General features: G+C 44.0%; 7 protein-coding genes across 15 annotated transcripts in view; 5 read left to right on the forward strand and 2 right to left on the reverse strand.

Annotated features, from left to right (window-relative positions):
- The window catches only part of JDP2 (Jun dimerization protein 2), a 17605-nt gene extending 4848 nt beyond the window's left edge, over positions 1 to 12757 (forward strand). The window contains exons 2-4 of the mRNA XM_059850010.1: positions 6011 to 6234; positions 10761 to 10865; positions 11702 to 12757. Of these exons, the coding sequence (XP_059705993.1) occupies positions 6034 to 6234; positions 10761 to 10865; positions 11702 to 11887 (492 nt within the window). The 5' untranslated portion in view covers positions 6011 to 6033 and the 3' untranslated portion in view covers positions 11888 to 12757. The remainder of the gene's footprint in view (positions 1 to 6010; positions 6235 to 10760; positions 10866 to 11701) is intronic.
- Positions 12758 to 15047: 2290 nt separating this feature from the next.
- On the forward strand, positions 15048 to 32983 carry BATF (basic leucine zipper ATF-like transcription factor). 2 transcript variants are annotated; one of them, XM_059850011.1, is made up of 5 exons: positions 15048 to 21928; positions 22923 to 23097; positions 27682 to 28027; positions 29838 to 29942; positions 32337 to 32983. In XM_059850011.1, the coding sequence occupies exons 3-5, from the start codon at positions 27962 to 27964 to the stop codon at positions 32541 to 32543; spliced, it is 378 nt and encodes a 125-aa protein (XP_059705994.1). In that variant the 5' UTR covers positions 15048 to 21928; positions 22923 to 23097; positions 27682 to 27961; the 3' UTR covers positions 32544 to 32983. The 2 variants fall into 2 exon arrangements, with proteins under 2 accessions (XP_059705994.1, XP_059705995.1); XM_059850012.1 differs by lacking the exon at positions 15048 to 21928 and having other exon boundaries at positions 21985 to 23097.
- A 9657-nt stretch (positions 32984 to 42640) lies between these two features.
- Positions 42641 to 75122, forward strand: FLVCR2 (FLVCR choline and putative heme transporter 2). Of its 2 annotated transcripts, XM_059850019.1 has the most exons (11): positions 42641 to 43267; positions 53906 to 54047; positions 55235 to 55372; positions 60267 to 60334; positions 61059 to 61162; positions 67804 to 67914; positions 68297 to 68402; positions 68867 to 68978; positions 69947 to 70002; positions 71584 to 71683; positions 73538 to 75122. In XM_059850019.1, the coding sequence occupies exons 1-10, from the start codon at positions 42755 to 42757 to the stop codon at positions 71671 to 71673; spliced, it is 1440 nt and encodes a 479-aa protein (XP_059706002.1). In that variant the 5' UTR covers positions 42641 to 42754; the 3' UTR covers positions 71674 to 71683; positions 73538 to 75122. The 2 variants fall into 2 exon arrangements, with proteins under 2 accessions (XP_059706002.1, XP_059706003.1); XM_059850020.1 differs by lacking the exon at positions 71584 to 71683 and having other exon boundaries at positions 42642 to 43267.
- Positions 75123 to 75588: 466 nt separating this feature from the next.
- ERG28 (ergosterol biosynthesis 28 homolog) lies at positions 75589 to 78128 on the reverse strand. The gene is made up of 4 exons (XM_059850022.1): positions 77919 to 78128; positions 77645 to 77735; positions 76281 to 76399; positions 75589 to 76120 (listed from the first exon to the last, which is right to left on the reverse strand). The coding sequence occupies exons 1-4, from the start codon at positions 78049 to 78051 to the stop codon at positions 76041 to 76043; spliced, it is 423 nt and encodes a 140-aa protein (XP_059706005.1). The 5' UTR covers positions 78052 to 78128; the 3' UTR covers positions 75589 to 76040.
- A 112-nt stretch (positions 78129 to 78240) lies between these two features.
- TTLL5 (tubulin tyrosine ligase like 5) lies at positions 78241 to 207430 on the forward strand. Of its 6 annotated transcripts, none has more exons than XM_059850013.1 (34): positions 78249 to 78443; positions 78935 to 79064; positions 82833 to 82942; positions 84414 to 84496; positions 85272 to 85378; positions 85985 to 86115; positions 86685 to 86767; positions 89079 to 89148; positions 89433 to 89517; positions 100524 to 100625; positions 100746 to 100837; positions 102883 to 102990; positions 110861 to 110942; positions 111832 to 111893; positions 112579 to 112670; positions 115501 to 115542; positions 118351 to 118464; positions 118837 to 118928; positions 119531 to 119593; positions 120528 to 120566; positions 121538 to 121683; positions 122660 to 122945; positions 126932 to 127052; positions 128619 to 128765; positions 130931 to 131028; positions 133861 to 133994; positions 134604 to 134717; positions 135087 to 135494; positions 136928 to 137112; positions 151948 to 152102; positions 176633 to 176807; positions 183931 to 184151; positions 191199 to 191284; positions 200844 to 207430. In XM_059850013.1, the coding sequence occupies exons 2-34, from the start codon at positions 78985 to 78987 to the stop codon at positions 200882 to 200884; spliced, it is 3954 nt and encodes a 1317-aa protein (XP_059705996.1). In that variant the 5' UTR covers positions 78249 to 78443; positions 78935 to 78984; the 3' UTR covers positions 200885 to 207430. The 6 variants fall into 6 exon arrangements, 5 of the variants coding, with proteins under 5 accessions (XP_059706001.1, XP_059706000.1, XP_059705996.1 ...); XM_059850014.1 differs by lacking the exon at positions 78249 to 78443 and adding an exon at positions 78521 to 78708; XM_059850015.1 differs by lacking the exon at positions 78249 to 78443 and adding an exon at positions 78718 to 78793.
- A 3162-nt stretch (positions 207431 to 210592) lies between these two features.
- Positions 210593 to 228143, reverse strand: TGFB3 (transforming growth factor beta 3). The gene is made up of 7 exons (XM_059850021.1): positions 227533 to 228143; positions 221996 to 222159; positions 220559 to 220688; positions 218941 to 219048; positions 217983 to 218154; positions 217348 to 217501; positions 210593 to 215009 (listed from the first exon to the last, which is right to left on the reverse strand). Exons 1-7 carry the CDS (start codon positions 228014 to 228016, stop codon positions 214851 to 214853), a joined length of 1371 nt encoding a protein of 456 aa, XP_059706004.1. The 5' UTR covers positions 228017 to 228143; the 3' UTR covers positions 210593 to 214850.
- A 5988-nt stretch (positions 228144 to 234131) lies between these two features.
- Positions 234132 to 277191, forward strand: IFT43 (intraflagellar transport 43). Of its 2 annotated transcripts, XM_059850025.1 has the most exons (10): positions 234172 to 234221; positions 234589 to 234678; positions 235420 to 235606; positions 249532 to 249599; positions 262109 to 262141; positions 262641 to 262687; positions 274215 to 274287; positions 275690 to 275765; positions 276106 to 276168; positions 276947 to 277191. In XM_059850025.1, exons 3-10 carry the CDS (start codon positions 235550 to 235552, stop codon positions 277055 to 277057), a joined length of 528 nt encoding a protein of 175 aa, XP_059706008.1. In that variant the 5' UTR covers positions 234172 to 234221; positions 234589 to 234678; positions 235420 to 235549; the 3' UTR covers positions 277058 to 277191. The 2 variants fall into 2 exon arrangements, with proteins under 2 accessions (XP_059706006.1, XP_059706008.1); XM_059850023.1 differs by lacking the exon at positions 235420 to 235606 and having other exon boundaries at positions 234132 to 234221.
- Positions 277192 to 283969: the final 6778 nt, after the last annotated feature.

The raw sequence follows: 283969 nt of genomic DNA on the forward strand, positions 1-283969 counted from the left end.
TGTGACTGTCAGAGCCTGCTTTGGGATGTCGTGGTCAGCTCTGTAGGATGATGCTCGTGGTGCAACAGTAGCAACTGCATTCGGTTTATAAAGAAACAAACAGCACCTCTGGATGCATAGGATGGTGGATACAAATTGAGGCAGTCTGTGTGCAGGGAATTGAATGTATGATTTCAACACAGGTAGGCATTCCTGTGCCAGTTTTAGTCTGGGTAAGAATAGCAGTGAAGAGGTGGCAGGAGGGGTGTGAATACAGGCTAGCAAGTGGAGCAAAAGCCCCCTGGGTTATATGAATTATGTCCACACATGTTAAATTTATTCTGTAAATGCTGTGCAAACATCAGCTTCTTAAAAAAAAAAGCAAACACAAACCCAAACAAAGAGTCCCCTGAAAAATCAGCAACAAATCAGTATAGAAAGAGAAAAAAACCCAACCCATTAAAAAAAAAAAAACCCAAAAAAAAAACCAACAAAATTAAAGCCCAAGAACATGAAGACTAGAACTGCAGGAGAAAGAATAGAAGGGTATGTGGGGGCAGTGTCACTGAGAAAGCTGAGCACCTGTATGGGACAGAAACAACTTGGTAAAGCTTCTTCCCTCTAGGCTGTGGTTTCCAGAAGATAAGACTCTGGCAGTAGGAGAAGAACTAAGAGTAATGGGTGCTGCCTTTAAGAAATATTAAATCAACCAGTGTCACAGACTGCTGACCATAAGGACATAATTGAGGAACAAAGCATGCAAACACTTGAAACTGGTGGAAAAGATGCAGCAAAACCAAGGTGAGCTGTCAACTTTTTGCATATAAGACTGCTGATAAAATAACTGAGTTGATTGAAGCCACAGGAAGAACAGTGCCAAAGTAAGGATGCAAAAGTTGCTGCAATTATCAGGAGGTTTACAGACATTTCGGCAAGAGGTCAAGTCTTGTGTTACAGTATTTTAACCAGAATAAGGGAGTGTAGAGGCAAGGCTAAGGAAATAAAAACTGAATTTTGACCTTTGAAATCATGTATTGACCAGATTTTTGCTGCAAAGATGGTTGCTGAACAGAGCAGTGAATGGCATAAGGTACTCGTTGAACTGAAGTTGTAAGAAAGCCTCCTCTGTCTCCTAATTCACTCTGGAGCATTTTGATGTCATGGCACAAAATGATGAATAGTGTTGGTGCAAAAGGCAGATTTATTGTGATGTAAACTCAAGAAACTGGTGTCATGCTGATCCAATGGTCCTATGCAAGACTGCACATTCTCTTTCCTCTTGATGTGTTGCTATTGGCTTCACTATGTGAAAAAGCATAGCTGATACAATGCATACAAAGGAGTTGTGTGGTTCAAATGTAGGACACCAGAAAGCTAGGTTGTACTGAAGACATGACATTTCCAAGCTTGTGTAAGGAGATGTTGAAAGACCACCTGGCACTGAGGGAAAAAGACTGTGTTATTTATCAGTTCTGAAAAGAAAAAATATAATAAGAATCCCAATTAAAGCATTATGTTAGAAAGTGAATGAATACAGAGGTGAGTTGGTTCATGTGCCTTAGAAATAGCAAATGCTGCAAGGGAATATCCAGAAACCAATTAGGAATTGGCAAGGCACCAGCTGTATTCACCCCATCTAGCCAGGTGTGGCTGTTGAAGAGCCTGCAACTTAAAGGTCAAACGCAGATCCTGAACTTTAAAGTTCTGCCCTGCCATGTGAACATGGTACCAGTATGCTGGAGCTATGGGTAGGCATGTCCATGTCTGCCAGGGTAACAGCTTTGGGAGGAAGACTGAAGTACGTAGAATTCCATACTCTGGCTTTTTTACATGATCAAAGTACAACTTATCTCTGGCACTCACCAGAAATGAATGAGAAAGTATCTGGGACTTGGGATGAAAAGAAAGTTGTGCTTACATTAGGAAGAAGCAAAGGAGTGGAACAAACTTAGAGTTTGTTCAAGTTTGAGTCCTTCCAATCAGCAGGAGTGACAGTGCCTGGGGCTGAGGGCCCTCAAGAACTGGAGAGATGATCTGTTACTGCACACCTGCTCTGCAGAGAGGGATGGCATCTCTCCTCATTCCTTTTTATTTCCATGGTTATAGCCCTGCTGGGAATGGTGTTACTTTCCTCTCCAAGGCCTAACTCAGCTTGACTCTTGGCTGTTCTCAATGTGCTCCTGAGCTTTCTGACCCCTGAGCAAGCTCTCACCTGAGAAGACACTTTCCCCCCTTTCTACCTAGTTCTCAGCTCATCCTAATGTGCAGGTTTATGGTTATCCAAAAGGCTTTGGGTACTTTGGTTTGATGAGCTTAAAATGTAGTTTCCACTGATGCAGGTGTGATGTGGGCTTTGGAACTGGATAAAGTCCCTGGATCCAGGATAAATTTTTAGAGCATATTGGATACAGGCCAGCCCCTTCACTCTGACCTGTATTGTGTGTTACACTGGTACAGAGGCTATTTCAAGGCATATCAAGCTACCAGATCAAAGATGCAGAAGGAGGAGAAGATGTGCTGAAGAAAACACAGTGTTTTCTCAAATCTTTAGCTACTTGTCCTCAGAGACCTGCCCCAGGCTCAGGAGTGCATGGGGGAGGGTGCTGAGTGGTCAGGTTGGCCCACAGCCTGAAGAATGGATTTCTCCTTGCTCCTTATTTCATAAATTGCAGTGACTCTATATTCAGTCTGCCTGAGGGCCTGGACTGTCTAGCCTGGGTGCTGTCAACTGCATTTGACAGGACTCGAGGAAATGGCATGAGGCTGAGGCAGGGGAGGTTTAGGTTGGATATCAGAAAAAGGTTTTTCATCCAGAGGATGGCTGGGGAACAGGCTCCCCAAGGAAGTGGTCACAGAACCAAGCCTGACAGAGTTCAGTAGGAGTCTGGATGACAGGCACATGGTGTGACTCTTGGGCTATCCTGTGCAGTGTCAGGAGCTGGACTCGATAATCCTGATGGGTCCCTCCAACTCAGCATATTCTGTTATTCTATGAATAAATTAAAACCAAGTCCTCCAAGTCCAGAATGGATTTTGGCAATCAGCGCTGGGTTCAAGTCAATTCTCATCCTGAAGCCTGTGAAAGGGTGGGTCAGGGCCCCAAATCAGTCTGTGAGAGACTTCAAGTGGATGCTCATATACTTTTGCTACTGATTTTTTTTCTATTTTATTTTTTAAATTTTAACATAAGCAGTTCAAGCTGGTGACAGACATCTGTGGGATTGCTGGCTTGGGCTGTGCTGCTGTTGGCAGGTGTCTTCCCCAGTGCCACAGCATGTCACCTTGGTGGCGGCATCAGCGAATGGCCAGCTCTGCAGTGTATACAGCTACCCCAAAATGGTAGACTGGATTTAACCCCATACAGCTCTGTCTTCTGGCAGGGGCTCCTGGGAAGAACCTCTAGATTCACCTCCCCTTTGTCATGCCACCTCATTGACCCGGTGCCATCCTGCTGGAGAGGAACGATCTCTGAGGAAGGTGGTAGGGATTTAGCCACACTCCCTAAATAACTTGTGTTTTCCTGTCTGGAGTGCAGCCTAAGGGTGTGCTGGTACTTATGTCTGGAGGGGTGAAGCATCTTAGCCATGTGTAGGCCTGAAAAGAAGGGGGAGGGAGGAAGTGTGCAGCTTCAGAGCCCAGCTGCATTGGGCATCTCCGGGCACCTTACAAGATGTTGGTGCAGATTCCAGTACAAGATTCCACTGCAGATGTGGAATTACATTTTTCTAGTTTAGTGATCTGTGGAAGAATGAATACTTTGCATCAGTTTAGGTCCTTGCAGTCTCAAGGAGTTGACTTGTAGCCTTTTCTGAGGTCAAGTATCATTACCAAGTATTTTCTCTTTCTTTTCTGTCACCAAATGGGCAAGAGTCCATTTCATCAGATAGTATCTTTTCTCTTGGGAAGTTACTTGTCTGTCTTTCCTGTCTTCTCTTCAGGCTTTAAAGACCTTATGCAGATCACCTCCTCCCTGCCCAGCTTCCTCTCTCCACAGCAGTGCTCCCAGCACTGCTGAACACTTGCTTGCTCTCCCCTTTCTGGTCTCCTAAAGGATGACTGGAGCAGAGGGCTTGATTCCTCTTTATGGTTTCTGTCTAGCTGCATCTGCTTTCCCTGCTCTTTCCCAAGTCTTCTTGGTCACAGCTGAACAAACCCTGCCAGGAGACATCACACGCTGACACCTGGACCTCTTCATTGGCAGATTAGACTGTTTGACAGCTCACAGCTCATTGCAGGTTGTAGACACTCTCTGCTGCAAATCATTCTGTCTGTCACACCAATACAGCTTGCACAGCACCCGTGCTGGATGCTGTGGAGCTTGCATTAGCCTCTCTGCCCTTGACTAGCCTCTATGCTTGTTTTTCCTTTCCTTCTGCTGCTTATCTCTGGTTCCTTCACATTAACAAATATATTAAATAATCTCACGGGTAAAAAGATGTGCCAGTGCCAAGAAATCCTCAACTTCTGTTTGTCATGATTAACCCTGTTTGGCCTGCTCCCACTGACTCCACCTGAGCAGAGCAGTTGGACCAGGCAATCTCCAGAGATCCCTCCCAGCCTCAACTGTTCTGTGATTCTATGATCCAGCAGTTCTATCTCACATGCAGCTTTACTCAAGTCTTCAGCCTGGTACTGATGTAGATTTGTCTCCCTGGGATGGCAAGTGCTGAGCAGCTGTGGCAGCTGGCTTGGCTAAGTGAGTGTGTGTGTGAGTCTGCACGACTGTACTGCCTGGGCCAAAGTCTGTATTGCCTGTTACCTGGTCTCTCAGCAGATGAGAGTGGATGCTTTGGAAAGAGCAGGGCAAGTGCATGTAATTCCTCATTTAATGCTCCTCCTTTCTCTGACACTTGGTGCTGCGAGAGCCTCCATGAGTTTCCCCAGCTGTTTGTTGAATCCTGCCTTCTGACCGCTCTTGTGGTTGCAGGAAGCTGCACACTGAGATTTTGTGTCCACTCCTCTAGTCTGTTTCTCTCTTGACATTGCTGGTCCTTGTCTCTGCTGTGTTGGTGCCTCCTGCACAGGAGCAGAATGGGGTGGGTGCCTGGAGGCTCCTGCAGTGTACTGGGACTTCTCTGGATGGGCAGGGCAAGGAGAGCAGTGCACACACACTGGGATGTGTGGTTGAGTTGAAGAAGAGGGGCAAATGGCTGCTGTATGGACAGCAGTGAATGTTATAAGTAGGTAACTTGTGAGTGTCCCAGGCCAGTCACACAGCAGGGATGTACCTGCACTGCAGCCAACAACCATCTGCTCCAATGGCTTTTGGACTGATGTAACAGCTCCAGCTCTATGGAGCTCTATTTTAGGTTTAATTTTATTATATCTTTGCTGCTTGTTCTTCATAGTTATTGAAAACTCCCTTTCACCTCCCTATAAGTGACTTGCTGAAGTTTGCCCTGATCCTATTCTCACTTTTTTTTCTTTCATGATAGAAGAGGACTTTTGAACCTTGCACCGTTTCCCTTCCCCTCCAGCCTTTGTTTCCTCATGTCTGTGCTGAGAGATGTTTGTACAGTGGTGTTTTTTTTTTTTTTTACAGTTTTATCTGTAGTCTTTGTGCACTGTGTTCCAGCCATGACCAGCGGCTGAGCCTGCCCAGAAGGAATCCAGCCTAGGCCATATTATGGTCCTCTTTGTGCCATTTTCTTCTTGTACTAATAATCCACACATTAATTAATCAAAATTCAGCTAAAAGCAAACCTTGATCCGCTGTACTCCAGAGAAAGGTGTCCATGGGATCACATCACTGTCGTTGCAGCCAGCTCCTGTTCTTCTGGTGCTTTGCCTCTCAGGTCTCTTCCCTTCCTGATCTATACCCCAGTAGCCTATTCTTCCTGGCAGGATTCATATATTTTGGTTTCTATAATACAGTCTGCTTATTCTCTGCCTTTGCCCTTCCTGGGGGAGAATGTCTGCCTTCCTTGACCCATACTCCTGTAGGTGATGGGACTGTAGCATGAGTTAGTCCCGTGCTGTGTCATGAGGCCCTGTCACTGGGTTGTAATGGGATGTCTCTGTCCCCCTCCAGCCCAGGAAGCTGTTTCCCCTGCTATGATGCCAGGGCAGATCCCCGACCCGTCGCTGACGGCCGGTGCGCTGCCCGGGCTGGGCCCCCTGACGGGGCTGCCTGGCACAGCCCTGACCGCCGAGGAGCTGAAGTGCGCCGACATCCGCAACATCGGGGCCATGATCTCGCCGCTCCAGTTCCTGGAGGTGAAGCTTGGCAAGAGACCCCAGCCTGTCAAAAGTGAGGTGAGTATTGGAGCCTGCTGGCTGCGGGTGGCCCTGCAGGGCTGTTGTCTGCATTTGGCTGGGTTTCCCTCCTGCCTGTGCTTGGCTGCGGTAGCGGTGGCCAGCAGTGTGTTTTATAAGCTCCCCGTTTGGTGATGTGCATGCATGTTAGCAGCTGCTCCACTAGCTGCCTCTTCTCCCTGCCTGACTTCCTGTCCCTGGCTGGCAGTGGTGGTCTCAGCGTCCCAGACCTGACTGGTCCAATGCAGCAATTGGCAGCCATCTGAACTCAAACCCTGCTGTGGAGTGGGGTCTGCTGCAGCCAGCATGTCCCTAGGGTGGGACAAGCACCCAGAGTAGAAGTCACACAACCTGTCACCCATGTCAACAAGCCCTTGGTGCTTCTGGCATTGGTGTTTCCTCTCCAGTGGGAATGGGGTGTGTGGAGCAGTGACTCAGCCTGTGCCATAGGCTCTGCTGGCTGGGAGCTGCCCCTGCCCCATTGCTTGGGGTGGGCCCTAGCTTCACCTCAAGCTTCCTGGGATGGGGAAGGTAGGTAGTTTCTGCTTGGTACCACAGGCTGCCATGTCAGAACCAGGCTGAAGGGACTAGGGAGATGCTTGGACAGTGTTTTCCTTGTGTCCCATGTGTTGGTTGTCCAGTCTTTGGCTGAACTGGTGGTGAGCGTTTGCACCTCCTACTGCCTGCAGATGGAGCTGGGAACCCCTGTTTCAGAGGTCCCACGTGTGCAAGGGTGCTGGCTGCTGTTAGAAGGTCCAATAAGCAGCTCTCTGAACAGAGCATTTGCTCTGTGTGAGGTTACCTCAGATGATGCCATATGAGGGTGGGGTGATGTGTCTTCTCTGGCAGTGTGAGCAAGAAGGTGCTGGATGATGTGAAAAGCTGCCTGTGATGAGCTGTGAGCTGAAAGGAGTAAAATAGGAGTTTCAGGGGCAACCTGCTCTCCAAATGGTGCTGACACCTAATTTAGCCCAATTTTTTAGCAGAAGCGCAGCAGCAGCCAGGCCTACCTGTGCAGAGCCATCCCTGTTCTTTCCTTCCAGCTGTTTGAGGTGGACTTCTGTGGGTAGAACTGGTATGATGTAGCTCATCTGATCACCTTGCACAGGAGCTCTGTGCCCAAGAGAGTGTCCAGTCAGCTTGTGCAGCCTAGAGGTTGCCTGGGAAGGACTGGACAGCTCTGCAATGGGAAGAGCTGAGGCTAGGATGCTGTGTAAGGCCCTGGGCATGCTAATGGCTTTCATTCCTCTATGGGCAAAGCAGTCAGGGATTTGCAGCTGAAGTCAAATTCTCTTTCTAGCTCTTGTCCTGGGTATTAATGCAGCAAATGGTCTGCAGTGCCTGCCTGGCTTCATGGGTTGGGGAAGAAAAGGCTGACTCTGTGGCTATGCTGTCTTCCTAAGCCCAGCTCCTTTGCTGGGGCAATTTGGGCACCTCTGAGCTGGCCCTCAACCGCTGCTTTTGCTTTTGTGGGCATGGGTATGTATTGTCACTGGCATCTGTGTGACAGGGACAGGGCAGTTCTGCCCCACAGCAGGTACTGGAATTGCTGAGTGTCCTCTGAGCCAGCTGTGGAGGCACCGTGTGGAGGAAAGCTAAGATAAAACCCACTGACAGCCCTTGCACAGCTACCTTCCATGCAGCTGCTTCCTCCCCTGCATGGCTCATGAAGCTGAGGAGTTGAAGACAGCAAATGGAGCTGCCCTTGGCAAGGCTTTGCAGCAAAGGCCTGAGGGAGCTGAAGCAGTAGCTGCTTATCCCATGAGATGCCAAGAAGCTGCCCACGCAGAGTTTTGCAATGCAGCCTGCAGCTGCTTTCCTCTTGCAGGGTGCTGGAGCCCAGGAATGCTGGGTGCCGGCGTGCCACTCTGTGGTGCCTGGGAGGACAGGCTGCTTGCCATGAGCCTGGCCAAGACAGCTCTCTCTGCTCTGCTGGGGGCACCAGCATCTCCTGGCATTGGGGTGTTTGTGCCTGGGGGCACACACAAAACCCACCCAGTGGGTGTTGGGGGCCACTTTCTCTGCAGGGTGATGGACAGCCCCACTGGGAAAGCTGCTCTCCTGTGTACAGGTGTAGACAGATCTGCTGGGCTCTGCCACCACTGAATCCCACCTGGGGTGCTACCTCTGGGACTGAGCCCTGCCCCTCAGGCAGATGATCACCTCAGTCTCTGAGGCTGCTGACTGAAGCAGTTCAGGAGGCATCCCCACAGGGACTTGTACCCACGGGGATCCCCTGGAGATCACTGCTGGGACATGCTAGTGGGTGATACATCATCACTGTCCCATGTGCCTCTGAATAATGTCCTAACCCTCAGCACCTGGGCCATGTCACCTTTTTGAACTGAAATCAAGCAGAAGCAGATGGGGAAAACCTGCTGTCTTGAAGAAGAGAACTTCTCTGCACTGAGAATTTGTGGATTCCTCATTCCTGGAAGTGTTCAAGACCAGGCTGGATGGGGCTTTTAGAAACTGCTCTACTGGAAGGTGTCTCTGCCTGTGGCAGGAGGGTTGACACTAAATGATCTTTAACCTTTAAACCTTTCTATATTTCTATGAAGCTACAGGAGCTATGGTCAAAAAGCAGAATCAAGGGTTCAAGCTTCTTCTGTCTGTGTTGATCCACCTTCCTTGGGCATCTGTACTCCATCTAAAGGACACAGACCTTTGCTGGGCCCTCTGTGGGGTGGAGGCAGGGTCAGAGACAGGTCATTTATTCTGTGATTTGAGTTGAATGGACCAACAGGGCATGGAAATGTCAGGCAGTTCCCAGGGCTGATGCAGTTGCTGGTTGCTCTTCCAGTTGCTGCTAGGCCCCAAGATGTACTTTTGAAGTCAAGGTTGGGGGTGTTTTTTGAGCTTTGGAGCTGTGAGCACAAGTGACCTCTATGCACCCTCCTAGTAATCCTGGAACTAACAGACCAAGAAGCTGTCTTAGGGGTAGATGAGTACTTGGTAAATGTGCAGAGGGGAATTGCATCTACCCTAATGTCCACCTCCTCTTAATTTCTGTCAGGAAATTTTGTAAGACCTGACAGTGGAATGTAGAGTTAGTGCCTTCCAGATTACTTCTGCTAACTTGTCACATCTAAGTTATGTGAGTGCAGTGTGAGCTGTCCAATTCTGACTGGAGTTGGGGGTATCAGTGCAGTTCCCATCCTAGTTCTCCCAAGTGTGGTACGTTGGTGCCCCATGACACTGCCTTGTCAAAAGAATGGTGGCAGCCTGGCGCTATGGAAGTCTGTGCATAGCTTATGCTGGCTTTGCTTAGTATTTTCGCCCAAGCTGAAATAGCAATTGTGGTAAAATGCTTGCAAAGTAAGCTAGAAAAGATGCAGAACTGTTAGTGCATAAAGCTCAGACATTGCTTTCTACAGCGTGCTAAGTGCTGTGTGTTGGACATGCAGCTTGCTGTGCTGTGTGTTGGACATGCAGCTTGCTTCAGCTACCCCTTCAGCCTACCTCTGCTGAGTCATCCCGTCCTTGTGGATCACACTGGGATATTTTGATTAGTGGGTTTTGGACTTGGTGACTGTTAGCAGTGTGCACAGTCTGCTGTGGATGATGGCACCTGCAGCCTTCATTTCCATCAGGCACTGCTGGTGTGCCTGCATGTGGGGTGATCTTGTGGCCACCGGGTATCAGTCAATAGGAATGAGGCAGTTCAGTCTGACACAAATTTCAGAGACCCAGGCCGAATGTGGATGAAGGCATTGGGGATCTTTTCTTCTCTATCCATGCTACAAAGTATAACCTGACTTTGCAGGGCTTTCCAGCGCTCAGATTTTTCTCGAAGGAGCTAGTTTGGGTTCTTGGATGTAGGCATGCCACAGGCCATTTACACAGGCTTTGCAGCATATATCCATAAATACTTTGATTATGGTTTTCTGACCCATAGGGCCTATTGGCTTGGCCTGTGTGGTTTGAGTCAAAGAGCACAGAGAACTGAGTCATGGCGAACACTGCAGGTACTTTTGTGTCCTGCCCCGTCACAGGGGATGCAGGACTTGTCCCCACCTTACTGTGGTGGCCCTGTGACTCAGACAGTGCTGAAGCTGCAGCACACAGTCCCAGATACTGGAATGGGGCAGGCCCAGCTGGGGTATCTTCTGGGTTTTTCTGCCTCTTGTCCTTGGCTCTGTGTGTGATGCTTTCAATGTCTGTGTTCACAGAGCTGAGCCTGTAGGTGTCTATGTCACAAACCACTCTTGTTTCTGGGAGGGGGCTCTATTCTCTGTCTCTTCCCTCTCTCAGAGAGGGAGCAGCCCTGTGAAGGTCTGTCTGTCCCCTACCAGCCATGTCCTCAGCTGTGGGTACAGGTCTCCCTCTCTGTGTTCCTACAAAGTGGAGGTAGAGGCTGTAGCAGCAGCATACCTGGTTCCAGTGAGGATCATGTTGCTGGCAGCCCGTGACCAGGTTGCTGCCACATTGCCTTGCCATGGGTGGGGCTGCCACGTGCTCACCCCTACCTCCTGCCCCAGCCCACATCTGCTGGCTCTGATCTGGGTTTCTCTGTCTTCTTATAGCTGGATGAGGAAGAAGAGAGGAGGAAAAGGCGCCGGGAGAAAAACAAAGTAGCAGCAGCACGATGTCGTAACAAGAAGAAGGAGAGGACGGAGTTCCTGCAGCGGGTGGGTGCCCCAGTCTATCCCAGGGCACAGCAGGGACCTCCCTAGAACAGAGCTCCAGCTGCAGGAAACATTGCCTCCTTAGCTTCCCCTCTGCCACCCCTTGCTCCAGTGCCTTTATCTGGGAAAATACAGCCCCTGCTTTTCGTGAGGCTGTGAAGGTGGGGGCCATGTATGTGCCCAGGCAGAGCTTACCCATGGTACCAGGGCTGGAGAGGGCTGGAGGCTGGCTCCGGGCTTGTGGTGAGAGAGGAATAACAATGTCTTTGCCTCAGTGCTGGAGCAGGAACACCCATATGAGTGCACAGGGCAGGGGCTGGCAGTGTGCTGGCCCCTTGACCGAAGTTCTAAAGATTTTCCCACTCAGAGGCCTCTAACCCCACCTCTAACCCCAGGGCAGAAAAACTGTCACAGAACCTTGCTGTTTTTCTGCAAACAGTGGTAAGACATGGGCAGATGACAGAACTTGGAAGGAGTCATTTCACAAGGGCAGATGCTTACAGGTGGGCTGGGTGAAAACTTAAGCATGGGTTTCTCCCCAAACACCTTACCAGACCATGGAAAGCAGCCAGGCACGGGTTTTGCTGGGGTGTGGCAGAGACCTGCCCCATGTGGTGGCTGTGTGTTTCTGTGTGACGGTGCTAAGTGCCAAGCATGAGGCAACAGGGCTGGGAATGACCTGCCTGGAGGGATGTGATGCCTTGGCAGGTCTTCAGCCTGCTCCCCTGCTGCAGGGGCTGAGGGACAGCACTGAGCAGAGGTGGCATGTTGGCCAAATTGTTTCTTGTGTCTTGTCCTGCTAGATAAAGTCACATGCGGTTGTGTTCCTGTCCTGCTAGGAGTCTGAGCGTCTAGAGCTCATGAATGCTGAGCTGAAGGCCCAGATAGAAGAGCTGAAACAGGAGAGGCAGCAGCTCATCCTGATGCTGAACCGGCACCGTCCCACCTGCATCGTGCGGACAGACAGCATCAAAACGCCTGAGAGCGAAGCCAACCCGCTGCTGGAGCAGCTAGAGAAGAAGTGAAGGTGGCACAGGGCCAGGAGGAGGAGACAGTGGCACAAGGGTCTTCCAGGGTCTCTAATGTATGTACTGTATGAAGAACTGTGCACCCAGGCCAGGTGCAGCCAGGACCCAGTGGGCTTCCTTGGGAACTATGGACCAAATGTGGGAACAGAGAAGATCAGGAACCTGCCAACCATGTACTCTGAGGCTGAACCTGGGAGCAGGGCTGGTGGTGTCAGTGAGGGCAACCTCCCTGTGATACGTCATCACAGCCCTTCAGCCTGCTCTCAGCCCTGGGACCCACAAAGCCACAGCGTGTCCTGCAAGGAGCATGCAGCCCGTGGTTAGCAGGGGCTGCGGGCTGAGGAGTGGCAGCTGGGCAGTGCCCACCAGCACCCTGCCCAGAGGCTGCCGCTGCTCCTGGCGTGCACTCCGGAGGGAAACCCAAACCCAAGAACCACAAACACTTGATGCAGCCCCATCTGGTGGGCAGGCCTGTCGGGGCTCGGTGGCGCAGGCGCCCCCCACAAGCACACTCAGTATAATGTTTACAGCCCAGCTGTCCGTGTCGGCCGTGCTTTTGAATGCACATTTTTACACTTTTTTAAAGTATTTTTTACAAAGTTTTTATACAGTGATCTCTATATGGATTTATATAATCACTAGATGTGATCCCATAGAAATGTATGTTATAACGGTCTGTTTGTTACAAACACATATGCCACAGTTATCTCCATTGTGTTACTTGTCTGGTAGCATCCAGCTCCTTTCCTGGCATGCTGGGAAGGGGGCCCAAGCTGCCCTCTGCAGTGGTGTCGCTACCCTCTCCATCCATGTATGTCCTTCATAATACTCAGTTCTGTATCTCTCAGTAAATGTTACCTTTGCGTATGCTGTCCTCCTGTAGCTCTGTTTGGGTCAGCACTGTGGCAGCATCTGCCAGGGCTGAACAGGCCACTGTGTTCCTGGCTGAGTGACACAGTGGAGCAGATCCCAGAGCTGGTTTTGATGATTGTGTTAGCAGCTGTGGGCCAGGAGAATTCACCCTAGAAAGCTGGCAACCTTGGAGGCAGCTCTGACTATTGTCAAGCAAGAAGTAGCTCAGTGCTGCACCAAAGAGGATAGGTAGACATGGCTTACTGCTTGGAAAGGTGGAGGGAGACCATGTCATCTTTAACTGGTCCTTTGTTTCAGTCCCAAATACAGCAGGTTGAACTCATTTCAGGGATAAGAAAGAGACAGACAGGGTAGCTGTCACAATGTCCTTGTGCTGGTGATCCCTTTATGTGCCTTTGTGCTTCCTTCTGCCCAGACTGTGGAGTTTGTGGCTCAGATCTGACCCATTCCTCAGCTGCTGTCAGGAGCCAATCTTCATTCTTCAAAAAACGTGATACCTCTGCCTTTCATTAAGCTCTGCTGAAAAGATGCAAAGCATGTGCTGGGCCTTCTGGTCTTTTATCTTTATTTCCCTCTGCAAAGTGTATGTGGTAATAAATTCCCTCTTTGGTGGTCAGTGGGAGCTCCCTGTGGATACCAGATGATCCAGGCATCTTGTACTTTTTGCTCACCTGGACAGCCTGAGTGCTCCTCTCCACTCAGGAGGCCTCTCTCTTACCTGCTACATGGCTTCCAGCAGCACTGGCAATGCTGTGGGTGCAGGTGGTGGCCTTCCTCTGGTGAATAGCCACAGTGCAGTAAAAATTTCTTCTATGAAAACAGCTAGCTTGGAGGAGATATAAAAGGCGACCTTTGAAACCCAGCATGCTATAAGCAGCTAGCAAAGGTAGCAGCAGAAGAGTGATGTATCTACATCAGTTAAATGCTCAGCTATTCCAGCCAAGGCTTGGGCAGGAGCTGAATCCTAACAAGGCCCAGGGGTTGGAATGAGATTATCTTTAAGGTCCTTCCTAACCCAATCCACTCCCTGATTCTGTCACCCGAACAACCTTCTGCTGTATTTCAGTCAATACCAAGGCATTTGGCACTCAAAGCTTAGGGCATTTCTTTTTCAGGTGACTTGTTTGGGCTGTAAAACAATAAAGTTAAAGCAGAGGGTTTGGGGCTCTTCCCCTTTATGCCACAGCCTGTGACTGTTGAATGGAAAAGGTTCCATCTCTGTGCAGTGCAAAGTTCCATCTCTGTATACTGCAAACCCCTTCTGGTTCCTGTAGGAGACAGGCTATTTGATGTTCTTGACTCTGGTAGCATCCGTCCTCTCAAAACCCAGCTCCCACCTTTTCAGAACTAAAAATTTTGCTATGGGACAGATGGTCCACTGGATGGGCTTGTGCATTACAGTGACATCTCCAGGGCACGGGCAGGAGCAGAGGGCACATGCCAGGCACAGCCTGTGTTGCTGCGTGCTAGAACACACTCCCAAATCTAAAATGCAATGGTTCTACCTGTGGCAGTGTCCTTGCACTTGGATCCACTTCATGCAGGGACTGGTCATGTGGATTTGCTTGGAAAGGCCAAAGGACACTTTTCTAAGGCCAGGAAGCCACCTCCTGGCCATCCCACACCACGCCATCCTGTGTCAGGTGCAGTGGAGCACTACTGGAGCAGAGCTGAAGAGATCTCGTACTTCTGGGAAAGGGCTTGGTGCCGCTGGTGCTGCAGCGGGTAGCCTGGTAGTTGTGGGGCTGTTGCCAGCCGCCTGTCCTCTGTCCAGCCAGCCATCGGGCTGCATCCCTCGTTCTGCTGGGCGCACAAACACGCACACATGGATCCCTCCCGTGGGTAGCTGTAGCTGGCTGTAGAGCCGCAGTTGCTGGCCCTGGGCGCAGGAGCTCTGAAGACTACAAGGCCTGAGGCCGTCGCTGCTGGCACACAGCTCTAGTCTCGCTCGCTGGCTGCACCAGCCCGAGACTCTCCCGTGCCCACCCAAACCCGCACACGAGGCGTCTGCAGACAGGCGCGCAGGAGCCCGGCGGCGGGCGGGGATACGGCAGTGCGCGGGCACCGGGCAGCGGGCACCGGGCAGGTGCGGCCGGTCCCTCTCCCTGAGCCCCCCGTGCCGCCGCTCTCGTGGCCTCGCTCCTCACACCGCCCCAGCCCCGCCGTGCGCTCGGCGGGGCGGGCGGAAGCGGCGGGAGCCGGGGCCGCCGGCAGGAGGCGCCGCGCGGCCGCGGGAGAGGCGGGGCCGGGCCGGGCCGGACGGTGCCGGCACCGCTCCCGCCCGGTCACGGCCCGGTGCGGGGCCCGGAGCCGACCCGCAGCAACGAGCAGAGGGATGGAGCACCTCTGCTGTGAGAAATGGCAGCGAGAGCTGCGGCTGCTCAGCCAGGAGGGAGGGGGACCTCAGAGCACCCTTCCCCTACCTAAAGGTCTCTGGGTAAGCTGGAGAGGGACATTTTACCAGGACTTGTAGTGATAGGACAAGGAGCAATAGTTTTAAACTGAAAGAGGATTTGGATTGTATATAAGAACATGTTAAAATTATGGGAGTGAGGCATTGGAACAGTTTGTTCAGGGAAGTGATGAATGCCCCATCCCGGGAAGTCTTCATGGCCAAGTTGGACAGGGCTCTGAGCAATCCGGTCTAGTGGAAGGAGTCCCTGCTCGTGGCAGGGGGTTGGAACCAGATGACCTTTAAAGATCCCATTCAATTCAAACCTTTCTGTTATTCTGTGGTTCATGGTGCCATCCTATATTTCCATCAGATGGTTCTTGTTAAACTTGTGAGCCCACCTGGCAACTTTCACCTGCAGGCCTCTTGGCTTCTGAGGTACCTGAGGTAGCTTAACAACCAGGACCACCAGCAGGAATTTCCAGGGTGCCAGCAAGCCTCCTCCAGGACATGCCCATCTTCTGTTTTATGAGATCCATATTCAGATCATAACTCTTGTGCTCCTTCTCACACTCACTAGTAGCTCAGGCCAGGCCTCTCCCCAAAGTGATGTGACACCATATTTTTCCTGAATCCCAGGTAGGTGAACCGCATTACTTTTCCTTTGTTTAGATGCTTGTAACAGCTCTCCGGTGCCCTTCACATATTACCCCAGTTCCCTCTGCAAAGTCACCCTTTCCTCTTCACTCCTAAGGAAAGGTAGGTACCACTTTGCCCAAAATCACCAGGCCTGAGCCCGTGGGGGATAAACTGGCTGGGAGTCCAGCCACAGTAGTTTGGTGTGAGTGCTCTACACTGCATGCCTGACTATTTTCTTCTTGCTGGATCCCTGACAAGTGTCAGGCCCCATGGGCAGTGAGAACTCTGTTTCCCCAGAAGTGTCTTGCCAGCTCCTCTCCCCTCTCTCCTGCAGTCAGCTCATCCCAAAGAAGTTGAGCAGGCCATCATGCTCCCAAAGCTTTATTGTGGCCCTCTTCCTTTTCTCCTCATCCTCTCCTGACCCACTGCCCCCATCCCCTTGTAGGCAAGGTATGTGTGCAGTGCTGGGGATGGGGCATCCAGCCCCTCTCTCCCTTGGCTTGCAGCAGAGGATGCTTGGGGGTCATTACTTTGCAGTTTTTATAGTATTCTCACATTGTCTGCAAAAAATTGCCTCCTCTGCCCTTCTTGTCAGCAGCTGAGCGCAACTCCCTAACTCTGTGGTAAGTGGTATTAACTAACCTTTACCAGTGACCTGTCTCTCTTGTTTCATTTTGAGCCACGGGCAACAGGTATTCATTTGTCTTTGTCCTTATTGGTTCTTCTACTCAACTTGCTGGAAAACAAGCCCCAGAAATCCCCAGCCTTGATATTTACCAAGAGTCATGGAAACTGCTTTGATTACCATGGGTGCCACACTCTGCTGAGTGCTCCTGGCACCAGCACGGCCCATGGCTGGGCGCAGGACTGGAGCCAGGGAGAACTGTGCTGCCAGGATGCTCACAGAGAAATGAGAAAAACCAACTGCTGCTTCCCTGAGCCTGGAAGCATCACCTGACTCCCCAGAGCTTTGCACACTTTTTGCTTATTTGTGATCACTGGTTGCTGGCAACTGAAGTGGGGGAGGGCAGGAGGTGGGCACAAGCAAAGGGAATAGGTCCATGTGCATCCTGTGCTCACATGGAGGCATCATGCTCCTGCTGGGCTCAGGAAACTGCTCTGTGGGCAGAGCTTGGTGGATCACTTGTCCCTGGTTAGGGGTATGAGTATTCCCACACCATGCAGCTGGTGGGGTGGCCAGGGTCATCTCCCAGGTGGGTGATGGAGGCAGGCAGGGCAGCTGCTGTGAGAGGTATAGCCAGCCCCATGGGCAGGGAGCTCGCTGTCAGCAGCTCTGTCATCAACACTTTCCATATGAGGAAAAGATCCTTCCCTGCAGCCAGCAGGTCTTGCTGATCAGGGACACCAGGAAGGACTGGCACCCATGACAGAATGGCTGGAGTTTGCCTCTTCTCTGCATCTGAATCCTTGGGAGCACCTGTCAGCTCAGGCTGACTCCTCCACTGCAGCTGAGTTCTAATTCCAGGCACAGCCAGTGCCTGTGATGCTTCCCCAAGGCTCAGCACCCGTGACAGCCTCAGTGGCTCTGACTGAATGCAGCTGGGTCTCCTGCCCAGCACAGATATTTCAGCTCCTCACCACATGCTTGGGTAGAAGGTGGTGAAGGAGCTGGTGCTGAGGCTTGCAGGGAGACACAGAGCAGCTCACAAAGGCCAGAACCAGGCTTTGCAGCCCATGCATCATCTGTGGCTGAGTTTAGGCTGAAGATGCAGTGTGTGGTTGTGGGATGAAAGAGCTTACTGATGTTGAGCCTTTGGTTTTATCTGTCAGGGTCAGCAAGAAGTTATTCCCAATTAGCTAAAGTGATGGGTCAATTTGGTGGTGAAATACCCTGCTCTAGATGCTTTGCTGTGGAGTTAAAGTGGGTTTTCTTTGGTTTGTTTTTTTTAAAGTGGAGTAACCAATTCAAGTAGGCTTCAGCCCAGGGGCATATTTGGTAGAGCAGGCAGTAGTATGACTGCCTGGCCTGAAAATTTGTTTGTGAGCAAAGCCTACCCAGGGGGCAGGGAGTGAGCCCAGTTGTACTAAGATGGCTTTAATGCTGATTAAGAACATCTCCCAAGGGGTTTATTGAACTTCAGTCACTTCCAAGAAGAAAGGAAGGACTTTCCTCTCTCCAGTCCTGTGTCCTGCTGTGCTTGCGCAGAGGGTAAGTGAGGTGCCATGGGGATTGGAGAAAGGTTAGGCCCTGAGGAGAAGGAAAAGCTTTTGCTGCTCAAGGCAGGAGATAGGTCACTGTGGGTAAGACTGATAGCTCTGCATCCCTGTGTAGTTCAAGGGATTCTGCTAGACAAAAAGGCCCTGTGTTAGCAAGGTGTTGGACTTTTCCAGCCCTGGCTCCCAGCATTGCAACCTGGAATTCCTAGGAAATACCAGCATGAAGCTACTTCCAGAAGCCCACATGGGTTTCAGCAAAAGTAGTTTGGGTCTGCTTGACAAAAGGGTTTCACAGCAGCCTGTCACGTCTCAGATGAAGCTTCAGGAACAGGATCGTTTGCCAGTAACCACCACCTTGTGCTGATGTTATCTAGTTTCTGCAGAATGAACTTGCTGAGTTGTCATCTGTGACACCGTCAGGGGAAGTCCTGACTTCTGACACTGCAGTTCCTGCCTCTGCTTTGCCATGGCCCCAATTCCAGCAGCATCATCTGGGCTAGTTGGATTTGCTGGATAGCTGCTGGACACCTGCTTGTGCCAAAATGTCATGGGGTTGTCAGAAAGAACTGGGCAGCAAGGATACGCTGCAGGCCTGTGGGCTCCCAAATCCAATGGAGACACTAGCAGGCTAACATGTAGCTTCTGGCTGAGGATAAAATGGCTACTGACAGCTCATCTGTGCAAGGTGGTGCTGAACACTTGGTGACCAGACAAACAGCAAGAGGGGGTTTGCACTAGAGCTAATGCGTGGGTATTGGCAAGTGCCTCTCAGTACGTGGGCTACTGACTTCTGTGACAGAGGCAAACTCCGTGGGTGCCAAGCAGAGGCTGCATTTTGCAGGTGTTTGCCAAGTGAGGCATCCCTTTTCTTCTGTGCAGACCTTCCCTGGAGGCAGTGACCTGTTTCATTCTCTAGCTCCAGACAGCAGGTAATGGATGAGTGGCTAAAGTAGTCAGGTGCTGGTGCATGCTGGCACTGCTGTATGACCGGGCAGCACGATGGCACCCCATGCAGCCAGTGTCACAGGCTGGCAAAGCCAGACTCACTGGTCCAAACAAACGCCCTCAGCTGCAGGTGCAAGGTGTTCTCCGTGTCTGCAAAGTGGATGTAGGCACCTGTTCCGCTGTCTGTTGAAAACCTGCAAGTTGCTGGATCATGTGCACAAGTTTTATGAGCAATGCAAGCAGCCAGTGAAGCCTGCGTGACATAGAGCCTCATTCAGGCAGGGCTTTGGAGCATTTCTTCATCTGACAGCAACCATCTGCTGTGACTGCAAGGTCCCACACTGCTTTGGCAGCTGAGTTTGCATGCTGAGGTAGCAGCAGCTCTGCATTTCTCCCAGCCATGCTCTGGAGTGTGCCTAAGTGCCAGCTGGTACCTGGGTAGTTTAGATGTGAGTGTCAAAGGGTTCAAGGCTGTGCTTCAAATTCAAGACAGAGCTACCTGATGGGTCCCTCTCGCTGTGCAGCAGTGGGGAAAGGAGGAAGGCTGCATGAGGAATGGGATGAAGAAGAGTACATCCATGCTTTATAACTGTAATGCCATGGTAGATGGGGGGAAGTTTCCCTGGGCTACTGTGTGTGCTTCAGTCTTTCCTGCTATGAAATCAGTAGACATCCAAAGAAGGGTGCTGACCTAAATGAGGGCTGCAGGAAAATTTCCCTATGCAGGGACTAAAAGTCCCACTAGTTTAGAGTGGAAACTAGTGAAATGCCGCGTGATAGAGATGTGCAGAGCAATTCCTGGCTTAGAGATAAATCTGTTCCTCTGCTCACCCCCTCACAAGATGTTCAAAGAAATGGAAAGACAACTCATTTCACACTGGTAAACTGACACACTTCTCACAGAGCCAGCAAACTGGTTTGTGCAGGTGAACAAGATGCCCTGCTGGCCAACAGTTTCAGATGGCTCACAAAGGATCAAGTATTGAGATGAAAAACAAGGATACCCAAAACTGAAGTAAAAAACTTTGGCTTAAATAATATAAAAGGTGGCATGATTCTTGGACATCTACTTTGGGGTTCAGGTAAAGAATGGTGGCAAGGAGTTTCTATTTTCCTGTCCCTTCTTTGAAACCAATTTTGGCATTATTCATGACACTAGGAGGACCAAGTTTTCAAATCAAGGCTTTGCACCATCACTGCTGGCATTGCTTAGGGTATAGCACATCTCCCTTGTCCCTCCTCCAAAGCACCATTAGGGATGAGGTGCCATGGGGGGCTGCAGGTCACCTGTGTCTGGGCACTGGTGTTGGCAGCCCCATACAAAGCTGTAGGAAAAGTAGCCATATCCCTGGAGGCTGATTACAGAGCACCTTTCTTGCCAGGGTTCCAAAATGCAAAGGTGGAAAGCACAGGATTGGCGATGATCTGAAACTGCTCCCTCTCTCTTCATCTGCTGCTCCAAGCCCCCAGGGGAAACTTGTGTGACTTTACAAGCCCTCTGAAATAGTCAGCACTAAGCAAGTCCTCCTTTGTTGTCTGGGTGTTTGACATGGGCCTCCTTCCTTGTGTTTCTCTCAAAAAGTCATTGAAGAGCCCTGGCTGGGGGCTCTGGGACATGGACCAGGTTTAGGTCAGGGGCTCAGCCGCTGCCTCCCTCAGCAACCTTCTCTGGGACTCTGGGTTGTCTCCCAGAGAGCTGGCAGCGGGCAAGAGCTGTGTGTGCCAGGGTGTGACACCACGTGCCAGTGCACTGCCCAGGCCAATGGGGCTTATACCCATTTGTGTATTTTGTACAAAATGCCAGTCTGGTTCTGCCATACAGCACAGGCACCAAGTGTACCTCCTGCACAGCTCCTCTGTGCCCTCCTGCACAGGCACTCTGCCCCACACTGCCTGTCCTGCCCCACGCTGCCTCCGACAATGTGCTGGGCTCCAGCACCGCTTGTACAAGAACCACACGTGCCTGGGCACAGGCTCACTGCATGTGAGCCTGTCAGCGCAGCTGCTTGTGCTGCACACCTCCTCCAATCATGCTGCGTGAGCTGAAGGATTTGGGAAGCTCTTGTTCCTACCAAATGGGGTGGAGAGAAGGGAAAACCGGTGCACACACCCCCTTAATCCAAAAGTGAAGCAGATCCCATTGGGGTGAAAGTACAGTACTAGCATGAGTGTTGTTCACAGCCATCTCCTGCTGAGGTGGGTGTCTCAGAGTCTGTCTGCAAGAACATGCCCTAAATAAGCTGTACTCAATCCTTGGGAGTCTTGAACATCTTTTGTTTTGGTGATGAGTGGTGTTGAAGGACACTTTCCTCTGAACGGAGTCATGAAGCAGCAATGTAATACACTCAAGAGTCATATATTAATTTAAGAAACACCATCCACTCCATGCCATGGATCATGGCTTCAGCCAAAGCCTTGTGAACATCAAATCCTCCATCCTGGGAGCACAATATTTGCTGCTTGGTTGCTGCAGTTGGATTCACTGCAGCAGTAGCAGAGTCCCAAGGCTGAGTCCTGTGGCTGAACAGCCACATGTGCCTCTCCTGCTTGTGTATCACCTGGAAATGCACACACTGGGAAGCACAAAGGAAGCTGGGGCCATGGCCCCTTGCCATCACCAGTAAGTCTACCCCTGGGTGGATCAGCCCTTCTGGTTAAACGGGTCACTGCCCTTCCTCTTTGGGCCTTCCCCGTCATCACCAAACGAGACTGCCACCGAGATGAGTCAAACCGTCAGACACCATCTGCACCCTGCACAGAGCACATCCATGCCTTGGATAGCTCACCTGGAGGGCTCAGCCCAGGCAGCGGAAGCAAAGAAGCCCTGGCTGACTGGGGGGGCGTCTGGTAGCTGAACCTTTTCAGTGTCCCAAGTGCAGCTGGGTGATCTGGTTCGTTTCTGACTGATCCCAGAAGGTAGACAAGGCCTGTGAAGACAGCAGTGAGAGGAAGTTTGGCCTTGAATGGATGTACTCTACCAGGGTTTGAGATCTGCTGACCTGGAGACTCTTGTAAGTGTACATCTGAGTACTTGCTTATGAGCTACTAAGTCCTTGCCAGGAGCAGATTAGATGTTGCTCAACTAAGTGCACAACCAGTTGATCTGTACAGGACAGGAGAAGGAGAACGTGGTTCATCCCTTCAAAATAGCCTGGGGTGAACTCTAATAATTGGTGTCTTGAGACTGAAACTCCCCGATGTGCAGGAGGTCTGACCCTGCCAACCTCCTGTCAACCCTTCAGCTCTAGTCAAGCTTGCTCTTCCTCTCCAGTGAGATCAGATGGACCCATGTACCTGGAGCTTGGTGTCCATATCTGGGAAGCTAGCACATTTGGCATTTTCTTTCTACAGTTTCCTTCTTTTAAAATATGGACCAAAAAAAAAAAATTGCATTACTAATGACATTCAAAAATCGCCACATAAAAGTGGCAAAGCCAAATACCAAAGACCTAGAAATTGCCAGAAATGGGTTTGCCTGGGCAGCCTAGCTTCAGCTGTCTTGTGCATATGCTCACTTCCTGCATTTTGCCCTGGATTGCCACCTCTTCAGCACCCAGGCTGGACCTTAGCTGGAGGGAGCAATAAGCTGGACAGCTAGGCTGCCTTCTTTCTTAGCAGGGGTGGGAAACTCCTATCAATTGGTGAAACAAGAGACTGCAGAAAGAAAGGTGGTTCTCCTGGGTAGACAGCTGATGCCTCCCTGGAGAGCTTGGTCTGTGTCTACCCCTGCCTTGAAGTTACTCTGTGAGTTGGTAAGCCACATGAGCGAGAGCTTTCACAGGAGCAGCCGTGTCTTCCTCATTTCCCAAGCTGCTTTACAGAAGTGCTAAAGATTTGCAGATGCAGTCACAGACATAGGATCTGGGGTTTGACTAAACTAAGTGCTGCATAGTGCCAAAACCATAAAAAAATTTAGATCCTAGTTGGTTCAAAATGTGTATCCAAAATTAATGAGTACTTATGACCTAAATCTCCTTTGTCTCTTATTTTGCACCTGTTAAATAGGTATAACTCCATCCCTTCATCCTCAGCTCTGGACCTGAAAAGGTGCCTGAGAAAACAGCTTCGTTAATAACCCTGAAGCACTCACTCAGTGCTGAAGTGCCAAGAGTTAGAAAGAGTCCATGAAGAAATGGAAAAGCAGGATGATGGAGCTCGCTGACTTCAGGACAAGATGAAGGTAACATGGCCATCCCAGGGAATAAATCCTAGTGGATCATGCAGCTACAGAGCACAGCATGTTACGCAGCATGAGGGCATAAATGCAGTGTGCTTTAGGGATTTAATTGTGGGATTTCCATAATTTTGAGTGCTTGACTTACAGCCCTTGTCATTTATCGGACATTCCGGGTGTAAAGTACCTGTTTTCCTGTACTTTGGCTCGTTGCACCCAGTAAGGACTGAAAGTGCTGGTGTTTGCTCTGTGCCAAGTGGGACGAATTTGGTGGGACGATGCTCCTAGCACAACCTCACTCTCATGCTCAGCTCAGTCAAGATGAAATAGCCCTGGTGACAGAGACTGGGGAATCTGCACAGGTTGCAGACAGGACAACAGGTGCTGGCAGAGCAGGACTTGGCAGAAGTATCTGGTAGAGAGCAGGGACTTTGTTCAAAACAGCCATTCTCAGCACTGATTTCTGCAAAAGTCTTCAAACTCATGTAAGTAATTATAAACAAGTCATTGCAATTGTCCAAATATTGTAAGAAAGTATTTGCATAAAATGCTACATGTGAAGCAGAAACAACCTCAGTGGTTTACAGGAGGCTGACGTTGATAACTGCTCTAGGCTGGATTTTTAAATAGCACTATGCACTGAATGGCCTTGCAAACGAGATGAGTGAGGTGGATGGGCTGAGATGCTGTTTTGAATGTTGCTGTCATAAGCCTGCTGCAGGCAAGAGCTCTGGAGCAGCAGGTTTACAAGGAAACTCCAGCACTCACCTGTGCTGAGGAAGCTGGTTGCACAGGTAGGACATAGGGAAAGAGCCTTTGAAGCAAAGCTGGTTGAAAAATACCCCATGTGCTGGCTTGGTTTTGAGGAACCCATCCTAGCAGCACACTTTTTTCTCCCCCCTTGCATTTCTTTTGAGAGAGGTTTCTTCCCAGCCACTTCATATAAAGGGGCTTGAATAACTTTCCTGAGTTGTCCATTCCAAGGTCTTCCTAACCTCATCTTGCTTTTCCTGCTGCAGTTGGAGCCTGTTGCTTCCTTACCCTGCTTTGGCTACACAGAAACCAGCTGACCACCCTTTCTATTACAACATATGAAGGACTGTTCCTTCCTCACCATCCACTTCCCACCCCCAAGACTTCTCTTTTCTTACCTAAATGGGCACAGCTTCTTCACTCCTTTCTCTTAGGGCAATATTTTTGTGTGTTTATCCTTTGTATTTTTTTCCAGACTACTCCACTTCTTGGCCTGGGACTCTGAAAGGGTCCTGCACAGGCAGCACAAGGCAGTCATCTCCTCCGCCCTGCCCAGAACCCCAAGTCAATACCTGACCCCTTTGTTGCTGGCAAAGCTTCAGTTTTCAGTGCTCTGCAACCCCTGGATTTTTGCCTCCTGTTTTGCTGCCCTATGGGTTATTCCCCGGATCTTCTACCTACAGCTCGCTTCACTTTACATTTGCATTTGTTCTTGCTGACCTGCGTCTTGCTGCTTTCAAACCGTTTCTATGCAGTCAAGATCACACTGAGCCCAGGCTCCTGCAGCCACTCTGTCCTGGGAGAACAAGATTTCCTTCAGCTTTAGCTGCTGTAATTTACAAGGGAGGAGTACAAGGTTAGTCCTGCCCTTCCCCTAAAAACCTCTGGAACCATCCTTTCTCCATCAAGCTGCTGGCATGGCAGTAGCCTAACATTGGTGAGTTTTTCCAGTGCCACTGACAGTGATTTCACAGCTCCTGTGATTAAGATCAAAGAAAACTAAATGATTCCGGAGAGAAAGTCAGGGAATGTTTTTCACAGTGTAAATTTGGTCACCTAAGTCATGCACAGAGATTAGGAGACTGATTTCTGAAGCTCTCCCTCATTGAGCGGGGGGGAGCCTGGGCAGGGGCAGCAGGAAATCAGCTCCCCATGCTGTGCCTGCAGCAGATGCCCAGGTCAGTTCCCACAAAGCTGTGAGCAAATGCTGGTGGAGCCATACTGGTGGTTTCTGCTGCTCTGGGTTGGGGGATCACATCTCTGACCAGAGAAATGGCAGGGGACTCTCTCTGTCTATGAGGAGAAAATATGGGTCCAGCCCAGCCCAGAGAAGCATTGTGAAGGCTCTGCCCATCTTCCCACCAGGAGACAATTGTCTCACTTACAGATGCTCATAAGTGGCAGAAATTCATTAATATCATGGCCAATTCAAGAGAAAAGAGTGTGTTTGGACAAGGCAAGGAAAGGGATGCTCTCTTATTCCTGCTCAGAAATACCAAGTGTACAGACCCTCTCCCATGCTGTTGCTCTCTCCTGAGGTATCTTCATCAGCTGTCAATAAAAGCCCAGATCTGGGCAAATCAAGGTGCACTCAAAACCTTCCTCCTCCTCAAAGAACAGCCTTTGCCATAGCCACATTCTGGACAGTTTTGCACTAACTGTCCAGCTCCTGCCAGGACACTCAACTTCCCTCTCTACCTTCTGCCAACACCCCCACCAGCTTCCCAACTGCCTCCCAGACAATGGCCCTGCTAGGTACAAAAGGAAGGAGTTCAGCTAATTTGTCAAATAATGGAACAAGGATATTTTTCTCTGAGGAAAGAGCTCCCTCCATCCAGCAGCCTGCAGAGCAGGACAGGCCAGGCAGTCTCTGAGACCCGCTCACCAGCAGAGGAGTGTGGTTTCCTCGGGAGAGTGGGAATCCAGCAGTGTGCCTCCTGGAAAGGAAGTGCCGCACAGGGTTGCAGAGTTCAGAGGAAGTGTAGCAATGCAGCGAGCTAATAGATCCTTCAAGGGTTGTGCTGCTAGCCAGTGCCTTGGGAGGCCTGAACTCAACACCTCTCACCTCACTGATCCCTTTGGCTACCCCATTTCTGGAGACAGCTACACCAGAAGAGCCCTGCGTGCTACAGGGGGGCTGCACTTCCAGGAAATTGGGTCCCTCAGTGTGGGTCATGCCAAGCAAACCCTTGCAGCCCTGTTAAAGAGTGGTGGATCCTAGCATTTCCATACAGCACACCAGGAGGAAAAATACACTCAGTGCTGTGAAATGTTCAGATAAAAGGGCTAAGAGTAGAACACCAGTGCCACAGGATGTTTCTAAAAAGGGAAATGGGTCAAATGGAGTAGTTTCGCTATTGGAGCTAAATCAGGAGATTTCCCTGAGCCACCCAGCCTGCCGCCAGCCCCACTCAGTTTTTGGTTTTGGCCATGTTTGCTCCTGTGTTGGCTCCATGAGTGGCAAGGATGGGAAGAAATGCTAGCAGTGCCCATGCAAGTCTGCACTGTCTTCAAAGCACATGCTTCTTTGCAAGTGTGTTTTCTGTACTGCAATACAGAAATTATTTCCAATACTCTTTCCCAAGTGATGACTGCTCTCTAGAGCCCTTACCTATGTCCTCCTGAGACTTGCTAGCTGTTCCTGACTGAGGCAGGAGAAACTCAACCAAAAGACCCACAAACAACAAAAACTAGTAAGCTGGGAACTGGGAATTGCTGTTTTCCACAGGAGTAGGTTACTGTAGATGGGTTCATGCCTGCTTCTAGGTCTGCTCCTTATTGCACATGCAAGAACTTAGCAGCTCTGAAGTCGTGTGCTTCTGTCTATGGATGGAGAGCCTGCTGACATGTGGCCCTGGCTCACCCTGCTGGATCTGGTGACATGAGCAGATCAGAAAGCGAATGGTCCCTGCTTTTGCACTTCCTATTCCTGCACTGTCACCTCCAGAGCCACTAGCATGGAGTACTCTGAGGGTACCCCTGAAGCACTGCTGTCCTAGGGGCTGATTGCACATCTTTAGTCTTCTGGGGCTCATACTAAGGGTAGAAGTAGTCCCAGAGAGCACAGACTGGGGAACAGAGAAGGGGATCCAAAGCAGCTTCTCCTTGCTGCTGTCTGCATGGGCTGATCCATAGATTCTTACATTTCCAGCACTTTGCTAGGGCTGCTATTCCCTTATGGCCAGTGGTGACATACTAATGAATGTTTTCAAGTGCTAAGTAGCTTTGCTTTATAGAAAATACTAGCCCTACCCAACCCAGTCCAAATATTCTATGATCCTGAGCGTTTCTTCTTAAATGGGACCGGTGCTACCTCGTGCCCACGTGAAGCACCTGCACAAGAAGTGTTGATGTGGCAGCTGCTGAGGGTGCCCGTCCCCTCCCCAGGACCCGCGTCAGTGCTGCTGGGGGTGGCAGGAGGGGGTGGGTGGCTTGTGGGGAGATGTGTGGCTGCTTGGGAATTTCCTCAGCTGTGCTGGGGTGACTGAGGTTGCCTGGGGCTGGACTGACCTCCTGCCTGCATAGGGTTAGCATGGGACACAGTAGCCCTGGAATTTCTGGGGCTCCCAGTGTCACCTCCTCCGCACAGCCCTCCTTTGAGGGTCCAAGTTTCACAGCCAGAGCTGGGGCTTTTCTTCCTTTCCATCTCTGCTGTTTGTCTCAGAGAAAACCCATCGCGTTGTTTTTCAACTGCCTGGAGGTGTTTTTCGGGGGTTTTTCAGGCTATTTTGAAGCTCGTTTTTCCCAGATGTGCTTTTTTCTTCTTCTTCTTCTTCTTTTTTTTTAATTGGTTTTAAAATTTTTTTTCTTCTGTAACTTTACTTCTTTGCCTTAAAGTTTCCGGCCACGTGACTTTCAGCTTACATCCCTGAGGTTCTGAGAAACCACAGGAGGCTGAGACCTAAAGGGAAGGTGCAGAGGCTCTGAGAGGAGCGAAAGTGTCGGAGTGCTGGGCAGGAGGACAGAGAGCTTCTGGAACGGGTGAGAGTAGGAAGCCAAGGGCCAAATCAGAGGTAACAGAGGAGGACAGAGGAGAGGCAGAGAAGAAAGACAGAAAGCAGACACACCAACAGCACAAAGGAAGCTGAAGAGACCCTGGGAGCCAGAAACACCAGCTATGCCCCACAGCTCTGACAGCAGTGATTCCAGCAGCTTCAGCCAGTCTCCCCCTCCCAGCAAGCAGGTAAAGCAGGGGCCCTTCCCCAGCTCTCCCCAGCTATTTCAGGGTGGGCCACAGGTGGACAGGAAGTAGGGTGGCACCTGCTATCTGTGTTTTCACAGTGCAATATGGCAGAGCTTTCTAAGAATGGCTGTGGGGAGAGAGATGCAGGGCTCAGCCAAGGGCCCTGGCAGAAGCTCCAGCCACTGAGCTGGGTATGGGCAGAGAGAGATAACCTGGTTCCTTGGGGTTATAGCAGGTGCAGCTGGGGTCCCAGGACCCCCTGGCATGGTAGATCCTGTGATACATGCCAGGCAGGCAGGAAGCTTTGGTGTGATTTGGTGCTCTGGTGAGGAGCCTGTGCAGGCACCTCCTGGCTGTGGACCAAGGCAGCTCAGGGGCAACCTGCCTGCTTCCTGCTTCTGTGGACAGCACTCGGGACCCAAAAAAGCCTTGCTACTTTGGATCTGCTTTCTTTACTGTTCAGTCTCAGCAGTTTTTCATGTCAGTGATGCTTCACAGAGGGATTTTTTTTTGTTGCATGGCATACCTTAATGGTAGGTTTTTAGCTGGCAGATACAGACACAAGTCTGAGTTATTCTCACTGCCTTTTCTGGCTAAACTTTATTTTATCTGTCATTTGCCATTTCTCTAGGGCTGGCAACAAGAGCAAGTGCCTGAGACTTTGCTCAGAAATCTTGGGGTTCATCAAAGCAGATGATTTTTGACTTTGAAACAAGGATGGCAATGCATCCTGGCTTGCATCCTAGTAAAGACAGGGATAAAGCACAAAGTTTTCTAAAGGATAGGGACAGGAGTTGATGCAGGATATGGGAGGTGCTATATCTGAGACATTTTCAGGGTATTGAAGGCAAGGATAAAACAGTTAAGTTCAAAGAAAAATATCTTGGGTTTGGGGGAGGGGGGAGAGGATGTGGACAGATAAATGGGCTGAGAAGATAACTTTTGTGGCTGAGTTTTGTAGTCTTGTGGAGAAGTGGTGGTGTGAATGTTAAAGAGTCCACAAGAGGGGCAGTGCAATATGAAAACAGAAGATGAAAGTCTGTGTGACAGTTTCAACTGTCAGAAGGCAGCAGAAGGACAAGATCTCAGCAGAGAATGGCTAGTGCATGAAGCTCATGACCTGAAGCCTGGAGACCTCTGTTCTCCCCTGCCTAAGGGGCTTGGGAGTGTTGCAGTCAGCACTGCAGGCGTTGCTAACAGGAGACTCCAGAAAAGAGCAAGGACAGAGATAAGAGAGGTGGAGCAGATAAGATCTGTGTTAGAAACAAAAGTTCTGAGTCTGTCTAGTTAAACAAAGCAGGGACCATATCGTGCTGTGAGGGTCTGCAACAAATAAAGCCTGAGACAGAAGGGTGATGGAGAAGAGAGGGACCAACAGGGGTGAAAAGAGGAAAACACAGGCTGAATATCTGGAAAAATGGTATATCCATTAAGCTGGAATGTCTGCAGTGCCATTGCCCTGCAGAGAGACAGGAAAGGAAATGGTTTTCTGTAGAATTCAAATTGTCTTTTTTCCAGAGGGAGATCCTTACTCTGGTCCATCAAACTATATCCCAGGCCAGTGTTGGTGAAGAAAGAGTGGTCATTTCCCAGCTGTGCTGGGATCCCCAAGGATGTCAGATGTGCCCCTCCTGGCAACAGGAGTACTAAAGGCATCACACATCCCCTGGACCACAGCTTTATACTGGTGTGCAGGGTGTGTCCTGTGCTTCAATGATGTTATCTGCTCTGTCCCTTTCCCAATTACTGCCCTGCAGGAGGAGGGTGAGGGAGAGAATTACCCAGTCATTTCCATGCCTTGTTTCCCTAGGACTCTTCTGATGACATGAGGAAAGTCCAAAGGAGGGAGAAGAATCGCATCGCTGCCCAGAAGAGCCGCCTGAGGCAGACCCAGAAAGCAGACACACTGCACTTGGTGAGCACTTCCACCCTTTCTCCTCCCTGGTGCTGAGGACTCATAGGAGACACCTGTGCTTTTCCCCTGGGACTCAGAGCAGAGATGCTCAGTGGAGGCAGGACAGGAGAAGTGAGGCCAGGGCAGGCTATAGGAGTTAGTGCTTGCTGTGAGAGCACACAGCCCAGGATGACTGCCACTGAAGCATTTAGTTTTGCAGCTAGTTTTGAATCCATCTTTATCTCTCAGTCTTTCATTAGTGATTTCCTTTCCCAGCCTCTTCTGACTGAGCTCTTTGAAAGCGTAGTCTCACCTGGCTTGGCTCTCCCCAGGTTTGAGATTCATGCCACCACTTATGCAGAGATGCAACAGTGTACAAAGATACTTTTCTGTGCCACTGTGGGCATCCCCAACAGCTCTTCCCAGTGTGAAGAATTAGATATCTGCCTTTCAGGAGGGATGGTCACATCTGGCTGTGTGTGTTTGGGCAGGTGTATGGGGTCAGTGTTGGAGTATAAGGGCTGGGATGCTCTGCGTTTTGCATGTTGATAAATGTGTCCCGTGCATTTTGGGCCACTCATGGGAAGGGTGAAGAACATGCAGCTTGCAGGGGCAGAAACCATCTTTATCCCTGTGCTGGGCTTGGCTGTCTTTCGAAAAGTGGTAGCTGAGCTTATGTTCGAAAAAACATCCTTTGATTTAGCAGTCTCCATATTCCCATTATTGGAAATAATGAGAATCCAGTTCTGAACCTTCCTCCTTACATAGTGCCCTTAGTCCATGGTTGGAGCTAGGTTTAAGGGAGAGATTTCACTCTTTTCTCAGTAGCTGATGAGCTTTCTCGAGCTGACATGGTTCTAGGCTGATTGCATTACATTAGCCAGCAGCAATGGCTCTGGACAGCTGTATGTGAGAGAGGTGAAAAAATACCCTTTCTTTGGGGTCAGTGCTCTCTCTACAGTAATCCTAGAGGTAGGTATTGGCTCTGAGCTTTCCCCAGGAAAATCCTGCCTAGCTGTGCACCAAGCAGGATTGGGCTGCTTTTCTTAGAGCGCTTGCTTATGAGATTACTGTTGCTCAGCTACCGTTGATAGCACAGTCCTTGCCTTCCCATTGGGATGGGGCAGTGGGGCTAAGCCCATTTTAGATCCCAACAGGAAGATGAAAATATTTAGGGAGGCAAGTAGATGATGGATGGTAAATTTCTGCTAGGTTTTTTTCAGTTCCAGTGGACAGTGACCCCTCGCTGCTCCTGGGTTCATTTCTTGAGCACTCTTTGCCTTTGGTCATTTCTGCATCAGGGACTTTGTTTCTATGATGTGGTTCTTCACAGAAAAGCATGGTTCCTTTTGAGCTATGGTGGTATGAAAGGAGCCACCAGCTCCATCTGCCCCAGGGTTTTCTAGCTTGTGTTTAGAGGGGAATGAGTCATAGGAAAGCTGGGACTCCTGGCCCCTGGGTGATTCCCATCAGTTCCTGAGTTCAACAACAGTCATGATTTCCAATCCATTTGGTCCTGCCTGAGAGATGCTGTTTGCTGTGTGAGCTCCTGCTGTGGGAGCAGCTGTAATTGCTGGGTGCATTTCAACCTTGGAATCAGCATGGCAGCGGAGGGGCAAGCAGAAGGTTTGCTTTGCCAAGGTGGGGGAGGAGCTTTCCAGAGCCTCCAAATGCTGGGTCTTGCTTTAGCACACTCCGCTGAGTTTCCAATCCTCTGGTCCTGCCCAGGCTGCTGGCTTCATGATCAATTGATGCCTGCAATGCTTCAGCCTGGAGCTGGCTGCACTTCAGCAGAAGCAGAGGTATCAAAGGCTTTGATGGTCTCAGTATTGTTGAGACAAGGCTGAGCATCATTATTAACCCCTTCGTTGTTATTCTCATTCATACCAGTATTAATTCAGTTCTTCTGAGGCCTTAGTTTCTCTTTTCTTCTGAGTCAAGCGTCTCTCCTTCCTCCCCATCGTGCCGCTGCTTTCCTCGGCTGCTAGCAGGAAGCAGTGAGTCTCTTCTTTCCAGGGCCATGACAGGTTTCCTGTGGCAGGTGGTTTTCTGGTTAAAGACGGCGGTTATTCAACGTGCTCTCCCCCGGGGGCTGGGCTGCCCGGGAAGCGCCCGCCCGGAGATGTGTGTGTGCATGAGAGGGAGCGAGAAAGCCTGGGCGGGAGCAAGCCACAGTCAGTTCTCGTAAGCTGGGCCCGGGGAGCGTGGCTGGGGCTGCCGGCGTCGCACCCACACCCGGCCTGGCCAGCTGGGGGAGGAGGGTTTGCCCAGGCGTGGCTCTGTGATGAATTTACCAGAAATATATCGTTCTGGAAATTCTGTGGGGCAGAGCGGTGAAAGACCACAACCCTCATGTCCCTAGCTCATCCCTGTGGGTCCCATGCTGAGGAAGCCCCTGTGGTTTTGTCTCCTCAGGAGAGTGAAGACTTAGAGAGACAGAATGCTGCCCTGCGCCGGGAAATCAAGCAGCTGACAGAGGAAATGAAGCACTTCACCTCGATGCTGAGCTCCCATGAACCCTTCTGCTCCATCCTGACATCCCCTCCACCGCCTCCAGAAGTGCTTTATGCCACACACTCTTTTCATCAGCCCCACATTAGCTCCCCACGCTTCCAGCACTGAGCCAGCCAGGAGGACAGCAGCCTGCCAGCTCCACTGATGGCAAGAAGTAACTTTGTGGGGCTTGCTTTCCCATCCAAGGGAAGGAATTGGACAGATGGACATTCCTTCTTAAAGTATGTATTCTGAGTGACTTGCCTAAGACTTGCTCCCTGTGCAGAAATGTCAGAGCCACTGTGAGGCATCTTTGGACAGTTTCCAGCTTGGATTCTGGGAGGAAGAGGCAGTCACAAAAGAGCACCATCCCCCTTCTCTGGTCCTTGTTTGGGGAGACTCACAGGAGTGTGCAGCACTGGCAGCCTCCATAAGAGCAGCTGGCTGTGGCACGCAGCCAGACCTCCAGGAAGAGGAAAAGGAGCAGAGGTGGAGGGAAAGGTTGGGGGCCACAGAGTGTCAGGGCAAAACTGGTTTATTTTTGTAAAATAAAGATTGAAAATGCTTAACTCTTTGTTTCCAAAATAGGATCTGAGTCACTCCTAAGGCCTGGTGTGATACAGTGAAGACACAGGCAGCAGGATGGGAAAACTTGGGGCCCAGAAAGCAGCCCTGCATGCACAGGAGTCTAATCCAGGGCCAGCAATCAGAGCCCCACTTTTAGAAGGGGGGCCCATGCACGTAGGCTGGGCAGGCTGAGCAGCAATGGTTTGTGGGCTGATCAGGTCCCTGGGGAGGATGGGTCGCTCTTTGCTGTAGGGCTTAACCTGGCTAAAGAGTGTGACATGCCATGTAGTATCACAGGTCTCTTCCCTGCTGACCCTCTCAGCTCCCTGCTACTGGTGGCTATGCCTCCACATGCTCCCTTGGATGAGTGGAGGTGCACTGCCATGTTGTGTCAGCTCCCAGGTCTTGGTGGGCTGGTGGAGCCTTCAGTTTGGCCAGCAGTGCAGCTAGGAGGAAGCATCATGGCATGGAGGGAGCTGGTGGTGTTTTTCTGGAGTGCACAGGAGAAGCAGGACCTAGCAGGACTCTTGCTCCAAGGTACCCTGCTAAGGGATGTAGCTGCAGCCTACATTCTTTCCCCTTGCTCATCAGTCACAGCTCCAGAAAAGGCTGCTGCACTATCTCATGCATTGAAACAGATGAAACCTGAAAGGTCACAGAGGAGTAGTTTAGTACTCCTGAGTCTGATTTATTGGAAACACAAGCCAGTCCAAAGAGGCAGTCTCTGCACCTTACCCCACACCAGCCAGCATCCCACTTATCAGCCCCACTCTGTGCAAGAGGCCGAAGCCCCACTTCCAGTGGTTCTGTTGCTAACAGTGGCTCAGGACTGCTGCCAACTTCAAAGAGCATCAGCTGCAATCTTTCAGCATAAAGTACCACAAGCAGTGCTGCTGAGAAAGGCTTTTAAATGAGGGAAATTGACCAAATTTGTAGCTATCCTTCTTGCAGGCACAGAGAAGCAGCCTTTTTCCAGATAGGTTTTAGCCCATCATCAGAGCCCTCAAGAGCGATTTGGTAAAGTCTGCAATGTGCCGTGCTGTGCACATTTTCTCTCTCTGGTTTGCACTAGCAAGAAGATAACCAAATACTGTCTTGTCTCAGCAAGCTGTCCTCAGCATAGGTGCAGGTAGCACTGTGATTTCTTCTGACACATGGTCTGCTCAGAGGTTTGTGAGCTTCCTACCTCCAGTTTCTGTGCCAGCATGGGAGGCACCGTGGTCAGAGATGCCTGGTGCCAGCACAATGGCCTGGGTGCCACCACCTACAAAAGCAGTGCTGAGGCAATGGGGGATTGCACTGGCACTCCCTGTCTGTGTAGCTCTGGGATGAGGGATGAGCACATTTAGGGAAGGACCTAGGGAATGATGGTGGTTATTCCAGCCATGTAGCTGTGTTTCTGCATGTATGACATGCAGAATTCATCTACAGGACTAATTTCATTGTGTCTTACACCACCCCTCTCTACTAGATCTCACACCAGTAGGGTTCACTCTAACCATCAGTTCAACAAACAGCGGCTGATTCCTTGCACAGGCTATGCTTTGAGCCAGTCAGGCTACATAGGCTTTTCCCAAGGTGCTTTTCTCTGCAATTTGTCCCTTTAAGCCTGAGAGAGACAACTGACTCCAGCTCTAGATGAGCTTGTCTTTACAGGCTCTGCTTCTCCTCCTTGAGCTTCTGGGGGATTTTCTCCCAGATTTTTCGCTTTCACTTTTGCTGTTCCTTAGGATTCTCATGCTCCCATGCTTCCTGGTTTACGGTCAGAGAAAAAAAGCTACTGCTACCTTGATTGGGGTTTGCCGTGAAGGGCACTGCAGGCTCATGCTCTTCACTGGAGGATGCAAGAGAGTCCCACCAAAGCTTGCAGAGTTGCATACATGAGAGATCTACATCCTTGCTGTGACCTTTGTATTTTCTCCTGGCTATAAAATGCTAGGCTTTGTTTTAGCTGCAGGTGGAAAAGGTCCTACTGTGATGTGTATGTGACCTATGCCCACACAGACACAGAGCCAATATTTCTGCTGCAAAGCTGCTGAAGTCTAGATCCTTCAGGCTGGGTGGGGCTCTGAGTAATGCCTGCAGAATTGCTAGACCCAGTCACTGGTAAAGTCTCAGACATATTACTGCAACTCAGAACGAAAATAAGCAGCCAGTGGTGAGACTGGGAGATGGGTTTGCAACAACATCCTCTCCAAAAACTAAATATTCTTGGCATCATCAGTCAATGTGTCCTCCCTCTGCATGGCTGACTGTGAGCTGGAAGGCCTCCTACCTGTGTTGTGCTCAGCCATTCTGGCCAAACCAAGCCATTCTGGTGTTTGCTGGTCCTAGGAGACACATCTTCCAATCTGACCTGGCTTTGCCCCGGTCTTGCCCACAAAAACCTGATCACAGAACATGATCTGCATGGTTCAAGCCGGTTTTGACCTCTGCTTTCTTCTGTAATTGTGAGTTATCTGGGAGGCAGTCTCCCTTAGTTATAAAGAATGGTCCTCTTGGGAGAATGTCCTTATCTGCCAAGCAGCAAGGACAACATACCCTTTCTGCCCTTTTAAACAGTGTAGTGAAAAAATATACTTTCCTAAAGCTATTTCCAGAGCTGCACAAACTGCTTGTTCCAGCTGTGTGAGGAGATTCCTTCACTTCAGTACTGGTGCTGTCTCTTGCTTCTCCTTCCCGGGCTCCCGGCCTCTCCTCAAGGCTCCTCACACTTTTCGTTTCCTTCATCTGCTTTTCATTTCTGAGTAGAGACCTGCCTGTCCTCTGGTGTGGCCCTTGCTGCTGTCCGCAAATGAACTGCTAATGTGCCTAAACGAGGAGCAAGGTGCAGGGAGGTGGCCAGGGCAATCACTGCCGATTGCTTTCGATTGTCTGCTCCTCCCAGAGACGCAATTCCTGTAATTTTAATTTCCTTGGCACCTGGCATTTCTCAAGTGTTGTGTGCGTTATCTGGCCATGCCCAGCCTTCAGGAGCACTGAGTTGCTGGCTGTTCCAAGGGAAGGGGATGCTTCTGGGCACACAACTGGATAAACCGGGTGATGTCCGGGCCTGTGGAAGCCTGTCCCTGCCCCAGCAGAATGTCAGCGCCTTTCTGCTGTGCTACAGAGCTGCTCGCTGAAAACCTCTCTCAAAGCAGTACATAAATGAGGGCTCACAGGAGGCTGCGAGACTCTTTTCCAGCCGGGGAAGGCCAGACAGGAGAGAGACAGCTCAGCCCGACAAGCGCAGCCTGCCGAACACTGCGGGTGTGCTGGCCTCTGCTGGGCGAAGCTGAGCGCTCCCAGCCCGCACTGGCGCTCCTCTCGGCAGAGCCGCTTCGGCAAGGCACCGACTAAGTAGCTCCGTTGCCCATTTCGCTGTGGCTCCGAAGTATTTGTGCACTTGTTTCACAAATCCCGTCTCAGAATTCACTTCTGTTAGAGCTGCCAGCCTGTATCAGCAAGAGGATAACCTCCTGCATGCTGAAGCAAAGCAGCAGCCCACATAAGGGACCCTCTCTCTGCTTCCTACAATGATCATAGTGTACAAAGCAGCACTAGTCATACAAAAATGCTCCCTGGATGCTAATACTTCAGCACACAGAGATCAAAGAAGATCAGGAATCACTGCTGAGAGACAAAGTATTTTTATAAATCACAAGATGTCAGTAAGAGAAAAACCAAGGCACGTCATGAAATGGCAAGAGTTTCTCTGAGTGAATAACCTTGTGCTCACTTTGTCTGTGTTCTGCTGGTTTTACCTCCTTGATCTGGAGGAGATTTGAGCAGTGAGGCAGAGTTATATGTATCCATGAAGTTTTTTCAGGTTACTCAAAAACCCTACCCAACTAAATGTTAGGGAGCATATATTCATTGCTTGCCAGGGCAGGGTTAAAATCAGTGTGTTAAAGTTAGAACATGAGACTATAATTTTTCAGCAGACATCAGCTCCTGAGAGTTCTCCTGTCTCAGAAACATTCACGCAGTGATAACACACCTTCCCCCCACCTCTTGTACCACTTCTGTGCTTTTTGCTAAGACACAATCAGCTTTTCTCCCCTCACAACAGCAGTGATTTGGTGCCATTGACCTCAGAACTTTTCCCAGGTTTGGCTTTTTTGCTGCAGTGTGAGTGGGAGGAAGAGGAGGGACATGCCTGAGTTCAGCAGTGAGGTTATTACGCACATTTCCAGCACTCTTTTGTTATTAATTAATGTCAGCTGCAAGCAATAGAAGATTAAAATCTTTTTCTCACGTCATTTCTCATGCCATGAACTAGTATGACCCACTGAGATGGAGACTGAAGGATGCTGAGTAAGAAGGGCTTATATACTTCGAGCTTTGACATTTGGGGTTAATCTGTGACCCTGATCTGGTCTGGGTGTGGAAATCTAGACTATGGCTGAGTTTTGAGGCTAACTCGATCTTTTTTCACTTTTATTTTGAGGTGAACAAAGAGAGTCGTATCTCATGTGCATGCCTAGTGCACAGCAGAGGAGTGAGGTGTGTTTACCCTAATAACAGAGCTTATGCACAGCTTTCCTCACAGCTGTCTGTATCTCCACAGCTTTTCACAAGCAAAGGTTGAGAGCTGGGCTTAGATACTCAAGCAGCACAGCAGGCTAACCACAGCTACACAGTTTTAAGATTAGAGCCAGTTCTCATCCGGCCTGATCAGAGGATGGGGCAGAGCAAGTTGGTATGTTTGCAGAAGGCCATGCAGAGGTAGCACAAGTACCCTGTGCCTGGGGGGTGTGCACTAACCAGAAAAAGGCACCTTTGAGGTGCCTTGGGCCCAAGTGCTCTTCCATCCTGTGCATTCCTTCTGCATCTTTTTCTTGCTGCAAGGAGACAGCTGTGAATATTAGCACTTCAGCCATGCCCTCCCATCTACTCTTCAGAGTTCACTTACATGATTCACTCACACAAACATCACATCTCAACTGGACAGGGTTAAATTAAAGCCAATGCTCTGTTAAATCCAGGCTTTGAACAGGGAGATTGGATTTGCAAAGAAGTGATGAATTCAAGCTGCTCTTGGGCAAGCCCTTGAAGCCCAGGCTGGAAGGTGTCAAACTGGAAAAAAATCCTGCCCCTGGCAGGGCCACACAAATCACTATAACTCTTTGTGGCCCTGTAAAATAGACACAGATGATGTATGCATCCTCACCAAAGCTCCTAGTTACTGAGAGCTACACATGAAATGTACTGAAGGGGAGCAAAACATTATTTCCCTCCCCTGAGCTGTATTTTTGAAAGGCCTACAGCTTTGGGCAGTACAGGTTTGGAGATCAAAGTTAGCCCCCGCACAACTTTGTTTTTTTGAGGCCTGCAGTCTTCTTCAGATGAGATTTTAGACTGTGCAACTAAGCCATTGTGTTTTGTGTAGAGGAAGGTAATTTTTGCAAAATTTTGAGTGCTGCAGAGGTTGCCTGCTGCACTGTTATGAATGGAGGTGTCCATCACTGTTCATGTACCCAGATTTTCACAGTGAAAATGTAACAGGACAGATTCTTAAGAGTTTAGGGTATCAAAATAACTGTGTATCTAAACTACAGTAATAAACTAATCCATTGCCTTTATAAACCGTATTCTGGGTGGCTCTTGGGATGCAGAAAGCTCTGGGGGCCAGCAGAGGGCTTGCTGGGTTCCCTGCTCCATCGAGGAACACCGCTGGCTTTGTCCAGAGCAGCAGCCCTGCCAGCCCATGCTTCCCCGTGTGTCTCCAGCTCAGCACTGCATCCAGGTGTGACCCCAAAACGAGTGGCTCTGCCAGCTATTCGAGTCTTGTCATTTGGTCTTATGATACAAGTACCTAACCTCCAAAGAACTTCACTAAAGCAACTTAGGTGCTGAACCCAAAAGAAAACTCTCTCTCCACTAACAAAGATCTTGTAATCTTTCCTGCAATGTCTACTGTGAAAAGTTGTGTGTGATATCTGCTGACAGTTCTTCTAGACCTAAATGGTACCAGTCAAAATGTGATAGGGCTACCTAAGAGGTAAGCTAGTTAGGCTTTGTAAGTGCAATGATGAAATTTCGAGGCACAAATAACAAGGCTGACAGTTTGAAAGCAAGGGACATCCTGTTATCCTTTTAGGTTAGATACTTCCATTTAAAGGGAACCTAAAGAACTGCATAGATGTGAGATCTGGCAGATCCTTGAGTACTTTTTTTTCCTTAGCAGTTTTTTTTTCTTTTGTTTACCTACTGCTTGGATCTCTGAACCAATGTGGAGGGAAAAGACACCAAGGAATTATACTTTCCAGAATAATTTTCTACAATTCCTTTGCACACCCTCCAAGCCAATTTTCCTCACCCATTCATACCACCTTGCTTGTCATTGAGGCCTGTTGCCATCTGGGTTATCATTGCTGTCACCTTCCCTAGCATTTATATTTATTGGGTGGACTTTGAGAATAGCAAGCTTGTTGCAAGGCTTTACATAACATAAAGGAACTGTATGTACTAATTGGTCATAAAGGCAGCATATATTCCAAGACTGTCAGTGTTGGATTTCTTGAGATCAGTAGGGAAGAAGATTACAGAAGTTAGGTTCTACCTGATGGCCTGTACTTAATTTGGGTCCTGCTTCTTCTGATTTAGTGCATTCCAATCTTCACAGATACTTCTGGCTCTAGGATCCTATAAGCTTTCTAGCACTTCTGTTAATCTCCATGTAAAGGAGATTTCCCTCTAGCTTTCAAATCCACTTCAAGGGGTTGTCCTGAAATATAAATAATTTTTCATGGCTAAGAAATTTTTATATAAATATGCTGTGATGAGGGAAATCCAAAAGCAGCTGCTCTGTTGCTTCAAGAAGGGAAAGAGGCATGTGAGTAGAAACAGATGCAGCAATAGAGGAGGAAATGCAAAGCACAGGGGTTTTATTTTAGTATTTTATAATTAGAAATTGGCAAATTATATAAAGGGGTGATTGAGTACTTCACAGAGTTAGTAACAAAACAGCCCTAAAATCCAAGGACAGGAGTTCAAGGAAGCGTGGGCCTATAGGTATGAAAAACCCTTGTCTGACTCGGCTTTGAAGAGCCAGTGTTGCTTCTCTGCCTGGCTCTGCCTGGCTCATGTTCTGTTGACAGGCTGCAGTCACCAGCAGCTGAGTACTGCTTTCATGCATCTGATTTCAGCTGTTATTTTCAGGAGAATCTCTGTTTTAGTCATTCTTGACTTACCATTTGACTTTTCTGACAGGACTAAGACAGGGGAGCAAATGGCTCCTTGCTTGGCAGGCTCTGACTTCCTACAGACCTCATGTTGATGCTGAGTAAACCCAAGGATTTTTGAGAGAAATTTAGGAGCTGAAGGTGGGACAAAAACAAAACTCAGAATGACAGACTGTTTTTGACCCCAGTTTGGAGTAGAGCTGGCAGGAGGCAAAGGACCCAACATGTGTCTCAGTCCTCATATATCTCCCATATAGCTGATAATTGTCTATTGCATGTGTGCTCTTTTTAAAGTAATATATTAAGAAATTGAACTATTCTCTGCATCTCCCTGGTGCCTGACAGTACCTCCTCAATTCCTAATTTGTTTTCTTTATACTTTTTCTGCTTGTTCTTTTTCTAAAAACCACATTCAGTCACTGATATCTTTGCTGCCCAGAGACCTTATGACAGCAGTCTGCCATACAGTACCCAATTCCATTATCCTGCATTTATCTGAGTTTACAAATTAAAGTTGCCATGGACTGTGATAATACTTTCAGTTACAGACAGCTAAAGCTATAGTCCTAAAGTAATTTCAACCTTAATACAACATGTAGGTGACTTATTTAAGTTAGGCTTGACGAACTCAGTAATGTCTTAACCATCTGCAAATTGTGGTGTATTCCTTACAGTGCTAAAGGGATAATAAATGACGGTCCTCTCAACAAACCCAGATTGCCATCCTAAAAGTTGCCTGTACATTTATTTTCTTGCATTTGTTTTTCAACTGCTCTTTGACCAATGATAGTGATTACCTCTGTGTAAATTTGATTTCTGTATAATATTGTGGAGAATTTTATAAAGATATTTTCAAATCTTATCAGCCTAGAAGTTAATCTTCTGTACTATCCCACTGTTTTATTGTTAGAGTTCTCAGACTAAGCAGTTGTTGAACCATAATAATTTTATTCCTGCTCCATTTCACCTCTGCCCTACCTGCACTGCTGTCACTCATTGCATTCCTAATAACATTTTGATTACAAATATGTTACACCAAACTCCTCTGTTTGTTCTGTTGTTTCAGTGCAGAGCTCCGAGTTAACTTTGGTTGCCTAATTTAATAATAAATGGGACTGAAAACCTCTCTTCTGGCTTTTGCTTCTGAGTTTGCCTCTCTTGTTTATTATGTAAAAGGGCTACATTATGACTATGTTGCACTATTGTGAGAACATCCCGGTTGAGGTTCATTAGCAAAGCTGTGGGCTGTGGAGGGAGAGAGTAGGCTGGTTTGCAGCTTTGCTCTGTGGAACTTGCAGCTGAGTACATAGGGAAGACTGCACTGGCACTGCTTGTTCTCCAGCTCAGCTTCTGGTCAATGCTGGGAGTAGGAAACCCAAGCAGGTGACTTGAAATAAGCTCTGTGAGGACACACAGTCACTTAAACTGACATTTGTGCTCCTTGCAATAATTTGTGCAAAGCCTTTTTGTTTTGAGGTTTTGTTTGTTTGTTTTTTCTCATGGTAAATAAGAACATAAAGGCATCAAAGCTGTTTGTCTGTCTTTGCTCCTGACATAGGTAGATAACTCAGAGACAGCAGCAAGAAGCTCGGACAGTGCTCCACCAAGTGTGAAAAAAGGCTACGTTATGATGCAGCTATCAAGTAAATACAAGACAGAGAAACTTCACGTTTTCATACTTTGTATTCCTTTGTTTCAGGAGTACAACATCCAAAAGACACTACTCCCGTTTTTCCAAATGAATTTTGACCTGTATGTTAAATGCTGGAAGAAAGCTGAACACCAGCAAACTTGTGTCCTTGTGCTGAGGAATGTTTATGCAATTTAGGTAACGTGATGCTAATTAAATGAACTGTGGATCATAAATGATCTCCAGGCAGACATCTCCCAGTGGCGTGTTGCTCAAGTAATGGGAAAACAAGCGCTGACTCATTAACTGCGAATTCCCCATGAGAATGGAAACAAACACCACTCTTGGCTCTTTTACTTCAGTGACGCCGAGATGTTTTAATTTTCATTTCACTGGATATTTTCACTCTCTAGTGTGCCATGTTGTGAAAAAACCATCAGAGGCCAACCCAACCGAAACCCAAACCGGTTCCTCCTCCAGGACTCCACCTTGGCACCTCTGGCGGCGTCGGGCACTGCCCACTGGCTCACAGCCTCCCCGAGGTCACAATTCTGCTCAGCCCACGTCCCGTTCATCGCTGGCGGCCGAAGCCTCTCCTGCCCGCGGCCCTCGTAACGCCGGGGGGGCCTCTCGGCGGGGCCGGGCAGTGGCGGGGGGGGCGGCCGTGGGGAGGGGTCGCGGCCCCTCTGCTGCGGGGGGGGCAGGGCACCGGCAGGACCAGGGCAGGGCTGCGGCCCCTTCGGAGCCCCGACGGCGTGGGGCGCACCGCGCCCCCAGGGCGGCCCGAGCCCTCCTCGGCCTGGCGGGGCGGAGCGGAGGGCGGGGAGGGCCGGGCCGGGGGCACCTCCCCGCGTGGCGGCCGCCAGTGAGCGCGGCGGGAGCGGCCGGGCGGGGTGTTTTGGGCAGGTGGTGCCGCCGGGTAACCGGGCTGAGTCGAGCCTGGCCGGGCCGGGCCGGGCGCGGCCCACGGTGCCGGCATGGTGTTGCAGGAGCCCGCCGGGGCGCCAAGTCTGTCGACTGCGGCGGGAGGGGTCGGTGATGCCGCCGCCGAGGTACAGCTGTCCCGGCTTCGCTGGGCCGTGCTGCTGCTCTTCAGCAGCTACTCCCTGTGCAACGCCTTCCAGTGGATCCAGTACGGCAGCGTCAACAACGTCTTCGTGCGCTTCTACGGCGTGAGCGCCTTCGCCATCGACTGGCTTTCCATGAGCTACATGCTCATCTACATCCCCCTGCTTTTCCCTGTCGCCTGGCTGCTGGACAAGAGGGGCCTGCGCCTCATCGCCCTGGCCGGCTCGGCCCTCAATGCCATGGGTGCCTGGGTGAAGCTGGGCAGCCTGAAGCCGCACCTCTTCCCCGTCACTGTCCTGGGACAGGTCATCTGTGGCCTGGGCCAGGTCTTCATCCTAGGCATGCCCTCACGCATCGCCTCGGTCTGGTTTGGCTCCCACGAGGTCTCCACCGCCTGCTCCATTGCGGTCTTTGGGAACCAGGTAATGGACAGCTGCACCCCGGCTGGCTGCGCTTGTGGGGCGGGATGTCACCTGCCTGGCCAGACACTGGAAGTGCTAATGGAACAAACCAGGGAGGGGTAAGAGATGCACGGGGCCTGAGGGACAGCCGCAGGGATAACACGAACTTAGATGAAATTCCCTCTGGAAAATGCATCTGGTATTTGGAAGGATGCCACTGGTGTTAGCCTGAGGGCTGATAGTGGTGGCAGAGGCAAATGGGACCTCCATCTACAAAGTTTGGGGCAGCATGGGGGTTAGGTATGGTTCTGGCTTTGAGAGGTCTTTGGCTGAGGCTCTTCTCCAGTGCCCTCCACTTCCTGTGTGTGTGTCTCCAGGTCCAGGGCTGTGATTCAGTAGCCCGGGGGGAGGGGAAGGCACAGTGCTGAGAAGCTGCTTCAGGCAGAGTGTCTCTCAAATCTGCAGTTGCATCTGGACTCGACACTGCAATATCCTCTTTCTGCTGACAGCTAGATGGGACAAAGGAGATTAGCTGTCTCCTGAAAGCATTGTCATTGGGCTCTGGAGGAAAAGGACTTTAGCACTTTCATACCTCTTAAAAGTAGGTACAGTGTTTCCACAAGCAGTTGTTCTGAGAAAAAGAAAAGTTCCATCAGGCCAGGGTGAGGTCAGCTCCCCGAGCACTGTTTTATCAATACAGGTGTCTGAGGCCAGTGACCCACACTTGCTCAAGCTCTGAGTCTCTTTTCTTCTGGCAAGAGGAGATAATTTTTTACAAAGCTTTGAAAGGATCAGGGAAGTAGCTTCTTGACCCTTGCACCGGAACACCTGCTCATTCAGCTGAATGAAGTAATAAGCCAGTACTGATGCAATGAGGCGTAAGTGAAGTGAGCCTGGCTCTGCAGCCCTGACCCAAAGAAAAGGAAAGTGGAAAGTGGCATTGGCTGCTGGACCTGTGCCCCTTGCTTTGAGATGCAGTGTACTCCCCTGCATGTGACTCTGTGCTCCACCCTGGACCATTCAGCCTGTGAGTGAGTGACTGCCATTCTGATTTGAATGGTTTTCAGTTCAGGTAGCTTCTAATGCGGGCTGCTTCTTCCTGTGTTTCTGTATTTATTTAGATACTGCTGAGGTAAAAAGAGGTGAATGCTTGGAGATGGTATTTGAGGAGCAGAAGTTTGCAGAACAGCACTAGGGAATTAAGGGGACCGCTTTACATCTTTAGGAAAGAGAAAATGTACTTATCTTTACTTGAGTGCACCTAAGCTTTCCTTTTTGCTTTTATCATCCCTTCTAGTGGGCTGGTTTTTATGTGTTTTTAAATGAATCTTTAGTGTGGAAGGCATCTAACTTGGCATGAGCCAATAAATAACTGAGCATTTTGCTGTCAGACTTTTTAAAAATTATTCAGGTGAAGTTACACAACAGTGTGCATTAGAAATCCAAACAATGAGGCTGTCTGCCTGTGCTATATGGCTGTGTGGAGTCATGAGCATCCCAAAAAGAGTGGCTTAGTGTAACGGTTGTGAAAAGCAAACTTTAGCTGCCCTTTTGGTGCTCCACACTGCTCTGGCGGTTGCACTGACATGACAATGAGACCTCAGTTCAGTACATAGACTTTGCTTTGTAAGCTCAGACTTTCCTTTTAGAGAATCAGAGAAGTCAGAAATGGTAGTGACTAAAGACAGAGCATACTCCATAAGGAAGACCTATTTATTCCCAGAGTCAGGCATAATCCCAGTGAAAGAAAACTAGCTATTTTGTTTATTGGTGAGGTTGGGCAGGGTGAAGAAATAGAGGCATACATTTTTCCTGACTGTAGTTAAAGACTGTATTAGAGAGTGTTAGCAAAGGGTATAGTACAGTGGTTTTGTAATTGCAGTATGGTAATTTATTCCCTATGCTTGTTTCTCTACAACTGTATGGTCTTCCTTTCCTTGCCACGTCACTTAGTTTAATTATTATTACTATTGAATACCAAGCACCCTCTCCATTAAGAATTGCAAGCAACTGCATGAAGAAGGAGGGAAGTGTCACTGCTTCTTTATTTGCTATATCTGCCCTCTTTCTGCTCTTGCTTTCTTGGCCCCAGGCTGCACTTCAGCAGCCTGAGGGAAACCCTGTCTGCCAGGACACCACCTCTGCTTGCTGGCTGATGGTAACCTTCAAGTTCAAAGTTAGCCCTGAAGAGTAAATGATTGAATCAATCAGACCAGGTGTTAAATGCCCTTTAAAAAACACAAACAATCCTTAGTAAGGTATTAAAATCACTTCACTTGTTTCTGGCCATATGTTGGCTCTGCTATCTGAAGTGCAAAATCAGGTTAGATTGAGCACTCTTGAATCAGTGCTGAGCGCTTCTATAGGAGTGTGAACACCTGTGGACGTGATCGCATTCTCTTGTTTACCCCCTGCTGGTTTTCATGACATTTTACTTTCCCACATTTTACCAGGAAGATACATAGGTGTTTTTCCATTCTTTTTCCTTGTCGTGAAAGCTCATGTGTGGGGAGGTATAGAATAAAGTTTGCCTGTTGGATGCTTTGGCATTAATATATTAGTGTTATTGAAATACTACTGGCTTCTCATTGCTTGAAAGACTAGGAGAGATATGTGGGGACTCTTCCTCATGCTGAAGATCTGGGGTAAAGAAGCAGAAGTGTTATGGAGAGTTCACTAATATTCTTCAGATGTATTTTAGTACTGGCAGGAATTTGTCTGACATGCTTATGAAATATAGCTGTCAGTAGTATTGTTCCTGCTTCATCAGCAGTGTTCCCTGTGGAGCATCTTGGTGCTGGATAGCTGTGTGAAGTCCCACATACGAGGTGAGTAAGAGAGAGTAGTCTGAGTAAGGCCATGCTGTTACCATTTTGTTGTATCATTTTTGTCATCAGCTATGTCCCTGTTTGGGACTGTGGTTCAGACCTGGCAGGCAGCAGCAAACAGGTTTCTAACCTTCTGTGCTGATGGCAGACTGTCTGTCCTTCTCCCTGGTGACAGGACTGCAGTGGGAAGGAACGCTCTCCTGAGATACTGGCATTTGCAGGAGCGTGTGCCTGCTGGAGCAGCAGGTCTTGCCCTTTCATGAGCACACTTGCTCTTCTGTAATGTGGGGATGAGGAAACACATGGTCCTTTGGCATGACAGAGCTAACAAGGTGGTGGGGATGTTTAGGTCGTGACGTAAGTTTTCATGGCATTTTGAAATTTGTATGCTGGAGTCTGATGGCCAGGTACCAGCTCTCCTTCAGCTGCCATGGTGCATGCTGAACTGCTGTGCCTGGGTTTTATGTGTATCTCACTCTAACTAGTTTATCTCCCTGTTGTCACTTCATGGGCAAGGGGCATGGGCAGCATGCGGATAAGTGTGTAACTGTGTTGCACACAGACAAAGAACATTTGTGGATTTGATTTGTATTGCTTTGCCACCAGTATTGAGTTTTTTGTTGATTGAGAGAGATCTTGTTCCTGGTTCTTGCTGTTTTGACAAAGAAACAAGCCACTGATAGACTTGGGAGTAAGGATGCGGGCCTGTTAAATGATCTTTTTGCAATAATTTGCCATTTTTCTTTTTTTTTTTAAGCAGGGCTTGAAAAAATGTCATGTGATTTGGGAGGAAAGAAAACTTCAGCCTTATATTAAGTTCTGCTTTAGGGAAAAAATCATGCAGCACCTTACTGATCTTAGGATCTGTCCCTGTTCTGATGTAGCTTCCATGTGACTTTAGAGATTTAGGGCTTCCACGACAGAAACAGCCTGAGGCAGAGGTTTTAGGTGGTATCTGCAGCCTGCTGGGAATGCCAGTCTTGAAGTGATTAGGTGATGGCTTTTGAAATGGACAAACCTGGTGATAAGCTGCAAATGAAATTCAGGGAAATGTTCTCTCTCTCACTCCTGGTGTGTCTTTTCATCTGTTTTGAATTGGGAAAAAGAGTCTGCCTGGGGTACTGACTGAGGTGGGTTTTGCCATATAATTGGGTCTGCAACATCTGAATAGCCATTGCTTTTGAGCTGGTGATCCTACAGTGTTGTGTGTGCATTGTTTGATGCCTCACTGATAACTCTGTTCTGGACCTTTTGCCCTTCAGGGAAGCCAGCATCTTAAAAGTCTAAGAAGCATTTTGGAAATGTATCATGGCCTGTGGAGTCCCTGTCTTCCAGTCTTTGAGTGGAATTGTAGATCTTCTTTGACTGCTCTCTCTGTGCTGGAGGATTCCCATCCCTTCAAATGATTCCTGGTTAGAAATATGGACAGGTAGTGATCATCTCACAGCCCTCTAGCTTGACCCTGTATGTCTCAGTTTTAGCTATCAGAATAGAGAAGATTTTAGTGGCAGTAGCTAATGTTAGCATAGTTGCTTGTAGTGATACTAGTTAATGGGTGACTTTCTCCAGCCTTGTCTCCTTTCCCTCCCTGACAAAAAAGGGCAGGGTGGATCAGAGCACTTGGATCTCAAGGAGTGCTATGTGGCTAACTCTCCAAGATCCTGGACGTGGCTCATTGTGGGAGGGTGTGCTGACCAAATAGCAATGTGGCTTTTGCAGGAATGCCTCCGTTTCTATAAATGGACATGAGAGCCTGAAATGAACTTTTTCTACCCATTTCATCTGGTGCTCCCTTCCCAGACATACACCAAAGGCAGCTCCACTTTTTCTCTCACAGAAGTTGGCTTTGGGGTTAAGTTATGCATGGGAGTTTAAATGAATGTCTGCAGTGTTTCTGATGGAAGGGCCAGCAAGCACCCTCAGCACTTGCCCTGCAGGATATCCAGGATTGTCTGTATTAGGTGACTGGAGTAGGTCCTTGACCAAAGCATATCCCCACTGAGGATTCCAGTAGCAGCTGAGGTAGCTGTCAGAGCTGAAACTCTTCTGTTTTGTTCTTTCTCCTGTCTACTGCTGTTGTTTTGCTGTGTTGTGTTTCTTTCCCAGCAGACTGGGGGAAGGTGCATTCAAGGCTGCCAGGCCCTGAATGACTTGCTCAGAGGAGCTCTGGCCAGTCTTCAGCACTGCACCATATGAAGCATTATGAGATGATGCCACAGAAGCAGAAGTGTGATGTGGAAGGGAGTTTGCTGTGTTTGCGCATGAGTTTTGGCTGTGCAAGTGCAGTTTGGAGAAGCAAAGTGTCTCCCACATTAGTGGGAAAGTAAATCCAGTTTAAGCCCAGTCTTTTCTCATCACAAGGCTCAATTACAATTTTTCCTTCCACAACTTGTGTACTTCCTTACTTTTTCTTAAAACACTGCAAGAAAGTTATGCAAACTGTGCAAAAATGTATATTGGCTTCTTGACTGAATTTCAGTAGGCTCTTCTAATTTTGCTTCCAGTGGTATGGAAGAAGCATGTTCTGGACACCAATTCATACAGAAGTTTACTGTGTAGGAACTGGCAGCTTCTGCTTAAACAGCATTTCAGTTGGGCCTTTTTAATTCTTCTGTAGCCTTTTATATGGCTGGGACCTGTGCTGATAGACAAGTATTGGGAAGCCAATGTGCAGTTGGGAGGCCCAGGGTGTGAGCAGAGGGCAGCTGTCTGCTCTCTGCAGGTCATGATATATGAATTATAGGGTCAAAAGGTTCAGCTGCTTGGTGAAATGTCATGGTTACAGTTTGAGGGGCACCTGTAGTTATAAAAGGAGGGAGGGCCTAGGACAGAGCTTTGATACCCAGACAAGAGTATAAGAGGATCCCATGTTGCCCAGAATTCTGGAACAAGCATCTCCTCAAAGGAGTTTCACTGGGTGAATCCAGAGGGAATCTGGGGTGTATCCTACTCACTCTCCAAAGTCTTGGCTTGGGAACTTGCTAAGACTGTACTGAAATAATGGTTTCTGAAAAGCCTGTTGTATTGGTGTTTATCAAAGCATAGATCTTTTGATTGCTACACTTTCTGTCCACTTGGCCAAACAGGCTGGCTGCTGGTTTCAGGGTTTCCTGGGACTTCTGCTTATGCTGAGCCTCCTAAAAAGTGGCATCACTTTTCTCTTCCTCAATTCCCAATTTGAATATTTGGTAACAGACCATTTGGTATGTTTATGTGCAAGTAATGTGGATTTTCTGTTGAGTTGTTCTTTTGAACTTGTAGATGAATACCAGCCGGTCCTGATGCCTCATAGAAGAAATTAGTTTAAAAAAATTGAGTAATATCTTCCACTCATAATGCGTCATGTCATGAATGATGGTCAAAAACCTCTTTCTTGAGTGTTCTCCTTCCACACTGATCATCTTTTGACCCTTCTGTCAGGTTTCCTGATTTTGTTGTGTTTGAAGAGTTTTGAAGACTTAGTTTGTAAAGCTGTTCTGGTGCATCTTTTGGCCTAATTATGGTTTTGCTTTAGCTTGGTCCGGCTTGCTGTCATTTTTCTTTGCTTGAAGGAATAATGTCCAGTTTTAGAGCTGGGTGGTTTATGTTCTTGTTGGTGGTTTTTTCCTCTGGTGGTTGGGCTTTTTTTGGTTTGTTGGTTTTTTTTTTTTTTGTCTTTATTTTTTACTTAATTGTGGTTCCTTTATTCTAAAATATTTTGCTAATATTCTCTAGGCTTACAGTGAGCCTCTGACTCTGTTTTTTGCATAATCCTAGTGACACTTGAAAGCATTTAATTTCTTAGGCTTTTCTTCATTTCCGTTTAACACACTTTTTTCCTTTTAGGCAGCTTCCTCTTATGAGTTATATATTGCTGTAGTGTTTTGGAGGGTGTTTCCTTTTTTTTGTCACTGTTGCAGGGCAGCTGAATTTTAGTCCAGTACAGAACCATTCTGTAATACTGAGCATAGTCACACTCTGCTGTTCTGGGTTGAAATCACAAATTGTGCTGCCTCTTATAAGTTTTCCTCAGAAAAGGGTATTTATGGAATCCAAAAATGCAGTCTCTGCATCATCCCTGTCATGATGCTTATTTAGCTTGCAAGGACATTGTCAGAATTTCTAACTAATGTGTATTTTTGCTTTTGCAGCATCTCTCTGTCTTTTAACTTTTTAATTGACCTTCTGTATTTGGTGATCCCTCTGTCAATGTTTATACCTACTTATAGGTAGGTATAGATGGTATATATGGAATTTTATAGGGCTTCTATGTTCCCGTTGCTGACTTGTAGTTTTCTTTGAGGCAGAGGTCCATTCCTGCACTCCTCCATCGATCATTCATTTACAATTTTTATGCTGATACACCACTGGTTATCTTCCTTCTGGAGACTCTTGGCAGCTAACCTTAGACATGTCATTTTCTATTTCAAGTCTTTGGGTACATTTATACCACCTTCTTAGCTACTTGCTCTTCGTTTTGTTACCTGTTCTTGTGCATACTTAAATATTGAATATGATGTTGTTGTGACTGATCCTTCACAAAATTCAGGTAGAAAATACATTCCTTCTGTCCTTTACTAGTCTCTAAAGAGTAAGTCATCTGAACAGTGCTCTCTGTTGTAGTTGTTGACTTTCTTGGTAGTGTGTTTAAAAATTACCCCAAAGCCTTTTTAAAATAAAGTGCCAGCAGCCTGATCTCCTGGAGGGATCCTCAGAGATCAGGACAGTGCTAGGTGTTTTGGTTGAGAGGATTCTGAGTGGTGTACCAAATTTTGAGAACAAGCTTATATATATAGGTATTGGAGACCTGTCTGCCTGTACAGAGGTTGGAGATGCAAATTAAGTAAGAGGGTCCATTATGACCCCTTATGACTGATGGTTCTGTGAGGAGGGTAGCATGGACTTTTACAGAACTAACCTTATTTTAACATTGCTTTATTTTCTCTGATATGCAAGGTGTGGAGAAGGGAGAGGTGATTTTTCCGTTTCTAAGGCATCTTCTAAATTTTCTGGTTAATTGGTTACAGTGTTTCTGTGGGCTGATGGTAATGTGCACACTGACCTGCTGAGATCCAGGCTAAAAATCTCCTTGTGAAAGGTAAAGTATATGCAGTGTAATAGTCATCATGTGGTTGAGAGCTTGTCTTCTTCGCTGAAAATGGTATGAATAATCCAGGGTCTGTGAGTGTCATTCAGGAAATCTTCAGTTTTAGTCAAGCCAAAGGGCCTTATCTTCACACAATTAATAGCATGAGTTGCTCTGAAATATAAAATGTAGCTACTATTGCTATGATTTTTTGTCCATTCTGCTAACTGTTTCTTATGAAAGTTATAATGAGCTTCTGATGGATAAAAGTTGCTTCTTTTTGGGGGAGGAGAAGAGAAAGTACAAAACATCTGTTTGTGGTTAGAAAAGTTGTTCAGGAAAATCCTTCTGAAAAGGCCAACAAGTAGTTCAAGAAAGCTGGGTGAGTCTGTGACCCATGGGGTAAGTGATGACTGTGGGACCACCCTAAGAAAGATTTCTAAACTATTTGCAGCACAGACTCTCAATACCTTCTCTGCTAGGTATATCAGATAGATCCTTTTCCAGGACTGAGCAGCTGGAGAGAGACTGGAAAAGACTGAATCTCAGCTGCGGTCCTGGAGAAACTTGTGTCAGAGGTCAGAATAAAGCATGGGTCTCCCCTCTCCTGTTGGTTTGCTGCTGTTCAGCAGCTCATGTGGCTAGCATGTGATTGCAGAGAGAAGGAAGCCAAGAAGTACCTAGTGCAGGAATCCAGCTTAGTTCTTCCAAGAATGAAACAGTGGTAAGACAAAAGGTCAGCTTCCAGTAAGGTATTTGTAAACCTTACTTGGGAAAGGGTGGGGGGCACATGGAAAACCTGATCTATGAGACTCAACAGGACTCTTCCCTCAAATGGAAAGGAGCAATATTGAGAGTCTCTTCCTCAAAGGTTGAATCTTTAGAAATGCTCTGGAGATAGGAGTGAAGCCCAGGCTGGCTGTCTCCTGGGCTGACCCGGCACATCAGAGGCACAGGCTTGCACTTAACCACAAGGAGGGCAAAATAAATGTGCTGCAGAGGCAAGCAGGTTTCTGCCCTCTACCAGCCATCTCTGTGAGCTTCTGTTTGATACCATTACCTTTTCTGTGCAGCTGCAGACTTGTGTAGGGAAGGGGAGACATGCAATTTGATGGAGATTAGAGCTTGAAGCCTCTAAAACATGATAGTTGTGCTCACTGTAGTCAGTGGGCAGTGCAAAGGAGGAGAGTCAGCCTGAGTCGCTGTGATGAGAGGCTGGGCATAGGCCATATCTGAACAAAACTGAGCTCTGGCAAGTTTAGTCCTGTGTCAGAGTCTGTCTGTGCCATGTGGGTATTAGAAAGGTTTATCCTCCCTAATGATCTTTTAAGTTTCCTCCTAAACTCAGTCCTTGACTTGCTATATGGGATGGCACAGCTTGGGTTTATCTTCAGTCTATGTAACCAAACCTCAAATGTTCTTATTCTTGACAGTGCCTTAAACTGGTGGGGCACATCTGAAATCTCTCGGTGGCTCTTCTCACTAGCTCCCTGCAATGTCTGAGAGAATGAATTTAGTGTAGATATCTGTTGCTGGTCTTGACTGAGGATATTCCAGGTCCCAGTGAAGGGTACTGTTTGACACAGGAGAAGTTTGGTTCAGACATGGTTGAAAGTCACTTTTTGTAAGCTAAATATGGTGCCTGAGGGCAGCAGATAGCTCTGTTTGAATACTAACCATTCTTCCTATCTGAAAAATACACCAGCTGGATGGAGGAGTAGGGATTTTGTGGAAAGTTTTCTGTGGCTGGGGGTCAGAAGTTGATTTTTAGCCTAAATATGAGATATGGCAACTGAAATATATTTGTTCTGAGATCTTTGTATTGGCCAGTAAGTCAAGTCTTCCAGAATGAGTCTATCAGCATCCCAGAAACACCGAGACATGTCAGAGAAAACATAAGGAGGTTTTGCTAGAAGACAGCCTGGGAAAGTTGTCCAAGCTCATGCCTGGGTTACAGGGCTCTTGGGTCTTCTGCCCTGTGCTGACATGCTTCAGTGAGGTTTATGGGCTGCACAGAACTTGTCTTCCTTAGTCCTTGCTTTCTGTACATTTCAGAGCAGTTTATGCAGGGACAGTTGCCAAGCTCCATTACTAAAACAACCTGGACATCTAGGATATATGCTGTCAACACTTCCTTTGCTTTCAACCTTGATGCTCTTCTAGGTTCTCCCGGCGGTCCTATGGTGAGCCTTGTCTTGGGAGGCTGCTCATTTGAAACTGTATCAAAGTTGGCTGAACCAGATGAATATCTCAGTTATGTAGAGTGGTCAGGTGTCTTGGCCCTTGCATTTATGTGGTTGGAAGATAAATTGGTTCAACCCATTAACCCAGCAAATATTTTGATTGGTTTTGATGGTGTTGTTTTCTGCTGTTTTTAATGAGCAAAATTGGATTTCCAGGTGATCAGGCCAGCTCTAGAGTGGGGCAAGGTAAGGAATGGGATGCGTGTGTGAACAGGAACATATATTTGTGGGGGAGGTCAGGGCAGGCAAGACCTCCACTTTGATGAAGCCAGGTATTCATTTTACTCAATTGTGTTGTAAAACCTTGCCTTGAATATCCTGACAGTTGTAATTGCACTGGGGAAACCTCTCTTATGGCCTGATTGAAATGGGTATCTGACTTTTAATTGTCAGGTGGTAAAGAAGATTTTCATCTTGGTTGCAAAATTGGATTAGGCTCAGATGAGCCTGTACTGAGCTGTAGGGGTAGTTGCACTGTTGTGGTTTCATGTCATGCCTCTGTTTATCCCCTCTCTCTCCTCAGCTTGGCATCGCTGCAGGCTTTCTGGTCCCTCCAATTCTGATCCCTAATGTGGAGGATGTGGAGAAGCTGGCCTACCACATCAGCGTCATGTTCTTCATGACTGCAGGTGTGGCATCAGCCCTGTTCATCCTGGTCATCATAGGTAAGGAGGTGGGAGTGTGCACATGAAACCAGATGGGACTGAGATCGGCCCGTGTGTGATGGGGGCCTGTGTGCCAGGAGATGGGCTGGGCAGGCCATCTGGGGAGGTGCCCTACCATGCAGCTGACAGGCTCATGCAATACTATATTTTGCTGCTTCAAACCCTTGTTGAACAGCACATGTAGAAGGGAGGTTGTCTGCAAGCCTGCCAAATTGTTAGTTTTGTCCATTGCTTGCATAACAAATTCCAGGCATGAGTAAGACCTTTAAAAACCAACAGAAATCTTTCACAGTCATCTTCCCTACAAACAGGGTGCTGGGCCTTGGGTTATGTCTGGGACCTGCCTACCCCTTAAGAGTAGAAAGAGGTAGATTATATGGCATCACAGGAACAAGCTGTTCCCGGTTATGAATGGAGAGAAAAAAGCATGAAGGACAGTAGCAGGACACAAGAGGTGCAATTTCCCTGCTTAACATGTGAAGCCAGATCTTCAGCATGAAAGATTGGCATGCTCACTGGAGAGTTTAGTTGCTGAATTCCATGCAATTTTTTTGAAAGGCTCCTCTTGCCAGTTTGTTTGTGTTGCTGATGGTTGAATCAGATGTAACTTCAAATAGTGTGGGGCAGGGAATAGACAAGGTACAAAAATGCCTGTCTAGCACCTGGCACAGCAGTATCACCTGTGACTGGGATTGCTGGATGCTACTTTAATAATAGTAAGGGGCAGCAGATGGCTTGGCCTGAAATAAAACCTGGCAAAGGTTATTGTTCCCTGGGCACTGGCCACTGCAGAACACTAGGCCACCTTTGTCAACTGACTTGTCCAGTTCTGCTTTGTCGTTTGTAAATCCACATAACACTTTTGCACCTGGATGGTCATCCTTCTAGAGAAAAAGGCTGATAATAGTCCTTAGAACTCTTTTGGTGCTGCTTGACACTGCCTACACAAAAATCTAATTGAAGGCAAGATGTTTCCCTTGGGAAGGTGACAGGAGCTACTGCTGGAAGAGAGCTGTTCTTTCCTGTTCCTGGATAAGTTCATGCGTGGAGATCAAAGCTTAAGGAAAATGGTGTGTTTTGTACACTTGGTTCTAGCAGCCCCTCTGCCATCCCTCAAGTGGCACAGTGTGTGCTCCGGCCCCTCAACTGCACCATTACAAACAGGTGTACTTTGTGTCTGGTTTCAGTCTTCAAAGAGAAGCCCCCGAACCCTCCAAGCCGAGCTCAGGCCTTGATCCAGTCAAGAACTGCGGAGTATTCCTACGTGCAATCAATCCTCCGCCTGCTCTGCAATGCCAACTTTTTGCTGCTTATGGTCACTTATGGTAAGGTCTGGTCTCCTTTCTTCTTGTGCAGTTATCACAGCTTCTTCTTTCCTCTCTGTGCTCTGCTGGGACAGTAACTGGCTTGAGTTGTTTTAAGGGAACATAAAGATAGCTCCCCTGTGCTGCCAGAGACCAGGAATCCTTATAGCCCAGTACTCTTCAGCAGTGGTTACCCGTGAATGCAGCAGGGAAGAACAAAAGGAAGGCAAGCACGCAGAGGATGGTATGCCCCTATGACTGTTCTCCCAGTCTTTGACTGTTTGCTGTTCAGGGGATTTCCTTATCTCTTCTTTTTTTCTAGTAATTTAGCTAATTGCAGCAAACCAATCTAAGTGCTTGCATAAGAAATGTGTGGAAGTGTCTGAGTGCAAGTCATAGAACTGAGTGAAAGTCATTTCCGAAGACAAGGATGTGAATATGACTGCCAGGCATCTCTGTAGAGGTCATATGGAGTATGCAGATGTGCACTTTGTCAGTTTTCTAGGCTGTGAAGCGATTGGGAGGAAGGACTGGAGAATATCTTATGCCATCTGTCCTTGCATGCTGAATTTGCTGCTTGCTTCTCTTCAGCATTCTCCGTCTGTTTGTTTGAGGGCACTGTGATGTGTTGAATCTATTCCCTGATGCTGAATTGGCATATGGAAGAGTGTTTTTCTTACTAGCAAAAAGGCCATTGTGGTCTGTGCCTGGCTACATAATAGGGTATACTGTAGCCAGCTAGTCTGTAGGTAGTTTTGTCCTCAGTCTTCCTACCAGCTTGCTATGGAAGCTTCTCAGGGGGACAGTTAAATATTGCTGGAAGTTCTGCACGTTCTGCCAGCAACTGTATCTGAAAGACCTTGTGGATGAGGAGGCAGGCTGGAGAGAGTCAGTCAGATGGTGGCTTTGTACTTGCTGAGGATGCTAATGGTCTTTGGAGTTGTTGGAATCTCTGCTCCCTTCCTTCTCAGTGCAGTAGACTTCTAATAATGCCCCTCTCATATTGCTCTTAAACTCTCCTGGTTTGCATTGCAGCCTCTGAGTTTGGCTTTTTTTTCCCATAGTACATAATGCCCTCTCAAAGTGAAGACAGAAAAATCTGGCACACAGGCAGACTGTGTCTAAAGTTGGATTGTATCATCTGCTCAGGAAAAAGAAAGGGGAAAGCATTTGCTCTAATAGGTATAAACAAGTCCTAGAAGAGAGAGGAGGGCTCTCAGTACAAAGAGCATGTTTAGAATCTTACGTTCCTGGGATATTTCTTTTCTGGCAATCACAAAAAGTGTGGAAAATCTGTTCAGTGGCTCATAATTCATTTTCTCTTGCTGCTGGTCTGTGCATTTTTTCTGTTCCTCTCTGTGTCAGTCTCATGCCAATCTCCAGCTTGACTTGAGATGGTGACTGTTACTCAGAGAGGGAACTATGCTGTGAAACTTTTTTTTTTTTTTTAGCTTGTCTGGGTTTGAAATGGCGACAGTTTTTCCTACTCAAGTCAAAAGTTACGTTGGCCAAGATTTAAGACATCTGCAGCCACATGGGTGCAACTGAGTCATCCTGCCTAACACAAAGATATCTCCAGCCTGTCAGCTTTTGTGTTAGCATAGCATGTATCAGGGGAGAGAGGGGCTAACCTGCTACTTGTTCATCTCTCCTGGCTGTAGAAAGAATGAGGATCCTTCCACAATGACAGGTCATAACACATCTGCAGACCTCTAAGGTCTTGGTATCACCAGCAGCCAATGATTCCTTTCTTTTGGCAAGACGTGCAGTGCTGGAAACAGTGGTGTCACTGCTGCTGTGTCAGATGCTAGTGGACTGTTTTTCAGGAAAGCCCTCAGAGAACCTTTTCCCCAAGGCTGCTGACATTGCTTCCATAAAACTGAGGCATAACATGGAATGGGCAATAAGGAATTCCAAGTCTATGGGCTTGGGCTTGGCATTGGAGAGCATGTTGCTAGTGGGAGGCAGTAGGCAGGAAAAGAGTGAGAAATTCTGGGAAGGGGTAATAGAATGGGAGTCATGAGACAGTCCTAAAGAATCAGCATTTGGAATGGTGATGGGGCAGTGAGGAGGGGGCAGGGCAGTGAGAGCTGCATAAGGAATCACTGTTGGGGAGGATTACAAGGGTGAACAAGAGAGAGTCTGGCAAGTAGGTAATAGGCTGCCTACCTGTGGGAGACCTGGGTTCAAATCTGAGGCTTAATAAGGGCTCTGTTTGGAGGTGTAGGCAATAAACTTCCCTGTTCTGGCTTCTATAAAATAGAAGAGACACTGGGGTATCAAAAACATTATTCTACATTACAAGCAAACCATGATAACTAGCTAAAGAATCAGGTGGTGCTGGATCTTCAGATGTCCTGCTCCCAGCTACTAGTTCTGGTTTCCCTCATCTGGGTGGGCAAATGGCCACTTTCCCATTGCAAACAACCATTACCTGTTTTATGGTCATTCAAACAGCTGTAATTCTCAGAGAAGCTTCACTGAGCAGCTGTGACATATGAAGTGCCTACAACTTTTGTCAGCCCTCATATATGCAGATTTGACACATTGTCTTGATTCTTAGAATGCTTTACCTGACTCTGGTGCCAAGTGTTTCTGCCAGCTCTTACTTTCTGCCCAGCTTGGGAGTAGAGGCTCTTCCCTGTCTTGGAAATCACAAGGATCACAGAGCTGCTGTAAAGCTGGTTTACTGACAGTGTTAGTTACCAGAGCAGCATTTGGCTGTCTTGGTAAGGCTGCTGTCCTCTTGACTGGGTGAGAAATAGAGGTGCACAAATGAGTGGTTAATGTTTATGCCCGGCTTTGAAGTGAAGAAACAGAAGGACTGTGCTGATCTGCCATACTTCCATGTCCTTGCACTGCAGCTTGTGGTGTCACCTAGTGGGCAGGGTGCTCCAGAGGTGGAGATAGGATGAAGCTGATTTAGGGTGTGTTAGCTGTTTTGGCATAGCCAAGTGTTGCAAAGAGAGAGCTTTTAAGGCTGGAGGGCGCCTCCTTGTTGTGAGATCTCCAGTTGTTCTCCCCCATCCTTGGCTGCTGGCCCTGCTCAGGTTTCCAGTCTTCTTGAGTAACTCTTGGTAAGGATTGGGTCAATTCTCCTGCCTAATGAGCATGTCACTCAACTTACTAGCCTCTCTTGTAACCTTCTGACAGATGATTCTGAAATGGAAAACATTGTCACAGGCAGTATTTGGGATCACTTGGATCAGAGTCTTTGTCTGTTGTCTGTGCCATACAGCTGTGGAGTGAGCTTTGCTGAATCATATAATAGTTTAGAATCATTAGAAGGGCTCTTAAAGATCATCTAGTTCTAATCCCCATGCCATATGCAAAGACACCTTCTTCTAGACCTGGTCACTCAGAGTCCAGTCCAGCCTGGCCTTAAAGACTTCCATCTGTGCCTTTGGACAGCCTGTTCCAGTGCCTCACCACCCTCACAGTAAATTGTAATGTTGTCAGAGATGGTGTGTGAAGGCAGTGTGATGCACTCTCCAGCTGACAATCTTGTGGCTCCTCATAGTGCTGTCTACTGCAACAGGTGCAGTGGAAGACTGGGCTTGGTGCAGGATTGCTGAGTATTTAAGGGGAGACAGGGGACTTTGGGGTCAGGAGAACTCAGAGCGTCGTTCCCTCTGTCAATACTATGCCTACTAGACTGCACTTCTGTATCCTGTGTTGTTAGTTTCTACTTTTAGCTGAGGCTTAGAGAGGAAAAGTAGGAAAGGGGAACTTGACATGTATCTGTTTTGTCAGGATTTCAGGCATCTCTGCCAGACTTTTTAAAACCATGGCTCCTTTTGGAGCCTATAGATGTGTGAGTTGCAGTGGTAAAATCTGTCTCCTTCCCTCCGCTCATCAGAATCACTGAAGCCCTGAAGAGAAACCAACTGCAAATGTAAATGACTTTCTGAGAAGAAAGTTGTACTGACTGTTACAGACTTCATCAGCCTAGGGAAGGTTTCTCAGTATCACCCAAGGTGAGAGTGTAGCCGTTGCAGTACTGCTGGTCCAGTGCACATGTGTATGTTGTTGCCTGCTGAACAAAACTGGTGGGTTTTCTGCCCTTTGGGGAAGGCCTTTAACCAATGAGAATTGAATGTGAGATGCAGGAGAGTGTCTGAGTAGGGCTTGACCAGTATCACCCCAACAGTTTCATTCTCACCTTGGGTGATACTGAGAAACCTTCACCAGGTGGTTGATCCTTGTAACAGTTAATGTAAGTTCTCTTTCAGAAACCAAATTACTTTCACAGTTTTTTTTTCAGGCCTCAGTGATAACTTTTAAAATGCAAGACTTTTCCCATGCAGACACATAACCCAGGTGCCTGAGGGTAGTACTGTCTGTGCTTCACCAATCAGCTCTGTTCCTACTTGTCTTCTGGCATTTCATGCCTTGGAGAGAATGTTATTTACTGGCTGCCAGCAGGGAGAATGCAGACAGGCTCTTCTCTGGGAGGAAAACACACAGGTCAATGACACTGTTGTTAATTGAATGTCAGGTCCTTGTTCAAGCTATGATGCTGAGGCAGATGCTTTTCTAGTTTTCTGACGTGGCTGGGAGCAGAGGAGAAAATTGCAGTGCTAAAAGATGAATCTGTCTGCTCACAGGGTTAAGACTCTGAAGGAGTTGCAAGACCTTTCAGTACCAGAAATGTGCACAGCCCTTCCTCTAGCTGCTTAGGTAGGAACCATCCTGAAACTGCAGGGTTCTTCTTTCTGCATGCTGAGGCCTGGATGTTGGTCTGCATTTCTTTCAGTATCCTATGTCTAGCCAGTCTGGCTCACTCTCCTGAGACACTGCAGCCTTGTTCTGGATTGATGGTCCCAAAGATTTCTCTCTCTGCATTTCTACCATTTCACAACCCAGCAGGAGAGTAGCAGGCTCTGAATGTGCTGCATTTTTATCCCCTTCTCAGGTCTGAATGTAGGTTGTTTCTACGCCTTGTCCACTCTGCTGAACCGCATGGTGATCCATCACTACCCAGTAAGTGCATCCAACCCTCATGGCCCTCTCTGATGCTTGCTGTTGTCCAACACAAGTTGGGTCTAGCACAAGTTGGCTGTTCCTTTTTGCCTTTACACTACCCCATGTAAAAACTGGTGAGCTCTAGAAAAGATGGCTCCTTTGCTCCTTAATTGAAAGCATTTACTTGTGAGAATCTTCCAGCAAATCTTCCAGAAAATCTTTCCTCTCCTTGTTTCTAACACTGATTTCTGCTGGGGCATCTGTCCTGAGAGGCTGCCCATGCTCACGTTCTGGTGGCAGAAGGGTGGGGTGCCTCTGTACCTGAGCTATTGTACAGCTCACTGCTGGTGCTGCATGTCACAGAGTTTCTTTCTGTTCTGCCTTATAGTGAGTCCCAGTATTTCCTAGTCAATCTGGCCCAAATCCTAACAGCAAGCTTCATAGAGTTTATGCTAATTCCTTTGAGAGTATCTGCTCACACTGGCCAGTGCACACATTTTTCTCAGGGCTGGCTCAGACATAATTGCCAGACCACTTTTTTTCATGGACCAGAAAGCACTGGCTCATAGTGGGCCCAAAAGTGTTCCTGAAAAGGCTAGTTCTGATTAGTGTGTTACCAGCAGAAAGCATGTGTGAAGACTAACTTTGGTGTCTCTTCCTCTCTGGGTTTTCTGCACTTTGCTTTTTGTTGGATATGAGTTAGCTCCTGCACTTGTGTGAGTGTGTATGTGTCTCACCACAGGGGGAGGAGGTGAATGCTGGCAGGATTGGACTCACCATTATACTGTCGGGCATGGTTGGGGCTCTGATCTCCGGCATCTGGTTGGACAAAACCAAAACCTACAAGTAAGTCCCTTGTTTGCCCTTGTGACCTGGTGACTGTGCTCTTTCTCTATACTGTGCAAGGAGGAGCCCTGTGAAGTTGCAAGTTGGCACTCTAGAGACTGAATCATTAGGAGGATTTGTAGGAAAAAAAATAGGGTTCTTCAAAACCCAGTTATTGTAAGGTGAAGTTTGGAGCTGTGCATTAGCCAGCGCTGGGCCCATACAAAATCTCATGTTGGTGGTCCCTAGGGAGGCTTACAGAGAAGATGAGATGGCCCAATAACTACTTTGTCAGGGATGAGACAGTTCTTGGCACAAGCAGAATCAAGAGTGTACCAGACCATTTGTCAGCTCTTACAAACCAGCCTCTGTGAATTTTTGTCCAGTTAATGAAAGGCACATTGAATCCAGTGCCAGAGGCATTGTGTTGGTGGCGTGTTGCTGGATTTAGGGCAGGCATAAGGGTTATTGGGGTTATGGGTGGATGATTCTGTGTTTGTTGCCTGGTCAGTTGGGAAGGCAGATCTGGCCAGCATGCCTTGCCATCTGGAAAGGAACAGTTAAGAGCCTTTGCTTGTCCTACAATTCCTAGTCCTCAGAAATGTGGCTCTCACGGAACCACTTCTGTAGGATATCCCAGGTGTTACAGAGAGACTCTTGTGTCTTATACTGGGGTCCACCCAGCTTTTTGGTTTCTCTGCTGGCTTTGAGAACTGTGCTACAACCTGTTGTCTGAGCAGGTTGGGTGAGAGGGGGCTTTACTGGTGATGTGCTGATAATGACTTGAAAGCAATTTCAGAGTTTCATTCCTTGCAGCAGCTTTTCATCTGGGGAGTCCTACTGCCGTTATCCTACCTCATATCTTGGGCCAGAAATACACATTTTCATTGTAGACAGCTAAGATTAATCTGGCTAGCTGTGAGCTTGCAACTTCTGAAGTGGCCTCTGGCCCTAGCTCCCTGTCAAGTACAGGGATCAGAAATAGAAACCTGTCTTCTCTAATAAGAACGAACGGTAGGTGAGGACTTCTGGGATTGGCAGGTTGTTTGTTGCTGTGTCTAGATGGTTGTATGGCACTGAATAGTACTCTTATGGGAGTCCTGGGAAATAGAAATACAGCTGTTAGAACTGCACTGCTAGCCATGCAGTGTCACTTCTGTCTCTTTCCAGCCCAGGACTAGTGGTAAGGTAGCCTCAGCTGGCACTGCTAGACTGGATGATCTTCCTGGTTGTCCATAAGTGAGGTTAAGTTGCAGCATGAAGGCTTGAAGAGCTTTGTGACTCACCATGCAGAGCTGGGACTTGAAATTTGGGAGAATAGGAGAGAAAAATCCACAAATCCTGTATTTGTTCTGTGTTCGCTCCTTCCTTGGAGGGATCACATAGGTAGGCAGAGCTGGCTACCAGTGCAGAAGAAGAGGATTATGTCATCCATGGAGTTTGTTCTACAGACCCCCAGGGACTACTGGGAGATACTTAAGGCTAAAACGAAGGAAAAACCCTGCTAAGAATTTGTTCCCCATTACAGCCTACAAAATGGATTTCTGTGAAACTAGCACTTTTTTTTTTTTCCCTGAGTGCTTTATTTAGCCCCATTTAAAAGTCTATTTAAAAAAACTGTCAAGATGCCAGATGTTCTAGGTGGGTACCCTCCCCCTTCCCTCTGTTGCTGAGATGGTGTCAAGAATAAAATGGTAAGCACATGAAAATCAGGAAGGAAAGATATTAAGTCCTTTTTTTAGTCAGCTTGGAGAGAGAGAGGGAAGCAAATGAATGGGATCCAGCTGTGATTGAGGGGAGCAGGGGAAGGTTAATAACAGAAGGAATTGCAGAGCTCTACATGCATGTTTGATCTTTACTGTACCATCAGCAGTTCTTTGAAAGGGTGAGGCTGTGCTAAGTCAGGCTTTCCCCATCTGTCATGCTCGGGCACCAAATGGCCTTGCACTCTTGCTTTTATTTGGCAGGCAAGTCCCTGCAGCAGTCCCTGCACTGTTCTTGTCTTTGGAATAGCAGGTGCAAATTTGGTCCATTAGAATAAATACATGGGTTATGCAGTGATGAATGAGCACTGCAAGATTTGGGGTTGTCTTTGGTAGTATGGCTTGTTGAGAGCAGCCCATCTCTTTGAATCATAGAATCAGGAGAAGACCCTTATAGTTTTGACATCAAGTCCCTCGCTCAGAGGACGGATGAGGTTGTGACACCTGGAGACTGCTGGGTGCATTGGTGTTGGTAGGGTAGTCTGGCTCAGAATGAGGTGTTTGGGAACTGAATTAATCAGCACTTCTCTTTGGTTATGCTTTTCTTTAAAGTGCAGTGTTCACATGGCCTCAGGTCAAGTTGGTTGCAGTCAGCACTCTCTGCTTTCATTGCTGCATCTCTATAAGGCAAGATGTCAGAAATATCCATCTCTCTCCATTGACCAGGCAGAAGACCCCAAGTGGTGTTTTAGGTCTATACAGATGCAAAGTACAAAAATTTGGGGGAGGGAGAAAAGATGGTGGAGGATGGAGCACTTGGCTCTCTTCCAAGTGAGAAGGTGAGTACTCTCTCAGCCTAGCCTGACCTGCAATTTGGGCCTTCTTATCACAGCCTATTTTACACAAGGTTAGTCCTTGTGTAGTGGATATGTCTTCACCCTGTCCTGCCATATGTCTTATATAAATAATTTACCAAGACTGTCCTTTCTTCTGACCTTCATACAGGAAGAAAGTGGTGTAAAACTGAATGCCAAAGGATAAGGGTGTGGTGAAAACCAAAGCAGTCTTCTCCAATTCATCCTTTTCTCCAGCATCTGACACCTCTGTGTCTTTAGCAATGAGATCTTCTGGGAGCATAGGATCAAGGGCTTTGTTTGGGCTTTTGTGCAGCCTGAAATGTGCTGTCCTCATGGCAAAGCCTGTGAAGGCCATCTGTCATCCCTGACAGTACAGCAGAGCATGCTGGAGCTGCACACAACATCCCTGTGAGCAGCTAAAACTTTTGTATGTGCCTGTGCCCCTCATCCCACCTCCTGCTCCCAGCTTGTTCATTTGTTGCCTCAGATGTTGGTTGACTTAAGTGTTTTTGCAGCTGCAGTCCCCTCATGTCTCTTTTGCTTTCCTCATCCAAGTGACCTTGTGAGACAAGGCTGGGCTGGGCCATACCCATTCCTTACTCTGAGGCTTCTTCTGGAGCTGACTGAACAGCAGGAGATATGTTCTTCATTTCGACCCTGTTCCCTGCTGGTGCTGGCCCTGTCTGGCTTTTTTCCCCAAGGTCTCTTTTTTCTCACAGTCCCTTGTGTGGGCTCTTTAATCTGCCTCTTCAGAAGGTTTGGGAATGTGACTGGGAAGGCAGATGAATATCAGGGCTAGTTAGGTTCATCTAAGTGACAAGTGTGTCAGGTCCTTCACAGATCTCCCTCTGGCTCTGCCACAGAGACTTGGCACTGGTGCCTTCGTAGCAATGCTTCCTTTCCACACCCCAGAGCACAGGGTTGGGTTAAGCTCAGTTTTTCTAAGGTAATGTGGCAGGATGCCTAACTTCCAGCCTATACTCACTGCACTAATCAGACTGTTAAGTAGACAGTCTCTGTTCCCTGTTCCAGACAATAAAAATTGTCAGTCCCTGTAGAGCCATCATGGGAGTAGGTTGCTAAAAACACCAGAATGCAGTGCTGATGTGCTCTGTGAATCTGCTTCTCCTCCTTTGTGCTTTTCTCATTCCCACGAGATTTATGGCTATGATAAGAGGCTTATTAAGCTAAAACTGGGCATTTTTCCATGCCCCAGTGCCCCTAGGGCCACAGAGCATTCTTGTTCTCTAGTGAACAGGGTGTCAAAGGCCACTTCCTGAGAACACTCTGCCTCTGTGTTGTTCCCCAGGGGATTTTGTTTCCCTATGCACCAGTGTCTACTAGTATCTCAGTTAAACCCTCTTCAAAGTTTTGTGTCTTTCTTGGACTGCTGAGCTCTAAATCTCCTTTTCTTGTCATCAGTGGTATGCTTGGGGGAGCAGGGTTTTGCTGAAGTCCAAGTCTTAAGCCTTTCAGGTTTAGGAAAAGTCTGCTTGTGTGCTTAAGGCTGTTTCCTGCAGCAAGATTTGCATTCACTGCTCTCTGTTCAGATCCTGTGAGGGTCTCTGGTGAGCAGGTAGCAGTTCAGGGCGCTTCCTGGTCTGTTTCCCACAACACTCAAGCCTGTGGTCTTGTTCTTTTACAAAGGTCTGTTGCTTAATTTTGTCCTTCTGCAGCCTAATGATTCAGGGAGGTCAGTGAGGAAAACTTGATGATGAGGTACCCCTGGCAAGGTTCAGTTTTCTCCATTTTCTCCTCTACACAGTTCTGCAGTTTCAGTGAAGAACACCTTCAAGAGTTTGCCTGCAGCTATGAGTCTGCCTGCTCTAGCTCTCTATGGGGCACAGCGTGTTCTGGGAACTGAAGTCCTCTCTTGCTCCTTGACTAATGACATAGCAGCAATGTGAAACAAAGTCTTGACCACATCTGCTCACTCTCATTCTTCACCTTTGCCTGGAGATGAAGGGTAAAGTGCAACACTTGGCAACTGTCATGACACTGAAGAAGATCCAAATCCCTTGGAATACTTGAACCGTAAGCCTAGAAAACTGTGAGATTTTGTATGACTATCCTGACACCTCTGCACTGAGCCCAAACTGGCTGTGGTGAAAAAGAAAATATAAAACTCTCCATGGGCTGCGTCCCTGCTGGCAGTGACTAAACTTCCAACCAAGGGCTGCAGCCAACTCTTGGAGGCCTGCACAGCATTTTAGCACTAACTGCTATGCAGTTTGGAGGCTCCTGTTTATGGAAAGACCACCCAGTTCAAACTTGGTTCATGTAGCCCAAGTACAGAACTGTAATTCTAGCTTTGAGCTCCTTTCCTAATCATATCTTTTCTTCATGGCTGCTTATCAAGGCATGGAAGGCATAAGAACTCATGGGACATACCTGAGGAACCTGTATTGAGCAGAAAGTCTTTTACTTGCATCTCTTTCACTCTTTGAACAGACAAAGAGCAGTCCCAGTCAGTCTTTCAGCTCTTCTTCTGCAGCCTCCAGGCACTGTGCCAACCATGTAGCAGCTCTCTGCAATGGATTATAACAGAAGTAAGCATCCCTTTATGCTGCCTTCACAGCTGATTTTTTCTTTCAGTGAAGACTTTGGAAAGAACATACTCTAGAAATGATACAGCATTGGAGGTTAAGGGGTTTAACTACTCCTTTGATGCACAACATGCTTGCCACAGCATGTTGGTTAGCCTTTCAATATATTAAATGAGCCTGGTGAACCTTGTAAGTATGGATCAATAGCTGAAGCCTGGAATTAGCTTCTCAGGCCTGTGTTTGGGTAAGAATTGACATATGGGCATGAGCCCCAGTGATGGTAGTCATTGCAGCAGTGAGGGAGGACAGAACCTTAGCTGGAAGAGGCTGGCTTTATTTGTCATAATTCAGTGTACTGGAAACATTTTCTTACACATTGTAATACTTTGTGCCTACTTGGATTAGATTTTTGACAGTGATCATTTACATTAAAAAGGAAAAGTGAAAATAGTTTGAGATTTAGTTTCTTCAGTGGAATTCTAGGAACTGATATCAAACAGGTTGTTTAATGGATTAAGACTTACATTTGGGAGAAAGTACACAAGTAGCTTGTGGTAATACATGTAACTTCTTCCTAAAAGACAATGATCAAAAGGTTTTGTCAACTCTGGTAATTGTTCTGCTTTCAAAATACTGGTGGAATTTCAGTCAGGTAAAGTATTTACCTTTCCCTCCTTTTCCTCCTCAAAACTATGTACTGGGAAGACCTACTGCTGCATTTTGTACTAGAAAGAGCCTTGGGGTTTTTTTTTAATGTGGAAAGGGTTTTCTTGGTGTGTAGTCAAGGATGACAATTGCTAAATGTGGTGGTAAAAGCTGGCCTGGGCTGCTGCCTGTGTCTCACAGTACTGAGCTCACTGATGATCCTTGCACAGCCTGGCTGCAGGTTTGGCTGTTCCCAGGATGTGACTGGCATACTTCCTGAGCACGGGGTGTCTTTGTCTCCTCCGCACCCAGACAAGAGCTTGTGGCTCAGCTGCTGTTGGCTGTGGAACTAGCACCTGCTAAATGCTCACATGGCTTGAGGGTGAGGCTGTGAGGGCAACTGGGCTTGCATGTCACCTCTCCAAATACAGCAGGTAGTTTAAATAACAGAAAGGAGCAGCAATGACAGTTGTTCTGGACAGCTCTGAAAAATATAGGTCCATAAGACTCTAGCAGTGTTGACCCCTCTTTCCTTTGCTTTCCTGCTTGAGAGTGCTTGATCTCCTTGGCTCCTGCTTATAAGTAAGTATATTCAACTCACTGTAGTACAGAGGATGCCAAAGAAAGGTTAATGATCTCTTTAATTGGCTCTTGTTCTCTCCCTCAAGTGCCATGTACCATATATGACCAGGCACCTGTCAACCTGTGCTAGGATCTTTCTTCTTCTACTGCGCTGCTCTATGTGCAGGCCTTTCCATGTTGTCAGTCCAGTTCCTCTGTCTGGTCATGAGTGCCAAGAGACTGTGCAGCTTTTAAATGCTTTTTTTACCCATGTACTTCAAGCTATACTAAGATCTGTGGGTGAAAAGGAGGACTGGATTAAATAAAACCCTGTTTGCTTTTTCTTGCAGGCAAACAACATTAGTTGTCTATATCATGTCTCTGGTGGGAATGATAGTCTATACCTTCACTCTGAGCCTGGGCCACCTCTGGGTGGTCTTTGTGACTGCTGGGTTGCTGGGGTAAGTTCAGGTGCAGGCTGCTTTCCTCGGCATGTGATGGGAGGGGATAAGCAGGGAGGCAGAACTCCTGCAGTGGGAGGGACTGGGAAGAATGTCTCCTGTCTGCGCTTCCCATCTCTCACTTGTATGTGTTTCATTAGAATCAGGGATATTATTGTGACCATGCTCAGCTTAATTGTTCCAGGTAAGTGGAAGCTTTTGGAAGGCAAGCGGTACCCACAGCCCCATAGATGATCAGTGGACAAGAGTGAAAAGCATGTGGGCTGGCATGGCTGTTTGACTGTGCTGGGGGTGATGGTGCTTAGAGTTATGGTCTATACTGTACCTCTTCAGTCTCCCTTTGGCACTTGCTGAGTCTTCCTTTCTGTGTACTGTATTACAGGTTTTTCATGACAGGATACCTTCCCCTGGGCTTTGAGTTTGCTGCAGAGTTGACATACCCAGAATCAGAAGGAACATCATCAGGGCTCCTTAATGTCTCAGCTCAGGTAGGTGTGCTGTTTCCCCTTTGCTTGCCTCTTTTTAGACAAAGAGATTAAATTGTAGTTCCAAGCCTTGAGTCCTATTTCTTGTCCATTATTGTTGTAATGTACTGCAGATCTAAGCACCCAGGGACCTGGCTTTTTTGAATGATGTTCCTCAAGGCATTTCTGTAGTGGCACTATTCTGTTTAAGAAAATACTTCAGGGTGCCAGCCATCCTTGCTTTTTCCAACAAAGCTCCTAACAGTCCGGGTTTGTCTCCAGTGAGAGATGAGATTCCACCCATCAGGGTCATCTGTCATTCATTAGCTGCAAGGAGGTGTCTCTGCATGTGTTTATAATCAAACTTTAGCTGGACTAGGCCAACTGTTTGACCGGCCTGTATGCTCTGATACTTTGGTAAAGATTGGAAAGAGTTTGGTTGCTTTATAATAGCAGTACAGCTTGACATTATCTTTGTTTGTTTGTAGATTATTGGTATTGCCTTGACCGTTAGCCAAGGGCAAATCATGGATCGCTTTGGGACAAAGGCAGGAAACCTCTTGCTTTGCTCTGCCCTGTTCCTGGGGACCATTATGACAGGTAATTAAAATTTTCAGTTCTTCTGCTCTGACTTTGCCTTGGGCTTGGCACATTAATTTAAGGCTTTGTTTGCAGTTGAGTCAAGGGGTTAAGTTAGAAATGCAGTTAGCAAAGATCATATGCTGTGATTAGAGCTTAACAAGGAAACTAATTGATACCAGGTGGGGATAACTGAAACAAGGTTGGGAATGACAGGTGATATATGAAGTATTGTAAGAGTGCAGGAGCCATAAATACCATTGGGTTCTAAGAATGAGAGGAGGTTTGGACTGTGACCAGCAGGTCAAGGAGTCCTGCCAACTAGACACAGATTAAGAGTGTACCGTGAGGAAGACATTTTACGTCCTCCCCAGAAGCCCACCAACCCAATTAAAGAGAACAGTTGTGCAGCTGTAATGGATATTCAGCTAATTATAATACCAGGCAAGAGCTAATATTTATGTAATAAGCATCCTAGAAACTGTTCTGGAAACCATTTGAGTATGTAAAGCATTTTTGGATAAATAGAGAGCAGGAACTTGACTTTTTTGCATATACCTTTGGAAATGATTCCGCACATGTCCAGCACTGTAATAATGTACCCTCTTTTCAACTTAATTTGTTGAAGAGTTGTCTGTACGTGCTTCACAGTGCCTGGAGGAAAGGGCAGAACCCACACAGCAGTCCCATAGCAGTGCTGTTCCTCTTTAAGCATCTGGTCTGCTTACAAAGAAGAGCCAAGTCTTTTTTTCCCTGGCTCTGGCTGGGGTCTCAAAGTTGCACCTTGTACATGCTGCAATAAAGAATCTCTATCCTGCCTGTTTCAGAATTGTTGTCAGCCTTCTCCAGGAGAGTGGTTTCTCTTGCTCATTGTAATGTGTTTGTCTCTTCTGGGGCTTCTGCTGCTCCTTTGAGTCCTGGGGAAATTGACTTGGGACCTGCTTGGTGACTTGATTGCCTTAACATCTCTCTTCCTTCCTCTGTTCCAGCACTCATTAAGGCTGATCTCCGAAGACAACAGGCCAATTTGGAAAATAAGCAGACAGTGAGTAAACCCCCCTTCAATCCCTCCCGTGCCCCTGCTATTAGCTCAGGACAACACCCAACCTCTCTCTTTTCTAGGAAAGGGGGTGGCTTGTGGAAGCTCTTTGTTGGCATTTTCAAACTGGATGTAGTCCCAGCTCTGCCAGCTGCTGTTTTCTCAGTGTTAATGTCATGCAGAATCTGTAGGCTCTGGGGTTCTGCAGGGTTTCACACATCTTCATACCAGCTAGGGCCAGACGTAGGGCAGTGCTGTGCTTGCTTCTCTCCCTTGACAATGTGTTGAGGCCTTCAGTGTTTGCTCTTTTGTAGAGCTGAGTAACTATTATTCTAGGCCCCCAGGCTGGCAGGTTATTCCTCTTACTCCTTGCCCTCAACTGCCAAGTGGGGTTCAGTGTATGTGACTGGAGGAGGAAGCTAAGGTGCCAAAGCCTAAGTGAGGGCTAGAGCAACCTGGCTGCTCACACTTTGTGTAGTGCTGCTGACAAGGCTGCTAGTTGATACTTGCACACCAGAGCTTGGGATGTGATGTCCCTGTGGCATACTGTGCAATAAATGCAGTTGTTTGCATGTGGGTGAACTAATTGCAGTGGATACTGTCAGAAGCTCCAGTCAGAAGCTCTCTCTGCAGGGAAAGGGAGGGGACTGATTGCTTGAAGCTATTTTCTGTATTACTCTGGGCTCCTCTTCTAGGATATTAGCAGAGATACCCACTCAATGTTCAGGCGACCCTCAGCAACCATGGCTAGCAAACTGTGAAAATCTCAGTTCTCTGCTGTCTTGAGTCAGCTCTATTCAGAAGACAGTGCTGCCCTTCTCCAATGCTGGTGGCACTGTGAGCGGAATTCATAACACAGATGTGGAAGGCCCAGGAAAGGGCCTGAGGTCCTTTGGAAGGGAAGCTGATGCCTTCTAGTAGTATATCCTTTCCCTTTCAGACATATCTCTCATCAGATGAATTGTACATTTTTGCCTAAGCCCTTTTTTGGTATAAATCCTTTTCAGACTAAGTACTATTGTAAGAGCTTGCTGCTGCATGGGGAAGAGCATTGCAACCAGAGCAACGGTGATGCAACATCATTTTTATAATCCTAAAAGAGTCCAGAACTGACAGTAGTAAGAACCAGAGGGATGTGTGTAAGATAACAGGTCTCAGTCAGTCAAAAATTTCACTGGCAGCTCCTTTGCCCTGAGGAGACATGCTTGGAAGAAGTCATGTTGCACACCCCACCAACACCCCCAAATGTGTCCTTCACATGGCTGAGCTCACCTGAGTATTCTCAAACTTAACAACCAACTGCAGGTGCTCAACTGACTGATGGTAGGCTGAATCTGGTATTCTGCATTAAGATGGAAGCCTTGGCCAGGGGATCAGCCAGCTGGGCTTGGGCACTGTGTGCTGCCTTTGTGGAGAGCTCTGACAAAGTCAGGTACTGGGGCTTTTCTGTGTGGCTCAGCTGCCTTACACATGCTTGGGTGATTTTACTGGTTTCTTCCACTGTCTGTTTCTCTTTCTTATTTTGCTCCGCTTTAATTTCTTTTCCTACTTGTCTCCATATTTTCTGACTTGTGACTGTCATTACAGAGACTCCAAGGCAGCAATCAGATCATGGATTATGGGACTGTAGCTTGTAAATCTAACCCCATCAATTGCCACTCCTGCTCACTAACTTAAACACAGCAAGGTAGGAGAATTGCACTAATCTACTTCTCTGAATGCTCCCAGGGTGGCACAGACATGAAGCCAATGGCATTTCTGGGGTGACTGCAATGGCTGTAGAGTATCAAGAATCTTTCTGGTCTTCTCAGGTACTCAGCTGAGAGGAAGGACAAGGCAGCCTCCAAGAACAGAGTGGAGATCCCCCCAGACTTTTGTCAGACAGAGATGTAGGGATTCAGCTAGGTGCAGCAAAGCAAAGCCTGATGCTGGAGCAGATTAAGAACTGAACTGTCAGTCATTTGTTAGGGAGAGGAGGTGCAGATGTTTGGAGCCATTTCTGTGTCATTATTTTTACAGCCCAGATTCTTGGCTGGAGGTGATACCAGGAACTCTTTAAATAATTGGTTTTGATCACAGCCAGGGTGCACGGCCAACTTCAAGAAGGATTTCCCCTTATTCCTACCTCTGGCACTACTTCATGCACCCCCCCTACCCTTCCTGCTTGTTGAATTTCCCTCTTTGCACTTCCTGGCTTTTGCTTTCAGACATGTCTTTGAAGCTTTCCTTATCTCACTTCTCGGCTTTGGGATATTGCTGCTGACTTCTGTAAAACCTTTTCACCTACAGATTGTGTAAGAGCCTACTCAAAATGAGACTGTTTCATATCTCTTCCTTCCATGCTGCCTGGATTTCTCTTGAACTGCACTGGGGATGTGAACCTCTTTCCTGTGCACCTCTGATTTTTGCCTCAGATGTCAGTCTTGCCTTACAGTGAGTAAACTCAGAGCCCAGGCTGCAGGAGACTCCACATTAACCCTTACAAGTTTGTGCGCTGTCTTCTGAATTGGTGACAGCTGGTCTCACTGTAAGCAGAATTAGAACTTGAGAAGTATGCTTTCCAAAATCCTCTAGGGGAAGAAAAAGTCTCAAGTTTAATTCCAACAGACCCCAGAAAGGCTCAGAAGCTGAGCTTGTCAAACTCCACCCAGGAAAGCTGAACTGGAATTACAACAGTTTGGCTATACCATGAAGCTGAGGATGGGGTGGTAATTGGGCAGCAGTCTCTATTTTCCTTGCTTTTCCTCTGGGAAAATCTCCCTCCATCCTAAGGTTCCAAGAAGTTAGGCTAGTTCTTCTACGGGATTTATGGAGAAAAAATCTTTTGTATGTTTGCCTCTTATTTCTTACATCTCTTTAAGATATGAGTAGTGAACTTTGAAGAAGGCACTGCTCTGTAGAATTATCTCAGCTGTAAATCCAAGCTGGGGACAGGGAAGAAGCAGGACAGAGGGTGCAAGCACTTCAATGGGCAGTGGGGGTGGGGATGAAAAGACTTGGAAGAAGAGCAAATAAGCAATGTGTCTGGGAATTGAAGAGGCCTCAAACGTGCTGGAGTAAGAACATAGGGGAGTTAGTTGTGCTGAGCCTCCTGAGGATGTAAAGAAAGCAAGTTCTCTCTGGTGTTTGCACAGACACTGTGCTGCCTCATGGTATGGAGTTCCCAGCACTTTCCCTTGCCCAGGGAACTGGCCCTGCAACTTCATGCTTTGAAGCTGAGCTTGTGAAGTGTTGTTGGTGAGCTGGCTGTGGGTCTGATACCCCCAGTGGTATCAGCTCCACAGTGAATTAGTAGTGGTCTGAGGACTACAGCTAGTAGCTTAAACAGTTGCACTGCCCCAGTGCCCCTTGCCTGTGCAGCCCAAGTGGCAAGAGAAGCAAGAGGGGACCAGCAGCACTCTCTGAGGATGGTGATTCTTCTTTAGGGATTTCTGCAGTAGTAGGGAGCTATGAACTACCCAGGCTCTGGCCAGTTGATGTCTCTGAAGCCTGGGTCTGGCCAGCCAGGATCCTAACCATACTGTTTTTCTCTGACTTACAGAAAGTGTTGCCAGAAGCCTACACTAATCCCATAGTCCTTGAGGAATCACGGCTGTGAAATGAAGGGGTGGCAAAGCTGGGAAATACAGCTCCCCTCATTCCCATCTTTTTTACCTGCACCATCCTCCTGTCACATGCATGCCATGGGAGGGGAGCAGCCTCAGGACAGGAGCCCTGTGAACTGCCTGTGGAGAGTGTGAAAGAGCAAAACAAGAGGGGGGTTGCTTTCGTCTGTTTTAGCCTTGCATCATGCTGTTCTGGCGTTTGGGAGGAAAAGTTGGGAAGATCTGTTGTATCCCCCCAGTCCCACTGTGTATGCTTGGAAAAAGCATATGTGCTGAGAGAAAAGCCACAGTACCAGGCTGACACTGAGCATGATGGTGGCACCTTGCATGTGGCTATGAGGTGAAAGGCAGAAGCTGGACCACACTTAACTCTGTGAACAGCCCTGAAAGAGCTGGCTCTAGAGAAAAGGGGTTGCTCTGCCTTTGTTTCCACGGTGCTCTGTGTTGCACAGGTAGTAGTAGAGGCCTCAGTACATTACCAGCAAGTGCAGAGCAGTGCACCAGCTGCTGCCAGCTCTTCTTTTATTATTTGGCTTTCCCAGATGAAGCACTTTAATCTGGATAAACTTCTACTCAGGGTTCACTGGGGATGTCCTGATGTTCCTACATATTAGGAGTAATTAAGAGATACCAATATGCTGCCTTCTAGCTTGAGGCGACAACTAGGTCTGCACCTAAATCTAGCTCATCACTACATTAGCAACAAAAGGGAGTCAAAACACTGTTTCCCTGGGCTGAGGACTGTGTCTTCATCCTTGATAATAAGGTGCCTTTTGCATGTTTCAACATTACATACAAACTTTCGTGAAGTGTTATATTGAGAAAACCAGCCAAGGCTATGTTGCTCTTCACAGCCACAGAGAGGGGTATGATGGGAATCCAGCTTTGCTCCAGTGTGGAAGCTTCCCACTTCATAAAAGAGAACAGGAGAAGGTGCCTACTTACCAGCATTTGTGTCTTACAGACACTGCCCATCTGTATGCTGTTTATTTTCTAAACAAAACTGTAGATCCTTTTATCACTTCTCCATCCTTTCCAGCATCCCACCCCTGCTGGAGACATCAAGTGTCCTAATATGCCTTAAATCATGCTGTTACTTATGTATTATTTGAGGCAGGGGACAAAAGCTGTACTGAGGTGGTCTGGTTAAAAATACTCCTCTCTGACAAACTGTTTTTAACAAAACTTTTTTTTTTTGGTGAAATTTTAACATTTTTGATACACTACATGTTGATACAGCCTGAGTTCAGTAAGTGCTTAGACAACACTCTCAGGCACATGGTGTGATTCTTAGGGGTCCTGTGCAGGCCCAGGAGTTGGGCCATGATCCTGATAAATTCCTTCCAATTCAGCATATTCTATGATTGAAGTCCTATCTTTGCTAGTTTGGGATTGAGGATGGGGATTTAGAATGATTTTCAATAGAAATTTTAATGTAAAATATAAACATTTTAAGTGTACAATGAAACCTGACATACTCATATTAAATGACTGGAAACAGTCTACATGTGGCTCATAAAATGTTCTGCAAAATGGAAGAATCATCTTTCTGCCCAGTGCTACTGTTGTATTCTTTTCCTTCCTTTGTTTCCTTTTTCTTCTGCATGTGAATTGTCTTCCCAGCTAGGAGTTCCTGCTGTTTTTTTTTTTTCTGCATTCGGCATGCTGCCCACTGTTTTGGGCATTATTTTCTCTAGGTCTAAGGAACCTGTTCCTGTTTTCTCCATCTTCTGTAGTTATAACTTACTACACAGGAAGCTGGGTCCTCGCTCACAGATTCATAGTTTGAGTTTGCTGTCACCAGCATGCTGCAGAAAGAGAGCATCAACAGCCCTCTTCATGTGTGTTATGTGAGCAGACCTGGAACTCTGTCAGGGAAAGGTAGGCTGGCTGTTGAGATGATGTATTCTGCAACATACAGTGGAAGGTGCTGTTGGCTCTGTTCTTCTAGCCACTGCTGTGTAGCAGAAAGACAAACATAGCCCACTGCAGTTTTTTGGCATTTATTAGAAATGGCCCCTGGGGAACACACACATGCAAGTTACACAGCAGTGCCAGGGGTAGCACCCATTCTTCTTTTTCTGGTCTAAAGTGTTCAGCACATCCTGGATAGTTCTGCACCTTGTCCCCACAGGTACCCCGGGAGAGAAGTCCTTAGTGCTTTGGGCAAGCTGGAGGCTTTGCCTGCTACCCAGGGAGTCAGTCACCAACTGCCTCCCTTAAGCTTTGACACAAACTCCTCTGGGCCTTGGTCTTTGACATAATCAGTTGAAATGTTGCCTGGACAAGACAAAAACAACTCAGTAATGACAGTGATTGACAGAGTCCAACATTGACCCACCAGCGGGACTGGTGTCCTGGAGAAGTTCAGCTGAGCTTTCGTGGAAGTCTGGCAGTGAAGGTAGAAGATGACACTGACCCACTAAAAGGCCTTCAACTTCAGTTTTTCTTCTTGTTTTGTGATAGTGCTTCTACCTCCAGGTACTGCAGTCCAATCAACATCCCCATAATAGAGAAACCTGTGATAGAGATAGAGGATGAGTTGTGTAGAAAACACTGGACAAGAGATGAAGCATTCCCTCCTGCCATCCCCTCAGCCCTTAGCTGCACAGGGAGTTTTTCTGGGCTGTCACAGCTCCAAGGAAAGTATGCAGGGGGAGGATGCAGAGCTCTACTTACTTGCTACCATGAGGGGTGCCATAACTCCAATTGTCAAGGCTGCAGTGTGGTATACGAAGACCTCAGAGAGGAAGTGAGCAAGGGCCAAAAAGAAGGTAAAGAGCGTGATGTGATAGAGGCTGTTGAAGAGCAGAAAAAAGCAGGTTATCATATCATACTATGGCCATGAATATGGCTGAGTGGAAAAAAAGGCAAACCTGCGTGCTTCCCCATCTGCTCTCACTGGCAGCACAGAGGGGACTTTGTCCCTTGCCTAGTGAGGTGCAAAATCTCCCTGGGCCACAGCTGAGAGGAGAATGGGGCAGCATGTTCAATGGTGCATTGAAAGTCACAGGCATTATTCTGGCCTGAAGGAAGGTGAAGAGGGGAGAGCATGCGTAGGGCACCAGTGAAATGAGAAGTATGTGCACACACAAAAAGAAGGTGAGAACTTGATGAGCAGAGAATTAGGGTGACAGGACTGGACTGACTTCAGGCTGCATCACCCAGTGTCTTCCCACCTGTGCTCTGCTACCCTCTATGGGCCACAGCTGTTGAAAAGGAAGCAGGTTCAAGAGATGCAAGATAAAATTCCTCAAAGAAACAACTGATTCTTGATAACTGGCATTGTGACCACCCCCTAAAAACATATCATTTAGCCCGTGAACCTCCCTCCCTCAGATAAGCCTAGGCAATCCAAGCACATACTGCCAGGTGAACAGTGACTTCTGCTGCAGGGCTGAGGGAAGCACTAACAAAAGCATTTTAGCAATCTCCAATAAAGGCTTTGTCTAGTACCTCAAGTCAGCTTGCTTGGAAACCCCTCTCAGAAACACTTCTGTTTAGCACAGGGAGAAATGGTGTGTCTCCCACTCAGCATCAGGCTGCCCCTCAGGCCTTGTTGTCAGCCCCAGGTAAGAGTGTAGGAAGGAAAGCAGCCGGTTCAGACCACTATAATGGGGCACCTAAAACTGTCCCAGTCTTTAGCTGAGCTGTCATAGTAAAAGAAGTATTGAGCATCAGTCACACCACAGCATTAGCAATTGCTTAATTAACAGAGCAGCGACGCCATTCAGAAACTGCTTTCTAAGCTGGAGCTCAGAAATTGGTAACAGTAAGAGAAGAAAGGTTCTCAGATCTGCCCATTTCTGACTGAGCTAAGAACAGAACTCAAACGTGCAGCTTGTCCCCACAGAGGAAGAAGAGGGTAGCAGCTACCGCACAAATCCCACACTGCTATTTGAGCTTCTTCAAGGGAATGCTGTCAACGCTACGGAAATTTCAGGAACAGCTTTTGATCCCCCCCCCTCCAGTGTGCCGCCCCTTAAGCTCAGGCTCTGTCTAGCAAGCAAACCAATGGATTTCTCGGGCGCTGCCTTACGTACGTCCTGTTACGGATGTCGATCGCGCAGAGGCAGCGGATCACCGATGACAACAGGGTCCAGACGCCGAAGGTCCGAGCCTGGAGCCCATTCACTGCGTAAAGGAGGGAGCACATGGAGACAACGCACGGCCCTGCCTGCTACCCCCAGTCCCGCCGTGGAGGCGCACGCCGGGGCAGCTCCCGGACCCCAGAGGTGGGATCCCGAGGACAGTCCAAGGCCCCCGGCTGGAAGGCGACCTCCTTCCAGGTGCCAGGGCGGCCGGCGCGGCGCTTACCGAGGCCGGGGCTGGCGGTGTACAGCTTCTCAGAGAGGAAGCCGTGATCGCGGAAGCTCTGCAAGGTATTCCCGGCGGCGATGACCGACACCATCACCAGCCAGCTGCGCAGCACGTTCAGGAACCGGCTCATCCTCCCGGCCGGCTCGAAGCGCGCCCGCCGGACCCAGGCCGAGTCCCCGCCCGTTACCGGCGGTGCTCCCGCCCGCGCCACCGCCCAGCGCTCCGATTGGCTGCTGCGCGCCGCTCCATGCGCGCGCCACGGCACGTAAGACCGCATCCCGCCAATCGGATCCTTCGCCCCGCGGGAGGCGTGCCCGTCTCGTCCCCGCCCACCTCGCGGGAGTAGGTGGGAGCGCCGGCAGGGGACGGAGTCGAATGCGCCTGCGCAGTGAGGCGGCGGGAGCGGCTGCGCGCCGGGGCGGGGCCGCCGCCCGTCGGTTGTTGTAGTAACGGGGAAGCGGCGGGAGGGGCCGGGGCTGCCTTGTGCGCCCGGCCCGGCGCGGCCCAGCTGTGCAGGGGCAGGTACGGCTAGCAGGGGGACACGCTGCCTTGGGTCCTCTCCACCGCTCTTGCTTCCTCTGGGGCCGCCGGAGGTCGCTGTGCTAGGCTGGGCCGCAGCCGTCCCTCCGGCCTGAGGGCCGCTCCTGCGCCGGTGGAGGCGTTACGGTGTCCGGCTGTCCCCGGGCGGTGGGGCGGTCTTGGCGGGCGTTTCCCGTTGGGCTGGGCCGGCCTGGCGTGGGTCTGTGGCCCGAGGCGAGGCAGGGCGGGGCAGGGACGCGCGTTACCGGTAAGTGCCCGAGTGGTTCTCACGGGCAAATGCGGAATTATCTGCTGGAAGGTGATGCTGCTTTCTGCACCCTCGTGGCTCGGAGGTGATGTTTAACAGATCACAGATGTTTAACAGACTTGTTGATAGTATTCTGAGAAATACGTACTGGCAGGAGGTGGTAGTTATCTGATAGCTCTTGCTGTCCTGCTCAGCTGTTCATTCCTGGTTTTAATCCTTATTGCAGGTAACTGCTCTTGCATCTAGGACTGGGCTGTATGAAAACTCCCAAAGGAAATGCCAGTTGGGATGGCTAAAGATCTGGAGGAAACTGGCTCATCCTCAGAGGAGGAAGAAGATCCTGTAGATGCACTGGAGTAAGTAGGAAAAAACCTCTGAACTGTTTCTATGTCCCTGTGCTTTCTGGTGGATCTTTAGTAGTTTGAAAAGAAAGATGCATTCCTTACCTTCCTACCTATGTAGTGGAAGATGATTTGTTTGGGCCTTACGCCAATGGGAAGGCTATCTACATCTGCAACCTAAAAGACCCCCACATTCATCAGGGTTGGATGTGCAGCTCTTCTTTGGCTGCTCTGAAGTCAATATTTTCATGGATTTCTTTCTGTCATGTTCCTAAAAGAGGAACATTTTTGATGATGTCTATGATGTCTGTCCCTTTTTTTTTTTTTTTTTTTTTTTTTTTTTTTTTTTTTTTGGCATATGTGGTTTTCTGGGGGGGCAGAGGTTTGTGTGGTTTTTCTTTTTTTTTTTTTTGTTTTTTTTTTAGTTTTTACTGCTGCAGAGATGAGTAGGTACAGTAGATTGATATACAATGCTTTATGCCCTGTCTCGTGATAACTCATTTACTAGACTTCATATTTCTTACTAGCAACAAGTCATTATGTTTGTTCCATCTTTGCTTGGTAACTTCTTTTAGCTTTGCTTGTGAAGGAGTTGCTCCCTTATTCTTTCCCATAGCAGAATCACTTTGTTTCACCTGGGCCTACGTCACTGTGTCCTGTTAGGGTTTTTTTGGATGTACATTGTGACTGAGTGCTCAGCTGCAGACTACAGTGACTTAAGACATTTAGAGAAATGTTGCTTCATAGCAAGTGGCTGGCTTGGGTTTGCTAGATCTTCATGGATGGAAAGGTCCAGAACTAGCTTCACCTGGAATGAAGCTGTAACAGTATGTCTGCATCAAGTGACCAGGGGTCATGCTAGGAATGAATGACTGTCACCTGGAGGATTGAGCCTTGCTGCAAATCCTCAGGATTTAGTGTAAACTCCTGTCTTGTTGCCTCAGCTCATTTTCCACTTACATAAGGCTCTGGCCTGTGGTGTAAATTCTGGAAGCTTCTTGGGTCTCTTCCAGTCTGAATAGCTAATTACACCCCAGTTGCAGATTTTTAAAAAAATATTTTGTAGAGGTAGTAGAAGCAGGTGGGAGTGCTGTGAAGTTAGTTTGTCTGGGTGGTGATGTTAGTAGCTTTGTTAAGAAGTCCAAGGCTACCCTTAAGAGCCCTTGTCCTAGCATCAGAAAGTTGCCCTTTTATCTCTGTTCCTTTGTTCTGAGTGTTGGAGGGGTTTTGTCTTGTGTAGCTTCTCCAAACCTTTGGCAGATAATGATCTTTCATGTTCTATAGATAAATGCTTTTGTATATCTCTGTCAGTCTTTGTATTTCTTCTTGTTAGTGTAGAGATGTCTCTCCAACCCCTCAGTCTCTGATTTCTCATGTTTAAAAAAAAATGTCAACTTTTTAATGTATTTAATTTCCTTGTGCAGTGTTTATAAGCAGCCCGAGTTTTATTTGCCTAGGGAGGTTGACAGTTTTTCTTTGTGTGATCCTAGAATTTGATAAAACAAGTTTTGATTTTTTTTTTTTTTTGGTATCTCCTTAATTCCTCTGAGGAGATGATATTTTCCGTTGTACTCTTGTTGTTCGATACAGAACTGATCAGTGCATCTCAGAGCCTGTAGCTTAAGTAGTGCACTGAGGGGCATCGTTCTTGAATTTTGATCTTGCATTCCACTGTATCTTACAGGAATTGAAAGGGAAGAATACACAGCTTTATTCATTGTGTTAAGCCAAGTCAATTCTAGTCTTTTAAACTCTGCATTATTGCTTTTCTTGTGTACTTCAGACTCCAGTATTACAGCCAGGCTGACTGCACTGATCTGCAGTTCTAAAATTGGAGGCTGGAACCTGTGTTGCAAGATCTGGTTATGTGGATACCAGCAATTGTGGTTTATCATGAATTATAGATCTCATTTTCAGGCTATAAATTCAGAAAACTGTAGCTGTGAAAGCTCATGAGGCCTCTCCTAAATTGTACCCACTAAAATAAATACAGAATTAAACAGAACTCAAACTGGCAAGACCAACTCAAAAAGAGGGTGATCTGGAAGATTCCCTTTATAGCTAAGTACCAAGGGTGCTGTATTGCATTTGTGTGGCCAGGTTTTGGTAGTGGGGGGGCTGTGGTGGTGGGTTCTGTAAGAGGTTGCTAGAAGCTTCCTCCATGTCTGACAGAGCCAGTGCTCCAATAGGGACCTGCCACTGGTTAAGATGGAGTCCAGGAATTATGGTAGAAACACCACTGTAATAACATATCTATGAAGAGAAAAAAGAAGATATTGTATAAGATATTTGGGTAATAGTGCTCAGAAAAGAGAGGAGTGAGAATATGTGACAGGAAGAGCTCTGCAGCCACTAAGGTCAGAGGGCAAGGAGCTGCTCCAGGTGCCAGAGATGGGATTCCCTGCAGTCTGTGGTGAAGACCATGGTGAGGTAGCTGTGCCCCTGCAGTCCATGAATATGTGTGGGGGTGCAGAGATCTACCTAGAGCTCATGGAGGAGCCCCACACTGAAGGAGGTGTATGCTCAAAAGAAGGTTGGGATCCCATGGAAAGTCTGCGCTGGAAAGGCTCCTGGGAGAGACCTCCAGACCCATGGAGAGAGGAGCCTACCCTGGAGCAGATTTGCTGACAGGACTTGTAGCCCTGTGGGGAACCCATGGTGGAGCAGCTTTTTCTTTAAGTACTTCACCCTGTGGACAGGGATGCATGCTGGAGCAGTTCATGAAAAACTGTAGCCCGTGGACAGGATTCACACTGGAGAAGTTTGTTATGGACTCTGCTGTGGGAGGGACCCCACAGTGGAGCAGGATATGGGCTGAGGAGGAAGCAATGGCAGAAACAACATGTGATGAACTGGCTGTAAGCCCCATTCCACATTTCCCTGCACTGCTGAGGGGAAGGAGGTAGAGATTCAGGAATAAAGTTAAGCTTGGGAAGGAGGGAGAGGTGGGGGAAAGGTGTTTTTAAGATTTGATCTATTTCTAATTATCCTGCTCTGATTTTGATTGGTAATAAGTTCAATTAGTTTCCACAACTTGAGTCTTTTTTTTTTTTTCTTTGACTGTAACTGGGAGTGATCCCTCCCTGCCTGTAACTTATGAGTCTTCTGGTAAATTTTTTCTTACCTGTCCAGCTGTGGAAGGGAATGATGGAGCAGCTTTGGTGGGTACCTGGCATCTAGCCAGGGTGCAACCTGGAACCACCACAGATGCCTAGCATGTGTGTGTGTGTGTTGAGTCAGCACAGGCAGGGCTTAGGGACAACCGCAAGGCTGCATCTGAAATGCAAAGAGTAAATTTCTTTTCGTTACCTTGCTGACTGGGGGATCCCCAAAGCAGCAAGCCGAGGCAGTCACTGTGGAGCTTGGTCCTTGCTAGAGAATCACTGAAGCTGCTGCTCATTTTTCAGGGATTCTTGCCAGGTGCATTTTACTACTGTGCTTTGACCTTGCCCGCCATAGGGTAGGAGTCTCAAGCATGTTTGATAGAGTGCCATGAAGTCTTCTGCAGTGCTGTGCTATCTGACTTCAGATTTTCTGTTTGTGAAACACACCAAGACAACAGTTAATATGTCATGTGTATTTTTCTACACCCAAGCTGTAAGTCACTGGGGCATGTTTACAGTCCTCCTCACTAATCTTCCACTATTTCCCCCAGTGGGTTTGCTTATGTCCTGTCCACAGGCTAGGAGGGTAAGTATGGAGAATTGCTGTGTCATTGTTGTAACTAACGGCTGCATGTATGAGGCTCAGCAGTTGCTTATGCTGACTGTCTTGTCATTTCAGGGGTCATCCATGTATCAAGTGGACAGGTGGTGGCTGCAGGCGGGTCCCTGTCTTGGTGTTTCATGCTGAAGCCATTCTGGCTAAGGACAGCTACCTCCGTCTAATTGGAGGTGGGTGCTACTACGTGCCAGCTGGGAAATAAAGCAACCAGCCCCACAGTTGAACAATAATAAGCTGTAGTAACAAATTTGAGTCTACAGCCTCACAAGCCCTAGAAGGCCATAAACAAAATGGTTCCTGTCAGCACTTGAGCTGGGAGACCAAACCTGCCTAGGTCAAGTAAGGGAGAGCCTCTAAAGAGGCTGGGTTCTAATAAACAGTCACTTTGGATTTGAAAAGTTAGTACTTGTGGGTGTGTACAGCTGGGAGCTTGTTCTGGATGTGCTGAGTTGGAGAAAAGCTAAAATGTACTCAGCTTTCTTTTGTGAAGGTGCTGACACTTCTTTCTTCTCTTGCTTTTCATTTCTTAGGTAATTGGTGCTTTCGTTTCTAATATCCTATCCAAGCAGAAATGCTTCTGGCTCATTGGGTAAGGGGTGGAGAAGGTGTTTTTTATATGTGGAAACTCCCGATCCTTTTCATGTGAGTTACAAATGTGCTTGGATGGTGCCAGAAGCTGATGGTAATAGTAACTCACATTTTTACTGGAGTGTGAGGTCTCTTCTGCTTTTTCTCACACAGTTTAATGAGTTTACTGCTGAATAGTGCAACTTGTTAAATTTCCTCCAGCGCTGTCTTGTTCCCGATTATGATACTTCTTGATTTTTGATTTACTTTCGTTGACAGAACACATTTCCTGAAGTTTAATCTAATCTTCACCCTTTTATTCTCAGTTTGAATACATTTGTAAACTGCCTTTTCTAGGCAGTTCTGTATTCTAGTGCTGCAATTTCTTTCTCTACTGTCTTTGAACTCTTTTTTTGGATTGCCACATCCTTTTATATTACAACTGACCTCTAGTCTTTCTACTTGCTTTTGTTTTATCTTATTCCTCTGGGGCTTATTGCCTTTGTTTTTATGACTTTCTACTTCCATAGTAAGTTTTTATTTTCTTGTACTATTTACTTCATTTTTCACTGCATTTGCAGTTATTTGCTGGAAGATTGGTACAGGTGAATGAGATGTGAACAAAAATTCAGTGCTTCCTTTCGGGTTTTCAGGATGTAAAAGTGATCACATAAGCAAGCCATAACAATGAGGGGCATTAGACATAATTACTTTTAGCTAGAAATACCAATGTTGACTAGAGAAGAAATCTGAAATAATGTTTGGAGTGTTGTAAAGCAGTCTATATAATGGAATGTTAGCCTGAAAAATACCCAGATTTTTTTTTTTTTATCCTGTGCTTTATTTTTATGTGATGGGGTTCTGTGCTGCTACTATATTATACCTAAGGATTGATGTAAGTCAGTTCAGTGATGCTGATGTTGGCATTTCCTATCTCCCTTTGCCTGTTATGTGCTACTACTCTCTGTGAATTAAGTGCAGCTGTACTGTCTGAGTCTTTTTCTTTGGTAGCATGACTTTGGTTTATTCTCCCAGGTGCAGACTTTAATCCTGTGTCTCTCTGCCTCCTCACAGAGCGCTTCCACATGTCCTATAAGATTGTGCGGACAGATAGCCGGCTGGTTCGGAGCATTCTGACTGCCCATGGATTCCATGAAGTGAGTGCAATAAACTTCTGATTTTGTGCTGGGCTGGGAGGTGATCATAATGTTTTTAGATTTTGTGGTTTTTTTTGTTTTTTTTTTAATTCTGCAGCGTTGGAACCAGGAAGTTGCTGTGGTAGTGGCTTCCCTTGAGGTTTTTAGTTTTGTCTTTTAATGTACTCTTTTACTCAGACTGAAAATACGTCATTTTGATCCCTCAAAGGAGAACCCATTAGTCTTAAGCCTTCAAAAATAGGGGAAAAGAAATGCTGAAGTTTGGTCATGTGATGCTTTTAAAGCATCACACCCTTGGGAAGATCTGAAGGATTTAATTTCTCAGCCTTTACAAGCTTTCAGAAGTATTGATGTAGTATTTCACACTTTTCTTCTAGTGCCTGTGTTACTCTAAAGAATGTTCTGTATGCAACTAATGACAATTTGAGAGATGTATAGGGTTGATTTTTTTTTTTCCAGAATAGCAGCAACTTAAGGAATTGATCTGACTAGTTTCCTGAAAGATTAAAACTGCTTTACAAACTGTGTTTAAACCATCTATGAAAATAACAGTCTCACAACTTTGTTTAAAAAATCTGACATGGTTATTTCCCAGCATGGGAGTACTTTAGGAATACCTCCAGCAGTTTGGCTGGAGTTGCCCTTATATTAGAGATAGCAGAGGAGACTGTCTTAGGCTAGAGTTGCTTTGGCCTTGTAGATCTAGGGACAAAGTGGTATTGCTCTTCATTAGTTCAACGTTTTTGTATGTGGTGTTTTTTATGCTGCTTTTTAGGTTCACCCTAATAGCAGTGATTACAATCTCATGTGGACAGGATCACACTTGAAGCCCTGTTTGCTGCGTTCCCTTACAGATGTTCAGAAAGTCAACCATTTCCCTAGGTAAGGCCTCGATACCATGTTTTGTTGAACATCATTATGGTGATTTGCAAAAACCTGAACAGATAGCCCCCAAAAAGTAGAGCATATGTGCTACTGTAAAATCCCAACAGACAGGGCCACTGCCACATTCTGTCTTTATTTTTAACGGTCTTTGGGGTTTTCAGGGAATAGTATATCAATGAAAATCTTGTCTGTAGCCCAAATATTGGTTTTACAATTTTTTTTCTTTATTTGATGAGAAATTATTTGTGACTTCGGTTTTTAGTTAGAGGGATGGTCCTACGTCCCCTGCTAAAGTTTATATACCACCGTTATAACAGGTTAGTTTATAACCACTGTTATAACAGGTTGGTTTACAATCACCATTATAACAGGTTGCTGTGCTTCAGTCTGTCTTGGGAATTGCAAGAAGTGCCACAAATGATATTAATACAGCCATAAGGTAGAGGCAGTAAAGCTTGAGAGTCAATTAGGGTTTAGACATCTGACAGGTTAGGGCTTAGACATCTAACAAAGCTACAGATACTTCAGTGACTAGGACAAATGGTTGCTGTAATGTTGGGGAATAAATAGATACAGTCTATCTACATTGTTTTGGGACTCCAGGTCGTATGAACTGACACGAAAGGACAGGCTATACAAGAATGTCTGCCGAATGCAGCTCACCCATGGGTTCAAGACATTCCATATCTTACCTCAGACCTTCATCCTCCCAACAGAGTACCAGGAGTTCTGCAGTAAGTGAATGGATGATGATGCCCAGATATAAAACAAAATAATGGGATGTGGGGGGGAAGGGAATTATTTTTGATATCCTAGCCTTTTGATCATGCCAGTGGTTAAGGTAACAAAATTAGAGGAAGCTGGGAACACAGTAGAAAAGGTCCACATGATTTCTTTATGTAGTATCTACTGTTCTGTTTACTTCATGCCTGTGTAAGTTTCCGAAAAACGGATGTGGGGTTAAGGCTCCAAAATGGAGGAGTTTTTATATGCACAATGTTATTGATGATCAGCTTCACAATATTGCTGCCTAATGCCTGGGAGTACTCAAGTGAGAAGTGCCAGAAGGAGGCTTAGGGCAGAAGAATGAATCTATCAGAGCACCGTGGGGGGCTTTAGGGAAGGGCTGTAATAATTGCAGTGATTCCAAAGGGGTGAAATAGCACATCAGAAAAGTAGACTTTGATCTCTCCCTGTGGAGTTCTCTAAAGCATTTACCATAGGCAACATTCTGGATTCTTGCTCTGCTGTTAATAAGCAAAATGGAAAATGTTGCAGACTTGTGCTGTTTTCTTTTAACCAGATACCTATTCTAAGGACAGAGGCCCATGGATAGTGAAGCCTGTGGCCTCTTCCAGAGGTCGAGGTGTCTACCTGATAAATAACGTAAGTGTTCACTGAAAGTACTGCTCTTCAGTAACAGTGTCTTCAAAACTATGTTGGCTTCCGGGCAAGAGGCATGGAGGCATCTAACTGGACACTGGCCTTACTCTCAATTTCAGCCATATATATTGGTGAGCAATTCAACAGCCCTGACAGCTTGAAAGGCCTGCCTGGGCCTATGCTGTGTAACCAAAAGCAGTCTATCTCTTTGTATGCTGTGCTCATCTTGCAATCTACCTGCAAGTCTTAGCTTATTAGGAGCTGAGACAGTTTAGGAAGCTGTGCTGCTTCATGCTTTCTTTGTGGGTGACAGTAGGCTGACCTTGTGGAGATTTCCAGAACTCTCCTTAGTTGTTTTCCTGTGTGACCTAAAACAGTCCTCAAACAGACCCCTTGTCTCACACCCATGTAAAAAGACCAGTTAAAATGAGCCTTGCTAAAGTGGGAAGCGTATCAGTCTTAAAGCTATGTTATCTAAAGGCCTGAGTGTCCTTCCTGAGATGTAATGGGGATAGTTCTTTGAAATCAATGTGCAGGTTGTAGTGCCTTTTGCCATTTGTGAGCTTTGCAGGGAGTTAGGTTGTCATAGGTAACAAATACATCTGAACTGGAGCCAAACACATGAGGGGATTCCAATACATATGCTCAACAGCAAAATGACTGTTGAGTCATTTTGTTTTCACTCATTCAAAACCTCTTTAGCCTTCCCTGCACTGAAGGGGTCATGCTGCCTCATCTGTTCTGTACTTGGATCATTTCCCATAAAATAAGGGAGCAATTCGCCAAGTGTATGAGGTAAGTATTTCCAGAGCTACATTCAGTTTTTTCTTTGCTTGAAAGGGAGGAATGAGCTCAGGCTCACATGGCAGTTGGCCATGACCTGGGGAAAATACCCTTCTGGGACCAATATCCCTTTGTGTATTTCTGTTTGAGAAACACTGCAGCTAGTTTGGCCCACAGGCCAGTTTCCTTTAGTGTGATGCCATTAAAAGAGTTTCTTTTAGAATTTCATCACAAAAGTTTTTGAAAACAACAAAACCCCTCCAAACAAATAAACCTTTGCATTTCCTGGATCCATATAGAACAGTGTGTCACTTTTGTGTGATATTCTGAGGGAAGTTGAGCTTGTTCTCTCATGTTCTATATAAGCATTTTATATACTTAGGTTTTCTGCTCATCATGCTGGTGTTGTGGCTGAATTAGATACAAAATTGAATAAAGGCAGAATCCTGTGATTCTCTTGCCTCTTGCAAACTGAAGGCAAGAAGCTGTTGTGCAAGAAACTGGTTACAAGAGCGCCTTGCATACAGCAAAAAGTTAAAGCTTTTTCAACAGATCCCATAACTTTGAGACACGTATTTGTCATAGTTTGAGCTTTCTGTTTTTACCTACAAGTGTAGCTTCTTTTGGGTACAGGAGCTCCTGCTGTGAAATGAGACTCAGTAGGAGGTAGGTAAAAGGGTTCGATACCAGCCCAGGATGTAGTTGTAAAGATGACAAGTTGAATTCTTTTCTTCACTTGTGGTTTCCTCTCCATCTGCAGTTATATACTCCATCCTGGGTCTTCTAAACCCCTTCTCCATGTGTTTAGTTAAACCTTTGAGAAGCAAACAGAGTAACAATTACTCCTTAGCTGTGGGAGTTTTTTTTCTCTGCCTATTTTACATCATTGCCATGTGGCTGTTAAATCTATAGGCTACTCTGAGTATTTTACTGGTAAATTCATGAGCAGGTTTTTTGGCAATGTAATCATTCTCTTTAGTATCTAATTATCTTAAATATGTTGTGACTGACAGTTCTGTGTAGGTACACAGTTTGTGGTAATTAGAATTGGGGCTGTGGCTGTGCCTCATCCCCAATGGGTACAGCTGTGAGAAGCAGGTGAGCAGCACTGACAGCAATGAGCCATGGAGTGCCCAGGTGCACTGACCAACCACCAAAGGGAACAGAGGGCACACAGGTGCAATGCTTGAACATCAGGGGTATAAAAGGTTGGGGTAAAGAGCAAGAAGGGCAGATGCCTGAAGCCTTCTGATGTGGTATGGTGTTACTCTGTATGGGTTGAACCCTTCTGATACTGAATGGTGATACTCTGTGTATGGTGGCTGTCTTGACTGTGTCATGTGCTGTGACAGTTATGTTTTTTCATTTTGGTTTTATTTCTTCCTTCCCCAGACATAGTTATTGGTACAGGGTGGCTGTACCAACCTCCTTTAGGAAGGAAAGGCATGAAAAAATGGTGGATTTGATCTAATTTCTTCTTATTCCTTACATCTGCTGTTTTTTCACTCTTAAATTCTCTGTTCTTTTGCAGCCAAACCAAATTGTAGTGGAAGACAACATCTTGGTGTCTCGTTACATCAGCAATCCCTTGCTCATAGATGGTGAGTGTGCTTAGGAATTGCTTTTCTCCCTTCCCCCAACCCTGCATCTGAGGATATCTGCAACCTCTGGAGGAGTTTAGTTGAATAATTGAGTGGTCTAGCATCAGACAAATGTAACTAGAGAATTCATTAAAACGTGGACGCTTTACAACTGGGATAGGTTCAGGCACCTATGTCAGCAGCAGATAATGGTTTATTGCTCAGAGAGTCTGTTAAAATTCCTCAACTAGTTATGATGTCTGAAAGATATTTGCAGTCACTGACTCTTGACAACTGTATTTCAGATTTCAAGTTTGATGTGCGTCTCTATGTTCTGGTTACATCCTATGATCCCCTTGTCGTCTATCTCTACGAGGAAGGATTGGCCAGGTATGGGAGAAGTCTTTGTTTTTTGATGTACCTGCACTTGGTGATCCAGACATTTCTTGGCTTGCCTCGCCTCTCTACTCCTGTAACAATAGTAAGACAAGGAAAGTGCCAGTTAGGGAATTCTGCAGAGTTTAAGTAGATGATACTTCATTGTGCTGTGTCCCATCAGGTTTCTTCATATAGGTTATAGGATCTTGAGTGAGGGGTTTTATTGTTTTTATAGATAATTGATAAAGCAAGCTTTCAACTCTCAAGGGTTAAATGGCCAAACAGATTGTCACTGGCATGTTCATTATCAAGGCTGAGTTCTTCTTGAAACTTGGGATTGTTGATACTGTGGTGCCTCTTCTCTCTTCTCTGAGGGGAAGGGAAATGAAGCTTTCTCAAATTTGTCCTAAAAAAAGTAGTTGCAGACCTGTTAATGAATGAGCTCAGTGACTCATTCATTTCAATGACTGTTCTAAATTTTAGGTCAGCATTTATTTTTCTGCTGTATCTTTGTAGTGGTTTTAGGCTAGCTTGCTGTTTTTACCCTGCAAGATAACAAATTTCCTTTGCATGTAAGTCATGAAAGATACCTAGAATCAATCCTGTTAGGAATTCTACCAAAAATACCTGTTTTTGCTTTGTCCTAGAAGTTTAGGAAAATATTTATCTGTAGTAACTAATGGATTTGAAGCAATCACCCCTCTGAATTCCCAACAGATCAGAATTTTAACTGTGCTGATGTTTGAGAAAAGAGCACCACACAACTGTCTTTAGAAACAGTTTTAAGTAATGCCATATCATTCTTACTAGCACATCTGATGTATTCAGAATATCTCTAGGATTCATGCCTGACATGGCTCTGACTTGGGTAGATACTGAATTCAAGTTCTTTGTCTTAAGAAGATAATGAATCCCAAAGAATACATAAATAATGATCCCACAAGAAGTATCCATTAAATTGATGAACACCTTTCAGGTGTGTTATGATGTGCCTCTGCCTGCAAGGTAATGTGAATGCATTTTTTCCTTAAAAGGAGGCAGAAAGAGGAAACCTATCTTTGTAAGTAGAAAGCTTAACAACTATTTTCACTTTAGAAAGGGAGCCTTAAAGATGCCAGTCATGCAAGACTTTTCTCTTGGGAACTGGCAGCTAAATTCTTAGCTACTAATAATTGCATGTTTTTGGAAAGCGAAGGGGGAAACAAGATAGCATAGAATTCCAGCATGTTCTCAGAATGGGCAGTACAGAGCAGGCCTTCAAAAGTAGGATTTGCACCATCATTAATATCTTAAAGGTGGTTCTGCTGATCTTGTAACAAAGGAGTTTCAAGAGAGATGTCTGGGCTATGGAGAGGAACTCTGGTTCTGTTATTAAACATCAACAGCCCACTGAGCAGTTTCAGCTGATGTGTCAGCTATGACTAAACACTTGTAAATGCTTTCACATGATAGCTGTACGTTTATTGAAGACAGTGTCTTTAATTATCCTTAAGCTTTTCCCATCTACTCTGGCTGTACAGCTGATATGTTCATGCTGCAAGTGCTGGCAAGCTCTCTCTGGAGGAAGAGGCTTAAGATGAGCAGAGGCTGGTAAAACTTTAGGTGGTCTGTTCTGGGTGGCCTCCAGATGGCACTAGTGGTCTTCAGTTGCAGCGATTTGTGTTTTCCCCATACCCTGCATTTGCAGATTCAGTTAGTGAGAGGGAAAGAACCTGGAGTTACTGAATTATGGCTTCCTATTTAGCTGTTTTGCCATTCATTTTAGTGGGAGTTATGTGCTGGGAGAGACCATTGTATTGCCTCACATAGTGTAATGCTTTGGTTTAAAGCTGGGACAAAAGTTTAGCTCTGCAGGGGGAGGGAAGCTGCTTTTACCCTTGGTGAGTAGAAGCTGCTTTTAATACTTTGCTTAAGGAATAAAAAACCCATGCTGCTTAAGGGTAGAAACAATTTCTAGCAGAGAACTGGAAGGTAATGTCAGTGCCTGGAATCAAAGGTGTTATGGAAGCAATCCAAGGTGAAAAATAGCAGCAGAACAAAGCAATCTGGTTTTGGAACCTCAGCTGCTGCTTGTAGTGTACTCTGGTGACTTCAGTGTTTTGAATTTGCTTTCTGAAGGCAGATAGTCTCTGAAGTGTAGTAAGGATGACCGAGCTTGGTGTTTTAATTTTTTGTTTCCATTTTCTTAGTCTGTCTGAAAGGTCATGTTCCTCTCTAGTGTTATGCTTTGCATATTCCAAGAGGAACCCGACTGCTTTGGTGAACTTGGTGGCCTCCACCAGAAAAGGAGTGCTATGAGGAAACCATAAGATGTAATGATCTTTACAAGGAACAGACTTGGTATAACAAACATTTGTGATGTTTGACTAGATATTTCCTTAGGCCTTGTTTCTTCTGGCACAGCTGGACTTGTCATGACATGATCTAGAGTGGAATTTGAGGCTTCAGAGCTGAGGAGAAGTAAGAGATTGTGGATCCAACATTTTTGTACCTTCTATTTCACTTTCCAGTTTTCATCTGAAGGAGATAGGAAGGGTATGTACCCAGATGTGTGTAACAAAGCCTTCAGCTGTTGTGCTGGAAGTACTAAATAACTATTTGGTTTGTCCATGCCAAAGTTCTCTCTCTCTTTTTTATTAAATTTTTTTTAATGCAGTTTTTCAGGAAGATAATGACTTCAGAATGTTTGTGTTGGGGGTTTTTTGTTTGTTTTTTTTTTTTTTTTTGTTTGCTTGTATGGCTTTTTGTTTTGTTTTATTTGGGTTTTTTGTTTAGGTTTTTTTTCTGTTTATCCTCTAAAAGAATACTGAGTAGAATGTAGGAAGCACTGATGTTGAGTAGGTTCCTTTTCTAGCTATTTCCACCCCATAATGTGGAATAGGCTGTATAAGGGGACAGAGCCTCAAGTGAACAGTCCACTATCAGATTTCTGGGGTGTTTTCAAGAGTAGTATCAGTGAACATGCTGTGTTTTTATCTTTTGTTACAATACAGCTTTTCTAGTCATGCTTTCCTCAAATTCTGTCAAAGCTCCTTGCATGTTTTGTGCCTGGTGGACCTTTAGAAGAAATGCTGCTAATAGATTAATTTTGAAATATGCAGTGGTCTGTTTGGAGGGAGTAGAGTGGGGCTGGGATTTTCTTCTCTTGCTTGAGGCTTGAAACAAGACTGAAGCTGTGCATAAGACATAAAGCAGCCCTGGGTGACTTAAGATCCTCCTGTTGGATTGAAAAGTGTTGAACGCTTTTCTAGTACATATTAAAAAAAAAAGTAGACACAGTGTGCTGCCATACATCTGTTAAATTGGCAGATATTTAGTAACTTTGTACTGGAAAAGACAATTATAATCTAGATTGGTTGTCTGTGATCACAGCCTGGAGGATTGTAGCTGGGACCTTTACATTGAAGGTATAGGTTTGGGAATTGTGATGGTCATGACAAGCTTGTCCAGGTTTGCCTGAGGGTATAACTCTGTCATCTGATCATACATTAAAAATCTTGGTAGTTTTATTTATCTGAGATTTCCAAAACAGGCAGTGTAATATATTTATTGACATACCTTTTATATCTTAGTTTGAATAAGAGGTACATTGTTAATAAACTACAGTCTTAATTATAAACTTTTGAAGGTGACTCACCAAGCCCAGTTATGTGGGAATCCCAGGGCTTCACTTAGAGCCAACTGCTGAATTGGTGCATTATGCTGGTTTTTGGAGAGGCAGTCTTGTAAGTGGGGAATAACCAGCCTGACTTGTGCCTGAAGTACAGCTGAAGAGAGCATAGGGCCAGGAATAGCTTGTGCTATTCTTGAGCCTTCCCTGTTGTGCTGCTTCTCTGTCCTGTCCAACTTCCCCTCCTTCTGTGTGACAGGAGGGAGCCTGGTGAACCTTTCCTGCTTGGTGCCTGCAGGCTTGATGAGGCCTTGACACATAGTGTGGGGAAGTTATAGTGAAATGGCTCCTTGTTTTGGGGAGAACTCTTAGTAGACTGCTTTTTCTCCTAAACCATGTTTAGACAGTCCTATTTCTGAGCTTGAATAGCTTTAAGGGTCACAGACCATCAGGAACTTGCCATTCAGTTTTACACTGAATTTGAAAAGTAGATTAGAGAAAAAGAATCAAAACTGATCTGAAAACTCAACATTGTTGCAAAAGGCCCAAGGAGCAGCAGCAGCTTGGGGGGAGTTTCCAGTGGGACACGAGGGTTTGCTCTGGGGTTAGAATGCTGAGCTTTGCAGCACCTGCCACTAGCTGCCATGCTGCCGCCTGAGCTCACACCACTCAGCCTTGTGCCACCCTTCCTTCAGTAGCATGGCTTCCTAACTGACACTAGCTCCTCTGGGATATTCACTATTTCTCTGCTGGATTCCTGTGGTTTCCAAAGAATTCAGGTATTTGCTCTGAGCCAAGGAATTCACATTAGCTCACAAGCTGTGCTTAGGCCAGAGCTGGCTGAGCCAGCTGCAGCAGCCCCATCCCTCTTGCAGTAACCCCTGCCCAGCAGCCTGTGCTGCTGAGGGAGTGCAGCTCATTTGTTTCTGCATGGACACCTGGGGTTGGGCTGCAGCCACTTCAGTAGACATTGCCCCATGCAGAAGCTGTGGAGCAGTGTTATTCACTAGATGTACCTGCTGGGCTTCAGGCCAGTGGATAGACTATCATGCCAGAGAGCTTTATGTTGCTTCCTTACTTGTTAGTTAATATAATCAGATTCAGATCACTGAGGTGAATAACTGCTGATTCACTGAGGTGTATAACTACATGACCCCACTGTTGTGCTTAACAGACAGGCTACTAAGCAGTTGTTAGATGTGGTCAGCTCAGTTGTTAATGCTGCTGACAGTTTGAACAATGAGAAACTAGAGAATGTGAGAAAGAGAACATGAGAGGTTCACCAAATCACAGAGTGACTGAGATTGAAGGGATCTGGTCCAACCCCCTGCTCAAGTGAGGCCATCTAGGTCTTGTTGCTCAGGACCATGTCTAGTGGCTTTTGAGTGTCTCCAAGGAGGGAGACTCCACAACCTCCCTGGGAGGCTTGTGCCAGTGCTTGTTATCCTCATGGTGTTTTCTTATGCTCTGAAGGTTTGAAATACTGTTAATGTCAATGCATAAATTGAAAGCATGCAAATTTGTTGTGAAAAGATTAAAAAAGTCTTTTTTTTAATCCCTGTTCCTGCAGACATCTGATAACACTGCTCCTGGATCTTGTTCTTTAACTAGAACTGTTGGAGTAATTTTATTCAGCTTTGATTAGAGAAACTGCTGTCATAGAGGTGTCACCAAAACTCCTTTTTATGTTTAGTAACTTCCTTACAAGCTTTAGCTCCTGTTCATACTCGATTGCTAACTGACATATCAGGTGAATGCTGTCAAACATATTAATGTTGGAGGTAGGGGGATTGTGATGGTCTTTAGACTTCTGTTTTCTGTCCTGTACTGTAAGGAACTATGTTCCCTAAACAAAGTGGCAGCTAATAGACTAACAGAGAGGCTAAGGTCTAGTGCATGGGGAGGAGTGAGGGACTGGGAAAGTGACTCCAAACATAAAACGTGAGGAGCATGCTTGTAAAAGCACTACACTGATTATTTCCAGGACATTTATGCAGGAACTCTGTGTGCAGTCATGGAAAAGTCTATCATAATGTGTGCTTTTTTTGTAGAACTCATTTGAGAGAAGAGGGATTAACTATTCTTTCCTTCTTCCCGCTCAAGTCTTTTCCCTTCTCCTCTTCTTTTCTCAGGCTCTGACTAGATCCTCAAATAAGCATTCCAGAGCTGTCAAGTTTCATGCAAAACCATGTAACATCTTCTGTAAATATTTAATGATCCAGTTTACATGTTTCTGAAATGACTTGCAAACTTTACCTTGTGGTTAATTCATTTCCTGAGGTAATGCTGGAGATAAGACAAAGAGCATTGTACAATCCCTTGGGTAATGTCCTGCCTAAAATTGTGACAGTAAGAGGGTAGTTGCTTAGGTTAAGGCAATGTACGGATGTGGGTTAGGGGCCAAAGTTTGGTGTGGTGGATTTGGGCACTTTTCAGTGTGAGCTCTGACATGTTTTGTGGACTGCTAGGTGAGCAGGGAAAAAGCTTGCTTGGCACTTGTCGAGAAGGCGACCTGTTGCAGGTAGAGCTTAGGTGTGGTTAATAGGCTTTTAATGAACTCTTAGAAGAAAGGGAAGGAAGACTGGAATCTCTGTGTCTGAATACCAAAGGTGAACCTGAAGCATGATAGGGAGGCAGAGAGCTGGCATGTCTCTAGATGTTGTACTTTTAGTCTGGAGGTTGAGAGTAGTTCTGGAGTCTGAAAGAATTAGTGAGGATTTTCCCCTTAATTTTCTTTTTGTGCTGCCCAGGCTACCTGCTGCTGCTATTGCCACCCTTCTGCTTACTTGTGGTTGTTCTTTCTTCCTCTCTGATCCCAGAAAAGGGAAGGGAAATGTGCTGTTGGGGAAGGTGAGCTGTGTAGCAGTGTATCGTTGCTGGTAAGAGAATGCGTTGTAGCCTTCATCCAAGCTGCAATACACCTGTGTCACTTGGCTGTGACCAGCTGAGACATGAGTAGATGTATCAGATCAGTGGAATGTATGAGTATCACTTCTCTGTTCTAAGCTTTGAATTCAGAAATGGAGGGCATCTTCTCTGTCCTGCTGCAGAAAGAGAAGCTGCAGTGAAAGGGAGGGAGGCTGCCAGGGCTGTTCCAAATATGATTGCAGCTACTTCTGCCTGGGAGGCTGTATTACAGGCAGCAGTTTGTGTGGAAACTGACCAATGCACAGTCAACCTCAGTTTAATATTTCCTCTTTCCAGCTGTAGTTTTGGGGTAGAAACTCTCCTATAATATTTCTGCTTAGAGGCTTTTGGAATCTAATCTCTTGTAGACCATGTTAGAATGTATCCTTAATTTTCTTAACTTAGCTCTTTCCTCAGATATTAAAATGACAAGATTCATTAGAAGGGGTGGATCTTTGGGAGGATGGAACTGCAGTAAGGCCAGGTAAACAAGTTAATGAAAGTGAGAATCTTTAGTATCACTTGTAGTTCATTTTCAACAGTGAATACAAGCAATACATAACATCAGGATATGGGTAGGTGCTTCCTGTATTCTTGCTGCTGTGAACTGTGTTACCTCTGTGTAATACATATCTCAGCGATGATCCAGGTTAATGCTGTCAGAGAGGACCTTTCCTCTTGCATCTTTTTTTGCGCCGTCTCCAAGTACATTGGCAGGTGAAAGATGGTTCGGTCATTCAACTTTGAAAACTGATGGTTAGGACTTGTGTTACAGAGAAAGCAAATCTGTATTCAGGCCAAAACAGAGTTGATATTCTTCTGGTGGTGGATACAAAGCAGACACTCATTCCTTTCTTGGCTACCTGCATAATATTTCACATTGTTAACAATAAGAAGAACTGCGGGTTTAGATGAAGTAGGGACAGAAGAATGCACTGAAGTGGCAGAAAACCTTCCTGTCTGACTAGTAGTGGAAAATTTTACCTTTTCCTAGGTTTTTTTCCGCTTGACAAGTCCTACAGCAAAATTCTATGTAAGAATTAAAAGCAGTGTGAATCTAATTGTTGAACACTCAGTCTGCACACACTTTATCAGCAGTGCCTGTTAAGTATGCTGGGTCTCTGTGTTGCAAGGCCTATGGAGTAGTCCAGAACTTGGACAGGAACAGACCACAGTGGGGGAAAATGGCAGTTGCTTGTAGCAGAGTAAGAGATGGTATTAGTAAGCAGAAGATAGTGTTTAGATGAGTTTCCCTTGATAAAATAGTCTTTTTTGGCTGAAGGTGGGTCTCCATGTGTGGACAGTCCAGCCTCTGGTTTAGGAGTACTCTTGGATTCCTGTCTGATTGCAGGCTCCCACATAGCAGCATCCACGAGTAATGCTTTGGCTCAGAAACAGTCCTGTCCTGGCAGATGGGGATCTGGACTCATGTACTTGTGCCTTCATCACTCTTTGGCTGGATTATAGCAATATGAGACACCTGGGCATGAAGCCTTTAGTGTTTAGAAAAATAGTTCATGCAGAATATTGTAGCATATGCTTGTGGTAAGTTCTGTTACTAGGAAAACACAAGTCTTGCCCTTTATTTTCTGTCCCTGCTTAGCATATAGTTTTTGAATTGCTTTTAGGATCTTGGCCCTTATTTTTTAAGTAACGTATATTCTATTCTTAGTAGTGCCCCACAATGAAATTGGAAAAGAACGTTGCCCTTAAATTAAGTAATCTTCTAAAAGATTTTAAGATTCCTCAGGAGTTTATTCTAATTTCTGGTTAACACCTAGAAAAATTTTACAAGCACTGTTTTTCTATTTTTCACTATTACTGTAAGGCCTTTTCCTTTAGAGAAACCTTGGTTTCTCTAAAATAGCACAAAATTTATGCTGAAGCAAGACAATATGTAGTCTGCAAGTCTCTTCTTCCTGGAGAGGACAAGTGTGATGGATGAGCAGCATAGTTACTACAGGGGCAGAAAGATGCAGTGAAGTAGACTCTGAAAAGCTGTAGAACTGTAGAGTACTAAAGGTAATTGTGACTGGTATTTCAGAGGTGGTAACACTCTTCCATCTCAAGTGAGTGCAAAACACAAAAGTGTAAGGAGTGTGGGCTATTTGCTTGCACTGTTCTTCTGATCTGTTACTACTCTGGCATCCAGAAGCTATTGATAGAAGCTCTAGAAATAGCTTGGATTTTCCATTTGCAGACTTGTGCTTAGCATGAAGCTGGTCAAACCAGCTCTGGGTGAATGTATTAAGCATTGGATTATGTTGTTTGAAGCTTGGTCTTTTTAAATAGTAGGGATGAGTAATTTACTGTTTTGGAAGTTTTTGGTGCATTGCTGAAGTTGCCCATGATGTCCTTCAAGATGATAGCATCCTAGCAAAAGAGAAAGCTTAGCTACAAGGAGCTCTGGAATGCAGTGAAATATCTTCTGAATAGATAGTCCCCATGGAAATGTAAAATTCTGAGCATGGAGCTCAGACTACCTAATAATTAAGGATGGTCTCTGTAGAAGGAAGTTAATGCAAGCATTTGAAGGTTGAGAAATACTTCTGTTTAGGGTATTGTCTGTGTCTGCCAGGAGTTCCTATTCTTTTATTTGAGGATGAAAAATTAAAAGCATAAGCTGAAAAGCATGGTGTACCTAATTGCCCTCTGCTTGTAAGTACCAAGGGAGACTTGAAATGGCTCTCTGTTTGTGTTCAGTATCTTTCAGGATCTGGCTGAAAGTATATTTCAACAAATACTTCTGGTATGCTGCCAGTAAAGGATTGTTAAAATGGAGATGATGAAATCATAACAAGGAACCAAATATATGACAGGCTTTTGTCACTGATTGCAAAACAAAAGTGCTAAATCCAGGAAACTTACAGTTAAACTGAAAAGAAATTCAAATACTTTAAGCTGTGGAAATATGTGGAAAGGGGATCCAAACTTCCAAATGCTTTTGTTGCCAGTTGCTCCGACTTTGTACGTAGTTAAAGCTGTAAAAAATATAGTGCAAAAATATTTTTCCCTCTTTTAACCTTGCCATTTAAAATTAGTTATATCATGGGGGGTTTGTTTTCCCCCCTGCTTCTGCACATGTATATAAGGATAAGTTGAAGCATTTTTGTGGATTTGCTGGTATAGTTCTAATGGCAACAGGTATTTCTCAAAATGGCTACCAAGTGAGGGCAGTAATGGCATAGTTTTAACTGAGAAATAAGGTCTTGGCTTTATTGGCAGTTCTTTCTAAAGGAAGGATTGTGGGGGTTTTTTGTCCTTTTTTCTTTTTTTTTCTTTTTTTTTCTTTTTTTTTCTTTTTTTTTCTTTTTTTTTCTTTTTTTTTCTTTTTTTTTCTTTTTTTTCTTTTTTTTTCTTTTTTTCTTTTTTTTCTTTTTTTTTCTTTTTTTCTTTTTTTTCTTTTTTTTCTTTTTTTTCTTTTTTTTTCTTTTTTTTCTTTTTTTTTCTTTTTTTTTCTTTTTTTTTTCTTTTTTTTTCTTCTTTTTTTTTTCTTTTTTTTTTCTTTTTTTTCTTTTTTCTTTTTTTTTTCTTTTTTTTTCTTTTTTTTCTTTTTTTTTCTTTTTTTTTCTTTTTTTCTTTTTTTTTCTTTTTTTTTCTTTTTTTTTCTAGCATGTTAGCTGTCTTTGTGTAGTTCAGCTTCTTCTGACCTGTGGGAAATAATTGGGGAAGGATGAAGAGAGATGACTATTAATGAAAAAAATTGGAGGTGCAGTCTTTTCTGAACATTATTTCGTTGCATAACCAGATGATCCAACTTTCTCTCACTCTTCTATTTTTCCAGAAACCTGTCTCCTTTTTCCTGCACTGAGGCTTCCCCCATATCTACTCCCCTTTTTATGGGGAGCTAACCCTGCTGTGCTTGGTACATACTTTTTGTCTTGCTGGGACTTTTTGGATAGCATGTGTTTGGCTCTGCCCTTATCCTTTCTTACTCCCCTTATCTCTTTTGATACATTGGCATCTTAAGCTCTTGTGGTACAGGAGGATTGTCAGAATGAAGGTGTTTTTTCTCTTGTTGGTTTTTTGTTGTTGTTCGGGGGTTTTTTGAACTGGAGCATGCTTGCTGTTATGAGCTGTGGTGATTATCTGTGGCTCATACTGGTCTTTCTGCCTACTAGGTGCTCTGGTTTCTGCCCTCAATTTTTAAAAATTGATTTTTCTCCATAGTCTGAGACCTAAAATATGTATTGAATCAGGATTACATGTTGTGTAAGAAAAAGAACAGTTACAGCTGGAAAGGAGCTACAATAGTAATCTAGCCCAACTGCAATCTATTGCATTATATTCACATTCTATGACATTAGTTTTTGCTTGATGTGTCCTTTGAGGATAAACTGTATTTTGCATTTGTTGAAGTCTCATTACATGCATTCTCTCCCTGGGGGTTTCTGTTGAGTGGTCTGTATGGTGGTCTGTGATTTGTAGTGACATGCTTGCTGTATTTAGCAAGAATGCCACTTGCTCAAGAAATACTGTGAATTTTTATTCCTCTTTACAGATTTGCAACAGTGAGATATGACCAGGCATCCAAGAACATTAAAAACCAGTTCATGCATCTGACCAACTACAGTGTCAACAAGAAGAGTGGAGATTATGTCAGGTACTTGGCTGGAAAATGGAACCTTTTCTTCGAGGCTGGGTCAGTTTACCTGAGTTGGTCTAATGCTGATCTATGGAGGCAGGCCAGTGGTGTCAGTCTCTTTCTTTCATTTATTTTTAGCTGTGATGATCCTGAAGTAGAGGATTATGGAAACAAGTGGAGCATGAGTGCAATGCTGAGGTACTTAAAACAAGAGGGGAGAGACACTGCAGGTCAGTAAAAATCTTGTTCTGTTATTTCTTTGTTGGATTTGATCATCTCAGTAGTGTGAATTCTAAGAAGTCAAGGAAGAGCCCCAGTGAGTCCCATTTAGCACCAGAGCAGGTTGGAAGGAAGCATTGTTCCTTACTCATGAGAGCTGTGCATTTATTCCCTATCCCCAGAGATAAGGCCTAACTCCTTCCTTTTTGCAACTAGTGTTCTGAGACTTTCTCAGGGTGTGTTACTTAATATTTTACCTACATTTCCCGTTTCTTAAGGTCATTCCATTCCTTCTAAAAGCTTCCCTCCCTCTACTGCTCCCATGGCCTGTTCAGTCTGATGAGTGACCAACCTCTGGACAACTGTGCCAGTTTGAATGACTCTTGGATGTGGTGTCATCTTTCCATGGCTCAGGTTTTTGCTGGGTGTTTTCATTTAGTCTGTGTTTCATACAAAATAGCTCCCTCTTCCACACCTTTGCCGGGTCTGCTGGGAGTAACTGCATCTGCAGAGCAGAATCCAGGTATATCCTTTAAGGGATAATTTACCTGTGATATTGAGGCATCAGTAAAATTACTGATAGCAGCTATGGCCCATATTGCTAATGTTGCCAAGGAACACTCAAATGTTGGAGAAAGGGGTTTGAATCTGGCTTTCAGATGGAAGTAGACTTTTTTCCATCATGTGTGTGCATGGCAGTCCAATCCATTGCACCATATGTGTTCAGCCAGCTGTGAATGTGCCATTATTAATATTAACAGATCTCCACACCTCACCCCAACCTCAAGTATAAAATACACACTTTTAATAATTAACCAAACTAGTGAGCAATGCAAGCAGATTTCTTTAACTGTCCATTACAAGACGTGCACCTTTCTCTGATGCATCTGGTTCTGGCCATAGGGAGGCAGAATGCTGGCTCAGAAGTGCAGGCCTTGTCTGGGCTGGCCGGGTATTTGTGCTCTGGGTTGTTTATGTGTGCTGGGATGTTTCCATGCTGTGTTGGTTCCACTTAGTTGTTTTCTGGTACAGAAGTTCACATCTGAATTTGCTTGCATGCTCTTTCTGTAATTGTTCAGGTCCCTGCATGTCATCATCTGAGCATGAGAAATAGTAATTGTAGACCTAAAGTAAACTTTCTAGTCAAGTGGTTTCTAGAAGATTCTCTTTGAAGCAGTGATTGCCAGATGTCTGTGTGGATTTGCTTGTGCTCCCTTTGAGAGGTGGGGAAGCCTGTCCTTTCATCTTTATTAACTTCTGAGACTATGACTCCAGTATTTGTTAATTTCTCCCTTCTCTCACTTCCCTATTGCTTGTCCTTGAAAACAAAACCAGTGTGATGTTCTTTCTATCGCATGACTCATCCCAAGTCCAGTGTAGAATCCAGGTCTATGTCTAATGTGCATCTTTTCTTGCCTTTTGCTTCCTCTGTCTGCCTAGATGCCTGTTCCTGAGCTCTTCACAGGCTCGTGCAGGAGCTGGAGAGTGCTTTCTTGCTATGGGTTGACTATAGTTAGCAGGACTGGGAGCTGTCTCCAGTCATAAAATTTTGAAAAGATTTATGAACTTTGGTGTGGGAACAGCTGCTTTAGAGGAAGGTGCAGTGTCACAGAACAGTTATAAAAGTTCACAAGAAAAATTTTTATATCTCGGTGCTATGGCTTATTCTCTGTAGTTTGAAGGCTTATCTCACTAACCCACTCCTAACTTTTGTTTAATCCTTCCTATACTCTGAGTGGGCAGTGGTCAGACTCCAGCTGACTTGTACTGGTGTGTTTGCCATGTTTGTTTACCTGCACTGGACATATGCTCACATTTATCATTCTCACATTCTCATTTGTGAGTATTTTTGCACTAAGATATGTATGCATGTCTGTTTACTTAGGCTTGCATGGATTTCCAAGCATCATTGCTTTGTCATCCATAGGGTCTCATGTGCTTTGATTCACAAAGGTGTATCTCCATTTGCATATTCTCGTGCCTTCCTGGATATTATGTGTTACTTCACAATCTACTTTTTTCCTTTTTCCTCCTCCCTCCCCTTCCCTCCTTGCAGCACTGATGGCCAACGTGGAGGACTTGATTATCAAGACTCTAGTTTCTGCTGAGCTGTCCATTGCATCAGCTTGTAAAAGTTTTCTTTCACATCGTGGCAGCTGCTTCGGTAAGACACTGGGGACATCTTTGTTGATTGCCTCTTGAGTTCTGTTTGGAATCTCCAGCTTTGTCATGCTAGAGAGAAATGTGCATTCCCTAGTGCAAGAAAGCTGGATACTAATTTGGTTGTTTTGGTTTGTTTGGTTTGTTTTTTTGGTTTTTTTTTTTAGCATAAGCTTCGGTTTGGGCAGGGGGCATCGAATCTCAGCTCACCCTGTGTCAGCACTATTGATCAGGGTCTCCTGTAAGGAAATGAAAATAGGATGATGAAAAAGGACTTGAAAGGGAACTTGGGGAAGTGCTGGAAAGTTGGTGATTTCCTAGTGCCCTTGCAAAGAATGGCTGTGGGTGATTAAACACGTTTTTAGAGCATTTGCTATTTTCTCTTGAACCACCTAGCAGTGTAGTTTTGCATTTTCCTAGTGCGTGTGAGGATGGGGAGAGGCCGTGTGTGGCCGTGCCTGGAATGCCGGTGGCGGCGGATGGTCTGCGCTGGAGCGAGAGCGCCGCGCGGGGGCGGCCGAGGCCGCTCCTGGCAGGAGCTGCGGGCAGCGCTGTGCGCTGGCAGCGGCACTGCGGAGCTCCCTGCCAGCACATGCTGGGACCAGCTCCAGAGAGCAGCGGCTGGTACCACAGTGTGCCTTCTCCCACTTTCCAGTGGCTGCTTCCCAACCTTCCCTAAAGAGGCCTCCTCCTGCTCCTAGCCGTCCTTCACTCATGTGAGTGCATGCACGAAGATGATGTCTCAGTCAGTACTTAAACCAAAGGCCGAGCTTGGCTTAGGCTATCCTGTGTTTAGGTATTAGAACTTATATTTAAACTAGCTGTGACAGGTCAAATCCCTTTATGTGGTCCTTGAGTTGCACTTAGATATTGACAATTCTGCAGCTTTCAACACTCCAGCATAAAAGCATCTTTGGATATTTGAGAGTTATAAGACAGTCAGGAATCAAGGAGCCATGACTAATAGGTTTTTTAGTTACCTCCCAAAACTAGCTACCTCTCCCACCGTAGTTTCTCCTCACTGACTCTGGTACCTTTGTTCTAAGTTGAAGGACCTGGTCATACATGGGGATTTATGAATTAGATAATAGTCTCAGTGAAATGGCACTTTATTTTCTAGTTGAAAAAAAGACATGTCAAAACCACTTTAGCTGCCTCTTTTTTTGGCTTCTCTCCTTTCCTTCCTCAGTTGTGTCTCTAGAACTGTGTATATGGAAACTAATGTTCCTAATGTACTTTCTGCTTTGCCTGGCTCCGAGGTTATCCCACTTCCTGCTGCCTCCCCAGGGCTGCAGTAACCACCCTCTCAGATGCTCCCCCACAAATAAACTGTTTTGTTCCATTTATTTCAGTGTAAACATAAATTAAGAGCTTCCCAGGAAAGAGAGCTTAAGTAGGAGCCATACTGCTTCCCTAGGGAGACTTAGGCATTTCCAGAGTTTAGTACTTTCTGCCACCTTCCCCCACAATTAAGTGGTGGTTCTTGTCTCAAGGATTTGAACTTCCATCATGCTGCATGGTTCATTTGTCATCTCTGTGTCTTATTCTGACACTTTTTGGTTGTATGACTTTTAACCTTGCAAATATTCAGTTTTTCTAGCTGGAAGTGTTCATAATGGTCCAGTTTATGGTTGTTAGCATGAAGGAGAAAACTGCAAACGAAGACGTCAAAGCAGCATGTTGAGTCTCAAACAAGAGCCTTTTTTTTTTTTTTTTTAAATTCTGAGTTGTGAACAATGAAACTGAGTGTGTGTCCTGATGAGGGCTGATCATGTGAAAAGCATCTCAGACTTCAGAAACCTTTATCTGAAATTCAGATGCAGAGATGGGTCTTGTTTGGAAAACTTCTAAAAAAATATAACTAAGTTGTATTCTACTCTAGTGCTTGTAATGCTGTTATAGGGAATACAACTCCTGTATAATTGCCATTTTCTTCCTAAAAAATTAAATCACAAGTACTTATTTGTCCAGATGAGGTTGCCCACTTTATTTCTCTAATTGTTTAGTACTGCAGTGGTCCTTCAGTTCTTTCACAAGTAAATGTTTTTATATGTAATGTACTTGTTTCCTGGATTTAAAGCAAGAGAGTTTATTCATGGCTTCTTCATTTTCTGGGACTGGTGAGACAGGCTGATTCCTGCTACCAATGCGTGCCTAGAAAGAGAGAATGCTAGGTCAGGAGGGTCCTTTTTCTCATGTCAAAACAGAGTGCTGGTGACAGTTTGTGTAAAGAGTGAGTTCCATTTTGGCCATGTATTGTGAGCTATTTACTGCATTCTACTAATAGTCAGCTTTCAAAGGACTTGGGATGCTCAGTTTTGTTCCTCTGAAGTGCATCACAAAAGCACTGCAAGTGCTACATGATTTTGTTGCCTTGTTCATGCACTTATTAACAAAGTGATCCCAGTCATCTGTTTTGTTGTTTGTAATTAGCTATAATTCCTTATGTAAAATTAAGCTCCTAGTTAAAATTGTTTCAACCAGTAATTCCAGAGGAGGGCATGCTGTAGCTCTCCAGATCACTGCACTATTCTGAAGCTGGTCACCATCTGAGTCAATGGTTACCTCTGGAACCTTCTTTGAGAGAAAGATAGATAGATTTTGCACTTATTTAAGGGATGTGACATCTCAGTGTGGGAACAGGAGGTACAATAGGGCTGCACATGCCCAAGCTGATTACAGACTGCATTTTTCTCCCACCTGAAGTAAGCACTTCTGGGTAGGCTAGAAAAGTCAGTAAAGCCTGCTTTCAGGCAGAATGAAAAATCTCCCTGTGGGATTGGTTTAGTAGGGTAGGAAATGAAGGCGGCTTGTGCAGCACATATTTTTGCCAGCAGCCAGGTAGCACCATTTTCTGCACTCACTGAAATATGAGTCTAAAGAAGCAACAGATTGAAGTCCTCTTGTTTCATTTATATTCTAGTAAACCCAGCTGTGACACTGTTGAGCTTGTCTGCAATCAAGAAGGCAGGCCAGGATAGGGTAATGGATTTCTTATTTAGCTGCTTCTGTGTCTTAAGGGTGAATTGGTCAGGCTTTTGCTTCTAATCACATCTATATTGAGATAAAAGCAAACAATAAACTATTGTATGACTTGAGTGGTGCTGATCTGGAGCTAAATGCTTTAAAAAGTCTTCATTTGTGCCGAATCACCAGTTTCTCAACTGCCTGTGTTGCTGTTTTTCATGAACATTTAGCTTTCTTAGTGGTGGCAGTTGACCTATTTAGGGGAGGCCTTTTGATTGAAGTTTTGAACAGTGCTGACCTGCTCCATTATGAGTTTTCCAGGGCACTAAAAACTTGACATTTTTAAGGAATTTCTGTACACACTTACTTGATGTGAGATGGGTCTATGCTTAGTGACTTAAGATGATACAAATACTGTACATATTTTTTATGTTTTTTTAGTTTCTTACATTGTATGTCACAGAAAAGCTGAACAGGGATTTCTACCATTACCTTTTTTTTTTTTTACCAAGTTTAATCCATTCTATTTTTATAGCCTTAGCATCAGTCTTTGCTTTGAAGCCAGTATGTAAAGATGACATTGGAATCTGAAAAAGGTTGTAGACTCCTCTGGCTGCGAGCAGATTCAGGAGGCCTGTACCCTTCATGACAGGTGTTTTGATGATCTTATGGGCGAGGTAGATTTTGTAATGTAACTATATCTTCAAATTTGACTCAACTGTCAGCTGAGTGTGAAGGGTAAAATGAGTTCAAGGGAGAGGTCTTCTAGTCATAGCTTCTGTAGGAACGGGGGCTCTGTCCCTGCACTGTTTTTCTTACTTGTTACTTTGTGGCTCTAAATGGTACCCATCTGATATTGATGATTAAGTACCCAGAGCTTGGTTGGAAGATTGAAAATCCCTGTTGCTACAGGAACTTTGTTTCTTTAGGAAGTTGTTCTCAGCTTGGTAGCACCAGTTTTCTTCCTCAGAAGGCTGGAGCAGACCTAAACAACTTTTATGGTTGTTTCTGGGAGACTTGGGAAATGACCAGCATTGTCAATTTATCATCAATGGACTTGTGTTACCAAAGTCAGAATCAACCCTGGCTTGTCATTCTGTCTTCTACTGCCACTGGTTCCTGTGGTGGCATTAGGGCCTTCACCACACAGATGACGTCAAAGTGAGGAACACCAGTTTATTCTCGCCTCGTGGCCTTCTCGGAGTGTAAGAGCTTGAAATCAGAAGAACTTGGGCTAATGAGGTTGGGAAACATGCTCTCTTTATCCTTCACTTCATGTATCTATCAGTAGAGTCAGATGGCTTTTATTTTGGTCTACCTAATATTATATTTTGTTAATTTGGGCACTTGAGTTTGTTGAGGATCAAGTAGCTGCATATCTGCTCTTTCATTCCTTGTAAGAAGTTAAGTGGTGTCCTGCAGTGGCTACTGGGATATTAACCTCTTCACTCACTCTGGTAGCACACACTGGGTTGAACAAGTTTTTACCTTGTGGGTGATAATTTAGTTACTCAGTAAGATTGGGATTGCAAAGGCAGCCGAATCTGCGCCAAGACTCCTGTTCTTTGATGTTAGCCTTGAAGCTACTTGTCCCCTCTTATTGGGTCCTTTTCTGTAATAACATAGAGATAAACCTTTCTCTGTTAAAATAAAATTCTCTTAAAAAGGGAATTGAACCTTAATATAAGAACAGAAAAAACAGGAAGGAAAAATGGAAGACTTGAATTTAAGTGGTACAATTTCCTTGTGTTAGAAATGTCTGTAACAATGCTCGTACATAAAATGGTTTTTATTGCAATATCAAAAAAGAGTTACGTGCTGTGCAATATTTTTCCCGCTGTTTGTGTCCTTTCATAACTTCAGGTTGTCTCCATTTAATTGTAGAGTATGTACTTTGCAGTAAAGCTTTTTATGTTCTCTAGGGAACAAGCTACAAAGAAAGACCAGAATTACAGTGACCCTTTGGGAACTGAGCTTATTCATGCTATGCAAAATCATGAAAAATTTCTTGATGCTACTGTGCTATCACTTGTGACTTAGTTTCTGTACTTACAGAGAATAACAAGTTCTTTGGGGATATTTTGTAAAAGAGAGTACTGGTGCAGTCTTGGAGAGGATTGTAAGATAAACTTGGAATACATGGGAGTTTACCAGAACCAAAAAGCCTGAGACTATCTCTCTAGCCTTTGTTTTAGTTTTAGATAATATCATTGGCAAAAAAATCTCTGGCTGAACTGTTGCTGTTAGACTGCACGCTGGAGCTAGGCCTTCTTTTGGGGTGGGAAGCTCAGTCAGCAGTGACTTCTCTTTGGGAATTAGAGGAAGAGGAGGCAGGCTGTTCCTGCTGAGTCTTGAAAACAGTTGGTACCTCCTGATATAATTCCAGTCTTTGGCAAACTGTAGGGGTGAAACATGCTGTTGTGGATTCTAGTAGCAAGAGAAGGCACTATGGAAACTTGGTATCTTAGTTTCTTCTGTTCTTCCCTTAGTAACAGTAGTGGCACTAGGTGGCTTGTCATGAACCTACTGTTGTCACAGGGTGAGGCATGTTTTGCTCTTTCGGTTGTTGTTCTCTTTACTTTCTCTGCAGAGGGAAATGGCAGCCTTGCTGAAGTTGGTAATTGCAGAGGATATACTTTTAATTATCCTACGCTCATGTGACTCCACATCTTTGTCCTGCCTGTGTATTTATTTTTTCAAGTAGTAGTGGAGTTTCACAGTGGAAAGAGTACTGTGACTACTGTGTTTTATCTAGGAGGTACATTTTCCAAATGTGGAAGAGGGCCAGCAAGATGTTTCTGGGCGAACTTCTGACTATTGAGCAGATCTTTGTGCTAGGCCCTGCTTGGAATCTGTGAGGCTTGATCCAATTGCCAGAACATGGATATTATGTAGCTCCTGATGTCCTGAGGCAGCAGAGATATCTGTCTAGGGCTTGTGGGTATGTCTCAGAATAGGTGAAACTTGGGGCATTATGGAGCAACAGTGGAGACTTCCTAGGAGACCTTAAGTCATTGCAAGTGGCTTTAGAATCTGTGTTTAACAATGGAAGTGAGTCAACGGGGATACCCTGAAGAACTTACTGTCCTAATAAATAAGGCAAACACAAGGGAAAGGAATGTGGAGCTCCAGCAGCATGGTTAGAGCTAGTTGAGATCGAAAGGTTTCCCATGTGTATTTGAAAAAATGGACAGAATGACTAACTGGGTGGGAAAGATGGAGCTTTAAAGAGCCAGCAATTTGCAAGAGAATTGTGTGGGAGAGGAGCACAAAGTCAGAGGAGCCAAAACACTAGGAAAGGGCCTCCGAGGGGCCAAGGAAGGGAATGGCCAGCAGCAAAAGAAGCAGGAGCTGGCTAGTCAAAACAAAATGCACTTTTTCCTGACTGGGGCTGGGAGGCTGCAGACCAGCTGCTGTTGCAGGCCCACTCATTGCTTCTCTGCCTTGGGCACGAGCTGCTGAGTTTTCTGTGCTGTTAATAGTCATGGGTCTTCACCAAACCTGAGACTGTATTTTAAAATAATCTATTAAAGTCATCAGAAACTTCTCCTGGTGAAAATGCTTTGCTAATATTTATACTTACTGTCCCCACCTTCTCCTTTTCCCTCTACTGCAGCCATTCCTGTCTGGGGAGTGAGACAGCAAAATGTAGATTTAGCCTCGTTTCTTTGGAGTGAACCAGTTCTTTAACTCTCTGCTGTTTTGTTTCCCATTCAATGTCTGGCTACTGACTCTAGAAGAGTGAGCAAGCAATGCTCACTGTTCTGCCATTTCCCCCCTTCCAAGCCTCCCCCCTGACCCTAGCTTATTGACTTCCCATTTTAAGCCGCATGAGCTTTTGCACAGCTGTGTGCATAGGAAGATCTTGTCAAGCAGTCCAGCTCCCCAGAGCCAGCATCAATGTCAGGCAAATGACAAAAGGCCAGGGCCAGAATTCAAGGGAAGAAACATGGCAAAGAAGTTCTCCTGCTTTTATTTCAGGCACTAGGGAACTGGTTAATTCCATGAAAATCCTTGTCTGCCAATACCCTGTTTTGTGGTGTTTAAAAAAAAATAAAATTGTTTAAGTTGCCCTGATGATTATGAAGTCTATTTCTTAATGCTGAAAGAAGGAATTGCATTAATGCCAGCTTCTGATTTACACTCATCTTTGTGCATCCTTCTTGCAACTCTTCCAAACTAGGGAAAATGTGTATAGAGTGAAATAGTAAAATCAGATTTGGAATGGGAAGCTGGCTCCCATCTAACCTGTGTAGAGCAGAACACATCTAGCAGATGTAATATGTTATGACTGTTGTAGAAGCTATGGAAAAAATATTTCTGTTGTGGTTTGCTTCAAAGTGGTAAGCTAAAAAGTTATGGGAGGTTGTCCATCTAGATGGAGTTGCTGAGGAGTGCTGTAACCCCATGGGGATGTTGCAGAAAACATACAGGAATAATTGAAAAGAAGCTGATGCTTGAAAGAAGCAAGATATTCTCTAGCTGACTGGAACAATGAATAAAGGGATTGAAAAGTGGACAGGAGAATGAAATTTTGTTGTTTCCAGGATCCAGTGGAAGAGGTAGATTGAACCTGCTATGCTTGTGTCAATTCTATGTGAAAGCAAGTAGTGGAGTTCTGTATGAACTACAGCTTGTAGGCAGTAAAGAGTTTATTTTTCTATATAATACTTTCCTAATATTTTTGTTCCCCTCTTTCCCCCTCCAGGGAAGAATATATTTAAGTTTAATTCTGAGGAAGTGAAAATTGCCACTTGAGGAATGTTATTATTTGTTCATCCCTAGAGAGTTTACTGGATTTAACATATGTAATTTAGATAGAAATGACCTGGTAGAAACTAATGTTGGACCTTATGTGAATGCTTAAAGATGCAGTAGGGTGAACTTAGTGTCTGCTGTGTTTTCAGAGCTATATGGTTTTGATGTCCTTATCGATGACACTCTGAAACCCTGGCTGTTGGAAGTGAACCTGTCCCCATCATTGGCCTGGTAAGTGATTCCCAATTTAATATGAGGCAAGGACTGTTGCTGAAGACAGTTGTCTTTGAAACGTGTGGTCCTAGGAGGGCATGGTTTCCTGATGCCTGCGGATTTTGTTCTAGAGCTGATTGGCAGAGAGGATACTCCTTTGCTTTTTTAAACCTTTGGATAAACAAACTTACTGCAGCAATAGGTTTTGAAAGAGCCCAGTTGGGATTCCATTTGTTTTTTAATTATTTTTCTTCCATTTTCACTATTAACACTTCATAATCTCTCATTATAGATAAATTTTGGAGCTCTGTCAGACTACTGTGTTGGATTTCAATGTTCTTGGCTGATAGAAGGTTTTAGATTTTGGAGTCCAAGCAGAGTTCAATCAGTTACACTTTACTTGAGTATGTACAGGAGTTCTTGGGCTCAGTCTAGTACTCTAATCAGATAAATTCTAAAGAGTGAGTGTTGACTTGGCCCTTATGCTGACCCTCATGCTCTAATGGAAATTGAGAATTTTTTTTTGGTAGGTCTCTCAGGTATGACTTTATGTGGAAGAGGCATAGTTAAGTGTGGTTTTTAAGAATTCTACAACAGTACCTTTTATCTACTTCAGGAAGTGTAACATACATTCAAAGAAAATGTTTCTAGCCCTAAGGAGAATTTAAACAAAGCTGTATAAGTCTGCATTAGGACGCTAAAAGCTGTGGAAAAAGGATAAAGAGATTAAGCCATTGCTCTCTGATCTCTACCTATGTACGTGAAAATCATCTAATTTTCCTCTTGTTTTTACCTGTTTTAAGAAAGCAAAGTAACTGTATTGGGAGATATACTACATACTGATGAATTCCTCTAATTTAATGCCAGACAAATAATTCCTATTATCCTCTGTTGTATGTGGGGACAGTGATGCTCCTTTGGACCTGAAGATCAAAGCTAGCATGCTTTCAGATATGTTCACTCTTGTAGGTGAGTGAAACAAAAAAAATCCTTCAATCTTTCTCTCATTTAAAACCAGTAAAAGGGAGGTTTACAAGCTGCATGTTCCTAGATGAGTATAATAGATGTGAACTCTAGTTAAGGAGAGCAGCTGTATTTAGCACTGAGAAGTGATATATGGACATTTCAACTTCAGAATAATCATCTGTTTGTGATGCTTAGGTGGTTTTAAGAGTCCCTAATTTGGTATTTGAAGACACTGCTCTCTTTAGCTTTCAAAGTTAGTATTCATGCACTTAAGATGAATGTGTGGGTTTTGGTTGGGTTACTACAGTTGGAGTACTGTCTAGAGCCGTGTCCCTTGCATCTTGATTAGTTGCTTGATGCAATTTGCCCTAATAGTGAAAGAAGTAAAATTGTCATCAGGTATGCTGCTCAGCTGTTTAAAAAGCCAAATCTATCTCTGTGCTGCTATTCAGTAGCCTACTTATTGATTTAAGTACTTGGTCTTGAAGCAAGTTTTTGGTCAAAAAATGCAATGCAATTACAGTTTAGGATTAAACAAAGCAAGGTATAAAAAAGAAAAAGATCCTTATTGGTCCTTGAACAGGGACAAGAAGGTAATGTATAGACTGAGATTGTGAACAGAAATGCTAGATTCATCTTTCAGGGTTTGTCTGTCTTAAAGTTCTCATGTGGCTCTTGGTGCCCATAGGCTTTGTATGCCAAGATCCAGGCCAGCGGTCAAGCCGGAGCATTTATCATTCGTCTGAATCTGTCAGAAGAAATCCATACCAGAAGCTGCAGGTAAGTGACTTCTACAAGCTCTGGCTGAGGAGCATAGGAGGAAGTCAGTGTCATAGAATTTGACTCACAGGTGAGAGAGGCAGTGAGCAAGATTATCTGGATTTCTAGCATAACTATGCAAAATGAAATTTTTAACTGTGAGGGTGGTGGGGCACCGAAACATATTGCCCAAAGACTTTGTGGACTCTGTATCCCTGGCGGTGTTCAAGACCAGGCTGGATGGGGCTTTGAGCACCTTGTTCTAGTGGAAGCTTCCCTCCCCATGGCAGGGGAGTTGGATTTAGATAACCTTTAAGGTCTTTCCAACCCAAACCGTTCTGGGGATACACCTGCATTTTGGGCTGTTCAACCACTTTGATTTTGTTGTTGACAACAAGCTTCCAGAACCCTGGAGCTTTATGAGTGTCTCCAAGACCACCTCCTAGGTGAAAAACTTCTTGCATTTGAAGTTTAAGGCTTCTTTCCCATTGTCTTTTGGAATCTCACTTTCTTTCCCATGGATCATTGGACTGAGGCCTCATGTGTCTTGCTGTGACTGCCCCTTGTCTTTTCTGTTGAGGTAGTGCTTTCTCAGCACTGTAATGTGGAAGGACAGTTGTTCTCTATCTCTTTTTGTCCATAAATATCTGTGGAAATGGAGCATTCACAAAAGGCAGGGAGATCTGTTACACCACTTGAATTTTCAACTCATTTCTCCTCAGGCTAATAGGCAGATGGTGTTCTCTGACATCTCTGCAGCTGGTGGTGCTGTGATGGACATGCAGCATGGCTGCGTAGCTCAAGTTCAGTTAGGAAATGACAAGTCATTTTTGTTCAGTGACAGTGTACCAAGACACTGTCCATTTTGGTATAGGGAAAGCTCACAGAAATTGCAATATTTTGTCTCTTGTAAAACTTAAGAGTCTTCAGTCATTGTGAGAGAGGGGAGTAGCTGGTAAGATGAGATTTGAGTATCTTTAGGGTGCATGTCTGAGTCTTAAACTTCTAAGACAAATATAATAGGGCTTTAAATACTGATCACTCTGACTGTATAGGTGCTCTTTGAGGCAGACAAAAGGTACATGAGGTAAATCAGGAACCATACAAAAGAATTACCCTTCTTTCTTAGAATAATAGGATGAGATCCTGATGATTTGACAAAATTATACAAGACAATCTCAGAAAATTATGCTGTTGTAAAGCATTGAATTTTAAGGAGGCTTTCAACTTTGTTTTGCTTAACAAATACCCACAAAGAGATGTAAGGCTGGCCAGTTGAAAGTTGCAAAGATTCATATGATAGTGCATTGGTTATGAGACAGGATTAGGGTGATTCCCCTAACTAACCTATATTTAACAGGAACTGTTTTTTAATGCAGTGATAAAGTTTTACAGCGTTTTTTTTCTTAAGTACCTAAGTGGAAATTCCATGGCTAGATAGCTGTTTAGATCTTTCCATGGTCCCAGAATGTTTTAGCTTGTTCTTTGCTGAATACTTTCTATCTCGGATTTTTTGATTTTTGATACCTGTTCCAATTTTCTGTTGCAAAGGGTATATGTAATATTCTGTTTTTTCTTACCACCTTCATGATGGCTTAAGTTTTGATCATTCACATAGACCATTTTTAATCATGGTAATAGTTGCTGCTTGGAAAAGAACTGTTGGTGCCAGTGCTCTTGAGAGTTCTCTTCAATAACTGTCTTGAGATGGTTACTCTCTTTTCTGAGTTTCACCAGACTGGACTGCAAGTTTCTTGTGCAATTTCTTTGGTTTGACTCTGACCGTTTCTCCCTCTAGGGAAATGAACAATTTTGTTTCTTCCTTTGTAACTTCTTGTTGATTTGGGCTGGAGCACTTTCAGTTAATTGTAAGCAATGGAGGGACCCTGATCTGTTTTGAGTAGACCAACTGTAAAGAGGAACTTATCAGTAGTACAGCTAGAAATTATAGATAAGATTCTCAGGAGACCTTTCTTCCACCATGTGCTCCTCTTGGGTGTTGGAGAAGAGGAAGACAGCCTGAATACCACTGAAGGCAAGAAAAATCTGAGCTCTGATGATGATTGTTTTCCTTTGAACCTGTCCCTATCCTTAAACTGGTTTTACTTGTAGGCCTGATACTACCAGGTAAGTAATACAGGATACTTCTTGACATTCTAATGTTGCTACACCTGTGTTAGAAAGTTAAATAGTATCTTTTTTTCTCCACAAGAACTGGAATATTGTTGATATATCTAAATGAAAGTACTTGTAAAATTATGAGATTTTTACTTCCCCCCGCCCCCGTTCTATGAACAATTTTACTTGACAGCATCTTTCTCTTTGATGCATAGCTATTAAATATTTTCATATGGGTGACTCTTAGTTTACAAAAATATGAAATTTGCTCATCATAGTTGAGTTCAGTACACTTTTGAGAACCGTATGTCCAGATGCATTCTGCACAGTTGAGCATATCTGAGGTTAGAATGAATGCTGTGTTTGGAATGGGGACAGGATACATTTGTGCAGGATGTGAGGAAGATATAAGTGGTTAGCTTTATCTCTGGACTTCAGTTATCACGGAATCATAGAGTGCTTTGGATTGGAAAGTACCTTAAAGATTATCAAATTCCAACCCCTATGCAATGGACAGGGGTTCCACTAGACCAGGTTGTTCCAAGCCCCATACAGCTGTCTTTGAACAGTTCCAGGGTTGGCACAACTTCTCTGACCAACTTGTTCCAGTGCCTCACCACCCTTTGCTTATACTGTTTTGTTTAGGGTACTTGCCAGTCCTCAACATGTCAGGCAGGGATCATAGTGTCTTGGAAAACACAAGGTTTTTATTCTCTTTGTGTGTTTCTTGCAGCGTCCTGTGTCTGCACAGTCACCAAGAGCAAACAGCAGATCAGTAAGTACCCTTCAGCTCCCATCACCTGCGTAAGGGCTTACGCTTTCAAATGTTACTGTGCACAGTGCTTAGTCCCCAAATATATTTTACGGTTTGAGTAGCCTGGGGCAGGGGGATTGGGGGTAAGAGGGAAGTCAACATGAGAAGAGGACATGGCACTAGCATGTTTCCATGCAGCAAAAACAAATGTTTAAAAAATATTTACATTGCTTCTAGCAGCTTAAAAAAAAAAAAAAAAAAGACGGGTGAAGCTTGCTGAGAGTCAAGGTCAGCTGGATCAAATCCCTCAAAGTTTTTAAGACTACAAGTCTGAATGAGAAGGTAAGCACAGGAAAATCTGTGCAGACAAAATTCAGGTGGTCCTACAAGAGAAGTAATCATTTTCTTTGAGACAGTCCTCTGAAGGACACTGCAAATGTTTGAGAGTGAACTGGGTCAAAATTGATGCAGAGAAAATAAGGATTTCTTAAAGTTAATGGAAAAATATGGGACTATTGTTACCCTAAGTGAGACTGATCTACCTTTCTAAGTATTATATTTGTTACCCTTCTTGCAAGTTGTATAGACAGATGGAAATTAGTTTACAATTCTAAGCACCTGGCCATGTGGGGACATGTTAGGCATTATTTTGCTGCTGGGCTTCCTGCACAAATGTAGTGTGAGTTATTTTTTTTTAATGGGGTTTCCCACCAGGAAGAGAAGGTAGATGGAATAATTTTGAGAACCTAATTCAGTCTATTTTCTGCTCTTTGTCATTCTGAGTAAGTTTAGCTGAGGCTCAGAGGAAAGAGTATTACTGAATTACAAGGTTTTGTAGAGAATAGGAAGGATCTTTGTGCCAACTGCTGTCAGTGCTTATTAAAGTAGAATCATGATTTGGAAACCAGGGTACTTGCAGAATTTGGAGATATTCCAGAATGGTTGGATTTATCTATACTTTTATAGATAAGCTGGGTCAAAGAGGAAACAAGATCTCTGTGAAGTTGGAGACATTTCTGTGCTACAGCCAGAGGGTATTCTGTAGTGAAACATGGAAAAAACTGTGCAGGAGGTCCAGCAAAGAGAGTTTCCTCTAGAATTTTGACAGCCATGTAGTTCTGTTCTCAGGGAGGAGTCAGAGCTGCCCAATACATAGACATAAATTTGCTGTTTATATTTAATGTAATCATCTCTGTGTTGAGACAATGGAAATTATTTCTTTGAAGTGTTTCCTTAGTAAAGCAGATAATTTAATAGATTGAAGAATTTCCTGTAATATTCTCTTGGAACAGCAGTTCTCACATGATGATGGATTGTTATGGTAGTGTCAGGAAATGGGAAATGGTTTTTAAGAGAAGGTTACCTCTCAGGTTTTAGAGAAAGCTGTTAAGCAATGTTTTTGAGCTGTGGATTAGAAATGGAAGAAAGCTTAGAGAGAAAGACTAAAAGTCTTTAAATTTAGTGCCATCTACAGCATCAAGCAAACCTGTTTTATTGCTGGCATTTTTATTTCTTCTACAGATGTTTGTGTCTCCTGCTTTCTCATCCAGATTGTCTTGTTTTCTCGTCTCTTTTTAATCAATTTTAGTAGGCTTAACAAAGTGTTACAGCTGGTACCTGCTATGTCTGTTTTATCTTTGGATTTTTCAGTGCTAATCACTGCAGTATTACCTATTCTAGTGCAATGCCTGTTGCTTTTGCTGTTGCTTCATCTACATATTCTGAGTAGCCACTTCTCATTTCTATTGAAACGGAGAGAATGGAATTCAATTCCCGTAATCTTTACAAATAAAGATGCATCCTGATCTTACCATGGAATTTTTTTTTGTATCTGAGCAGTATGGGATATTCCCCTGGACTTATCCACCTTAAGGTTTCTGTCATGTTTTTCTCTTCTTTCTAGATTAAGGGTCTCTGCATTCTTTGCTCGCGATAGAGCTTAAGTAAACTTTGAATTTAGTAAAAATGCTTGAGACCCTCTCAGTAGACTCTTTTAGTGCTGTTATTGCAGAGGTAGTTTATCTAAACTGAGCCTAAGACCATCTTAAATGTACTTGAGAGCAAGTTCAAAGATTTCTTTCTTGCTTGGATTTTAAAATGGTAAAATCCTGATGATTTGAAGACATTTTGAATTCCTGTTCTTTTGTTAGAATTGGCCAGGACTGCCCATCAGGTTAAAAATAAGCTTAGTGATACTGTCTGCAAATTATTGCTTATTTTTAACAAATTTGCGTATGTATGCAAATTTGCATGATGTATCTGTGTACATCTGCAGGATGTGTTTGTTAAGTGTGAGAAGTAGCAAGCTGAAATTGAGCAGTATAGCAACAAAAGAATAACAGGTGGTGAATTTTCCCTGCAACTTTTATCTCACCGAGGAATCACAGTTCTGTTGTGCTAGTGTAGCAACACAGCTAGAACAGAAAATCATGGTTCTGGTACCATTGATGTGTGAATCCAAATGTAATTGGGTCTTGTGAATGCTGACTCCAGTGTCCCTCGGGTGAGGATTTTCCTGTATGACATTCTGACTTTGCTGCTTTTGGTATGTCTCCTGTTTTTCCAGAAGGGGCCAGAAGTGTCAATACTGGCAGTGATGCCTGAATTGTGCCTCCTGCTAAAATCTAAGAATCTGAGTACTAACACATAGTGACATCTGGGCTGTGAACTCTTCAACAGCTGGGGTGTGGAATTGTGAATTCTGCCTGTAGTGCTCTGAAGTGTAGATCCTGCTAGGAATGGGGTCCTGGAATTTGAAAATAATTTTTTTTAATATGAATGTTGAGAGAGGAAAAAAAAAAAAAATCTGGATTCACACTGTCTCTACAGCATACCCGTCCTCTGTCTGCCAGTGATGCTGAAGTTAAGAGCTCGATGCCCTTAGGCAGGGAAAAGGCATCAGGAAGGCACAGCAGCTCTATGCTAGGCCTCTCCATGGAGGAGGTAAGGAGGCTATTAAATAGCTTTTATTTACCTCGGCTTTCATGCAGTATGTGGGGTTATTTGCTCAACAAATAGCAAGTGCATGTAAATGAAGAATGTGACAGAAGAAGAGTAATTTGAGTTTTGAGAATTTGAGTTTTACTGCTTGTATTGCCCTTGCCATCAATCATGCCAAGCAGAGATGTGCTTGAAGTAGTGATAGACTCCTTCAGAATTTAAATGCAAGACAAAATTCCTTAAGAATATCATTATCTACCCAGTCCATTTGCAGGACTGAATAGTCTTGTTTTCTGAAATTCAGAGATTTTTGGAAGATTTATTTTTCATTGTTATCTATTTTGCTGGCTATTCTCTATTTTTCTTTTTAATCAGATCAAAGTTCTTCGGCGAGTGAGGGAGGAAAATGAACGGAGAGGAGGCTTCATCCGGATATTCCCTACTCCATTAACATGGGACCTTTATGGGTAAGAATAAGAATCTGGTAGGATGGCACTGATGCTCTGTGTTGGCGGATATTCTGTATTAGATATGAATAGATCAGGTATCTTAGCATTTAAAAAGATGTATTAAAAGTTTTGGCAAAGTTTATTTTAGCCTTAAATAGTCTTTTTTCTGATCATTGTTTTTATCAGCTGCTGCTTTGCATAACTCTACCCCATGGAAAGCTGTTGGATGTTATTTCTGGTATTGCTTTTCTGTTAGAATGAAAGTGTCTTCCTTTCAGATTTTTGCCATCTCCTTTTACATCTGCAAGCTGCACGCTGTGTACTCTTTTCATTAGGCCATAAATGCCATATAGGACTCACTCCTTCTGAAAGTTATACTATATTACAGTTTTCTAAGTTTATTTTTCCAGTCTGTAATGTTTTCTCTGCCTCTTGCATCACAAGGAACTTCAGCTGAGAAATTATAGCTCTCCTCCTTTCGTCTTTTCTGTTGTGGTGCAGCATGTTGTCTGAATCCACTTCTAGGATATTTTTTAGAGGCCATTTATTTCTGCATTGTGCTGCCTTTCATTGAGTTGAGCTCTGTCTTGATAATCCTTTTTTTTTTTTTCTTTTCCTAGATCCTTTCTGGAGCACAAGACATCAATGAACTACATGCTGGCTACACGTCTGTTTAAAGACAGGTAGAAAGCTTCTCTGTTTTGGAGAGAGGTAAAGGGCACAAACAGTACAAAAAGGATTGATTCCTCACTTATCCAGTGTTATAAACACCAGTCTGGGATTTATAGGAGTGGTGATAATTGTGAATCTCTTTAGTGTGCCAGTGATTGTTCATCATATATTTATGTGTTGTTCTTCTGAAACCAAGGGCAAAAAGGACAATACTCAAAAGGCATGGGAATCATTGGAGTACTAATATTGCTATAGACATGAAAAAACTTCAAGCTCTTAGATGTTTTTTTTTCCTCTATGAAAGGATTATAGGTGGTCCTGGCTTAGCTTTTGTTTCAAATTTCAAATCACATTAAAGCTTGTCTTCATATACAGTAAGCCCTGAAATTGACTTCTCCAGCGGTTTAGCATCCCTGTGTCTTGATCTTTGCAATCATGATTTGATGATTGCTTTTCTGGGTGGTGGTTGGGACAGTTCATGCCACTACCTGAGCTTCCACAGAGAGTTGTATGCAGTGTCTTTCACTGTGTGTTTAATGCCCTTCTTTCTCAACAATTCTTGTGCGAATTTGAGATCCACTATGAAGTAATGACCAAGTAAAGACAAGGTGACTGAGAAAGGAGACAGTATTTACAGAAGCTCTTCCAGCATCAGTGCTGTACATTTTTTTTTTCTCTGTGTATGTTCAGGGATGTGTCTAAAGAGTTATTCTAAATGATGCCTTCTCCAGCTTAAGCCAAACAAATGCAAGCATCAGCTGTAGTACAGCTGCTCAGGGCTCCTCTTTTGGAACCCTTTTTTTTTTTTTTCCTTCTTTGAGATAGAACTCACAAGTAATTCTGTAAATATGATCTTTCCATTGTACATGTGAAGTACTAGGGAGGCTTTTTAATCAAGGCTGATCCAGTATGGAGAGTAATTTTTGATGTTTTTCTCTTTGTTAGGAGCAAGACAAAAAGAGAGTTCATCCCTGGAAGATCCCGGTAAATAGCTTCTTAATTAAATAATTTGTGCTCTGTGGGATTTATTCTAAATTGAGATTTCCTTAGCTTCATCTTCCAAGGTGTGAGTCAACACCTTTTCTACCCGAAATCTGTGAAAATAACTTTAGAAACATAAATACAGTGAAAAAAGAATATACCCACATGTGGAGAGCTCATGTTTTCATTGAATGTTAAAATTTCTCCTCATATGTTTCTCACTTTGGTATTCCTTCCATATTGATAGGCATCATCACTGAGCTCTCTCGAAAGATCTTGTAATGCATAAGGATTTTGGACTTCATATACTCATGTATTCACTTTGTTAGAACTGAAAAGATAAATGAAACAATAAGCATGTTCTGTGCTTGTTTCCACTTATATCATAGGGAGCACTTTTCTGGATTTTTGTGCACTGGCAGAAAATTGTTACTTTTGATGTTTCCCTTCTGGAATCTGGCAGGGCTCCTCATCCCTTGTCTTAGGTAGAACTTGCAGAAATTTTGGCATTTTCCACTTTTATTATGTTAAGATGCTTATATCTGATCAGTGAAGAACAAGCTATCTACATAAATGGTTCAGACAACCAGATTAGTGTCAATATGCTCTTTTTCCTTTCCTCTTCTCTATTTTGTACTCTTGCTATTGCTCTGCAATTTTGTACTACTTGCAGTTACTCTGTTAATTGTGCCCTGAGCTGTTGCATGATGGGCAGATGCTGCTCAGTCATGAAAGTGTGACACTAGGTGAGTGTGTCTTGGGGCTTTGAGAGGTGATGTTCTGTGGAGTACATACAAGACTCTCTTCAAACATTTACAGGCTTAAGTAGAGCAGAGTTAGACTGATGGTAAATATTTCTTCCGTGTATCAGCAAGAATATTTCTTGAAGAAGTTTGATCTGCTAGGTCTCTTGTGTTATCAGGGAGAGAAAGACAAAGGGAGACTGAGGGATATCTGTGTACTGTGCTTCCCAGAGCAGGTCTCCATGGAAGGCTGGATAGGAGGATGGAAGCTGTGGGCTCTCATGCTCTCTTTTATGAGAGGAAGCTCGTTTCACTGGAGTTACGGAAGCGGCGGCGGTACCATGGCAAGGTTGGAGCAGCCCAGACAAGAGCATCAGGTATGCATGGCTAGAGTTTTAAATGAGCAGCTGGTAAAAAAAAAAAAGCAAGCAAAGGACTTCTTAGTTTGAAATGTGTGAATGGGGTTGTTCAGTTTCAAATGTTAATAGTTTTCACTTCATTCTAGTTCTGAACTTCTTGTTTGTTTAGTGCCTTGAATTTCATTCCCACCTTCCCACACCCCTGTGTATTTGATTAAAGGTAATCAGTGCTTACTTAGAGATGAGCTTGTTTGTTGCATTTTGGGTAAAGAATTCAACAGTATGTGTGCCTCTACAATTGTTCAGCTTTTCAGAGAAAGATGGGACCTTTCAGATTGAATCTTCTAGACAGCTGTGACTCTTAAGCTGTTGGGAACAGAAGTCTTTATCCAAGCTAGTGTTGGAAAAACTTAAAGGGGTACAGAGGTGAATGATCCCCACAAGTGACTGTTCCTGCCTTTATCTAAACTCTTCCTAATAGCTGTGTGATACTGACTGCAGTAGGAGAGATTGGATGTTATAAGATTATTTTTGCTGCTGTGTTAAGGTATATGATCTTTATTGGCAGATGTGGAAGTTTAGATTTTGTAGCTTTGTTTATTTGACACACAACATACAAAAATTTGTGTGTGCATATATATCAAGTATGGGTGTAGATATAGCAGTAGGTATGTAAGAATCAGGATAAAAATGTAGGAAAATGCCTCTTCGATTTTGTGTGAGCATTCTTTTTTCATTTGTAAGGCTAAAACAAGAATCTTGGTGTTCTTCTGTATTCTGCAATATTGGAAAAATGGGCTTCTCAACTGATATACAAGCTGAAAGACAGAATAATATAGAAGAGTCATACTTAAGATGGTGTTCTGAAATGGCAGTGTTCTGTCCTTGTGGCAGAAAAGAGTTCAGGGGTAAGCCAAAGGGTATGAGCAGTAGAACAGTCCTCTCCACTTTCTTTTTTTCTTCATCAGCATAAGTGATTTATTCTCTACTACAGGCACATCAGAACCAGCAAAGTTGTCCCTCAAGTCAGACACAGAAGGTGAGGAGGAAGAAGAGATGGATGAGGATGAAGATGTAGATGGAAGTGTTTGTTCGCTTTCGGACACCCAGGTGAAAAACAAGCCAAAGCTCTCTGACTCAGTGAAAACTGCTTGTAAGGAGAGGTTACCAAAAAAACATAACAAAAAAACTGGAGATGGAGAAAAGCTGTTTCTGCAAAAACCAGACTCAAAATCTCAGTTTAACTTGCTTCAGATTCTTCAAAATCAAGGAAACTTGAGGTGAGAGTTTTCTGCATATTGCCTCTAGTTTTGACTTGAAGCTAATGCAAGTTAAAATATGGAAAATGCACATTATGAAGGGATAAGAAGACCCTAGGAAAGGGGCCTGGATTTTTGTTTAATTGTGGGCTGCCTGAACATCTTGTTGGCAGAGAAGGGAGACCATTGCCAAGTCTGACAGTTTGCCTGGGTGCCTGACCTCTTGGATCAGTGTAAAGCATGACCCTATGGTTTCCGTTGCTGTTCTTTAATCTGATGATGTAAGCTGTTCTTTGTCAGCTCAGGCTTCTAAAATGCCTCTTTCCCTTAATGCAGGACGCCTGCTCCTATTCTAATTTTTTTCTTCTCATTCTTTGCATTTGCCAAGAAGTGGTTATAAACATATGTTAAATTATCCAGGAAGGGTTGGATGGGAATATCTCAGTGCTGTCTTTCCGTAAAATTAGTTTTCTCATCTTGTGCTTCTGTTTTTGATGGTAGAATTTTTGTCTCTGGTAATAATCTCTGCTCACGGTCATTGCCTTCTGAGACCAAAATTAGGAAGTAATTTGAGAGTGACAAATTATTGAAACATTCTCATTGCATGTTGTTGAGTAGGACGGTGTGGAATAGAGTATGTTCTGATGCATGACTTGTTCTTGGGGAAAAAAGATGTGCTGGAGGAGATCCTATAGAAAAATGCCAAGCAAGGTTTTAACCAGATGTTTTGAAATATGATCCTCCTCTTGAATGTGGGTAGCAAAACTGTCTAATTGCAGATAGACAAAGTACAAAAAGAAAGGATAATCATATACCTGAGTAGGAAGACTTTACATCTTCTAGACAAGAAGCAGCATTGTGTTTTCTGTGAAAAATGTCCGAAGGTAGAGAAAATGTTTCTTGTTGCTTTCTTAGTTTAGTTTCTGGGAGACACTATGAATTATTCAATGGCTTTGGGGATTGTTCTGATGTCTAATTGTGACAAGGACATTTGCTGCTGTGACAAGGAAGATTCTGAAACCTCTTTTGAGGATAAACATAGCAATGCTGTGTCTATATCTATATATATATATAGAACAGACTCCTGCCAAGAACATAAGCTCTGTCTGATGTTCCTGGCAGAATCTTGCTCAGCACCCAGCACTGTTGGGATTCCCCACAGAAATGGTATAAGGCTTGTGGTGACCTCTTGTTCTGAGATTGTGCTGAGCTTGGCCCCATCTGGGATGTCATTGATGTATGCTTTGCTTATGGGCACAACAGGCAGGGGAGCTGAATAAAATTTTCATCCAAGAGAAACCAGGCCTGTTCTAGTCAGTTTTTGTAAGTGGTAGGACTTTTCTCTCCTTTAGTCAGCCTGATGAAGAAGTATCTGCCTTCCACACATTGGGTGTTACTGGTAAAAAAATGATAGACAAAGAAAATCTGTTCCTCCAACTCTGCCATTCCCAAGGAAGTAAAATGAAAAGGAAGTTACTTTTTCCTGCGTTTATGGCCTCAGGTTTCAATATCACACCCACAAAAGGAGAGGCAGTGTTAAACAAATCCCTTCTGTAGTTTTTAGTCATAGAAGTATCAGGTGCAGGCCAGGACCTGTATTATTGTGCTGATGTTGATAATGGGGGCTCCTTATCAAGCACAAATCTTGAACTGGTCATGAGATGTTTGAGTTGTACCTACACCAAACCTGACAGCTCTAGAAAGCCGAGGTGAGAGCTTTTTCTGATACATGGTGGCCTGATGTAGAGAGTATCAGTTCTCAGCATGGATTCAGAGAGTTCTTCCAATGTTCCACACATGTAGAAAGAAAAGGTAGATGTAGTGATTAGTAGCATGCAGAGCTCAGAGGTGTTATAAGGCCTGCTGTGCATTCTGAATTTCACGAAAGTTCCTGGAAGACAGAAATTGTAACCATGTATTTTCATCATATTTTAGTTGCTGCGGTATAGCAATTAACAGAGGATGTTAGCTTGAGACTCTTGTGCACTTGTCATTGGCTTAGCCCCTCTCTGTCCCTGTGTGACCTTCCAGAAGCATCAAAAGTTGATGATTAAGCTGATACATGGATACTTCCAATGTATTTTATTGTAACTTCAGTTCTTACCTAAATGGATGCATTGATCTCTGTAAGTGTTGCTATGGTATGGTTTCTGTGTAACACTAACATGATGTTCCTGAAATTTTTAGACTTATAAACCAGACAGACTTAATTGCTGCACAGAGTTTTTAATAGCATTTCAGGGACTTGTGTACCTGGAGTCATAAGGACCATATAAGTACTTGAGAATATTTATAAGAAGCAGAATACAGGTGGAAAAAAATATGGTGAGGTTCCTCAGAAATTTGTCTGAGGCTGATTATATAATCAATTCAAGAATGACACAAAATGTACAAATGTGCTAATGAAATTTGCTGATGGAAAATATTTGGGAGTTATTACCATGAGAAAAAAAGTAGTGGATTACATATGAGAAACTGGATGACCTTGAGGATATAAATAATATAATTAGGATGAAATTCAGTAGCACAAAGTACAATGGGATGCTTATAAGAACTAATAATTTGCACCAGAAGTTCTGTCAGCTGGGTGTTCATCAACCTAGAAATTAATTATAAGGAAAAATATCTTGCATGCTGGTTGATCAGAGGAAGTTTGTAAAGTCCTAGCTCATGCAAGCATGAAAACACCAAATGTGTTCCAGGGCTTATTACTTGACATACTTCTGAGACTTCATGTGGAGTATTGTATCACCCATATTCATGGAAGGCAAATTGTGAGTGGAACACAGGTGGAGGTGAGCTGCTGGTCTCATCATGTCACCATTGTGGATGCTTTGTTAGAAGACACTGGCAAATGTGGATAGTTCACACTAATAAAATGAAAACTATGAAAGAATGTAACTCTGTTAACAAAAGCATTCAAGGCGGGAGATCTGTCAGGGATTATATTTAAGATACAGGACAATGTTGGAGAAAGAAAAAGCAATTAGAAGCTGCTCATAAGTGAAGCTGGGCTGAGTAGTAAGAGGAGGTTCCTATTTATTAGAACAGTAAGTTCTGGAATAATATTTCAGGAAAGTAATGGGTTCAAAACTGTAGTTTGTTTAAGATGAAACTTAAAATTCTACAGAGCATATTAGGACATTTCCTGTGATAGAAAGGGAAATCTGTTGCTGACACTAAAGCCAGTCTACTGCTATATCCTTATGAAAAGCTTCTAGCAGCTGTGGGGAAAACAATGAGGAAGAGCAAAATGTTTGAGGTTAAGGTTTGGACCAAGAGGACAATGAACAGAATTAGGCAGAGCTTTCAGCAGTTTCTCTCACAAGAGATGCATATACTAAAGTGGCTACTATTGTGAGGGAATGAGAAGCTATGTGTCCCTCCCAGTCCTTTCCTCAGTTCACGCTTACAGCTTCCCAACATGTTCAGCCAGCTGCACAGCAGATTTTGCTGATGTTCCCTCATTCCTCAGTGGTGCCTTGCTCAATGAAATTTGGCTTGTATCCCTGAGCTAGCAGGGGAAGAGCTCACTTTCACAGATTTAATTCTTTCATTTCTAATGGGAATTACAGGGCCTTTGTTATAACTCTGGCACCAGTACCAAGCCCTTTGTTTATTTTATGGTCTGTTGTTGTGGTGTTCAAAATGTTTGTGAAAACAGAGGCCCAGTAGAGCCTTGAATTTGTTTTAAAAATATGGTTTTGCTGAGGTCCATGTTACTGGCTTTTAGATGAGAGTAACCAGGGCTGTAAAAGGCAGGAAGAACATTCTATTTTTAGAATTTATCTTAGAGAGTCTTTTGTACCTCCTGCAATACCTACCACCCCATCTTGGTGAACTGAAGGTCTGCTTGAAAATGCTGATGGGGTGAATCTTTGAGCTTCAGCATTAGTGCATTTAGGAGGACCTTACTGACTGTACTTTGGTTCATAAGCTGTGCCTGACTGCTGTAACTCTTGCCATTCCTATTCTGAAGAGAACTGATTGATTCTTTTTGTCCACAGCAAAGTACAAGCTCGTACAGCTTTCTCTGCCTATCTACGGCATGTTCAGCTCCGACTGGTGAAGGAGGCTGGAGAACAGATCCAGAATCCTGCCTGGGCTGCCAAAGAGGATGAGCAAATGGTAAGAAGCTTTGTGTTGGCCAGACTGAGAAGCCAAGTTGGAATCTACCTTGAGAGTTTTGAAGTCAGTTCCTATTCTTGCAAGTACAGAAGTCCAACTGAGATGATGGTTGTTCATCTTTGTCTAGCTGGCAGTGCTGTATTTTAAATACACCGATGCGGTAGGACTGCTAACAGACCTCAGAGCAATGATAGAGAGCTCCTAATGACTAGACTCTGTTGACATTCAGGCTGCTCAGATCTCATGTTGAGATTTCTGAGTCTACCTGCTCTTGAATTCTTCTCTAGAAGATTCTTTGAGAGTACTTGTCAGGATGTGGTTTGTGCTGCGTTAAGCAAAGCCTTCATCTATTCAAATAGAACAGGTACCCAGTTAAGCTTTTGCTCTTATGTACTGTTGTAATATATCCAGACATCTGTGTTTATGAATCTTACTTGCATTCTAGATAGAGGAAATTAAAGTAAAAGCCACTGAGAAGGGAAAGCAAAAGTGATAGACTTTTCTAGGCAGTATTTCGAAGTCCTGTGTTTGATATGTATGCATTTTAAAAAGTGCAGCAATCCTCAGATCCTTTCACAAACCTTCCTTTGTACAGTGGGCTCTTGAGCTTTCTGCATATATTCACACTGAGTGTGTGTTGCAGGGAAAATATAGTTCAGAGATAAAATTGTGTGTCAAGAATAATCATTCAACTCAGTGGAAAATGTTACCTCTGCTCTTTCCAAGTGGAAATTAAAACGGGCTTTTTGAGAGTCACTTTGTCTGCTGTACTGTAAAGAATAATGTTTAAAATAACAGATCAAACCAGCCTGGAGTAATGGCAGTGAGAGGCGAGCTGTGAAATCCAATAGTTTGGCTGTGAGGCTGCTCATTTATGCATTAGCAGAGCTCCTAAGCAAAAGCAAATCCAGAGGCGAGACCGAAAGGGTTCAAAACACTCACAGGATGCATCTTGCCTTAGGATCTGCCTTGCCGTATGTTTCCCCCACCAGAGGTCAAACAGACATGGTGAGGGACTGGAATGACATGGCTGTAGATGTAGACATCTAGTGCTGTAGAGAGGACGTGGCAATAGTATGTAGTTGAAAAATAATGAAATGGGGCTACCCACTGTAGTGGAGGTATCTGACCAAGATCCCATTTCCTGTAGTGCTGCTGAGAGAGTTTTATGTCAGTGCACTTTTCCACAGGCCCCCTTTAACACATTGCATGTGGGTTTTTGGAAACATTCTCCTAAGATACTGGACTTTACAGGTGTGTCTCTGCATTTTGCTGATGAGTTATTTTTTTCCTTTATCTGCTATGCTTTTGAGACAAACACTTCCTAAGTGCTCAAAATTCTGACCCACTTCAGGCAAGATACACCACTGTTTTTCTCCCCCACATTGGATTTATAGGGCTGTATTAAAAGTGCATATTGCAGAATGCTTTTGCCTGCCAGTTTCAGCTCATTTTCTCAGGACAATGTGTTTAGTTCCTGCCAGTCCTTAGCTGCTGTAGTATCTCTATTCTCTTCTCCCCACACCGTGCAGATAGCACGTTGTTAACTCCATCTCTTGCTTGCAGGACCTCATCATCCGCTTTCTGAAGCGAGCTGCCAGCAACCTCCGTCCGTCCCTGAGGCTGCTGCTCCCCAGCCGTCACGTAGGGCTGACGGATCGGCGGCGCATCCTGGCTCGCCAGCTGGGCGAGTTCATCATCTCTTACAACAAGGTGACTTATTCTTTCTGAAATGGTTTCTTTGGTTTCTCTTTTCTTCTTACAAAATGTTTCGTGCAGGCTGTTTCAAAGGCACTCTTCTGTTATTTACATGATCTGCTTGCAGCTGTGCATCCAACAATGGTACTTTGTTGAAATTGTCAGATAGACAACAATATTATTACATAATATGTGCAGGCCAGTAATTATGTGCATAAAAAGAAGTGCTGAAATGAAGTGGAATTTAACTGGCAGTGTGCTTTTTCTTTGCCTTGTCTTTGATTCTTATACTTTGTAATGCCTCTTCCCACTTCTTATTTTTATGGGGCTTCTTTAAATATATTTTTTTATACAGAACAGCATGAAATATGTATTTTACTATTTACTTGGTGTACTGAGGGACTGCTACATATCTGTAGTAATTACTCCTCATGCTCAGTGGAAAGGAGTTGTGGGTCCTAATTTAAATAATTTTCACATCTTTAGATGTAGGTGGTGTTGTTCTTAGCATAGTGGTTTCAACCTAATCTTTGTCCTGCAAGGACAGCTTCCCCTTTCCCTTGCCCCCTAGCATTTCTTCAGTGTTAGAACAAGGGTAATTGAAATTCAGCTTTCAGAGGCAGCTGTGCAGAGGCCTTCAAGCTTCTACTCGTTAGGAGAGGATGTTCACTTCTGTTGCCTTGTCAGAACTGGCAGCTGGTAACTTGATCTGTCTAATCAAGGTTGGTATTGAACCAAATCTGTTCCAGGGAGTGCCTTGTATGCCTATTGCTCACTGAAGTACTCTGTTAGGAGGAACCACAAAGCACTTGGGTGGCTTTGTGGTGAGTGAAGAATGCAGCTGCTTTGGATATAATTTCCACTCAAATTGTATTCAAACATTAGGATTTTCTGCTAACTCTTGAGTAAATTCACAAAATAAAGCTGTGTAACTGGTAATAAATCAGTGCATAAACTTATTTTCTCAGTTAAAACAAGTGAGAACATATCACTTGAGGTTTCAGGGTGTATGTGTTTAAGCCCTTGAGAAACTGTTAGACTGTGAGGTTTTTAGATTTCTGATTCCAACATACAGATTTCTTTCATTGACTTGTAACTTCAGATTTAATATGAATAGATTTAATATATTAAATGGCAAATTTAATACTTACCATTGTATATCATCTGTAATGACACAGAAGAATACAGCTCCAGCAAGTTAAGTAAAACCAATCACATATTATTCAGACATTTACTTAAGCAGTAAATGGTAAAGATGTCCCAAACTGGCTTTTTCTTCCCTGTCTTGAATTAGGTTTCAAAATATGTATCTGATCCTTTTCTCCTGGGAATGCTCAGGGTAACAGCAGGAAGAAATAAAGTGGAGGTCAAGTCTGGTCAGAAAGTTTTTGAGCTGGTACTGGTATTTCAGACAGGTCTGAAGGTTTTCCTAATGAACAGACATGTTTGTATCAATCCAACCTCTAGAGCCGACCTGTTGTACTGGCGAAATATACGACATTTGTATCTGAAATCTTGCTCCCACTTTCACCCACAAAGGCTTACCATTTATTCCAGTATATTTCAGTGTATTAAGTACATTTGCCATAGGCTGTACTGTTTTACTTTCTTAGTCTTTGCTAAATCAGTGGGGCTATGGTATGTGTATAAGCCCTCAATTTGCTGCTTGACAGAATAAATTAACTCAAGAGAACTACTAGTTTATGGTAGAAAATCTGTTGATTTTTCTACAGACAGCCTTCAGTTTCTTTAAGATTAATTTTATACTTTTTCCCTCCTTCTGTCTGTCTACTTCTGGGACAAATGCACAGATAAAAGTTGCTGGGAGGAACTTTGTGGCAGAAACGATAAAGTGGAGAGGGGACCCGATATCTGTGCAGAATTATTTGAATTTTTTTTTCCCTTCCATACTTCTTTATGTTCTAGCAAATAGTGTAGTTGAAGGAACAACACATTTTTGAAGACTTGACCTTTTCTCAGCAAATCATTTGTGTCAAGTGGAGGAATGGACTCTAGTGTATGCTTAGAGTGCTGTATCTGGGGCTCTCCATATTTATTCATGTTGTTGCATGTAGCAATGTTCTTTTTTTCTTACATCCTATGGAATTGGTTTTTGTATTCTGGGAGCTGTAACTATGCCATGGACAATAAAGACACTTACAGATACTACTTCTTAACAGGAAACAGAGCTGATGGTTCAGAAACAATCAAAAAAGAAACAGGAAGAGGAGGAGGGAGTGAATCCTAAAGATTTTCAGAGCTTCATTGCCAGAGCAAGGTAGGAATAGATTTTATTCCCCTTGATAAATGATCTTTCAGCCTTGAAGCCTTGTTCTAAAGATAATTTGATTGATCTAAAGCCTCTACATACCTTTATTAACTGTAAGACCTCTTCCTGCTGAGGGACGGAGAGCTTGTCTTCTCTTGTCTCTCTTCCAGCAACCAAACACTTGTAACATCAGCATCTGGTGCCTAGGGGAGAACATAAAATAGATGTTTTGACCATTAAGTAACTTCTCAAAGGACAGCAGTGGTTGCCCTGGCCTGTGTAAATTTTAAACTGCTGCTGGTGAGTTAATGGTTTCGTCTCTTGTGATGCTGGACCAAATAAGGCAGTACTTTAGAAGGAGAATGAAACTAGAAGTGCTGCTCAGATGATCTTGAGCTGCTGTGGTTGAACAGTTTTTACAGCTCTGACTCAAGTTGCTGCTCTCAGAAACAAATCTCATGCTTGCTGCCTCTTTTCAGGAATTTTCCGGGTCTGGATTTTCTGAGATGAGCAAGGAAGGGAGTTAGGCCTCTTATTTGGCCTGCTAAGGCAGTTCAGTTCAAGCAGTTACTTTCACAATGGAAAAGCAGCATTTTCTATCACTGCACTTTATCTGCTTTAAACTTTGAAAAGTCTGGTAAGAAGCATATTTTGAAAATAGTTGAGTATTCCTTAGGGCCTGTAGCATTGTATGAAAAACAATGGTATTATAACTATCTAACTATGGAGAGGTCTGAAATTATTCAGTGAACCACAATTATGTTTTCAAAATCTGATTCTTGGGGACAAAAAGCGATTCCTCTTGACTCCATTATTTGGTCAATATATGACATGCCTGTGTAGGCAAGAACCCCTGTCAATATCTGGACAGAGTTTACCTTCCTTTTCAATGTCCAGTTTCTTATTTCTGTGAAGATTAATGGTCACTTCTTTTGTGTGACTGCTTATTAAAGTGTTCTTTCTTTTTCTATTTGGACAGCACTAATAGTGAATGATTACAAGTGAGTGGTAGCTAAGGCATCCTAAGTTCAGATGGTTTCACAGTTTGTCTTGATACATTCTTATGAATACAAGTATTTTACCTTTTGCTAATATGATTGATGGAGTCATTACTGCAACACATTTACAGGATTGCAGAAAAATCTTCAGATAAAGATGCCTGACTGCCATACACAGTAGGATCTACTTCTAGAAATGCATATTATCTGGGCCCAGGCTTTTGGGTCTCTGGACATTCTGGCCACAAAATATGTTGTGTCCTAGGCAGGTAATTTTCCTTTTTGCAACAGAAATGTTAAGAGATAGCTGCATGGAACAGAACTGCAAATTCTTCTGTTTTGATGTTATTGGCTACCATGCCATCATGGCCTGATGCACAGTCTAGGCTGGGGCTGGAGATTTTTGCTGGGTTTTCTGAGTGAGTGATATAAAACAGTTTGCCAATGATCAGATGATTTCTAGGGACGATATTTCTGCTTCTTATGAAGTATGAGGTGCGTTTGAAATCTCTGATTTCTGACACTACTTGGCATGGTACTTCAAACCTAAATCAGTGAGCAAGTCATTTGGAGCCAAGCAAAGGGGATAGATTTCCCCTTCAAGTGTTCATTCGGCAGTGCTGTGAACACAACAGTGGAGAAAACCGGTAATAAATGTTGCTGCTTAATTGAGATGGTCTCATTGACTCTCTAACTTTGATACCACATGGATGTCATTGTGTTTAGTTGTATGTATGCTATGACCACTGATTCTAAACATCCTCAGTGCATTGTAAAAACACATACATACTCGTAAATTCATTTAAAAGCCTAAAGCACCTTTCCACACACAACTTTTCATTCTTGTATTTCCTCTTCACTTCTATTCTGTGAGGAAAATTGAAGTTTGGATCTTCAGGGCATGCTGCAAGCTTCAGTGTATCAGCTTTAGACATGGTTTTTACCAAAGCTTAAGCTAGCTAATACTAGTTGCAGTTGTGATGTTCAGAGGATATTTTGAAAGATTCCAACTGCTGCTCTGCTACTTTATATTCCTGTGTTACATTTTCTTGTAGTATTGATGGCACTATACTACTTGCTTTGGTGTTTGCCATGCCATACAGCTACTTGCTAGTGCTGAGGAAACACTATATAGCAAAAGGAAAGCATATTAGATACCAAACAACCAGAGCTACAGCTTGCACAAGCTCCAATAAGAATGGCCAAGTAACTGATACTGGTTTGGGACCAATAGGTGTTTAGGATATTGGGGCTGTCCCACTTTGTTCTTGTAAGGAAAATGAGAAACATATGCAAGTTTTGTGAGTTTCCCAAAAGTGTTGACTGCTCTGGTTGTCCTGCAGTTTTGGCTAATTAACAAACTTTTGCCTTCTTTCCTCTTCTCCCCCCCACTGCTGAACAGAAACTACTAATAGGGACTATAAAACAGAGGCTGAGCTGAATTCTCTCATGAGAAAATAGCTGCTCGTTTTAAAGAGCACCTGCAGAAGACTGACAGATTTAGCTGAATGGAATCTCTCAGGTTGAGCTCATCTCCCCAGATGTTTTCGAAGTATTCACTTGCTCTTTATTTATCCTGGGAAGGCTCCTGAATGCCTGGAATTTCCTACTGCTAAAGAAGATGGTGTTTTAGTGAGAATCTCAGGTTTATCCAGGGCATGCTGCCTTCCTTCTGCTCTTACCCTGTAGAACTGAGCAAATCATTAGCTTGTCTAGTGTCACCACTATTTTCCCCCCCACTCTACTCTTCAGTTTACTTATCGTTTATTGTCTTTGATTGTTACATGAATGCAGAAAAGCTTAGTGTCCTCACTCTACATCCATTCATCTCTCCTTATTGCAGTGAAAGTGACCTGGAGGAAGTACTGACATTTTACACACAGAAAAACAAATCAGCAAGTGTCTTCCTAGGATCAAAATCCACAACCACAAAACACAGCAACAGCAGTCACCAGTTAGAGAAGCAGCCCCAAGGTGGTAAGTTTTGCAGGCAGTTCTGAGATGATGTTGCCCAGACAAATCTAACTTATGTCTGTGAAGAGAGCAACCTCCCCACAGTATTACTTAGATTTTCTGAGGTTACACATATTTTTGGCTTTTTTTTTTCTTTTTTTGCTCAGTCTTATGTGAAGACTAAAGTAACTTCACTCCTGCCTTCTTTTCCTGAAGTGAAATGGGTTGAACTTAGAGTGTTATTTATAAGGAACTAGATATGGTAGTTCATGACTGAAATGAGAATGTGCAAACTGAAGGCAGTAAGAATTGAACAGAGAATCCTAAAATCAAAGTGAGGGATAAATGAAGTCAAGATCTTAAATTTTGCTGCCTGCAGTGAGTGTATCCATTGGAGGGCAGAGACTGTATATTTGAGCCTAATTAGGCATTCTGTGGAAGGAAGAGTGTGCTAGCCATATGTATCTAGTAGTCCATGCTACTATACATGATGACAGCATAATTGTCATCAATGAAGTTGTGTGGTCTATGGGAAGTATTAGCAATAAAGTCAATCACAACAAGGGTTAATTCTGCAGCATTGTTCTAGTGATTTGCAGTGTTCTACTTCCTAACTCCTTGATTTCATTATAGAGCATCCTGAGATGGTGAAAAAAATAAAAGGCGATCACCCCAGAAGTTCTGTTGCAGATTTGTCTGAAGAAGGAGCGCTAAAAGGCTGTAAACCCAAAGAAGCTAAATCAAGCTGTAAGTGAACTGACTTAAATAATCATTAAAAAAATAAAAAAAGACTGCATATACTGTTTTAAAGAAAGGTGGGAACCTTTGGGTTCAAACAGAGATCCGAATGCCCAGTTTGTACTTTAGAACATAAGAGAAGATGCTACTGTAGAGTAGGTAGTGGGAAAGAGTTAGCTGCCTCTCCCTGGGGGGGATGATCTAGATATGGCAGGCTTTGAAAGAAGGTATCTATCATGTAGAGCCTCTTCTTGTCTCTGGTAGATGAGGTCATTTTGGCTTCAGTGGGTCTGAATGCAGGCATTTGATGTGTTGATATTATCAAAGGACCTAAAAAGCAGATTTTCCTCAAATAGTATGTTCATTATCTTTGTATAGTTCCAGAAGGACTCACCTTCTCCTTAAATGCCGAAGCGAAATTACCTCAGTGCAGCCCTCCTGGTGCTTCTTCCTCTGTTTCTGGTGCCACATTCCAGAGGAGTACCAGTTCTTGGATGCCATCTCAGCCTGCAGCCTCTGAAAATCCAAAGGTGTCTGGTCAGCCTTCATTGCCGGCTTCTCCAGCTGGTCCCAGACTGATTCAGTCCCCACCCCCACTACACTCCTTGCAGAGCACAGCTCCTGAGAGCTCTTCTGTCCTCACAAGCTCCATGTCCACTGAGACTTGTAGCCTGGCAGGGTTACATCGTCGTTCTGGTAACTACACCATTGGCCCATTCTCATCTTTTCAGAGAGCTGTTCAGATCTACAGCCAAAGATTGTCCCAAATACCCTCTGCAAAAGTAGGTGAGTGCTCTGGGATTCATAATAACCTGCTAGTTCAGTGCAGAGACTGTGTAATTTGTGTTGTGGAGTAGGTAGAAGTTTTACATTTCCAGAATTGAGTCTTGCTGGATGGTGCTGAATTTCTTACAGAAAGCAGGAGTACAGGATGCAGTGCTTGTTAGGCAGATGCCCTTTTATTGACCAAATGAACAGGTAATCATTAGATCATTTGGATTGAAAAAGACCTTTCAGATCACAAAGTCAAACAATTAATGCTTCCAAGTCCGGCATTAACCAGGTCCCCAAGAGCTGCATTTACTCTGTGTCTTTTAAATATCTGCATGGTTTGGGACTCAGCCATTTCCTAGCAGCCCATTCCAGTGCTTGACAACCCTTTTGGTGGAGAAATTTTTCCTAATATTCAGTCTAAATCTTCCCTGATACAACTTGAGGCCATTTCCTCTTGTCCTGTTGTTTGTTATTTGGGAGAGGAGGCTGACCCCTCCCTCAAAAAACCTCTTTTCTGCTAGTTGTAGTCTCACCTCAGCCTTGTGCTTTGAACTCAGCTTTTGACCTTGTTCAAAAAGAGCTGTGAAATTAAATATTGTGTATTTTCTTTATTGTGTTACTGATGTCATTTTTCTTTAATGGGTTTAATGTTGTTTTCATTAGCAGAAGTCCTGTCTCAGTCTATGTGCTGGTCTTAGTTCTCGGGTTGTCTATCAAGTGGAGAAATCTTGTAATGAAATCTCCTAAGTGTTGAATACTTAAAAGTGTGTCAAGACCTCCAGAAAAGAAGGATCTGAATGAATCATTACAATATGTCATTCCCTAGGGTGTTTTAGCACTGCCATATCCAAGGGTATCCCAAAACTAAGATTTAGAGATCTATCATGCTGTTGTAGTACTCGTTTAAACAATGCAGCTTTAAAGTGTAAAGAACCTGAAGCATAGTAGAATCTGTAGGAATTTGCATGCAGACTGTAATTTATTTGGAAACTTTAGGGAACCACATAGAGGCTAACAGCTGTGATCCTGATAATACTAATTTTTTTTGGCATTTTGATGGTATTTATTTGTTCTAGGTTGTGTGTCAGGGTCAGCACATGTTTACTAGGATTGCTGTATATATATTGACAACCCCTCAAGCATTAAAATACATCTTACTTCCCAACTGTGTGGCTTACTTAAAGAGATTTGTTTTCAAGGAAAAACTTCACAGGTTTAACTTGGGTAACAACTGCCAACATCTCTGGAATTGGGTGCCATTAGATACATTGTAATAAAGAGAATACAGATTTGGAATAGCTAATTGCTCATTTGGGCAATACCCATGCAGAATAGGTGTATTCTGTATTCTTCTTGGTGTCTTATCTACTTTTGTGTGTCTGTGATCAGCAGGCTGAGAGTCTGGCACATTGCTCCTGAAGCACATTGCGATGTTTGTTTGGTAGGTCTCCATCGCAGCTCCGGCGGGCAGTCTGTGGGCGCAGCCAGGATGCACAAGGATGCAGAACACACTGCCCAGGGCAAACGTCATGGGCCCACTGTGGCAGCAGCAGAACTGCAGCAGCTGGCAGAAAAGCAAGCAGCCTGCCAGTATTCCCCACCAAGCCACGTCAGTCTTGTTACACAGCAGGTATGTAAGCACTGAAGTAGAGTCCCTGTGCAAGGGAGAAGTTTGTCACAGGCTTCTGTGTGAGCACTGGGCTGGGCTGAGGTATGCTGCATGCAGTAAATCTCATGAAAATTCATCTCTGTCCTGTTGTTTCAAAGTGTTTACAGTCACCAAAATTTTGATTTTTCTGTAGAGTTGACAAGAATGTCTTTGAAGTCATTTTATAGGAAAAAAGGCAGAGGATTAGAAAATGTTATGAAAAATGGAATCCATGCTTTGTCTCATTAGACAATAAACCAAAGTCTTCTCAGATTTATGCTTCCGTGCAGTTTGCCTCCTTGTTCCTCCAGTGTGTCATCACAGTGCTGGCAATGAAAGTCTGCAGAATGGGTTCTGATGTAAATTCTATATTCCAATAACACTGTAAAGACAGAATTAAATACTTACTAGCATGGGGAATGATAATCCTTTTGTCAGACATGGTGATACATGATTGAGTTCTGGTAGCATTCCACTTCGTTTCATATTTCATGTTGAATTATGTCCTAAATGGTTACACAGAAACATTTTTTTTTTGCTTTATAGTATGCTATAGTTGAACTCATCAAAGGTGTTCAAGTTGAGCACTTCTCAGTTAAACAAGCTGCCAACTGCACATTTTCTAGCATAGGCACTTTGCCTTGGACAGCAATTTTTTTTCTCTTTACTTGCTGGAGACAATTTGAATGTCTTAGTTTGATTCTTATATTTTGGAATTACTGTTTTAATGGTTACATTTTGATGAGTTTTCTGAGGCATGTTTAATAGTTGCAACAGCTGCTAATATTTGCTTCTCCTCGCTTCTTTCAATTTTATTAGTATGTTTAGATTTTGAATAACTAGTTATGCTATTGGCAATATATTTCAAAATGTGGGGTACATTTATAACTTTAGGAAGCTGAATAGATTTTTCTTTGCAGATAGGCCTTTAATTTTTAAAGGATATGTCAAATAATAACGTCCCTTCTTGTTGATGGACTCAGGAGAGACTGTGGGCACTGGCTGTACTGGTGATGCTGAGGCCTGGTCTTGAATAAGACCAGATCCTATTTAGACAATTTGTTCTTGTTTGTTTGTCTAGTAATACTCAGAGCTATCAGTCTGGTTCTCAGCTGGTTTTAAGTGAAATGTTGTCAGTAAAACTATTCAAAAACTTTGACAGTGAAACATTTTCATTCAACAAATCAGCATTTCCTGAAAGCTAAATGTATTATGGAAACTGCCTCCTTGAATAAAAGTTACTATCTGAACAGATACTTGGGAAAAAAATTGAAATGTATTTATTTCATTTCAGTCTTTCCAGAAAAGAAATTTGAAAAATAAGTTCATAGACTTTTTTCCCTAAAATCATTCATTAACCATTCTGCTTCAACTGTTGTGGTTTGTTGGGTCTCTCTAGAGAACCCAATGTGTCTTCTTGCAGCCATTTGTGTAGCTGCAAAAATGAAATTCTTTTTAAACTCCTGTATTCCTACCATGGCTAGTTACTCCTAGATAAATTAGGAACTATAAAAGGGGAAGTTAAGAGGGAAATTCAGACAGATCTCCATGGCAAGGCCAGTGGAGTTTCCTGAGCACAGCTGTGTTGGGTAGCAAAGGAGCATACTCTGGTGGCAGCTGAAACCTGTTTAGCCAGCAGTCAAGTCAGTCTGTGTAGGTATACTCAAGAGTGAAAGTGGCTGTGAAGTGCATGGGTAGCCTGGAAATGCAGTAAATGTGTCTGCATTGCTTTTGCTTCTGGGTTTTTCCAAGATACTTTCCCCCAAAAGAGGTGGGAATTGGATAGTAGGAAAATGATGGTGCTAATTTGCTTTGCAATAAGCAAACTACTGATGCTCAGCTCCTAGCAGACGCTGCTGATTTTCTGACTCTGCAGTATTTTGTATTCAACTATACAGTGTTTGCACAGGCTTTGTTTCAGTAGTGAAATACAGAAATGTGTTGGGTTATGTCTTTGTCATCTTCTGTCATCGTGAAAAAGATCAGTGTAGAAAGGAATTCATAAGCCAATGAGAAGTTTAGGGCTGGAGTTCTATCTGACAAAGAGTTTCCTTCCTGAGCCTCTGTCCATTCAGTTCTAGACATCTGCTCTCTACTGTGATTTTTCTGGCCATGTTTTTTAAATAATGCCTTTGCAAAGATGAAATCTGAATCTGGAGTTTGCTTAGTATGAAAATTTGGATTTCGTTGAGAACAGTTTTTAAGGCAATCTGTTTTTTCAGTACTGATTTTATGGCACATAGCAATTTCTAAGCTGAGACCATTATTTTTAAGCCCACTTGAAACAGTGATGTTTTGGAAGGTTCAAATGTAGCTGCAAGGCCCAGTGTATCATAACTAAAGAATGCAGTTACTACTAATGCCTTTTTTTTTTTTCTCTTTCAAATGGACACATTTTGCTCTTCTGTCAGTCATTAAAGAGTCATTCTGATTATTTTTTGATCCAGCCTGGATTTTAAATTCTGTCTTCCAAGAAGGACCCAGGGGTTTTGTGAGAAGATAGGGCTGCCAAGACAACAAGGGCAGTAAGAGGTATCAGCATACAATAAAACATAATAGTCGGGCAGCAAGGCTTGGCCTTATTGTTCAGGGACCTGGAGCCAGGATGTCTGATTTGAACTGCTAGGCATGGATGTAGATTGGAAGCAGGGGCATTGAATAAATAGAAATGCAGGAATTGCAGAGTAGGCTGGCAGTTTGGAAAGTGATTTGCAGAAGAACAGGTAATGTTGAAGCTACCCGATAGTGCTGCATGATTTTAGATTTGGGCAGACCAGGATTTGGCCTGAACCAAGAAGAGGGAAGGCAAGGACAGGTGAGACAGAGAAATATGTGGGAGAGGATTTGATAAACACCTGGAGAGAACTGGGAAGTCAAAGACTATTGGTATGAGATGAAAGAGGGAAAGGCTTGAGATGGGAGGGTTTGAGGGTTCAGGGTTATGAAACTCTGATGGCTTTAGGACAGGAGAATTAAGGGATGTAAAACTGAGAAGAGAGTAGAGAAAGGGCTCATATCAGGGTCACTTAATTAAACAGGGCACTACTTTCCTATACATTTCCAGAAAGGAAACTCTGAATTGTTATTTTCCCCCTTTTCACTTCTGTGTTTAAACCACTTGAAATACGATAATATTTTTTAAAAAACAGTCTTAAATAAATTGGCATGAAGATTAGAACATTACTTATCTAATAATAAAAATAGTGCAGTTGCTTAAAGCCATTCCAGAAACTTGGAGTTAGTCTACCTTGCTGGAAAGTACCTGGCTGGTATGAAAAGGACTTGATATATGGATTTAATTATGTTTCATGATAAGATTAGGACCATTGGAGGGGATATATGAAGGAGTGACTTGAAAATACTGGTGTTGCTGTGGACTGTATTTTTGTGGGGGTTTTTGGTTTGTGTGTTATGGGGTTTTTTCCCCCCAAGGGCAAGAACTACTATGTGAGAGTTGAATGCATTGATTTGATGTGTTGCACCAAGCTGTGTCTTGTAGGCTGGGGTGCTCTGAATGCATACCTCCTTCCAAGAGCAGCTGGGAAGCTTGTTTTCCATTCCTGTATTTGTGAGAGGTGCTTCTGGTATCCTTACAGTAGTGTGAGTCTCTGGGGTTCCCAGGAATGTAGCCTCAGCAGCTGTGCTTGGAATGGTGTTGTCATTCTGGTTGGGAATCCACCTCTGTCCCTCTCCAATCCCTGCTGTTCTTCATTGTTTTCTACCCATGCCCAAAGTACCTGTTTCGTGTTTCCTCTTTAACACTCTTGTTTTCTAGCCTCTGTATTAAATTGGTTTGTTATTGAGTTATTTTTTTATTGATATTATTGATACTACTTAATTTTTTTCTACTAAAATATGAATGTCCAAAGGGAAAATTTTAAGTATCTGATGAACTTTGAAAAAGATGTTTAAGATCTGTTCTCTGAAGAAAACAAGATTTTTGTGTTTACATCAGCTTTCTGTTTTGTCAGTCCTTTCCATTGACTTCTGGAAGATCAGATAGGAACTTCACACTGACACTCATAACATATACAATTCCTAGCATATGAGAGATGGAGATGTAGGAAGGTAAAGCCTTACTGATGTGCAGTTTTGTTCTGTTGTACTCAGTTTCGGTCCTCACAGACAGTCACACAAAGTGTGTAGGAACACTTTGCCTTTCATTAAGTTGTGTTTTTCTACTATTTCTATTTTTTGTCTAATAATAAAGCTCATTTTGAGGTCATGACTACAGTGGGAGTTAGGTACCTCTATCCACACTATAGTGTATATTTCAGACACTGCCTGATTTTTGCAGTTTGTGCAATCTAACTATAGTTGCTCTACAGCATCAAAAAATAAAAGGGTGTGCCTCTCATTAGCTACCCAATGTGTCTGGGAGCAAGCAACAGATCTCTATGGTAAATGTGCCTTTGAGGGTCTGGCATTGACCTGGTAAGGCAGGGGCTGAGTAGGCTAACAAGGAAGTATCTGATCTCCAATGGCCACAATAAAGTGAGTAATCTCTTATGTCCTATCTATTAGAGTTCTTTGAACTGAGAAAAGCAGCACTCAGTTTAGCTTGTTCATATTCAGACTTCCATAAAGGTTTTTGACAAGCTTTCATCAAGTGCTGTTAAGATGGACAGGTATCTGTAGGCTGATAAAAGAAGTCTTATTACAGATCAAAAAAAGACAAAAAGCAAACAACAAAAAGAACTAGTCCATTTGCTATTTAACAAGGGGATAACTGAAGATACATAATACAGAATGTACATGATCCAGTGTAAAATTAAAGGTTTGAAAGGAGAAGGTTCATATGGACATTAATAAGGCATTTTATGACCTAAAGAATGAATTTAAAAGCAAGTTACTGCAAGGTAATATAGGGTGTGAATTTACAGTAGATTACCTACTCGGTAGTGTTCATCCATGTTTGTGCAGCTCATTTTTGCTACGTGAGGTAATTTTTTTTTACCTTCAGTATAATGTGGTCTGCAAGAGTCTCATGTTCAGTTACAGTGAAGTTAGGTGTGTGCTGTAAATTTAAACTTGAGCCTACCTCCTGATAATTTGTCGCTATGTTTCACTTCTGGTTTTGATTATTATGAGTAACTAGCAGAAATTTAAGAGCTGCCTTAATTAGGCTAGATGCTGGCAGATGAAGTTCAGTGTTTATAATTAACTGACTATATGATAAGCAATAATTTTAACCTTTTGAATGATTAATCTAAACTTTATTTCTTTAGGGAAGAAAAAAAATTATTTAAGTGAAAACTGAGTGCAGATACCTGTTTCGAGTTGAGCAGTAAAGTCAGCAAAGAAAAATGGTTGGTGCATTTAAGGAACAGGATAGGATATATATGTTTTAGTGTAAGCACCGATTACAATCTCCCTCAAAACTGTTTTCACTTCTGGGTGACATTTCTGAAGTGAATTTAGGAAAAATAACTGTGTTTAAAATGATTGACTGCAAATGCAGTTTTAATAAGATGGTGAAAAGTTTTTTGAGGGAGGAGATAAGTGTGAAGGAATTACATAGAGCAATGAAAGACAAGGTAAATAAAGTTTATTTTATTAATATTTCTCATAATACAAGGAGGATATTCAGTTTAGCAGGAAGATATTGGAGTAAAAAATTAAAGTAAAAGTGAATAGTTATTGTCACAGAATTTATTTACCTTCTGAAACTTGCCAAAATTGAATACCATGAAGGCTGAAAAATTAAGTAGGCCATAGTTTAATCAGACAGAATAATGAGCATTTTGCAAATGATAAATCCCTAGATTATACAGAAATAAAAAATTATTTGCCTTATCAATAAGATGTTTGTTATATGCATGGAAACCCAAATTACTTTCATCTTCTGAAATATGTCAGACAGGGTAGTGAGTTTGCTGGGCCATTGATCTGAACTCACCTTTTATACTGAAGAGCATGTGCTGTGCTGCTGCTTCTATGTTTATGGGATTTTCTTTGTTACATTGCTTTACTGTAGTCAATCTTTTCATTATGCTAAGTGGGTTTCTGAGATGCTTGTGAGGAACAAAGTATCTGAAATTAGTGATTTCCCTAGTTATGTCAATCGGATGGTTGCTAATTATTTTTACAAAGTGATGATGTCTTTGTCAGTGTGTGCAGTGTAGTGGTTAATGGTGCATGGTAAAACAGTTTTGCAGTTTCCTGTAATGTTCTTGTTCAGTTTGCCCATTGGCTCCCATGAGCCCAAGATGGTGACAGTACTGTTGGGGAAACAAGGCAGGTATGTTGGTAGTGAGTTAGGGAATGAGGCCTGAAGATACAGTTCAGCAAGCTCATTTCATTGGAGAGGAACTTTATTGCCGTTCTTGCCTTGATTTTATGAGGTAGAGATCTTACTATTTTGTAACTTCTGCACAGCTGAACTAAGAGGGGATTTTTACCTGTACCTAGTGTAAGCCATTGGCCTTTCTTGATGAACAGAAGCCTTATCCAGGTTTATCTACTTTTCCTTTTATTCCAGGCTTTAATCTGAAGTCTTTTTTTCATGTTTGTTTAGCATAAAATATTTCCATGTGTTTGCATTGCAAGACTTTCTGCAGGGAGGACGTGAAAATACACAGCATAGGTGTGGCTGGATCCTGGACGCATATGAGTGTTTTTCTTTGTAAATAGCATGCAACTTCTTTCTGAAGCATGCTGTAAGGTAAAAATTCTTCTGCAATGCTGTATCTGTGTGAGGTCCCTATCACTGCCCAGTGATGGGGGGGAGCTGGAGTTGATATCTTAGCAGGCTGTAGTACTTTGTAGTTATTAATGCTAGGGAGCTGAAGAATTTGTTGAATTGGCCAGCTTGACCAAGAGGAGGAGAAACCTGGTGGGAGCTCTGACTCTGTGTGTGTGTGTGTGTGGGAGACTGAAAGATTTCAGGTCCTAGCTATCAGGAATAGCTCCAATTCTTGCAGCCAGGGAGTTTAATCACAGGGATAACATCAGACCACCCAGGCAAGGGCTATACAGAGCTGCCTCCTTCTGTGCTGTGTAGCCAGTCAGTGCCCAAGATCCAGCAGCCAGGATTCCTGCAAACATACTGACTGATCCAGTGGAGGATGGGACACTTGTCTTATTCTACTTTTTTCATTTAGACAGAAGGTGGAAATGAGAAGGAAGCAGATAAGTGTACTAAACCTTAGGTCCAGGAAGAGGGAGTGAGGAAGAATTGACGGCGAGTTTTACGGTGTCCCAGAGGGACCATGTTTATGCTGTGGGAATCCCAAAATAGTGATCTTCATCTTAACTTCAGCTACAGCAATATTGGAAGCCACACCACTCCTCATTTAACTGTTTTAGTTACACAATGTGGTACCCTCGCCTGCCTTGTCCTCGACAGAGCAAACTGCCAGTCTGCCAAAACACCCTGTACAGGTCCCAGTGGGCATCAGCTCTTTCCTGTCTAGACCTGAACAGCACAGCAAGAGCATTAAAATTAGGGTGCAGCAAATACTTACAGAAATTTGGTGAGGCTGTTTTCCCCACTGAGGAACGTTGGGTTTTTTCCAGTGATGATCCCTTGGTTTGACCCAACCCACTTTATCTTAGTTTCAGTTTCCTTGTGTGACTGTTTCTTTGGTTTTTACACTAACACTGATGGATAGAAAGGGAAGTGTAAAAAAAAAGGCATCTTACTGTAGTTAGTAAGAGAAGCAAGAAGCAGGCAATACCCCACCTCTGAGGGGTATTTTTTTCTTTCCTCTCTCACACACTTCTGCTCTGCTGCAGGACCCCATCTTCTCACTCAAGCTCTTCACACGGGAGCTGGAATTACTTTTATTACTACTGATTTGTCGCAGCATCAGTAATGTAACCAGTTGGTCTCAGCAGAGGTTGTAGGAAGTGAAAATATCACTGTAGTTTCTGCAGTGCTCATGTTGAACTCCTTCTGCTCTGAGGCTCCACAGGGAATAGAAGCAGAAGGTTTTGTTATGATGCAGCAACATCTGCAGATAGTCACCAAACAGGCCAGGCTGAGTGGCTAGGTCTCATGTTATGGGAAAGATTACACTCTGATCATCAAACTTTTGGCAGGATTGTGCCTTGTAAAAATCACTCCCACTGGAAGTTTTGAGGCAGAGAGTGTCTAAATGAAAGCCTGACTTTTTCAGGAGAAGGAAGAGGGGGGAGTTTAACCATCCACAGCAGCAGCAGTAACTTGAGTTTTCTTTTTTCATTGTTAAATGGATGCATATGCTGGAGACACTACAAAGGAATTTGCAAGTTTGTCAGGTTTCCCAGGAATGTCTTTGGCAGGTCTTTGTCTGGAACATTTTCTGGAGACTGGAACATTTGTGCTCTGTATGCATATGTATATCCTGTAAGCTGGTAAGCTCAGAGAGCAAAGAAGGAATGTCACAGGCCTTTGGCCAGATCAGCCTTGGTGCACACACAGGTTTCACGCTTCCCAGCCTGTTAGCCCCAGTTCTTCCCTCCTGGCCAGTTGTTACTGCAAATTCAAATCTTTACATAAAATGAAGGTGCTTTAGTATGGGGTGTGGTCATCAAGATGGCCTCTGGGGTACAGAAAGGTGGTTTTAGAGAAATTTGTTTGTATTACATGATTTCCTCATGGAACTTGGAGTGGTACATTTTGTTACACTGTTCACACAGTGGTTGTGTGTGTATGTCTTATTTGTGATTTGGGGTTTCCTTTGTCTCTTAAGAGGCATGTTAGGATGGTGTGATTTTTTTTTTTTTTTTTTCCTTTCCCCCCGGTGCTGGGATAGCCTGTTGGATTCCAGTATCTTGATGCATTAAGGAAGGCAAGGCAGCTGGACTACTTCCAGTAGTACTGGCAGACTTCCAAGCTGTTAGACCAAGTCATGGTAGCTTGTCCTGGATCCCAGATGTACCTGGGAGCTCTGTGGTAAAGCTAGGAAAATGGATACACTCTAGGGAGAGGACAGGTTAACAGTGAGTATTTATATTGTTGTAGCATCTAGTCAGTCATCTCTGAAGGCTGATGGAAGAAAAATAACTGAAAGAATACAGCAAAATTTTTCCTTTTTTTTTCCCCTCCCTATGCCAAGTTCTTAGCTCTTCCCTTCTGTTAAAGATTTCATGGATCTTGAAAGCCTTAGGGGTATCTGTGTTTGAGGAAGGCTTGGCAAGTGAAAATACTTGAGACTATGAAAGCCAGGTAACGAAAGAAAAAGCACATTTCATTTGCAAGCTGCTGGATAAAGTTGGCATTGCTGGATGAGCAATAAGTAATAAAATGGAGAGTTAGGGATTGACTGAAGGGTTGTGAAGAAGTCAAACTGGATAAACTTATGGATGCATATGCTTACTGAGCATATGGTAAAAATAGATTGAAAGGCAAAGGAGAACACACTACAAATGATGAAACATTTTGCACATTTTCAGTTTTCAAGTGGAATGGTTCCCTCATTGAGGTCATGATACAGTGTCATCTTGTCCTGCCTGATTCATCAAAATTTAAGGATTCTGGTCTGATCCTAAGGCAGAGGAGTAGTGATCTTACATCTATCTTATGATCCTTGTCCAATCCTTCTTTAAACAAAAAGTTTCTCATTAAACAGTTTATTTGTGTATGCCTTTGTTGATAGGGTTTGTTGTGCTGAAAACTGTCTCCTCCCATTTCTGACTGTGAAAGTTTTATCATTTTGAAGGTTTTTTTTTTTTTTTAAGAGACAGAGTAGGCCTGTGGTTACTGCATTCTTTTGGCATATCTTTTATATGTGACATGTGAAATATAGCTTGAGCTCTGGACCCCTTTTCGTCCTCACCAGTCAGAAAGATCCAAATGGAAATGTGAGATGTGTAAACTGCAGAGGATGCAGTGTGGCTCCTAGTAAGAGAAATGATCTTTAGACTTTTTGTAGATCCCCAAGCTCCACCACTTTTTAGGCAACAAGATATGACTGGCTTCTGCCAGAAAAGTACTAAAACTGCCAACTGGAGAGGATCAAGTAGGTAATTTATAGTGTATTGCTTGTTGTAACATGTTGACCAGTGAAACGTTGGATCTGCTGCTCAGGATGTTGGTAATGAAAATTTAAGTCACTTTTTCACTGCTTGCCCAGAGGGACAGAGTAACAACTTCTAGTGGTGATGTGTCCCTCTTCACCCTGGTTGACTCCTACAAACTAGGAAGAGAAGCATTCAGGGCTTCAGGAGGCTTTTCCTTAATCCATGGAGGCTGATCTGCAACACTCATTATTATTGTTTTCTTTTTCTGATTGTTATAATTGATGGCTTTAGCTTATTTTAACCATTAGAGAAGATCAAAAAGAAAATACTAACTTTATTTTAGAAAAAAGATTATTGAATATGATAATGGGAAACTCTTCAAGAACTAGTATAACGTGGATCAGAAAAGTGAAAGATATTAAGGTCTTGTTCTAACTCTTGCTTGTGATTTCCTAGAAGTACTATGCAATGGATCTTTGTCTGTAGGCTGCTATTAATTGGAAGCAAATTCTATCCTGAAGGTTTTATTCCTATTGGTACTTGGGGAGTTCATATTTCATATTGAATTTTAAAAGCAGATTAACAAAAACAAGCCCCTCAACTCCTATATTCAGCACTTTGGGGTATTGTTCTGTGTTGTGGCCTTGCTTTCAGTCTTAATTTTTTTTCAGAAATAAATTTCTCTGAATAAGGCATAACCATAGACATCAGTTATTTTAAGCTTATGTCTCTGCTGGCAAGGCAAGTGTATTGCAGTCATAAACCTACCTTGTAACATTTAAAAATAAAAATAAATGTAGAAAAGTGTTTTGGCATTTGGCAATAATTTGTCTTTTGGCTTATTAGCATTATATTGAAGTAAATGTAACAGTACATATAAGTACTGTTTCTAACACAGGTCTCTATTGATAGGACTGTGACTTCCTACATGTTCTTCTCCCCTCCCCCATTTTTTCATGTTGTATCATAGATGGAAATACATCAAGTGGGCTCTTTTCCTTCTGTGAAAGCTTTTGGGGATTTACTGTATCATGGTGTTCTTCAGTCAGCATGTTCCTTTCAGCTTCTGATATCTTTGCTGTTCCAATCAGTTTAAAAATTGTAGCAAAACTTTATGAATCCTTCCATCATGAGAGATTAGGTGTGTACTGACTTGCCTTTTGCAAGGTCCACAAAGAATGTGTAGATGTGACAAGAGATGTTTGAAAATTGGGATGTGTGAAGTGTGCAGTGTAGGCCACACAGGTCTCCTGTCATACTGTCAGTGTCAGGAAAAATGTTCTCAAGTCCATCACTGCTAATGAAAACCAGGAATCTTACCAAGCAGGAGAGTTTGAGCCCATCTTGTTGCAATTTGAAAACTATCTTAATTGTTCTAGATCCACACTAATAACCACCTTCTCTGTTGAGCCCCACTAGCCTTTCTTGGTTTTGGAGAGATTTTTTTTGTTTGTTTGGATTTGCTCCATTAGTACTGTTTCTGAAGCTACAAGCTCTTCTATATGGGTATTTTGGTCCAGGTGCTCTACATTACCCTTTACACCAAAGTACCAACTGATTTGCTGCTAAGTGTTTGCCTCTGTAAAGGGAAGAATGCAGTTCTGTCAGGTGCACTGGAAGACTAGAAAATGAAGCCACTGCTGAGCACAGATGTGTTGGGGGTGCCTCAGTAATCCTCCCAAACATCTTGGCCAGCTAATTATAGCAGCTGAGATGTCTGAAAGTGTGGCATAGTAGCAAGCAGTAACACCTGTCTGGGTGGGCTGGCTGCAGCTAAACCTTTTATTCTTGTTGGTGTTCTTTCTCTCTTTTTGAATCCTTTGCCTGTTTTTAATCCTTCTGTAGTTTAAAAACCTGTCTGTCTGGAATGTGTGAAATGTCACTGTTACCCATGCTAAGCTATTTGCTCATCTGCTTAAAAAGACAGCTTTCAAATAAACAGTGATACATTGATACAATGATAATTAAAGAGGAAAGCATGTCACTAATAGAGTAGGATTGAGGTCGTAATTCATCAGACTAAATGGTTCTTGACATCAAGATAATGAGGAGAGAAAATTGGATGAAGTCATCTTCATTTCACACATTGGATGTTTTAGCAAAGTTGTGATCACTGTTGCTGACAAGCTAAGAATTGTGTATAACCTATTTTATTTATCATGTTGCCTTCTGTGTTTGCATCATTTATCATTCTTCCTTCTTTTCAGACAATAAATTCTTTGTGACCAGCAACTGTCATTGTTAGGTATTTGTATAGTGCCTGGCACAATCAGAACTAAATCTAATTTGAAGCTTTCTGTAACTTCAATGAAGACACTTTAAATTTTAATTAAATTCCGTGTAACCCAGCAATGTTAAGGGTGAGGGAGAGGCACCAAAATGTCACCTAAAACTTGTTTTCTGTGTAAGGTGGATAACACTACCCATTGCTAAGTTTGCCTGGTAATGTCCCACTGTAAGATCTTGTCTGAAATTGCTTATAGTGTTCTGAAACCTAATTTAAATTAATGTTTTCTGTGCTTATTGTTGTTTTCAGAACACTTCAGGCAAGGTGAAGTATTCCAGCCAAAACCAAGGCTGGATTTAAAAAATATTTTGTGCATTTTAATATCTATGGAACTTTTAAATGTCTTGATCTCTCGTGCTTTGAAATAGCAATTTGGAATTCAGAATTTTGTTGAAGCTTGATTGCAGAGTAACTATGGAAAAAGCTTCAGGTGTAATGTACTCAGCAAGACCTGCTAGACCTTCTCAGCTTCCTGAAGGTTCCCTCCACACTGAAGATGCCAAACTGAATTTCTCTGTATTTGCACCTCTAATGTACTTTGGCTTGAGCTTCTGATCTCCTGTGTTTTCAGTAACCTGGTGCATGTTGGACTGGGGAGCTGTCTGACTTGACTGCAGAATTAGTAGGAGTTCTTCCAGGTGTGGAGAGCAGCTAGGGTATGGAGGCTGTGGAATTTGTATCTGGACATAATTTAGGAGAGGACACTGAGAGCCATTCAGACAGAAGAACAGAAATGGAGTGGTAGTGTGGTGAATGTGGTCCAGTGAGCAGCCCACATTCAAGGACTGGATGAACAAAGAGGTTGGCAAAAGGAATAGACTGGGGCAGGGAGTAAAACCAGAACTACTAGGATATAGGACATGTGAGAAACCAAGAATGGAAGTGTGGAAAGACAGATCAAGTAACTACTCTTGTGGAAAGGTCCAGATCTGAAATAATGTGGGTCAGGGTCCAGATGTAGTGAGGAAGCTAGTGCTGGAAGTCTGTAAGAATGAAACTGTACTGAGGAAAACAAGGAGAATGACATCTGAAATGCAGAAGCTGAGAATAATGACACACAGATGAGGAGCAAGAAAAGGAAAGGATAGACTTGAGAAGGGATGAGGTAAAAGTGGCTGCTTTTGGAGAAGTGGCAGAATCCTAGGGTATAGCCACTTGAATTTAATCCTGTCCAGAACCTGAAGTAGGAGTTCTGAATCTACAAAATACTTTGGTGCCTTGTACTACTAAAACACGTGGAGGGACAACCTACTGTGTTTTCAACGGCAATATTTATGGTCCAGAGTTCAGTGATGAGGACTGTCTGTAGTCCTGAACAAGCCCATTTTAAGTATGAGTGTATTGTATTGAAATGAAGGTGGTGTGTACTTGTTTGAGTAATTGCACACAAATTCTATTAAGAGATCATTGTTAAGCTCTGCCTAAGTCACACTTTAAGTGTCTTAATAAGCATCCCCTTTGAGATCTGGAGCAGATGCAGGGCTAGTTGTTAGACTCTTCTTTCTGTCTGTGTCCTGTGTTTCATTGGACACATGCCTTCCAAATGCTACAGAAGTGAGGAGGGCCAATACAGCTAAGTCAGGTTCACCTGACTATGATCCTAGGCGTTGTACAGACCCTGATGTTTCTGCTGTTCCTGAAAAATAGCATGTGATCATGTAATTTAAAGTAGTTGTATGTCAGAGCTTGACTGGGAGGCCTTTGCAAAGTTGGCTTTTCAACTTTTCTATTGTTTTGTTACTTTTTTTTCTGAAATGTAAACTGTTACACTGCTGCAGTATATCCATTGCATGATGTATTTCCTCAGTACATCAGCAGATAGCGTCTACATGCACAGTTTGATCTTTCAAGAGTATAAGCAGTGCAGGAGGAATACTTGTAGAAAGAAACAATGGAATACATGTTATATGCTTAAAAACTTAGAGGTTTTAGAGCTTGATATTGCAAATGTACACCTAACATGATTTTTGTGCATTGACTTTTTTGAACACGGTATTTTTACGTGGTTGTGTGAGCAGTTTCTTTAATGTTTGATTGAGTTTTGGTTTGAATTTTATATCCAAGGTACTTATGCTTTGGATTATGCCTGTATGTTTGTATAAAGAGAGGTAGAGACATGACAAGTGGGTATGGTTGGCTTACTGGCACAGCTCAGCATGACTGGAGAGGTACTCTGGTCTTTGCTCAGTGTAATATAAGCTTCTAGCTTTTGATCAATGCATGTGGAGTTTATTTTTCACATGGCAGGAACTTTCTTACTTTGGGATTTTTGCCCCATCTTTATTCTTTTCCTCCTCTGTTCTTCTGTGAATGGAAGGGTTGTAATTTTCATGCTGGCCCCTGAATTCATCTCAGGCACTGTGGATGTTGGTGTCATTGCTCACTGCTTTATGCAACTAGCACAGTGCTTTTGCATTTGAATTTTTCCATATTCTGGCAATTTCACTTCTCTTAGTACATACTCTATCCCATTTACTTAGTTATACCTTTTTCCCTTTTCTTAGCTTTTAATTGTCTCTGATAGTTTGTTTGGGTTTGTTTTTGTTTTGTTTCTTTTCTTTTTTTTTTTTTTTTTGCCTCCTTAGTTAACAAACCTGGACTTGGCAAGTGGAGCTATAAGCAAGGGGAATGCAGCTGCCCCACAGAGCTACTGGTCACCACTCAAAAAAAGAGGGTCACTGTGGCCTGTTCAGTCAGACACTCATAGAGATGACAAAAGATCTGTCTCTTCAGCAGTCAGGTAAGTTAAAATTGCTGCTCTAGCCTTTTTGAAGAAGAATGCAATGCACTCATTGGTCATTTGTAATTTGTGTTTGGCTTCTTGCTCAGATGCAGGAGTGTGTCCAGAGAAGGGCAATAGAGCTGGTGAAGGGTCGGGAGCACAAGTCTTATGTGAAGCAGCTAAAGGAGCTGAGGTTGTTTATCCTGGAGAATAGGAGTCTTGGAAAATGGGGGGCACAATATTGCTCTGTACAGTTCCTTCCAAGGAAGTTGTAGCAAGGTGTGTGTTGGTCTCTTCTCCTAAATAACAAATTATAGGACATGAGGAAATGACCTCAAGTTCCATTGGGGGAAGTTTAGATATAAGGAAAAATTTTTTCACCAAAAGGGTTGTAAAGTATTGGAACAGGCAACCTAGGGAGGTGGTGGAGTCATATGAGGGTTTTTAATACATATGCAGATGTGGTACTTAGGGACATGTTTTAATGGTGGACTTGGTAGTATTAAGGTTAACAGCTGGACTTGAGTATCTTAAATGGAGGATCCTTTCCAGCATAAACAATTCTATGTTTCTTAGGGCTTAGTAATTGTTCCTCTCTGGTCTAGAAACTAGCCCTGTGAAAATAGCTGTGTTCCCAGGGCTGTGAGGTTCATGGTGAAATAAGGGCATAGATGAACATGGTGGATGCAGAGGAAATGTCTGGTTTTCCTTGATCATTTCCCATCCCTGCATCTGTAAGTTTAGGTTTGCTGGTGTTGAGACATATATGCAGATTGCAAACTTAGACCTGATGCTTCAGAAACCTCCACTAAGTCCTCATCTTCATGCTTTTTCCTTGAATATCAAGTGTAGATTGTTCAAAGATAGAGCAGTGTTTGATTATCAGAGTTTCTTTTCCAGATCTCTTCTTTATACCTTATATTAATTTTGGGCATTGGAATTTATAGTTATGGCTTATACACTCCTGGGAATCAGGGCAGAGGACTGATTCTATGGTAAAACTATTCTTCCTGTGATTCAAAGAGCAGCAAGATTTACTTGCAGGAGTCTGAATCTTGGAAGCTAGGAACAAGGCAAACTTGCTGCAGTAACCAGGCTGGAATACAGGCTCAAGACTGCTGGAGATTTGAGTTCTTCCTTTGCCACTCCAGTAAATAATATTGAGTCCTTTGCCTAAGTGTTAATTTTTGTCTTCTAAAACAGGATAATAAAGCAGAGCTTCTCCAAGACATGAATTTAGGTCTGGAAAGCAATATGTACGTGAAAATACTGATTTTTATCACTGGTGCCTGAATGCTAGTGGAAGATGGAGAGAAGTGGGAGGAAGAAACACAGTGCAGAAGGCATGTGATCTGAGTGGTGATCCTTTCCCAAATGGGTCCTTCAATAGAAGGATTGTAATGGGATTTGGAAAGCTCAAGTAAAATTGTTCTCGTTTCATCAGTTACTACTTTTCATCCTGCCTCAAGAAGAGGAATGTGAGAAATGAATTCCTGGCCTGTTTCTGTTCCAGCACAATGTTTACCTCAGGGGTTTAAAGTTATTGAGAGAAGTGGTGGTGATTCTGCTCTTGGACCCCATCCAGGCAAGCTATTACCTAGTCCAAATACAGAACATATCCAACAGGTGTAAATTGCCTTCCTCTTCTACGTGGCTTAGAAGAGCAGCAGCATGCAGGCTGTCCCAGAGCTTCCATTCCCTTTTCAGCTCTGTTTGCACCTTTGCATGGGCTCACAGACTGAGCTGCAAACCCCACCACTAATGCCCAGAACTTCACTCTGAATGGCGTCCAGGGCGGTGCCTCATCTAGCATTGTGTGCATAGTTTAATTGTGCCTTTTGTTAAAGTTTGTGTTTTATTTTGTACAGAAATCTGAAAATACTTCAGAATTTTTTAGTCACAACTGATAGAAAATTCCATCCTCAAACCTTTTTGAGTCATTTAGTCTTTCATTACTTCAGTTGCTCTGTTTTCTATCCTCAGAAAGATGCCTTAAGACTCCCTATTGAATTATTTTATCTTCATGGCTGCTTTTATTGAATGGCCAAAATACTGGGAGTTAAGAGTTTTGTGTAAATCTGGAAATGGAAAAAAAAAATTCTTGAGGCAGTGCTGGATTACTTGGTCTGTGAATTCTGTTTAATGAGAGAATTCCAAAAGGAATATCCAGGTTGTGGTATATGGGGATGGCTATCTTGTGTTGTAAATGCCTTTTTTCTGCTTGGTTTGTTACATTGGAGCAAGCAATTCATAGAGGGTCATCTGATGGGTGTCAGCCCGTGCTCAGTACTGGATGGCTGAAGAAAAGCTGCCTGTTTTGAGATTGAGATTCTTGTCTATCGGTTGCAGAATTCAGCAAGGATGGAATTGTTCTGTGAATGGGTCTCTTATCTGGCTTGCACTTAGCTCCAGGTCAAGCATCTGTCTCTGAAGTGCAGTCCTCAGTTTTTGTGTGGCTCTGTGCTGCTGATGTTGGTTAGAAGATGCTTGCAAAGCTGTAGGATTCAGGCTGTTCTTTTAGACACATCATCTTCCCCTTTAATTCCCACTCTCCCAGTAGTGACTTAACTTCTTTTGAGATACATTTAGATATCCTTTCTTTCGTTGATTCCTTTGCTTTGCTCATGTTCATCTCATAGGGGCAGTAAGTTGGCAAGAATTCAGCAGTGAAATGGTCATTGTTTTCTCAGATCTGTTTTATTAGCCTCCTGCTCATTCATAACATCTATCCCAAACGTGAAACTGACCTCACACTTCCAAACTGCTCAGCATATTCTTTTCCTTGGATTTTTCTGATTTACCTAATTTGGTTAGGGCAGGCAGGCAGGCTTCCTTGTCATCAGTCAGAGGATAGAATGGCAGTTGAATTTATATTAGAGAGCCTGTAAAGGGCTACTGCAGTCAGAGAAAAGAGATTCTCCTCTTTTCCTTGCTTGACATATCTGAAATACTTCTTAGCTCATCATTTCTGCCAAGGTGCTCAGGTTCATCAATAAATGTTTTGTTGGTAGACTTGTCTAATCTGGTTTAAATTTATATAAACACATGCTTTTTCAATTTTCTGATCTAAGGGGGTTTTAAGTTTAATTTACTCTCGTATCACTCTCACTGATGGTAATAGCAGCAGCTCTCAGGGCCTCACAGGCTGTGTGCACATACCTGCTGTATGTCCAGGTTCCCAAACAATCTCTGCTTTGGCTATTTTTGTTTTTATTTTTCCTTGTCTAGAAGTATAGAATAGAGTGGAAAACCAGAAAATGCTGTCTAGACTTTTATCATCTCAGATGCTTCTGGGTTGCATTGCATATACTTGCTGCTTTTGTACAGATCAACAACGTAGGTGCAGGAAATCCAGTACTACTTAAAAAGCTTCCTGTGCCTGCTCTAATAGAAAATATGTATTAATTTATATCCCAAAAATTCTGCAGCAAAATGATTGTACACTCTGCTCACTTGCACACCACAGCTGATAAAAACAGTCTCCCAAATCAGGACCTTCCTTTCAATTGCTGGCCTTCCTTAGCCTTGGCTGGGTAGTGGATACTTTATATTCTGATTCCCCACCTAGTGCCTGCTACTGCTTCATGCCAGTTTCTTTTACTGCTAGGGGTACATGTACTATGTGTTCTAGGTTTCAGGTGCTCTGATCACACCAAGTATATATCCTTTGGACTTCGGAGGAAGAATCCCAGGTCTCTTTTGAGGGTTTTCTCTGAGCTGCTGTATTTGGCTTCTGTAGTTTCACTGAATCTGAGTTTTGTCAGAAAGACCCCAGACAGCAATCAGCAGCTAATTATGGTTCAATGGTCTCAATCCTTTGTGTCAGAGGGGAGCAGCTGGCTGTGTTTGACATGAAGGGAAGTTGAAAATGGCTGCTTTCTTTCCTTAGTTTTTATTTTAAATTTTGGAGCTGTGGAATGTGAAATAAAAGATTGTGCTTGGACCCTGACTAGACAGGCGCTGAAGAGCAATGAGAAAAGGGAGACTGAAATAGACAAAAGATGTGCAGGGTGATTCTTACAAGGATAGAAGGGTGAGCACTTGAGTCTTGCTTTTTTGTAAGACTCTTGAGCTAGACTAGGGTGGGCTTAGCACAGCAGAAGCAGCATGGGTGTTGCAGTTGGGGCTGTGGAAGAGAGTTCACTGTGTATGGGCTTGCAGCTAGAAGTAAGGACAAGACAATTTCCTGAGATGTTGGTAGCTAGCACCAAGTTTTATAAGAATAAATATCTTCTATGTTACATATGTGTTGCCTTGTAGTTCTGGGTTGGTGGTAACTTTATTCTCTTCCAGATTGTTTTTCAAGCTCCCTGCAGTTTCTTGCAAAGTGGAGGCTACCTGACTGCTCTCCAGTGCTGCATTTGCCAAGTGTTCAGAGCCTATTTGTTTGCACAGCATCTAGGTGTAAGGTGATTTGGAGGCTCTGCTATTGCTGCTGCCTCTGGAGGAAGTGAAGGGAGAAAGCAGCAAGCATTGAGGGTTACACAGTAGGTCCTCAGTTCAGTCTGAGCAAACTGCAGTGACCTTAACACCTCCCTGGCTAAGCACTACAGAAGTGCCAGAGCAGCAGCAGCCCAACAGCCCTGACTCCAGCCCTCTGCTAACATAGCCACATGTCTGTTCCTTGTTCCCCACAGTGCTTGTTCTCTTTTCTCTTTACCTTAATGCCTGAATTAATTCAATTTCTTTATTTGAGGTAGAGAAGTGATTCAGGGTGGGCTCAGTGATTTTTCTGTAATCTCTGTCTGCATTGCCTCAGTGGCTCTGTCATGCTGATTCTACCTGTGCTTTATGAGAGAGGCAGCATTTCTGAGAGCCTTGAATTTGGGGTTTATTACTTCCTGCTCAGAGGAGGTTTGAGGAGGGCAGGTGAAAAATAGAGCTACTACCTGGGTAGCTGTACATTTTTACAAGTCTGTTTCCAGTTTGTGTATGTTCTTCTCCCTGTGCATCCATGCATATTTGTGCCTGTCTTTCCTTCCTTAACAACCTCTTACCTTTAGTTGGTTTTTTTGTTATTTTTTTTTTCCATGCATATCTCCCAGGGTCACCAGTGACAGCTTGTTAAGTGTGGAAGTGAATTGGCTGACTGACTTAAACTTCAGAAATACATGGCTCACCTTGTATTTTTTTTTTCTATATATATTGGTCACACTAAGGAAAATTGTCAGAGCCGATTGCTCTCCATCCTGCTCGGAAATCACTCTGGGCCTCAGCACCATGGATTGGCACAGTCCTCAAGGATCCCTGCTTCCCACAGCTAGGCCTTGGCTGTGTCTGTCTGGAGGCTGCAGGAGAGGAAAGGCGGAGAGCTCGTGACTTGCCCAGACAGTCTGAGGCCTGGCCCTGCAGCCTCGGCTCCCCAGACGCTGTTGAGTCGGACTTGGCTGGCAGCCGCCGCGCTGTTCCTTTGCCGAGGTAATGAGTGAGATTAATCACAGGACCCTTTCCAGAGGCAAAGGAGGTTCGTGCTGCGTGCAGGGAGACCGTAGGAGCCAGTGCTGGGAGCTGGAGGCGAAAACTGAGGCCTCACAGCAGGGCAGAGCAGGGCACCGGTGAAGTTGTGCCAGTGACAGCCTCTCAGCTGCTTCTGAGAAGAGTTGCTGGAGCTGCAGCCTGGTGCCTCCCCTGAGCACAGGGGTCTCAGCCACTGCATTGCCTTCGTCTGCTGGCCTTGGACAACTACATTTTCTGCAAATAACTCTCAAAATTTGAAAGCAGGGAGCAATCTTCTTTTTGACTGCGTGACTTCCAGAGGAGATAAGAGGATCTTTCTTAATATTCCCTACAGCATCCTGTGGAGAGCAAGCAGCCCATGTTGACAGGTGGAGGGAAGTGACAGGGGTCCTTCACCTACCTTCTCCCAAACCAAGACTACATAATGATTTTGGGTTTCTTCTTTTCAGCTGCTTCCACAAACTGACCTTACCCTGATGTAAACACAGCATGTGCTATCCTAGACTGGGCTTCTGATTTCTTCAATACCCCCATCCTCTGCTTCAGAGTAACTATCTCCAACATCATCAGTACAAAAAATGTTCTGATGGGCAGCAGGGAAATCACTTTCTGAGGGGAAGATAGATTTTGCCCTCTAACTGCTAACAGCTGGCATGTAGTTTTTGCAATGCTTTGTTCTGCATAGTCTAGTGTGGATATTCTGACTAATAATATCTTACCTTCTGCAAAAAGTGTAGTCCCATTGAGTTGTAGCAATGAGTTCCATAGGTGGTGCGTATTTATGCAAAAGTTGCCTTTTTAAATTTTTCCCCAAATTTTGCCAAAAGTCTGTGTACCTGTAACAGGATCACATGAAGGCAAACAGAAATGCTTGGTTTATTTTCTGTCCTATTTATTCTCTATCTTTTTATCATCTCCCTTCTTGTTTGTCTCTCCTAAACTAAACAGTTCCATTCTTTTCAAATTCTAAATGGAAATCTTCCTGGCCCTCTAATAATTGTCTGGCTAACTTTACAGAGATGACAAGAGATGAAAACAGTACATCGAGAAGGGGTAAAACATTAGTTGTATGTAAATAACACTACTCAATCTTTAATTTCTATCTCAACTTAGATATAGGAATGTCTTGTTGGTTTCTGACCAGGTTAAACACTGAGTTTATTAATATGCAGTTGTTTTTCTTTGATTATTACAGTAAATCTGAGCAACAGATATAAGTAGTTGAACTAAGCAACAGATATAAGTAGTTACTTTTTTCCAGGGATTTTTTTTTTCGTTCCCCATTCCTTGCTAGGCAACTCTTCTTTTCCTGCAGTGGTGGATTTTATTGGCTATGGTGGAAGTTACTGATTTTTTTCTGTTCTGTTAAACACCTAATTCAATATGGAACAAGTTGCAATCTTCTTGTGTTTTGCCCGAGACTCAAAATGTTCCCCCAGTTTTCCCTGATTTCAGAGGTCTTTGAAATACACTGTATCAGTTCTAGATACTTCATGTTGCAAAGTGACCAGCTCTCCTTTCCTCTGCATTTATTTAAACCTCCCATTCACCGTTAAAATAGTTGTTTTCCAGGGTGGTTTTCAGAGGGTTAATGTGCCTGTAGCTCTCATGGGGGAGATCTGCTCTGCTCCTTACATTCGTGTAGGAATGAGGGGACCCTCCATTCTGGTGCTCTGTAGGAGTGGCTCTGCCTACAGCAGCCCTCCTCTCTAAAGGAGTTCTGAAAGGGTTACAAGGGAGCTTTGGCTGTTTCTTTGAGCTGTTTGGAAAGGACTGGCCTCAGACAGCTTGGCAGGAACCTGAGGCCCTGTTTTTTCCAGCCCAGCCCTTCCTTCTGCACAGAGCTGTCAGGGAATCCCACGAATGTCTGGTTTTTCCCCCTTTTCTACTTCTTTTAACAATATTTTTATCCATCTGTGACTCTTCCTCACACAAGGATCTCAAATTTTATCCATTGATTTGCCTTGCACGTAGTGAAGTATAAATGAAAGCTGTGCTACCCTGCCATAGCTGTTGGAATTGGTTCACAGTTGTGCAGCTGAGAAGGGCATTGGGAAGTTTCCCAGAAGAATGTCCTTTCTGGCATTGATCTTAGGGCAGGTCCATCTGGCCTAAGAACAGAGGGATTGAATGGGCCCATCTTTGAACTGTGCTATTCCTGTGTGTTACAGTGAGGCACTCTGAAATCTTGGGGCTGCATGTTCTGTACCCTCCCTCTCTGACATACAGAATGCTGCTTTGTAGAAATAGAAATCCCCTTTGTAAGCCAGGCTTATGAAAGACAAGATAGGGTGAGTGACTCTTCCTTCGTTTGCCTCACACTGTCCAGGACTGCCCTGAAGTTGAACTCATTGTGAATATTTTGGAGATTTCCAAGTCTGCCCTGTACCTTTTCACTTCAAGTAAATGGAGGTGTAATGGGTAGTGTGAGAAGGGAAGTTTGCTTACTCGTGAGAGGAAAGGTCTTGAACAGCTGTGTTGAAGACATTGGTGTTGTATAGCTGAGGAAGAGAAATTGAATTGGGGTTATATTGCTATCTCAGTAGGCCTGTCCAATGCTGGGAGCTGGGTGTGATCTGAGTTCCATGTAGAAAGACTTCCATTAGGCAGCCCTCCTGTGGGCCAGTCCCTGGACAGCCCTACGAAGTCAGCAGCCAAAGGGCCTGGAATGAAGCTCAGTTAAGGGTTTCAGTGACCAAGTACAAATGCCAGAGCAGGAGGTAGCAAAAGGGGCCAAAGGGTTTTCCTTCCTACTAGGCTTTGTTTTGGAGCTATCTTCCATTGTACAGTGAACTTTCCACCAGCGATGCGCATTCATGTTTTCTATCCAGGCCAGAGTCATGCTTTAGCTTGGCCTCCTCAGGATGAACAGTCTTTTTTTGGTGTTTTGTACTGTGGTATAAATGGGAAATCCCTGCAAAAGCACTAAGAAACCCCTTTCCTGTTCCTGAAAGTGTTAGTTGGCCTTTCCTGTGAAGATTCTGCTTTCACCTAATTTCCCCTAGCTTTGTGATTGGTGAAGTTTTGTGGCTGACACCAGAGTTTGTGAATTGCACGCTGTTGGCTCTGCGTCAGCCTGGTATTCTCTAGGGTTTCTCTGAGCTGCGGGTATCAAGCAGCAGCTGTTTGTGAACCATGCAGAGATCAGTATTTAACAAGAATGTCTTTTGAAAAAGGGGAAGAGAGAAATGTAAAAGTCAGGATTATTTCAGTTTCCCTTTGTATGTGGTGACAGCTTTGCTTGGTGATCCTGTTCAGTAGGTCCTAGGGGTAGGTGTGTTTTACAGTCTGAAGAAGATGTAGCAACCAGAACTCCACTGTGGAGCACCAACTTTTGTGCAGGGAGTAGTGTGGCTTCTAATAATGAATAACATTTTTGGTTACTAGTACTTTTTTAGTGTCTGCCTAACACTGGATACTATCAGCCATTGAATAGTTTGACCAAAATGCTCTGGATAAGAGAACTTTGGTTGGTAATGAGCAAGAAAGCTCACTCAAAAAAGCTTAATACTGGATTGTCCAGAACCAGTTCTAATTTCATAAATTTCTAAATGCTCTGGTAGGGCTGGACTGTGCAGTGTCAGGATGGAAATGTCAAGAATCCTTTATTACAGGCAGTTATTTCTAAGATTTCATTCTGCAACAGTAGTTGAAAGATATATTCTTAAAAATAGAAAAGGGAGGGGAGAGCGAGCAAAAAAAGCCAGGTGGTGCTAAAAGATACCAGTTTCCAGACACCCTCCTGTTGCACACATGGCGTTTTTATGAATATTTCTTATCCAAGAACTGTTCACAGCGAACCAGGTGGGGAGATGCCAGGCCAGCCTGGCTGATTCAGATCTATTTAAAACTGGCACTGAGACAACAACTTTTAGTGAGAGGAATTTAAAACTAAGAGAGCTCTGCTGGATGGTTGGGCATTTGATCAGGCTCCCCAGGGAAGTGGGGAGCCCGCCAGAGTGTTTGAACAATACTCTTGGGCACACAGTGTTACTCTTGGGGTGTCCTGTGCACAGCCAGGAGTTGGATGTCAGTGATCCTTGTGGGTCCCTTCCAACTCAGGCCATTCTGTGATTCTGTGTTGCTTGGCTTCTTTGCTTGAATTTCAGATTTTGTCTGGCTCAGTACATGTCTTCCGCTCCCTTTTCTCTTTTTCTGCTCTCTGGCACATGGGACTTAACTGAAAAGTTAGTCAAAGAAGATCTGGCAGTGCTGCTATTGGCAGCTGTCTGTCAGGGATACTTTGCCTGGGCAAGATTCATTCTTTAAAGCAAAAGGGCTTTGACTTTCTTGGTCCAAACTTTTTGTATGCATAAAGATTTCTTTATTTGCTTGCTGCTGGAAAAAAAAAATTAGAATCTTCTCTGTGAAGAATGTAGCCAAGTTGGGTCATGAATGTCTTCAGTGCTGGAAATTTGAGTTTTCTCAAAATTCAGCTGAGAAAATTTTCATGTTTGGTCGACTATCTAAAAAGGAGGAGGAAATCTCAAGTCGGGACCATCTGTTTATTTTTTGGTATGGGGATAAAGATGCTGATGGGTAAAGAGGTGTCAGCTTATCTTCATTTAGCATTTTGATAAATTGAAGATGCAGAGACTTGAAATTGAGTAAGTTTAGGAATTTTGTTTCTTGGTACTGGTACTTAGTTCAGAAAAACTTTTCACAGTCAAATTGTGAATTTCAAATGAGAATTTTTCATTACTTATTAAAGACAATGTATTCCTTAGTGAAGTGACTTATGCTTCCCATTACCGTTTCCTAAAACTTCTCAAGCTGTGGTGCTAGAAAAAGTGTGAAAAAACTTGTTAGAATGTTCTGTTCAGTAAATTTCTGATCTCAGCTCCACAAGACACTTGGGTGTGATTCTTTGACAGTCTCACAATGCTAAAGATTCTGGCTTCTCTGTAAATATCTCTGGATGGATCATAATTTGAGTGACAATTAAAGGCTTTCTGATTCAGGCAGTCAACATGACAGAGAATAGAATCTCATCTTTTGTGAAGAAATCATTGAATCTAGCAGTGCCTGTGAGAGATTTAAGCACAGGCACAAAAACTCAGCCCCAAAAATGATTCTTCATCGACTTTGCTGTTCTTAAGATTCAGTCTTGAGGAACACATTCCTTTCCAGTAAGGAACTGTGTATAATATCTCCAGGATATTCTCCAGGAGAGTGAGATTTGGATTTCTACTATCAGTGATCCCCTTAGCCTTCTGTTTTCAAAATTCTTTACCAGAAAATCAAGGAAGTTTAGAGTTATCCCATAGGAACAATTCCAACAAAGGTTGCCAATTAAGATTTTTTGGAACAGCTGTCTTTCATAGAGTTTGACTTTGTGTATTGACAATTTGCTTATCTTTCTTCAAAGCTGAAAAACCTCAAGGAGGAGCTGTGTTTTAATGTGGAATTAGTTTTGCTAAAAAATCAATGGGAATAATAACTTCTCTCTTATCAAAGTTCACAAATATCCTAATTTTTTATTTTAGTTTCTACAAGTAAGCACATATAATACATTTAAAAGTATTATTTAAAATAATTTTGAAAACCCAGCTTTAACAGTTGGATTTTTCTGGTATATTTAAAGAAACTTGGATCCAATCCATCTTTAGTCATTTAAATATTTTGTTTTTCTGTTCAGGACGTTGTTTGCATAACTCATTTTGCTTTTCTCAAAGGTCAGAGTGGTGTTTTCATTTGTTTCTGAAATCCCACTTTCCTGCTGCTGATAATAATGTGAATGATTTAAATATGAAAGTATCCTCCACTATAAAGAGAACAAAATATATAGATCAATTTCTAGGCTGTTTTGTGGTGTAGGGGACAGACTATGGTTCATGTATTGCAGAGGTTTTCTTTACTGATATTTTCTAAATAGAAAAAAAAGAAGTTAACATTTTGTGTTCTCTAAAGAATTGCAAGTCCTCAATACGAGTGTAGACATTACAGAGAAGTATTTCTGTGAAAGGGAAAAGAACTGTTGTTCTGGGTGTTTTGCTGTTTGCATGTTTCTCTCTGAAATTACCTAAACTCTCCTGGTATCATGTAACACTATGAATTGTGAATTGTTGTGCTTGTTGCTACACAAGGCATAGTTGTTTGTGTATAGTTTGTCAAAATCCCACTCTGGTGTTTATGGTGTGTATTGTTTGGTAGCAAAACAGGTACCGACTACTCCTGTCATTGACTTTCAGGTTTTTTCTAACACTGTTACCTTTATGTGAGGGCTTGCTTACGGTCTTAAACTGCAACTGGTCTCTAGAACCTTAAACACAGTACTGAACATGAAGGGTAACATCTTTGCAAGTCTTTCTGTGTTCACCTCAAGCCTTCTGGAGGCCATGTTTGGATTCTTATCTACCTGTACGGCAGATGAATTCTCTCTGAAATGTACCAGTTATGGCCTTTGAGTTTGTTCTATTTGGAACATTTGCTGAAACATCAAGAAAGGCATCAAGTATGAAGAAGCAGCATGTAATGGAGATTTCTTGATGGACACTGTTGTTATTTTCCTTGCTTGATGTGTCTTATCTATGATAGGAGGGAAGTCTTGAAAGGACATTGTTCCATGAGTGGCTAGGGTATTTTAGCCTGCCCTTATAAGGGATTAATATCTGCATCTTTGTTTTCGTGCTCAGAATTACATGCAGTCACTTGGTGGAATTCCTGGGGTGGAGATTCCATGGTTCCCATCTGTGTTCCTGAGTCTTGGAGCTTCTGAGTAATTATACAATTTTCCCTGTACTCGTAGGAAGCAATTTCATTTTGGCTGTAGAAAAAGGGATTGGGTTGAAATGGAATATGGGATTGCATAACTTTTTTCATGTTTAACCACAAATTCCAAAAATGAAAGCTATTGCACTTCCTCTGAAGATACCTACTCTTGGCTTTTGGTTTTCAGAGTCAGTAGAAATATTCAAACCCCATATGGAGTCCAAAAAGACCTATCAATTGAAAGGCTTACCCAAAATCTGTCATTAATGAATCCAGCAAAATTGTATCTCTAAGGAAACAGCACCACTCCTAGATGCCTATTCTCAATCCCCAAGTGGAAAAGATGGATATATTATGCAGTTGGGATGACCAGCAGAGCTGGCACAACTAGCATCATGGACTTTTCTGTCCATGCTGGAGGAGAAAACGTCACAAACACAGGTGCCTGGTCAAATGAAGATAATTAGAAAACTTTTTTTTTAAGTGTTGTGAACAAAACTAGTGCTTACAGTCTCTACCTCCTATCTTACAGTTGTAAGTAGAGACAGAAATCTCATGGAAAATACTTTAGGCAGTAGGTGATCAAGTAAGTTTTGTGCAACTCGAACGTGTTCTGCAGACAGAATCTGACAGAGAGGGATCTTTCAATGAATACGGGACAAGTCTGGGAACTGCATTTTAAAATGTGTTGTCTCATCTTGTGGTACTATACAATATAATTATCTTAACATCCTTTTACTCATCTTCCTCTAATGACAGACTTTGTCTGTCATCAGATGTATCAGTTTCCTGGAGAAAGATTTTGTTGACCCAGTTTACCAAGATAAGCCTGAGCCTTTTCTGTAGTTTGAGAGATTTAATTACAACTCTCCTGTTCTCAATGCTTAATTGTTTTCTGTCAGCTGGCCTTCTTGGTCAGCACGTGTGTTGCTGACCGCTGGGGAGAAGGAGGTAATTGAATGATTTGGGGCTCTCCCATGATTTTCCACTGTGCCACCTGTTTTGGAAGTGGTTGTAGAATTGCCAAACACACTGAAGTGGTTAGTGTACCAGCTACTAAAGAAGTTGAATGGGAGGAGTAGTTCTTGCCTGATGGGTTTTCAAAGGGAGCTGAGACTTTGATGTTCTGTTTTAGCAGCTGCTAGATATAGTGCTTCAGCCCTGTGCAGCACTTGTGCCCCTGCCTTCAGGCGTTGTATTCTTCTTTACACTGCCAGAATGGAGAGAAGAAAATAAAATAAACCAAGAGTGTGGGCATTACCAACAGTGTTGCTTTGTTATATTTTACACTTGGAGTTATAGTACCTTGTGTCTCATGCCAGTGAGTACCTTGGACTTAATTGAGCCTGTTAGAGTAAGAAATTCATTTCACTTCAGCTTTCTTTGTCTTTCTGACTGCTTCTTCCTCACCTCTTCTATTTTATGTCTGCTTCTGAAATAATGGTAGTAATTTTAGTCTTTTGTTCTGTAAAGGCCACATAAAATAGGGGGAGATGTACATGTATAGTGCACCAGAATTCCTTGCTTAGTCTAGAGGGACTGGATCATCTTTCCAGTAAGGATTGAGGGAGACAGAGAAATGTGGTGGCTAAAACAAGGCTTCATTAAGCCTTGTTAAAGCCTCTGTTAAAGCAGGAACAGACAACACTCTGCTATATCTGCTGAAGGCAGTTCACTGGGAATTTCCCCTTTACTCACTTAACTCTTCACTGCCAGAAGTAAGATGCTGTAACTCAATTTATTCTGTTAATATTGAACTTCTTTGTGGTAATGTGAACTCCTCTCTGATTTTGCTTTTTGAAATATTGGTTTACTGGAAATGCTGGAGGCCGAGCTCTGTTTTCAGGTAAAGAGGCTGATAGATTCCAATTGTAGGAAGGGAAGGGGGACTGTATTCTGTGTAGTTTAAAACAAAGAGGCCAAAATTGTGGTAAACTGGAATGGTCTCTTTTGGCAAGGCAATACACTTCTGTGGTATTTATCTCTGGAGGACAGAGTCAAAAAAACCCGGGGAGATTCTTGCTCTGCAGTACTAGTTTTTCCAGGTAAGGCTGTATAAATATATATAAGCCTTTCTAGTATTTTCTTGCAGTTCTTTATAATACAATTCTGGTACATCATCACCCAGGCGATAAAGGGGGACAGATGTACAGAAGTTTTGGGAAGGAAATGTCACTACTGGTTTTTTGTCTTTGTTCTGGTGCTGGCTATAGAATTTCTAATTTTTTTCTCTTCCCATAGTAAAAATCCCTAACACCTAAATCAAAATGGAACCTACCATTCCATTATGAAGTTTTTTCTTAGGCTGCATTTTAGCTATCAACAAAACACAACATATTTGCTCTTTTCTGAAAAGTAGTTTCCTTCAAGTAGGGTGTCTCTTGAGGATTCTCAGAAGGAGCACTACAGACCTGGAAAACTTCTGTCACTTTTAGCCTGAGAAAATTATTGCTAGGAATTTGTGCTGTCTTGGTTGAAATAATAAACACTTTTGTGAAGTGTCATCCATTTCCTCTAAGGACTTTGGGTGGAGTGAGGGAAGAATAGCACTTACTTTTTACAATACAAATACAGTGCTTTGTGGCCATCAATGAGGCTTGCAGTGATTAAAAAAAAAAAAAAAAAAAAAAAAAGCTGTGAAACAACTAGCATCTCACCTCTGGTGTTGCTGTCAGTGTGCCGTGCTGCTCTTAGGATGGCTGATGTCTATATCATGATGGTATCCATCTGTGGTCTCTGTATAAGTAGTCTTATTTATTTAAATTCTGTAATTTCCTGCAATGTGTGGGATAGGATGGTCTTGCCTCTGCAGTATATACAGTCACTGAGCCAGCTTCTTCAATAGATAACAACCCATGCTAGAATCTCTGTGTATCTGAGCATTTTCCACCAACATTGCCTGATTATATTTTACATATCTTTGTTACAGACTTTAGGAGGTGTGTGCTGTCACAGACATAGTCACTTCCTCCTCTAGTCCATTGTTAAATGTTCAGGGAGCCAGGGCAGGTGAGTCAATCTTTGTACAGGAGGCAGAAGTAAAAGAATTCTCCCTTAGCTCCAGCATAAATGAACTGCAAAAGGAGCCTGAGGAGGAAAAAAATTTAACAGGTGGGATCACTCTCAGATACAGTCTTTTTTGTGTTATACCTTGTTACATTAGAGAAATCCCCTTGAGGGATAAGGAAAGCAGAAACTATGTATACATATAGAATTGGGTTTCTAACCCTGGGCAGATAAGAATGCTAGAGGCACCACTTTGGCCAGCATGTGAGTATTGTCAAGCTTAGGGGGACTGTGCTATCTATCTTTTTATTGGGAAACTAACTCAGCTTCATTACATTGGATATAGGTTGATAAAATTCAGTTGTTTAAGGGTAGAAGTCTCTTTAGGACCTTTACTTTGCCCTTGTATCAGTGCTTGGGAAATTATTCAGAAACAAGAGGCTTAACCACAAGCCTCTAGCCTCACAGCAAGGACCCAGAGAAGTGACCTTCAGTTTTGTATCTTTTGTCTTCATTTACTTTATTTCGGCAGCTAGATATTATACAGCTTCAGTTGTGTTACTGAATGGTAGCATAGCAGATGCATCTTACTGGTGCCATGCTGTTTCTCTACCTCTTTTACTTGGAATGTTTATATTAAGATAACTGTGGCCAGCTGGCTTTCTGGTGACACTTTCCACATCCACAATCCCCAGTTAGATGAATTTGTAGATGTTTGCTCAGGAAGGGCAGAACAGATTCTAGCCTTCCCTTTAGGTATGTAGATTATAAATGTAGAGTATTGCTTCTTTTGTGAAGTTTTTTTATCTGGCTATAATTATTGAAATGTACAGTCATGATGTCAGGCAACTGTATGCTTCAACTGCATTGTCCCCATAGACAGACCATCTAAGCTGCCAGATTTATCAAATCTTCTCTAAGAGACACTCATAAGAGTCTTCATCTACCACATAACAAGGTGGTAGTTGTACTAGATGTCAAGCCAAGTTAGTTACTTTAATTAATTTCAGTGCAAATTCTGTGAAATCTAGAGGCTTGATGTGCTCTTTAGAGGTTTCAGTATTCTAGGTATTTAATAGTGAGACAACAAAATTGCCAAAGTGAAGTGCATGAGATGTCTCTACTACTTGGTCATATGGCACTAAAAATTTGTTTGGGCCTCAAGTGGATTGATATGTAGACAGCACAACCCTAAGGAATCCTTAAGGCCCTCTAGTGTAACACCATCCTGTGCTATGTCTTTTGGGATACTGATGTGGCTGGGACATTTAGCTCTGGGCAGGGGCAGGGCTTTGAGTACTCTTCCCCATCTTATGAATCCTAACCCTGCAAAACTCAACAGCCTGTTTTTTGTTTGTTTGTTTATTCTTCTCAAGTGCTCTAGATTTCACCAGTTTAGCCCAATTGTAACTTTTCACTTGCCTCTTGGGATTGAAAGAGGAGCCTGAGCTGCTTTCTTCATTCTCCTTTTTCTTACTCACTTGGATCTTGCAGCTGCTGCTTGAGCACATATAGCAAAGAGCACCACACTCCGGGAAAGCTTATGCAGGAGAAAGCTTAATGGAAAATATGAAAGGGAAAAAAATGTGTTTGATGGACTTTTAATATAAAAAGGGGGTAAGAAAAGAAAAGGAGGAGGGGGAGATTTATTCACTGTAATAAGAACCAAATGTTGGCTAGGACAGCAGCAAGTCTCACTCTTTCCCTGTAAACTCTGTGAGTGGCTTTTCAAAGGCATTAGGGGGTGCAGGGCTAATTAGTGGTCCTGATTTAACCCCTGCCTCTCTAGAGAGAGGTAAGGAGTATGGGTTTTCAGGAGAGATTAGTGACTTTAATTCAGTCAAAAGCATATTCTAGACAGATAACGGTGCCCATTTATTGTTTTCATCCTTGTGTGCTACTTCTGCTATCCACCTGTAAAATGCAAAATCTGCTTATATAAAGCACTAAAAAAAGCTTTCTGTCTAGAAATAAATAGAGCCTGTAAGTCTTTTTCAGTTTGGTTTTCAATGAACTTGTCTACAGTGAAAGAGAGAAAGTAGAAGAATGTCATTACAACTCATCTTCATAAGGCTGGTCCACTTGATTCATGCTAGCCTTTTACAGTGGAACCTCCTCAGTGAGGAGTACCTTTCCCATCTCTAAGTGGTGCAATACTGCATTTAATTTTTTGGTACTTTGGATTCTATGAAGTGTGTATATTCACACCAGAAACTCTGCCAGGATTAGGATAAGTGATCAAATTTAAGATGGCACCCAACACATGTTTTTAGTCTGAATGACTTAACCTAATAAAAACAGATCCAGACATTACAGTGAGGTAAATTAATTGGGTCCACCCTGCTTTGTCTGAACTTCCTTAATTAATACTTTAAAATTGGGAGTAGGGTGTGTGGGACCACGCAACACAGTTAAGGCTGTTGCATGTCAGAGTTAAGCAGGTAATCCTCCCCAAAACTTCCTTATGATAGCAAAATGATACCAGGTTTCTATTTTAGTCTTACTGTACATATGCCTTGCTGTTAAAATATTTTTGGAGGCTCTAATTGTGTTTGCAGGTGTGGAAATGCATGCAAGAAACATGAAGCCAGAAGAGCCTCCCACTCAGTAAAGCTCAACCCTGTGTTTGCACTTACTGAGGGTAGAAAGGCTTGTGATTTTGTTAGTCTCACTTGGAGGAGATCTGCTCAGTTACCTTTGTTACCTTTCCAGTGACCTGATGAGCCACAATGGGATGAAGACACTGAACTTTGTAGTCAGCTGATTCAGCCTTTCTTGATTCAGCTTTTCTGCTAGTGAATTTCAGAGCTGCAGTGTGTAAAGAGGAGGAAAAACAAAAGTGTTGTTTACCTGCCAAGTATTCCCCAGATCAGAGAAACTGACAGTATTTTTTAACAGACATGAAACCAAGGACAAAAATCATCTCCACTGGAGGGTAAAGATTTGATTTAATTTGCTGAGACTGGCATGTTTAGGGCTTCTGATTGATAATACCAGCTAAATCCAGGAGTAGCTGAGATAGGTTAGGCCGGGCCTTTCCTGAAGAGGTTATCCAGTGCTCCATAATCTCATTCTGCCCTTTCCCTCCTAGACTATCAGAAGGCTGTTATGATGCACCTAATTTCTAACCTAGCAGGTTAGACCCTTAGCACTCATGACCTTTTGTGTATTTGGAGACCTAGGATGTAAAAGGCACTTAATTCCCAATCTCCACTGCCTTTGTTATAAGAAAATACTGAGGTTCCAAAACCCAGGTTTATCAATGGTGAGGAAACAGCAAGAATAATTTTCAGAAGCTAGGGACCAGGAAATAAATTATCCAGCAATGTATACCAGAAAAGAAGGAAGCCTGTGGACTTTGATAGTACTTGTAGAAAAAAGTGAAGAGCAAGAAGGCAGTGGGCTGTCCATATATAGCTATTGTGCATGCACATCTGGAATAATAAAGTGGAAAAAGTTCACGGAAAAACAATGTGCAATCAAGGCCAGAAGGGACTGAGTTGAGGAAAAAGAAGAGAGCTAAGTGTGCCAAGGCTGGCTGAGCTCAAAAGAGGCATGCATAGTTCTAGTAGTGAAGGCTTAGTCCTGAAATAAGAGGAATGTCGTATAATAAAACAGTGAAAATGTAAGTTTAATTGGGAATGTTGGGGGAACTCTTGACGCTGAATACGTACCTGCTTGTGGAGTTGTGCAGCTGAGTGTGACACATGGACTCCTACAGCCACTGAAATGTGTTGGTCCTGCATCACAAGGAGATAAGCTGGATGCCTTTACTCACGTGTTTGTTTCTGAGTAAAATTCTTACAACAATATCAGTTCTCTCAGCTGAAAGGGGGAATTGCGAGAATAGCAGAGGGGGATTCTTGGAATTTGCTAGGTATTATGCATATTAAAATGTTCTGGATGCTTGAACTCTGCCTCTGGTAGCTCTTAGAGTTAACCTGTGAATGGATTTGGAAATTGCAGTTAAATGCACAAAACTTTTTGGTTTTTTTGCGTGAACCAACTCAGTCCTAAGGTTTTGCACATAAATATTATACATCTTCTGTTTTCTCATGACACAAATATAATGATGGTAAGAGCCCCTTCTGGAAGTAAAAGTAGCTTGAGCTACTGGGAAAAGGGCTGAAGAACTAAGGCTGAAACGATTTCATGATGCCTTGTCAATAATAGAGTAAAGTTTGATTGGTGGTCTGTGATAGAAACTCTCCTGCATCTCTGCACCATGTCTACCATGGGAGACTGTACTTTTCACTTTGAACTGGATTTGAACCCAAAATACAGTTCTTCAGGTTTCTTATGCCAATGCAGCTTCAACAAGCCTCTCATTAACTTTAGAAGCTTTTCCTTAGCTTATTTTGACAACCACAAAAGTAGATTGCAGGTCAGGTGATGGCATCCTCATTTTATATAGGCCATCTGCTTCCTGCCCTTTCCCTGTCTTCAAGTACCCGTACCATGGGGAGTTCTGGACAGCTCCCAGTGCCTCAGATCTCCAAAATCCCAGGCTTAGCTCTTACAGAAATATTCAAAATGCTTTATTCGCCTCTGGTGTGTTGTGAAACTGTTTTTCTTTACCTTTGTAAGATAGCTCATGCAATGTTACAAAGCAGGAGATTTTTACAGGCTTGCATGTTCCAGCAAACAGAGCTACACAGTCCTTGCTAAAATGTAGACTCTGACCAAACTGCACCAAAGTCATTCTTTCATAGACACTCCTGATAACAGCAGAGGCCAGGAGCGAACCATTCTCTTGTTGCTCTGTTTTTCAGTTTTTAATTTATTGCTTTTGAAGCTGAGGGGAAAGAAAAAGGAAGAAAGACAAAGAAAGGCCTCAAGGCTAGTGAGAGGCCCAAAACTCTCCTGCATCGCAGCCAGGACCCCAGCGTCCTGGGCTTCATCCCACTCTGTTTATCATTGCTCTGTAGCCAGCCCCAATCTAGGACCTATTGTTAGGGATGGAAGAAGCACATAGTGTGCCAAAGAAAATGTTCTATGTTTTTCTGAATGCCTGAACATAAGTCAGCAGGATGCTGGGAGCTGCCACACTAGACAAAATCATTAGTTACTATGCCAGCTACTTTCTAGCAGCTGGTGCTCACCAAGGATTTGTACTGAAAATTTCCTAGACTTGTCATAGCATCTGAATGCCCTGTGGGAAGGAAACTGCTGCCCCAAGGTTGTCTTGCATTTTATGGCAAGGTGGGGACACTGATTTATAAATGGACTGGGTTCCCTTATTGCCAGCAATGGCTCTTGTTCCTCCATAGCTCCAGTCTTTACAGAAAAGGATGCAAAGTAGTTTTGTTGTCAGCTTGTTTCCTTGTTTAGTAGGAAAGTAATATTTTTCTCAGTTTGCTAAACCTCCAGAAATAATGATTTCTGCTGTGATCCTATCAGTTCTCACAAACTAAGCAGGGTTAAACAGAGGAAAATTCTTCATAAATGCTGAAGTTTAATTTACAGAATAATTTGAGCCTAGTTTGCACTGCCTTTCAATGGGATGTAGACACTTTTCAAGTATTTCAAAAGTGCCTGCTTAGTGAGTGATATATGGAGAACACCAGTGTACTTCATGAATTGGTATTGTTGCCTGCTGCACAGGAATTGGTATCAAGCAAGTGCCCAGCTGTGCCATTGGAAGAAGGCTTCAGCTGAAATATAAATGTAAGCCTGATGTGTCATTCTTTTAGTACAGACTTGCTGGTTGTCCTATAGTTCTTTGTAACTATGAGATCCTCAGAGACTGGTGTTCTGGGATCTGATCTTGTCTATAACTTCAGTCCTTGGAATTGTCTTCAAATTATTTTGAAATGGAAACAGAGGCCAGCTCTCCCCTTTCTTTTAAGAGCTGATACTCACATCCCTTCTGTATGGAGACTCGATTTAAAATACTAATAAAACTGGACGTTTTATTAGTATTTTAGTACATGAACATTAATTTCTAGTACAGGTGTAAGTAGTTGATTGTATAAAGGCTGCTTACATCAGAAAAGGGCCAATAGATTGGAAAAGGGAACTAGAGTAGACAGGGAGTTTGGAACCAGAAAACCTGGAGATGAATGTATGGTGTTCAAGCACTTTTGGACTGGATCCCAAACATAATCACATGGAGATTTGTTGAAAATGGTCTCAGAAGCAAACCTGTATCTTTTGTGGTACAAAAAACTGCAACAGAGAGGTTTTATGCTGTCAGTGATTTGGAAGAGAGAATTCTGGCCCAGCCTTTATGAAAACTACATTTGAAAGAAAGGAACACAGTGGGTTTCTTGCCAAAAACACTGAGTAGCCTGAAGAGCTGCTGGAAGGACAGAATCTTGCTTACAAAGGATGGGCCATAATGCCAAAGGCTGAGATTTCCTGTGCATAGTGAAGGCCTGAATCCTGGCCAGGTCTCTAAACTAAGCAACTCATAAATAATTCTGAGCAAGCTGTGAGAAGATTGCTCACAACCAGCCTGGCTGACAGAATGAAACCAAATCTTTTCTGGTGGCACAGTCAGGAATTTCTATTTCCCATTTGCATGTGTGTGCATCTGTGCCTAAATCTGTTGTCTGTAGATGTGAAGAAATGAATATTCAGTCATTAGTGTTCGAGCAATAATCCTGAGTTGAAAACAAGTAGGTCTGGGAGTACTGACTCTACAATTCTCATTTCCATTAGGGGTGTGGAGGTTTTTTTCTGGTTATTTTTGGCTTTGCCTGAAACAGCCTAAGTTTTGAGCAAGCTTTTAATTCAGTTTGGGGTATTTATACAGTCTTCTTAACAAGTGAACTCTTTAATATCCATTAAGGTGTGAGGTCCTTTACAGCTGTTTTGCAGCCTTCATTATGGTGCTGAACCGGTTGTAATTTCCTTAGGCAGAACTAATTTCTGCTTCAGGATGCAGAAGTGTTGTCATGCTTTAATAGATGATCCAACAGGCAGAGACTGAGGATAGGAGATGCTCTGTGACACATTCCCATGAGCATGGCAAATAGACTGAGAGCTGGAGCCTGTCTCTGGCAGCAGTGTATTGAGTCTCACATCCTAAGCCTATTCTGTACCAGGGCAAACATCACCTTAGATGTAATACCAGCACTTGATAGCAGGTTATGAGGGTACTTCAAAAAACTGCAGGTTAAATATCTCTTTATGAGAGTGATCCCAAGACTGGCAAATACACTGGCTTGCTGTTGTCAGATATTGTATGTTTATATTATAGAAGGTTGAAGTTGTTTTGCAACATAATGCATAAATGCAGAGTAATGCATTTACTTTGATTTCTGTCTGTAAATAAGGAAAACCCATAGAAGCCAAGAGAAGAAGGGTTCTGCAGGCCAGGAGGATAAAATCTGCTTAGGCAAGCAACAGTGTTTTCAATATAGTGTCTAGAAGAAAAGTGTTGTTTTGTTGTGTCATATGGAGAGAAGGTATTGGAACTGCAGGGAGTTGTGTACAAGATTGTGCCACAAGAAAATCTTAGCTAAGTTTGTGGTTTTGTTTGGTGTTTTTAAATGAAGTTCTTCCTAAAGGTTTAATAATGTAGTTCCAACAGTGTTTTCCTGGCTAATGTAAGCCAAGTTTACTTGGGCAATGTTATGTCCAGTATATTGGTTGAAACTGAAAAAGTGAATTCCAGTGAGAGAATTTAAGAGTTCATTGAATTGGACAAATATTGGAGAAAGGCAGCATCTTGGTGCATTTTTAATAAGTCAGACTTGAGTATTTGTAATTCCATAAGTTAACCCTTTGCTAGATACCTCAAAACAGGAGAAATGAGAATCAGGGAAGTGTTTCTAAAATGTTGCCATTTAGATAGTGGCTCACATAGTACTGCAGACTGAAGTCATTGCACATTATCTCTGTGCCACAAAATCTGGCTATTGGCAGGTCCAGTTTTAGTGGAGTTGTCGTTTATATCAGTTTTATCTCCTCCATTTTGTCTTCACTGTTATATTTTAGAAGTAATCACTCAATCCTGAGTTTCTTAAGCATTCTTTGGCTCAAAGGATGAATTATATACATTGCAGGTTCTGAGCTGGAGGTAGATATGGGCGGAGTTGGAACAGATATTAGTTTCTAGAATTAATAATATAACTTGAATAAATAGCTTAAAAGAGTGCTTGAGTGAATTCTCTTATTTCTGAATGTTTTAAGGGTTTGCAATGACAAGGCTTTTGAGGGAAGGAGCAGCACATTCAAGGCAAGCTGAGATATGTTTAAAGAATCTAGGTTGTAAGTTGTGATAGGTACCTGAAGCAAAGAGATTGCAGTGAACTCCTTTGCCAAAACCATGACCTACACTCCACACTGTAGCATGAAAGACACCAATTATCTTTTACGTCCCTGTTATGTATGATGTAGATGTGAAATACAAGGGAAGCCTGCCCTGGGAATCCAAAGGAAATATTTGGAAGGAGTGGCTGAGAGAAACATGTCAGAGATCAACAGACACTTGGGAAGCTTGGGCTTTGAGGCTTGAAGGTTATATTAGCTAGAGTGTCAGGATTCAGTGGGCCATACAACATCTGTGGTGTGAGCACAGAATGTGTGAATTGCTGGGTTGTTGTAGCCTCTTCAGGACGCCTCGTGGTCCTGTCAGTCTGCCACCTGCTCTCTGCAAAGCCCCTCAGCCTTGTGTAGAAGTGTGTTGTTGCTGCCTTCTCACCAGGGCTTACAAACTTCAAAGCAAGCTAGTGAGCTTCTGTTGGTACTTATCATGTTGCAGGCCACAGCTGAATTCCTACCATGTAAGCCTGGGCTGCAAGAGCTCCTGTCTCTTTGCAGAAGGCCTTTTGTCCTCTAAGAAAAGCTGGCATTTCTCTGAGGATGAAAGAAACGATCCTATCTCATTCCCCCCACAAGCCTTTTGGATTGTAACTGTATGGAGTCAGTATGTATCCTAGTTCCAACCTCACCCAGACCGTCCTTTATCCTCTCTGGGTGTTGTACTGCGTGTCTGTTTCTATTCCATTGTCACTGCAGCATGTATGTGCTTAATGTAAGCCTTGTGTTACTGTATTAAAGCCTCTACAAATCAAAATAGTTATCTCATTTGTGATGGGAATCAGCTTTTTTTCCTGCTGCTATTTTGCTTGTCTTCAATGCTAATCAGCCACAGAAATGTTCCAGTTTAGACTTTTTATTCTCCTTTCCTTTTTCCTCCTCATGAGAATGTCTAGTAATATAGTCCCAGCCTATATTCAAGAAAGTGCTTAGCAGGAGGCAGTAGGCACATGACCCCTCTAGCAGGTGTTCTGGCTTGCTAAAGCCATGTAATACAAATTTATAGCTGGCTAAGTATTAAGAGATTTCTTTGAAGCAGCAATGCCTTATAGGCAGGAGTTCTTATATGCAGAGTTGTGAAAACATGGTCTCTCTTCTTTCCTCAGGGCTCCAGAGAATCATAATTTTGCCTTGGAAGGAGAGCTGGAGAACAGCGTCTACAAGGTGACACGGGGTCCTGCGGCACATCCCAGCTATCAGCTTCAATTTGCTGTGCAGCAGCTTCAGCAGCAGAAACTTCAGTCAAGACAGCTGGTGGAGCAAAACCAAGCACGGCAACAGGTAACTAAGAAAAATTCCTGCCTGGGATGTAGCAGTGCTGACTGAGTCTTAGATGTGAAAACAAACTCAGGGACAGTACAGATGGCAGAGATTTTGTCAGGGAAGTAGCTCTTAAAGTGGGTTGCAACAAAACCAGTATTACCTGCAGTGATTTTGATAGCATTTTGATACTGTGGTTTCCAGTAGCTTCTTCCATTATGTTGACATCTTAAGAGCTGGAGAACGTATGAAAAAGAGCTGGTATTATTGATGTTCTGGATGACTCCTAAGTGCCAAAGGTGGACCACTATGGGTGGAACAGCATTTTCATTCTGCTGGGAGAAGCTTTCAAGATTATAATGACTTAATTTATACACTTGTTACCTTACTTTGTTATTATGAAGAGAGAGAGATGTATTCTGAGTGATGTCCAAAATGCTTCCCTGCTAAAAGGAAGGAAGCCTTTGGGTGATCAAACCTTCATTCAAAACAACTTGGTCTCCAGCAGCAAGTAGCTTTTTGTTAGCAGTCTGGCATGACTGGACTCCCATGAGCAGACCTAACACGTGGAGGTCTGGACACCCAATCTCCCTCCTGTGAAGCAGATGAGTCATTAGTCAGGGCCCTTGAGAATAGGTTATAGGCAAATTGGGAGTAATCCTTTTCTGGGAGTATCTTGAAAGAGAGGCCCTTCTGCTTTTTGCTCCTTGCTCTCCTTCTTTCAAGGCCCTTACTTAGACATGTAGTTACCATCCTCAACTTCTCTCATCTAGTCTTCTTGCTCTCACTCACTTTCTTTCTTCTCTCTCCACTGGGCTCTGGGTGGGCAGATGTGGCTGCTCACAAGTTCAGGAAAGAGCCATAAACTGGCCTCTGCCTGGGAGGAGGCTGGAGCTGGCCATGGGGCCTGGCTGAGCCCTCTTCTAACTGCTGACATTGAGCTGATGTTATTCTTGGCCTGGGGCAAAGCCATTACTCAGGAGTTTCTGTTAAAATGATTCTTTGTTAAAACTCCTCTCACCCCCACAGCGTCCCCCCTCCTTTCTCTCCCTCCTTTCTCTTTCTGAGCCAGGCGTTTTGGAGTTGCTGTGTTGAGGCTATTGCCATGCTGCAGGACTCAGGCTGCGCTGATTTTGATGTTATTGAAGAAAAATACTTGCTGAACATGGGGGCCTTCAGACTGTCATGAATAAAATAGCATCTTAAAATGATTGTCTCTTGGACACTTCCTGTCAAGACATTGTATGGAGCCAGCCAACCCTCCTTTTCCAATAACTGTTGCATCAATTCTCTGATGCCCACCCTGCCAGTCATGACACTTCCCTTGCACCCTCTCTAGCTTTCTGTCACTGACCTTTCTGCTAGTTAGCTACTCAGACTTTAGTCCTTTAACTTGGCCTTTGTAAGTACTGTCTTCTCTTTTCTGTTGCTTATGCATTCTCTGACCTACATCTTCCCATTCACACTGCTTTGACTTCTGCACCACCCTTTCATGCTGACCCTCATTTGTCCTCCCCTTTTAGGCAGAGTTCATCCTAGCCTACATGGCTTTACCACATTTCCTTGTCAGTGTCACCTATGCTACTTATCTCCCATTGCCTGCTGTTTTGTTTCTCTTCCTTCCCATGTATTGAGATCTACATCATCCTTTGTCTTGCCTGTTACATTCAAATTTGTCAGTCTCCCCTCAGCAGGAGAAACACGACCCCCAGGACTGAAGGCCTATCACTTGAAAGAGTGTCATCATCTCTCTACTTTGGGGAATGCATGCAGGATATCCCTGAAACTGTTTCATCTGATTGTTCAGGTTCTTGTTATGGTTAGAAGGCAGACTAGCCATTTGTCAGTGGCTGAAGTACATCTATTAATGAATATATCTTGAGCTGTACCCTGAGTGTGGCATGACCATGCAACATGACTAGGTGCTAGTCTTCTGTCGTTGGCAAAGGGACTAGTTACATGTGTGACTATATATATGTGATCAAGTAACAGAAGCACCATGATTAATAACGCAGCAAATGCTTCTCCTGTACATTAACCAGCTCAGTATGTTGGAGATGAGATGGATGCTCTGGAAAGTGTGGGCTTTTTTAGTCAAGTATGTGTGTCATAAGAATCCCTCCATTTACCAGGCAGTAGATCTATCTTATCATGTGTGTTACCATGAAGACTTGTTGTGTGCTTTGTTGCAGCACCCACTCTTGGTTGAACTCTTTCCAGACATGTAAGAATGATGATGATTTCTCCAGGCATTTAACAATCTGTGGAATATCAAATACTGTGTGGGTGGAGGAAGAGGAATTATAACAAACAGTTTTTACTCAATGTATGCAGAAGCTAGTTCACATAGTGTAGTATGGTAGGAATAGACCTTTGATTGCAGAATAGGTACTTGATTACTTGGACCAAACTGGATGGATGAGAATCTAACAAATAGGTAGAGTGATATGGGCCAGAAACAGACACAGTAACAGACCTTGAGAAAAGTGAACAAAAATAGGAAAGGGAAGAGTTTGAAAGGAGAGACAAGCAGCTTAAATCTGATATCAGTAAAACCAAGGAACAGGATTTACAAAGTCAAACCAAAAGACAAGCAAAACAGGCTTATAGCAGTATTTTTAATGTTTAAAGGAGGCTTCATGTGACATGTTATGACCTAGATGTTATTATCACTGCTGCAGTTGGCAAGACAGTTAATACACCATCATTGTTTATTCTCTAATTGTTTCCTGTCCTGGAAAGATGCCATTAGCTGTTAGGGAGGTTCCTTCTTTGTGTGGCTATGTTCTGTCTGCTTAGCCTAGCATGTACTGGATTTAAAATTTTATGCAAACATTTCACATGGGAAAAAAGCTAAATTAAAACAAAGGAAGTACAATTGTATCATGGAATGATCCCTGTCAGTCCTGCTTACATCAAAAAGGCTCATATTAAGTAAGACATGAATCATGTTAATGAGTTGTGTGGGCAGTTACGTGATCACAGTTTCAATCACAAGTTTAAGTAGATTTTATGCTCTAGATCAGGCTGAGTTTATCTTAATAATTCTCCTCTCAGTCATTTAAAAATTGTATGTCCTCTGAAATATTCCTCATTTTATGAAGTTCAGCAAATTTTTATCTTTTTAATATTTGTGATTCCCTTCTGACATATTTACCATTTATTTAGATCTGACTGGAAATGCTGAGTACTGTGAATAATAGTCTTAGTGTTCCTAGAACTTTATTATTGCTGCCTGAGGATATAGGGCGTTTTTGAATGCAGCCTCATCATTAAACTGTTTTCTAAACTGTTATATATTGAACTGCTGTCAGATGTGCAGTATCTCTTTTCCTTCCTTCCTTTTCTTGTTCATTCTTGTTTTGCAGCTTTCTCCCTCAGATTGTTTTCCCACTAAATGTGCTAACTGCCATTTTTCCTATTTGAGTCTTGTGATACTGATGAGTCAAAGTCTCAGTGTAAGTAAAACAGAACAACCATTCTAAAAGTAGTAGTCGGAGCTGATTTATACCAGCTGAAATTTTGTCCCCATGTTTCTGATCCTGTCACTATTATTAGAATTATGGTAACACCCAGATGTATTAACTGTCTTTCCAATACAATGATACAGCCCAATCCTTGCCCCAGAGAGCTAGCAGTACCAAGAGAAATAAAACAGAAGGCACCAAGTCAACTGAATAAAGTATATTTTTTTTCTTGCTCTGAAAAATTTACCAAAGAGGACATGGTTCAGGACAGTCTATGCATACCATATGCTGCTTCTTCTTCAAGACCTCAAGATACTCTTCTTAGTACAGTTTAACACTGTGGTAGTTAATAGTACATTTTGAGCCTGCTCTTTATTTCCACTTTGTGAATTTTCAGTTCAACTGACCGTTGTATCCAAACTGATTTAACTGAATGCATTAGTATGTGTTCAAAATAATTTCCACTAAACAATTTATATGACTGGAAAGGTCTTCCAAGGCTTATTAATTCTCTGTATTTTTGCAATGTTATCTGAGACACAACTGATTTTCTAAAAGTGGTTGTGTTTTGTTGGGTTTGCTTTTTTTTTAAACTTAGAACCTCTTTATTGTTTATTGCTTATAAACATCTCAGTTTGCAGTGTCAGGGATTTGGAACTAGCTGCACGGATCTTTATGCAATACATGTGTATGTGCATCTGTCTGTCAGTTCTCATACACTGCTGAGTCTCTCATCTTTTTCAGATTTGCTGATCCAATTGAATGTGAATGACTGTGGGATAGAAATACAAATTACATTAAGATGAAGAGCCATATATCTGGGAAGAGGGTTCGACTACTGTTCCCATTAAGGGAATGGCTTCAGTATGAGACTACTCCTAATTAGACAGCACAAAATCCAACACAAGAATGCCCAGACCCATGAAGGGAGGCATAATTTGGGGTATGCTTTATATTAGATACTGTAAGACAGATTTGCAGGAAATGAGCTTCATTACCTCCTCTGGTCACACAGTGAACATGTTTTTGCTTGCAACATTTTTTCCATTACTGTGCTAGGGATGGGTGTTAGATACAGGGATGGTAAGTGCCAGAAACATTCTTTCTGTTTTTGAAGATCATTAATATATCTGCTTTTCTTTAAAGTACTACACTACCTCTGCTTTTAATCACTAACAGCCCAAACTTAGCTGCTACTGACTAATACTCTTAGATGTTCATTGTCCTTACTGACAAGGTGTACACATTGAGATTTTCTAATTAAAACGTTTCCTTTTTTTGTACAAGGAATACTTTGTGTATGGTGCTGTAGATGTTGAAACAAGGAAATATTACTTCAGTCTGTGATGTAGGGAAAAATACTTTCTGTCAGTGCTTTCTTCATGGGCAAGACAGGGTTAATACTGTTCCTCCTCCCCAGAAGATTGTGCGCAAGAATTAACTCACTAATAATTTACAGAAATTTTAGCTAAAATGTCTTATAGCTTTTTTAGTATTTTTCAGGTTTGTAGCCCTAGAGACTTGTTAGGGTAGCAAATGTTTCCTCAGCATCAAGTTAAATCTGCCAGCCTGGGAACTGTAATTGAAAGTTTTTCACTTGAAGCAGCAATAGTTGTATGATGCTACCTGCTTCAGGACTGCATCTGTCAGGGTTTGTCTAGGCTTCTGCTTTCCCTAGACCCTTAGTCTTCAGAATCATGAATGATAAGGTCTGTCTCCTGTGTTTTGGATGTGCTGAAAACTTTCCAACCCTTCCTTTGTGTGGTCAGGCTTTACTCTCACCAGCTGTCCTCTTTATTTGCACAGAAGCTTCTCCTGGTTTCCTGTCCTGTCCCCATGGGCTTCACAGCAGGGCAGTATACTTTGTAGCTGAATCCAGAAGCCGTGGTCCTTGTCAGCTTCCAGTCTCCCCATCCTTGCCTGGAAGACAGCCAGAATCTCAGCACAGTGTGGAGACAAAGACATTTTAGGAAGTCTGTAACCCCCAAGAAAAACATCCATGACCTTTCTTTAGGCAGGTTTCAACACAGTTTTTGCTGATCAGGCTTTGTTAGAGCATCCATGCTTGCTGTTTCTTCAGAGTCATGGATCTCCTTGCCAGTGCATATTAACACAGGCAAGGGGTTATGACTGTATGTGTTGTGAACTCCAGGATCTCAGTGATTTTGGTAACAAGAAAAAGAACTTCCAGAAAAAATGCATAATGTCAAAATAACTTATAGGAAAGATGGATAATATTTCACAGTGAAATGTCACTGCTGAATAAGAAGTGGGTGCAGTGACTTGAGGGTCTCCATCCCAACCCTACGACGTGTCAGGCTCTGAGATGCAAGAGACTAAGTCCCAAGTTCCATTTTAGTTTGTTTTTCTGGGGTGAGGTGGGGTGTGACTGCTATTTTCCAGACTACTGCACTTGTACTAGCTTCCTTATTGAGAATCTGGAAGCTGCAATCAAGGTAGAGCTTCAGGGAAGGGAGAGGTTAAGAAGGATTGGGAGCCCAAGGGCATCTTGTCAGTGAGCTCTAGTTAGGAAACAGGCCTGTTTTGGCTCCTGCACTTCCTTCTCTCCCTAGAGCTCTGCCTGTCAGAAACGCCTTCCCACACATCACTGCTCTGCCATTTGCCAGAGAATTGCGGGGGAGAGGGGCTTTTCCTGTCTGTGTGCTGAGACTCAGCCAGCTCTCAGACTGTGGTTTTCTCTGGAGCCTGGAGCCCATTTGCTGTGGCTTTGTGTATTTTCCACCCAAGGAGAAACTGAGGACAAACTCAGTGAAGGGCACTGCTCCCAGGGTCACACAGAGGGCTCAGCTCTTCCCTTTATCTCCTATCACTGACCTCTAGATGCCAAATTACAAGGTTATGGTATTGCCTCTGTTCTGGGAGTCCGACTGACTTCGAGGAAAGACAAAGCAGAACTCCCAGCAGGTTGCTCCTTTCTGAAGAGAGTTTAGCAGTCTGCAGAGCTCCCACAGAGGAAATATTCTTCACTCCCTGCTTTGCCAGGCCATTGCTCAGTTCTCCAGTGTCTCATGACATGTAGATCCTTTTGTTCCCAGTGTCACATCTCCAAAATGCTTACTCTCTCACATGCTATAGGAATAGAAATATTTTCTGTTCCCTCATATTACTGGGGATTTCCTTTTTGTCAATGGTGGAGTTGAAGTTCCTTTTCCAGAAGAAGGTACCCTAGAACTTTTCTATTATTCCAAGCACCTATACAGTTAGACCAAATAAATAGCATTGTATCACCTTCCCCATCACCTTTCTCTTTCCTACAACTGCGCCTCAATCCTACCTCCCACATAAAGAATAATGTAGCAAGATAATACAGAAAGTCAATGTACTGAAATATTTACTTCTTTGTGGGTGGAAGCCCACTGCAAGATTAGATTGAGGATTGGGCCTCTTGTTTTTTTATCTGGAATAGTAGAATTCTGTGGCAGTAGTGAGATTGTCTGCCTTCCTACAAGCTAGTCCTGGTTTCCAAGGGCTTAAAATTCACTGACTTAACAATTGAACTCTTTAGGTGTGGGACTTTCCCTGGAGCCCTGGGGTTGCCTTCACTAGGCAGATATTATCCCTTACAAAAATGTTACCCACCTCCATCAGCATTCTCAGCAATGTTCACAGAGGTAATCACCAATTACTATGAGATTTTTTTTTCTTTTTTTACCCAGGCTGTTTTTGCCAACTACTCACAATCCAGCACCAGTCTTTTATCTATGCCAGCTGGCTCTGATGCCCGCAAGACATCAAATGCCACTTCTAGTATCCAGAAGGCAGCCAGTTTGCACAAAGTGATGCCATCCCAGAGTACAGCTCCTCAGCTGGTTCCAAAGCCTCCAACAAACCACAGACAGGCAGTGATTAAAAAGGCTGCAGCCCAGAGGATATCCAAGTAAGTTTTATCTCTTCCATCCACTATAGGGAGTTGGCACTGGTTCCCCTGAAAATGAGCATTGGAGAAGAAACTGTCTGCATCTGACTCTGACAGATCTTTTTGGCTGTGCTGTCCAGGATAAATCTCAGAATAATCTGAGGTGTACATACTGAAATAAGCATTGCACTGTGTTGCAGTTGTGTGTTTCATAGGGGTATGGAAGGTAACTGTAACAGCATACAAAGGTAAGGACATAGAAACTGTCATTCAGTAATGTAAATACAGGCTGCTCGTGGCCTTTTTCAATGCCCAGGACTATTCCACCTGATTATCAGCTGCTCTTCCAGATGATTACAGGTCTTCTGTAGTTCTTGTGTTGTATCTGTCAGTCCCATGCAGATGTCTCAAATAACTCAAGAGCACCAATTAAGGTACATCTATGTTTAGGCACTTAAGTCACTCCCTCTGTCTAATCTTTGATGGGGGCTAGAATCTAGAAGAGGGTGCCAAAAAAAACCCCAAAACCCAAAAAAACCAAAACAAAGCAACAAAGCAATTCAATGCCTTTAACAAGATAATCTGCCCCTGAGCCAAGTTTTCCCATAAATTTATCACACCATGTTGGATTTAGGCCTTCAAGCCACAAGTGTTTATTTCATTTGAAATGCTTATAGTGTGCCTGATGTAATGATGGCTTTTCTCATTAACTGTAGAAATCTTTCTTTTAACTTTTAGTAAGCTTTTAGTTAAATAATGCTTGCTTTTCTAAGGTAAGTGGATGGATTTGACAGTTATCTTTAAAAACAAATGCTATATTTAGAAACAAACAAAATTATTCACTATGAAATTTTGCTTACTGATTATAAGGCTTCTTCCTTTCCATTTCTTGGTATGTCTTCTCTTTTGTGCATTATGAGAAAATCTGAGCAAGACTTCTGGGTTTTCAGCTTCCTCAGCTCTCTCTTTATCTCCTCTTAAGTGACAGAACTGCATTAGTCTAAATCCTTCATCAGGTTTTCCCTCATATATCCTCAGACTTGTTTCATCCTGAAAAATTGATTTCATAACTTCCTTCCTTGTACTTACTCTACAGCCAGAAGAGTTGTAAAGCTTTCAGAGCATGCTCCTGTGAGGTTTCCTGATTCTGTTTTTGCTTTTTGTTTAAAGAGAAAAGTTGTAGTTTTAGGTTACTGATGAAAGACACCTCATGAAGATGCAGTCACTGTGTGTGAATCAAATCTGGAACTGCAAGGAATATTTAAGGAACTTGGACAGAACTGCTTTGGGGAGTTTGTGTATTTGCTGCCTGTACTCTTGCTATCTGAAGAGATAGCACACAGAGTTAATCCCCCAAAACTATTAAAAAAGAAAACAAGATGTTAGTAAATTTTGTCAGCTCAGCAAATGCAGATGTGAGCACCAGGTCTGGCAGGTATGCTCTGGTGGCTTTGCTATCTGATTTCTTTCATGTTGGGTGGTTCTTGTTAGTACAGGTGACAGGCTGTGTCAGTGGGTTTCTCTGCTGGCCAGCAGGGATGTGTATTTGAAGATGCCGGTGTGCTGTGCTCACTTCTTGGCAAAGGAAATGTTTATCCTTGTGAGATGGAATTGCAGCTCCTTGGACAGACTTTACTTTGCTGCATTTTTGTGGTTTCTGCTCTGTGACAGGCAGGAGTGTGGGAAAACCGGAAAAAGTTCAGCACCAAAAATGCACAGAAGGGGGAAAAAAAGCAAAAGATTCCTTCAGAATTTCAGAAAACTAATCCAAGTGTTGAAGGCTGCAAGGAGCCGCTCCGGAAATATTTTCCAAGTTGCCTTTCAGTCTCCAGCACAAGGCTCCAAACCCATTCTTGCCATTCATGGGATCTTGCAGTAACATTTTTTCACTTACATGGAAAACAACAGTGCCTAGCTGTATTTCCAGCACACTGAGAGCTGATCATTTAAAAACTGCTATGTTTCAGACTAATTTAATCCATTCATTGTTGTCAGGAAAAGACCAGATACACATCTACAGAGGAGAGTGAATGGAGAAAAGCCTCTGTGTCAAAGGAACATGCACTAGAGGAAAAAAAGATGTCTTGCATGCTTCAGCCTGTTTTCTGCAATCCCTGATAATTTGTACAAAGTATTTTCTGACACATTGTGTAGTCCACTTTCAAAAAAGTCCAGTGGTAGAAACTCTGTGTGCTATGAAAATCTTTTTAAGAATCTAGACAACCTTTTAATCACCTAGTTTCTCCTGATGTGCTGAATTTTTTCTGAATTTTTCTTTTGAATTCTTTTCTGAATTTTTCCTTTGTTTCAGCATGTTGTACCTTGTTCCTCCTTCCTGAACCCGAAACACTTTCTCATGTAAATACTTTCCATCTTTTGAATATTCTTTTACTTCTTGGGGTAACCTAATTTTGCTTAGACTTGTTGTGGTTTTGTTAACCTCAGATAGTAGTTCTACTTGCCAAGTCCTTAATTGTCTTGAATTTACTGTATTTTCTTCAGTTTGTCAGAGTGCTTGGGCTGTAGCACCTAAAATTGTACTTTTCCGGTGAGACTACCATGTCCTTAGGTTATGACATGGCAAATATAGCTCTCCATAACATCTTTTTGGCTGCTTCATTTGTTAGGTCACTTTTGATTTGCTGCCTTCTTTTACTCCCTAATATTTCTTGGCTGTTTTTCTGATGTCTTTCCTCAAAGAGGATCTCAGGGCTATGTATTATTTACACGAGACTCACTAAAACTAATCCCATTCTGTTGTTAAAGCTCTCATGTCTCTTTCTCCCCCCTTATATTTCAGCAAGCCAGACTTTATTTCTGTTTCCTCTTGCACTGCCTGGCTTTTGTTTTACATCTTAATAAAGATAATCTTTTTGAAGTTGTTTCTAGAATTTCTCCAGAGACAGGACTGTGATGGCAAAACTAAAATCAACTTTGTCTCTTTGACCTGTCTCCTCCTTGCATGCGTTATCAGTTCTCTCCCAGCCAGCACACGTGGCTTCCAGAAAAGGAAGAAGCAAGTAGAAAACTCAACTACAAACAGAATGAGATGCTAAAGATGAACATTACTGATTAATTCAAAAACTGTCATAACTTGGACACTTGCTTGGTTGAAACATAAAGGAAAAAAGTAATGGAGCAGCCAGACAATTCAGTTTTGTCTTTTCAGTTCCTGGCTTCTCTTGTTTTTGTAGAAGGTGGTAGGTTGACTTTATAATGGATTGTGTCCAAAGCAGACTCCTTGCTTAAAGTAACAGAGTGGAAAACTGGGGCTCATATTAAGGTGTGGAAAAAGACTGACTGGGAGAAATGATTTAGCATGCAGCTCTATGCTGAAATATAGTGCCATAAAATGGTCTCACAGGGCTCCATAGTTTTGATCAAATGCGCTTGTATCACTAACAGATAGTTTTGAACAGCTGCAAGAACAAGCTTTTTTTTCTTTCCCAGAGTCAGACTGGGTCTTTCCCACTGCTGATGTTGCCACTACTTTTGACAGGTAGTGGTTCTGTGAACCATGAAAAGACCTGCTGATATTTTGAGATAGAGATCACAGATACAGTATTTATAAGCAGTGGAATGAAGCAGATGTTCCTTGGAAGCAGTATTTGGTATATAGAGTCTTCACACTACAGATGACAGCATGCCAAGTAGAAAAATACATTATCTCAACTGTTCACAAGAGTGAACTGGTGGTAGATGAAAAATCTTTGTGCTTTTAGGAATGCCTAAGTTGTAATAAATACACATTTCTGTGCTATCATTCACATAGTAACTTCTCAGAAACCTCTCTGTGACCGTGTTAAGAAGAGTAAGGCTTTGAACAGCCTGTGAACAGAACCATCAGTCAAAGAAAACATCTCAGAAAAATTGATCTGTCAATATTAGACCAGTATATATAAGGAGAGGAAATGCTAGGTGGGGAAAAGGAGCATATTGTTCAAGGCGTTATCAGAGAGAGACCAAGATAACCAAGTTTACCAGCAGTAGACTGGAACATTACAAACAGTTGGGGATATTGATCAGCATGGCACAATCTCTTGTACTGAACATCTCTGTAAATGTCATAACTCTATTCAGGAAGCCTTTAAAAATAAATATTCCTTTCAAGTCCTACCACCACAGAACAAAAATCTTTCTGTTCTGTCCTCTTCTGTTTTACATGGTGCCAGCAGTAGAAGAGCCAAAGTTCTCTATTGTAACTAGTACAGAAATAGGGTAGAGGGGATCCATTTCTCTGGGGTTCAGGAAATCCATCCCACACTTGGGAGGAGTTCTGACTGCTGTTGGACACAGAAGTAGCCAGCTTTTCTAGGATCCACTGGCCAAGCCTAGCAAATGTGCCAAAAGCAGATGATGATCACAGAGTGAGGCCCTGTAAAACACTATGACTCTGTTTTGTATCCTGTCTTGCCCATGTGTGAAGTGTCTTTAGTGAGCCAGGTATATCACACACAGAAACTGAGTGCCTACTGATATGAGGACAGGCAGCATAACACACATCTAACAGTTACTGGAACCCCTTTGAGTGTTTTGCTGCTGCTGTACTGCAGCACACTTGTTTTTCAGCTCCTGAATATCTGGGTTAATCAGGCTGCTTGACCCTTAGACATTTTGGCAGTAAAAGCAGAGCATCTGAGAGACATGCCTTGATTTAACACCCTGACACAGCTGGGCTCACTAGACCTGTAGCTCATAACCCTTGGCTAGCCTCAGATCATACACACAGATACACATGCAGGGGTACCCCATCCAAGAACAACAAAGAGGAGCAAGCTTCCCTGGCTCTGGGTCTTTACATCTGCTGCTGTCCTCTTGTCAAATCTGGGCTTTTTGTGATGTGCATATGTTAGTGTCAGATCTCTCTGGTTCCAGTGGACCTTTAGATGAATCTGTAGCATCCCAGAAGAAAGTTGTTAAAACAACTTTCAAGGTGTTCAAAATTCAGTCAAAAAGATATTTATCTTTCACCTTTGGAACAGAATTTGCTGTCCAAGGCTGGGCAGCTGAATGCTAGTCTAGTACCTAAATTTAGGAAGCCAGTATCAGTTTTGAGGAGGAGTTAGTCATACAGGAGGTAGAAAAGAGCAATGACAGATATTAAAATGGAGGGGACAGTTGGGACTGTTTTTGTTAGTATTGAATAAGAAATGGAGAACATAACAATGGATTGCACTGGAGGAGTGGAAGCAAAAACAACAGAGACATTGACATTAGAAAACTGAGAAAAAGTAGTAGGATTTCAGCCAACCCAAGGAGGAAGAAAGTAGAAAGGGATTACCTCAGTTTAAACAGTGAATATGTTCTGGCACTGAAGCTTTCATCAGGACAGCACAGAGTATGAGGAAGTGATCTTAGCCTGGTGGGAGATCCCAGGCGCAGAGCTGAGAATGAGCTCTCAGAATGAGGTGACTGTTGAAACTGCAAGAATCAAGGGACCCAATGGTGTGGGTAGGCTGAGAAGAAGAGCAAGTCTGTAGAGAAAAAGAAATTCTCTGAACAATAAGGTAGAAGAGTGACTGTTTCCTGTTTTGCTTTTATATTGTTGTTGTACTTGCTGGCATTCTTGATGACTTTTTCAACTACTAGTCTTGCATTCCACTAACAGAAGGGTGAGCTGAATTTGGCTGTCTGTTAACCAAGTGGGCAAGCTAGTTATGAGCATGGAACCTCTATGTAAGAAGCATAAAGATCCATCTAGATTCTCAGCTTCCAGAAAGACCATGCAATATCGGCAAAAAAAAACCCCATAAATACAGATCCAAAATTCTCTCCAAGAGACAGTAAACACAGAAACAGGCACCTCATTTGACAATAGCATTTCCAGTTAAGACTGACTGGAGTTAGGGATTGTGGTATGCAAATGTATCTGCATCCCTCTCCCTTCATGTGTAGACTCCAATTCATTTCACTGAAATCCAGCTGAAATAAAATGCAAAGTCCCTCACAGACCTTTTAGCTGTCAGAAACACCTGGTTTCTGGCAACTTGCTGACCTTGAAATCTGGAAGCACAAGGTTTCAGATAAAACCATAGAAACTGCACGTGTTTAAACAGTGAATTACAATTTAAACAGCAAGTAACAGTCAGTTAGCTGTTGGGGCATCCCCTGGGGACTGGAGATCATGATGCTCTTCAGGGGAAGAGTTGACAGCAGCTGTAACAGTGCAGAGCTGAAAGAATGAAGGACTCTGGCAGAGATGAGTGTACTCACAGAAGAGTCTGTAGTGGTCGGAAATTAGTTGGGCCAGAAAGAAGAACAGCAAGGAAGAATAAGAGAGGAAAGGACAAGTCAGGAATAAAAGGAGAATTGTATAGATTTTTAAGGACAGAATAGATGCATACAGCTGTATAGCTTGCCCTTCTCTTGTGAGTAGACCAAATTTTTCTGTAGTTGTACATGGTCTCAGTTTGGTAATCAGTCTTTCTGAGTCAAAGTGCAGTTGTAGTCTACAGAGTATAGTTTTGTTGTAACTCAGGTGCTGAGATCAATGGAGAAGGATTTGCATAAGATATCTGCTTGAGGAATGGCACTGGATTACTGAAAATTAGATGCATCCCGTGTGTCTTAGTTTGCAAGATAAGTGAGGAAATCTTGGCTAAATGAGCTCTCTCTGCTGAGGCAAGATGCAAAGACTTAACTCTTGAATGTAGTATGTTTTGACAGCATGTGCATTTCTGTGTAACAGTTGCTTAATCACTTTAGTTCAAATCATGGGACTAAGATGACCGCAGCATTACTAGTTGCAATCTATGTTGGTGGTCCAATACCATTTGCTATCTTCTTTATACTCCAGAATCAGCTTCCAAGGCATATGAGGCAATTAAGTGTTTTAGTCACATTAAAGTTTCCCTGGTGGCTTGACTGTTCATTTGTCTTGCTCTGCTTTTTGGAGTCAGTTGCTGTCACTGCATTTTTTTGTACCATGTTCAGGCACAGCTTCATGGTTACAGTCCCAGTGAGATTATGTAAACTAGGGGAATCCTCTTTTTTTTTGTGTGTTTGAGACTTTCATTCTTCCTTGCTATATCATTTACCTCTGTCTAATTTTATGGTTTTACCTCTTAGTTTGACCTCCACTGAAAAGGAACTGAATGGATTCCAGAACAGCCTTCACAGTGCTGTACCCTGTGAGCCAGGGACGTGTTCCACAGGTGAGTGACAGTGCCAAAGACCATGAAAGTGGGGGTGGGTATGCTGGGATGCTTTCATCTTTTTCAAGAACTGGCAGGGAAAAAGCTTATCAGCAAGAAGAAACACAGCTGCCTCCTCTACATGTAGTGGTTCCTAGGTAACAGTCTGCATTCAGCTGTGCAGGGAATTTATACCCCCTGGGATTAAAAAGCCCAAAAAGAAGGGAGCATAGGCTGAGTTTCATAGAGTTGGAAGACCCACCCCCCCCCCCACCCCCCCCCCCCCCCCCCCCCCCCAAAAATATGGCTAGGGAAGGAAAAAAAACCACCTTGGCTCAAGTGGTTCCTTTTTGCTTTAGACTTTGGCTCAGGATGCTCTCTTGTTTAAGCTTGGCCTGTAATAAAGGGCCAGGACATACTTTACATTTTTCTTTGGTCTTACAGAAAAGCTCTTAGTGCAGAAAGACATAGCTGAGATTTGTGAATCAGCTGCATAATGAAGTCAAGTAGTAGACTTGAAAGTACCTGATGAAAATCACTGAGAGTTAGAGAATTAAATCTTTGTCTTTCCCTAGTAGCTAATTAATTCAAACAAGTTTATCTGCTGAAAAGTTCTCAGCAAATGAAGACCCAGTCATTTTTGCAGACCTATTGGCAGGTAGAGCATAGTCTTGTAAATCCATACTACCTGTGGCTCACAGTAATTTGTGATAGTGTTATGGAATATGTGGGCACATTATGTTCCAGAATACTTTGAAAAAATATGTTTCTGATCTTTTGTTTTGAAATAGAACTGTGAAAACATGACTTAAGTGTCACTCATGTAGTGATCTTTGTGTTTCAGAGGCTGAAAGAAAAGTTTGTGGTGGGGTTCATCTCTTGGATATTTATCTCTGAAATTAAAATATGACATTTCCCTTATTTATGTCAGTGATTTTTTTGCTGATCCTCTAGCACAAACATTCAGCTAATGTGCTTAACGTACAATTCCAAACTGCCTCCCACACTTTACCACCTGCCAAAAACTCCAGTTATCCTACCAGAAATTTTATAGGGTGAATGGCTACAGCCAATTTAAAACGCCCTATGGTACACTGTAACATGACAATGTACTCTGGTATATAATGGCATTATCCAAACAAATAAAATTATGTCAACCCTGTATTACATGTATAACTGAATCAAAAGTTTTGGTCTCCTGTATAGTGCAATTTAAGTTTTTAGTACAGTATGTAAAGCAAGGTTACAGATACATTTAAAAGTAAATATAAAAATGAAGTTCTCAATATATTGACAAAATTGGTTTGTTAAGTAGACTAACATGAAGGTATTTGTGTGCTGGATTCTGCCTTCTTTTTCACATTTTCAAGAGTACTGTTACAGTTGCCACCCTGTAATTTTAACCTTTCCAAGAGAATCTTTCCATCTCCACTGGATACTGTTGTTATGTGTGTCCATGATAACTGCAGCTAGCATTTTGCTATCCTTCCCTGTTTCTATGAATACCTACACAATGCATACATGAAGATGGATGATAGTATTAGTGATGGTATGCAACAGCCAGAGTTGGAGGAATAATAGAGGCTAGGTAACAACTGTGAAGTTCAGGGTAGTCACTCCTCTGTGAGTACTTATAATTCATTGAGAATTGAGAACTTCAGCTTATGTTTCCTTCTGTAGAACTGGTCTAGCTTCATAGTGCTGAACTACCCTCTCTGAAGCTGAAACAAAGGGTTAGCCTGCTATTTAACTGAGAGTATCAGGACTTAGGTAAAGCCCAGGTTTGGCTAGTGGTAGGCTAGTAGAACCATGGATGGTGGGTGACTCACAGCTTCCTTGCTGCTAAAAGAGGTACATAGCTCCAAGAACAGTGCTAAATGTTGCCATGATTAAACTGACTAGAGCAAAATGTTTGTTCTTTGAAACTGGGGAATGATATTTTCTTCAGCTTTGCACCAAGCTACTGGTATGTGTTAGAGGCTGTTGTGCCCAGTTTGTGTCTCAGAAACTACTCTGCAGTAGTAGTCCTTGCTGCAGGAACAGCTGTTTTTCTTCTTCACTCTCTCCATTGACTGCTTACACTAGGGCCCCGATTTCCCCTCAGCAGCAGTTTACTTGGGGTTACTGTTTCACATGTATTTAGTGTCTTAGATACCAACTGGAGAGGTTGGACACACAAGTCATAGAGCAAATCACAGAATAAACTGCAAGCATTTAAAGACAGAAGGCTTTGAAAAGCTGCAGATATTAAAGAGGAACCAGGCAGAACCTATGTATAAACACATAGACACAGATGTTCAGAAATGTCTGAGAAGCTTGAATAGGCCTTCTCCTCTAACAGCCTATCTGAGAATAGTTATGGGGGCTCTGTGAAGAAGCATAAAGGTGTCATGAGTGATCTTACCTCAAGCCAGGATGTTGCTCAATGGAAGAGAGAATCAGGCAGTATGGAAACTTTCAACTAGACTATCCAGAAGACAGTTCAGTAGTGATTAGTGCTGCAGCTGTAAAATAGCCGCTGTAGACACTGTTGTGCAGTAGGCTCAGGCTCTTGAGAACAGATCCTCTGAAATAAAAGGGAAAATAAAAGTCAGCATTTCTGCAAGGTAGCTCAGGATTCTGAAACCAACCACCACTACAGTGAAAGTAGCCTCATCCTCATTTCATGGAGAGGCAGAAGTTTTGGGAGCTGTCTGTCACTGATGTAATGAGAGAGAAGGCAGAGAGCCCCATGACTCTATACAGACAGGAGTGTAAATTTGAAAGATAGCAAATGGGGGTTATTTGTAGTGTCTGAAGAGACAGGTTCTTAGCAGAATTTGTGGAAGTTTAGCAGGATTTATTCTAAGAAAGAAATAGTAAGAATTACTACCTCTAGGGAACATTTAAATTGCTTGTGACCTGAGTTTTCACTGAACACCCAGCTACTAGTGCGTTTCTGAAAATAGAGCCATTATCACATTGCTTTTATTATTCTGTGTTACTTTCAGGGTCCCTCAGCATGACACTGATTGTTTCCTGTTTTGTGGAATTCAGCAATTCAGTTAGTATTATTGAAACAGGGTGATTTTGAATTAAGGATCCCGTAGCTTGCTGAGTAACAGCTAAGATAAGTACTGTAGCTGGTTGTTCAGGTCTGGGTTGTCTTTAGGAGCCTGTGCTTGGTATATGGAGGCTGTGCTTGAGTTGAGATGATGGTCAGGCTGGTCATTTTTGTTTTACTATATATTTTAAGAATATAAGGTGTATGGAGACATTTTGACATGTTTTGCTGGTTTATTTTCTTTTCCTCTCTAGTGACATTAGATAAATAGTGTGTGAATTTGTTTTCTCCAGAAAGTGAAGGTCTAGGGAAAAAAAAAGTCATCAGAATTTAGCTTTTGAACAAGCTGGCAAGAAATATCAAGGAATTTTTGTAGTTATGTGTTGGTCTCAAAGTTAGAAATTGTTTCTGTTAATTATTTTTCATTTTTGAAAAATACTAGCACAAAGGAGGTTTTGGGGAGACCAGAGGATGAAGAGCACTTTATGAAAATATAACAGCATAGTCCCAAGCAGCTTCTCTGTTCCTGAATTGGACTCTTGTCTGCAAGAGTCTGGAGATAGAGTTAACTCCTCAGCGCAGCTGTAGAGTAAATGCTCAAGTTGTTTTTATTTGGTTTGGTTTGATATGCAAAGGTTAACAGAAACTGTTGAGTTTCTGTATGAATGACACCTGTGTTCTTTAGGCTTTTATCCTTCATTTGCTGCCAGCTTCTTTAGAGTTTGGGACATTTTTATTTTAGAAGCTTCAGAAGACAGAACACCTCTGGTGTTCTGTTTTGCTATGGCAAAAACATAATGTACTAATAAACTATATAATTACAAACATGAATCACTAAAACTCTGCAAGACTGAAGGCTCCAAACTTGACAGGACCTTCATCTTACCATAATCAGACTGATTAACAGTAATGCAGTTTTATTGTGCTGATGTTTATATTACTAGTGTCCCCATAAGTTTTCCACTGTGTCTGCTGGGAGGAGAAAAAAACCGTAAGAATTAGAGGAGGTGAAAATTAATAATATGCATTTCAAGTTTGCAGTGAAGACTGCTAATTCATGCAAAGTCTTGGATCTCTACCTAGTCTGGTTGAAAACATGAGCATAAAATGAATTTATTTGTATTTTAGTTCTCTGGAGAATACTTGAAGCAGAAAGTGATTGTCAAAACTCAGTCTGAAACTAGGATGAAACTTCTTGAGCTAGTTGGGATAGACTGGATTTTATTTCCCATGATTCTCAGTTCTGTAGCTGTGCTTAGTTGCAGGGTGATGAACAGTTGTCTGTTTATTTTAGACATTCACCTGCCCCTGTATCCGCATGAATGCCAAGTCCACAAAGTATGCAAGTGTTTGAAATAAAGTGTTATCATCTGTAAGGGCTTAAAACTGCATCCTGAACTGCAAAGAGACTAGAAGAATATGGGGATTAATAAAATGGTTTGGATCTAATCCATGTAGAAGACAGTCTGCTGTTCTTAATTTTCTAGTGATATCCTTCTTTAGTCTAAGGTGGAGGGCAATGTCTGAATGCCATCCAAATATGATGGGTGTGTGAGCAGTGTGGTCCAGGGTGGAGCAATGAATGGAGCTTGCTTGTAAACTGGTGACAGTAACGGGCACTTTTGTAGTCACTCTTCTCACCATCTAGCATGCTCCAGATTTTTTTCATTTTACAGAAAATCTACAATTAGACTGTGTATTTCTGAAGTTTTATATATTCAAGATTATTGTATGGACCTTCAAAACAAGGTCATGGTGTTATATGTCTTGTTATTGGAGACCTGAAATTAGAGTTAGCATTGGAGTTGCTAAGTCTTGACTGACTGTTGCCTACCCACAGCTTGAACATTATTCTTGAAATGCAGCTTCCTTTAGCAGGTGTGCAAATGTACAAACTTCTAAATTGTCCTGGTCCAGGAAAAAAAAGGGCAAGTAAACACAGCAGGCATATAAACAAGACACATACAATTACTTCATATTTTTTGCCAGATCTAAACAAACAAACAGAAAAACGTGTGGAATTTGGAGATTCTTTTATCAACGAGAATGTCTCAACTCTCCTGGAGCATAAAGGGTGGGGTTGGGTGTAATATGTACTGTTACCACTGTGCATGGCCTGTGTCAGTCTTCCAGCCATTTGTTACAGTGGGGTGGAATTCCCAGCTGCCCAGCCTCGTCCAGACTTCCTCAGCTTCTGCCAGGTTCCCTGCAGCCTTGAAAAGCAGTAGATTGTTGAACACCAATGTGTTTATTTTTATGTTGTTACCACATTCCCAGGAGGAACCTTGACTATGATTTCAGCTGGTCTCACCACACTGTCCAAATCCTTCATCAGGACCAGCTGGGAATAGAAATCACTTAGGTTTCTGCACAGCACATTGCTGGTACACTTCCTCCTTCTCAGTAATCCTGTTAATTCCAGTCTTCATTTGTCACCATCCTGGTTCTCTGTGTTGTTGCTGTGACTGACTGCACAAATGGTCTTCAGTTCAAAAGATGACCTTCAAATGGGCACCTCAAGTAACCTCTACCTCAGATTGCTTTGAAGACCCAGGCACAAAGTATCTTATGACACAAAACAGCAACTTTTGATGTCACCTCATTACTTATCCTAATCCAGGAATGGAGTCATGATGAGCTCTTCCACATAAATCCTTTCAGAACCACCTGTCTGGCTGAGAAGCTCTGGGTGGGTCATTGAAGAGGGAGCTCCTGTGTGGTATCCAAACTGCATCAAACTTTTCTGGTGCAGTCTCTCACCCTGCATATAGCCTTTGTTAACAGCAGCTCTGTCAGTATCTCTCTGTAATGCTGTCTCCATGCAGAGAAAGGATCATTGAGAAACAGAATTAGTCCCTTTTATCATACTTTGGAAAGCTGGGCTTGAGTTGAATCCTACTATTGTGCCTCCCCTTTTGGGAGGGCAATGAATCAGTTACAGTGGAGGATATTTAGTTGCACATTTGTTCTTACAGTTATCTTCCTAAAGCCATTGTTTTTTTAATGCATCACAAAAACATCCTGAATAATTTCACTCTTACCCTACCTAGTTTTATAAAGCGAGTACAAAGGGAGGGAGTAAAAATAATTTCACTCGCTTCTTTAATTGATCAGTCAGTCCCAGATCAGATAATGACACACAAGCCTCTAGTACCAGATGGGCCTGGAGGGAAAGGAGAATGGTCAAAAGGCTTTCTTTTTACCCCATTTCTTAGTACTCTTTGGAGGGGCAGGGAACCATTATCTTATGACTAACAATGAGCAAATATTGATGTTTTGAATCAGTACCTTTAAAATAGATACAAGTTATCAGCAGGACATGACTATGTTTGAGTTCTGAGAAAAGTGTATGTAAGTCTCATCAAGTCTCAGCAGAGAGTAAAGTGCTGCCAGAAGCAGCATTCCAGGCCCTTCTCAGATGATAATATCCATCTCAGCCATCACCTCTCAGATAGAACTGAGGGTCAGTGTTCACTTCTAATCATCAGAAATGACATTTATTCTTTAGCTTGTGGGAGCAACCTGCCTCTCACATCTTTACTCCACCTTTTGCCTTTCTTTTGTGAAAGGAAGGGGCTTTTTCCTGTTGCTGCTGATCTCATGCCGCTGAAAGGACATTCCACATCTTCTGAGAAAGCAGGAAAAAATGAAAAAACAGTCTTTAGAGTCAGCTTCCTTGTCTAAGAGCTATAACACAGCTTGAATTTTAGGAGCCTTTGCTTCTGTCAAACTCAGAAGCAGGATAAGTGATGATTGCTGGCAGTTGGCATTTTGGCCTGATGGAAAGCTTGGGCATTGCTTGTTCTCAGTAGCGAGGCAATGGCGAGCTGCCTGTGTTTCCTTGCTGTGTTGGAAATGTCCTTCAAATCAGGTGTGCAAAGACACAGGAGAGGTTATATAATATTTTGGCTGCTTTTGTCTCACATCTGGTCCTTTGGCATTAAGCTACCTATAGAGGGAATGACTTTGCCCATCCAAATTGGATTTTGTTTTAATCTGGCATTGTTTTATGGAGGCTAAAAATAGAAGCCAAAATGTGTGTGAATAGGCTAAAATGTGTATCTGAAGTTATGAAATGAAATGTGGGGAAGAGCCAGAGAGAAGAGGGAGCCACAGTGAACCAGGGAGTAGAGAGGTGAATAAGAGAAATCAGAAAAAAAGCTGTCAAGTACAGAAGGCATTAGCACTTGGGATGAGTGTGTGGTGTCTTTAACATGGGGAGTAGGAAGGCTCATGCTGACTTCCACTGGTCAGTCAGTCTGCTCACTGCTTTTTTATGCAGAAAGACTTTTCTAGAATACAGCTGTATATACTGTTCATGGCACACACATCACACTCCCCATCCCCCAAGAAAATTTTCATGACTTGGAACTGCTGCTTTCCCTTGCCTGCCTGGTCCAACAAGTCAGGTTGAAATTGTGCCCAAAATATGGGGGAGGGAAGGCTGGCTTTCAGTTGTCAGCTGTCCTGGCTTGCTAGTGTCAGTCACCCATAGATATAAATAAACCCCATTTATTTATTGCCTTTCTTAGTTATACTCTGTATTATCAAGAGAATGCTAGGCATCATTCTAAGATCAGAAATTCACTCTAGGATAAAAAAAAATCTGAATTTCTAGAATAATCTTAGCTTTTCAGGGAGAAAGAAAGTTTCAGGAGACTTCAATAAAGCTGCTCAGTTCTCCCATAAACTTTCTGCGGGTAAGATGAAACAGTCCAAACTAGCTGTAAAACATATTATCAAGGGCTCCTGACCAAGTACTGTCACCTAGCCTTGTGCTTGTTTCTGTCTTATTCCTGCAGCTTGGAAGCATGCTAGATTAGGTGCTGATTTGTTAGCAAGGCTATGTACATCTGTGCTGGGAAAGTCTATATGGCAATGAATTTTAGTGTGCAGATATCTCTTAAATGACTTCATGCAACTCCTTTGATTTTCTTGTGACTCAGAATCATATCCATAAAAGGGAGGTAATCCTTTTCTTCCCACTGTGACTGTTCTGAGTTTTTGAGGTGCAGTCATAGGGGACATAATAGTGTGTAAGCATGTGGAGAGACATATGGGCAGATACTTTAACACCTCATGGCAGGCAGAGAATAAAGGAGGCTCATGCTGTTGTATGTGGTGATTCACTGCAATAACTGGAGAGAATCAACCGTTAATGTTGGCTTCTGTCAGCAGTGAGCTCTTGTTCTGTTCCACTACTCAACCAGAACCTCCAAATACTCAACTGCAAGGAAGTGGAATGCTCACCAATAGCTTTGAAAAATTTCAGAGCTTATATACATTCATATTTATGAAATTACTGAATTGGCAACGAGCTCCACTCTTGATAGGAACAAACATATTTACTTGCAGACATAGGAATGCCCCTCTCTGTGCTGAGTCCTCAAGGTACAAGAATATACAGGAACTCAAGGAAAGTGATTTTAACTCAGTTTGTGAGAAAAGCCAAACTCTGCAATGCATTTCTCTAGGAATAGGAAGGCTCAAACATCTTCAAAACAGGAAAATGAGGTTGAAGTTGGGTGCCTTCTCTCATGTGCCTTTGTTTCCTTAATTTCAGCATATTGCCAAGGGATACGTTTCTGGACTGGTATCCCGTCTTAATGTGCATGGTTGACAGTTTGGTTCCTAATTCAGTTTTTAAACTTTCTGTGCAGTGACATAGCTGGCAATTCCACTTTCTAAACATCTTTCCAGATCCTCTGTGCTCCGTGATGTTTGGCTGTATGCTGGACTTTGAAGGAGAGTGACTGTATTTTCTTTAAATATAGCAATATTTTTAATAAACATCTCTCAAGAAATGTCACTCATGTTTAGGAGCAAGCTGATGTGCCAAATACACAGGACAATCTTTACCTACTAGATTAGCTGTAAAATGCAAGCTGTCCAAAATAAACTTGGTACATTTCTGAGTGTTTTGGTTTTTTCTTTTTAAAGGGCTATCTAAGGATGTTTAAGTAAAGGAAGTGGAGATGACATTGATGTTTTCCCATAATATGCCTGTATGCTGCAGTATGTAGAAGTCAAAACTGTATCTTTATAATATTTGGGTGGGGAAGGGGGCCAAATTACATATTCCAAATTTGTTTCTTTTTAAAGATCAACCTTTCACACCCCTAGCTCTTCTGCAGCAAGGTCCTCAGCATGGGTTGTAGTGGGGAAGTAGACTCCCATGCACGCAAATGAGTATAAGACCCAAAGAAAGAGATAAAGCATACTGATATGGCAGACAGATGTAGAGGAGGGTGCATGTGAAGAGATGAGTCACATGAGTCAGAAGCAAGAGTGAAGAAAGTATTCTGGTGCTTGAAAGGAATACCAAGAGTACTTTTTCACATAGTAGCTTACTCAGTTAGGTTTTGTTATACTGGTCTGTGTTCTCATCTATTGTGTTCACAAAGGTTGTGTGATAAGGATGCCCAGGTTTCTGGTGATGGCTGAGATTTGCAGAGCAGTGCATCAGTTCTCCCCACAAAACAGTCCTCCATGACTAGTTGAAGTCTTTGAGTAAAAAAACTTTGGTTTTTTTCCCAGCTTCTGCTCGCAGAGAAGGATTAACACAGAACTCCAGGTGAGGAATCCCAAGAGTTGCTTCAAGTATGGGACAAAGGAAGAAGCAGCAGCAGATGTGACTTCACACCATCACATTCCTGTATCAGGCAAAAAAGAGAGAAGAGGAGGCCTTGGTGAGAGAACAACTCACTGAAAAGAGTATCTAAACATCTGTGAAGGCAGATTGTGGTGATACACCTGCAAGCTGAGATGAATGAATGCTTCTGAGAGCTTCTGCTGCTGAGTCTTTGTCCCTTCCTTCCATTTCTTCCTGATCGCTAACTATGAGATCTTTCTGTAAGACAAGACATCTTTCCTGCAGCTATTCTTCCTAAAGTCCAGGTTTGAACATAGTCTCACTTGCTCAGCCATTTCAATCTGTTATAGTCTGGTAGTAGCCAAGATTCCATACTTTCATCACATGGCAACCATCAGCAGAGAAAAATACTAGAACATGCGACTGGAGATGTCTATGTTGGTTGCCATCTTGAATTTTGGCACAGAGCCATAGAAATTAACAGTTTAAATAAAGTAATTTCATTTGTTTGTTTTGGTTATAATTTCAGTTATTGATTCACATGCCCGAAATATTTGTTGTTGTTATACTGGACAGGATTTTAAATCTGTCTTTGTTTCACTGTAAGATACTTGTATTCTGTGTGGCTTATTTTGTATTTTGATTTCTGTTTGTTTTGACTTGGTAAACTTTTTAAATTGGCTGATGTTTTCAGACCCAGGCTTGAACCCTAAGGCCCAGGTGGCTCTTATCAGTTGCAATAGTGTCTTGGTGAAGCAGTCCAGTTAAAATTTGCCTAGTGTTACGAAAATTAGTTTGCTTGTGTTAGAAAACAATGTCAGCAGCTGGAAATTATACTGGAGAGAAGATCCATCCATCCTTAAAATGAACAGGAAGCAGCTTCAGCTCTGGCTCTTTGTTGGTGCCAAGTTAAAGGAAAACTCAGTATTTTGCAACTTCTGCCTTGTCCAACAGCAAGGGGTGTGATTGATAGTTCTCAAAGGTAAAAAATGTTCTATTGCTTGTATCAGAGTCTTCAGAGATGGGAATTGACATCCTGTTTGATCTCTTTTCTTACTCCACTTTCCCCTGTCTTTTGTAGTCAGTGTTAAGAGATCATTCAGATATGTTGACAAGTAGATAGTGATCAACCCAAAGGACTGACAAAAAAACTGTGTCAGAGAAGGAAGGTGTTTTCTCTTGAAATGATTATGTTCATGTTCACTCTTGAATTCCACATATTTTCTGTCACTCAAGGCCAGAAAAATTGTGAGAAGGTTAAATAATTATGTTCATACCTTGCTAGTTTCACCATCACTCACTTCAGGCATGAATTAATAGGACAGAACATGCATTTTTCTGTTTCTGGTACACTCACACATGTGACACACTGAGTACTTCACTTGTCTGAAGTGCAGCTCTCTGATACAGCTGTTCTCTTCCTTAGCTTATCTTTTATTTCCATTAGACGGTCATGATCACGTTCTCTTTCTTCACATTTTTGTTGGCTCATGATTAGTGAAAGTTTAGCTGCAGAAGTTGTTACTTCAGACTTGTGCACATTCTTAGCAGCTATGGGCTTCAGGACCTTAGGTCTGTCTTCTCACAGCCTACTCTGCTATGTGTGGTATTGGCTATTGCCTCCCAGCTCGGTCGGAGGGGCTATTTCCATGTAAGATTGAGCTTCAGTAAGTAACAATTCTAGTCCTTTCTTCCTCCCAAAGGATCCGAGTTATCCTTATTCCACTGGGTTTTAGGTACAGGATTGAATAGCTGTAGGATATGCATCCTCATGGACCTCTCATCTCTGCTTTTGTTTTCTAGTTTGTTTGTTCAGGTTATCACAGCCACTACTGAAAATTGTAGAGAGGTTTGTAGGATAAAGATTTAGTTAGCTCAGGAAAGGTGATTGTCTTATAGGAATCATTGTCAGAAACAACATTCTTACATCTTTGTCAAGAAAATTACCAATTAGTGCTGGCTTATTATGAACACAGGTGAACTGTTTTGTCAACTTTGCCAGTCTCACACCCACTCATTTTGGGATAATGATTTGAACTTGGTTACAGACATTTTTCCTGAACTTCTTTGTGTTGCATGTTAGATGTAGCCAACCCCCACATCTGTAACTGTGATGACTTAGTAGCAGTATATTAAATATCCTGTCTCTGAGATTTTTTAAATATTCAGGAAAATGCACAGTGCAGTCTAAGACCCTTATTTTGAAGGGACGAGTTTTGTCAGGAGCAGTGAGGACTTTTCCCTGAGAAAATTTTTCTCTTGCTTCCAAGAAATAAAAAAAAAAAAACAACCAAGGAGTATCAAGACGGGTCCTTTACCTGAAGCCAAGCATCTAGACCATGAATTCCTGCTTATTCTCAGGATGTGCTCAGCCAGAGCATCAAATGACATAGCAGTATTCCTTTGTCTTGAGTATCTGCTGATCCCATCACTGAACACAAATGCTGATACACTGGGAACATATGCAATAGAGAGTCAGGAACAAATTCTGCGATTCCAGATGCTTATTTTTTCCACCCCTCTGTATTCTTCAGCCTGGAGTCCATGTGTCTTTGTGCATGGTGGGTACTGTGTCTGAAGGGTAGCACATATTTTGTCTCTTTCCATAAGCCTCTTAGTACTGCAGTTAAGAGTTTCAGTGAGGAAGCATAGGACTGTTTACCACCCATCTTGGGAGAGAAGGCATTTTACAGAAAGTGTTTTCTTCTACAAGGGAGGGAAGTAGAATAGTAATCATTTTGGATATATAGTAGTTGCACAAGCAGAGTACAGTTACATGTTCCTCAAGTGTGATTTATTTTTTCTGTATTCATCAATGGTTCCATCACAAGTGTCCTTCTTCACTGCAAGACAATTACTAACAGAAAGCCCCAACAATCATTCAGCATCTATCTCAGTGGTGACAGTGAATAATGTTATCAAAGGATCCCCCTCTTCTGTGATATTTATATCACTTCTGACTTAATTACAGAGCCTGTTGTAGTGACAGAGAATCAGGCTTGTTAGACTTGAAAGCAGTAATGTGCACATCAGAGTCCTGGAGGCTGAGCTAATGAAGAGTTCCTACAGCATTTATGCTGTGTTTAGGTGATGAGCATACCACAACATAAAAATTAAGGGTGGGGTTATTAAATTCTCTCCTTTCCAGAAGAGCTGACTTGTGCTCAATTTGTGAAATATCAAGTTTCCTTTTCACGTGTTTTATCTTGACCTTTAAAACAGCCTCACAAGGCATGTGAGTGCCATCAGTGGGAAGATCATGTTGAGACCCTAGACAAACCACTTAGTCTTGGATGCCAACAAGATATACTGAAATTTCTATTCACAAGAGTAGGTGGGTTTTTTTTGGACAATCATGATTTCTTGGAAATGCTCCTTACTATGATGCCTGCAAGGTCAAGAGATGTAGCTCTGATACTGTTCCATGTTGTGGAAGGAAGTTTTTGTATCAAGACCTTTGTTTACTAGTAGGAATGTCAGTGCTGTGCCTTTTCCTCATAACAGATATTCTCCATATGCATGGAGTTGAATGGCTGGCAGTGCTAGACCATTCTTCTTTACCTGAGGAGCTCATTGATGTACAGATGGCTTAAGAGAACAGACTTGTATTCTCAGCATGCATTCTCTAAGACCTGTACCTTGTACTAAAACAACACTTCCTGTAATTTTGGATTATTTGCTGGAAACAAAAGTTGTCTGTCTTTTATTTTATTTTTTATGATTTACTTGATAAAACTGCCAAAGAATTTTTACCTCAGTCAGTTCTATATTTGCTGATAATCCTGGATTCACTGTTTGAATCTGAATGGTTTATTCACTGGTATATAAATAGTTGGATTTTTTTGGTTGTAGTAAGTGGCTGATTGATCCTCTTCAAATTATTTCCTTTCTGAACACATTATTCTCATGGTTCTATTGTAAGTTTCTTCCAAAAGAAGCTTCTCAGCTTTATTTAAATCTGGGGCTGGGCTTTTTTTTTTTTTTTTTTCTTCTAGAACCTCATGTTTCTAGAGCCGAGACATCCTTGTTTACAGCAAACATCAGGAGAACCTTGTTTTACTTTACAGAACTGAGATTGCTTATACCAACAGTTTAATATTCATAGTTTTCTTCATGCAGAAAGTGGTTAATTGGAAAAGAGGTGAGCAAGGGGTATGTAAGGGAGAAGTTGAAAAAGGAACAATAGTTCACCATCACAAGTTTCAAAGAAAAAGAATAAAGAAAGTGGGGGGAGATAGCAACTCTTTTTCCACAGTACATACTTGACCTGTGGAATTTCTTGTTACAAGATGTGAATACAAAAAAAGAGTATGTGGTTTGAAAAGACAAGTAGACAAATCCATGAAAAAGTAATCTGTTAGGGCATATGAAATATTAAAACTGAAAAATAGGAAGTTTCTAAGATTTTTCAAATTATTATTCTGGGGAAGTCTCACAATGGGCTGTTCCAATTTTTAACTTGTGCATCAGGCATGGGCTGTTGACCTCTGTCCAACAAGAGCTAAGCTAGGTTGTCTTGCAGTCTGACTTTGTATGGGTTTTTTATTTTGACAGTTGCAGTACAGACTACTAGAACAGCCAGGACAAAGCTACTTTCCTGACAATGGCATGTTCCACCAGAATTCATCCTGTGGTCCTTGAGTTTTCTCAAGAAAAGTGTCTGTTGCTGACATATGCTAAGGTGTCACATGCAGCTTGTGTATGCTTTCGCCTGGCTGGGCACTATATATTGCAGAGGCTTTCAGAATGATGAAACTTTTAGAAGCACGTAAGGGACACCAAGATCCACCTCTACACAAATGGGGATTTTCGAGGAAAGTAAGTTGCTATATGGAAGTCATCCATAATATAATCCTTGTAAATGGTTAATTGTGTAAATATGGAAAAAAACTTTGCACTAACTGAAGCTTTTAACTGATTCATACACATTTTGCTTCTTGCCGTCTTTGTTTTCCAAAGAGCTCGAGTGCAGGGCACCTTCAAGGTGAAGGTGCACAACCACAACATGTCTTAAGGAACCTGGTAACTTGTTCCTTCCCACTTTAGGACACTGCTGTCCTTCTCCAAAGAATGAAGTTTCCCTGCTGACTTAGAGATGAGTAGTTAAGAAATGCAGACTGATCTCAAAATTGTTGGATTCTGAGTCTTCCTCTGCATTTGTAATGCAGGAGGACAACTCCACTGAACTGAAGGTGAAAAGTAACACCAAGTCTGCCCTGAGGAGTCTGCTCTATTAACTTACCAAAAAAGGATTTTATTGGCCCTCATTGAAAAAGAGTTTTCACTGCTGTTTTGAATTAAAATGAAAGAATCACTGATCACTGTGGAGATCCTGGTATGAAGCCTTTGCCAGTGGTATTCAGTGAATCATAGTGGTTCCCAAGGGAAAAGACTATACTTAACAAGGCCTCTTCTCTACAAGTCCACGCCTACAGCACAGACAGTGAGCTTGAGAAATCTTCTGTTCTTTGAAAAGAAGTGGCTTCTTTATCTGACCTATCAGACAAATCAAATTGGCCTTAAAAAGACGAAATTGGATGCAGTTGTTAAGGATTTAGGGCCGGTTAAAGATGCGTCTTTTATGAACAAAATTTTTATCATTTGTTCGGGGCAGGTGAAAGAGGTGCTGTTATCTCTAAAAGCAATTTCAACACTCTGTTTTGACATTTTGCCTCCTGCTGTTCTGGGATGGGCAACAGAAGACAACTCCAGAACATTAATTCAATTTGGTGCCCCTGCAAGAGTATTTTATAAAATCTTATTTCACCATAATTATAGAAATGGTAGTCTCCTTCCCCCACACAAAGGGGAGACAAGTTACAGTACTCAGTTATGTTCTAAAGTCATAAAATCTCCCCCAAAATTATTTTGGGGTTATTGAGCTGATCCCTATATCTTGAGTATTATCATGTCAAAAATCAGGAGGGAGTCTTTGAAGAGTTTCTGTACTGACAAGTCAAAATGGTTGACTGTCATCACTTCCTAATTCTACTATAAAACTGTTGTTTTCTGAGTCTAGGGAAGAAAAATGGCAAGGGAAGAAAAATGGCAAGGGATTTTTTCCACACTGTTTCTAGTAATTATTGTATAGGATTTACCTCATGGTTTTCACATGCTTTTGCCTTATTTATATGATCTTCTGAAAAAGTTGTGCTGTGTCAGATATATTTAATATAATATATTTAATACACCTAGGATGTCTTAATACACCATTCTTCAAGGTGCAGATGGAGAGCTGTGAATCTACTGGGAAGTTTTAGGCATCCCATTGGTGCCAGTACTTACATTACTAATGCTTCCAGTTGCATGATGCTTCCTGCATTCAATCTGGGCTTGTCTTCTTTCCTGAAAAGTGTTTTCTCCACTATTTCTAATTCCAGAAATTCTATGTGGAATCTACTTTGTCTGTGATATCAGCCTGGATTTTTTTTTCCCTTATACACAGGCCTACAAAACTCATGTCTTCATATGTGTAGTAAAACTTTCTTTTGAAATTATCTAGGAATAAAGATTGGTGGCTCCCTCTGCCAAATTGTGGCCCTGGTGTTTTGAGTGAAGGCAGGTAAAATTGACAAAAATGAAGACAATTTAAAATATGTATTCAGCACTATGTAACTGCTGCCGCACTACGCTTTCCTGAGATTGTATTGCCATCTTTTATTTTGTTTCTCTTTGTTTGTTCTGTTTGTTTTTTTCCAGTTCTTCAGATTAGCATGACAGAGCACTTAACATGGTAGTATCTAAATGAGATCTTCAGATCCTGAAGCATACTTAGAGATTTTTGTAGCAAGTCTCCTCTGAGGGGGCAGACGTCAAATTGTGTCATGCAAGGCAGCTTGTTGCAAGCTGGATGTCTTTCAGAGACTCTAGTCGTGAGTCAGACTGTCTGCTACTGCTTTCCTCTGCAAGTGGAGTTTCTTACAAATCCTTAAAAACAGTGGATTTCTCCCAAGCATCTAGTCAACCTGCAAGAGGATTTCAGCACTTCAAAAGGCCAAAATTTTGTTTCAAGAAAGGGCCAGAATATGGTTACCATGACATTCCCCAGTCATTACACTACATGCATTGCACAAATCCTGTAAGATTTGCCCCTGGCTGCACAGCAAATCTTTGTTTTGTCTGCTTCCTGAAGAGGATCATAACTTAGAAGAAAAAATAAATCCTTCCTGAAAAACATCAGGAAATATGGTTTATATGACCCAGCTGGTTTCTTTCATCAAGTGATGTATATGGACTGGCCATGATATATTATTATAATGCCTCATTTCTGAATCTGATGAGTGAATATCTAAACAGCTAGTGAGAAATGGCTGTGTGTTGGCAGACCAGAAAAAGGAAGTCTGCTTTGCTTTCTGAAACACATCTAATGCCTACATGTGAATTTTTTTTCCTGTATTGGCCTCATGTGGAAGCAATGAGTAATCTTCCTTTTCTTCTGTCACACCTGAAGGATGGGTTGCCATCCAGAGGGAGCTGGACAAACTCAAGAAGTGGGTCCATGGGAACCTCATGAGGTTTAACAGAGTCAAGTGTGAGGTGCTGTACCTGGGTCAGGGCAGTCCCCAGTATCAGCACAGGCTGGCGATGAACAGACCCAGAGCAGCCCTGCCCAGAAGGACTTGGGGGTGCTGGTGAATGAGAGGCTGGACTTGAGCCAGCCATGGGCGCTCCCAGCCCAGAGAGCCACACGTGTCCTGGGCTGCATCCAGAGCAGCGTGGGCAGCAGGGCCAGGGAGGGGATTCCTCTGCTCTGCTCTGGTGAGAGCCCACCTGCAGTGCTGGGGTCAGCTCTGGGGTCCCCAGCAGGAAGAGCAGGGAACTGTTGGAGTGAGTGCAGAGGAGGGAAACCAAGATGATCAGAGGGATAGAGCACTTCTCCTGTGAAGACAGAGTGAGAAAATTGGGTTTGTTCAGCCTGGAAAAGAGATGGCTTAAGGGTGACCTAATTGGCCTTCCAGTACCTGAAGGGAGCCTACAAGACAAAAAGAGACTTTTTACAACATCATGTAGTGACAGGACGAGAAGGAATAGATTCAAACTGAAAGAGTAACTTTAGATATTAGGAAGAAATTCTTTACTGTGAGGTTTGTGAGGCACTCAGGCTGCCCAGGGAAAACATGGATGCTGGAACCCTGGGAATATTCAAGGCCAGGCTGGATGAAGCTCTGAGCAACATGGTCTAACAGGTGTCCCTGTCCATGATAGGGGGTTTAAACTACATTATCTTGAGGGTTCCTTCCAACCCAAACCATTCTATGATCTTTCCTAGTCAACTAAGTGGAATGAGAGGCAAAGAATATCACCCTTTATAAAGATCACAAGCTTCCTGAAAGAAGGAGAAATAAGTCTTTGTCTTCAGAAGGTGCCACTTTGTAAAATAATGAAACCACAGGGGCTAACTTCTTAGCTAAACAGCTGGTTCCCCGTAGGGTTAAAGTGCCCCAGGCAAGTAGTCTCAAGGCCGGATACCTCAGCCCTATGGGAGCTGAGTGCCTAGCCCAGACTACCACACAGCCGTGGCCTCTTAGCAAGCTCAGTGATTGTCAGCTCTTAGTGATATCAGCTCTTTTATGGTTTCAGCTCTTAGCTTGCTAGAGGCTCTGGCTGGCCGTGGCTTCTGAAGGCAGACGACAGAGAGAGGAGAAGGCTGGGTTCAGAATGTTCCACGATGGTTTATTCTGAGGGTTTCATGAAGGGTCCGAAAGCAGCTCTTCTCCCAAAATGGGCCAAGACAGCCTCTTTTATAGGGTTAGGGGGGATTGGAAACTGACCAATTGTAAGGGTTAGGGAAACTAGCCTCTGGGGTCACAGAGAGATGAGCAGGCCTGGAGGACCAGAGTGAGAACTTCTGGTTCAATTCCTATGACTCAGCAATTACCTATCTCTATAAACATTTCTCCACGGAGCCGTAGCCGGCCCTGTGCCTGCTACACCACTCGGTATTGCTTGGCTTAACTTAACAATAGCAGCATAAACCAGCCTAGGGGACAGAGTTTCTGCCTGGAAGCTGTTCACTAAGTTTGCAGGATGTGGGAAACCAATAATAGGGAGGGTGGAGGGAGAGGGGAGGACGGGAAGAATGGTTTGCCATAAACCACAGCCGTAAAGAAACCACTATACCATTAGATAGAAAGGTCCTTATCCCTAAGAGTATTTTTGATTAAATCATAGGCCAATAGTGGAAAGGGCCCAGCTGCATGGTTGAATGCCTTCAGACCATCTCTGTATCTGTCTAAGAAACCTAGCCCTACATAAGAGTGTCATAAGCAGCCAAGTAACTGAGATCTTTAATCTTGGAAATTGGTCTTTCCTGGAAACACACTGTGACATCCAAAGTGCTGTACCATATTCTTTCTGTAATTATGGGCATAAGTGGCATTTCAAATGCATTACTGTCATTTAGAAAATGGCAATTATTAATTAACAGTTTTCATTTACTGTATTTCTTGTTGATACACCAGAATTCATTTCTAAGACAATCTATTTCATAATGAGTACACTGTCTCATCTCTTTTGTGTTGACTTGTTGCATGATAAAGGATCTTGCATTTGTATCTGAAGCCTCTCTTCAGGAGAGGACAGGAGACACTGAGGTTTGTTGTTTCCATCTTCACTTCTGGAACTGCATAAGAAGTTAACCAGGATTTAAGTTCATTCCCTGTATGCAAAAGAAAACACTGGTAAAGCAGAGATCTGAAAGTCCAGGTTTTCTTTTACTAAACATAGCAATTTTATACAGCTTTTGACCAATATTTTCTAGTGATTTTGAATGTAAAAAATAATAGATGCTATTTTTAAAGAATTAGAAGATATATTTGCATCCTTGCACTATACCCAAATTGCTGCTGTTATTCTAAACCACAATGAATGTAGATTATAGGCAGCCAATAAGACCACAAAGCAGTATAGTTTTCCAAGTGTGTAGATACCACATTGTTGACTCCATATATATTGAAAACTGTATTTTCACGGTTGACTTCATTGCCTTTCAATCACCTATTAGAGAAGACAAGCCAGTACTACAGAGATATTCTTTTGTATGCCACTATAAACACTTGTAATGGGCAAGAAACCTTTTCTGCAGAGTGGAGCTGTCTCTAGAGTTGTGTTCTGGTCACTGTGATGCTCAACCTGCTCTGCGTTGGACTTGAGAACACATTGAAGACATCTGCCTCCTAAGACATTGTAATGGATCCTCTTCATGAGATGGCTGTAGTGATTGCATTTACAAAGAAACCTCAGCCAGACCTCCTGTATATTTGCTCTGGTGAGGACCTTCTAGTCACAGCTAAGGAAAGCTTCGAGCAGCACAGAAAGATAAGGATCTGTGAACTGAGAAAATGAAAATTTGATAGCCACAGGAGAGAGATATGACATCCCAGGACCCAGCAGAACAGAGCTATGATGTTGCCAGAGGAGTGGACAGGTATGTTTGTCTTTTATTACTTTTGGGCACAGTCCATCTTTCTGACTGAGGGTATTAATGTCTGTTGGTTATATGGAAAGGTGAAACACCAAGCAGCATATCCTAGTTCACACAGTGGTAACAGGGATGGGTTTATGTGAGTGCAGTGGGACTGCTAAAGACCATCCAATTCAAAGCCCAGGGGACAAAGACTCATTTGGTCTGCAAAGACCATTCGTTGCTGAGGTATAAGTGTATGTTCTGTACTCACTGAAGCAGTGTTCCTCTCCGAGCTCTACAGTGCACTACAGCCTGAAAAACAAGGTGTTCAAGTTCAGGTCTAGGCCTTTTGCATACTATAAGAGTTTGCCACAGAGAAACAGGGGCTGCACAGATGGTTGTTTGATCATCTGTGTAGGATCTGACTTACAGCTCTGCAGAATAGGTTTTTTTCACTCTTTCTAGCCATTGATCTTTGTTAAAGAGACAAACTGAGCTGGTATTGTTTTCATCAGCTTTTGTTTGTTTCTGAAAACAACAAAAGGGAACTGTTGAGTGCTGTATTCAGTGTTGGCAATGAAGATCCCACTTTTTCTTTCCCATTGTCTTCTTCAATTTACTAGCTAGTAACAGCACAGTAACTGCCCTCTGCCTTCTCACTCAAGTGTCCTGAAACATTTTGGTACACTTGCACCTAGGAGTGTTACTCATGTTCAATCTGTTATTAAGCCCCATGTAGCTAGTATAGTTTGTTGCTGAATTATAGCTGAAACGCCCCTAGACAAGTTACTTCAGTTTTAAGAAAAAGAATTCAGAAAAAGAGCCTGTCTCACAAATCTAATTTTCAAATGTTCCAACAGAAATGGAAGGCTGAACAGAAAAGCAGTAACTGAAATGTCTTTGATTTCAAAAATTACTGTTCCCATGGGTATACCTGTGTCTATACTGGTCGGACACCCCAGGATTCTTCACCCCTGATTTTCCATTGCCATTTTGTCTCCTTTGCCAAGAGGCAGAAGGGCTTGGTCTTTCTGCCACCCCTTCTTGTCACTGAGGAGCAGCAGTGAGCAAGGGCTAGTAAGACAGTCCCATCTCAAGGGGCTGCCAGGGTTAATCCATGGGTGGTTCTGATGTGTTCCAAGTGCCACACAGAACTTTGAGTGTTCTAGCTCAAGCTTTGCAGCTCCCCTTCCTTGCTTCCCCATTTATTAGCAAGGAAGCCCTTCATTTGGGTGGGGAGCAAAGCCAGCCCAGGGCTCAGGAGGAACAATGACCAAAGAACAGACTGCAGCTTGTAAACCAAAACCTCCCTTGAGGCTGCTACTAAAAGGAGATCAGAGAGAATTCCTATGCCAATATACATCTGGATTTCTCCCCCCAACACACACTCTCTTGTAGCTACTAAATTTCTGGCCTGTCTGTCAGCACGGTGGTGTAGTCATAATGCATTTATTTGCTCCCTCCCTGGGCAGGTGGCAGGGAAACCTGGGCATGGAGAGGTGCACGGGGCACAGCAATACTGTCATGCTGCAGGACTGATCAGAGCTTTCATCATCATCACACATGTCAGGGAGCCCCAGAGATGAAAAGGATAAAGCACTGGGGAAGTGCCTCTATCAGGGCATGTGTGCCCTGGCCAAAATGGCATACAGGTTGGCAGGCTTCCTTCACTGACCCACCGTTGCTAACCTCTATCCAGCTGGTGATGGTTCAGGAAGGACTGTTAATGGTTTATTAAGACATTTGAATTTACACAGTTTGGCAGCCTCAGATGAGCTATATGGAAGCAGCCACTATTGTGAAGGGCTTGATGGAAGAGCTGGATTCTGAGCTGACTGTGGAGAGCCCTGGCCACAAGTGATTAACCAGCTAGGTGTCCTTTTACACTCAGTTGCTGGAGACCAGCAATTGGGAGGAGACAAGGAGGAACCTCTGTGGTCTCTAGAACAGGACTTTTAAGTAGCTGTGTTTTGGCAAATCAAAGACGGCCTCTGAGTCTCATGTCACATTCAGCACCAGAGATTTTTACTTTAGGGAGTATCTATGGCTGCAAAAGCCTATTTAAAGGACTACATTGATTTCTTGCCCGGGCAGCATCTGTAATCTTTTTTATGAGCATGAAATCAGCACATGAGAGGAAGAGGGTGTGTTATTTACCTGGATGTACAGGTCTGTACTGGCAGACCCTATATATCTTCAAATGGACATATGACATTAGTCAGCTGTGGCAGCTGCATTGCCTTGGATATTTAAACAGTACTGTTAAAAGTGTTTTTTGTTTGAGGGGAGCTTTATATGAATCTATCAAAAGCAGATGTCAGCAGTGCTGTACATGTCTGAAGGACTAGGTTGGAACAGAGCACATTTACACCAGGTATAGTTTGAGGGTAATATGAAAGTCCCATTTTGGAACTTTCTTGCTGACCTAAATTCTGTCTGTTCTTTTGAAAAAAACATTTTGGAAAGGGTAAAAATTTTAGACTGAGTATGCCACAGCAGTTTAAAACCAGCAAATCATCTAACCCTCCAACAAAAAACTTGCTTGTGAAAAAATTAGCATGTCCCCGCACCCCCCAAATATTTATTTTTTACAAAGTTTTTGAGATTACTATTTTTTAAGTCTTGGCAGGTGAGACCAAGTTCAGGTCATCATGCAGAACAGGTGCAGAACACCCCAAATCACCTCACAAACCACAACAGACAAGAGGTCCTCAGGGTGTATCAGATCACAAATGAATAGGCCCAGTATTCAGGTACCCACAGATGCTCCTGCTCTGACCCCGAAATCATCTCTTAGAAACTCCAGGAAGCTAAAAAAGCTGAATGAAGACTTCAGTCCCTCTGAAAATGGATTCAGCACCCTCTTTCCTTGTATTTGCCCGCCCTTGGTAGGCTGACTGGGAGCCTTGCGGTTTGCATTTGGAACCCAATAGCCAGGATCTGTCAACTGAACTTAGAGGTTTTGGAGACACAGTTTCAGTTGCAGGACTCCTGGAGCACAGCTCTGAGGAACAAAAGTCTTAAGTGTATCTCAGCACTTCTCTTAGCAGCTTCCCTGCTTGGTGCATTTTCCTTCTCTAAGGAAACCTTCAAAAATTCCTTCTATAGGGAAAACCTTTAATACTTCAGGCTAATGGGGAGGGCTGAAGCCTTAAGATAGCTAAAGCAAGAATAGAAAACATCTCCCCTTTTCCATTCTCCCTTTCACCTGCTTTCTCATTCTCTTGCTTTCCCATCTCAACCACCCAGCATTCAAATACACTGCAGTTCTTCCACATTATCCTTTTCTTCCGCACCAACTGTCCAGCCATTTTGGAGAGTGTGGCCTTTGTGTCACCAAAGTACTTCCTAGAAGGAACGTTACACTGCCAAGACGACCAAGGAGTGTTCCAGAAGAAATCCCCAAGGGCTGCCAGACTCTCAAGGTTTGGCACTTGGCCCTCAGCATGCGTAGTCTCTGACCCCCAGTTCTCTTTGTGTTAGCCTGGGAGCAGGAGAGTGGGTGCTGACAGTTTTTTCCTTGGCTTTGGGTGGGCCAGGGGGCCTTTCAGCTGCACTTGCAGGATTTCACCACCATGTTGGAGAGCTGCTCCACTTTGGGGGTCCTCCCAACATAGTACAAGATAGTGAGTGGCTCCAGGTCCTGGGGAACACAGCAGGGTGAAGCAGATGCCTCAGGATTCAGCGTGTTATATAAACCCAGCACCTGCAGGAACAAAGTAAATGTCGTGACAAGGTCAGGAATACCTTTAAGTTGGTTGAGGACAGGAGGGGGCTGCCAAGTCAACAAGTCTCTAGGTGTTTGCACTAGACTCATCAGAGGGTATTTCCCTGAGATGAGTAATACTCCCCTGTCACTTCCTGATCATGGCCTGCTTTTAAATGGTCTCACCTGCCCTAGCCTGACTCTTAAGAGTTTTTTGGGTTTTTTTTTCCCTAATTGTAATACCCTTGCTCTCTGTGACTGATGCCTAAGGGTTGAAGGAGTGCAAGTAGTTGTCTCCTTTCATCTCTAATTTGGTACAGCAGTGTGTCACAATTTTTGCTTCTAACAAGGTTGGGTGTAACCAGCCTGGGGCCATGCTGTCTTGGATTCTATTAAAGAAACCAGAACAAAGAATATCAGTGCTGCTTATTTCAACCAGCATCTCCAGATAGCACTGGATGGATGCCAGTCCTCTCAAGTATTCACAATTCCCTCCCAGCTTTGAACTGTCTGATGCCTTCTCCCTCCACTCCATCCTCCAAGTCATCACGCTGTAATACTGGAGCCAGGACAGTGTCCTGTGGGACCCCACTGGATTCCTCCTCCAGCTGGCCCCAGCCCACAGATGACTATACACTACAGCCATGTAACCACTACAGAACAGTTGCCACATTTCTTGCCAGAGGTGACCACTTCTCAGCAGTGAGCATGATCTCACCTGCACTAGTGTGGTCTCTTCAGTGCTTATCTGGTATAAACTACAGTGTCTGGCATATTGTATTTTATTTACTTTACAGTCTTTGGGGATGAGAGGTGCTAAGGATACATCCTGTTCTATCATCCAGACCATGTAATCACTGTCGTTGTGGTAGAAACTCTCTGGGATCCTAAGTATCCCTGGCTGTACCACAGGGTATCATGTGCTCTGGGCCACTACTCAACAGCAAGTTAAACAGACTAGTCAGAAGTTTTCTTTTCATCTCCTCTTTCCTAAGTGGTGCTGGCAAGCTGTCAGCAGCTATATTGTTCTAAAGTTTTCTTTGATCACTTCACTGACCTTAACGCTTGCTCATTTCCTTTCTTGTTTAAGATCATTAGGAGTCATTCTAAAGTCTCCTTTCTCTCACACTGATTCAGTCCAGTTACCTTCTGGAGAGCTTCTCAGGACAACCAGATGGTAAAGCTACATGCCCATTACCCTTTCAAAGCTGTTAATTCCCTTGCTTTGTCTTGTGGTTACTGCCCAGCATCTGTTCGCTTCTTCATTCCCACAGATCAGCTGTTCCCACTGATATAAGTCCTTGAGCTTCAGTGAACCTTACTGCTATGCAGACTGTCACAAAAATGTTAGCATCTTTTCTGAAATATCATCCTTACCTAGTTATTGTTTCTTCAGCTGAATCTGCTTATTCCAGTAACTTTTTTAGTGAAATCTGAAGTTAATTTGCTAGTGAGCTGTTGCATTATCGGGATTGCTGCCTTTTGACTTTTGTGGGCAGAAACACAGGATTTTCCTCTGACTTTTCCTGCTTCAGCAGTGGATTGTCTGATCCTTAATCTGTCTTTTTCTCTCGGTACTTCTCCCATGTCTGTGTTGTTCTATTACTTTTATTTTTTTTCTGTTCTAGCCAGGCTCAGACTGCATTCTTCCCAAAGCTGACCAGAGGTCATGCCTAAGTTATCTAAAGACATTTGCTTTCTGCCAAGTCTTCACTCAAAAATCTCACTGCCTACTAGCTTCCTCCCGCTGTAGGTCAGGTAGGATTTATGCAGCTGGAAAGGATACCTGTGAAAAAGGAGATCTTGCTGAGTGGCTGTGTTCGCTTCTGGAAATGGACACGGATTTCCCTACACATTTGAGCTATAGCTGCCCCTTTAGGAGCAGATGGCAGGCACATGCCATTGCGCAACAGTTTTTCATGACAACCTGGCACAGCGTGTAGAAAAATCCTCTGTCCAGTGCAAACTGCAGGAGAAATTTAGGAAGAAGATAATTACCAGAACCGATGTTTGATGTGAACGATTCAGTTAATATTATGGCCACTGCCAAGTAAGTACCCTAAAATCATCAGTTCTGCTGTTTCATATTTTATCTAAGAGACAACAGCATCTTCCTCATCAAGATTTGCCTGAAAGCAGACTCAGTACTGACTCCAAAGCAAGCGCATTTTCCCTGCTGAACCACCCAGGCTTTTTTCTGCAGTTTCCTTGGAATGTTTTTCACAAATATTGATCTGAACTGCTTATGCTGCTTTGAAAAGTCTGGATATTGATCAGACTTAGGGAGGAAGGGGCAATCATAGCCACAAGCCCTGGCAGGATAATATAGTGGATGTACCGTGCTGTGAGTGGTGTCTGCGCTGCGAAGGTACGGACAAGGGCCTGAACAAAAGTTAGCAAAGTAGCCCTTAGGCTCGTGGACCCATTTCCAGCCGAGGTCCTGTCGGAAGTCAATGTACAGAGGACGCACGCAGCAGTTCTCCTCCAGGTTCCTGAAACACAGCAGTGAAACACAGTGAATCTAAAGGGGGACCTTACATGCAGTTGCGAGATGCAGCTTCCTGAGCAGAAGGACTCATACCAGCAGCGCTGGTGGCACGTGGTGGCCTCGTGTGCCAAGCGCCAGGAGCAGCACAGCCAGGCAGCGGTGGCAGCTCAGCAGCCGTACACTGCCCGTGCTGCTGGCAGGCAGCTTTCCCACCGCCCCTGCCAGGCTGCACCCAGCTGCTCCAGTAACGGGCCCGGGGCTGCTGCGGGGCCCCGCCCAGCCTATGTTCCTGGAAGGTGCTTGTGGGTCTCTTTGAACCAGTGGCTCTGCCAGAAGCACACAGCAACTCTGCTGAGTTGGCCAGTGGCCCTTGTGACACCACGGTGACCCACAAGCCCTTGGAGGGCTCTGCCTTTTCCGGTGGCATGGAGTCTTGCCAGGCCTGTCTACCTCAGGCGTGGGATCCCAGCAGGCTTCTCACTTACCGAAAACAGTAGTTGGTATCCAGGGCCCGTTTCTTTCTTTGGCTTCCCAACACGGGGCTCTCCAGTCGATGTGGGGGTAACATCATCAAGATGAGGTGGGGATTATGCAAGTCTTTCTGTTTCTTCAGGCGGCCCAGGTCCCCGCGGCCATAGTCATCCTCACTGTCAATGCCTTCAGAAAAACAGGATCCACAAAGAAGAAATCAGCATGGAAGTGGAGAATGCAACAAGACCTTTCAATTTAACACTCTCATGCTTGCTCTTGAACAAGGTTCAGGCACCATGTCTACTTCTTCCCTCACAGAGACCCCTTTATTTCTGGTAAATTTGACTGTTGCAGGCCTGAAATAGAGGCTTATGAGCCACCTGTTTTACCATTTGCAAACTGCTGGTGGGGCCATTAATCCATCCACTCACTCCTGGCTTGAGTCCCAGGATAGGCAGGAAGATGAATGGTTTAAAGAAGATGTCAGATAATTGGCACTCTGCAGAACAGCCTCAGAAATGGAGCCTGTGGGGGCCAGTGGCTGCTGCCCAGGGCTGCAAGCCAGGAGGTTCCTAGTTCTTAGGCCAGCCAAGCCACTGACTCTCTGAGCCACCTCACGCAGGATGCCTAACTTCCTTGTGTTTCAGTCACTCTAAGTGGAAAGTAGAGCCTCTGTGGAAATCTGAGAAGGCATCAAGTTGAACTTCCCAGAGAGACACTGAAATATAAAATTACTCCTTTCTGCAGACACTCATGCAAACCCACCCAGCCTGCCCTTACTTCTATTTGTAACCTATGTGTATAGTGGATATACCCATATAATGAACACACAAACCCAGATGTGTATGTTTTAAGACAAATGTTACACAATGTGAAATGCTTGAATACACAAAGCAAGACTTCACTTTTTTTCTTTATATGCTTGAGGCTTTCCCTTCCCCAACAGCCTCCCTTAATCCAGCTCTTTATCACCTTTGAACTTGATCTCCAGGACTTCATGCAAATTCTCCAAGATGTCCCCGTTGGGCTGAAAAGTATGGCAAGGACAGTGTATGCTAATTTCCAGGCCAAGGTTGGACTCTGCAAAGAAGATGACTCTGTGAGAAACAGTCTTTCTCAGCTGGGACAGTTTCTGGCATAAGGAAGTTTTAAGGAAGTTTTACACAGCTGTGCTAACTCCTAGACAATGAGTTGGTCTCAAAGTCAGGAGTGTTATCAGAGTTGAGGAACAGATGCTGCCTTGGGAAGAATAGGAAGAAAAATCCACTAGCTTCACCTTTGCCAAAAGCCTTGCTCTTGCTAAAGGGAACTTTCTGGAGAGGTAAGAAGGGTACTTCTTGTTATGTTTTTTAGGCTATTCAGCATCCAAAAACATTTGTGAGCTTCAAGAAGCTTCCCTGGGAAAACAAGTATTTTGAAGAGCTAGCTTTTGGTACTTAAATCAGTTTTGCAATCCTCAGTACCTATTATCTGGCTTGTGCTTAGTGTCTGAAGGAGAAATCTGAAAATAAGCAAGTTGGATATGGACAAGTAATTTTACTGGAAGCACTCTCCTCAGCAGCTGCAACCTCCTGTTTTATTGAACTGCTAGCAGTCTAAGTCACACAGACTTTCCAGAGGCAAATCTACTTTCATAATAACTTCCTGAACCAATCATGCTGTGTGGGCCTGACTACAGGAACATAAGACTCTTATGAAAGCTCCTTTTTTATGTTGTGCCATGAATTAAAACATCTGGCTTCCTGGGGCATTGACAAGGTGCCTAGCACCTTTTTTCCTCAGCACTATATATACTCTGTGATGTCTTGTCAGCTAGAGTGCCTGCCCAGAGTTTGCTGCAGTTCCAGCTTTGAGCTTCAGCCATCAGGACACAACTTAGATTGCTTGAAACAGGAGGAGCCTGCAAGCTCACAGCTTACCCTTCCAGGGAGCAGCTGCTTGCCAGTACCTGCATTCCAGTCTTCAGTGGCATGCAGCTTCTATCTGTGTAGGCCAGTCCAGCTGTGAATGACGATGCCTTAAGCTCCAGCTGTGAATGGGGTCAGTGTTCTTGCTGGGATCTGCCCTGTAACTATCTGTTGGGCTGTCCAGCACTGGCAGAGGTATGTTCTCTGCAGTGTTAAAGCCTCCAGCTGTCTAGGTGTGTCAGCCTCTGGTATTTCCTCACCTTTATACCTGACAAGCTGTACACAGCTAAATAAACCAGGATCCTTGATGCTTTTTCCTATACTACATTTGCTCTAATTCCCATGAAAATGTAAGCAAAGCATTTGTCATTTTCTACGATCATTTAGACAAGCAGAGGGGTCCCCTCTGGGCTTAGTTGTAAAGAATTTCCTCCAAGGAATAAATCCTTGTTCTGACTCAGCCCACAGAGCTACATGGTGGGGCCTCCAGGAAAAGAGGCAGGAGTATAGCAAATGTCACACATTGAAGAAGCTTTCTGGAGGAAAGCTTGTTCTCAGACTGAAGGAACCTGTCCTCTCTGTGAACCAAGCTCCTGCAACAAGGGGAGCAGAAAGATGCTTCTGTGAACATTTATCCCCATTTCTATAGATGCCTTGACACACAGTCCAGCTAAGACCCCTACCTCTGTGCAGAAGCCACTCACGCACGGTGTCGGTGACATCGAAGGACAGCCACTCAGGGGAGCCCCGTGTCTGCACATTCCTGCCACTGAGGTACCGCTGCTTTGCTATGTGCTCATCTGGCCGAAGGATCTGTGTCAGAAGGAGTGGTAGAAAAAATCAGCCAGTGCCATGCAGAAGGAAATGATAGCCTTTAGTCTTTTTTCCTCCCACAGCTTGCTAAAAACTAATTTAGAAAGTTGGTCTTGGCAAGTGAGACACCAGGAATACCCTGGGTCAGGTGAGAAGGACATGCTTCACATTCAGCTTGAACTCTAGAGATCTACACAGTGCTTATTTCTGTGTCCTAGGCAGCCCACCTCTCTCAGTTCAGAATTGTTTAGGGACACACATACAAAGGCAGAAGCACATGGCAATTCATTTAATGGATGGGTTTGTTTTTGTATACAGCTGTGGAATATGGATCTGGATTTCAAAGTAGAACCACCAGTGGTAAATGCAGCATCTGGTCACAAGTCACCTGCCCAGGAAGCCAATTTATTGAGTTCTCACTGTGGCATTTTCAGGTGTCCTACACTCTTCAACTTTTGTCAAAACACACCAGGGCTGTTCAGGTTTGGAGACCTCTGCCTCTGCTCTGACATCTCTTTCCACTTCCAGACAAACAACCACAGTACATTCAAGGTGTTCCTTCCTGCAGACCACAGACCACTGAACCTATGGAGAAGCTCTGAGAACACCTCCCTGTCAGTTGTGTCATCTGGTGGAGAATTGCTCTGACCTTTGATGCTGGATTCCAGGAAGTCCTCAAGAAGTACCACCCAAACAAAATTTTAGCTGCACTCTTATGGAAAAGTGGACAGACTATGGAGTCTGTCCCACAGCCTGTGGGAGTGTGCTGCCTGGATGCTAAGCTGTATCATTAGGTGGTCCAGTTCAGCCTGTTACCACTTCCAAGTTTGAACCACACCTTATTCTGTCAGTCCCTAGGTTCAAAAAAAAAAAAACCTCCAGATAAGTATCTGGTTTAACAGGTGGCCTGAACTGTGCTTCTGGGGAGCTACTGGTGAATGGAACATTGAAAGCAAGCACCGTTTTTTTAGTAGATCAGTGACAAGAGAGCTCCATCCATTGAATTAGCATCAATTGTGCTGCAGCAGTCAAAGGAATAAGACTGCCAAGGGTCCTACACATGATGTGACAGAAAGGTCAGAGCTGCTCCACTGTTAAGGGGCTCCCATTCCAAGTGGGAAAAGGGCAGCACTACATTGTAAAAGGAAAGGAAGGTGACTGTATCACTGCATATGGTGGAAGAGGCCTGGGTTACAGCATGCACTTTCTTCTCTCTTCTATGGCCTTCCACATATCAGTTGAGACAACCATTAAGGAGTCAAGCTATTCTGGGCTCAGACACTGGGGAAAGTGATAAGAATGCTCACCTGGAAGAGCTCAATGCGCTGCTCACTGCGTTTGGAGCTTGGGTTGGGCACACGCAGCACCCGAAACTCAGCCCGGAATAGGTTGGTGCTGTTCTTCTCTGCTGATGACACATTAAAGCGGAATACATTGGAGGTGACACCTTTTGGACAAATGCCCAACTCATCTAGGAGAAAAAAAAAAAGAAATACATCTCTGAGGGGCAGGATCTCAAATAAATATTGTTTGAGAAAGAGCTTTCCAGTAGAGACTTGTCATTCAAAAGTCTTGCCACCTGTGAAGCACGGCTACCTAGCTCAAGATAACACAGGATGAATTCACTCAAACTTGGTCTACATTGCAATATTTTGCAAATGTTCCCACTACTGCCATCATTATTTCAATGCCACAAGATGAAGAATTAGTAGATATCAACCACAGTATGTTTATTATTATGTCTTCTACTTTGCTCATCAATTGTTGCTAATACTCATGAATTGGCTGCATCCAAAATGACAACCCCAGTCCAGGCAATGGGACAATCTCACTTGCAGTTAGTGGGGCCTATTCCAAACAGCTAGGATGCTGTTACTCTGCTCATGGTAGAGACATGAAGATACATACAAAGTGATCCCATTACTGCTGAATCTTAGTTTTACAAATCTTGACATTGCCTTCTAGAATCAAAGCCACCCAGTGTCAAAACCCACAAAGCATGAGGTGTCAAAGACTCTTTAGGGCAGTGATTATCCAATGTGTACTGAAAGAACTGGGGTTTAAAATTGGTTCTCACTTATGAACTGGAGAAGGAATTAATTAATAGTACTGGACCTGTGGAGATCACACACATGAGCAGGAAATAATACACCAATTTTCTGCTTCCATGTGTGCCTGCTGATCAGAAAAAACCATTTCACAGATGCCTCAAAAGAGTCCAGGAGGTAAAATCTTTATTGCCCAAAACAGAGTCCTCAAGAGCAAGTAACACTCTCTTCATAGGGACCATTTTGGTCTCATGGAAGTCTTTGTTGTTGCTGTCATTTCTCTCCTATTGACCTTGTCAGCCTTCAAGGCTCTGGCATCATGAAAGCTTCCTGCAGACAAGACACAGCAGCTCCTGCTCTGTGTGCACATGCAGGTTTGTTTGCAGCCCTGCAGAGCCTCTCAGATGACCTCTGACTGTTGTCCAATGCAGCAGGAGGCTCTTATATCTGCTGATATTTAAGTTGCTTCTAAACAAACAAACAGAATGAAACAAAAAGAAAAACTGTCACCTGTTCCCAGGCATGGTTCCAGTCGTTGACAAATAGGCTAGAAGCCCTAGCTGGAACAACCTTCAAGTTACGTTCCTGAAGTCCTGCAGGCCCCTTTTTTGATCTCACCATAACTATCTCCCCTGAGAAACAGCTTCTGAAAATGGGATAGTGTGAAACAGCACCTGAGTGCAGAGGCTCACCTCCCATGCCAAATTCTGATTTCAGCAACACTGATGTACACTCATATCAAGGGTGATTAAGATCTTCCTCTTGTGCTACACACAAATTCAGCAAGCAGGACCCTGCCCAGTTTTCAAGGATGGGTTCTTAGGGTGCTGAAATTTTACTCAATAAGCTAAAGACCAGATGCTGACATTGGGCTTTAATTGGAGGAGGTTTTGTCATTAGTACTACTGTACAGAACAGCATTCCCATACAGGAAAATCTCTAGCTGTTATTGAAGAGATGGCTGTTCACACATCCCAGGAGACCAGATCCCGCTGCAGGCATTGGCTGGCCTGCCCAGCCCAAAAACCCTGCAACACAAAGAGTACCCCCAGCCACACATAAACTCATACTGCGGGGACTCCACCCCTGTGAGAAGTTCAAGGTTTGATGCCACAGAAAAGCCCAGAAAAAAACCCAAGTTCTTATGAAGTTCCCAAAGACATCTTCCTAGCTGAAGTCTAACACTGATAACTGTTCTGCGTCGTAGACCTTGGCAGATACTGTGCTTCAATAGCCCCTGAAGCTGCTTTGCACTTCTAGCCCTATTAATAGTATTGTTAACAGCCTGCCCCTTCATTTCAGACCTGGCTGCCTGGCCGTAAGGGGTGTCCCAATTATCATTAGAAATGCCTTTTTGCATCAGACCAGCTTAGTATGTTTCCAACACCAGTTCTTTATCTGACAATCTATTTAGAGGCTGCCAGTACGGTCCTAGAGCACAGCGCTGATAAAAAGACACCTAATGTGTTATCATCTCCTTAATGTTTTTGGCTAAATTAGACAGCCATGGTGATAAGACGTAACATCTATTGTAATTCACCTGCTGTGAAAGAAAGAAAGCCACATTGCTTTCTACCTCCTTCACCATCAAGGTGCTGGTCTTGGGAGACCTTCCCGATGAAAACAGTAATAGCTCTTTTCCCTTCCCTAAAAGTGTCATGTTCCCTTTGTACCCTGGGAACAAGCCCTCTGTGATGCAGATGTGGAGCTGTGTTCTGTGTTTCACTCCAAGGCAAGGGAGGCTAAAACCTGTTTCTCATAGCACAGGGTTCAGGATAGAGGTCTCACTCCCAAGAAACCTTTGGGGCAAAGTACTTTTTTACACAAGGTCACAGGCAAAGGGAGCAAGGGAATTTGGTCCAGACCCAGCTGAGGTGTGTTAATCACACTGGAATCCAGACCTGTTCACCACCAGCACAGAACAAAGCCTGGAGGCAATATTCCTGCAAGCTCTCCCAGTCCACAACTCTCAGTGGCAGTAACCAAGCCTGGAGACCAGGACTCTGTGACACCCTGTGCACCCATGCCAGGCTATGTCTGGTATGACACAGCCTCGCAACTGGACCCAGCTATTACTGTGGAGTCAATGCCCAGAGCTGTTCACTGCACCACTGATGAGACCAGTAGCCTCTTTGTGTAGACAATGTGATACAGAGAGCAGGTTCTTTGGGGAGCTCCCACCTTCCTACCATTGCTCTAAGTGAGATGCAGGCTCACCACATGCTGCTGGATCCAGCAGAAACAGCTGTTTTTTCTGGCAAGCTCCAGGAAGGCTGATGGCTGTGCAGTTCAAGCTTGATGAGAAGGAAGAGTAGGCTGGCTGTGAGCAGGTATTGCCTCATGCTGTAATATACCTCTGAATCACCAAGGTGTTTCATGCCAAAGCTGCATAACTTTAGAGAAAAAAGTTGATCCATCTGCAACTCTGCAGGTGGCAGGTTTGGAGGGAATAGATCCTTGGCCCTAGTGACCCATGACTTTAATTGCCTGGTCTCTCAAGCTGCCTTGGAAAATGGCATCTGTTTTTCCCTCAGGAAGGTAAGCAAAAAGCTATTTGCAGGACTGTTACAGATGCTTCCCAAGCTTGAACATAACCAAGTCAGGTCTGATCATGTGAGTTTTATGAGATCCCTGAAGTGAATGGCTGGTCAAAAGTAAGTTATTCTCTGAAAGAAAATCCCTTTAAATTCAGGCAGTGTACCTGAGAGGCACAGGGGAAAAGACCATTCTGTGAGTCACCAAGCAGCTCAGAGAAGGGATGGAGAACTTGGCTCTCTCATCTGCTATTTTTGCTCCTCAGCTCTCCTCACTTTTGGGCTTTGCATCTTTGAAAAGGATGAGTTCTCTGAGCCAATATGACAGTTGACTAATAGTCTGGAGCTAGAAGAGTTTGTGTGAGTGTGCACACATTTCAGACTTGTCTGTATCATCACTGCAGTTCCTTCAATGGAGTAGTCCTCCCCTTCCCCCCCCCTGCCCCCCCAGGAGACTGGCTTTGGCTCAGAGCATGCTCTTAGATCACCACTTGGCACAGTGACAGAGTCATGGGAAAGTTGAACACCAGCCACTTCTGAAGATGCGGGGCCAAATTCAGCCATGGTGTAAGCAATGAAACTCCCCAGGTTTCAAAAAGAGCGTGTCTCTTGCCACCACAATCTGTCTGGAGCTAGTCTCCCCCAGTGTGACCAAAGTTCCCTCTTTTTCTGGGTGGTGGCATCTACACTGCTCACTCTCAGAAATTTAATCTCAGCTCTACTTGGTCTTTTGAACTCAGTGTCCTATGGACAGATGGGACAGGATCATTCATTTCCACAGGAATTTTCCCAAAGCCACAATCTCTACTCATCACTCCTTTTCATGCACTGTTTCTTCATTCCACTTCCCCCTCAATTTTAGCAAAATCCACACCCCTAACTTCATTTGCCACTGTTGTGCTTTGTGTTTTCCCCACCTCCTTCCCTCCAAAAATGCTAGTGCATAGTGTGGCTGCACTATTTTGCAGACACTTGGTTTTCCCATAATATATGTTTATAATTTCACAAATGACACTTCAGTAGGTCAAAACTGCTGAAATACAGGTAACCTTTGCCCTTTGTGTTCCTTGAATCTTGGTGTCTCTTGAGCTAAGAGCTAATCATATAACCATATGGAATACAATCTGCTAGAGATTAAGTAAAATTTGTTGCATTACCACATTGTAGCTTATTCCAGCTCATCATATGTCAAGATTAACATAAACCTGGCAGAGTAACTGCATTCTGAGACTGCCTCCACCAAGTCACAGCTCCTCCCCAAAACTGCTGGCGTTCAAATCTTGTCCCCAGGATGGCACAACATCACAGGAGAACACCCTGGATAGTGGTATGACTGCATCTTCCAATTCTAAGGAATCCTAAACAAACCAAACCAACATGTAGGCTTGTGCCTACATGTGCTCAGCATCTGCAATCTGCTTTGAGTTCATGTCCGCTTAATCTCTGTATCTGCTCAGCTTCTGCACCTGAATCTGTTTAGTGCCCACATCTGGGCCTGCTCATCATCTGCTCCACACCTGCTCAACATCTGTCATGTTTCCTCAACGCCTGTGTTCCCTTGGGGGTCCCTTTGGCATCACTGTCTGCTTTACACCTGCTCAGCATCCCTGTTGTCTTCTGCTCACCCTCTGAACGCTCACACTGTCTGAGCAACACCTTCATCAATGTCCTCCAAAAGCAGTCTCTTCAGCAAGTACCTCTCCACCTTCTTACTGCCGGCGCGAGTGCTGCACGGACCGGACAGTTGCCTTTATCTCTGCGGCAGGCGCTGGAGCTTCAGCAGGGAGGAGGCCGTCTACCTGCTGCCACCCAAACAGCAGACCTGCGTTGTCTCCCAGCCCGGTGCGCAGCATTCACCTCGCCACCCGCGCGGCTTGCCCTCCCCGCCTTGTCCTAAAGTCAAGGCTCTAGGCACGGGCTTCTAGGCACGGGCTTGGCTCGCCGTTGCCGGCCCTTGGCTCGCCGCTGCCGGCCGGGGCCTGGGCCGATGCCGCTCCCGGACCCTGCCACCTACCGTCCCCACTGCCGGCCAAGCCCCGCGCCGTCCCGAGCGCCCCCCGCCCCGCTGCTCCCTCTCACCTCCGTACCCGAGCGCGGCCGGGCGGAGACGCGCCCCCCGCCCCGCCGGGGAAGGGGCCCCTTCCGCGGGGGCCCGGCGCCCCTTGGCCCCGGCTGGCTGCCCCTCCCCCGCGCCTGGGATCCCGGGCAGCCTGCCCCGCGGGCGCGGCACCCCGGCCGGCACGGGGGCAGCCCCGCACTTACTGTGTTCGGGGAGGCCCTGGATCATGTCAAATTTATGAATCTCTTTGGCATAGTATTCGGACTCGGTGTTGTCCTGAGAGCAGCTCTCTTCCTTCTCCTCCTCCATCTCCTCCAGTAGCTCCCGAGTGCTGTTATAGAGGGCCAGGATCTGGTAGGGCACATGCGCCGGCCCCACTGTCTCCGGCGGGCTGGTGAGCCGCAGCTTGCTCAGGATCTGCCCTCGGATGGCCTCTACCCTCTTCTTCTTGATGTGGTCCAGGTCCAAGGTGGTGCAGGACGACAGCGAGAGACTCACGGTAGCGAAGCTCAGCAGGGAGAGCAGCACCAGAGCCCTTTGCACGTACATCTTCATGTGTGAGGGGGCGGCGGCGGGGGCCTCCGGGAGAGACCCCCGAGCGGCGGCGAGAGGGCGCGGGGGACCGGGCGGTGTGCTGGCGGCAGCCTCCCCAGAACCCGCAGGCTGAGGCTTGGCGAGGAGGTGCATGAACTCACTGCGCCGTGCGCGACTCAGGACTTCCAGGAAGAGCTGGCAGCGCTCCGCAAGGAGAAGCGGCAGGCGCCGTGCCTCGCCGCGCCGCGCTCCTTCCCCATGCGCCGCCCCGCGCCCCGCGGAGCAGGGGGCGCCCCGCCGCGCCGCGCCGCCGCACGTGTCAGCGGCCCGCGCCGCCCCGCCGCCGCGGGGGGAGCGCCGCGCCCGCCCCTCTCGCTGCACCATTCATGCCCCCGCCGGGCCCCGCGCCCTACATCGCCCGGTGCCCGGCCCTCGGCGCCCGGGAGCGTGGCACCGCCGCGCTTCTCGCCCAGCCGAGAGCGCTGCCGCCGGACCGTCCGCTGCGCCTGTGGGTTCCGCTGACCGCCGTGCCCTGGTCCGTACACCGACACCGCTCCGCACCGGCCCGCCCGCGCACACTGCCGCTCCCCCGGCCCCGACGCTGAAATTTTATACCTCCCTCCCATGACGTCCCCGGGACGGGGCTCGGGCGGGGGAGGGAGCTCCAAGCCCGGCCTTCGGCCGCGCCAGCCCCGCGCTAATGGCTCCAGCAGCCGCACAGCCCCCGCCGCTCCCCCCCCACCCCCACCCCCGCCGCCCCCCGCGCTCGCCCAGGGCCGCCTCGCCCCGCGCACCCCGGGCCCCTCGCGCGCGGGGTCGCCCCACGCGCCCTCCGACGTGGCCGCCGCACCGCTCCGGCGGCGGCGCGCGGGCGCCCCCTGCTGCCGGCACTCGCGCGGCGGCGGGCGGGCCCTTCGCGGTGGTCCGGGCGGCGGGGGGAGGCCCCTCCCGCTTCCAGCTGCGAAATCGCATTAAAAGCCGCTAAAAATACCCCGAATACTTTCCTGATGTGGTTTCTTTCCGAGGGAGGGAGGGGCCGAGTGGCGGGGGGCTGCGACGGGACTGGCTTCTCCGCGGGCCGAAGCACGGCGGCGGTAGGGTCAGGGGGATGCCCCTGGGCCCTGAAAGCAGGTGGCAACCAGAGCTCCGGGGGGTGCCCGGTCACGGCAGCTCTCGCTGCAGTGAAGGGGCTGCGTCGGGCATCCGCTGCCCTCGGAGGGGGCCAGGACCACAGGCGGGAGACAAAGCACCGGCCGTGCATGGGGTTATAATTCATCACCCGGACCCATTCGGGTCTCTCTCCCGGGGCGTGCCCTCACTACGGCCACACCGGCCTCCCGCCTCTGTGCCGCGTGTGGGCCCGCGCCTGCTGCCCCGGAGCCCAGAGAGGGGCTCCTGGTCCGCGGAGCGAGCGAGAGCTCTTCTCTTGGCATCACCTGGACCCTGCCCCCAGCACCCAGCCCTTCTCCAGGAGCAGCAGAGGGGCAGCCCCTGAGCCAGCGATTGGGAAGGCTTTGTGCCTTCCCAACCCATGCCAGCCACTCGCAGTACTGGCAGCACTGCCGAAGGAGCCAGCCAACACTCTGGCTTGGCGGTGCGTTGGAAAAGTGGGGCAGGGACAGCTCCTGCGAGGCTGTGAGCAAAGTGGGGTGTGGGCAGAACTCTCTGTGGATGCAAGTCCTTTTGCATAAAGCAAGATCTTTATGCTCTGGGAGAGGTGGGGCCCCAGTGGCATGTGGCCCCTTGGAGCAGTGGTGTCCAGCAACAGCAGGCAATAGTGCAGCTGGAAACACTGGACATAGCTGTGGGGAGCCTTCCCTTACCTGCATGTTCTTGGGCCTTGGGCTGGGAGAGCATTGCAAGCTCAGAAGACAGCGGTTCACCCAAGACATGGAGTGTGGAACAGGAAATCCACGGGCAGCTGGGGGTGCTGGATGCTCTGTGGGCCATTTTGTGCAGCTCTGAGGAGATATAAGGGTGAGCTGCTCACTGTTTGCTTGTGCTTTCCTTGGGGAAGAGGAATTAAGAGTTCTTTGATGGAGTGACAAAGATGTAACAAGATCTAGTAGCTTCAAGATGATGTCAGGCAAATTTTGACTTGAAGTAAGATGCAAATTCTGACTGCTGACATTAAGTATCCATGGAATATTATGCAAGGTGGGGATGGATTTTTCTGGAGCTCCCCAGGCACTTCTGAAATGAATTTTGGAAGTTTTTCCACACTGGGACCTCCTCTACCCTGCTGCCAGGTTGGAGGTCACACTGAATGCTGTCAAACTGATTGCTTTGGACTCCAGTAATCCATTTGCTACAGTGCCGCATAGTGAGTTATTAGTTAAGATGGAGATAAGTACAGAAATTATAAGAAATTACGAGAGTTTCCCAGAGGCTGGTCCTGGGCCCAGGTTTTATTAATGATCTTGGCATGCCAAAATGGATGTGCTAGTCAAATTGGCTGCTTATCCAAAACTGGAGGCATTGTCAATCCAGGGGAGGACTGGGATATCTTATACGAGGGGGTAGGCAATTTTGAAGGCTAATACAAGAAATGGGATGAAATACAATAGTACAAAATGCAAGGTTGTATTGCTAATGGCTGAGATCAGACTTTTCTGTTACAAGCTGACAGTGGGAGCTCACTGCTTGGAAGTAATATAGGGGAAGAATGCAGGTGTCCTGCTGGTTCCAGTATTGGGCCACTCACTTTCTGCTCCAAATGTTGGTCTGTGGGTTGAAAAAAGGTGAGGAAGCCCCATGGTCTGACATGTTTTGGAAGCAATGCTGGTGGCTGTGAACAGCAGTCATTAACAGGTTGCACATCTTGTACATGCTGTAATCCAGCTAGGCTGAGGGAGAGCCTGACAGGGCTACTGAACATGTATCATAGGAAATATTTCACACTTGGCAACTCTGGCTGGGGTTTGACAGTCTGAGCTGGGGCTGATGTAACATGAATAGCATCTGTTTTCATGGTGATGAGAAGGCAAATGTGTGGGCCTTTGCTGCCTGTCAAAGCCCCTTCCACCCTCCAGAGGGAGGGATGTCTTGCTTGAAGCTTTGCAATTGTTACGGGATTTTGTTCTGGAGCCTACAGAAATAAAAAATATTTGCAGTTGTTTCCCTCCTCCAAAACCCCTTAGAGATTGGGAGATGCGTGGAGGAAAAAAATCCTGCAGAAAAATTAAACTGAGATGCTTGGAGCTGCCAGCATGCGGCTAGTGTGGAGCAGGATACAGCAGCAGTCTTTGCTGCGTGCTTCGCTTCCCAGTGGAAGCTTAATGTTTTAATGAATTGGCCCATATCAAAATCAGGAGTCTGGCTGGCTGCCTGATGTGAAGATTGGGCGAGGAAGAAAGCACTGTGCTGTGTCACTTGTTGCTACTGGAATTGCCCTGCATCCCGTAAATCCTACTGCTGTCAAAGACCTGCTTTAGAAAACCTTTGGCCACTCTGAATAAGGTGGTCATTGTGCAACCATGTGGGCTTTCCACCATAGCCATAGCTTTAACTACATGCGTGTGCCCTTGCTTTAAAGGGGGTCTAGGACCAGAAGCATATGGAAGGGCTCAAGTGTGATTGCTTTCCCAGACTTTCTCATGGATAGGAGGACCAGACACAAGCTCTATTCATATGTCTGCCGGTCAAGGAGAAATCAACAGTAAACAGCACTAGTGGGGGACTCTGTTAGTCCTATTCTGTGTGATCAGGTTTGTGTTGAAACCAGATGGAGGGTGTCCATGCTTAGATATGAGAACTTGTCCATGAAAGGAATGCTTGTGTGCTTCTTACTTGCTGTTCAGCTTAGAGGGGGTGGCAGCAGTGTGATTTACAGTGAGGGCAAAACCAAACAAGTAAGGCAGACTGAGACCTGAGAATACACCTGAAACTGTACACTGGGAAAGGGAGACCCTGGCACCACAGACCTGAACTGGACAGAAAGCAAGCACTGAAAACAGCTTTGCACAACCACAGCAGCACCAGACATTTGTCCTGGTACCTGGCTCCTTCTCAGTTGGTTAAGTGGAGCCAATGTAGACCCAGGGTCAAATGCTGCCTGTGGTGTCACCAGTAAGACAGAGGAGAATTAAACTGTTCAGAAAATGTAACCCCAACACTTAGGGCAAGCAAAATCCACTTTGGCCACAACATGAAATGACGAATGAAAACTTTTCCTCCTGTTGCCCTTTCCAAGTAGGCAAAACTTGCAGGGAGAGGTGACAAACCCCATTCCAATAAGTGGAATCCAGAGGGACTAGAGATAGGACAGATTTTAGGTTTCGTTCTTTCTGCACATCTGCTTTTCTCTCTCATTGAGAATCTCTGAACTCAGGAGTCAAAATTCTGAGGCAAGGCTAAGTTCCCCAAGTCTTTACATGTTTTCTTTCCTGCACATGGACTTCACCCTCCCTCAACTGGCCTGAGACTTCTCTCCCTGGGGTAGGCAGCAAGCTGCACAGAGTAGCTTGGGGGAAAATGGGAAGTACAAGTATACTGTCTGGGATGGGGACCCAGAGGAATTGTGAGGAAAATCTTGGAGGGGGAGGGCAGTTCCAAACAAGCGAATGCACTGGTCATGCTGCTTCATGATCTGTCTGGTGCAGGATGGTGCCCTGTATGGCTCTACCCTGGCTCTGGGAGGATCACCCTGCCAGCTACCTGTGTGGGAACACAGCTGGCAATGTACTCCTACCCAAGGATTCCTGCCCCAGGAATGCTTTCCTGTTTTAGCAGGCATTGCTCTGGATGCTATCACGCTCTTCTTGGGATGCTCTTTTCTGATCAGAATGTCAGCTGTAAGTGTATTGTAACCCCAGAGCTACAGTCCCCTCTGTCCCCTGGCATCTGTGTAGCTGTGTTGTTGCAGCAGCTGTTTGGAGGAGCTGGGGAGAATTGAGAAATGCAGGGCCATATTCCCATGGCCCTGGTGGCGAAGCATGGGACTAGGCGCAAACTGCCCTCTCTACCTCATGAATGCTTGAATCTGGAATTAAAAGAGAAGAACAAAGTAGATGGAAGATCATAATTTCATAAAGCCCAGTGAGCCTGGCTTCACAAAAGGAAAATCATATCTCACTTACTGAATTCCTTGAACATGTCAAGATTTGTAAAGGGAGATAATATCTTTTATTAGGCCAATTGATACAGCTGGAAAAAACACACAAGCTTTCAGGCACAGAAACTCTTATTTTATGTTTTCTTTTCCAGCTATATCAGTTGGTCTAATAAAAAGTTATTACTTCTGCCCACAAATCTTATTTCACTTAATCCTTAGATCATCACAGTGCAACTACTTCAACATGTCAGCAGGAATGGAAAAAGGGAGAATTATTTGATACAATTTATTTAGATGACTTAAAGTTCCGCAGCCAAACCATGAACTTCTACAAAAGCTAAGCAGGTATAGAGTGAAATCTAGTGCCTTTACTAAAAGGTATTCCTGGGAGGCTTAAAAGTTTACTTAGGGTGTCAATTTTCATCATGGCAAAGTGTTAGCAGTATAGTTTGTGGTGTGGGACAGTTCTCTGCTGTGGCAGCAGAAGAAATTATTTAGGCTAATGAGGATGGGTGAAAATTGTGACAAATGTGAGATAGCAGGAAAAAATATAGGCAAAGGGACAAAGTACTGGAAAACTGAATGTTTGTTAAACATGTGGAGCTAAAACCAGATTTATTTACAATTAATCTGTACATCTGTCCAGCCAAGAAACAGACTGGGGTCGTTTTATACAGCTCAGTGGAAATCTCTGCACAACTCACGGCTGAGAAGCATGTGCGTAATGATCGTTGTGCTTGCATTTGATCCTCGGCACCGCCTCCACCGTGGGCTCTGGGGACCGGCTGCCCCATCTGGAAAGCTGTGTTAGAGAGCCAGGGAGAATTGGGAAGAGCATCAGAAGCCATCAGGAGACTTTGGCAAAAGCCTCTATCAGGAGACAGATGTGTAAGGCAAGGATTTATCTGCCTTAGTGGGAACTTAAAAAGTGTCTTCGGCAAAAAGCTGGAGAAGGCCGAGCGTCAGACTGTTCCCGGCCTGCCACACCGCGAGTGGAATTAGAAAGGGCTCTCAGAGTACCCTCATGAGGTGTTGCAGCACTGGTGTCCCCCTGAGTCAGGCCAAGGTTTTAAGACTGCTGAGGAGGTGGATGTTTCTGTGGCTGCCAGGCGCCGGGTGCTCGGCCCAGCCCGCGGGGGCGGGTGGCCGGGCGGTGCGGGGCTGCCGGCCGAGCCCGGCGGGGACGTGCCCGCGGTTGCCGGGGCGGCGGGGCGGGCTGTCCGCCGGAAGCACCGGCGGCCGCGGCGGCGGATGGAGGCTGAGCCGGAGCGAGCGGAGGCGCCGCGGAGGGGCGGCGTCGCCGGGGTGAGCGGGACCGGGGCTGGGGTGGGCCCCGTCTCTCCGAGCAGTGGCTCCAGGGCCTTGGACCGCGGCCCGGGGGGGGCGCGGGGCCGGCGGTACGGCTGCCGTGGGGCACCGTGCAGCGGAAGGGCCGGGCCGAGCCGAGCCCAGCCGAGCCGAGCGGCCGGCCGTGGGGCTGGGCGGGCCGGGAGGTGGCTGCGGGGCTCACACCTGCGGCAGGAGAAGCCTCTGCACTGTGAGGGCAGCGCGCCTCGCTGCGGGGCGTGGCGCGGCGGCAGGGCCGTGCCTTGCGTTCTGCTCCCTGCGATGAATCGGCTTTTGTCAGTAACTGTGTGTCCTCTGCTCCTTCGTGTTTCCTCATGCACTACAGGTACTAAAGATGGGCCGTCGAGCCCGCCAGGACCTTTCTGCAGGTGAAAAACTCAGCACGAAGAATTCCCCGTCTGCTTCTCTTGGAGAGGTGGGTGTCCTGTTAGAAGGGCTTATCTGTTGTCCTGCTGTTGTCTCCAGTGGAGAATTGATTGTTGTCTCCAGTAGAGAATGATTAATTTCTTCCGAGATTCGTTCCTGCATGGTGTACTTTGCCCTTTGAATTTTGTCATTAGATTTGGGACTCATGTGTCTGCCGTGTCCCTTTCCTGGTGTTGCCCTCTGTATAATAGTTTCCACACAGGAAATTATTGGGCTATGGTTTCTTACATGTCAAGTACGGAGAGTAGTATCATAGAGGACTTGGGGCCTCTCCCTTCTGTGCATACATATCTTCCTGATTTTTTAATTTCTAGATTTAAAATATGAGCAGGCACATAATTTTGTGACCAGTTTTGCCACCATCTACAGTAGCAAGGCAGATAAACAGATGCCTTACTCTTGTGCTTTGCTTTGCTAGAGCCAAAGAACATCTGACATGGTCTCTATCATGTTTGTGTAGTGATGCTCTTTTTCATTTTCTCTGTGCACAGCTACAAATGTTGTGCTAGGAGCCAGCTTTGCAGCATCTGAGACTTTTCCTTGTGGGTAATAATGTGCAAACTCAGCTTCCACTTGTCTTTGGAGGAAAACTTTGGTTTAGAGGCTTTCTGTTAGTACATCTTCAAATGGTAGATGGGGGTCAGGAACCCTTCTTTCTCAGGAGAGTGAGGCAACATCCTCAAGTATTCAGAAATAGATCTGAACTGTTACAATTGATTTTTTTGCTTAGTGTTGCAGAATGCTGAAATTCTTCCTGGAAGCTTGCTGTTGGATGTTAGCATGGCTCCTCCACAGACACCTGCTAGAAGGAGCAGCTCTCAAGATGTGACATACCAGTTTTGCTCCCTGACACATACCAGATGGACAAAATGTCATCCGACTTCCACCTTGTTGACAGTGATATTTGTTTAAATGAGGTGATGCTTACCATTCTGCAATGCCAGTCAAAGGTCTCTGGCGTACTGTATTCCTGGCTTCTTTAAACTGGAAATCATTTTGTCTTGCTGGCCACCATGGCACCAGCTCTGCGTCAGGCCACTCTGCTCAGAGCCTTGGGCCCTTCTGTCTTGGAGTGACTACTCCTTGATTCCCTGTGCAGTGACGAAACTTTTCTATTACACTGAGTAGCTGTGTCCCAGACATCTGTGCCAAAATGGTTGTGGGATTTTTCCTTTGAGACCCTGTGATGCTGTTGAAAATAGCACTGTTAAAGCTTAGCTTACAATAACACCTCATAGAGCAGACTTTTTTTCTGGAGAATGTATGCTCTTTTCTTTTGATAGGCATAGTGGAGAATCATCTTCCAACTAGGGGTTCTCCCCTTGGATATGCTGTAGGCATTCAGGATGGATTCTGTGAGGGAATGTGTAGAAGATGCAATTTAAGAAATAGAAGTAACCATCGACCTCATAGGTAAAGAAAGTCTTAGGGAAACCAGCGGATGGTTTTAAGGAGGTGTAATCATTAGTTGGCCTCCACATTAGGGTGGCTCGCTGTCAGATTGTTCTCTTGCTGGAACTGGCTATCCTAGTTCATGGTCTGATTCTCTGGTTTTAAAGAGACCAGGGCATTATGTAGAGGTACAGCTGATGGACTGTAACTTACTGCAGTTTGCTTGGGCTTACTGCTCACATCACAACCATTTCAATAGCTGGGAAGAGATCAGAGGGGCTCCAGGACTTGGGCCAGTTCTGAAGAAGACTAAGAAATATTTACAATGTTCTGTTTGAGAGCAGTGAGCTTTCCAGCAGCAGAAGGGTGAGGACTTCCATGTCTTACAATATTCAGATATGTTAGTACTGGATCTTCCTGGACCACCAGGAAGAATAGTTTGTGTCAATAGTCTCCCTTCAGACAGGTCTTTGTTGCTAAATCTTTGTGTTAATCAAGAACCTTGGAGGTACTGGAAGAAAGACAAAATCCACTGTAAATAATCCTCAGCCTTTTCCTTTGCTCCAAAATTGGAGGCTTTTTTTATGTGACCATATTTGTTACCAAAGTGAATATTTAATAGAACTAATATTGTTTTTTCCTTCACCCTAGACTGGCAATCGACTTTTACTTTTCTGGAAGTTTGGCCTTGGCTTGCTTTTAAGTGGTGGGGTTACAATGGATGTCTCATTCAACCATCTAGTAATTTTGAAACCTTTATAAAAAATCTTCCCAAAAGAAATGCAAGATTAAAAAAAAAAAAATCCTTTTTTTTTTCCCTGGAACTGGCAGTAGTGGATTAGGCACTATGTAATTATTTCAGCATAGAAGGTTTTATTCTTTTTACTGATTTTGAAGGCAAAGGGGTTTGTCTTAAATCTTTGCCATATTCACACCCTCTTATGCATTTCACATTCAGGTTAGTGATTTTGCCTTCAGAGGTTCCTCAGAGTTTTAAAACTGGTTTAATTCATGTTGACTCTTTTTTTCAATTTTTTTTTTTAATTCCATGCCAATCCACTCAGTTTCCACCCATCTCAAATTTCTGGTATGAACATACCATTTGTGCTATTGTTCGGGTCTTTTCATTACACTGAGAAGCATCCAGGAAGTGTTTTCCAGTCAGAGCAGCTTGCTTGAAGGAAGCAAAAGGTACCTGTCTATCCATGTTTCAACATCTGGGCTTATTACAAGGAAATTCACTTAGAGGGCGGACAATTATTGTAATTAAAAAGGTCTTTGTTTAGAAGTCAATAGGCAAATAATCTGACTTGGAACATAGATCTTATCAGGTTACTGCTGATCTCTGCTTGGCCTGGGCTCTTTCTTCCAAAACACACTGCAAACTGTCTCTTCCAAAAGACACTGCAAACTCTATACCACAAATGTGTCTTAAAACCTCCTTCCCCAACACGTAGTCGCAATGTCTTGTGCCTTGAAACCTAATCTGCTTCCCCCAAGCTCTACAAAAACACTATGATATCTTAGTATTTTTTCAGTGCCTCTTGTGTATATGTATCTCCCACAAGAATATTCTTAACTACAGCAGCAAATCTCTAATTCCTCTGCTCAAATGTCTACTTCATAATTCCCATTCTGCGTGGAAGTACCTGCATTATCTTCAAATGTAGACCTTCTCAGGGGGCTCATGAAAGGTCACAAAGCTCACACTCCGCCCATGTGACATGCAGAGCATTCCTGCCTTTTCAGAAGTACAAGTACTGACAAACAACACTGCAGCTATGTGTTATTTCACCAGGCAAGATGGAACATGGTTATTTGCTGTAATTGGTGCAGTTGGCACCCTCCTGCAGCAAAGGCTGTGTGCGTTCCTGCCCTCAGAGCTCCTTGGCAATTCGGCAGGCACTTCTTGGGCGCCCAGGGGAATATGCTGTAAGTGGGAATTCCTAGAGATAAATCTGCTTGCTGCATGCCAGAACGCCACATTTCAAACATTCATTTCAGAGGGGTGATGTATCTCTTTTTCCATTGAGAGGCCTTTCCCATCCCCTGGCTTGATGTGGTACATTTACTCATCTTGATACTATCAAGTTTCTGACAGTATGGGAGAAAGTCAAGCTAGTCATGTTATTTGTATGAGAGGGACAGATCATAAAATGAGATCTGTTGAAGATCTTTGCTATCCCATCCTAACAGGACTTCGGGACACTTTTACAGAATTAAAGTCAAACCTTTTTCCTGGCTCTAACATCACTGCACCCAACAGCCTGAGCGCTGGCTTGATGACATCCATCAGAAGAAGTTGTTTGGCCAGGTTTGGAGCTCTTGATAAGATTGATTTGGAAAGCTGAGTGGAAAAGCCTTTTAAAAAAATGTGTCAGCAGATTATTCCTTTCCTGTTTCTTCTTTCAACAAGAGTGAACTATTTGCTGTCCTGTAAGAAATCTGTATGCAAAAATATTTTAATGTTATCCTACTTCCACGGTCTATTTTCTCTTTATCCTACAGTGATGTGATTCCCATGGGACCTTGTTCAAGAGTTCCATGGTTTCTGCCTCTTGCAGTCTCAGTATGATTTTGCCAGCATGTCTCTGGCAGCACTCTGTAGATCCTTCAAATGGAGACTGTTTTACTAGGCAATGGTCAGCCTAAAGGATGAAGGTTTTCCCTATTTTGAAAATATTTCCACACAGGTAGGACAAAATGACTTTATATCAGGGTTTGCCCAAAAATCAAGTTCTCTGCTGGTTCTCTCTGCTACATTTCACCACAGCCTGGGGAAAGGCTCTGTGCTTTCTCTTCTGAAAATATGTTCTTCTCTTATTGTCCTAGCTGGTATTTGTAAGCTTGCTTATGTAGTTGTGGTCCTTGGATGGTAGTTAGAAAGCATTTCTTGCTGTAAAATAAGAATTGCTGAGGGTGAAACCCATGTGAAAAATTGTGCCAAGAAGTGATTATTTGAATACTTTGCGAACATGTGTTGCCCAGCTGGATTTTCTTCCATTCTAGTGCAAGTCTTGTACCACTTGGGCTCTGTACATCCAGAGAAGCTTAGGTCATGTTGGACCCCACAGAAGCCTTTCTGCTTTTGGCTGTGGGAAGAAGTAGGCTGACAGATACATGCTTCCAACAGATTTTTACCAGCTGGGCAAACCTGATTTCATTTGTGCTGCTCATTGGTAAGGACACCTTTGTACCCCAGCTGCTCTAACCTGCATGTAGCCCTCCTCTGCTCTTATTGTAGTAAGATCATAAGACCAGATGATAGCAAAGACACAAAATGAACTCAGATAGCAAACCACTTCCATGAGATATATATGCAATTTATTAATCACATGGATTCCATGTTCCACAAGAGAGATTATTTAATCCAGAAGAAAAGTCAGATGGGTTAGTGGAGTGTTTCCAGCTATCCTATGCATACGCCTGGTGTAGGGTCATAGATCAATCTAGGATATTCTAAATTCTCCTCCTGAGAGGTTCTGAACACTGTGATTTCTAAAATGGCATAGAAATTATTGGGTTCTTAATTACCTCCTTGCATTTGGTGCCTAATAGCTCTGGTTACTGCAACTGCTGGTGCTGACAGTCTGCTCATCTAAAAGGTTATCAACCAGTTTGCAACTTTCACAGTGATTACCAGGCTGATTTTCTTGAGCTCCTTATCTATATAGCCAAGCTGCTCCCTTATAGCGCTAGCTAAATATCATCTGCTGAAGCGAACACTGATGGCATCTATGCGTGTCTTACACTGACTGCTACAGCCTGTGCTCTCAGGGGAGAATCTGAGGTTGCCTTGAGAAACAGTAGCTTCTGAAAAAAGGTCTGTAGCCTGCTACAATGTATAACCTCTAGTATGACTGGTCCAGCATCAATTCTGGTCCCTGGCATGGCTGCAGTGACTCTCCATTTGAATCTTTCTAGGATCCTACACAACTGAATAATTTGAGTTTTATCATGCTATAGGGAGAATGAACTGAGTCTGTTCTCTTCTTGCTCATGTTTGGGTTTTCTTTTTTGTGTTTTTTTTTTTTTTCTTTAGGTGTCACAGTTGGTATCTGCAAAAATGACTGGATATTAAATGTTATAATGGTGAAATCAACTTTGTGCTTTGTTCAAGTGAATAAGGTTGCAAAGCATGTACTGCAGGACAGTCATAAATGTCAGTCTTCAAGCTGTTTTGTTTTGTGCAGGCTTCCATAGTGCTTCCTTTTAACTTCTTTCTCTCTTTTTCCCTCCTGACCCTTCAAGGATGAAGACCATCAGGAAAAGGTTGACCATGTAAGACTAGAGGCTTTGTAGGTAGATGCTGGCTCCTCTGAAGGGGACTAGTAGGATTAACCTATGTGTCTGGAGACTACCTTAAGAGGGTACTCTAGTACTGGAGAGTAATATAAAGTTTTCTTTGGATGCAGTGCCTTTCCTGCATCCTCTGTTTCTGTTGCTGACAGATTTTTAATTATCTTTGAAACAGCTGCTCTTATCAGCTGCTGCATCTTGTTTTGAGGTCACATATGTATATGTATCCACTGGAAAGATGCTCTACTTTCACTTAAAAGTCAGGACAGCAATTAGCTAATAGAGTACAAAGCCTGACTTATCCTAGATTGCTGTCCAGTATGGTTAGTTTGCTCTTATAACATGAAAACTTATCTTTAGGGATGATGAAGTCTTGCTGGTGCCCCAGAGGAGAAGGCCAGGCAGTAGTAACAAGGACATGTGCCTTTGGATTTTCTATGAGTCTTTTCTTTTTGCCAGAATCAATAATAATGTCATAGTGCTTCTTACCAGGCTCCTGTTACACACAGGGTAGGAATACACCTATCCTTTCTTATCCTGCACCAAAGTTAAAATACCTGAATTAATGCCTTAGCATTAATTTAGCATTAAAAGCCAGGATGATGCCATTCAGAACAACCTGAGAAGTTCTACCTGTTTCTGTTGAAGTCTTTGGGCTAATTGCCTTGCACTCTTCCTAACCATAGAATTGGTGTTGCCCAATTTTTCCTGCTTAGAGTTGCTCTCTTAGATAATTAAAACGCCCTCTCCTGTGCTCTTAATTCCTTCTGCTGAAGGACCACTCCAGTACTGGTAGCACAGTAGATTCATCTGTGAAATTTAAAGCCCAGAAAAGAAACCCCTATCACCCATCTCATTAATTCTGGCCTCAGAAGGGTATGCACATCACAAGGAGTCAAGACTATTCAGATTAGCTCAGTTTTCTCCTGGTAGTGCAAGGGATGATATTGTAAAAAAGATCCACTGGGTTTATTTGGCAGTGATGGATGGTTCAGGACTATGCCCAGAGCACTTTTCCATTTATCAGGCAAAGAGACCTCCCACTGATGGGGTATAGTTTTGGGGACTGGTTGCTAATAGAAATTTTTACTGATAATTGATCTAATCTTCTCCCCCCCCGCCTCGCTGGAACTAGTCCTTACAGTCATTTCACTGGAACTAATTCCACCTCCATACAGTGCCCTAAATCATTGATTCCCAAGGTCTGCTGTTGAGTGCTGACTGGTCACATGCCACAGGCGCCTTCTTGCTTCTGGCTGCTAAATTTCATTAAAATAACTTTACTGTTGTGACTCTTCCACATGAGCAATTGTTGCTTCAGGGATGTTATGCAATGGTGCCTGGCAAGGAGATTTTACTTAGTATGAGGGGTGCCTGCTTTGAAAACCGTTTTGTTTGGGTAATTCCTGTGTCCTTTATTCAGGCTTATGCTCTTAAACATGACAGTCATACTTTATAGTATTTTTCCATTTGTAAAAGTCTGTAAACAGTATAAAATGGTTAACTGAGTGTTCAGAAATCTGACTGACCAGTAAGCTGCTTGTAACTTATACTACAGTATGCTTACAAACTTCTGTTAATTCTATCATAAGTCTCTTCCAAATCAACTGTTAGTGGAACTTTATGTTATAAAGTGTGATTCAAATCTTATTGCAGTATATCCCTCCCTTAGTCATTGCCTGGCCAATCTGAAATACTTGGCTTCTTGAATCATTTGTCCGAAGTTGGCTCTTTTGTCCCCCGGATGGCTCATATAACCCTTCTCTGAACTCCCTTTGGGCTTTGCTGAGTGTTACAATCTGAACTCTTCCTGGATTTGGTCCCTTTCCTCTTGCTGTGCTGAAGATAACTTTGTAGCTGCTTGAATACTAACAAACAACCTCGTCAGGGTTGTGGATGTGAACAGTACCTGCTGAAGTCCTGCCCTCCAGCCATCTGCCTGCTCTGAAACTTGTTTTGCATCCTTTGGCAAACCACTCGTCTTGCATCTGAATTTTTGCCAGTTGAATCACTCATTTGGCTGCACCTTTCAAGACTGCCTGGGATATTTAGCCAAAGGCTGTGAGGCTAATCAATGGTATAATAAAGGGTGTATCCTAATCTTTCAGTTAATTTGCAGAGGCAGAATAAGCAGGAGTATGAATGTGGTTGTTAGCCAAGATTTTGCTGGGTTCTTTTTGTGGCTTCGCCATAGATTTTCTTTGGGACCTTGGAGAAGTCCTTCCACTAGTTTTCTTTAGTCCCTATCTGAAAGCAAAGCTAGAGCTTTATGCAGAAGCACTGTGGGTATTCCCTGAGTAGACGCACAGGGGGATTTAGGTGCCTTATCCTCATAACAAAATCCGTATCCTGCACTGGGTGCCTGCATAGTACGTAGATAATCTCAGGATGAGCTGGTGGATCTTTGGGATGGTGAAAAGTGGCTGGGAATGGCAGCGTGTCTGAAACCCTGTTCTTCTGTGGAGTTCTGGCCCCATTCTGCAAGGTCTGGGAGTGCATGTCCTTGCACTACCAGTGAGAGACACTGATCCCCATCCTGTGTTTTCTAGCCTTCAGAAGTACAGCAGGGCTTTTCCTTGCCTTCAGGGACCTCCATTTCCTGAGTAAGCAGATGTTCATTTCAGTGTTGGAACTTCATGCTTTAGACGTAGAGATTAAACTGGCCATCTCCTTTCTAAGCTGGAAAACACTGATTTTATTATCCTCTTTCTTATCTGAGAAAGATGTAGCAAGTAATGTTTGCCACCTCCATAGGGAATATTATATATCCTGGCAAGTCTATGAGCTGTTTTGAGTCTGTGAAGGCTCTCAGTCCTTTCTCCTGAAGCTGCTCTGCTTTGCAAATGGAACCAAAAGAATTTTCGTACCACAGGGAAAGACTTTCTAACTGAAGGCAACAACACTTGAGGGGGAAGACATCTGTTCCAATGGGTCCCTTGGGGACCTCATCCTCTAGTTGTGCTTTGGTAAATATGCCATAGGTAGTCTCAAGGTCCTTCATGGACTAAAAACAGGGACAGCACCTGATTTCTGACCCTTATACAGGTGAATGCTGACCTATGTGGCTCTATATCACTCAGTATTTGAGTGACAAAATGCTTTAAGGCAACAACTGGAAAGAGGATTTGAAGATCTGACCTTTCCAGAGGAGGCATCAAAGTCCTTTTGTAGTTCTAGTTGCCAGTGCTTCTAAAACATTTGGGTGGAAAAATAAGCTGTTGCTTTTTAGGTTAAGTCAACATGCCAGGAACAATTGTTTTCATTAAATGTTTGTTGGAAGAACAACTATAAAAAGAATGTAAGTATCTGAAATATAAAGCCAGTTATGTTCTTAAATTGCTAGGTCACCCAATTGGCTGAGGTTGAGTGAGTGTATTTCCATTCTAAAATACAGTGCAGAATGATGTGGAGATCCCCTGGTGAGAAGCAACCTGCACTCTACCTGGGGTGGTACTAGCTTTGTTACCAGAAGTACCTAAAACAAGACAATTTCCAGACTTGGGCTGACTCATGTGGATCCTTGTGAATGCTTGCAGGTGTGTCTGCACCTGTGGTGTAGACATGGCCTGGGGCTTGATATGATCAGGGCCTTTAATCAGGGCGGTATTTTCCTGACCCAGTTCTTACCCTTGCACAGTGGTTGGCACCCAGCTCCAAACTCTCATTCCATTGTCTGGTTTGGATCTGTGCAGCAGCCACCCCCCAGATGCTCTCCCCTACATTCCCTGAAACTTTAAAACATGCAAGTGAGGAACCCAGCACCAGCTGTACTCAGCTGAGTGTTGATCAGGGGACCTTATTTGCATGAAAATAATCACAATGGTTTGGGCACTGTCCTTCCACTCTGGTTTAGAGAGTTCATAACCTAGGAAGTCATAATTGTAATGCATAATTGTCACTTACAGTCATTTCTGTATCTACAATTTGCACTGCAATAAGATCTAGAGAGTGTTGCTGTATGGCTGGAACAAAAATTTCCTGTTCCCAAAGACCTTACAGTCTTACTGCAATGTTTTTCTCTAGCATCCTGTTCTCCCCTGTGATCTTCAGCTTGCAGAGGAGCCTTCAGCAAGGGTAGCTGCATTTTGTATATGGCATGTTGCCAGGGTTTTGATTTCTTAGGCATGCAGTTGGGAGGAGGGTGAACTGGCAGTAGATAGCTCTTGAAGCAATTGGCATTTCTGAGAACCTGGGAGGGTTCTCCGAGGCAGAATTTCCCATAGCTATTGCACACTGTGAATGCCCTCCCATTTACGTGGTCATCCTGGGCTGAGCTGCATTTGTCCCTCCATGTCCCAGAGTTTCTGTAATGTGATTTGATTCTTGCATTATTCTAGTAAATACCCTCCACTGAAAGGATCCAGCATCCAAGGAAGTGCTGGGTTTTTTACCTGCTTCCATTTTACAGGGTTTGCATCTTTTTTTTTTTCCGGAGGTCTTCTGGTTGCTTGTAGAAATGCTGGACTCCCAGACTGTTCCTGGGGACCTCTCATCTGGAAGTTGGCCAGATTCTCCAAGAGGAATCTCAAAAATGCAGCTGAACTTTTGTTCCCTAATTAGGCCAACTTCCCCAGTGTGAGCCCTTGCACTGCACAGCCTGGAGCTCCCCAAGGCCTTGTGCAGCCTCTCTCCCGTGCACCCCGACTGGCTGACCGGCAGGGCAGTTATTTTCAGCTTTCTGAGCTTATCTCCTTGCCTTTTGATGACATCTTCTGAAATGGCATTTCTAGTCAGCCATGTTTCCAAGCCTTTCTAGTAGTATCTTGCCTGCTTGTCTACCTTGAAGTGGATTAGGGACAATCTCATTGAAAATAATTTTATTAAAAGCTTTTCCTTTTCCACACATTTATTTCATACTTTGACTGCTTCTGGACCTACCTCAGGGCAACAAAAGAACTGTAGGAGGTGGGAAGGTGGATGGGTTAAGGTGCCAAATGCCACAAAGGTGACAGCTTTCCTCACAGGTGCATGTGAGCTGATAAATAGCTGGCCACTGTTTTGGGAGAGCAATTCTTGATAGCTGGTTAACAATATGAACTGCTCCTTTACCTGTGATTGATAGATGGCAGAGAATATTAAGTCCCCCAAGAACTTCTGTTTCCATAACACTTTCCCTAGTATAGGAAAGCCAGTGACTGTGAAAAGAAGGACAGTTTGTGGATAAAATGCAAATCCAGTGTTTTCTGCTAAGTATTTAAGACATGCAGAAGTCCTTGGAGGGTATTCATTAGAATCAGAGGCACTATTTGAACCGTCTATGGACATGATAAAGAGATCCAACAGAGATGGCTTGTTTGCAAAAAGCACAGGCTTGCACAGATCTTGGAACTGATGTGCTTTTGATATCATACATGCTCTGAGATCAGTATAGATTATTTTATGTGGCTGTTTAGGAGCAGTGGGTCTATTTGACTTAGAGCTCCTTAAATGGCAGCAATCAAAACTAATTCATCAGGCCTGGTTGTGGAGATTTGCTTTTCTTCAGTCAAGGGAGCCTCTGGCATCTTGCTGGAGAAGGGAATCCTTGAGACTGCCCATACTTCTTTCTTTCCACTTCTTGGTCTATAATGGATAAAAAAAAGACACCTACATACTTTGTAAAATCTCACAGTGTTTGTATATTGGAAAAACATAGATCCTACATATTTTAGGAGAAATATGAGATGATAGAAGAATTGTGTGTCCTCAGTTGTATGCTGTCAATGTCATTTGAGTCCCTGCATCCCTGCACAGAGTGCTCAGTGTTTCAAAGGAGTTGTCATGTTGATGAAGGTAAATTAATCCATATTTCCAGACCCACCTGAGAATCTGAGGGACTTAAAATGCCCATAATCAGCCTCTGTTGTGGTAGATCCTAAAAGAAACTTTGCTGGACCTTCAGGATTCAGAGACACACAGGATAGTTTCTTCCATGAGGGAAGAAGCATCCAACTGACACCTTCAGAACTGTAGATGTGATCTGACAAGTAGTCTGGAAATTTCTGCTTTAATGGGGAAGCCAGATTAGAATTCTGCATCTGTCTGATTAGAAAGGGCCTGAAAAACAATAAAGAAGAAGGTAGAGTTTCTACTTTGATGCAGGAGAGATGGAATTCAGGCCAGTCATTTTTTCCAAGGGAGAGATAAAATGCTGATTATGGATGTATCAAAGTATCAAAGTGTTGGTATGGAAGGTGGCCTAAGAAATACTGGAAAAATGCCATCACAAAAATGGTGAGCTGAATTTCTGAGAGAAAAAAAAAAAAAACCCAAAACAAACCACAAACAACAAAACAAAAACTCGGACCATGGCAATTTTCCTTGGAAAAGGGACAGTCTTCAGAAACTCAGGTAGAGGAGATCTTCTGGAGATAAATAATGGACAAAACTGAAGTGGAAAAGAAAATCCCAGCAAGTAAGTGATTAGTTGATGCTGTGAAAGTAAGGGCTGAGAGACAACACACTTGTCAGGAGGTGGTTGAATCTGTGTTTTGAACACTAGACTGTTTGGATGTATAGCTTTGCATTTGGGAACATACATACAAATCTTGCCTAAGGTATAACAGTAGGTACCAACAAGTCCTGATCATTTAAATCCCCCAGTCTTTTTCTCCAGAAAGGTGTGTTTAAGAGCCCATTTGCTGCATTACAGAAGAACAGTGTACTCTATTTCTGTTCTGATCCCTCTGGGGTTGACATTTGTTCCACTTTCCGTCTCAAGCTCTTGCTTGCAGCTGCAAAATCCCTACCTGTCACCATATTATGGCAAAGCACAACATTGCATTCTCAACTGTAAATTATGCTGAGATTTTGGAATTGTGAAAGTATATGAAGGTAAGTTTCTTTACTTGACAAAAGTGTATGTGGCATGTGACCTTATTGCAGCACTTTCCAGGCAGTTAACAAAGAAAAGCTTTTTCTCCTCAGCTGACAGTTAACATTGCCTTTCCTGTTGCTAGAGCTCCTGTAGGCAATTCAGAAAGAATTACCTGATTTATTGCAAGGGGAGTAAAAGACCTGTAGGTGTATGTGAGGTGTTTTTCAGGATCTGACAGACATTCAGGGTTGCCTGGTGTGTATGATCAATGAGAACATGGTATAACATTGTCAAGGCATTGGAATCAAACCCTTAGATGCCCTGGACTCATCTTTGCCTTGCGCAGAGACTTGGCCAAACATTGTCATCACCCTCTGATCTGGTGTGCCCCACTTGACTTATCTTTGATCTGAAGGCTAGTTTTGATGATGAGTAATTTAAATTGCAGGGGCATTGAAATGCCCTGGACATGCTGCATTTTCCCTCAGCCTTATTGCCCAGGTTCTTTGGTGTCATTTCTGTATCCCCGTGCACCTTTGTGAGGAGTTGTGAGGTTGTGTGTCGGAAATAGGCTTGCTGGCTATCAGAGGGCTAGTGTAAGGGAAAAGGGGGTTATTTGCATGGGAAGCATCTGTGTGGGAAGGAGTGTGGTTTTGAGTTAGGGGTGTATGTAATGGGAATGAGGATGTTTATGTGGGCATGCACGCCCATATGTGGTGTGTGTTCCCACTTTTTCCTGGGCTCCGGGTGTGTCCAGATCAACTGAATTCAAAATGCTCCTTTTTTGGCACTGTAGCCTCTTCTCTGGTTTGGCATCTTAAGAATCTGGGGGAATCATTTAAAGATCAGAAAACTCCATTCACTTGGGCCCCTGAAGGCTTCACATTCTGTGACATGGTCATTCCAGTCGACTGAGCTCTGTCCCCTACGGATGAGCCCATATAAGGAGGCTGTTTCCTGCGTTTCACGCTCCCTGCCTGTCCCTCTGCCCTCCTGTGCTCCCTTTGCTGAAGAAAGTTGGTATTTTGGGACTGCAGCTCCTGCCTCATTCCTGCTCCCTGTTTATTTTTGGAGGATGACTATTTTTGCTCCTATCAGAGAGCTATGCAGGGTCATACCCCCTCCCTGCAGCAGGCGAGGCTGCTCCTGGCAGGGTCTCTTAATTTCCCACACTCACAAACAATGCTTCTACTTCAAGAAATAAACATGCAAGACCCCTACCATCAGGGGTTAGCTCGACCCTGTCCTCGTCTGTGGCAAGAGGCGATTTGGCTTTGGTTCAGGGTTGACCCCACCGCACATGCAAGGTCCTCTCTGGAGTCAAAGCTCCTCGGGAGTCATCCCACTCATACACTTCCTCAATAAAAGTTGTGGAAGCCACCTGTGCCCCCACCATTCCTTGGCAGTTAGCATTTTTTCTCTGTTTTGTGACATCTTTTACCCAATGACTTTCTCTGTGGTCCATTCATGGGTCCCTGTAGTCCATCTTCCCTCACTGGACACCATCAATGGGGAGCTATGTAAGCTGGGTTCACCTTGCCTCTGCTTTCATCATTCCCTGCCATGCAGAACACCGAAGGCAGTGCTGTACAAAGTGCCTCAGGCTGGGGGAGCTAAGCCCAAAGCTGTAAATGGCAACGGGCAGCTTCCAGATGGTGGGAATTCATGGCCCCATTTGAAAATTCCTATCATAAGCCCCAAGCTGAATTCCCATTTTCTCTTGCCATGTGGCAGAGTGCCATACAAGAAAATAGTAGGGAATGTCTTTAAGCTCCAGATGATCTTCCCCTTTGGATTTCAGTGGTGGCAGTGGTGGCATTAATCCCAACTAACTTTGGAAGAGTTTGGGTACGGATCACTGTGTCTGAACTTGTCATCTATCTTCCTATTCTAAGCAGTGGACAAAAGCAGACTTTTTAGGAACAATTCCTCATCTAAAACAAGATGTCTAAATCATGCTGTCTTGTACCCTAGGAAAGGCATAATGTGATACCTCCCACTGATATGTGGGTAACAGTGATGAACAAGTTCCCAGTGAACCCTATTTTGCCAGGAGAGCACACCCTCTGTGGATCAGTCAGCTACTGTTTTGTGTGTCCTCAAAATGTCAAAGGCACATAGACTTGAAACTTGGTAAGACACTGATTAGGGTGATGATCTTTTTTTTACAGACAAGCTTAAAAACCTGTCCTGTAGTTTGTCTTCCTTTTATTTTATGATTAAAGAGCATTTTAAACACTTCCTCTCCATTATTTGGTAAAGTGTTACATTAATGTGTGTGGTCCTGGTGTCTCGATTGGCTTGACTTTGGCTTGACCTGAGTTGTCTGTAACATGTCTCTTCTATTTATTAAAGGTTCCACCACCTAAACCCCCACGCCGGCAAGGAGGCTGGGCAGATGATCCTGAAAAGGCACCCAGCAAGTGAGTCCTCGCCTCTTTCCTTATTAAGAGGGATTTAGATATGGAATAAAGGAACATTACTAGTTGGACCTTGCTGTCACAGACATTGGAACAGTTTTCCTGGGTCTTTCAGATGGTCTTTCTTTCCAATATCAATATAACTTGTTCAAGCCATTTGAAATATTGCTTTTGCTTGGTTTCACTGACTAATTGACTTGGCGAGGCTTAGGACTGTGTTCATGTCCCTGTTTGCCCGAGGCAGCATATTCCTTACCTGGTACAGTGCCTGGAAGGAGTCAAGAGCATAGTAAGCATGCTAAATGCAGGAGCTGGGAGGGGGGGATTTGACTGGTTCTGTCCTTTCTGGGAGAGTGACACATGACAGCACCACACTGACAAGAGTGCAATGAATGCATCAGGATTTAGTGATCAGCCTTGACAGTAAAGGTGAAATTTGTCAATGTTTATGTGTGTATGGGTTTATGGTATAATGGAGATGGATGGAGATGGTCAGCAAGAAGAGATGGGAGGAAAAAGTATACAAATTATAGAAGGTGTGTTGAGAAGCCCAATGCTTACATGAAGGACATATAAGACAAAGTATCGGGACATGGTATTAGAATAGGTATGAGAACTAGAGGACAGTTCAAACTGGGAGGAGATTATGTGATTTCAAATAGTTGTGGTTTTCCAGGCTTAGAAGTTATGCTGATGTTATATTTTGTATTCAGAGAGCTGAAAGGCTGAACTGTGGAGTGATGTGAGATTGCTTGTGTAGTTAAAGGCCTATAATAAAAGTCTGTATGTCTTAATATATACTTTGGAGGCACTCTGATTTATGAAAAGTATTTTCTTGTCTGAAACTGAGAATGGAGGAGGACATCTAGAAACCTGTTATACAGTCAGTATGTTTTGGGAGGAGAGAAAGGTGGTCTGTATTCTGGGGTAGCCTTTCCGAAAAACAGTACTTTTCTGGGAAAATTATCACTCCATTTGTCTCTGAAAAATAAATAGTCTGGAAAACTGGAGACTAGAATAAAGCAAGGGAATAAAGACTTCAGCCTGAACTTCTGTTGCTCTCCAGTTTAACCCTGATAATTGTTATTTTCATAGGCTGGCTGCAGCTAGAAGTTGCCATTACAAAGATGCATCCACATCAGGGTATTAAAAAAGTGCCACCAAAGATCCTGGATCTTGGTAGGACCAAGCAGAAGCTTAATGGAAATGTGACAGCAGACAAAAAGGTTCAATTTCATTGTTTAGTTAAGTAAGTTATGTAAATGTTGTTTAGGTGAGGGACTGGATTGGATGTAATACATATGCAGAGCTGTGCCTAATGTGCCCTGATGGACAGTGAACAGGTTCCTGATGTAACAGCACTGTGCCATGTGCTATTTTACCATGTTTTCCATGGTTTGACATTAGCTTTATCCTATAGATTTGCAGCAGGTGCAAATCTATAGGATAAAGCTAATGTCAATTGTAGGCGGTGCTCCCCCTGCATCTCAACTGCGTGGGTTACAAGACATTGTAGGTGTCTGGAGTAAAGGCTTCTGTGACACTGGATGTAGTTCAGCTGGAGAAGCAGAACAGGACAGAGGGTTGCAGACCTTTCTGTCTCTGAGAATCTGCACACTGGGACGTGAGACTAAGATGTGTCCCTTGCTCAATCGTGCATGTGAAATGTCATATCTGACAGTGTTCATTTGTAATAAGGGTTTTTATTGAATAAATTTTATGAAGAAGTTTGTTCTGACTTTCTCTAGTCATAGGAGGTACAAGGGTTTTGTACAACTAATTCCCCTGTCTTTCCTTTCCTCTGTATTCTCCTCAAGCTGATCTCTCTTCTCTCCCTGAAAAAAGTCTGAGATGCTGGCCTGTAGGGCTTGCTTTTTGACATATCTCAGGGTAAAGCCTTCATGTGAAAAGTCTGAGTCATCGGCTGATGTCATACCAATGTTGCTGTAGCTTTGTTGTTTCTGTTTTCTCAGGCTCTATCTCCCCACAGCTTTTCAACCAATTTGACTCAGTTTGGAAGCCTATCAAGTTAACTTGCTCCAAGTTCACTAGTGTAGATGTAGTTAGAATAACATGCTTCTGTTGTTATATCTGATTTAGGTTTAAGCCCTTTTTTGACAGTGTAACTGAACCTACACTTGGGAATCGTTCTGTTAGAAGTAACTTGATTTTCAGAACTGACAATGCTAAAATCTGGGTTTTTTTTTTTCTTTCACTTAGAAAGGAAGGATGAGCAGAGTGGCTACAGTTAGATTTTCTGTGTTGTGTAAATATATTATGGGTCAGATGGAATACTGTGGCCACTTGTGCAACGATCTTGTAGTTATTTATGTTATTCTTTCTCCATTTGAAATCTTAGCTTTTAGTTCTGTTTCTGACAGATTCAGTCAGTTATGACTGTATATGTGTTGCTTTTCCTGCAGGGATGCTTTTCTGCCATATTTCTAGTTCAGAGTCTTATCAGTATGAAACAATCACTTGAAATTGTTCTTTTTATTTCCATTTGGCACATGTTAGAGTAGAATTTAGTTTGTAACCTGTTTTTCTACCTTTGTGCTCTCTTTTAGTCCCTTACCTGCCTAGCTCATGTCATGCTTATGTGAACTTGTAAATATTCTCACCATCTTGCTGATTATTTCCATCAGACTGCTGCTCTCCCAGACTGTTGCAAGATAGGAAGAGGAGGAGGACTTTCAAAGTTTTCCCACCTAAATTATTTTTTAAATTAATTGGCACAGATGGTGTGTGAGCTAAAGTATTTTATCGTGAGTTCCCATAGCATTTGCAAGTGTCAGATATTTAAATTGTTGCGAACTATCAAAACTATCTATTTTACTCATGTTTTCAATTGCCAAATGTGGGAAGGTTACTTTGTACTCCCAGTACTCTTATAGAACAGTTGTCATTGCTAGGAGTCCCATTTTGGGAATCTGGGTAATGATGAGGACCACTGGGAAGTGTCTGAGCAAACCCCAGGTCCTTTGCAAACAGCTACTAAATGGCACAAAGTAATGACAGAAAATTAATTTTTCAGATTTACCAGGGCCATCTGTACCTGAATCTGCTGTATCTAGTTAAACCTTTACGTTTAATTGACAAGAATCATTCTCTGTGAGAAGAGGCAGTCTCATTGCTGCCCCAGCAACATTCTAGCCCCAGTATTAGCAGAAAGGGGACCAGCCAAGAACCTGGGCAGCCACCTGGGGCCTAGCAACCTGCTGAGATAAATAATGGTAATTACAGCTGGGTTTTCCTACAGAAGCAGTTCTCTAACCACTGGATGGAGCCCAAGTGCCGTTCTGAAAGCTGTGCTGATGTCCCTAATGACATCAGTGTTGACACTTGTGACAAGCAAAGCAAGCTCTAATGTCAGGTTATCTCACGTATCAAAAGGAAGAAACATAAAGTGCCTGCCAGTGGGGGAAGGAAAAGGGAACTCAGTTTTGCATACTGCTGAGGATTTGATAAAGGAGGGGCACTTCCATGATTCATTTAATTCCAACTTCTTTTGATCTTGTCTCTCTGACTTTCCTCACAGCAGTATCATGATTTTTTTTTTTTTTAATCACACATTTTCCTCTCTAGCAGTATCATGATTTCTTTGCTTCTTGGGTCTCTTTCAATTTACTTGGGTGCTTGATCCCTTTGGTCTTGTAATGAGGCCCCTAATATTCCTACAGCTCTGCAGGCAGTAGCTAGGGCTATTAAGGAATAAACACAGCTTGTTTCAGGTAGCCCTGCAAGCAAACACAAGTGCTGCTTTCAGTAGGAAGTCCCCTCCAGTGCCTGCGTGTGTACCTCATTTCTTCTGCATGGATGATGGCAGTTTAGCAACAGGTGCTTCAGCTACAAGTGAAATTTCCCCTTTCTGACTGACAGGCCACACCGAGTTGGAATAATCAAGGCTTGCTTAGGAAAATGACCATGCTGAAGTATTTTGGAACAGAAGTGGTACAGTGGTACAGTGTCCAGCACTGCATTTGTCAAGAAGGTGAATATTCAAGTGCCTGTAGGAAGGAAGAGAATGCAGTGGGGGTGACCTTTAGAGGAGGGTAACCCAGCCCCTCTAAAAGCATAGATATCATTTAAGGCTGTGAACGGTGGGCAGTGGTGAGATTGCACCCTGGAGCTAGAGGAAAGTTATTTAAGAGATTAAGGGGTTTTATGATTCAGGTCTCTAGAGATAAGTAAAGTTAAAAACCTCCTGTTTCAAGAATATGGGCTTAAACTATCCTGTATTCTCTCTATAAGAAATGACCCCTGAGAGTGCCTGGTTTTAGAACCTCTAGCAATCCCTGTCTTGCTGATGGGACTAGTAAAGTGCTCATGAATTTCTTGGTCTGGGATAGCTTGTGGGGGAAAGCTTGTGTCATTGCTTCTGTTCTCTACTCCCAATCCAGCAGTGTTGTAGTGAGTCTCAGTCTGGACTTCTCTGTGACACTGTCACGTTAGGAGCAGAGCCAGACTCCTGGCTGCGTGGGAGATGTCAGCCTTGCCCTGCAGCTTGCAGCCCTCTGTGGATGCCCTCAGTGAAGTGAAGAGTATAGGCAGAGAGGATCAAGGCTGCCAGGTGAGGGGGCACAACTTAGAAGGAGAAGAAAGAAAAGGAAGTCTGATTAAGTTTTGTCTTGAAGTGTCTGTTTTTGGGTTTGTCCCTGCATTGATCTGCAAGGGAATGAGGCAAGTAATGGCCCCTTGGGGACCTTCAGGACTTTCCTCTCAATGTCAGCCGTCATTTTCAATCACCCTCTCCCTCCCAGCCATTAATTTTGGCCCAGGATCATGGGGACTTGTCCATCTATCACTCCTAATTGACACTAAATGATCTGTCAGTTTATTGATGAACGGCAGGAGTGGAATTGTCACAATATATTTTACTTTCTAACAACTCCTCCTGACAATTTTACCTTGTCCATCTCACTCTCCTCACATAAATCTCCATTGGCCTCTCATTCCTTCTCTTGGGCTGATCTGGTGCCAGGCACCTCCATGCCATCGGCACGCATCAAGGACATCAAGATGGCGGTAAGCTGCAATGTGCAGGCCCAGGGGTGGGTTTTTTCCTCTCTCTCCCTGCCCCCTCCTCCTTTTTTTTTTTTTTTAAATAGGCTGGATGTTCCAGGAATGCTAACAAGCTCCTGTCCTCTTGTCCCTTCATGTCATTGCTGGGGTGAGCTCTCCTTGGTGTTTCTGTTTAGACTCAGTAAAGATAACTGGCAGAAAAAGAAAAGTCCCTAAAAGACAGAAGAGTCACCTGAGAATCTCTCAGTGCCCTGGCTGTCACAGGGGATTTTTATTCCTTTTAAACCTGCTTAGTGTGACTTGCAAGAATTTCCTCCAAGGGGAAAGTGTTAGACTTATGTCCATTTATGTCTTTGCAGTGCTCAGAGGAGCATGGAAAAAGAGTTTTGCTTCTTCTTTTTCCTTTTCCCCCCTTTTTTGCTTTTCAAGGTTTTTTTTTTTTACCTTTTTTTTTTTTTTCTTTTCTCTCTCTCTTATTTTTAACCTAGATTTCTGTTTAATTTTTCCCAGTTAGTGACGTTTTCTTTTTTCTGGAAAGGTACTGAGTGAGCAATGGAAGGTCTAATAGGATTGCAGCCTCTTGCTCCCCTAGAAATGAAACTTGCATGACAAAAACAGAAGTGTGGCATTTTTGGTAATGGTCCATGTAAGCTGCTGAAGTGGCAGAGTTTTTTCAGGGTGAAGTCTCTTTGACTTTTTTTTTAATGATTGAGGACAAAGCATCTTCCTTATTTCTCTGCATCTCCAAGAAATTTCCCAGCAATTTTAGGGGATGCTATTATTGATGTTCCAAGATTTCTGTTTTAAAATAGCAAAACCTTCCTGAAGAACACATGCAACTTCCAACCCTTTTGTATCTGTCACAGCCAAGGCTAAAAGCTTTTCTGGCCATTGTAGGTCACCTGTATGTTGGCTGTTAAGTCTAGCTTAATGCAGTTTACCTGTTGAAAGGAACCTCAGATGACTTGATGTATTTGCTTGGCCCTATTTCTCTTTCCCCCAGCCCCCTTCCCCATAAAACCAAATTCTTAATCCAAGTTCTTAAAATATCTTCATCCAGAAGCTGTTGCTCTCAGATGACAGAACAAGATACCATTCAGTAATAAACACCTAATTCTTTCCACTGTTTTTCATATAAATGTTTTCAGTGAGGCCCATCATAAGTGAAAGGTCTTTGAACCTCATAATTATGGGTTTGTTCTCTATTGTGAGATTTGGAAAAAACCCAAACAACCTTAAATACATTTTCTGTCTCCTTGAGCAGTCAGTTCTTTCCTATAACCATGAGGATCCACAAGTGTGCTTTTTCCCTTTAAAAGGAAGCTGAAATGCTCCTGTAACCTCAAGAGTAATTTTTTGTGAGAGTTGGGCTTTGTGCTTTCTGGAGGCCAAGAACATGATGACTTGTATAGGAGTCCCTGTTCTCAGGGACCAAAGATATGTGGTGGATACTTCTAGAAACTGCAGCACTGCTTTCTGTTTTCCCACACAGCAGGAATTTGTATTGAGTGTTGTTGTTTTTTCTGTTGCTCAGTGGGAGCTCTGAACAGCTCTGCTGGTCAGTTCTCTAGCAGTGAGCGAGAGGGGGAACCCTGGGAACATCTGCTTTGGGGATGATGCAGTGAGTGGGCTGAGGTTCAGGGATCCTCGCGAGCACTCTCTGGCAGCTTGTTCTTTTGTGCCAGCTCATAAAGTCCTGCTTGCCAGAGCTTTCCCCTCCTTTGTTGTTTCTGTTAAGTAAGCCCACATATTAGGACATGGGGAGGAACAAAAACACTTCAGCTGGAGGTTAAGTGCCTCACAAGTCCTTTTCAGCTGGAGCTGACTAGCAACAGTGTCAGATGCTATCTCACAGAGCTTGCCTGCTCATTGCTGCAACCATCCTCTTCCAGAGCCATGCTCTGGGGCAGTGTGTTCAGCGTGCACTCTGACCAGCACAAGCAGCTTGTGAGGGGCCAGAAGGTGGATGGTAGGGCCATTACAGTTTTAAAACACGTGTGTCTGCTCAAAACCCCGTTATAGTGATACAGATAGCCATGCATTCCAGGGCTAGGAAGTGGAGGGCTGTGAGGTGACATCCTAAGATGAGAATAAAGGCTCATAAGCATGCTGAAATCAATAGCAAAACTTGCCTCGATTGTAGGAGATGTGAAGATTAATCTCCTTAATTTTATAAAGGAAATCCTGGCTTTTCCAGGCTGCCACAGGCCAGGAAGAGAGGGTGGAAATTTAAAACAATAGATCAGAGCCCCAGAGAAGGTGCAATGGAATAGCTGAGAAGGCACCTTGTGGTGCTTTCTACCACGGGTAGCAGTTCTAATTTACAGACGGCCTTGGTGAATGTGTCTTTTCCTGTGCCACAGCAAACAAGCATTGACTGAGACCCACCCTTGGAGAGCCTGGAGAACTATCACTTAGCACTTGCGTGTCATATTGGATGTGTAACTTAGTTGTGCCTTAGGCTATTGAACAAGCTGCAACTCCTAGCTTACCACCCACTCTCTGTGGTGATGGGCACTTAAGGAACATTTGAGCAAGAAAATACAACGTCTTTTTTAATATTTTTCCCCTCCTCCCTCCGGCCTAGACCTGAATTGCTGTCTTTGCCCTAGAGGCAAAAGGCTTCATGCCTCCCTGTGGGCTGAGCCAAGCCTTCGGTGTTGAGGTGGGTCATGGTTTTGGATGGAAGCACTGAGGCAGAACGCCGGCTGCTAACTTGCTTCCAGGGCACCCAGCCTGTCTCTGCCCACCCTTTGATCGCCCTACTGTCTCCAACAAAATGCATCTCTGAACATCACGACCTTCTCCTCTTCCCCCCCGTTTCATTCTTTTAGCAAGAGGGATGCTTGGAGCGGCTTTCTGGATCCACGTGATTCGTAGCTCCGCCGCTGCCCTGTAAGATGCGAGCAGCCCTCGGTCGGCACTGCCGGCGGGGCCCGGGCCAGCCCGCGCTGGGTTGCAGGCTGGAGGCCGGCCCGGGCTCGCAGCGCCGCGCTTGCCCGGCAGGGGGCGGCCGCGGCCCGGCGAAGCTGCGGCCGTGGCGGCGGCGCGGGCAGCGCGGCCCGGAGCGGTCCCGGCCCCGGGCGGAGCGGAGCGGGGCGGGCACAGCTGCCAGCCCGCCCGGGCGGAGCGCAGCCGGGCCGGCAAGAGGCTGCCCGCGGTCCCAGCCCTTTCTCCTCCTCCGCCGCGCCATACCGGGCGTTCCCGTCCCGCCGCCTCCGTATGCGTTTTAGCAAGCTGCGGTAATTCCTTCCCTTTTCTTTAGCTGTGCTGCCCGCTCTCACACCTCCCCGGGCCGCGTGAGAGAGCCTCCGGTGCTGCAGAGAGAGCTCCTTGGAGCCTGGCTGTAGCGCGGTGCAGGATGCAAGTGTGTCTGGAGCTCTCATGAGCTGTGGACATTAAAAGATTTCAAGGACGTTTTTCTCCATTCATCCCAGTTATGTCCTCTGCTTAAATAGGTTAACGGTGTCTAATTAACCACTGCACATTGTCATGCTGCATAAAGATAGCATCCTGGCTGTTCTCTGAGCCCTGTCACTTTATCTCCATTTTGATCTCCATGGTAGTCTATTAAATGAGAAAAAACCAGTTTTAACAGAGATGATGTCTACATTGGAACTGCCTTTCACCCTTCAGCCCAGAAGTTGCAGGCAGCTCAGCTGTACATCAGGGCGCAGTGTGGGAGTAAGGTCTCGGGTTTAAGGTTTAACCCGTTCTCATTGATGTGTATGAAGTATTCCTCCTGAGCAGAACTGAGCAAAGACAACACTCAAGAGAGAGATCAGATCTATATCCTCTGCCACAGGGCAAAGCTAGGAGACAAGTAGGTATTCTGTACTGGGAGTGACATACCATGGGGTTACACAAGGACTGTCAGGGTCTTTCACCCAGTTTCACAGCTATTCAATACCCTGAAATAGAGAGGGGATAAGCAGTTGTCCAAAGCCAGAGGGAATATTCTGGGATTATGATTATGTTTAGGAGTGCTGGCAGCCTCTCAGGGAAAGGGAGTTAGTTTAAAGGGAACTGTCCAGCGGATGGAGTGACTCCATGTTCTTTTCCCCTCCAGGTGCAGTAGACTTGGGAACACAAGTGAAAATACCAAATGTATCCCTGTCTCACAAAAATGGGGAGTGGCTGGTATATAATACTGCAGATTGAATGTATTTCTGAGCACTACTCCTGGGATGGTATTGCTTTGTTTATTCTTACTTGTGTGACTGTATCTGTAGTTCATATTCAATTGCTCATTTTGTAGGTCGTTGTTGCTGCCCTCCCTGGGCTGTGCCTGCTGCTGCAGCAGACAAAGCAGGGCAGTGCACTTCATGTTGCTGAGAACATGAGAAAAGAGTAGGAATGCTGTGTATGCTCGCTTGTCAGGTTCGTTCCATGTCTGCTTTCACTCACCACTAGAAAACTCATGAGATGAATGAAGAGGGTGATGTTTACCTAGACCTGATATTCCTGAAGGGGGAAATGTTGGTCTCAATGTGTAGCAGCTGGCATTGGTAAGATGAGACTATTCTTAGGAAAGGGTACTCCACAATCCTTAAAGAATGTGATAACATCATGAAGTAATCCTGTGATGCTGCCCATAGTACTTGGAGAGCAAAGAGAATAGCAGTTGATTGGTTCTGCAGGAATACTATCTCCGGGTAGCCCTCAGCTAATTTTATGGAGTGGACAGAATTGAAGGTGGGGCACCTTTTGAAGATCTATTAATGATTTCTCTTGCTGCCTTGAAGGTTTTTAACCTTAGGACACAAGACAGAGCTTGTCTTTCCTCTCAGAGTCACTTTGTTATGTAGATTTAGGTACAGCAGTTTTGCCAAAAAAGCAAAAGACTAGTTAAACCAAAAATATTTTGTGATTTTTTCCCCCCCAATCTGAAACAAGAACTCAAAAAGTAATTTGGCACCAAACAAAATGAAAGGAAGACTTATTGAAAAAAAAATAGAGGAAATACCAGGTTGCATGATATCTTCTTTGCTCAATCATTAGGGCTACAGAGAGTGTAAAACATACAATTCCTTCCTGGGCTACAAAAGCTTCATACTATATTTTTGGTATAGTTTTCTACATGTGAGCTCATGAGCTGACTTGAAATGCTAGTTTCATCAAATAATGCCATCCCAAATTATATATTAATGAACATATCTAGTACAGGTGACGGGAAGCAGATGTCTCTCCTAAACAGAGGAGCAGTCAATTCTAGCTCCTGCTCCAGTGCTGTTAGTATATAAATGCTCTGTATAAACTGCTGTACTGTCAGCATGACAGACTTGCCTCACCCAGAGCCACCATTGGCACCTGTGGCATAGGGACTAAGGTGTTCTCCTGTTCTCCTGGGGGCACTGACCATGGGGCTGTAACTTGCCCTGGGAAGAGGAAGGAATGGTCTTGTTTGATGGGAGAGTTCTAACATCTGGGCTCTGATATTAAAGGGGCCAGTACTATTCCCCCCCTCCCTGCTGATGGGTTTGTTCCCCAGATTACTGTTCTTTTCCAATATATAGTGCAGCTGTTTCATAATGAGGTATTTGCTTATTTTCCTGAATAAGTCCTTTCCTAACAACACAGAAAAGTTGAGAAAGCCTAAGTCTCACAACATAAGCAAAGCAGTCTCTGCCTCTAGGACTAACATGACTGCCTCCCCTGTGGGCCACATGGATATCAGTCATGACAGGGAGCTTAGGAAGAAGAAACAGAAATTGCTTACAGGGATAGTAGTAGTGACCTTTTCTCCTGGGAAGTATGAACATGTGGAGTGTTTCATTCCTGCCTGGAGACAGAAGCAAAGATGTAAGGAGTGTGAGTGCTGAGGAAGAGAGTGTTACTTGGGGTTGGACAGTCATCAAGAGTAATGGGATCATGCCAATAAAATGTTAAATTGAACCCCCAGGAAATTATTTGTGCATGGCTGTGCAATATCATAATTTGGGATGTTTCAGCATGGAAAAGGCAAGGCTATGTGGAAATCAGTTCTGTGAAGGCATAAAGGAGAAATAAAATAGAAATCTTGCATCATCTTTCTACCTCTATCTTCTCAGAGACTAAATGCCACTGGGTGGTGGTGGAGGTCTCTCTGAAGACATCTGTTTCTTTCTCCATAGTATCAGGAGTTTCACAAAAAGTGCTTTGTACTACCACTGGGGAGAAGGATGGAGCTGGTCAGTTCATCCTCATTGGAAGAGCTCTTTCCCCAGTTATGTTCCATTTTTGCCTTTGAACAGAGGGTGCAGTTACAGCTGAAAGCCCAGGTGCAGATGTCACCACACAGCTGCAGTTCTGATTATAGCAGTCAATATTACTGGGCTCGTCACTGATTCAGTGTAATCTTTAGCTTCTCACAGACTGCAAGCTCCAGCAGTAGAGACAAAGGGCTTTCTTCTCCTCATACCTCTTCTCTATATAGCTAGACATCCTCTCTGCCCTACTCCTTGCTCTTAGAAGAGTAGGTTATTCACAGGAGAGCTAGATGAAGACTGTGACTTGCTAGAACAGAAAGCAGATGGGGAGAGGCCTGTGCCATGTCACGAAGTGCTTTGGAAAGAGCAATGCAAGACAGTGAAACAACTTCTCTTACATCTCGGTGCATCCTGGGACAGTGTATGTGATAGGGAGAGCCCCATGTATTCTTTGTCATGGCACCCTGACTTCAGGGGACAGGAGAATATTTATTCCCAACACATAGACATGAAACTTCACTCTGCAAAATGGCCAAAGCAATCAGCGAGTGATGGAGTATCTGCTAAAAAGAAACCTGGCATTTAATTAACTTTTCAAAGTGCTGGTTCAGCAATCTCCATGTTTTACATTTTGAATATTGAACAAGCATCCCTAATCGGGACTGAATTACTTCTGGGCTCGCTGGGGTGGAGAGCAAGGGAGCTGCCATTTGCCAGTGCCTCCCTTCCATGTTCTTATTATGAACTCCTGTTAACTCAGCCTGATCAACCCTGATTTTTTGCCTTGACTGCATGTCTGACCTGAGCTTGGCCAGCTCAAGTGGGACTCCTAACCTGAAAGGCAACCAGAAAGTCTTTATGCACAACCACCGTGAGGAAGAAACTGTTGATCTCTCAGGAGTAGGTAGAGTATAGCACGTTCTTCACTCCTTAATGTGCTGACCTCTCTACTCAGGTATGGCCAGCTTTACCTTCAGCTGATGGCAAAGGGGATAAAAAAGTATCTGAGAAACTAAAGAACCAGGGACTATGGTTCTTGCCATATCTGGGCGTGGCTGTCTTTTGTGCCCCAAGGGGTTTTTTTTCAGTCTGTTGCTCTCAGGGACTTTTTGATACTCTGGCTTAATAGTCACTCGGAACTCTTTAAGGTGTGATGTGTTATATCAAACCTGATACAGGAACTGTTTTGCACAATAACAATCTGATGCAGGAACTGTTTTGCACAATAGCAATCATATGGGGAAAGGTGAAGTTTTAATTTTCTCTAGCCTTTTCTAAACATAAGCCGTCCTTGTCTTGCAGGTCAGGAAGAAAGAATGCAGAAGAAGTAGAAGAGTAAGTTCCCATTGTTGCTGAGATTTCTTCCACAACTTTTACATCTGATCTGATCATCTGACCAGTACACCAAGATCTGAAAGTTGGGAAGGATGCAGAGCCAGTCAGGAATTCATATCATGTGTCCTAGGATGGGGCAGGGCTGGTCATTCTATAGTTCCCTAGATATGGAGTAGATGATGGCTCTGTCACTTCCATAAAACAGAAAGAAGGAAAATGAGAAAGCCTCTGCTTTCCTCCCAGACCCACCCCAGGCCCTACTGTCTTCAGCCTAGGGGTTTGTCTTAGGTACATCTTGATTAAGCTGAGATTTCTGCTGAGCCCAGCATTGAAGGGTATGGAAGATCAGTCTTCCATATGGGCTAAGCATACTTGGAAACTCTCTCCTTAACAGCATACTTGGAAACTCTTCTCCTTTGAAGTTTGTGGGGAGGAAGGGGGCACAACAAGATGTTTTTCTGGGCTTGCAATTGAAATTCTTTCTTTTGCTTTGCTGCAGCCATCGTCTCAGACAGCAGAGCCTGGAGGCATCAGATGATGGAGGAGGTAAGGTACTTTTCCGCAAGAAATGCCTTCATGCATGTCTAGGGGCTCTCCAGTAAAGTGAGCAGAGGCATCTTGTAAGAAATTGCAAAGAAATTAACCACTCTGGGGGTAGACAAATGTAGGAGCTGCTTTGGTCTCCCCAGATGAATGAGGGAGAAAGAATAAAGGAGATGGAGAGGGAGGATGAGGAAATGAACTTGCAGTCTAACTCTGGCTCTTCATGAACACAGAATTATAGAGAACCCTTGGAAAGCAGGAAAGTGGCAAGGATGCTCTTTTCTCTGTAGTTACCTCCATGGAGAATAGTAGACTGGGAAAAATGAGAGCTAAAAGCGCAATAAAAGGTTAAGAATGGGGAAAGCTCTCCTCTGGTTTAGGTGGGGGGTAGGCTCTGCTTAAAGCATCTGTTATCTTTTGTAGCAATATCCTTGTTGCCTGGGGTTTCTGTCGTGATGGAATTCTTAATTTAAAAAATCTGCTTGCCCTAATCCAAGATCATAGATCATAAGTTAAACATAAACACTATGGGTAATCCTATCTCATCCCTGTACAGGCTGCTATGAAATCTACTGGACTCCTGACTTAGCATTAGTTTTCTTTATAGTGTATATTACCTGCTCTTCTAGGACTGCATGAGTCAAGAGAAATCTCAGGAAAAATCCACAGTATGAATTTCAAGACAAGCAGTAGACAGCTATGGGGAGCATAGAAATTCATTAAAGCCTCTAGGACATACCTCAGTTTTCAAGGGCTAAGAATTTTCTACAGTGTATAAAAAGTTGCATCTGTAAAATATCGCCAAGTGACAGAAAAATTATCTGGAGTCACAAAGGATCAGACATCAGTATGGTTAATGAGATTAAATGAAGACTTATTTGGGTCTTCCAGACAGATTAAGCATTGCAACATATGACTGCCAGAAGTGGCACCTTTATAGCATTGGCATCTTCAGAACAAACTAGATTTTCCCCCTGGGAAGTTCCTTGGGCTTCTTAAATTTCTGTGTATGTCACTGAGGCTGGTAGTCTGTTCTGAACAGCTCTGTTTGCATATGTGCTGTCCTTTTTGTTGAACTTTGGTCATGCACTTGGAGTATAACTATCTTTGCTAACCAGGCATAAAAATGCTTGCCACGTGTTTGTTTGTAGCATGTGACCTTGGGTAATAAATATAGAATAGAATTGATGCAGAGTGTGATATGAAGACATATTGAATCCTAACAGACTTCACTTATTTATCTGTGTCTAACCTGTGATTAGCAGCTGAATTTGGACTGTTTGCAAGCTGGCATTTGGCTTTGGATTAAATGTATGCATTAGAAGAAAGATAAAAGTATGGTTCCTACCCAGGCAGCTTCTGGTACAAATATGCTGGGTTGTGGATCTAATTTGTATATAGAAAAATCTCTAAATGGATGGTGCATTGCATTGTTGTGTTCCTATTTTGACAGGGAGATTAGGCAAACTGTTCTGGGAGAGAAATTTTCCATGTGGGCTCAGCTATTGGAGTGAAGAAAAGTGATGTATAAACAAACTCCAGAACATGAATAAAATTACTTTTTTGAATAAGCAGAGAGATACAAATAATTGCCTGGTGTAGAAGGCAGGGAGTAGCATGCAGTGGCTGTGGCTATGCAGTAGATTGAGCTGTTTAAGCCTCCCCTTTGTATAGAACTGCACTTGAGTTTGTGTCCTTAACTGGAACAGTAAAGCTCAGATTCTAAACAAACAAAAATCAAGACATTGGTGTACGGATCCCCAAGGATGGGTCACGGTTATTTTGTGCTGCATAATGTCTTAGCTTGTACACCTTAATATGAACAGGCGCGGTTGCGTAATGATTGCTGCTGTCAACCAATACATTTGGATCGCCTTCCTTTAACCTATTAAAAAGCTGAGCTGTACCATTCCATTAACATTGTTTGTCCCCCATCCAACCTTTTCATTAGAAGAATGAAGGACAAAACTATATGTCCTTAAAAAGGTGTTCTTGTGAATTTGAAATGTGCTCAGTTGTGATTGTTTATATATCACTAACTACCAGAGGCTCCGAGTTTGGAGTCCATTTGAGAATGTGTTAAAAAAGTACAGGGGCTGTACAGAACCCAGTTTGGCAGGTGGAGGGTGGAGGGAAGTTTGTACAGCCAAGTGGAGACTTCTGGGCTTGACAGGCCTTGTAGTTCTAGAAATAAAAGTAGAATTCTTCACTGCTCTTGGCTTGTGTAGGAAATAGCATCTGATTCCTTATCTCTGGGGGAGTTTGGGGGAGAAGGATGGACTATTCTCAGGCTGTGTGGAATGAGTGAAACAGTATTGGAGGTGGTAAGTGGGTGGACCAGACAGGGACATGCATGGAATGATCTGCAGTTTCAGCCATTCGTTATGGTTGCACAGGGAAACTCAGAAGGTGGAAGACAGTTTCAAAAAAGTGCAGTGTCTCTCCAAAAGTAGCTCTGGATTATCTAGTTGATAGCTAGGTTGATTTCCTACAGCAGCCACTGCAATCTTAGTGCCAACCCTCCTGAGCACATGCTGGAACTCGTGAGAACTCAGGCACAGCAAATGGATAATGCCTCTGTTAGTGGGTGGTGTGTGCCCACTGGACCTTGTTATGGGGGACCAGGTCCTCTGCATGGTGAGAAACCTGCTTTAGCAGGATTTAATGCATCACACTTGAGGAATAATAAACCTTCACAAGCAACACAAAAGTGTTTAATTCCTAAAGGACAGGCCTAGTTAAGTCACTTTCGGCCAGGGGCAATTGGGGGCTTAATGCTTTGTATGTAGCAATCTGTGCAATCTGAGAGAGAGGAGTTTGAGGGTAATTGCTCAATTTTCTGTCCATGTCAACAGGGAAAATGAGCAGCAGTGACTGAGCTCTGAATGGCAGGGAAACTGCTTGAGAAGGGAGATGTGAGACCCTCTGTGGAATTTAAAAGGTGCTATCTGCAGTACACTGCTTCCTTTTCTGTAGCAGCTAAGAGCTTCTGCCACGTGCAGACTACCCTTTGTCATGAGGTGGGAGGGAAGATGGGACAACCAAGCTGAAGTTGAAGGGCTTTATCCTTCCTTTGCTCCTTTCTCCAGCAGGGCATAGAGGGCTTTGCTCGTGTGTCTCTTTCTGGCACAGAGCTAGATAGGACTTTTTCCTGTCAGGGCAAGAAATGGTAACATTCTGCCCCCACCTCAGCTGATTTGTCCTTTGGCTAGAAGTTTCTTTGTTGTTCCTTTCTTGTCCACCAGTTCTGCACTGCTGTGTTGTATTCCCCCTGATATCTTTCTCCTTACTACTTTGCCCTTGGAGTTTTCTCCTCAGCACTTTATGGGAACTTATTAGCTAAGGTTGTTATCCCTCTCCCAGGTATCCCACATAGACTATTGCCCCACCATCGGAAGTCCCTTTCTGCTTTCTCTCTGTTACTCTTGGGATGCATAGCTCCTAGAAAAGGGCTTTTCTTGGAGGACTGGGATGTGATGTGTGATTTTCTGTCTGCAGGAACAACAGCTTGTTATTTTAAAGCAGATAGTGTGTGTGAATGAGACAGCTGATTGAAATGAAAGCCTGACTATGCTACATAGACAACTGGAACCTGACCTGCAGGTGAGGAAAGCTGCCAGGAGACAGTCACTAGATCTGCGCCCTCAAGGCAAAACCCCTTCCTGCCTGCTGGGAAGCCTCCTCAAGGAAGCAGAGCTGATGATTAGACCTTTCTATGCAATGTCAAACCTCTAGAAGGACTTACCCTTCTGGCATGTGCCAGCAGCTCCTTTGCATTTGAACAGGATGAGAGTCCAGACTTTGAACAACAGAGGAGAAGTAGGCAGATGCCATGGTCCCCAGTCCTTCTGGGTAGTGATATCTGTCAGGTGGGAGATTTGAAATTCACAGCCATAAAATATCTAACACTTCTTGAGCTGCATGCAAATATACACCAATGATGATATTGCTCCAAAGAGCTGAGAATAGAGCACAATGAGGGTTATTGTTGGCTCTGTCATTCCTGATCAATTTTGCCATTTCCTTCCCTGGTGAACTGCTGTTTCTACAGAGCACACCAAGTGCTGGTGGATTCCAGAGGCCATGAGCTGCAAGGACAGATGCAGTGGCTGAGCATAAGGGTAAGAGAGGGCAGAATCTGCAGGAGCAGTCAAGGATATGGCAAGTGGGTCCTTCATAGGCTCCGAAGGCACTGTTGGAGTGATTTGGGGAGAGCTAAATGGATGAAAAGTACTGAACATCAGTGAAATGGAGACAGAGTGAAAGACATGCTGTTTTGGAAGTGGTATGAATGGGCTGAATAGAAGGTTTTGGGGCAGAGTGTCAGTGGTTATTGGGTCTCTGTGACTCTGCATTTTGACTTCATGTGTGGCTCTGCCAGCACACCACAGCTCTCCCCTTTGCTTCTCCCCCACCCAATGCACTACTCTGAGTCTCTCTGCAAAGTCACTGAAGGGCAGACTTGGCCCAGCCTGATGGTTTCCACTGAGCTGTTGGTCCAGGCCAGTTTGAACTCCTCCAATAATTGCTGGCATTGTGATCTAGAGCCTGTGGTGCTGGAGGAAAGCTCTCTCTTGAGAGCCACAGTGGGCAGGGGAGATCAGAGACCATGTCCTGAGAGACTGTCTGAAGCAGCAGACCACTGGCCAAGGGTCAGTGGGCTCCTTAATTACAAGGGAGCATATACAGCTTGTTGAGGGCTGAAAATGACAGTCTGGGGAAGCATTTTCTGTTGCTAAATTCTGCGATATGGTGGATACGCAGTCATATTGGGTCTGTGATTGCTGAGTCCATAAATGTATTTGACGGACTTGGTTTACCTAAAATACCCTTTAAGAAAAAGCTCTTGAAAGATGATTACAGAATTGAGACACCATCATTTAAAACTGCCTGAGGCAAACTCCTTTGAAAATTGCAGCAGTGGAGGGACAGAGAGAGAACTGCGTAGCCCTTGATTGTAGTGTCGTTCCCTCAGGACCCGTCCCCCCTCCTCCTCAGTTTCTCATCTGATATGAGAGAAAGCAGCAGTAAGATTCCTCATCTGTCTTATGAAAATCCGATTCTGAGGGGCTCTGATCAAACCCAGCTGGCTGTCAGCAGCGGTGGCCTTGTGTGGAGGGAGGGAGGCTTCTGAGGAGTTGCTGGATGTGGAGGTGTCATGGGTGCTGCCGATCAAAGAGGCATTTTTTAATAAATATATATAAGAAAAAAATAAAAAACCTAAGGATTTAGCATAAAAGAAATGTAGTTTGTCTTGTTTTTCCAGTGTAACATGAAGAGGATGAAATAGAATCAGGCATGCCTGCTCCTGAACATACTTCCACAGGAGCATCCTGAGAAGCTGCTTTCCCTGCCCTAGTAATGCTCTAATGCAAAGTCCCTTATCTCCAGCGTCGTTGAAGAGGGTTTTGTGTTTCTGAGTTCACTAGACCCTCTCAGGACACCTCATACTTCTCATCTGATGCCCCACTACCTTCTGAGTATGTTTTAGCAGGGGAGTAGTGCAAAGGAACAGGGAACAGCCTTTGAAAAGAGGAAAACACATGTTACTGGAAAGGAGGGCAGGTGTAGTGCTCTGTCAGGGGGCTGTTGGTAAGACTAGGAGCTGTGTTACCACTCTAAATGCTGATAACCTCAGGAGCATGGTGAACTCCAAGTCCTGGGCCTGGCCTCCAGTCTCTCCTGTCTTCTGCTGCTGCTGAATAAACCCATGCATTAAGAGCTTCCTCACCTTTTAAAGCTGTCAGGGTCTGCTTCTACTTCTTGCATAAGTACAAGCCATGCACTACTGCTTGTGAAGCCCTGCACTGAGCCCAGCGACTCATCTGACAGGGCTGTTCTGTGGCTCTCCTCACAATTCAAATGACTGAAACTGGGCAGAACCTTTGTGTCAGCAGCAGCCTTGGGAAGCAGCAGAAATGTCTGATGCCTGTCCCCTGCAATATGAACACACCACACTACAGAGGCAAGTAGAATGTCACCCCCCAGCCAGTCATCCATCTAGCTGAGATGCAATATTATGCAAGGCAAATGTATTACACAAGGCTGTAGGGCCAGTACTGAATCTGCTGTATGACCTTCCCTTGATCCTGTGACTCCTCTGGCACCCGCTCACAGGGTGACTTTTCCCATCAACTTGGCCAGGTTGTGCTGTTACCATCCTCTTCTCAGAAGGGGGCTTTGGGACATGGAACTCTCAGGTTATCTTCTGTTTATCTCAGATTTTGAGACAGTGCCCTGGTAGCTATGGTACTATCTGCTTTTCACTCTACTGTTTTCATCTCCCTTCTGGTTGATCAGGCAGGTACGCTGCTCCATGTTGGACTACTGGACTACTAGTAGGGCAATTTCAGTCAGGGAAAGACATCCCTATGAAATTATTGTCCCAGCATCCAAAGAAGCATCCTTTATTCTCTCCATTTGCCTGCTGCTCTCCTGAGAAAGCTTCCAAGAGGCTTCAAGCTTGTTTGTGTGTTCAGCAGAAGCTGTGTCCCTTGTTCTTTATGGTTTTTTGACGATTTTTTTTTTGCCTGTTGCTTTCCACTTTTTTCCTTTTTTTTTTTTTTTTTTTTTTTTAATTCTCCATTTTTCCACTTAGAAAAATTATTTATTGCATTGAGATGCACTAATTAAAGCCGTTTTCTGGTATTTGGTTACTGAAGTGTTTGATGTCTCTCTGACAAGACCATGAAATGCACAGAGTGTCCACAGGGACAGAATTTGCTGAACACGGTGCTTTGTAAATGAGGGGACACAGTGTCGCAGCAGCTCATGAATATGAAACGCCCATGATGCTACCTCAGTGGACTTGGGAACACAGATGAATCCTGTCATGTGCTAAATGAGACCAATTTCTTTCACTTAACTTCATCTTCAATCAGACCTTCCATTTGCCTGTTTAAAATTCCCCAAACGTGATGCAGAAGGTAACAGCATTCAGTAAAACAAAGTTTTGCTGCAGCAGAGATATTGTAATTATTTCAGTTTTACATTTTATGAGCAAGCAACATAAAATAAAGTTAGTTTCATTTTTATACCTGCTTGGTGGTAGGAGACTGCCAGCTCCAGAAGCCACTGCCCTCTTTGTGTTCTCTGGATATGGTGGTGTGTGCACAGGGCAGCACCGTACCCACCACAAGAGTGTCCATTCTGAATGGCCTTTGAAACACTGACCCAGCTGGGAAGTGGATCAGACTGTGTGAGATGGAGTCTTCTTTGTTTATGGGTGCCAGGATGGGGGCTCAGGGTACTCTTAAAGCACCGTAGGGAATAAGCAGCACACTCTGACTAACTGCGGCTTGAACTGGAACATGGTTTCTAGATGCAGCTTTGCCAGTGATTTATTGTCAGACCTGGAAGAGGTTCTGTCTGTCCCTGGAAGAGATTCTATCTGTCCCTATTTATGTACTATCTTATATCTAGCAGACAATTTAGTTTTCTGGGACAAGAACCAGATCTTACTGGGAGTTCACAGGATTTTAAGAGACCCAGCCTGCAGGTGTTGCTACTAAACCAAAAATCAGCCCTGCTTGGGAGAGGAGCTGCAATATACCAACTTTCAGGAGCAGCTGGGTATTGGATTGGCACAGATTCTTCCATCTCCTGCTTGTTGCTTTCTGGGGTTGTCTTCTTTGCCTGTCAGTATATTATTTGCTAAGAGGTAAAAAAGGTGATGTTTAGTACATGTACTTTAATATGAACACATAAAGCCCTCCTTTCTGTATGACTTGAAGAGCTGCTGTTCCTTGCTTGTTGTTTGACTGTCTGCATGTAGCACGGGTTGCCTTCACTCTTTCTCTTCCATCTTCTCCTCCTCCCTTTCACACACTTCTGTCTTATGGCTTTGGTGCCTTGCCATAACTTAGTCATAAAGGTCTTTTTGTGTAAGACCTAGCTAAGTTCAGCTGTTCAAATAAAAGATTATTCTTAATTATATACTGGGACTTAGATGTTCTGGGACAATCAGTTTTGTGCAGTGACTTAATTCCCCAATTAGCCAACATTTGGTACTGGTGTCTCCTGCCCCACCATAACTTCCATATGAGTAAGCTCATTTTGATTTCATTCTTTGTTCACTTGTTCATAAACATCTAGGAGGTGGAGGGGAGTTTGCATTTGTCATCTAGCATGTGGTGCTCCCTCATCTTTGCACAAGCTATTTGTTCATGTCATTGTTCACTACACTGAGCTGGTATCTGTGAAGGTGTGTCCTTTTTTGTAGTCATTTTTGAGGTTCGCCTACATAGGCATGAGAGCCTGGCCAGTAAAGTATGTGTCAAGGTTCTGCACCAGAAGCACAGGTTTATGGAAAATTATCTGAAACCCCCACACTGAACAGATGAGGAAAAATGTGGGTCACAGAGCAAAGCACACAGAGTGGGGGTTTGTCATATAGCTGTGTTGTTGGAAAAAGATGCAGTGCGAGATTGGGAGGACATAGTCCTGTGAACATTTCTGCATGTACTAATGTTATATGTAAAGCTTCCCTGCAGCTAGGGGGAGTATTAAAAGTAGAGCATATGCCTACTCTCCTGCAGCATAACAGCCTGTGCTGTGCTATTCCCCCTGCAGCTGACACTGTGCCACAACTTAGCTGTGTTACCAGAGCTTATAGGAGAAAAAGATATGAGTCTCAAGAAAAGCGACAAAAATAATGAAGAGGCTGAGAATCAGTGGGGGTAAGGTTGGGTCCTTTGTGATAAGTGAGAGCTGAGACACTTTGCAAACTGTACAGAGAGAAAGGGAGAGGGATTGTGCTGAAGTGACACCATGGGAATTGGCAGAGGGAAAAGGTAGTTATGAGTAACAAGTAAAATAAAGACTTAAATATTTCAGGAATTATTTGTCCCTGATAGCAGTTAGCCCAGGGACCCAATATTTTCTTAAAATCTGAGACATTTCTGTAGTTTCCTGTCAGTCTCACAGTTCTAAAGGGCATTGCTTCTGCCTAGAAATGGGCAAGGCATCTGCACTTTGCAGTAGGAACAAGCATGCACTGGCCTTTGTTGGAGGGGCTGGCAGGGGCCTCCAGAGCTTTTTCAGCTCTTCTGTCTGAAATATTTTCAAAGTGTCTATAAAATCTTGGAGCCTTGAATTTCTTTTGGAAAGAATTTCTAAGCATTTGCCTGAATTTTGCTAATACAGAGTGGAGGTCGTTCTCTGCAAGGGGTTTAGAAATCTCTCCGTGGAATTCACTGGCAATGAGATAAAAACAGCACTAGAGAACCCAGGAGTCTTTGTGAACCTGCAAAATGGAAGGAACATCACTGAGCAGGGCCCTAAGTTTACAGCTTTTTCTTGTGCAAAAAGAGATCAACAAAAACAATAGAGAACTGGCAAGAGTAGACTCCTGAAATAGGTGCCAAAATGAGCACTGAGTGAAGAAATTCAGTTTCCTGCAAACACCTTTTACATTTCTGCTGTCAAAAGTGGATAAGGTCTGACCTTCTCCTGCTCTGTGGGTGAAGACAGCTCTGTTTCCAGCTAGTTTTTAATTTACTTGTGCTTGCTGAGAAACGTTCATAGTCTCGTCATAAAAGGATAAATTAGTTCAGGAGAGGTTAAACGGTTTCTCGTTCCCATGCTCATTTTCCTGGACTTAACAAGGCACCTCTGCAGAGAGCTTCATTCCCCACCTTGGACCAGTCTGTTCCCTTCTAGGTCCTTGTTGCTTATATACAGGGACTTTCTCCCACATTATCCCTGAGATTTTACCAGCTGCCTCCACATGTTGGTCTGTCTGCTCCTGGAGATGCTTCTGTCCCATAAGCGCATTTTGCTACAAGTTTTACCAAGAGCTGGGAGCCTCTGCAGGGAAGAGCCAGCGGGATAGCAGCTTCTACCAAGTATTGTCCTCACAAGCAGAGGTGGGGAGATCTGCCCCAAATTCCCAGCGATGCACAGGTGAGACATTCCTTGCACTTGCCTCTTCTGCCTTACGGACAGCCTAGGGGCCGTTGCTGCAGTTTCCCTTTAAATGTCATTGGGAAGTTCGCTGCAGTTGGAGAACCTCTTCACAGGCACCTGCTCCTTGGGAGCTAGAAGGCACAGCTCTGCTGAGGCCGGCCAAGCTGTCACTCCTCTTGCCGCGGCCATGCTCGTGACAGCCCCCGTCCCGCTCAGCCTTCCTCCAGGCAACCAATTAGCGAGAAATCCCACTGTGTGGCCAGCTCCGGAGGGCCACTGCGCCGGGGCCCGGCTGACCCGTGCCCTGCTGCAGCTGGGCCAGGGCCGCCTCCCGGCCAGCGAGCGGGGGCACACGGCGGACGTGCGGCAGGGAGGGCAGCTGAGACCCTGCGCGGTCTGACAGGCGGCCGGACTAGGGGCTTCTCGGGAAGAGCCTGCCCACAGCCCTCGGCACCGTGGGTGGGAATGTCTCTCCAGCTCCTGAATATTCATCTCAGCCTGGGCTGAAAAACGGGGCAAAGCCAGACTCAGCTGCCTGCTGCCATCCAGCAGTAGCATTGCTGCTTTGTCGGCAGAGCTGGGAGCAGGCTGCTCATTCCAGTGCTGAAGGGGCCAGCTCTGCCTGCTTACTGGGCAAGGGAAACCTTTTCCCTGAGCCAAACCAGCTTCTCCATGGTTTGAGGGCTCGGGGTCTCTGGAGAGCCTTTGTGGCCTTAAGTCTTTAAAGGAGCTTTGTATTGGTGTACTCTGTTGTTGCTTTGTGCCTCCAGTTACTTTGCCTTCTCTTTTTCCTTTTTTCTGCACTAACTTTTTGCAGTGCTTTATCAAATGACAAACTGTGCAATGCTTTCAGGGCCTTGCTTCTTTAGTAGGATGCAACGTACGCTCAGTTCTTCCTCCTATCCTCAATTCTTTTGTTTCTAGCATCCTTTTTAGTTGGAGTAGCCGTTGTCCTTGTGCTGGCTATACTCAGTGACCTTCAGCCATTCCAGTATGACACTGAAAGTCATGAAAAAGGTTTGTGACAATACAACAAGACGTGTGTTCCTTAGTGTTTGTATCTGCTAGACCACCAGCACATCCTTCCTGTCGTGCTGGTGGTCTAGCAGATACACCAGCACAGCCTCTGCACAGTCTCAGACCCCAACAGCAGGTCCTTCAAGATACAGTTTTCTATGGATTCACTCAGTTTTCTGTGGATTCGCTCAGTTTCTGCCCCATGTTTCATTTTAACTGAGTCTAGGTGACTGGTGTCTGAATAAATGATAAGACATAACTAGCAAATTCTTGTCAGTTCATGATGGCAACATAGACAGCAAGTTTAGTACAGGTGGCTTCTTTCAGCTTCAAGGTTGTGTTCAGATACATAGTCCATGACCTATAGAGCCCTACCTGGATTAATCTGTTCCTCTTGCAAGATTTCTTGTGACCTCAGACTTCAAAGTTTTATTGCCTTGTTTAAATAGTAAACAATATATTTTTAATTATTGCTAAATAACCATTTTGTGTTTCCCTCTAATAAGAAAGAGGGTGCTTCATATCTGTGAAGCAAAGGAACCTTAGTCTTCAGTGAGAGGAGAGCACAACACTCCCCACTTACTGCTGCTGCTTTCTCTTGTTGTAGACATTCCTGTGATCCCTGATTTGGAGGATGTCCAGGAGGAAGATCTGGCCATGCAAGTGGCAGCTCCCCCCAGGTAAGAGCACTGCCAGGTGCTCTTGAGGCTCTCATCAGCAGTGCAAACTGGCTAGTGAAATTAAACCCATCTTACTCATGCTCTTTGGATGTCAGCAGCAGTGCTGTTCAGCAGGATTTGGTGTGGTCTTTTGTGACAGTAATGTGCAAGATGAACAGTGAAAAATTCTTGTTTCCTATTACGCAGAGAAAGCAATTACTGCCTATTCTCTCTCTATAAAAAAAACCAAAAACCTACATTAGAATAACGTATTTGTTGTTGCTAAACCAAACTCTCAAAAGCAGGAAATTTCTTGATTTAAGGTTGCCTGCATAACTCCAAAAGTCTCCAATGCACATGCATTATCACACATACTTTAATTTTGATGGTCTTAGGCTGCTTTGCCCTCCACAGGATATCCTTCTTACTCAAGTGTGTAGTTAATTTGCAAAGTACAGTCCTGTTGTTTGAAGGGGCTTTTGCAGTAGCCTTGGAGTCAGCTCAAGGGAATGAAAGTTTTTGGAGTTTTGTCTTAAACATACCAGGAAAGTCTTCTTTTGTCTGTTGGGCCTATTGCCAAGGTCACAGGCTGAGATTTCTGTTGATCCTTATTTGGAGGGGTGGGATATCTTACTCCTGGCCACAGATGCCTCTCTCACAAGTGAGGAGTAGTTATTGTAATTATATAGCTGTTAACAAAAATAATTGACTGCTTTTGTAGTAAATTTAAAATTACTGTGTTTCTCACTGGGATTAGTTTCTTTTTCTCTCTCTTTATTTTTTAAATAAAGTGATCTGATCCTCCTATATTCATAGTTTTCTTGCAGTAGAAAAGACAAGTGATTTTCATGGAAAAACACAAGAAAATTCAATTATTAGAGGTCTTTTTTAGAGTGTTGGATCACTAGTGAAGGCAGGTGTGGTACAACAGTGTATCACCCCCTACACCATGTTTTTCTTGGAAGGCTACATTTTAGGAAGTCATATTTAATAGCTCTGATGCCGCTCAGATATAAAAAGCCAAAAATCCCTACTGTTCTCTAGCTTGCATGGTGTTGCTCTCAGAGGCTCCTTTGCTATGGCACTGGGGCTGTTTGAATGCTCACTGTGGTCTTCTTTTCTTTCTAGCCCTTGCAACTAGTCTGTGGGTCTTCTTTTAGCATGCTGGCTTCTCTGAGGGAGTCCATGGTTGTTCCACATCCTATTTTTATGCATGTGCAAACCCTGGTACCTAGATTTGTCAATGACTGTTCATTTGCTGACTGAGCTGTGCTTCTGTCTGGGTATATCCATCCTAAGAGTCTGCATGGGGGATGTGATGTGGACACTCAAGATGTCACCAGATGACTTTTCATGCCACCCTTCTCCTCACATGTGCTTCCACACTGACACAGGTTTGTTCTCTGACCCTTTCTGGCTGCAGTGTGCAGGTGAACCGAGTGCTGACCTACCATGACCTGGACAAAGATCTAATGAAATATGCTGCCTTCCAGACTCTGGTAAGTGGATTTTGCTATGGGCTGGCCTATGTGAATCCCTCCCCTTCTGGACTCATGTCATCCTCCACAGTGATACTCAGCTGCACAAAATACACTGCCTTATCATCCAGAGAACTTGCAGTCTCCCTGTAAGTCTGTTCCTCTCTGCAACATGGCTTTTGTACTTGTGTCTGTAAATAATGTGGATATGGTATCTGTTTCTCATATGAGGTTCTTGCTGTTGTCCTGGACAAAGTGACCCTTATGAGGCAGATGTGGCGATGTCTAACAAATGTATCTGGTGAAATGATGGTGTTCATTTTCTCAGTGTCTGTAAGACTGTGACTCTGTATGTTCATAGGATGGAGAGGTAGACCTGAAGCTCCTTACCAAAGTTTTGGCTCCAGAGCATGAGCTACGGGAGGTAAGTCTGTTTTGTGGAAACACCGACAAGGTAAAAGCTTCTTGTGTGTCTCAGACTGTACTAGGAAAGGAAGCCTTGTCAGTGGGGGGGAGAAGAGTTGTGAGGAGGAGCATGTCCAAGCTATTGGAGGTTTGTCTTCCCCAGCAGGTGATTTTTAAGATAGGTAGTGCTTTCTTGGTGTGAGTTTATGGCATCACTATGATTGGCCAGTATGAAGTATGAAGGAGCTGGTCAGGAAAATGTGCAAGGCCTAGTGCTGCCAGAGATCCCTGCAGATACAGTGCTTTGTCCTTTGGTGACCACCATGAGCTACAGGTGGTTCCACAGAAAAGTACAGAGGGACAAAGGCAAAAAGCATTTTGCGTTTGGGCAGAGGGTTTTTAAAGCAGGACAGAAGAACCTCAATACAACTGGGTGGGCAGAGGCTCAGGACTTGCAACAAAGGATTTCTGCGGCTTTGAACTGAACATGCTTCAGCAGAAGTAAGGAGTGGAAGGGCTTCTTTCTATGCCCTGTCTGGGAGTATCTAATATTGACAAGTATCAACAAATATGTCCTTTTTGGAATTTTAGAACATGAATAATTTTGTCCACATTTTAAAATTGTAGCAGATATTCACATTTCATACTGGCTAGTATTCCTGCTCTAGCCAGCTGAATCTGAGACTTCCCTCATCAGGGCAGTTGCCTTTTGGTTTCTTTGCTGTTCTGGCATTGTTCAGAGAACTTTGGGTGGAACAGTAACATTTCAGCATGTTTGTCTTTTTTCCTCTTGGTAGGATGATGTCAGCTGGGATTGGGACCATCTCTTCACAGAGGTGTCATCAGAACTAGTGACTGAGTGGGACCTGGGACAGTCGGAGAGGGAGGACCACCTCAGTCTCCCATAGAGCTCTGACACACCAGATGTCTCATACACCCATCTCCTGTAAATAGTTAAGCACTTAAATTTTCTATTCACTTGTTTGTATTTGAGAATTTATTTCAGACATGAAAATAAATAGGACCTTGCTTGATATAAAAATTGTCTTGGGAGAAGTTTGGGTTATTTTTTAATAAGACTTTTTGTTCTCAAAAGAAATTAAGAATTCTAAACACAATAAAATATTTACTTATAAAGAGTCATTCCACCTCAATAGCACCTCTGCAGATAACTGCAGTGGTTGATCTTTTCTCTATGAAACTGCTGCCTCTCTGGAGTGGACCACCATACAATGGAGTGTGGTTTGCACTGATGGCTATCAGAGAAGCTTGGGCTGATATGACTTGTTTTCATAGGACATCCAGGTTACCATCTTCCTCACAACAGACACCTCAAGCTGTCAGGATATCTGATTTACATTTCATCCAGCAGCCTCCAGCCTTTCCTTGTTAGTTTAACCTCTCTCTTGGAACATTACCTCTGTATTGACTCAGGTGCAGCACCACCTATTAAACGGCCACTTCTTACAGCCCCTCTTTATACCTTGAGGTTTCCCAGCTAAATTCTGACCAGGCATAACCTCACTTAGCTTTTGCAATCACATGAAACCACAGCCTGAATGGTGATCGCTTCAGGCATAGGTACTTTGCAAGGAAAATGTTTATTCCATGTGTGTGAAAGAATGGAGCCTGGTGCTCTCAAATAAGGTAACTCCCTGGTGGGTGTCTCCTTGGAAGCAAGTAACTCACTCTTATTGTCATCTGTCTAAAGAAAAACTCATTTTGCTGTTAACGCCTTGTCCCTGTAGAACCATGGTCATTATTTGCAGGAAACAGCAACATTACTTCTAAACCAATGTCTTTCAAAGCCTTGCCCTGTTGGAGGATCTTGCTATATACTTCTGGGGAGTGCAAGTGCTTCAAGGAAGCTTGCTCTGCTGCTTTTCTTTGCTTGTTTGGTTAGTCTAACAGAGCACTGCATTCCCACTTTTGTGACAGCAGGACAGGTGAAATAGCTCTCTGTGAATTCACTACTCTGCAGAATTTCAGGTAAGAGCTGACATGCCAAACAACTTTACCAACAAAAAATAAGTTGGGCCCCAGTCTGGGGCCACAAAAATAATGGGAGGCTTATCTGTCTTAATGAAACTCTTAATGAACCTAATGAATTTTTTTACAGCCAAGACATCTTTCCTATAACTAGAAAACTAAGTGAGACATTGGCTTGGGAGGCCATTGTACAGAAGATAATCCAAAAATCTTTCTCTGAGCAGTAAAACCTGTTTTGATAGGAACAGAAACTTCCCAGCTGAGGTAGCATCTACATTTCTGTGACACGATTCTTGGCCACAGAGAATTTAGAATGTTTTGTATCCCAGGGAAAAAATTAATTTCAGCAAACTAAAATAGGTTAGTAAATCAGACAACATACTAGTCTGAGGGGGAAAAAAAAGGGTGCTTTGGGCAGCTGGGGACCCTGGGCAGGGTTAATCTAGAGTGGGAAGCAGGTGTGTGTGGGCCAGGCCTGTGTCCAGTCTGGGACCTTGGTAACTCAGCAAACACATGAGTAGTGCTGGAGAGAAGGGCTTGAAAAAAAATGCCAACCTCATCTATTTTATGTCAGGAAGAGGTATCTTTAATTATTTGGTCTGACCTGCTATAATATAGGCCATGGCAGAGTCTTGTGAAAGGGGGCTGAGGTTTGCCTGTCTTTTAGAAAGGCAGACAATATATTTAAAAATCCTTCCTGGTTATTTTTTAATAGATTATTGCCCTTATGGTTTAAAATCTGCTTTATTTCTAGACTCAGTTTTTGAGTTTCATCTTTTGTTTCTTGAGTCTGCTTGATTTCACCTTTCCACAGCTATGCTGTCAGGTATTTTCTCCTTGCTTCAGTATTTATGTGCACTGGGATCAAGTTGTCTCTTCAATTTCCTTCAATAAACTTAATAGACTGAGACTTCTTTCCTTGTCTCTTCCATTCCTTGCACAGCTGGAGGAGGGGAGGTGGGTGTCGGGCTCCTAGCCCTTCTCCAGTAAGCTGTTCCCACCCACCTTCCTTCCATAGTTGTGTTTTGGTTGCAGTGATGGGAAGATGAATAAGACCTATTGCTTCTTCTTTCTCAGGTCCTGGTGCTGTCACATGCATGTTACTGTCCTTACTAAAGAGGAACAATGAGCTGCTCTTTCATGCCCAGACTTGTCGTGCACCAGTGTGTATTGGCTGTGACAAAGCTGCCTCAGAAACTCACATTTCTGACAAGTCCTGTGGAAAGAGCATGCAGGAGAGGAAATGGCAGGTGTAACTTCTCCTTGTAGACTGCAAAGCAGTTGCTCTGGTTGAACCTCAGGTGAGATAAGAAGAGGGAACAGTTGTCAAAACAGTGTCCCCAGTTCCTAGGAACTCAGATCAGCCCTCTGGGCTGTGCCTGGCCAAGGCATAGAGTAGTATTCCCTTGCTGGTCTCCACAGACCCTGTATTGCAGAGGGGTAATGCAAGCTACAGTGGTGTGCTTAGGGCCACACAACACACCACGAGTCTTTGGCAGAATCAGGGTGAGAAATTAAGAACGTCCAGTTCCCAATTCAAACATGGCTTTCATATACCTGGTAAGCGTTTTCCATCTTCAATTCAGACATGGCAATTCAATGTAGAGAAGTCTTGCTTAGTCTTTGTTCTGCTCTATACTTACATTGCTGAGGAGGAGCTGCAAACCCATCAAGGTGTGTGTGTCAACAGCATGTTTAGCTCCGTGGGCTGGCATGAGGTGTCTGGGACCTGCCAGAGGAGGGACTCGCTGGGATTCTGGATGGGTGTAAATGCTACCTGCAGATAGCTTCTGGCAGACTCAGAGTTCAATAGAGCAATGCTGGGCAAATGGTGAGCCTCACCACAGATAAAGTAAAAGAAGTGCATAAAGGAAAAATTAAATCTAGGTTCTATGAGTTCTAGAAATCTCTGGTTTTGCTTTAATAATACATATGATATTTATAGGCTTTCTTGGTGGAGGTGCTTTACTGGAGTGCAGTTTGTCAGGAACGGGGGAATATTGGGGCTGAAACAGGCTAGGAAACACTGGAAAAATGGAGGAAATAAAAGCTGGAGAAAGGCCAGACCCAGCAACTTTCCACTAAAGAACCTCTTAGAGGGACTCTGGCTGGCTATTTTATTAAGTGAGATAAAGTGAGTGGAGGTGGGGGGGAGCTCCTATGTTAATGAGTTGGAAAGGCACTGCCGTTCCTCTCTCCAAAGCATCTCAGGGAAGGTGGAATTAATTCATGGCATATGCTCCCAGCATCTGCCGTGGCGACCCGGAGTGGCAGGAGCCGAGTGGCAGGCAGTGCGAGCCAGGGCCTGCATCCCCTGCTGCTCTGCCAGGCCTTGTGCAGGGCTGCTGCCTGTGGCTGGGCGTGGGGGTGCCGTGGCTGCTCCAGCGGAGCACACCCAGCTGCCAGCCTGCTGGCTGGCCTGTGACTGTCGCAGCCCGGGCCACAGTATTTCTGCCTCTGAAGGAGGAGAGATGCTCTAGGCTTGGGGAGGGAGAAGGGGATGTTTGGATATAAAAGAGACCAGTTTGAATGAAAGCTAATTCAGTTTGTCCCAAACAGCCTAAATTCCTCCCACAGCATTCCCTGACCAAGACTTCCCTTCTCCAGCCATCTGTCTTGTTCTGTCTTGCTATGAGTTTTCCTCGTCCTTCTTTCCCACCATATCTTTACAGATGATTTCATCCTCTCCTTGAGAAAGAGAGAGAGAGAGAGAGAGAGAGAGAGCGGACATATTTGGTGTTAGATGGGATTTCATTCTCTGTTTAGTGGCTTTTCACACTTTATTTCCCCTTGACTGACCCAGACCACTAGTACAGAGTGCTGCGGTAATCTTTGCCTGTGCTTCACGATCTGCCCATGAGCTTTCCCTGAGGAAAGGGCATCCAGAGCCCACCCTCCAGGCTACTCTTTCTGCAGCCACATCCTTCCACCTTTTTGGACAGCTGCCTGAGATATAGGACACTTTCATGGCCTGGAGAGCTGACGGAGCCAGGAGAAACTGTAGTTGTGGGTGATCCCCAGGCAGGCCAGAGATGCCCCATGCTGCCCACGTGCTCTTCCAGTGACTGCTTGCAGCTTCCCCACTTGTGCTCCCTCTTGAAATGTAGTGCTCCAGTCCTGGGCTGTGCAGGGATGGTGCTGTGCCAAGTGAGGGCCAAGGTGGGGCAACTTGGGGGATCCACTACTGGGTGCCCTGGTGAGACCAGTCCTCTCAGGGCCACGCTTTATCCAGGGGGGGTGACCTGCACTCCTGGCAGTCACAGCCTAGGAAGGACCCTGATTGATTCAGTCCTGAACACTGTGTTGCATGGATGTCCAGAGTTCCTGAGCCCACTAATGCCTCTGCCATGATCCCTGGGCAGATGAAACATTTCCTCCTAGTGCCCCGTTACTTGCGTCTGCCCCAGCAGGCTGCTCTGCACAGACCTCACTGGGGCCACAACAGCTCCATGTCATGGGCTCTCTTATCAGGCTCCATCTCCTGTCACTTTCAGGACCACTTCATTATCCTTTTATTAGCCCTCTTCTCCTGCTTATCGTTATTAATAATCACACAGGATCAGCTGGAGTGCTGACAGCTGCCCCTTGTCTATTCTTTCTGTCTGTTTTAATCCTGCCTGCTTATCTGAAATTAACCTGATCCTTTTTCTTTTAATTAAAGAAATTTGGTGAGCCAGCCCCTCCTCCGTGCAGAGATAGGACTGATCACACCAGTGATATGGAGGGAGCAGGAAAAGGGGCAGATTACTGGGTGACAGTGTTTTCCACAGCCCAAAGATATGGGATGTCAGGGTAGAGGCTGGAAGAGATTGAGGCACGTGTTGTGAGAAGAAACACAGCACTGGGTCATTGTGAGGTACTTATTTTGGGGTCTCTGTGTCTGATCCAATGTACTGATGCAGGGCTGTGTGACTACACTGCACTAGTGCAACATAAACAAGGGAGGTCTGTTTACCTCTCTCTCTTTAGTGTGGGTGGCAATAGCAATGCCAGGCTCAGAGCCTGTATGAGTGGCCAGGGCTGCTGGGATCATTGCACTTCCTACAGGGGCTAGAGGAGTTTGTTTCTTGGTGCTTTATAGTGCTGCCAGAAGATGCAAGTGCTGGTCTTCACAGTGATGCTCCTGCTTTGTGCTCCTACAGGCGTTGCTTCCTGGAGCCACCGATCTCATTCTAGTCTCTTAAAAATGCCTCACTGGGCAGTTTGCTTGAGTTGAAATATTTGTGATGTCTGTAGAGACAGGTCACTCAAGGAAGGGCTGTGCAAATAGGCTGGGAGAAAATTGTTGTGCTAATTCACACTTTTATGAACCCATAAACTCAAATCTGCATTCATTGCAATCTGCAAAGTGACTGGAGTGTGGGCTGAAATGCTTAGAAAGTGTTAATCAGGGGTCCGTAACAAAGCAAAACGCTCTGAAGTGCAGCAGCAGGAGCTTGGCCATAAGCAGCAGGAGTATTCAACCTTAGTGCTAAACAGGCCAGTTCTTTGGCTCTCAAACGCTTCGTTTCAGATGCTCACGTTGCAGGCTGACTGAACGCGTATGTACCCTCTGCTACAGATTATGGCAGCTGGCTCAGATTTGTAGGGCTGTTTCACCCGAGAGGCTGTGGGCCTGGGAAGGGTATAGGCTAGAACTTCCTGGTGCTCAAGTGAGAGTGTAGCTTTGAAATCCTGTCAAGCAGAGCCATGCTGGCTTCTGTCCCTGTGCTTCTGTTGCTTGTGAGTATTGCAGCTGACTGGGATGGACATTAACCTGCAGTTCAGATGCTGGTGATGGCGCTGCCCCAGTACAAACCCATGTATGTGGCTTTGCAGATCATTTAAAAATACGTGATTCTCTAGCAGTCACAAACAAGAATTGTGTATGGTGACATTTATGCTGTTGCTTCTATGTGAAATGTCCTGCTGCTTACAAAAAAATCCCTTCATCATTACTTAATGTTGTTGGAAGATGAGAACATGCAGGATTCACTTGCCTAAACTGATATACTGTTAATTGATCAGTTTTTATTATCTGACCCTGCTCTTTCAGCAAAAATCACTCATTTTTTGGACCCAAGTAAGGAAAATTTCAAGATGGTTTTTGGCCCTGAAATGATGAGGGACACTGTATTTGGTGCTGTGGAACATTTTGAATCAGCCAAAAGAGATGGACTTACTGTCCGTGTGATAGACTGAAGTCTTGCTCTGATCATTATCCTGATCAGCAGAACTACTCACAAAGCCAGGAAAATGCCTTGGGAAATTGCCAAAGAATTTGATCCAGTTTAAGCAACCTTCTGAGTGCCTGGAATTCCAAAGCCAAATTGGAACCAAGCCCGTGGCTCCCTGTGGCCTGCGAGGTTGTATGTGAGGATGACTGTAGGCTTGGTGAATCAACCTCACAAATAAATGGGCAATAGTAGTTCAGGCTATGGTAGCTGTACCTGAGCTCATGCACAGCTAGTCCAGATAGCAAACCCCATCTAACCCCGAGGGACAAAAACCAGCCTGGACTTGCCCTACTGAGTGCTGTAAGTCCTCTTCTTTAGGACCTGAGCTAGTTCCTTTAAAGCCTCTCTAGTATTAGCCTCTGTATTGCTCTATGCCCCACAGAGATACTTTTACTCACTTCCATGGCTTTCAAAACCATATTCCCCAAGACTTAGGATATTGTGTGTCCCTGTGCATAGGGGATTGGATGCTCTTCATTTCATACAGAGGGACCAGAATTGTAGGCTGATAATTCAAGTTCTCCAGGGTCCCACAGTAAGACTGTGACACAGCTAGGATCTGAATCCAGCGCCTCTGAGCATCCGTCCAGTTTCACAGCTACATTTCTTTGCTAA

This window comes from Haemorhous mexicanus, chromosome 6 (assembly GCF_027477595.1).
Source record: "Haemorhous mexicanus isolate bHaeMex1 chromosome 6, bHaeMex1.pri, whole genome shotgun sequence".
NCBI lineage: Eukaryota > Metazoa > Chordata > Aves > Passeriformes > Fringillidae > Haemorhous > Haemorhous mexicanus.

Excerpts from the sequence above, each read along its gene's own strand:
- TTLL5 (XM_059850013.1), top strand. The coding sequence starts at position 78,985 with ATGCCAGTTGGGATGGCTAAAGATCTGGAGGAAACTGGCTCATCCTCA. Across the intron at positions 89,518-100,523 it reads TACGAGGAAGGATTGGCCAG|ATTTGCAACAGTGAGATATG; the intron begins GTATGGGAGAAG and ends TCCTCTTTACAG. Across the intron at positions 112,671-115,500 it reads ATCCATACCAGAAGCTGCAG|CGTCCTGTGTCTGCACAGTC; the intron begins GTAAGTGACTTC and ends TGTTTCTTGCAG.
- TGFB3 (XM_059850021.1), bottom strand. The coding sequence starts at position 228,016 with ATGCACCTCCTCGCCAAGCCTCAGCCTGCGGGTTCTGGGGAGGCTGCC. Across the intron at positions 222,160-227,532 it reads CCAGGGCCTCCCCGAACACA|ATGAGTTGGGCATTTGTCCA; the intron begins GTAAGTGCGGGG and ends TTTTTCTCCTAG. Across the intron at positions 220,689-221,995 it reads AGCGCATTGAGCTCTTCCAG|ATCCTTCGGCCAGATGAGCA; the intron begins GTGAGCATTCTT and ends CTTCTGACACAG.
- BATF (XM_059850011.1), top strand. The coding sequence starts at position 27,962 with ATGCCCCACAGCTCTGACAGCAGTGATTCCAGCAGCTTCAGCCAGTCT. Across the intron at positions 28,028-29,837 it reads CTCCCCCTCCCAGCAAGCAG|GACTCTTCTGATGACATGAG; the intron begins GTAAAGCAGGGG and ends TTGTTTCCCTAG. Across the intron at positions 29,943-32,336 it reads AAGCAGACACACTGCACTTG|GAGAGTGAAGACTTAGAGAG; the intron begins GTGAGCACTTCC and ends TTGTCTCCTCAG.
- FLVCR2 (XM_059850019.1), top strand. The coding sequence starts at position 42,755 with ATGGTGTTGCAGGAGCCCGCCGGGGCGCCAAGTCTGTCGACTGCGGCG. Across the intron at positions 67,915-68,296 it reads GTGACTGCTGGGTTGCTGGG|GTTTTTCATGACAGGATACC; the intron begins GTAAGTTCAGGT and ends ACTGTATTACAG. Across the intron at positions 68,979-69,946 it reads CCTGGGGACCATTATGACAG|CACTCATTAAGGCTGATCTC; the intron begins GTAATTAAAATT and ends CCTCTGTTCCAG.
- IFT43 (XM_059850023.1), top strand. The coding sequence starts at position 234,168 with ATGGAGGCTGAGCCGGAGCGAGCGGAGGCGCCGCGGAGGGGCGGCGTC. Across the intron at positions 234,679-249,531 it reads CGTCTGCTTCTCTTGGAGAG|GTTCCACCACCTAAACCCCC; the intron begins GTGGGTGTCCTG and ends TATTTATTAAAG. Across the intron at positions 275,766-276,105 it reads ATGCTGCCTTCCAGACTCTG|GATGGAGAGGTAGACCTGAA; the intron begins GTAAGTGGATTT and ends GTATGTTCATAG.
- ERG28 (XM_059850022.1), bottom strand. The coding sequence starts at position 78,051 with ATGAGCCGGTTCCTGAACGTGCTGCGCAGCTGGCTGGTGATGGTGTCG. Across the intron at positions 77,736-77,918 it reads CACCGCCAGCCCCGGCCTCG|TGAATGGGCTCCAGGCTCGG; the intron begins GTAAGCGCCGCG and ends TCCTTTACGCAG. Across the intron at positions 76,121-76,280 it reads GGCACCCCTCATGGTAGCAA|GTTTCTCTATTATGGGGATG; the intron begins GTAAGTAGAGCT and ends TCTCTATCACAG.